This window comes from Neofelis nebulosa, chromosome X (genome assembly GCF_028018385.1).
Source record: "Neofelis nebulosa isolate mNeoNeb1 chromosome X, mNeoNeb1.pri, whole genome shotgun sequence".
NCBI lineage: Eukaryota > Metazoa > Chordata > Mammalia > Carnivora > Felidae > Neofelis > Neofelis nebulosa.
The window spans coordinates 123422182-123710539 of NC_080800.1; the positions used below are offsets into that span (position 1 = coordinate 123422182).

At 46.3% G+C, this 288358-nt stretch overlaps 2 protein-coding genes and 1 non-coding gene across 10 annotated transcripts in view; 2 read left to right on the plus strand and 1 right to left on the minus strand.

Annotated features, from left to right (window-relative positions):
- Nucleotides 1-25365: 25365 nt before the first annotated feature.
- On the plus strand, nt 25366-148932 carry MAMLD1 (mastermind like domain containing 1). Of its 5 annotated transcripts, XM_058714718.1 has the most exons (7): nt 25366-25487; nt 25958-26047; nt 26626-26695; nt 89687-89845; nt 109038-110741; nt 145570-145654; nt 146647-148932. In XM_058714718.1, the coding sequence occupies exons 4-7, from the start codon at nt 89750-89752 to the stop codon at nt 147774-147776; spliced, it is 3015 nt and encodes a 1004-aa protein (XP_058570701.1). In that variant the 5' UTR covers nt 25366-25487; nt 25958-26047; nt 26626-26695; nt 89687-89749; the 3' UTR covers nt 147777-148932. The 5 variants fall into 5 exon arrangements, with proteins under 5 accessions (XP_058570701.1, XP_058570702.1, XP_058570704.1 ...); XM_058714721.1 differs by lacking the exons at nt 25366-25487; nt 25958-26047; nt 26626-26695 and adding exons at nt 27055-27339; nt 139263-139506 and having other exon boundaries at nt 146647-146784; XM_058714719.1 differs by lacking the exons at nt 25366-25487; nt 25958-26047 and having other exon boundaries at nt 26601-26695.
- A 48150-nt stretch (nt 148933-197082) lies between these two features.
- Nucleotides 197083-288358, plus strand: part of MTM1 (myotubularin 1) — a 109810-nt gene continuing 18534 nt past the window's right edge. Inside the window, exons 1-10 of one of the 4 annotated variants that reach the window (XM_058713681.1) lie at nt 197083-197159; nt 220636-220708; nt 223089-223161; nt 224959-225053; nt 238821-238931; nt 243255-243356; nt 275940-276023; nt 278216-278365; nt 282745-282933; nt 286740-286925. In XM_058713681.1, the coding sequence (XP_058569664.1) occupies nt 220646-220708; nt 223089-223161; nt 224959-225053; nt 238821-238931; nt 243255-243356; nt 275940-276023; nt 278216-278365; nt 282745-282933; nt 286740-286925 (1053 nt within the window). In that variant the 5' untranslated portion in view covers nt 197083-197159; nt 220636-220645. Of the gene's footprint in view, nt 197160-214942; nt 214964-220635; nt 220709-223088; nt 223162-224958; nt 225054-238820; nt 238932-243254; nt 243357-275939; nt 276024-278215; nt 278366-282744; nt 282934-286739; nt 286926-288358 lie in introns of those variants that run through there. The other 3 variants (XM_058713682.1, XM_058713683.1, XM_058713684.1) reach the window with 3 other exon arrangements.
- On the minus strand, nt 205936-206041 carry LOC131503274 (U6 spliceosomal RNA). Its single transcript, XR_009257377.1, has one exon. It is a non-coding gene; the product is annotated as a U6 spliceosomal RNA (small nuclear RNA).

Sequence of the window (288358 nt, forward strand, 5' to 3'; positions counted from 1 at the left end):
GGAATGCACAGAGGAGACAGACGCAGGCTGCAGTCTGGGGGCCCCCCTTCCCACCGAGCCCTGACCTGGTCCTCCTCAGAGAGCCAACTGGGCGGGTGCTAAGGGGCAGAGGACTAGCCTTGGAGAGTGAGACCTCCATGGGTCCAGCCTCCTCCATGGGTGCAGGCACGAGGCTGGCCAGGCAAGGGGCCATGGGCCCCACTCGGGGTGGGCGGCTGGGCCCCAGAGGACCTCACCCCTGGGACAGCACAGGGGCCTGAAGCTCCAGACTCGGGGTTCCAGGGCTCCAGAGGGGTTTGGATGAACCAGAAACAATGTGGAGGACCTGGTGGCCAAGGTGACAGAGGAGGTTGAGGGTGTGTGAGAGGCCGTCGTCCCTGGGGTTCCCGGGCCCTCCCTCTCCCTTCAGCACCAAAGTTGGGGCTAAGGATACAGTTTCATAGTTACTGCTTCTTCTTTCCTCCACTCCAAAAGAGAAAGGTGGAATCTGAGAGCCTAAAGAATTCCTGACATTCCTCCCCTTCCACATTTAGCCCTGGAATGGACTGGACACCTCCTGATGGAGCTGCTTAGATTTTCTGTGTAAAGACAATGGGCCCAGACCATCAGGTTTATTGCAGGAAGGTAGGCCTGTGCACTGGGAGGTCTGGGAAGTGCCTGTCAGCCCCACCCTGAGGAGGGAAGAAAGCTGATGGGTGTAGTCACAGGGACGTGGGCAGGGCTTCTTGTTCCTGGTGGACAGTGGACAGCAGTGCGAACTGCTGCGAGAATGATATCTGTGCAGCTGCAAAGGGTACTGGTGTTTTAGTGTGAGAGGACTGCCACAGAATTCCAGCATCTTCTGTGAAATTTCAGGAACGTGGCTCAGCTAGTGTAAGCCAAGCTTCCACTCTGCAGAAAGGCACAGCCAGGGACACTTCAATGTGGGTCAGAGAGGCACAAGAATGCAACTGGGGGGCCAGGTGGCCTCGGGCCTGTCTCTTTCACTCTATGCCTCTGGGTTTTCTCTTGTCAAGTAGGATTGCTCACTGGACTTCCCACACAGGGTGGCATCAGGATGACCTCAGACCAGCGGGCAAATGCTGAGCACAGAGTTGGACGGCGGTATGATGACAGCGCTTAGAAAGCCTTGACTGCTGTTCCAAAATCCAAGGCAAATGTGCAGCAAGGGTGAAGCAAGAGAAGAGGTCATTGGCGCCCCACCCTGGAGGACCCTGCAGGCAGTCCCCCGGAACAGAGCTAAGCCTGGGCTGGAAGACCACACGCCACTCAACCAGGCCTCTCTCCTGCCCCTTTCTGACAGTCTGATGTCCTCTGGATTCCCTTATGCTGGGGACAGTCAATACAGGTCTTCTTCCCTTCAACCCCCCCCAAAGCAGTATGGCATGGTCCTGGAGTCCTATGATGTGGGGTCTGATCCCAACCTGTCACTTACTAGCCACGTGATGTTGGACAAGTCACACTCCTACCCATTCTAAGCCTCAGCCTCCATACCTGCCAAGTGCAGGCTTATTGCACAGAAGAGGGGCCAAAGTTGGTTGGTTCCTTCTACATGCTAAGCACAGCCACACCCACAGCATCCCTCACCAAAGCAGGTCTACTCTCTCCCCAGCCCCACCCTGATAGACCCCCTTCAGGTCCCTGTAACTTGGTCCTACTCCCAGGTGTCAGGAACCCCAGGGCCAATCCTGGTCCTGCTGGTGAGGACAGGATACCAAGGAAGGTTGTTAAGGTGTCCTGATTGCCTATGTCCTGGCCTTCTCTCCATCCTCCCAAGGGCCTTGGTTTTATCACCTGGCTTGGAAAGAGGAAGCCAGTGCAGGACATTGTCATTGGCTATAAGGTCATTGGATGACAGCAAATGACAATCCAATTGGCAGCTGCTGGGGGTGGGTGGTGAAGAGAGGTAGAGAAAGCCCTGGATTGTGAGGTAGGACACTTGCAATCAAATGCCCTCACCCTGCCTAGTGCTGAGCACCCACTCATGGCCATGTTCTCCTTGCCCCCTTTCAGAGCTTCAGGGGACTCTCTGTAGCCTTTGAAACAATTCTTTGTTCCTTGTCTATCTTCACTGCAAGATGGCAAGCATCAGGAAAGCAATGGTGAGGGAGCTCTCAGTCACCACTCTGCCTCCAGGGCTAGCACACGGCCAGCACCTGGTATGTATGTAGTGGACATAAGAGTCAACAGATGGATTGATGCACAGAATGGACAGGAACATGTTTGGGAATCTGTAAAGAAGCCAAGGGAGTTCTCTTACGGAAGCCCAGTGGGCCAAAAGCGGGAACAAGGACTCAGGCTTCTGGGCTCTTCTTTCTGAGACAGCCCAGTAGAGGGTGTCTCTGCAGAGTGCCTTGGCTGGGCTAGTTCTTTCTTCTAAACTCTGTGTTGGTCAGGGCTGCCTGACCAACGATCAGCGTTGACGCCCAAGGATCAGCCACATGGGGGCCCAGAAGGAAAGAGAGGCCAGAGCCTGCAGCACACACATCTGTGGTCGCCTTCTGTAAGGATCTCAGGATCCAAGGCCAGCACACATTTGTACTGCTTCCCGGAATCCGGGCATTTTTCTTTCAGAGTAATGAGGGAGCGTGTTAAATGTGAGGGGAGGCAGGGGAAGAATGCTGCTGGTTACCCCCTCCCCCAATGATCCAAGGGTGTAGGCCTGCTATCCTTGTTCAGCTGTTGGAGCTGACCTGTGCTGGGGTCAGATGACAAATAGCGAGGGAGGGAGGGAGAGAGAAAAGTAGAAGGGAGGAAGGAAGGAGGGAGGGAGAGAAGAAGGAAGGGAGGGAGTAAACTTTGAGGCTGCATCTCCTAAAGTTCCTGATTCCTCCCAAATTGTATTGGTCTCAACTGCTGTCCCTTGCTCCTAGAATGGCATCCTCCACTAGAGGTCTGTTGGGTTTTGTTAATTTGTTTTACGCAAGTGTGCAAACAAGTGCTGCGTAGCCATTAGCTGTCTATAGCCAGCTCCTGAAACCCAGCTCCAAACAACGAGTCCTCAATAGAGCCATCTGGGAAGTGACTTCAAACTCTGCTGTCCAAGACCAGTTTTAAGACAGAGAGCACACTAAGGATCATTCTGGTCTTCCCCTCTCATCATACAGATGGGATTTCTGAGGCCAGAGAGGAGGCAGGTCTCTCCCAAAGTCACCATGTCAGGCCCAATGCAAGGGACAGTCCCCTCATCAGCCCCCAGCTCCAGCCTCATCTGAGATACGAGGCCTGCAGTATAGCCCTGTGGCCAGCATGGGAGGTGCTTCTGTATATCTCACGGAGGCATGTCCATTTGGGAGACTGGCAGCCCATGGTGCTGGCTTGGGGTACCAGGTGGGCATGCACCGGGGCATGAGCCTACAGTGTCAGACTTTGGGACAGCCCCTGAGCAATGCTGGAAGCACAGAGATATTGAGCTCCACAGTCTGACCAGGCGGCAAGTCCGCACTCCCCACCCCCGCAGGCCTGAGCACACATGCCCAGGAAACACAACCCAGAGACACTTCCAAACAAACACGCAGTCAAATAAAGCCCTGCAGGCCTGGCCCAGACAGGTGCCAAGTTCCTGCTGCTTTTGTGGGAACGTCTCCTGTCAGTGGAAAATCTTGGGGAGGGGAGTGCATCACAGCCCCCTGGGCCCAAGACTGTGGCTGGTCTTGAGCTCTGGTCCCTAAAGCCTGACCTAGAGCCAGGGGACCACTGGCCTGAGAAACTGACTTTTGGTGGGCAGGCTGCTCTGAGATGTGGTCCTGCTGTAGTGGGAAGAGCGCCGTCTGAAATTGGGCTACCTGTGTTCGGATCCTGCCTTTGTTGCTAGCTAGCTGCCTGCCCTGATCAAAGGGCCTTAAGAACCAAAGTGTGGTTTACCAAGGAGGAAGAAATTCTGCCTCAAGCCTGCAACATCAGCTCCTGCCTGAGTTTCCAGCCTGCTGGCCTGTCCTGCAAATTTTGGACTTGCCAGCCCCCACAATCGCATGAACCAACTCCTTAATATATTCCTTATATATTTATATCCTACTGGCCCACTTTCCCTGACGAACGTTGCCTGATACAGTGAGTAACTGTAAAGTGCTTGGGATGGCATCTGGGACATAAGTAAGGGCTACACCAGGGATTGTAGGAGAGACACGTGGCAGCTGGGGCCGAGGGCAGGGGTGAGGAGCAACAGTGTGGGCAGTGCCTGAGCACTCACTTTTGCCCTGACCATCCTTCCACTCATCCCCAAGGAAGCTCACGTGCCCAGCAGACTTCTCCAGCTAAGTAGGGGCTGAACAGAACCCCCTGACACTCATGAAATGGTTTCCCACTCAAACAGGGTCAACAGAACTGTTATTCTACCAGAGCCTCTACAAAGGAGCTGCATAGTACTTTAAATCCAGCTGGGAAATACTCTCTCTCCTGAAAATTCAAAGCCTCCATTGCCTAATGAAGACTCTCATTAGTCCAACCACAAAGAGCACCATTTAATGTTGTTTAACCCAGGATCCCCCAAACTCTTTTGATTTCAGAATTCTTTTTTCTTGGAGCACCTTCTGTTCACATCTGGCAAAACTCATGGTCCAGCTCCAACAGGTTAGGATTTTCTAGGATTTCCACAAGACCCATAATCCTGGTTGGTTCTCTATTAATTGTCATCCATTCATTGGGATGTTGGGGATGTTGTGACTCACAGACTACATTCTGGCTAAATGCAAATATCTGTGGCCACAACACCAGGCATTTGACTGTCTGGATTGGACGCTTGGCAGATGAGTTGTGCAGTGGGGTGTAAGCCCACTACAGGGTGTGTCCCGCAAGAAAGGTCCACAGCCGTGATTCTGGGCTATGAGGGGGTTGTAGATCTTTTTGAAGGGCTGAGAACTTTTTTCCAGAAAAACACACTGAATCTCATACACGTGCACACACAATATTCTGGGTCCAAATCCAAGGGTCTCCTTGATAACCTGAAGCTCTCCCTGGTCTTCCTCCAGGTGCCTAGACTTGGCTTGAGAACCCCTGGAATGGTCTTGGGGCTCCTAGATGGAGCTCACCTCTGACAGACTTTGACCCCAAAGGAAATCTGGACTTCTTATTTGTCTATGTGCAAGATGGGGGGGCAGGCAGGCAGGACACTCAGCCCCTGCCCTTCAGACCTGGCATTCTAACATAGGTCCTGAGATAGGTGCTTGTCATCTCCCAGTCCTGGCTAAATTCAGAAAGCAACAGGAATTATAGGAGTGCATGGGACAAGAGGGCCGGTCTGGGGTTTCTGCTGAGGGGTTCGAGAATGGTTGGTATTAATCACAAAGATAGCTTCTTAGAGGTGGGGCTTTGAGCTGCGATTTGAAGAATGTGGGTTGTGGCTTGGGGGGGATCTAAGACCAGTTGTTGCTTGCATGAAGGACAACTCAGGCAAAGCCTTGGGGATAAGAAGGGGGTGCATGGGAGACAGTGGGGGTGGCAGTAAGGAGAACGAAGCATGGGTCAAGTGGAGGGTAAGCGTGAACTCACAGCAATTTCGGCCACAAATGTCAAACCCACCCTACATTCAGCGAACATCCCAAGGCCCTCCTCTGTGTGAAGTCCCATCTGCCTGGCTGGCAGGTAGGGCAGGAGGCGCTCCCTCTGTCAACTCAATCCCTCTGGAATTCCCCATAGCAGCTGTCCAGAGCCTCTCCATCAGCCTTATCCAGCCCTAGCCCCACCCTGACTCTGCCAGCAACAGGTTCAGCTTGGGCTTTGCAGAGAAGACCAAAGTCATCCGACCGGAAGCTCTTCCATTGTCCTCTCCACCTCAAAATCACCACACATCTCCTTTCCCTCTCTTCCTTCTTTCTACTCAGTCTCAAAGGAAAAGGGTTGCCCTTTCCCCTGTGTATGGCTGACCCAATTCCCTGGGTCCTGGACCCCCTCTTGTCCCATCTCTTCCAGGGCCTCACTTCTAGAAAGAGTTCTTTGCTCTGGTTGGCCCAACATCCTCTGCATCCCTGTAATCACCCCTGCTTCTAAGGCTGAAACAGCAAGCAATCTCTGATGCATCCTCTCCTCCCCTCACCTCTACAAAAAAAACCTTCTCCCCCAAAGTGTTGGCTCACACCCCCTTTTCCTGATGAATCCTCTACTCACGCTATATCAGCTAAACCATCACAATTTAGGAATGCCCTCCTAAGCACCTCCCCCCAGATTACTTAGGGCTTCTATGATCTCCCACATCCTGCTGCACTGGGTACAGCCCCTGTGTGAGACATGTTACACCACATATATAAATGTCCTGTATCTGTCTCTGCAACGAGCCTGGAAACTCAGTGAGGACAGGCATGTCCTGTCTCTCTTAGCCTGCACTCTCCAGAAAGTCAAACCTGAGACAAAGGCTTATGTGTGAATATTTTTCAGTGGAGAGTGACCCCAGGAAGCAGAAGTGAGGGGCATGGGGAACAGTGCAAGGAGGGAAAGAAAGTCAACAGAATAACGTGTTTATCAAGTTGGCCACTGTGAAAGGCAACTGGCTGATTGAACTTATGGGCCCATCTAAGAAGCCATATGAAATGCATCTCGAGATCATCCATGACAGAAGAAAAAGGAAAGTCGTTACTTCATGGGATGTTAATACCCGCGAATGCCAGAGTGCACGTGTGAGGGTGCTGAGTGCATTTCCAGAATCCCATCCCTAGGCATCAGAGAACCCCAAGGTAGGAGAGGAGAAGCATCAATCATAGGCACTGCAAGGAATTGGCAGGTTGCATCAGCATGAAGGTGGCCAGAATCTCCACAGAACTGGTCACAACAGCAGTGGCTGAATAAAAGATGGGTGAGGCCAGGAGAATCTGAAATGTCTTATACAGTCCATTCCCTGTACCACTCAGATTTGTGCCCTCCATTATGCCCAACTCTCCTACTACAACATGTGGCCTCCATTTTTTAGAAAATAAAATGCTGTCCATTTTATCCATCCCAAAGGTCCCTTCAAGGTGATGCCTGGCTGCAATGTTTGCAAATACTTAAGGCAAGGGGCGCCTGGGTGGCGCAGTCGGTTAAGCGTCCGACTTCAGCCAGGTCACGATCTCGCGGTCCGTGAGTTCGAGCCCCGCGTCAGGCTCTGGGCTGATGGCTCGGAGCCTGGAGCCTGTTTCTGATTCTGTGTCTCCCTCTCTCTCTGCCCCTCCCCCGTTCATGCTCTGTCTCTCTCTGTCCCAAAAATAAATAAAAAACGTTGAAAAAAAAATTAAAAAAAAAAAATACTTAAGGCAAGAGGGTTATTGAAAAAGTGACAGTCCCTGGGGCCCCAGCTGATCCCTAGGCCATAATTGAAGTCATTTTCTCCCTCCTCCACCCTCTCTTCTAGAAATGTTCTTCCATGGGCTAGTACTTTGGTTGGTCTGTGTTGCTTGTCTGGTGAGGTGACTCAGGCCTCTATCTCCAAAGACTCTAAGCTTTTAACCACCTTGCTCTTATTGGGCCAGGATTCCTACAAGTGGCCATTCAACTCTATTACTGGACATACAAGCATCAAGAAAATGGCCCCATTGAATTCCCCAGGCTCTAAACATATTCCTCCTTGCCACCATTGTATGGCAGCAACCCTAACCCCTCCTTTCTTTTCCTGCTGGTTTGCTGGCATGAGAAACCCAAACTGACCAGATGGTCATTGCAGCTTCAAGTTCAATGGAATCCTTTCTGTGACCCCTGGCGGAAACATTCTGTCCCATCAAACCAGAACTTCTAATCTGGCAGAGACTAAAGCTTCAGGGACAGGAAGCACAAATTAAACAAATGGGTCTCTGGGAATGATGGTGGTAAGGTCCACTCCTATATCCACACCTTGGCTTCCAGATCTGTGGGTTCTAACTACTGGGAACCATATATCAGCCATTGGATCCATGTATACACTGCATTCTGAAGGATAGCATGTCAACTCCATAGTGTGTTGTCCCCAAGCTGGCATCTTAGATAAGCCTTTAACAGGATATTCTATTACACCTGCTACTACTGAGTGATTTGGTACATGGTGACCCAATTGTTGTACCTCCTTTGCCATGAACATGGCTTTCTAAGCATGTTCTTTCCAGGACCCTACCAATTAGTGTATTAATTTTCCTAGGGCTGCCATAACAAAGTACCACAAATTGGGAGACCTAAAGGACATAAATGTATTGCCTCTCAGTTCTGGAGGCTAGAAGTCCAAAATCAAGGAGTAAGCAGGGTTGGTTCTTTCTGAGGGCAAGGAGGGAGGCTTCTCCTTGGTTTGTAGATGGCCACCTCCCTGAGCTGTGTCTCCTCACATGCTCTTCCCTGTGTGTGTGTCTGTGTTATAATCTTTTCTTCTTGTAAGGACATCAGTCATTTTAGATTAGGGGCCCACCCTACTTCAGTATAACATCATTTTAACTAATTCCATCTGCAATGACCTTATTTCCAAATAAAGGTCACAACCTGAGATACCGGGGTTAGGTCTGCAACATATAAATTTGGAAGGCAGACAAAATTCAACCCATGACAACTAGCTAAGCCACCTGCCACTACCCACTGGTCCATCCTTTTATAGGCCAATTCTCCCTCCACACCAAGTTAATGACCAACTCTACCACTTGCAACTCCACCAACTAAGAATGTTTCCCATTGCCACTGTTCTTTATGCCATTTCTGAGTGGGTGGGAAAGTAGCAACAGTCCATTTCTTTTTCAACTTTCACCAATATATCATGCCAACCAATCTGAGAACCAGGCCTAAATTATTTTATCCTCTATCAGTTGGTCATAGGGAAACTCCCTAAAGCACAAGTATGGGCTGAGGGAAAGGCATGATCAATGTAACTGATATAGATGACACAAGAGCCTGGACCATCTATTTGTGTAATTTAGTTGAGTTTATGGACCTTCTTGGATCCAAAGTCAAATTACTATTTTCATCATACAAAAGATGTAGTTGCTTGACCTTATAAGGTAATGGGTCTAATAATACCTAGCTCATGGAAGATAACTGCAGTCTTATAGTTACTCAGGGTTCCATGGGCAAGCACTAATTCTCTGCCAAATCCCAGTGGCACTCCAAGAGCTGTTTTATAAAAGGAGAACAAAAAAGGGGGGCGGTGCCTGGGTGGCTCAGTCAGATAACCAACTTTGGCTCAAGTCATGATCTTATGGTTAGTGGGTTTGAGCCCCCCATTGGGCTCTGTGCTGACAGTTCAGAGCCTTATGCCTGCTTTAGATTCTGTGTCTTCCTCTCTTTCTGCCCCTTCACTGCTCATGCTCTGTCTCTCTCTGTCTCTCAAAAATGAATGTACATTAAAAAAATTTTTTATAAAAAATTTTTTAAAAAAGGAGAACAATTCTCTAATTCTCTGCCATAGAAAGCATGACCTTACTCTAAAACCTTACGAGTCCACACTGTGACTCTGCTATTTGAGCTTGCCAAAGCCTCCACACAGCATTCTCTTCTACCACAGACACATCTAGCACCATTGGACCTGATGAGTCATTGGGCTCAAGAGGCAAAGTAGCATGTACTTCAGCCTGGGCACATTGCAGAGCCCTCGCTTGTTCTCAAATCCACTTAAAACTGGCAATGTCTGAATAACCCAATAAATATCTTGGTGAAAAATTCCCAGATACATTCTAAGCTGCATCGAAAATCCAAAAAGATCCACCAAGTTCTGTGTCTCTTTCTTAATGGTAGTCAATTCGAGGAAAAATAATTTATTCTTCTTCTTTTATTTTCTTTTTTTAATTTTCCTTTCTTTTTTGTCTTTCTTTCTTTTCCCTTTTTTTTGAGAGAGAGAAGGCATGCTTTTACATGTGCATGAGCGGGGAAGGGCAGAAAGAGGGATGCAGCAAAGGTGGTCATAAGAGGGAAGTATGTAGCAATCCAGGCCTAGGATTCTTAAAGAAGGAAGAAAGGTCTCAGATACACAACCTAACCTTACACTTAAAAGAGCTGGAAAAGGAAGAGCAAATAAAGCCCAAAACCAGCAAAAGGGAAATAATAACAATTAGACCAGAAATCAATAAAAAAAAAAAAAAAAAAAAAAGAACAGATCAATGAAACCAGGAGCTGGTTCTTTGAAAGAATTAACAAAATTGATAAACCCCTAGCCAGACTGATCAAAAAGACAAAGGAAAGGACCTAAATAAATAAATTCAAGAATGAAAGAGGAGAGATCACAACCAACACAGCAGAAGTAAAAACAATAATAAGAGAATGTTATGAGCAATTATATGCCAATAAAATGGGCAATCTGGAAGAAATGGACAAATTCCTAGAAACATATAAACTACCAAAACTGAAACAAGGAGAAATAGAAAAATTGAACAAACCCATAACCAGTAAATAAATTGAATCAGTAATTAAAAATCTCCCAACAAACAGGAGTGTAGGGCTAGATGACTTTCCCAGAGAATTCTACCAAACATTTAAAGAAGAGTTAAAAACTATTCTTTTGAGGGGCGCCTGGGTGGCGCAGTCGGTTAAGCGTCCGACTTCAGCCAGGTCACGATCTCGCGGTCCGTGAGTTCGAGCCCCGCGTCAGGCTCTGGGCTGATGGCTCAGAGCCTGGAGCCTGTTTCCGATTCTGTGTCTCCCTCTCTCTCTGCCCCTCCCCCGTTCATGCTCTGTCTCTCTCTGTCCCAAAAATAAATTAAAAATGTTAAAAAAAAAAAAAAAAAAGGGCGCCTGGGTGGCGCAGTCGGTTAAGCGTCCGACTTCAGCCAGGTCACGATCTCGCGGTCCGTGAGTTCGAGCCCCGCGTCGGGCTCTGGGCTGATGGCTCAGAGCCTGGAGCCTGTTTCCGATTCTGTGTCTCCCTCTCTCTCTGCCCCTCCCCCGTTCATGCTCTGTCTCTCTCTGTCCCAAAAATAAAAAAAAAAAAAAAAACAAACTATTCTTTTGAAGCTGTTCCAAAAAATAGAAATGGAAGGAAAATTTCCAAATTCATTCTATGAGGCCAGCATTACCTTGATTCCAAAACCAAAGACCCCACTAAAAAGGAGAACTACAGGCCAATTTCCCTGATGAACATGGATGCACAAATTCTCGGGATACTAGCCAACTGGATCCAACAATACATTAAAAGAATTATTCACCATGATCAAGTGGGATTCATTCCTGGGATAAAGGGCTGGTTCAATATCCACAAATCAATCAATGTGATACATCACATTAATAAAAGAAAGGATAAGAACCACATGATCCTTTCGATAGATGCAGAGAAAGCATTTGACAAAATACAGCATTCTTTCTTGATAAAAACCCTCAAAAAAAGTAGGAGTAGAAGCATCATACCTCAAGATCATAAAGGCCATATATGAAAGACCCATCACTAATATCATCCTCAATGGGGAAAAAGTGAGATATTTTCCCCTAAGATCAGGAACACGACAGGGATGTCCACTCTCACCACTGTTGTTCAACATAATAGTGGAAGTCCTAGCCTCAGCAATCAGACAACACAAAGAAATAAAAGGCATCCAAATCAGCAAGGAGGAAGCCAAACTTTCACTCTTTGCGGACGACATGATACTCCATGTGGAAAATCCAAAAGACTCCATCAAAAAACTGCTAGAACTGATACATGAATTTAGCAAAGTCACAGGATATAAAATCAACATACAGAAATCTGTTGCATTTCTATACACCAATAATGAAGTGGCAGAAAGAGAAATCAAGGAAGTGATCCCATTCACAATTGCACCAAAAACCATAAAATACCTGGGAATAAGCCTAACCAAAGAGGTGAAAAAGCTATACACTGAAAACTCTAGAAACCTTATGAAATAAATTGAAGACAACACAAAAAAATGAAAAAAATATTCCATGCTCATGGAGTGGAAGAACAAATACTGCTAAAATGTTGATACTACCCAAAGCAATATACATGTTCAATGCCATCCCTATAAAAATAACACCAGCATTCTTCACAGAGCTAGAACAAACAATCCTAAGTTGTGCATGGCACCAGAAAAGACCCCAAATAGCCAAAGCAATCCTGAAAAAGACAAACAAAGCTGGACCCGGACTTCAAACTGTGTTACAAAGCTGTAATCATCAAGGCAGTAAGTTACTGGCACAAAAACAGACACATAGATCAATGGAGGGAAAGAGAATCTAAGCAGGCTCCACGCTGAGCATGGCGCCCAACTCGGGGCTGGATCTCACCACTGTGAGATCATGACCTGAGTCAAAATCAAGAGTCAGACACTTAACCAACTGAGCCACCCAGGCACCCTGGTTTATTCTTTTTATTAAAGTAGATGCTGTGGCACATTTAGATCATTAGAGCCCTAACAATTTTGCTGTCACGGCAGCCTATGCACCTTCTTGGGGCCTATCTCCCACCCTCTTTAATTGCATGTATCCTACAAAGACATCTGGTGTACTTACCACTTGATGCTCACCAGATCCAATTTGCATGATGTCAGCAGTTTCATCAGTATGATGGACCTTGTGGTGTTCTAGGAAATTTCAAAAAAACCAAAGCCCCCACAGACCACATCAGGAGAGAGCTGAGAGCAGAGAATTCACCTGGCCCTGGGATGACACACTGAATATGTACTGCTGGCCTGCTCGTATAAAGGCAAACTTCTTTTAATCCCACTTACTGGTGGGGATTAAGATAATGCATTCTCCAGACCAAGAGCCACACACCGAGTACCAAAGGATGTTCTGGTCTGCTTCAGTAGAGATAGCACAAGCAGTGCTGCAACCACCTGGTTAAGTTTGCAGTAAGTGGCCACCATCACCTGCCACAGCCCATCTGGTTTTTGTTGGAACCTTACGGGTGAGTTGAATAAAGATATGATGGGAACCATTACCCTCGTACCCTTTAGGTCTTTGAAAGTAGAACTGATTTTTGCAATTCCTCCTGGTGTTGCTTCTGATTTACCATCTTGGCTGAGGGAACAGACAGTTTCAGTGCTTTTTACTTGCTTCCTCCTGTCAAAATAATTTTTACTCCACAAATCAGGGTACCAATATGAGGGTTCTTCTAACTGCTAAAAATATCTATCCAAATTATATACTTTGTGATTCAGGGAAATGACCACAGGATGGGTCCACAGATCCATTGAACCATTGGGTCAGAACTCCATTTATCAGCTGACTTCATAAGTTCCCACTCTAATGAGAAAACCACTGTGGCATTTTGGGTTTCCTGATACTAGTGTAAGTTCAGACCCTGTCTCCAACAGCACTTAAAAAATAGAAGTAGTTCCCTTTCCCTAGCATAATTACCTCTACAAATGTCTTTATGTCTGTTTGGGGAGGATTGGGAGAATATTTGTCATATGTAACTGCAGTGACACTGTAGGGTTCTTCCAGCAAGAAACCAGTCTCCCCTTCAATCTGGGATCTGGGTTTGGGAAGTGATATAGATCTGGAAACTGGGTAAGGAATTGAAGTTTTCACTGTGGTGGCTAACATGTACCCTCTGCTCATAAGGTTTAGATATTTTTTATTATACTAATCAAGGGACACCCCAGCTACCTCTCCATCTATCAGTCCTAGGAACACAATGGTTTGTTAGTTATCACACAGATCCCTGCAGGCATGGCACCCTGGTTGCTACTCTGACTTTGCTCCCCACTATAATAATGGCAAAGTGTCACCACCTGTCATTTTTGAGTCTCATCATGTCTACTGGTATCAGGGAACCCAGTGTCACGGTGGCATCTCATACTGTAAAACTCAGCTTAGAGAGGACAGCTACCCACCTAGCTTCTCAAATGTGCTAGTGCCCTCTCCCCTGTTGCCTTGGTAAAGGAAATGTTCTTTGTCCCATGCAAGGAACATAGTCAAATGGTAGGTTTTCTGGTGTCATATAACAGATCTGCTCTAACAGCTTTCTGAACATTATGCTTCCATTCTCAATACTATACCATCCTCAAGACTATATATACCAAGTTATAACATCTACATCTCATTTATTATAGGCTATTGTCATGTCCAAGTTTCGAGGAGCCATCCCAACAGAATATTAGGATCCATTCCGAGTGTTTTTGAACATTGAATGCCTAGACACAAGTGAAAGCCACTATTTTAATCAGTTCTCCCCCGTCTACTCCCTGGGTCCAGCACCTTCAATATCCAACTTCCATAAGTGTCCTCACAACTGTCACAAGCACATATTAGCCAGTCTCTGCAGTTCTTTTGGCACGCAAGCTATTTTCTTTCAAAACAAGAACTGCACTTCCAAGCTTGGGGTATACTGAGATCTGACTCTGGCTGTCATCCTGGAGGCAATAAGAGACAGTGGAGGTGAGTCTTGAAAAGGAAAAGCATCATTTGCAAAGCACATGCATCAGGTGTGGTCATTGTAGGGTCTCCAGACAGGGGTAGGCTACTGTCTCCTGGCAAAAGAAAAGAGGCTGCCAGCCTAGAGGGTTCTGGAGAATATGGGGTTCAATATTCTCAGGCTTATCCACCCAAATGTCTCTATCCCAGCTCTCAAGGCCCCACTATTTTCCCATCAAGACCTTGATATAGAAGCTATCGAGTCTATATTTAATCTTTTTCACTGCACTCTGTCCTTTCAATTTGATGTTGGGTCTGCTTTTCACCATGGTCTGCCCTAGTGCTAAAGGAGATGTGAATGCCTTTAAATGCTTCCATGGAGGCCCTCTAGCTTTTGCAGGGTTTGTGAATTACAAGCTTGTAATTTTCTTTATTGCAAGTTTCTAAAAAATAACAAAAGCCAGAGGACCCCCAAATCCTTATGATTCCTGCCATCCTCATGCAGTTTGAGTGCTACAACTACCACACAACTAGATGCTTGACAGCTGAGAATCTGAATAACTGTAAAGCCACTACATGTCAGGGGCTGTCACCACTTTTCCCACCAGAAATGGGGTCTTTATTGCCATCTGAGTAGTAAGAGATCTGGTTCCAGAATCCCATCCTTGGGATTTCTAAGACCCTCCCTAGTACCAATTACCTAGTTTTCCAGAAATCAGAGCATAAGAGAAAAAGGCTTATCTGCAAGTATCTTCATTGGGAAATGTGATCCCAGAGAGCAGGAGTGAGAACTGGAGGGAGCAGGGATGGAATAGGGAAGGAGGAGGGAAGAGCCCAAACAAGGCTATGATATGTAATTACGCACTATAGTGTGTAACCGGTTGCTTGATGCCATGTAGCCCTCTGAGAATCCACACGAAACATGTCTCAGAACTAGGGATGGGGTGGGGGGAGGGTAGAAGTTACCCTTCATCTCCTTTCCCCACTGGCCAAAGTTTCCCTGCACGGAAACTTAACCCTCCTGCATGTGTGCCCAGCAGATAGGTTCCCCCTGTATTCCACGCCCAGGATAGAGACGTACGGTGTACGGTTGCTTCAGAAGTAGCAGGAATCAGAGACAGGTGAAGCTAGGCAGATCGGATATGGTAGCTAAGATGTGTGGGTAACCCTCCCCCCCCCTTGTTTTTTAAGCAGATCTTTCTTCCATGACCAGTGTAGTGCTGGGGCAAATTGCTCAGGAAACGCTTGGGAGAGAGCGTTGAGTGCCTGCTCCTTCTCAGGTTGGAGAGTGAAGCTTAGGATTCTTTCCAGGCCCAAGAACCTGGTGGTGGGAAGAACGAAGATCACAGGCAACAGAGACTACTGGTCCAGAGGCATCTGGTTCCTTTCTGCCAGGGGACGGAATGCCACCATTTTCCAAAACGAGCGACAATGGACCATTCCAAAGAAGTAGGAATGGGGGGAGGGCAGAGCTGGGCTCTGGGAGTGGGGGAGAGGATCCAGTCAGGACCGTGAAAAAAAATCATAACAGCATCCGCGTAAAGTCCTGTCTGCTCCCATCTGTAGCTGGGGCTTTACAGGAAGTGGGCTAGAGGGTTCTTCAGGAGACAGTGAGTGGAAGCTGAGCAGCAGGAAGCGGCTCCGGCTGCCTCTCTGGGAGCTTTCGGCGGGGGATGAGCTCTTTGCATTTCTGGGTGCTCTTGGCAATGGATAAGCTGCTTGCATCTGAGCCCATGGCCTCAAGCAAATGGATGGACATCCACGGGCCGGATGCCTTCGATTTGCACCATCCCACAGTCCCAGGAAACCACAACTGAAAATCAATAATCACTAATAAATCGCTAAGTAATGTTACACTGGTGAAATGGCCATTTCATTAGCAGGAACAAACCCTGAGTGGAGAGCTGGCTAGTTCTGGCCTCTGTCAGGGGCAGGAAATGCTCACTGCTTGCTGGTCGTCCAACTGTAGAGAAACATGGTCCTTTGTGGCTACAGCTTTTTAGGGCTACAGAAGTTTTTCGAGGCTTCTGCTCTGGTTCCCCCAGCCTCACTGAGCTCATGGAGAGGCATGGTGGGGTGGTGCACTGCCACATTCGCGCTTCAGGAACAAGGAGCCAGTGTGTGGCTGTGGCTTCACAGCCAGGGCCAGGACTCTGGAATGGACAATGATGCATCCTGGGAAGGGGGGTTTCTGTGGGATAGGGCAGGATGGGGAGGAAGCTGACTTCCACCTGGTCACCGGTAGGAAGCTTCTAGAGACCTGTTTGCAAGGGTCAGTGTGGCACCACGTCTAGCTTGCTTAGACTGAAGCCCTAAAGTGGGGCACCATGGCCCTCCTAGCCAGTCAGGCATCTGCCACCAGGTCCAGGGGATTTGATTACTAAGGCTGGTTGTTTTGCTGCAACATGACACCAGCCTGAGCGATCTGGCTCTGGGCATCACGTTGCCGGCACATAGCTATGAGATGGAAATTTGGCTGCTGCAAAAGGCACCGATTTTGCCTTATTCTCTGAATCTCCTTTCTCTGAACAGCAGGGACATTTCAGTCCCATGTAAAGCACACACTCTTCCTCCTGGCAAATTCCCAGTACCGTAATTCCCTATATAGTGCCACCTTGGAAGTGTCTCGGGCAGCATCTCAGGGGCAAGAAGACTGTTCTGCATCGTAGGTCCTGAGACACTGAGGGAGTAATGAGGTACTCAGGGAGAATGTGCTTGGGTAGCAAAGCATCTGCTTAGCCTCACTTGCCTCTGTGCTCAGGAGAAAGGGCCGGGAGACAAACTTCCTTGCCCTTTTGGTTTCATGACTCAAACTGCACCAGATGCCATCCATGCTCATTCCTCAAGGCAGCACGGCTTCCCCATTGGTGGACGTGCCATGCGGCCGGAAGCAGGACTGTGACGGCATAGCCACAACTCCAACATGACCAGTGGCCACCCTGCAGCCAGGACTGGTCTCTCAGTCACCAGGGCAGGTGAGATGGTGGGGAAGCCCTCCCTGGAAAATGCTGCACATAGGAGGTCCAAGCCCATGTCTGAGCCACAAAATAAAGCCTAGAAATGGGTCTCATGCTGGGCCAGTTGCAAGATTGAGCGAAGTCCCCAGGGTCTTGCCTTCCAGGCCAGGCGTCTTATCATTTGAAGGAGCTGCCCCTAGAAGTCACCCAGTATCACTGGCTCTTTAGAGGATCGCTCCCTCCATATTGATTTGTCTGTGTTGCCTCTTGGTGCACTGAAGTCATTTCCTATGAGGGGCTCTTGGGATTTACTTGGCCCAGCTCTGTCACTGGGCAAATGCCTATGCTTTGCCCTTAGCAAGGATTTTGCAGCGGCAGGAGGTATACACTGGCTGTATATGAATAACAGCTAACATCTGATAGGTATTAACTCACTGAATCCTACTCTTACCCTGTGAGGTAGGTACCCCAATTAGCCCCATTTTACAGATGAAGAAACAGAAGCACAGAGAGCATAAGCAAGCTGTCCAAAATCACACTGCTGGTAAGTGGCAAAGCCTGGATTTAAATCAGGCTGGCTCCTAGTTGCTTGCTTTTATACTATGCTATGTAATCTCTCCCAGGGTCGGTGTGAGGATCCAATGAGTTTGTACGGGTCAGGTATCAGCATCTGCTGCTAAGGGCCCTTCCAGCCCTCAAGTGGGGTACATGTGTTCTCTCTAATGAGTGTGAGATGGTTTGTCTTTGCCGACCCCGAGTGGACAGCCCAAGTCCAGCACTCTGCACACAGTAGGTGTTCAGAAAAGGCTCCTTGGTGCAGTTAATCACTCAGATACACAGGCATTTGTATTTGTACATTGCATACCAGTTCTGTGCCTGCCCCTGTGCTGGGAACACATGATGAACCAGAGCTGGTGCCTGAAGTCAGGCAGTACCTAGTCTACTGGGGAGACAGGTGGATCCCCAGTTTACAGGCCAGGGCCATGAAGATGGCACTAGAGTCAGCTCAGCCACCAGAGGCGCTTTCTGTAAAGGGACGATTCCTTCTCCTGGGCTTTGGGGAGGAGGTGGGTCAACGAAGCCTGCACACAAGAGCACTAAGGCTTCAGCTGAGGTCTGGTGGCTACAGAGGAGTGCCCCAAGTGAGCTGAGGAAGAAAGGCTCTCTGCCACCTGCAGGGAACAGCACGTGCACAGCACGGAGGTGTGAAAGAACAATGTGTTTTGGAACAACCAGTTGTTCGCTGTGTCCATCACATGCGTTGTCTTCAAGGAGGCTGGGGGGCAAACCCAGAGGACAAAGCACTGAGCCAGAGGATTATTCTTAAGTGTTCAAATCAAATGGAATTTGACTTTTGCTCGTTTCAGACTTTCTTGGGACCTGTGATCCCTTTCTTCCTTCTAATTTCTCCCTTTCGGAATGGGAATGTCTATCCTATGCCTGTCCCACTATATAACTCAGGGTTCGCCAAAGAATCAGAGCAACATATATCTATATCAATCTGTTGATCGATCAATAGATTGGAGATTTATGTAGGGGTTGACTCACACTAACAGAGGCCAAGAAGTCCCATGATCTGCTGTCTGCAAGGTGACCCAAGACAGGCAGTGGTGTAATTCAGTCGGAGTCCAAAGGTCTGAGACCCAGGGGGCTGCTTGTGTACCTCTGGGAGTCTGAAGGTCCAAGAACAAGGAGCTCCAATGCCCAGGGGCAGGAAAATATGGATATCCCAGCTCAAGAGGAGAGAGGAACTCCCCCTTCCTTCACTTTTCAGTTCCATTTGGACCCCCAATAGATTGGATGGTCTTTGCCCACAGTGGAGAGGGTGGTTCTCCTTGCTCAAACTACTTGTGCTCACAGATACCCGCCAGAAATGAGGTTTTACCAGCTATCTGGGCATTTCTCTGCCTAGTGAAGTTGACACATAAAAACAGTCATTACCCCCATTGTTACATTTTGGAAACAGACAACTTTTTACGTGGCTTCACAGGCTTACAACGGTGATGGCTCTGGATGAATTCTATCCCAAGTCTCATCCATATCTGATTTCAACGACATTAGGATGAGATTTTGGACTGAGAGCTGGTGCCAGAATGAGTCGAGACTTGGGGTGACATGGGGATGGGGTGTTGAATGTCATTTGCATATGAGAAAGACACATGAATTCTAGGGGCCAGAGGGCTGACTGTGATAGGTTGGATTATGTCCCCCTCCTCAAATTTGTATGTTGAAGTTCTAACCACCAGCACCTCAGAATGAGACCATATTTGGAAGTAGGGTCATTGCAGATGTCATCAATTAACTTAAGGTGTGACGACACTAGTGTTAGGTGGGACACTTAATCCAATTCCACTGGTGTCCTTATAAAATTTGGGGGCTGGGAGTATTTACACACAAAGATGTGTTGTGAAAAAGGACAATGTGAAGAGACACCAGAAGATGGCCATCTGCAAGGTAAGGAGAGATGTGTGGGAGAGACCCTTCCTTTACAGCTCAGAAGGAACATCTTACCAGCCCCTTGATCTCAGACTCTGGCCTCCAGAACTGGGAGACAGTACATTTCTGTTGTTGAAGCCCTCCAGTCTGTGCTCCTTTGTTATGGTAGCCTGAGCAGGCTAAGGAATTTTAGTATTTTGGAGCAAGGACTTTTCCTTGAGGGTAATAGGGAGCCATGGAAATATTTTAAGCCGGGGAGGAATGAAGTAAGCTCTGTATTCTAGAAATTGACCCCAGCAACCATGAGGAAGATGCATTGGATGGGGCAAGACAGGAGGCAAGAAGTCAAGTTAGGACATGTTGCTGTACTCTATAGATGAAAGTGGATAGCTGCCAAGATACTAGTAATAATAATCCTGATAATAATTAGCAGCAGGTGCAGTAAACATTTCTACAACTAATACTGGCTGATCACTTGTACTGTGGTAGGTGCTTTACATGGATTCTTATATTCAATACTCACAATAACCCGATGAAGTGGGCACTATTGTCACCCCCATTTTGCAGGCTAGGAAACTTGCCCCAGTGGTGGCGCCAGGATTTGAAATAGGTAGTGTTCAGCTGCAGCACCTGCATGCGATGGCATGTTGGTAAATGTTTAACAACCAGCCCTGATTTGCAGCATTTGCCCATTTCTGTGATGTAGGTACTCCTGCCATGGCCAAGTCCAAGCTACCAGTGAGTCATCAACAGGTTCACAAAGTTTCTGAAAATGTAGCAATCCTTTCTCGTGAGCTGTGCAAGCCAGCCAACTAGCCAAACGCCAGGCACAGCACTAGTAAGCTCGGGGAGCACAGGTTACTTCCATCCTCCCTGGTGAGCTTTATCATAACAGGATTCTATGGAGGCTGTTGAGACCCAGACTGCCGTGGACACTCAAATCTTGGTTCCACCGGTGAGTAACTGTGTGATCTCAGACAAGGTGCTGAACCTCTCTGAGCCTGTTTGCTCAGCTCTGAAATTATTTTTCACAGGGCTTCATTGAGCTCATGATGTGAAGTATAGGGCCTGGGGCATAGTAGGTGTGCCCCAAGATTTAGCTGCTTTTATTGCTCATATGATTGCGTTTTCCAAACCCAGAACAGCAGGGGCACATTGTCTGGTTTTTCTGCAAACGTCTGCCTAGATAGTATGCCTGCCCGAAGCTGGGCCCTGGCCGGTTCCCTGGCGTTAGGGCATATTAACCTTCTGAATGACTGTGGTGGTGGTGCGGCAGCAGCCTAACTGGTTGCTAGGACAGCCACAGGCTGGGGTTTTGTTGTATGTGTGGGTTTTTTTTTTTATTTTAATCACAAAACTGCAAATGGTCTGAAGGGTCCTAGAAGAGTGGATGGAGCCTCTTCCCATGTGGGGCCTGCGCCGTGCCTGTGTGGTTGGAAAAAAATGTCATTGCATAAAGAGTAATAATTAGCAAGCCATCTGCATACTTTTTTCTATATAAAAGCTTTGACAATGTCTTTCAGCTGTATGTATGGTGCAAGAGGAAAACTGGCAGCCATCTGGATTTACGTTAATTCCCTAAATTATTTATGCATTTCTGTGTAAATGACCATTGCCCATCCTTATCTATGCTTTGATGGTATTGCCTATGGCATTCTGGAAGTGGCATTCGTGGTAAGCAAGGAGCTGGTGGGGAGGGGGGTGGAATTGACTTGTAGCCACAGTTTTCTGGTTTCACGGTAAAATCAATGCAAGCCATTCTACAGCCCCTTAATTAACTGCTCGCTTGCTAATGAGGGCCTTTTTTCTTAAAGGTTCCTTATTTTTTTAAATCAGTGAAGTCACTAGGAAATTACAATCAATATTTTAACAATTTCCCATTTGTTTCCATTGTGATTTTTAAAAATGCTCACTACCACCAATGTCTCCCCTAAAATTAAAATTGTTTAAGAACACGGGGAAGAGAAAGAATTCAACCCATTTCCCAGTGGCTCTCCTTAACCCCACCAGGACAAACTGCCACCTATCCTCTGTAAGTGCCCCAATCTGGCTTCCTACGTGGCATAGACTCACCTTTTCTCCAGGCATATCAACATGCTCCCAGTTTGCCCAATATCATGTGATGTCTGGACCTGTGTGTGGGACCTGAGCTTTCATTCTACATGTGTCATGTTACATTCAACACCTGCCTCCTGTCCTTGGGGGTTTGGGGACAATAATCATAATGGTAGCTTCTTCCCTGAGCACTAATGACCTAGGCACCCTGCCAGGGGTGGTCCCATGCTTAGAGGCCACAAGCCTGACTATAGCGCAGTGAAGCAGGTACTACTGTGACCCCCATTTTACTAAGGAGACAGCTGGAACTTGGGAGGTGATATAGCCAGGAGGCAGCAGAACCTGCATCAACATCTGGCCTCCAGCCTCCTGGATTGGCTTGCACTTCCTCTGCAGGGGGCAATCCCTCCCTACCTTAGGCTATCCCACAGGCATTTGTCTCTCCTGGTGCCTGTCAGTCGTGGCCTCCAGTCTGCTGTGGTCATCGGGGTGATGAGTGTCACCAGAAGAGTCAGCAAGCCCCGAGTGAATGCTTCAGGAGCCTAGAACTCAGAGCCTTGGCTGTGGGGCATGGCCTCTGCATGGGTGGAGTGTGGCAGGTGGACACAGCCAACAACCTCTATACATGCACAGCAGTGGTCGGGGGCTGGTGGGGGGACATGCCAAATTCTAGTGCTGAGCCTTGCCACACCCATTACCCATCTTCTTCCTCCTGGATCTGGATTCAGTTATCCAGGGGGCACCCCAAATCTCCTTCAACTGTGAGTTCATCAGATGGGCTTGGGGGGAACCCCAAAAGTCTCTAGTAAAACAGTGAAATGGGAGAGGCTGAGGGCAAGGGCCTGAGGAATCAGAGAGACACAGACAGGCCCATCAATGGTCAAGAGAGGGAGGGCACCCATGTTGTACTGTGATGGGTCTCAGGCCAGGCTTCACGGAAGAGGAGACTTTTGAGATGAGCCCTGAACGTCAGGTGGGATTTTGACAGAGGAGCTGGAATTCTAGGCAGGGGAGATGCACAGGCAAAGGTGCAGAGGTGGGAAGAACTGGGAATTGTTTGGTGTCCAATTAATAGTCCAGCCAGGCAGGAGGCCCAGGGGTGTGTGTGAAAGCACCAGGTGATGAATCTCGAAATGGAGGCTGGGACCCACCAAATGGACAGCACTGAATGCCAGGCTGAGGAGCTGGGATTCAGTGCCACCAGCAGTAGGGAGCCACAAGATGCTTTGGAGCAGAGGAGGGATAAAGAACAGAGCAATGGGATATGTGGTTCGTATCTGCAGTCAGCACGCCTGTTTTCCATATTCTACAGGCTGCCCAGTTAAGCTCCCAGCATTTGTCACAAGAACTTGGGAAAACTCACTGCATGTCCGCAGGAATAGGACAATGAGTGACAGATGGCCACTGATTGTTTTCATATCCCTTGAGCTCCAGGTTTCAGTCAGACCAAAAGCAGGGCCCACATCAGCCTTGGCCTGATGTGCGTGGACCTGCACAGCCCAAGCTCAACCCTTTGCTTGGCAGCCCTCTCAGCATCAAGGCCAGGAGAGTGTCCCAGGAGAAGAGGAGCCCCTTGAGAGCCTGGTGGGATTCTTTTCCTCACCTGGACCCACCTGCCGGGACTACACACACTAAACGTAAGTGGCCCGGTTGCAGGTGGAAGCAGCCTAAGCTTTGAGGCCCAATTGTTTACCGTTCTGCAATTCTCAAGCTGTGTGACCCTGGACATGTCCCTTCACCTCTCTGAGCCCCTCGTTTCCTCATCTAGAACATGGAGGTGATGATGGCTTACACCTCGTTGTGTACATGGGCCCATGCAGATAAAGCACATAGTAAACCTAGGTAAATGTAGGAGCTGTCAGCTCCAGACGTCATCTGCCTTTTGGGTGACAAAAGGGTCTCGTAGCCAGTCTATTCAGTGAGGAGAAAGCCCTCATCCAGCCTCTCCTCCCATTTCTCCATCAACCTTGGGATGCCCAAGGTGACAACCATAAGGGAACCTTTGTTTCCAACAGTAACTGAAAGAATGACAACATATCTGGGCCACAGTGCCCCTCGGTCACATGACCTGAGGCTGGTTTCAGGACATTAACACAAAGCTCTTTGCCTGACCTCCATCCTCTTTAACCTTTGTTCAGGCCATAAAACTCCTTAAAATGTACGACAGCTATGGACCCCTTTCCCAGTGTGTGTACAGTTCCATGGCCCCCAGAGTTTCCTGAAAGTTTCTCCCCAGATATTTCCAGAAAAATAGAATCCTACTAACATTCATTGAGCAGATACTCCCTGCCAGACACTGTGCTAGGAGCTGGGAAGACAGCATAGAGCAAAGCAGGCCCTGGCAAAGCAGCCCTCGTGGGTTCTAACCTATAGAGGTCAGCTGGTGGTAAGCGCTCGAGAGAAAACAAAGCAGGGAAGGCGAGAGGAAGTGCCACAGATGGGTGTGAGGCTTTGAAACGTTACATTGGGAGGCCAGGTGACATTTGTGTAGATATTAAAGGAAATGAGGGAGCCAGCCCCATAGATTTCTGGGAGAATGCATTCCAGCAGAGGGAACAGAGGGTGCAAAGGCCCTAAGGAGAGATGTGCCTGGTGTGTTGGGAAAGAGTCGGGAAGCCTGCACTTCACTAACAGAGTCAGGGAGGGCAAGAAGGAAGATGGTACCATCCAGATTGGGGCTGGGGGCATGTTGTACAGGCCCTTCTAGGCCACCAGGAGCACTTTGCTTTTACTGAGTGAAATGGGGAGCCACTGCAGGTGTGCAGAGATGAGGGACTGGACTGGGGTTTGGGGAGAAGGTAACGGGGAGGAGGTAGGAAACAGAGCCACCTGTTAGCTGACCACTGGAGTAACCCAGGTGGGAGATGCAGGTGGCTGGGCTCAGACGGCACCAGTGGAGACAGAGAAAAGGCTGGGATGGTGGATGCACTTTGACGATGGACGCTTGAATGATGGAGCCTCCATGAACTGAGGTGGCAGACCTCAGGAGGAGTGTTTTGAGGATGACCAGGAGCTCAGCTGGGGGGCATGTGGAGTTTGAGATGCCTAGTGGCCATCCAGGTGGACAGGACCCTTGGGGTCAAATTTTAAAAGCACTCTGCAATTCTCTGTGAAGGACTCAGTTATCCCCTGATCCTCTGCGTTTAATCAGATTCTCTTCAAGACACTCATGAGCTCTCTATCGCTCTAGGGGACACGGTAGCTCTAGGATGACTCCCCCTCCTTGCAGGAAGGGACAGGCCACCGGCCAGGACTCCACGGCAGCCTTGTGTGGGTTGAAGGTAGGGATTGCCATCAGTTTGATCACCAGAAAGCAATAACTTCTCCAGAGCAGCCCTGGCTGGACCCAGCCAAGGTGGATTCCTATCCAACAGCCTGGCTGAGGGGCACCCTCAAGGTGCCTGGGCGAGGGGGGGGGGGGGGTTGGGGGGGGGAGGCGTCTGACACCTGTGCCTCGCGGTAGGCAGGACGCCGCTCCTCAGTCTGGGAACTTTGTGAAACGCTCGGAGGCAAGCGTCCAGTTCCCCAGCTCCGTTGCGCCTACGTAGCCCACGAAGGGAGTTTGGTTGGTTCTCATAGGGGGCCCCAGCGCTTTCCGCGGGCCGAGGGCGTGGGCGCGGAGAGAAGGAGGGGCCGAGTGGGCGGTGGGCCCACCCCTTTATTCCTGGCCCGCGGCTCCGGCCGAGTGCGACCAGATGTGGTGGTGACAGGTCGCTACTCAGAGGTGCGGGCAGGAACTGTGATTGGGCTCTGGGGCTTCGCGGGCGCTGCTGCCTCGGGACGAGACGCGGCGTCCGTGGGCTGAGCTCAGCCCCCGCCGCCGCTACCACCCAGGAAGTCCAGGTAAGGAAACGCATCCCGGCCGGGGGCCCCGGAGAAGGGGCACAAGCCAGTCCCCCGGGCATGGGGGGAGGGGAGCCGCTGGCTTTGGCGCCAGGGAAGAGGGCGGACAGCGTGCTCTGGCCCTCCGGGCGGTTCACAAGGAACCCATGTTCGTACAGAAGCCGCAGGTGTCTGCCCTGGGATAACCCCGCGCGGAGAGGCGGCAGGTCCAGCCCAGCTCGGGAAGGGGCTTCGCCGGCCCCGGGGCCAGTGGGGAGGGAGACGGGCTGGCGCCCCTGAGCTCCCGGCTGAGCACACCGGCGGGCGGCCCAGGGTCTGCGCGCAGGCGGGGGGTGGGGTGGTGGCGGGCAGTGGAGGAGGGGAGGGGGAAGAGGGCGGGGGACAGGAGAGGGGGAGGGAGGACGCTAGGCTAGGGGGTGTGTAGTTTAGTAGCCGCCACCTGAGAGCACGGGTCCCCACTGCCGTCACAGCAGGTCGGCTTGGCTGTCGTGGCGGGAGCCAGCTAGCAGACGCGTTGCCAGTGGGACGGGCGCTACCTACCCAAGCAGCCACCGCTGAAGGTGAGCGCCCTCCCAGGGCGAGGGGGAAGGGGGGCCCGGCTCCCAGCTCTTGGGTCAGTCTCTGCTCTGCTCAGAATGGGGAAGGGGTGTGTGGGGAGGGGATTGAACAGGCTACTTTATGGTGAGACTCCCGTCCCTGTGACTCTCTGGCGTCCTCCGGGGATCGGCTCGCGCGTCCTCTCTCTGTCTCTGTCTCTGTCTCTGTCTCTGTCTCTGTCTCTCTCTGTCTCTCTTTCTCCCCCCTGGTGTCTCTCTAGCACTCTGTCTCCGTCGTTTTCTCTCAGTCGGCCCGTGCGTCTCGGTTTCCGTCTCTCCCTCGGTCCCTCTCGGTCTCTGTCAGTCTCGCGCGCTTGTCTCGCCCTGCCGCGGGTGAGTGCCGGCTCTCTCGCTCTCCCTGCTCGCTCTCCGTCTGTCAGGGGCGCGCGCGGCTCACCGGCTCGCTCGGCCCAGACGCGGGAAGGCTACCTGCCGCGTGCGGGTTTCCAAGTGCTCCGGGCTCCGCCTGTGGCCATCCCGCGAGCTCCATCCGCCCGTGCCCAGGGGCCCGTGGTGACCCCGCTGTCGCTCTTCCCCATCAGCGCACCGTCTAGACGGGCCACCTGCCGCCGAGGGCACAGACCTCCTCCCGCTGAGAGCGGAGCCACCGAGGTACGTGCGGCCGTGGCCCTTCCTTCCTTCCCTCACTCCCCAGCTGCCCTGGCTCGAGTGGGCTGGAGAAACCAGGCGACCACGGCGAAGCCAGCCTGCGGCCGCTTTCCCTTTCAAAGAGTGGCAGAAGGGTAGGGTAGGCCCCTTGGGCGGCCGCCGCGCTTCCACTGCCCCCGGCCCCATCCTGCCTGGAAACTCGGCCTTTCGGGGCTCAGGGCTGGCGGGGTCGCGGGCGGGGCAGCGTGGCTTCCCCTTTAAGACCGAGCCGCTCGTCGCCGTGAGTGTGAGGGTGTGTGAGTGTGCGGCGTGCGTGTCTCCTCCTCCCCGAGTGACACAGCAGTGAGAAATGCCTATCAGTAACTTAAACCCCCGAAACTCCACCTTCCGGGCGCGCGGCGCGGAGCCGGGCGGTGGGAATGGAGCGAGCAGATTGAGGCCGCCACTGCAGCGCCGCCGGCATGAACTTGGCCGCAAGCTGAAGCAGCCGGCGGCGGGCGGGCGCGGGGGCACCGGCCGCTAGCCAGAGGGTGATCTGCAACCGGGCTGGGCTACTCAGCCGGTGCCCGAGGCCAGGCTGCCTGCGCCGGCGGCCGCCCGCCCCTTGGGCACTGCCCCCGCCGCCGCCGAGGGAGCTCCGCAGCACGGTAAGGCTGAGGGCGGGAGCGGGAGGTCCGGCTGCTCTGGGGGGTCCAGGGGGCACTTGTGGCCCCCACTTGTGGTTCCCGTCGCGGAGGAGCTGAGGGGACCCCAAAGTTTGCTCCGAGCACACGGCCCACCTGGCGCTATGCGCTGCCAGCCCCTCTCTCAGACCGGCGGGGCCGGCCTGAGCGCAGCTCCCATCGTCCGGGACTTCGGCCTCTGCCTGCTCCCCAGCGCCCAACGGGCGTCTGGAACCGGGCGGGGGCCGTTAAGTACCGGCGAGGGAAAGCAGAGGTGCGCGAGCCACATGATCTTCTCTGGCCCTGCCGGGCTACCGGGAGGCTCCCACTCCGTTCCGGCGCTCCCCGGGCCTCTGGCGGCCCGGATGCCACCGGCGACGTTGCCATCGCATGCCAGCTCCCTGAGCGTTGGCCAGTCGACAGTGGGCGCTGGGCACAGGATTCCACCCACCCCCCCAGCCCGGTTTGCCGCCACCGAGTCGGGAGTGTGGAGTGTGCGTGCGCCGAGCCCGCTGCCTTGCGCTCCCTCCCCTGCCAAATCCTCCTCTGGAGAGCAGCCCCGAGCAGAGCTGGCGGCTCGAGGCAGCCCCGACTGGGCTCCTGCCCGGAGCTCCAGGCGCCCCAGCGCTCGGAGCTCCCAGGCCTCGGAGCGGCGGCGGAGTCGGGCGCCCGGCGCCGGCAAGGGCGGGCGGGAAGCCCCCCGGAGCGCCGCCAAATACTTTTCTGGGCCAGTTGGCTCGGCTAGGCTCCGTCCCGATGCAGTGTGTCCGAAGCCACTTGGAAAGCTGGCCGTACCGTCTGATTTTGATCCGTGATTAAATGCGGACTGAGCAGACACTAATAGGATTAGCCTGCCAGAAAACTGCCCTGAAGTCGTCGGAACCTGAGCAAACTGACGCACCTCGGGCGGGGGGCTTAGCCCCACCGCGCTCCTGCAGTTGAGCGGCTAAGCGGGGCACCCGGAGTGTGGGTGTTGAGTGTGTGCGCGGGAGGGAGCACAGGATGGCTGGGGGACTCGGGGAGAAGGGACTCCGCTTGCCGGGGTGGCTTGTCGTCGTTGTTTGGCAGCGCAAGGAATCCCCCCCCCCCCCCCCCCCCCGCCTCCGGGGTGCCATCCCCACAGCGAACGTGTCGTTTGCGGGTAGCCGAACGAGGCCGGCTCCGGGACATTGTCTGTGAGGGCGAGTGAGCCGAGCGTACCAGAGGCGGCCGCGCTGGAACAAAGACGCAAAGTCTCCCCGAGCCCAACCAATTTCGAAAGAGTTGTCTGGGAAGAGGGCCCGGGTCTCCCAGGGGAGACCCCCGCGGGAACCGTGCGGTCCCCAGCGCCCATGCCCCACGGCCCGAGTGATCTGTTCCCGGGCTGCGGTGAGCCGGCGGGCAGTATTGCAGCGGCTCAGCCCAACCCTTGGCAGGCGCGGGCCGCCGCCCGAGTGTGCCCGCGGGCCGGGCGGGGTGGGCCGCGCACCCGTGGGGGCTTCCCGGCCGCCTGGCCGCATGGGGCTCCCGGAGGCCGCACAGTTTCTCCCCCCACCCCATCTCTTCTTGTCTTTATAGATCCCCCTCCCTCCTACCCCCGCCGCCGCAGCCGCCAACAATCCGCTTTATAAAAAGCCCCTTTGTTTCCCAGGAGGCTGGAGAGAGGGAAGGGGAAAAGGGACGCAGAGGCAGGGGGCGGGGGCGGCTGCCTCCCAGTGGCCTCGAGTCGCTCGGGACAGGAGGGCAAGTGTAGGCGGTGGGGGAGGGGGTTGTATTTCGAAGACCCTCCCCAGGAACCCCAGAACGCGTGGGGAGCCCTTGGCTCCTGCTGCCCACCGCGGGCCCCGCCTGCTGGCTGCGGACACCCGGGGCTACGGCGGCACGGACCGCCGGGCGGGAGGCACGGCGAGCAGAAGGACGCGGAGGCCAGAGGCCGAGCACGCTCCTCGGGAAGGACAGACGCGGCTCGCCGCTGCGCTCACGGGGCGCGGGCATAGGGGGCGCCCTTTCCTCGGTTTCGCTTTGCAGCCCGCGCCCCTTACCTCCCGGCTCAGGGCGGCTGTCGCGCCCGCCCGCGGCGGAGACGATGGTAGTGACTGAGGCTTTCGCCACCCTGCGGCTACACTCCTCACTCCTTCCTGCGCCCTCCTGCCGGCCACCCACCCCCCCAACACAAACACACCGGGGCTCAAATGCTCTGCGGACCCCCTTTGTTTGGAGGCAGGGAGGGAGTCGGAACCGCAGCCTCGGGGGTTCCTGATGCCTGAGTGGACAGTGGAGATGGGGTTGCACCTCCCGACCATGCGTCGGTTTGTCGCCTTTACATGGACCCAGCGCCGGACAGTTGGGGGTGTCCAGGATGCATGGGCTGCCGGCATTAGTTGGATTGAGAATTTAGCGGGCCCCTATCCCCTACACCTGCCCTTCCCCCCAAACCTGTGGGAACCCGGACTTGCACTGAGGAATGTTAAACATGTTAGAAGTAGCCTTTCGCCATCCTGTTGGCCTGCCCCGCCTCCGCCCTCCTCTCCAAATCTGTCCGCTTCTCTCCTAAAGTTTGTTCCGTTCCGAAAAGGAATACTGACAATAAGAAAAAAATTGACAAATAAGGAGAAGTAGGCGGGGTCCGAACAGCTAAGTCAGATTCCTCCCGATCTCTTGCCCGCCTCCGTCCCCCTTCCCATTTAATCTTGTGGCGGCATATTATTTGTACCTTTTTGCATATCTTTCCCCTAATCCACTCCATTCCCATCTCTGGAGGTTATTCGAAAGTGTTGGTCAAACATTTGTTCTCTGGTTTTTGGAATTGAAGGTGAAGCGTTAACCTCCCCCACCCCCTCCTCTCTCTCACACACAGACACAGACACACGCGCGCGCACACACACACACACATCCCAACTGCATCTAAAACCACAAGAAAGTACTCAAAGGGTAAACCACAGGCTCTACCTTCTCCTCCCCCCTTTGTGCTTCCCTTCTGTAGCAAGATCATTGGAAAATAAAGCTGCTGATGTGCGAGATGGAACATATGGTGCCTCCATAAGAGAGTAGCTGAAATGGCCTTGAACCTGCCGGACAGACCAGCTGTTTGCTGCCAGCCAGAGCAACTAATCAGCTTCTTTGCCTTAAAGTAACATCCCTCTTTTCTCTTGATGACCAGTTTGCATATTAAATAGGATATTCTCCAGAGGAGATAGGAGATGGGCTTCTATATTGCTTTGTGCTTTGGTGGTTCTCCACACGCCTCGCCCGCTACTCTGCGTGCTGCCTTGGCTTCTCTCCGCATGCGTGCCTACAGGGTGTGTTTCCTTTAACACTGATAAAAGGATGTTGCCCCAAGTGGAACTTGGGAAGAAGGAGGCAGGAGAGGGGCTGAGATGGTCCCAGATGCCTGGGAGGAAATCTCTCTGTTTTGTTCGTATTAGCTTTAGAAAAACTAGCAGTTCTCCCCCAACCCCGCACACACATACACACATTAAAAATATCACAAAGATCTTCCGGCTGCGACCATTTTCAGTTTTCCTTCAGTACAAAGTGTTTGAGGAGATACAAGGAAATTCCATGTTAGGAAATCATTAGCAAAGGGTGACTTCGTCTGTTTTCCTGCCACTGACGCTGACAGTGACACAGATGTGTGGGTTGAAACAGGAACGTCATTGAATTTTTAAACTCAACCAGGAAATAGCCTGTTGCTGGGTTGGGGGGGGCATCTATTCACTGCATCTTAAGTTAGGAGATTTACTGTTGTTGATTTGTTGATCCTTTTCAATAAGGAAAGGTTTTTTGTTTTTTCCTTTTTTTCTGAAGTGTGACCAGCATGTTTAGTATCATTCCCCCCCCCCCATTTTAAGCAGATCACCTAAAGGTTTAAAATGCACCTGCTAATAGATCATCCCTAGGAAACTCAGTGGCTATCCAGGCTTATAAAATGGGCAGAAACTGATCTTAAATCAGCAGTTCATCTGACAATAGTTGGACTACTCTCCTTTAAAGGGGCTTCTTCTATGCAGTAAACCTTTTCTTTCTTTTTTCTTTTAAGACCCTGATTTTCTTTTTTTTTTAAGAGTCTGATTTTCTTTCCTTTTTTTAAGAGTCTGATTTTCTTTCTCTTTCTTTCTTTCTTTCTTTCTTTCTTTCTTTCTTTCTTTCTTTCTTTCTTTCTTTCTTTCTTTCTGCAGTGGTGCACTAGAGAGATAATCAGCCTAGGAGCTAGGAAACTTGTGTTCTAGAACACTCTCCCCACTAATTAGCTGAGTGATCTTGGGCAAGTCTGTCCCCCTCCTTCCTCCTCCTCCCCCCAACCTTCATGACCTAGAAGTCAGTGCCTTCCAGCTCAAACACACTGTGATTTGTAAATGAAATAGTCATTTTCTGGAAAAGTGAAACACCTTTGAGGAAAATGGCTACATATAGAGGGAAATGGGGCTGAGATTTTTGAGGGGCAGCAAGAAGAGGGAGAATTAAAAAAAAAATGGCAGAAGTCCAATCAAAACAATATAAAAGTGGGAAGTGCTCCCTCTCTCTGTGTCTTATGCCAGTGTGAACTTGTAACCCAGAAACATAGATCCTGGAGGCTGGGAGGCAACCCAGAAGGCTTCTTGTCCAGCAACCCTAATCTGGTGATCTCAGGGCCTATTGACGGCTGGCCTCCTAATCATTGGGTTGGTTTACAGATAACGGGATCCAAACTCTTTGAAATTAGACTGGCATGTTTCCAAAGGACTCATCTAATGGAGAACAGATTTGCTGCTTTGCAGTTATTTAGCAAAGATTTCAAGGACGAAAAGGCCTTCCCTCTACACACATGTGCCCCGCTGGAGTTTGGGCTCTGAACTCGCTGTTGAACCTTTTCTTTTCTTCCTAGTCCAGCTGGGTATTTTTTAAAAATCACATTTCCAACTTTGAGGACACAGCAGCCATGTAAGAACCTGCCACTGTCCTGCTTGATTTTAATATTGATTTTTTTTTAAACATGGAGGGGGGTGCGAACATTATGGGGAAGGACCTTTTATCCTCTGAGCTCTTTGGCAATTATCTTGCTGCCATAAATGTTGATACACATATAATGGATGTAACTAGAAAATCTCCTTATCCAAGCAGAAAAGGCTGAGTGTTTGTTGGAGCAGACAGATGTGGCCAGGGAGGGAGATAGATGGCGGGGAGCAGCAGCCGGTTACCATGCACCCGCACAATAAACCGATTCCCATCACACCCCTCCCAGCTCCGCCACCCAGGGTAACCTAGGCAGCATCAGTCAGCTGTACGGTAAGAAAGAAGCCTCTTGAAGTTCAGTTGGAAGCAGTCTGATTTTGCAGGCATTGAGTCCTGAAACATTTCCAGGTGGAGAGCAGAGAAGCTTCCTAAATCCACATGACCCTGATGGGGTTGTATGGCAAGGTGTATTCCTTGTTGTCATTGTCACTGTTGTCATCATTGGGTTGCAACTGTAGCAAAGGAAGGACAGGCCCATGGAGTCACTGGTCAGGGGTCCCTCAGAGGTGAGCAACAGTAGCTTGCGTGATATAATATTTACCTTCGAGGATTGTGGCCGCACAACCCCAGTGGTGTCCTGCTCCCAAATGACCAGCCCTGGGCTTCAGAAGCCCCAGGAGCATTTTGTGCAAGAGGAGGGGATAGAAGCAAAAGAGTTGGGTTTCCTCCCTACCCTGCAGTTGCTTTCTTTTTTCGCCCTGTTCACAGAGCCTCCCCGATTTCCTTTGGGCCTCGAGTCCACCCCTAAAATCTGACCTCTTTAGATTTTCCAAAGCAATCAGATTTGTCACAGCCCAGAAAGGTCACCCAGGGTGAGGCAAATCGAGGGGTTTTGCTGACTATGGGCTCCCCGGAGTAAAAGCTCCTAGAGACAGGGCCTAAAGAGCACCAGAAAGAAAGAGCCCTTTGCAAAGTCTGTGAGAACTGTCCTCGCCTAGACAGAGCCCCAGCTTCAGACTCCCCTTTCCTCCATGGCCCACAGAGGGTAGGTAGGCTCTTCCTGACAGACCAGACCACGGAGAAGGAGGCCATCCATAGCAACCCAGTCCTGCCCTGACTGACTTCTGACCCTGGGGAGAGCCAGTGTCCCTTTCTGTGCAGTCTGGGTGCCAGCCTGGAAGTCCCTCCATTTTCTCAGGGTGGGGGCCCAGCTGCCTTCCCCTCCCAGTATGCCCTGCTGCTCACTCTGCCCAGTAAATAACCATTAAGTGGGGCTTGGGCAGTGCTGTTTTCTGAGTGCCAAGAGCTGTTCCATGAGGCCCAGAGGAGGATGGGGCTGAACATGGCATTCCATCATGCTGGGAGGGGGCCTGGCCAGCTGGCCATTATGTCTCCCTGTTCCCTTCACCTGTGCCAGGACCTGGACACTGGGCCATAGGGATGTATTTCTGCTGATTCTAGAAAAGGCCCCTGGATGCCACCGGGCATGAGCTAGTCAATGGCATCAGCTTTCATATTTTGCCCAGTGTTTGATCCTGAACCCTACCCCCTGCTAGCTTCTTTTGGAAGCTCAGGGACACAGAGAGGAGGGGGACAGGATCCAGCCCTGCCTTCCTTTGCATGGCCCCATTAGTTTGTTGACTACAGTTCCTGCACATGGTTGGCATAGATGCCCCAAGTCGCCTACAAATTCCCGTGCTAAAAGGTGGAGAATTTTCTAGCTGAGAACACCTTGTGACTTTACATAAGAGGAAGGCAAAGCCCAGAGAGGGGCCCAACTTTCCCGAGGGTACACTGACTCTCAGTTAACCATATTTGAGTCAGGAAACCCCACTCTGCACCCATGCTATGGGCACACAGGCCTCTCCTTTTGAGGAGGAGCCAATGCCGTGAGATCGTGGTGTGCTTGGGTTCTTAGCATTGTTAGGAAGGCAGAGGGGTGCCTTGTGATTAGAACTCCAAATCTAAACCAGCAAAGATGGCATGTTGTAAGTTAAGGAGCAGTCTGGGGCCCGGGCCTGGGGACCTCAGAAAGGAGTGTGTCTCCACTCATCCTGTTTTCAAGTCCCGGATGGACAGTCACGCAGAGCCAGCCCCTCCGAGGGCTTGGCCGGGTGGGCTCTGTTGGCAGTTTAGGGGATTGTTTGGGTTCAGTTCTTAAAGAGATCTCAGGGTTACCATCTGCTTCCGGAAGTTTCAGCGCCAACCTCGGAATTTTGAGTGGGACAGTAGTTGTGGTGTGTTTGCCAGAGTCACATGAAAGACTGGCATGCATTATGCTAGGTCCAGGGAGGAGGGCACAGTGTCTCTAAGCTGCTTGTCTGTCAAGGATTAATTTAACCCCTAATTACTACATTTTCTTCGCAGTTTGCCGTGCAAACGTGCTGTAACAAAAGCTCAAAGAAGTATGCCATTTCATTTCACTGCCACTCTTAAGTTAATTTGGGGGATACGGAGTCAAATTCGACACACTTGGTGTTAGAATAATCGGGCTGCCATTTGAACTAAAGTTGAACAATCCATGCCATTTGAACAATCCGTGGAGCATGTGCGATTCCCTGTGCAGTAGCACGGCCTGAGCCCTGCCTCCCGCCTCTCCAAGGTTGGGTGGTGAGCGCTGGTCCCACGGTGCAGGTGAGGTCAAAGTGGAGCCCCCCAAAGATCTGCTCCCGAGGCGGCAACAACGAAATAGAAACCGCAGGGCTCCCCTGACAGGAGGTCTCCAAGCAGGCTTCTCTCTCTCCTCCTCCCTGCATCCCTCCAGAGTGACAGCCCCTTGTCTGCCCTATGGGCCTTTTCTGCCCCTCTCGCCAAAGGGCAGTGGGTGAGTGTGGGAGCCAGAGACCACTCCCCTCTCTGGGGTGGCTGGGAAGCCTGGCTTCTCAGACCCCAGGCTGGAGGCCCCCAAAGCATCATTTTTGCTCCTATTTCCGAGTGCACCGCGCTAGGCTCTGGCGCAGAATGCGCACAGGGCAGCATGTTGTGCTGGAAAGCCAGACTTGTACTCTCACAGGCACCTCTGTCTCAGGGGCGGAAAAGCACGGTCACTCCTCATTAACTCTCAGGAAGGAGAAGCACTTTGCCTTCTAGAGCTCATGTCACCCCAGAAGTTGAGAACTAGAAGCTGACATGGTCTCTCTCATCCTCACCACATCCTTTCTGGAAGGTGGGACCCAGATAGAAAGGGCTAGGTCTGAAGCCCTTGTTCCCCACATGGCTGGGGACAGGCTCTCTGGCCTTTTCAGTCACGCCTTTGGGTTGGCCCTTTGCAAAATCCTGAGCAAACCAAATTCGGGTCCAGTCTCCCTTCCTGGGTCCTAGACCTGCCCCTCACAACCCCTCCCCCTTACCTGGAAAGACACCATCCTTAGCCCTCTATGCTCTGATGTCATTCCCTTCCTCCAAAGAGTCTGGAACCTCCAACTTGAATTATGGGATGCAAGGGTTGCCATGCTGTCTCTTTAGCTTGGAGGTAGGAGGGTTGGGGGGTTTAGGGAGGCCCTTTTGGACACCCCCCAGCGTGGCACCATGCCCTGCATAAAGCTGGTTCTGTTCATAAGATTGGAGAATGTCCAGGACCACCTGGCTGCCAAGGTTTTCCTGAGCTTGCCCCCAGGGAGGCCGACTCCAGCTAGCCTCCTGAGCCCCAAATCGTAACAAAAATAATACCTGTTTCTCTGGAGCAGGGATAGCTCTTTGCCTTTTGTGGGTCACAGACTTCTTTGGGAATCTGATGGAAGTCGTGGGTCTTCTCCTTAGACCACCACACAAGAATATGCAATATTGCATCTAATTTCAAGGGCTCATAGGCCTTTCTGGAAGCCCATTCATGGTTCCCTCAAGGTTTCTTTAAGCCAGGTTAAGAACACCTCACTGTGGTGCCTTGGGCTGTGCCAGATTTCATGGTCATCCCTGGTCACCTCATCGGCATAGAAATACTGCAATGTGGCAGGAAGAACAATGAGCTTTGCCTTGGGCATAGGTCATTGACCAACTGTGGGGTTTTAGGCAAGTCCTTGAACCTACCTGAGCTGCAGTGTCCTCAGTTGACAAATGGCAATATGAGAATGCCAGTCCAACCCAGCGAAATGGCATCATGGGAGATTCAAAAGACCTGGTGTTGGTGAGATGGTCTTGCAGACATCAGGCTCAGGATACACTCTTGGGTTGTCACTGGTTACTCTTCATTTTGCCTTCCCATGTGGCCTGAGAAGTGTAACAAAATAAAAACAAGTCTCTTTTGACACAGAAAGTCCTTTTGTTTCTTCCTTTGATAATTGTGTAAGTTACACCCAGGCAAACAGCATGAAAAAGTCTCTGGCTTAGGAGGGACCCCCAAGGCCATGCAGTGTTTCTGGGATCTAGACAGTTCTGGAGGCCTTCCCTGGTTAGGGATCCTGCTCACCCAGCCCTCAGCAGCTCCAGAGTGGGGCCAGGGCATGTGTATCTCGCCCGTGCCCTGGGGGAGGTTCCCTGTCTGCCTGCCACGGAAGTCAGCAAATGAATCTGAGAAGGCCAATGATTTGGTTTGCTTTTCTACATTTCCACTGTCACACCTGGCATTACGAGGTCAAAGCGGGTCTTTGACTTCCCCCAAACCACTGAAAAGGTCTAGCCAGCTCATTGCGAAAATGGGGTGGTGGACCTGCCCGGGTATCTGGCCAGGGCCCTGTCCTGAGGGAGGGGAGCGTCGTGTTCCCTGTGTTCTCCGTGGTGAGGAGAGCAGCCTCAGAAGGGGTATGCAGGCACTGTGATCGGAGAGGGGGCTGGCCTGCTGGGCACAGTTCAGAGGACCTCCTCCACCATCCACGTCCAGCACTGCAAATGTGGAAAGATTTGTGGCAAGGCCAGGAGAGCTCATAAACCATAGGTAGGGAAACTGAGACACTGAGAGGGGCTGCGCAAGAGCACAGGTGAGCATGAAGGTGAGTTCTTGGCCCCTGCTGGGCCTGTGCTCTTCCAGGCCCCCTGGCTCCTTACAGCAGGGGCTTTTTACCTCTCTTAGAGACAAGCCTGTCTGGCCCTAAAGAATTCTCAGTTCCTGAGAGTCAGCTGAGACAGTAAAGAATAGGTTTGTGAAGCCATCTGAACCCTCAGAGGATGATCCTGGCCTTGCCTAGCCAGTTGCTGTGCCTTGCCACACATTTGCAGATTTGGCTATGCCCATCCCCCACCCCCAAGGTAGAACCGTTTGGAAGGCAGTATGTTGCTAGGAGCTTGGACTTTCTCTCTCCTTTATAAAGAGATGCGTGCTGTTTTGCTTTGAACTGGTTTCCACACAGATTGAGGTGTCCCCCCATCCTTTGTTTCTTGTGTTAAAGAAAGCCAGATTTGCCAGGGGGCTCGTTAAGTAGGGATCACATTGAAGATGGCTGTTCGGTACTGGGTCCTTATGCATGCGGAGTGGCACCAACTCTGTCCTTTGCTGGGGTGTCTTAGCCTCAGCTTCAGTGTTCATCTGGAGGGGGAGGAGTTGTGCAAGTCATTTGAAAGCAGATGACCTCTAGCAATTGTAGGCACGTGGAGTAATCAACTGAAAATTGGAAATCATGGCAGTTGGCACTTGCCTTTTGGAAGGTTCACTGTTTAGGACCAGCTTTGAGTCTGGAAAGGGTCCCTAGTGCTATAGTGGGAAGAACATCCACCTGGGGGTCAGCCAGTATGTGCTCCAGGTCCAGTTCTGAGCCTCAGTTTCTCCATCTGTATAATGAAGGAACTGACTGAATCTGAAAGGGAATCTGAAGAGCTTCTCTAGCCCCGATATTCCATGATTCTCTGGTTGCAAATTAAACTCTAAGTTACTTAAAATATTTGAAAAGGATAAGTCAAATATTTTGAAAGTTTTTATTTTTATTTACTTTCAGAAAGAGAGAGAGCACACACACGAGAGGGGGAGGGGCAGAGGGGGAGAAGAAGACAGAATCTTAAGCGGGACTCCAACTCAGGAACTGTACCGTAAGATCATGACCTGAGCTGAAATCAAGGGTCAGATGCTTAGCCAACTGAGCCACCCAGATGCCCCAATATCAAAATTTATTCTTTTTTGACCAGAGACTTGACAGTGTGGGAGCTTTCTGTTAGCTTGGTAGGTGGGGGCTGTGACTGTTATATAGGCAAGAGTAGTTCTGAAAGTTTGGGTAAAGACAAAAGGAATTGATATGTATTTATGTAGGACCAATGAATGGGAAAAGTGGAAGTTCCCTTAGAGAACCCTGGTTTTACACAGGAGGATTCTGGGGCTGAGCTAGTCCAGACTCAGGTGTTCCCACTCTCAGCCCACTGTGGCACTATTTGCTCCACCCCATTGTACAGAGACTCTTACAGAAGCATCATCCAGCTTGTGGGCAGCAGAAGGAAGATAGGGCTGATTTTGATTTCTAGCTATCAAATAGTAGCTTATCAAAAAGTCCTTGCCCCCAATAACTAAGAGTTGTTCTCAACTAAAGTAAATATTTAATATTGTTGGTACCAAATGCCTAATTTAAGATAAAACAGATTTTTTAAAAAATAATGGGGCGGGGGTAGGGATGTGGTCCTTGGGCACTTGTTATTTGGAATTATTTTAATTTAAACATATGGGCTGTTTAAGTTGGACTTCATATTTGCTAATTTTCATTATGAAAAAACCCTCAAGCCACCCCACCCTTATTTTTGTAACGAGTAACAGTTTTTTCTTGTCTAGAAGAAGCTTTAAATTTCTCAACTGTTTGCACCCACAGTACTTGGCATATTTGCTTATTGTTTGTTTGTTTTAAAAATTACTTTGGGTTCCAGGTGTATACTGACCCCTGGCCTGTCCAAATTGGAGAGGAGAAGCAGCCCAATGTGTCCCACCACCTGCAAGTGTCCACAGAGCAAAGGGTCTGTGTTGGCCACCTATAGCTCGTGGGGCACTTACTAAATCTACCTGGCCCATCCCCATACAGCCACCAACGCTGGGACTATTTTTCTTGGTTGTGGCCCACCCAACCGCCTCTTATCTGTGCCCAGCCACCCCTTCCTCTGGCCTGAAACATGACCAGCATCTGGAAGGGAGGCAGCCTAGGTGCTAGGCTCAGCTCTGCTGCCTCACTGTGTGACCTTTGGCAATTCTCTTCCCCTCTCTGGGTCCCATGGCTCCCATCACTCCATTGGGCTGGCCAAGAAGAGTAAACGGCTCTCTGAGATTTTCCTCTTCTTGGGTTGGATTATATTTAGAGGCTGTGATTTTACTAATGGAGTATATGACCTTTAAATCCTTTCTAGAGGTAAAATTCAGTGATTGCCTGAATCACTGAAAGAGGTAGGTAGACATTGAGTGCAAGAAAACGGAAATGGACAAACACTCTCTAGTATATGTGCTCCTCTGCCCACATAGTTCCTGACGGCTGTCTGCCTTTTGGAAAAATGTATCTATCTCCTTCCCCTCACTCAGATTTTTTAGGGGCTTTGGCCTTGAAACCAAGGCAGGAAGGGAGGTGGAAAGGAGGGCAGTGCCCAAGACCCTTCTCTGTAATGTGGACCCTTACAGGTAGTAGGGTACATTGGGTTGCTTCTCCTCTCCGATTTGGACAGGTCAGGAGCCAGTATGAAACTGGAGCCCAAAGTCATTCAAAACTGGAACTTGGGTGCTGATCAATTCAAGAACAGGCCAAAAGTCATTCTGAAAAGTTGATTCAGTGAAGATACTTTGTGTATTGACCATGTGCCGGGCACTTGGATGGATGGATGGATGGATGGATGGATGGACAGAAGGAAGGAAGGATAGGCAGATACATGAAACATAAGATGTAAAAGGCTACTAAATACCCAATGTGAAAGAACATATGCAAATTAATGATTTGTCAGGGCAAAGATGAAGGAGTGAACAAAGCAGACAAAAAAAAAAAAAAAACACTCATGGAAGGTGGTCCAGTGGGGGAGACCAAAGGGAGACAAGATTAATAAGTAAAAAATATAATATGTCTGAGGTGATAACTGACTTGCAGCAAAATAAATCAAGGAAGGGAATTGGGGAGTGGCAGGGAAGGGTGCACTTTTAAATAGGGTGGGAAACAAGGACCTTGCCAAAAAGGTGAGATTTGAACAGAAACTTGCAAAACCACGTATCAACTAGGCCACTGTTGTCCAATAGAAATGTAATGCTAATGGCCACATTTAAAAAGTTAAAAAGCAGGTGAAACTAATTTGAATCATATATTTTATTTAACCCAATCTATGCAAAATATTATTTCAACATATGATCAACTTAACAATTACTGAGATATTGTACATTTTTTATCACACGAACTCTTTACATTCCAGTGTGTAGTTTATACTCACAGCACATCTCAGTGCAGACTAGCCACATTATAAGTGCTCAGCAGCTGCATCTTAACTCTCCGTCTCCTGTCCATCCATCCATCCATCCTTCCATCCATCTATCTTTCCATCCAGTTATCCTCCAAAATGACTCCGTTTTTCTACCTCGTGAGGATTCCCTTTTCTGCGTTAGGGAATTCAGTGAAACAGCTGGTTTCTGTCACCCTGAGCTGGGCTTTGTGAACATTGGCAACAGGTCTTTTGTACAAGGAAGGCTCCAGTTTTGACCTGAAATTTATCAAAACGACAGTAACTGTTCCCTGAATTCCTGCGTATGCCTAGAGACTCCTGTCCTGTTGCTTCTGGGAAACCCTGCCATCAACTGTGAGCATTTTCTAATGGTTGACCCTTAGGCCTCTACTCTTTGCTCTCTACACCTTCATCCTCGGGGATTAATTGATGGCTTCTAAGCTTTTTTTAATTTAATATTTTACCTTGACATGAATTCAGATTCAAGAAAAGTTACAAGAATAGTACAAATAATTTCTGGATACCTTTCACTCGATCCCTAAATGTTGACATTTTACCACATTTTGTTTTATCCACTCCCCCCCCACACACACAGAGTTTCTTTTTCTGAATTGTGTGAGAATAAATTGCAGACATGATGCCCCCATTCCTAAGTAGTTGAATGTATATTTCCTAGAAACAGGCATTCTCTTGTACAAGCACAGGATGATGATCAAAATCAGGAAGCTAACATTGTTTCCAATCGAATCTAAAGACCTTATTCAGGTTTTGCTGATTGTTCCAATAATATCTTTTACAGCAAAAGAAGGTTCAGGGTGATATGGTATGTTTGGTCATTATGTCCCTTTAGTCTTCTTTATTCTAGAACAATTCTTCAATCTGTCTTTTTGGTTTTAGTGTTGATATTTGTGAAAATTATAGGCCAGTTATTTGGCAGAATGTCCCTCCTTTTGGGTTTGTCTGATGTTTCCTTGTGATTAGATTCAGGTTCTGCACTTTTGGCAGGAATTGCCACAGAGGTGATGCTGTGTCGTTCTCAGTGCATCATATCATGAGGTCTGTGATATCTAGATGTCTCATTACTGGTGATGTTAACCTCGATCGCTTGGTTAATGCACTGTCTGCCAGGTTTCTCCACTGCCAAGGTACTATTTTTCCTGCTGAAATGATGAAATGGGGATATATTGGAAGAAGTGTTAATATCCTGTTACTCTGAAAACTTTCACTCACCAGTTTAGCGTCCATTGAAGATCCTCTTGCCTGAGGCAAATTTATTATGCTGGTTGCCAAAGAATGAATTTCTAATTTCATTGTGCCTTCTATATGTATTGTTCAGCTTTATACTATAATAGAGAGTTTTCCTCCCCCCGCCCTCCCTCCGATTTCTTTACTTATATATTTATATCAGATAAGCTCGTGGGTTTTTTTATTCATTGACTTATAATCCTTTATTATTATTTTGATGCTCAAACTGCCCCATTATTTGGCCAGTGGGAGCCCCTTTGTACTAGCTCTTAAGTCTTTTTGACACATCTCTAATTATTATCTGAGCATGGCCTTAGTTTCTGACATAACAAGATGCTCCAGGCTCATCTTGTACATTTTCTGCCTCAGCCCTAAAAATCAGCCATTTTTCCAAGGAGCCCTAGTTTCTTTTAATGGAGAATGGTATTTAGAAACCAAGATCTGGGTACTAGATATATGCTTATTTCTACAAGAGCATCATTCCTAATAGACTCTCTCAGCCTACAAAGGTAGGAAAATAATTAACCTACATCTATATTTCATTTTATCTTACTATTTTATCAGTTTTTATTATTGTGGTAATTTCTCTTTCTACCCACCTACATGTCTGTCTACCATATATCTACTCTCTTCCTCTCTCTCTCTCTATCATCCAGCAGTTCACACTGATACATTTAAATTCTAATCCGACAGCAAAGTCAGTTCTCTTTCCCTGTCCATATTTGTAACTCCCTTTTAGGACAGCGAGAAATCTCTCTGCTATTATCCATAATGTATTTACTCATTTACTGAACCCTAAAATACACAGAAGGTAGTCCCAGAATTGCTAACCCATAACTCTGTGAGAAGAAGCCCATTAACTAGAGTACGATATTTGTTTAGAGTTCTTTTTGTCTTTAGCTTGAGGTTATATCATCCAAAGACTGTGTTAAAAAATTACCTGAGCTAGTTTTCCATCCCCTTATCCCCAGTGTGGTCATTTGAGTATGGTTCAGTTGACTTGTTTCTGTTTAGATTCCTTTTGGGGTTTTTGTTTCCCCGTATTTGTTAATCTTAATTCTTTGTGGGTTTTTTTTTGAAAGTGTGAAAAATAACAGAATTCCAAAAGTTAGAACTGTACAGAAAGTGACACTTCACATTACGTCTACCCTTCCTACCTCATTCCATTTATTTTTGCACAAATGAGCAGATATGCACGTCTTTACCCACAGCCCTTTTTTCCTACATGAAGAATAGTATCCTACAGATCCTTTTGGGGGAGCTTTGCTTTCTCACGTGACAGTACATCCTAGCAATCACTTCTTATCATTTCACAGAGCTCTCTCTCATTCTATTATTACAGCTCATAATATAGTATTATGTGAATATACCATAGATTATTCAACCACCTTCCTATGTATGAGCTTTGGGTTGTTTCCAGTATTTTGCAATTAAAACAACGCTGCACTGAGCAACCTGGTGCATATGTATTTTCATTTTGCTGAAGATATATGTTCAGGGCAGATTCCTAGAAATGATGTTGGCGTATCAAACAGTAAACACCTATATAGTTTTGTTAGGGATTGCCAGATTCCCCTCCTGAACGGTTTGCATTCCTATCAGTAACGAGTGAGAGTTGGGTCTGTTTTCCTAAAACCTTGCCAATAAAGTGTTTGCTATACTTTTTAATTTTTGTAAATCTGATAGGTTAGAAATGGCATCTCAGTAATTTTAATTAGCATTTTTCTAATTATGAGTGACTTGGAGCATCTTTTCATATGCTCTAGAGCCTTTTGTGTGTGTGTGTGTGTGTGTGTGTGTGCGCGCGTGCGTGTGTGTGTGTGTGTGTGTGTGTGTGTGAATTATGTGTTTATGTCTTTCTTCCTTTCTCTACTGAGTTTTTGGTCTTTTATCCTCATTTTGAAGAGTTTTTATATTAAGGCTATTTGTTTTCTAACCTGTGATATGTGTTGTAATTTCTCCCAATTTGTTGTTTTCTGATACTGTTTATTTCTTTGCCATGCAAGAGCGTTTTTAAAAAAAGATTTTAGTTTTAAGCTATCTTTACACCCAACCTTGGGTTCAAACTCACAACTCTGAGATCAAGAGTTGCATGCTTCACCAACTGAGCCAGCCAGGCACCCTGCAAAAGTGGTTTTATGTCGTCAAATATCAGCCTTTTCTTTTATTGCATCTGGATTTGTGTCACATGTAGAAAGTTTTTCCTCATACGCAGGTTAAAGAGGAATTTACCTGATTTTCTTCCACTGTTTGTAAGGGTTCAAGTTTTATATTTAGATTCCTAATCCATTTGGACTTTATTCTTATGGATGGCTATATGGGTTGGATCTCTGCTTATTTTCAAATGGCTACTCAGTTATCACAGCCCCATTTTTAAAAACATCTATCTTTGCCCCAGTCATTTGAAATGTCACCTTTATCACATATTCAATTTCCACATATACTTGAGTCTATTTCTAGATGTATGCTCTATTCTGCTGGTCAATTTGTCTGTTCATCTAATGCGACACTCTTTTAATATAAAAGACTTACATCATGATTTTCAAAACCTTTTTATTTTGAGATAATTGTAGATTCGCATGCAGTTTTAGGAAATAATGAAACAGAGATCCCATAAACCCTTCACCAAGTTTCTCCCAGAGGTAACATCTTGCATAACTGTAGTTCAATATCACAACCAGGACATGGGCATTGATACAATCCATCCACCTTATTCAGACTTGACCAATTTTACATGCACTTATTTATGTATGTGTGTGCATTTAATTGAAAGCCATTTTGTCAAATAGGCAGGTTAATGTGATCACTACTATGGTCAAAAGTAAGAGCAGTTCCATCACCTCCATGTTGCCCTGTTATAACCAAACCTACCTCCTCTTCACCCGGCCCCACCCCAAGTCCCAAATTTGTGGCAACCACTTAATTTGTTCTCTACTTCTATAATTTTTCCACTTCAAGAATGTAATATAAGTGGGGCTCCTGAGTGGCTAAGTTGGTTAAGCAACTGACTCTTGATCTCGGCTCAGATCACAATCTTGCGGTTTGTGAGTTTGAGGCCCACATCCAGTTCTGTGTTGATGGCATGGAGCCTGCTTGGGATTCTTTCTCTCCTTCTCTCTGTCCCTCACCTACTTGTGCTTTCTATCTCTATATCAAAATAAATAAATAAACTTTAAAAAAAGAATGTAATATAAGTGTAATTAAGCAACATATAACCTCTGGGATGGGCTTTTTTCAGTCAGCATAATTTTGGTAGTGGTGAAGTGCAATATATGAGAGGTCCTTTCTGATTGGTGTGTAGTGCTATCTCATTGCCGGAGTTTGTTTGTTTGTTGTGTGTTTTCTTCAGGAGGAGAGCAGCATCCTAATGCCTAATGATATTGAACATCTTTTCTTGAACTTATTTGCCATCCGTATATTCTCCTCGCTGAAATGTCTGTTCATGACTTGGGCCCATTTTCTAATTGGATCGTTTGTGGGATTTTTGTTTGGTTTGGTTTTTACCATTGAGTTTTGAGAGTTCTTTATATATTTTACATACTTGTCCATTATCCAATATGTAATTTGAAAATATTTTCTCCCGATCTGTAGCTTGCCTTCTCATCCTCTTAACATATTCTTTCACAGAAAGATTATTTTACGGATCATGCTTTTGTTGTTGCTTCTAAGAACTCTTCATCAAGCCCTGGGTCCCAAAGATTTTCTCATGTATGTTTTGAGTTTTCTGGTTACGTACCTTACATGTATGACTGATCTATTTGAGTTAATTTTTACATAAGGTGTGAGGTTTAGGTTGAGGTTTATTTCTTTATTTATTTTGCCCATGGATGCCCACTTGCTCAAGCACCATTTGTTGAAAAGGCTTTCTCTCCTCCATTGGATTACTTTCATACCTTTGTCAAAAATGGGTGGGGCAAAAGGCAAGGGAATTAAAAGCAAAAGTGAATTACTGGGACCTTATGAAGATAAAAAGCTTCTGCACAGCAAAGGAAACAACCAACAAAACTAAAAGGCAACCAACGGAATGGGAAAAGATATTTGCAAATGACACATCGGACAAAGGGCTAGTATCCAAAATCTATAAAGAGCTCATCAAACTCCACGCCTGAAAAACAAATAACCCAGTGAAGAAATGGGCAGAAAACATGAATAGACACTTCTCTAAAGAAGACATCCGGATGGCCAACAGGCACATGAAAAGATGTTCAACGTCGCTCCTTATCAGGGAAATACAAATCAAAACCACACTCAGATACCACCTCACGCCAGTCAGAGTGGCCAAAATGAAGAAATCAGGAGACTATAGATGCTGGAGAGGATGTGGAGAAACAGGAACCCTCTTGCACTGTTGGTGGGAATGCAAATTGGTGCAGCCGCTCTGGAAAACAGTGTGGAGGTTCCTCAGAAAATTAAAAATAGACCTACCCTATGACCCAGCAATAGCACTGCTAGGAATTTACCCAAGGGATACAGGAGTACTGATGCATAGGGGCACTTGTACCCCAATGTTTATAGCAGCACTCTCAACTATAGCCAAATTATGGAAAGAGCCTAAATGTCCATCAACTGATGAATGGATAAAGAAATTGTGGTTTATATACACAATGGAATACTACGTGGCAATGAGAAAGAATGAAATATGGCCCTTTGTAGCAACGTGGATGGAACTGGAGAGTGTGATGCTAAGTGAAATAAGCCATACAGAGAAAGACAGATACCATATGGTTTCACTCTTATGTGGATCCTGAGAAACGTAACAGAAACCCATGGGGGAGGGGAAGGGAAAAAAAAAAAAAAAGAGGTTAGAGTGGGAGAGAGCCAAAACATAAGAGACTGTTAAAAACTGAGAACAAACTGAGGGTTGATGGTGGGTGGGAGGGAGGGCAGGGTGGGTGATGGGTATTGAGGAGGGCACCTTTTGGGATGAGCACTGGGTGTTGTATGGAAACCAATTTGACAGTAAATTTCATATATTAAAAAATAAAAAAAAATTTAAAAAATGGGTGGGGCATATTTGTATAGGTCTATCGATCTATGTGCCTATCCCTCAGCCACTGTCACACAGTCTTGATTAATGCTGCTATATAATAAACTTTAATCCCAGGTAGAGTGATTCCTCCCATTGTATTCTGTTTTTTCAAAATTGTTTTATTCTAGGACCTGAAGCTTCCATATAAATTTTAAAATAAGCTTACCTGTGTCTGCAAAAAGCCTCGCTGGGATTGTGATAGGAATCACATTAAGACCATAGATCAGTTTGAACGAAATATTTACTATGTTGAGTCTTCTAATCAATAGACAGAGGATGTCTCTTCATTTATTGAAATTTTATTTATTTCATTAGTGTTTTGTAATTTTCTAGATGCAGACCCTATGCATATTTTCCTAGATTTTAATATCTAAGTATTGCATTTCCTTTAGAGCAGTTGTAGATGGTACTGTGTTTTTAAAACATGTTTCTTTTCTGGTATAATTCACATACCATAAAATTCACTTAAAGTGTTAAATTCAGGGATGCCTGGGTGGCTCAGTCAGTTAAATGTCCGACTCTTGGTTTTGGCTCAGGTCATGATCTCAATGGTTTGTGAGTTTGAGCTCTGCATGGGGCTCTGTGCTGACATTGTGGAGCCTGCTTGGACTTCTCTCTCTCTCTCTCTCTCTCTCTCTCTCTCTCTCTCTCTCTCTCTCTCCCTCTCTCTGCCTCTTCCCCACTAATTCTCTCTCTTTCACTCAAAATAAATAAAAATAAACTTAAAAAAGTGGAGTGTTCAATTCAGTGGTGTTTTTAGTATATTCACAGAGTTGTGCAACCATCACCCATATCTAATTTCAGAACATTTTAGTTACCCTAGAATGAAACTACATACCCATCATCAGCCATTCCAAATTCCCCTTTACCCTCAGCCTCTAGCAACTATGAATCTGCTTTCAGTCTCTGTGGATTTGCCTATTCTGGACATTCCTATAAATGAATGCATACAATAGGTAGCCTTTTGTGACTGACTTCTTTCCCTTAGCATAATATTTTCAACTTTGATCCTTGTTCAAGCATGTGTTAGTATTTCATTCCTTTTTATTGGCAAATAATATTCCATTGTAAGGTATACTACATGCTGTTGATCCATTCACCAGTTGTTACCACTTTCGTACTATTATGAATAATGCCACTATGAACATTAACGTGCAAGTTTTTGTGTAGATGTAGCTTTTATTTTTCTTGGGTCTATACCTACAAGTGGCGTTTCAGGGTCATATGATAACTCTGTTTTTAATATTTTGAGGAACTGACAAAATGTTTTGCAAAGTAGTTTCAGCATTTTACTATCTCACCAACAATATATAAGGGTTCCAATTTTTCCACATCCTCACCAACATCTGCAATTTTGTCTTTTTGATTATAGACACTGATGTTGAGCATCTTTTTGTGTGTTGACTGGCCATTTGTATATCTTCTTTGGTGAAATATTTCTTTGGATCCTTTGCCCATTTTTAAGTTGGATTATTTGTTTTCCTGTTGTTGAGTTGTAAGGGTTCTTTATGTATTCTGGATACCGAACCCTGATCAGATATATGAATTGCAAATATTTTCTTCTATTCTCTGGGTCATTTTCCCATTTTCCTGATGGTATTATTTGTAGCACACAAGTTTGAATTTTGATGAAATCTAATTTATCTAGTTTTTTTTTAATCACATGCGTTGATGCCATATCCAGGAAACTCTCATCTAATTCAGACACAAAGATTTACTGCTATTTTTTTTTAATGTTTATTTATTTTTGAGAGAGAGAGAGAACGTGAACTGGAGAGGGGCAGAGACAGAGGGAGATACAGAATCTGAAGCAAGCTTTAAGCTGTCAGCACAGAAACCGACGTGGGGCTCGAACCTACAAACCACAAGATAATGACTTGAGCCTAATTAGGGCACCCAACTAACTGAGCCATCTAGGCACCACAATTTACTGTTAAGTTTGATAAGAGTTTGTGTGATTTTAGTTCTTACATTTAGGTCTGTCTTCCATTTTGAGTTAATTTTTGTGTATGGTGTAAAAGGAGTTCATCATTCTTTTGGCTGTGAATATCCAGTGGCCACAGCACTACTTGTTGAAAACACTATTGTTTTGCCTTGGTGTTCTTGTAAAAAAGCAATGGAACATGAATATAAGATTTATTTCTTGACCCTCACTTCTGTGTAATTAATCTATACATCTATCCTTATGCCATTCTGGTATTGTGTTTTTAATTTTAGTTTCTAAATGTTTGTTGTTAATATATGAAAATGTGGTTGGTTTTGTGTGTTCATCTTGTATCCTGTGACCTTGCTGAACTCACTTATTTGTGCTAGGAGCTATTTTGTAAAGTGTTTGGGATTTTCCATGTAGACAATCATGTCATCTGCAGCTAGGGACAGATGTTGTTCTTCCTTTCTGATCTGTATGACTTTTATTTTATTTTCTTGCCTTATTACACCAACTAGAAGAACTACAAGTATTTTGTTGAATAACAGTGGTGACAGCAGACATCCTTGCCTTGTTTCTGATCTTAGAGGAAAAACATTCAGTGTTTCACCATTAAGCATAATGTTAGCTGTAGGGTTTTTGTGGATGCTCTTTGTCACATTGAGGAAGTTCTTATTTCCTATGTTGTGAAAGGTATTTGTTTTTAAAATGTTTATTTATTTATTTTGAGAGGGAGAGATACAGAATGAGCGGGGGAGGGGCAGAGAGGGAGGGAGACAGAAAATCCCAAGCAGGCTCCTCAGCTATCAGTGCAGAGCCCGACATAGGGCTCAAATTCATGAACTATGAGATCATGACCTGAGCTGAAACCGAGAGTCAAACGCTTAACCAACTTAGCCACCCAGGTGCCCCAAAAGTGGTTTTTTTTAAATTAATGAATGGGTGTTGAATCTGTCAAATGCTTTCTCTGCATCAATTGATATGACTATGTGGTTTCTCTTTTTTAACCTGTTAATACTGTGGATAACATGAGTTAATTTCTAAAAGGTGAACCAACCTTGCAATCCCAAGATAAACCCCACTTGATCATTATATATTATTCCTTTTATATATTCCTGGATTTTATTTGCTAATATCTGGTTGATTTTTTTCAATTTATGTTCATGAAAGATACTGGTTTGTAGTTTTCTTTTTTTGTACTGTGTTTGTCTGGCTTTGATAGCAGAGTCGTCAAATGAATTGGGAAGTTTTCCTGCATTTTCTGTTTTCTGAAAGAGGTTGTGTAAAAGTGGTACTAATTCTTCTTTAAACATCTGATAAAATTCCCCTGTGGAACCACCTAGGTCTGGAGATTTCTCTTTGAGAGGTTTTAACTGCAAATTCATCTCTTTAACAGTTATAGTTCTCCATATTGTAGAAGTTGTGGTAGTTTGTTAGAGTTGTGGTAGTTTGCTAACAATTTCTTAAGGATTTTTGCATCTTTGTTCATGATGGGTTCTGGTCTCTAGTTTTCTTTCTTCAACTGTTTTTGTCTGGTTTTCATATCAGGGCAATACTAATTTTATAAAATGAGTTGGAAAGTGTTCCCTCCTCTTTATTTTCTGTAAGAGAATGTGTGAGTTGGTATTCATTCATATTCAATGTTTGGTAGAATTCTCCAATGAAACCACCTGGGTCTGGTGTTTTTTTGGGGGAAAGTTTTAAAATTATGAATTCAGTTTCCTTAGTAGTGATAGGGCTATTCAAATAATCTATTTTGGTAGCTTGTGCTTTGCAAGGAATTGGTCCGTTTTCATTTGTCAAATTTGTGCATGTAAAGTTTTCATAATATTCCCTTATTTGCCTTTTGGTGTCTGCCAGGTCTGTAAGCTATAGCTCCCTGCTTTATTTCTGATATTGGTAATTTGTGTCTTCTCTATTTCTTTTCAGTCTTCCTAGAGGTCAATTTTACTGATCTTTTCAAAGAATCAGCTTTTTGTCTCATTGATTTTTCTCTATTGTTTTTTGTTTTCAATTTCATTGATTCTTTGTCTTTATCATTTTTTACCTTCTGCTGCCTTGGGTTTATTTTAAATTTCTTTTCCTAGGTTCTTGAGGTATAAGCTTAGATTATTGATTTATCTTACATACTAATTTGAGACCTTTCCACTTTTCTAGTGTATGCATTTAGTGTTACATGTTTCCCTCTTGGCACTGCTTTAGCTGTGCCCCACACATTTTTAGAAGTTGTGTCCTCATTTTCATACAGTTAAATGCATTTTTTATTTCCTTTGAGGCTTTCTCTTTGACCCATGGATTGTTTAAAAGTGTGTTGCTTAATTTTTAAGTATTTGGAGATTTTCCTGATTTCTTTCTGTTATTGATTTCTACTCTGATCAAAAACATTGTGATTAAAGAATATACTCTGTGTGGTTTCAATGCTTTTAAATTTGTTTAAGTGTGTTTTTGGGCCCAGGATATGGTCTATCTTGGTATATGTTCTCTGGGCCCTTGAAATAAATGTGTAATCTGTTGTTGTTGGGTGGAGTGTTCCATAAATGTCATCTAGATCCTGTTAGTCCACAACGTACTGTTGAGTTCTTCATTTTTGTTGGTTGTGAGTATTACTTACATGGGGCGTTGAAGTCCCCAAGTATCATGTGGATTTGTCTACCTTTAGTTCTCTCAGTTTTTGCTTCATGTGTTTTGAGACTCTGTTGTTTGGTGTGTACACATTTAGGATCATTAGGTCTTACCAGTGGATTGATTCTTTTATCATTAAGTATTGTCTATCTCCCATAATTTGCTTTGCTCTCAAGTTTTTTTCTGATGTTAATGCAGCCATTACTGCTTTTTTTTTTTAAATTACTGTTTGCGTGGCATATCTTTCCATCCTTTTACTTCCAACCTACCTATGCTATTATATTTGGAATATCTTATAGATAGAATATAGTTGCACTTTTTTTTTTATAATCTACTCTGCCAGTCTCTTTCAATTGAGGTGTTTATACCATATAAATGTAAAGTAATTGTTGCTGTGTTCTAACTTAAGTATACTATTTTATTGTTTTCTGTTTGCTTCCTCTGGTTTTTGTTCCTCTGTTTCTCATTCCTTGCATTCATGTGGGTGACTGAGACATATTTTTGAATTACATCTTGATTTATACTTAGCGTTTTTGAGTATCACATTGTATAATTTTTCTTAGTCATTACTCTAGTAACCACTTAATGTTATTCTCATAACAATATGCATAAGTAATTTATCACAGTCTACAGTCTACACTTTATCACTTTGAGTGAAGTGTGGAAATCCTACTTCCATTTAGATCCCTTTTCCATCCCCACTTTTTAAATATAATTGTCTTAACCATTTCTTCTGTATACACTGAGAATTACATGAGATGGTGTTACAGTTTTTGCCTCACCCATCAAATATAAGATTCAAGAAACTCATGAGGAGAAGCATTTATTATACTTATCACTGTTATTACCTATTCTGAATTTCTTCTTTCCTTTATAAAGTTTCTTTTTCTGTATTATTTATTTTCTGGAGAACCTCCTTTAGCCATTCTTTTTTTTTAAGCCATTCTTTAATGGTGGGATTGTTAGCAACAACATATGTTAGTTTTCCTTCATCCAAGAATGTCTCGATTTCCCCTTCATTCCTGAAGAATATTTTTTGCCAGAGTTCTAATTTGGAGTTGACAGTTCTTTTCTTTCAGCACTTGTAAAATGTTATGCCACTTCCTTCTGCACCCCATGGTTCCTGAAAAGAAATCCCTTTTCTTTTAAATTGATATTTCCCTATGATTTTTTTTTGTCTTTTAGTTTTTAAAAGTTTCATTATGAAGTGTCTTGGTGTGAATTTCTTTGGATTTTTCCTGTTTAGGATTATCTCAGATTCTTGAGTAGGTTTATGATTTTGCCAAATTTTGAAGATTTTTAGCTATATTTTCTTTGACTAATTTTTCAATCTCACTCTCTCCTCTTCTTCTGGGTCCTTGAAGGTCTCCTTCTCCTTTTTTAGTTTATTTTCTCTATGTTGTTCACATTGGCTGAATTGTATTGATATGTCCTCAAGTTCACTAACTCTGTCTTCTCTCATCTGCATCCTACTGATTAGACCATTCAGTGAGTAATTTTATTTTTGTTACTATACTTTTCAGTTTTATAATTTCCATTTGGTTCTTTTTTTATAACTTCTATTTCTTTGTTGAGATTTTCTATTTCATTAATTTGTTTCAGGAGTATTTGTAATTTCTTGTTGAGCTGACACTACTCCTGTGGGAAAATGGGAGCATGCTTGGACCCCCAACACCTCTGGGCCAAAGAATCAGAGCATGGCCATCTGCTTACATAGGGCTGGGAGTGAGGTGATGTGGAATATCAACTTCCTATTTTGCCTGGCTGAAGCCACAGGACAAGGATGGCTTTTCTGATGGTGTTGGCTGGTGTAGGGTAGGGAATTTTAAGAAAGTTCTCTGTCATTTAGGCCACCTTTCCTCAGTTTTTTGACTAGTGGGAAAAGACAATAATAATAATAATAATAATAATTATTATTATTATTATTTATCACCTGTACCTGTTGGCAGTTATAGGTTGTAGGTTTCTGCAGTATCCTGCCCAGGATCTATGGGAGTCCATAAGGAAACCCATCCAACTCCCTGACATGCTGTTCTTCAAGTCTGTAAGTCCCTAGGCTGACCACCTTCTCTTTCTTCTAGACTTTTCCTATGCTTGTTATATTATGTCCAAACTTTCTAATTATGGTAAAATACACATAATGTGAAATTTATCATCATAATCATTTGTAAGTGTACATTCAGTATTGTTAAATATATTCACATCATTGGGCAATATGCAGGGTTTTTAGTTGTAAGAAGGAGGACCTGGGACAAATGGGACTACTCCATCTTGGTTGAAAGCAAACATGTCCTAAAATAGGTTTTCCTGGCTATTTTTGTGTATTTATTTTTCCATATGAAATTTAGTGTCAACTTATGCAGCAGTGTTAAGAAGCTTGTTGGTACTTTTTATTAGGATTGCATCTCATTTATACACTAAGTTAGAGAGAACTGATGTTTTTGTGAGTCGAGTCATCCTATTCAAGAGCAAAAAGTATCTTTCCATTTGTTTCTTCCTAAGAATGTTATTTTCTTTGTTGTTTCTATAAATGGGGTTTTCTTTCCTATTGTGTGAATACCATCCCTGGTTGTTTGGGTACATGAAGTAAACCAGTGACCTTCAAATCTAGATCTACAGCCTGTCACGTGAACTCCAGTCCCAGGGAGCCTGTTCACTGGCTGGCCCTCTCACACCTTCAAGTCAGTGTGTGCAAGGATCACTTGCTCCTCTTTCCTTCTCACTCCAATACGTTATTTCCAACTCATTCTTATTCACCCCCTAGCCAGCTAATTCATCATTCAGTCCTGATTCTCTAGCAGTTTAGAAGCCATTCGTTTCCATGTTAGATGGAATCATAAAGTCATCTAGCATAACCACACTTCTGCTCCCTAAATTCTCTATTCATTTTCTTCATTATGTTGTTTCCTGCTTGAACATACATTTCCAGGGGCAGGAAGGTTATTTCCTTAATGGGCAGTCCATTTTATTCCTGGTCATTTCTGTCTGTCTGTCTCTCTCTCACTCTCTTTCCTTTTATTCTATATATATATATATATATATATATATATATATATATATATATATCAGGGCATTTTCTGAGCTGACCTAACCTTCCTCTCCCACATCACCTCCAACTATTCTGGCTAGGGGTAGAGGTGGAGGCAGGAGAAAAGAAGGAAGAAAAGGAGGAAGAGAAGGAGGAGAAGGAATAGGAGAAGTAAGAAACGAGATCACACTAGGTTCCCAAAGGCTCATTTCAATATTAGTTGTAGATATTCCTTCTTTCCTACTCTATCAGTGCAGGTAAAGAGAACTGGCAGCATTGGCACATTTTGTAGGAAGGCTGTCAGTGGTCAGTGATAATTACACCAGGGCATTTTTGATGTGAATTCAATAACGGATGTTCAGCAGCCATTCCCTACTACCTTGAAATAGTTGGGGTATAGTGACACACATATATTGCCATCGAAAACTTTGGGCTAGTGGAAGAGACAGACCAACAAAGAAATATAACACCAGTGACCATAAATAGAAAGTAAACTATAGAATGCTACTTCCTCCATTAATTTCCAAAGGACATTTCTGTTTTCTGAAGGTATCGGTTGCTTCCAGCCTTGCAGTATAATTATTTCTAGGCAGTTCCTGTAGGAACTGTCCTAGGTCCTTGGACCTAGCATTATTTTGATGTTAGGAAGCATGCCAGAAACCACTCTGTCTTGTTTTCCTATCAGTCTTCTTAGTCAGAATTCATTCCACAGACATTTCCCAAGCACCTGTTCTGTGCCAGCTACTGTACTAACTACTGAGTATGAAATGCTGATGTGTTGTGCTTTCTGCCTTGTAGGAACTTACAATCTGGTCAGGCTTTATCACCCTCAAAACCCTTCTGTTTTGGTGTTGAGCATCTTCTGATATGTGTCATAGGTCAATTTCTCCCACTGAAATCCAAGCTTAATGTGCAGCCCAGAAAAAATGCTCAGAGGGGCAGATGAATGGATGCCAGAAGGGTCCAAACCAAGTGATATTCAGGTTCAGGGAAAGGAGGGGGATGTATGGCTCAGAGGTCACAGGCAGTGAGGAAGAGGTCAGGAGGAGCAGAAGCCACCACTGAAGCAGCCAGGCCTTTGTTTAGGCCCTGAGGTGGTCAGGTTGGGAGCAGCAGGTGCTCCAGGGGGCTGAAGGCAGGACAGAAAGGAGCAGGAAAATATGGGGGACTCCAAAGGCCATGCTTTGGAACTTTCCCAAGAGGGACTGTGGCACCACCCATAGTTTTGAGCAGAGAAGATGGTCAGATCAGTGTTTTGGAAAGATGGCTCTGAATGCAGTGTAGAGGAAAAATTGGAAAGAAGAGACCAGAGGCAGAGGAGGTCCCCTGAGAGGAGGTTGTGGCAAGAGTCCAGAGGAAAAATGATGAGGATAAGCCAGGGCAGTGGAAGGAGACAGGCCTGACAGACGGCTGAGAGGCAGAATCAACAGATGGCTATTACTCCGAAGACAGGCTTGACTGATGTCTCACCCACACAGGGATGTAAGCTAGAATTTGTGATAAAAATAAGTTATTAACGAGTATGGAAGGTGTTCAACTTGGAGACTCGAACGGTGTTGTGGGTGGAGTTGTGTCCCCTAAAAAGATATGGTGAAGCCCTGACCCCCACTATCTATGAATGTGACTGTACTGGGAAATGGGGTCCTTGCAGAGGTACTCAAGTTCAGATGTGGTCATGGCAGTGGGCCCAATTCAATCTGACTGGTGTCCTTACAAGAAGAGGGAAAGGTGGATACAGAGACACAAGAGAAGGCCCCATGAAGAGTGACAGAGATGGAATGATGGAACCACAGACCAAAGAATACCAAGGCCCGTTAACAACACAACAGGAGCTAGGAGAGAGCCAGGAAACAGATTCTCTCTCAGAGCTTCCAGAAGGAACTAACCCTGCCCACACCTAGATTTCAGACTTCTGGCTTCTAGAAGCAGGAGAGAATACATTTCTACTGTTTTATTTGTCACAGCCACCACAGAAAACTAACACAAGTGGTATGAAAGATAACTGAATGGGCTTTTGGGGACTATTGAGGAGGTTATGAGGGGGACATTCATGTCATAAAAGTCTGGCAGTGGCTGTCGTGGCTTGGGGAGAGATTGTCTTATACTTCAGACCCATGTTGCCTCACTTCTCTCTAAAAGGAGGAACATTAGAAAAAAAATTCTGGGTGTTGCTCAGAAGTTGTCACATGCTATTATCAGAGAAACAAGATGGCAGCCTACAAATCCATGCAGTGGAATATTGTTTGGCCATGAAAAGGAATGAAGTCTTGATCTGTGTTACCACATGGACGACCTCCCAAAGTCTGTAGGAAAAGAAGCCAGACACAAATGACCAATTGTTGTAGGATCCCATTTACATGAAATGTCCAAAAATGGCTAAATCCATAATGACAGAAAGCAGATTAATAGCTTCCAGGGGCTGGGTTGGGGGGTGGGACATGGGACGTGACTGCTAATGGCTACAAAGTTTCCTTTTGGGGTGATGAAAATGCTTTGGGATCACATAAAGCCTGTTGCAGAGCATTGTGAAGAGACTAAACGCCATTTTAAAATGGTTAGCTTAATGTTGCATGATTTTTACCTCAGTAAACCAAGTCACTGCAGGCCTGACATGAGGTTTTATTATTCATTTTCTGAAAGTTGAGAGGTCAGTAACCCTATCTGTGGCCCTGCCACCACCTTCAGCTGAGCAGCAGGCAACACAGAGCTCCCATTTGTCCCCATGAAATAAAGAGCAAGGTAGGAGAGCCACCGCAGGTCACCGTGTGCTGGGGCACTCTCTGCTCTGTCTGGCCTCTGGGTGGATTAGCAGCATCCTGTGGTGGGAAAGGGTGAAACCCAAGTGTAAGGGGACAAGGTCCACTGCACTCACTCCATTGCTGCTAAAGGATCTCCACAAATGGCTATGAGTTTAAAGAGGGATTTCCTTCACTGGTGGCTTCTCCCTAGGCTGGGGTCTCCTGGAACCCTCCAGAAAATTCAAGTGAAAATATACTGGAGATTGTCATCCAGAGAGCTAAGGAAGCACGGGCAGCAGAACAATGAGAAGGCGTGTTGATGCATCATATGAGATGCCAAAAGTCCCCCATACTGCCATAGTCCAAAGCTCAGGGGTGGCACACAAAGCTGGCAGCTGAGCTGCCAATCGGATTGGTTCATTGCGTTGTCGAGGTAACTGGCATGCAACAAGCTGCTCGTATTTAATCAGTTTTGACACGTGTGTACAGCATCACCATAGGCCAGATAATGATGTACTCACCACCATAGGTCCCTCCCTCTTGACCCTCTTCGTCATCTGTGGGCAGCCGCTAGTCTGCTTGCAATCGATGTGGAGCAGTGTGCATTTTCTAGAGTTTTGCATAAATGGAATCACAGAATTGGGACTCTTTTTTGTTCTGGCGTCTTTTTTTTTCCTTCAGTGTTTTTTTTTTTAACATTTATTCATTTTTGAGAGACAGAGTGTGAGCAGGGGTGGGGGGGCAGAGAAGGAGAGACACACAGAATCCGAAGCAGGCTCCAGGCTTCGAGCAGTCCGCACAGAGCCTGATGCAGGGCTCAAACTCACGAACTGCGAGATCATGACCTGAGCCAAAGTCAGATGCTTAACCGACTGAGCCACCCAGGTGCCCCATGTTCTGGCTTTCATTCAGCATAATGACTGACACCCATGCCCTTTTATTGCTGACTAATACTCTGTTGTATAGATTATGCCGCATCGGTTCGTCCATCTACCTGTTGGTAGGCGTTTGGGTTGCTTCCAATTTTTGGTGACTATAAATACAAGTGCTGTCAACAGAAGTTACAAGTATTTGTGTGGACATAATCTTTCATTCTCCTAGGTAAATGGCCAGCAGTGGAATGCTTGGGTCATGAGATACATATTTAACTTTTAAAGAAACTCCCAAATGGTTTTCAAGTTTATTTATTTATTTTGACGGACACACACACACACACACACACAGAGCACACGAGCGCAAGCCAGTGGGGGAGGGGCAGACCAAGAGGCAGAGACAGAGAGAATTCCAAGCAGGCTCTGTGGTGTCAGCGCAGAGCCCGATGCAGGGCTTGAACCCATGAACCGCAAGATCATGACCTGAACCAAAATCAAGATTTGGACGCTTAGCTGACTGAACCACCCAGGTGCCCCTACGCTGCTGCGATTTTTAAAATCCATGCCTTTCTGTGGGGTTGGCAGAGGTTTGTGGGGTTTTGACCGGTTCTGTAGCAAATCAGACGTTAGGCTGTGTCCAGAAATCACCTTTGGTCTAGTTCTCGGAGCTATATTATGAAACCAGATCAGAAGGAGGGCATGTGGTGAAGGGCAAACTGGATGTGGGGGACAGAGGCACATTGGGGATAGGGGAACGTCAGCAGGAGTCAAACTGGCTCCTTTGAAGGAAGCCTGATAATGGCCAGTGGCCGAGGGATGGGAGCAGCAACAACTAAGCATGTGTTCAGAGCCTTTCTCCTGGCTGCCTGCCAGAGAATTGGGACCTCTCTGTGGAACGAATGGGCAGTTTTCCTGGGTACCCACTTCCAGGCCCTGGATCCCACCTATGTGGCCACAGTATTTCCTGGGTCTCAGAACCCATTGCAATGGGCAGCGCCCATTTGGCTTATAACTTGGGCTAAGTCAGAAAGAGAGGGCAGTTGTGAGGTTACCTGTATCCCACCTGTTGCTTACTTCCTCTTTTGTATAGCCTTTCTTTCTTCTATTATCTTTTATCTTTTAAAAGACTGACTGGAGAAAGGCAAGGCGGGGAGGGAGCTGGGGGTGAAGTCCTTGCTCCCTGTCATATGGCCAGGGAAGATGAAATTCAAGCATGCAGGTCAGGAAGGAAGGGCACACTGCCCTCGGACCGCCATCACCTCACAGAGCCTGGGTAGAAATGAGCAAAACCAAGTGCCGTACAAACAGAACTACTCCAAACCCCAAACTACAGCTTTGCTTCCTTAGTCTGTTAGAATATAAGTGCCTCTGGATCCTGTGGGTGCCTTTGGGATTCCCTTGATGCCCAAGCCAAGAGGAGGTGGGTGTCATACTCCCTGGGACCCACCCTATTAGTATTTTTCCAGCAAGATAGTAACACACTTGTTCTAGAATTTCTCTGGGGCAGACATTGACTGGGTCTGGGGCCCCACCAAGGGAAATGCAGGCGGAGGAGCCGAACCGCCCCCAAGTGATTCAGCCCCGGGGAAGGCAGACCAGGGCCCCCTTTCCTCAGAGCAGGGCTTCTAGGATAGCCTAGAAGAGTGGCTGGGGTCTGACTCAACCTCTCCCCTGCCCATCCCTCAGTCACCCCCTCCACTTCATTCTCATCTCTGAAAGCTGCTTCTCAGCCATTTCCCAGGAAGGACTGACTCATGATCCCAAGCTGTCTCACCAGGGAAAAATGTTGGAGTGCCCGTGGACGATTATAAGCCATGGGCATGGCCTCTGTCCGAGTGGGCCCAGCCATCCTAAACAAACAAGCATGCCTGTTTCTGGAAACCAGACACAGAGCTCTCGGGAGAACCTCTCTAACTAGCAATTAAAAAGCTCATTATACCTGGAGATGGGGGCGGGGGAGGCTGTAGATTCTAAGAATCTTATAGCAATTGTGAGGGGTGGCTTCTGAGCATTCTGGGACCAAGCTGGTCCTCAAACCTTCTGGAAGGTTTTCTGGTGAAACTTATGGACCTTTTTCAAAAAAAAAAAAAACTGTTCTTAAATGCACACATAAAGCAATGGGATCGCAAAGGATACCAGTTAGACTGAAATCGTTATCAAGATAGCTATCATATATACATATATCACAAATTTGTTCTGTTAATAAGTGCTTCTTAACACATGAGATAAGATCTGGCAGCAGGTCTCATAATTACTGTAATTTCAAGGTAGTGCTATTTGGAGATTCCTGCTATGACCATAATATGAAATAAAAATATCTGCGATTTCTCTGGTGACAAAGTCACAGGTTCTGTAAATATTACTGTGGTGTGTTGCCAACATTCATAAGCGAAAGGAATGCAGTTAGAGGTTAGTGAAAATAGAAATGTAATTTTTTCCTGCATTGAACATTACAGTCTCTCTGAATTCTACGCATTAACCCTAGGTTAAGAGCCCTCTGCTAGGGCAACACTGAAACCTAGTTCATTGATTGAGTGTTTTTTTTTTTTTTTCCCTGATTCTTCAGCTAAGTCAAACTGTTGACCTTACAACTTTTTCTGATACAGCGTTGTGCTTTCTTCTTACTGCCAAAGCACAACCAGGGAACTTACGTTTACTGCCAAAGCACAACCAGGGAACTTACGTTCTGGTCATCACCCCCCACACACACACCACTTGTGAGCTGTGTGACGATGGGTGACTTCCTGAACCTCTCTGAATTTAGTTTTCTCCTCTGTGAAATGGGAATGACAAGAGTACCCACCTCCTTATGTTGACATGAGGATTAAATGAGGTAATGCTTGTAAAGCATCCTGGCCCGGTGTCAGTCCTTAATAAAGACTAGGTTTAATAACTATCATTAGGGAAAGAGTTCCTAAACCAGAACGCTGCATGTGTATGACCGTTAGAGTAATCTGCGTTCTCTGGTGATTTATCTTTTTGCCATCTCTACAATTCTGGAGTAGAAGACCTAGAATACGCGCAGACGGGGAGTTGCGGGGGGACGGTGGTGTGCTAGAGCTGGTGCACACCTGCTCCCGAAAGCCTATTGTTACATTTGCAGGAATTTTTCTGGTGGCCAGAAACTGGCCCCCGAGAGAGCTTTTTTTCCCCTGGAGAGCTGCATGTTAATTATTTACCAGCACAGCACTCAGAGAGGAGGGTGAGGGGCGCCTCTCACCCTGCTGATGGTGGGACAACCTCTGCTGTGTCTGGGGAGGGCGTGAACGTCAGATGGATTTCGGAGGAGAAAACTAACTGTTCCTTGTGGTGTAAGTTAATTCCATTTTCAGTCTATTGATTCGTCTATCTACACGGTTTGGGATTGAGGAAAGAACAGGTTTTTCTTGATTAATGTTCTCAGTTCTTCATAATTACCTCCATTTCAGCAATTCTGCAAAAGGATCTGTTTTTAGATAAGGAAAAAAAATCTCTGTTCTCTTTATCTTCAGGGGACGATATGTTTTACTTAAAATCCAATATTTTTATGTACTTGTAACTTACTTCCATGTCAGCTTTTATCTGTAAGATTCCGGTGCCTCCTTCCCGGAGAGTGTTGCAAAGCCACACAGCAGAAAAGGGAGTTTACTGATTATGCAGCCCTGTTAGCATTACTTGAGTCCAAATGTTGGCTTAGATGGTGTTTTCAGAACCCGTAAGTGGATGTTTATGTCTGCAAATGGAAGCGCTGAGTAGCTAGACTTGCAGGGCCAATGCGGGGGAGGCAGGCCTAGGGTGGTGGTTTGCTCAAACATTGGCATTTGGTTGCATGAGCTGTTTTCCAGTGCTTCTCTGCTAGCTTGCCACAGTCTATAAGCCAGTTGTATTTGCTGCTCTCCACCTGGTGTGTCTACTAACACATGATGGAGAAGGCAAACATGGTGGAGGTGGGCTGCAAGAGAACCTAGAACCGTGGAGAAGTGGGTTCTGGAAGGGATGGAAGGCCACAGCCTCTTGTGTGGGGATGTGGTGTGGTGCTCTGCCAGGGAAAGTGTGTAGCTACACTCCCTATGGCCTTATGGAGCTCTGCAGAGACTGTGCGGCCTGCTGAGCATTGGTCTGACGCTCTCTCCACCTCGATGCGGGTTTCTCTGCGATCGTAGGGATTCTCATGAAATGTGGCTAGGGTCAGTGGGTTGGGTTCCTCAGCGCATTCCACTCTTTCCTTTGCCTGTAGTCAGCATTATTGTGATGCGCACAATAGTCGTCCGTGTCTCTGTCTCTCCTCCCCTTAAAACCTCACTCACTTGGATAATGCTTCTGGCTGGCTGCTTGGCAGTAGGTAGATGAGCCAGCCTCATCATCCAGACTGGATATTAATATCATCATTACCCAAAGATGACAAGGAATTAGGGATGGGGACCATTGCTGCCAACATGGGCACTGGCTTCTGAAAGCAAAAGTCGTAAGCTGATAACCTAAAACAATGCCAACCACTTGGCTAGTCTGGGCTCCTCCTTTTCTCTGGTATGCCATAGTTCATGCCCTTCAGAGAAAGGGGCCAGCTGAGGAGCCTCTGCACAGACGATGTGGCTCTCTGAAGCAAACCAGACAGACAGCACTCGCTATTCACGTGTGTTTACACCCGTGGCAATTTCAAATCGTTCCTGTCAAAATGTACCTGCTTCACAAAATGTGTTTTTTAAATATAAGTTTCACATTTAGGCATGGGGGAGGGGAAGTGAACATATTATAAAGTAAGCCAGAGAAATTGGCTCCTATAATTGACATAGAAATGGTGTGTGGATATTGCTGTCAGGAATGAGCCTAAAGGGAAATAAAAACAAAAATGAACTGTTGAGACCTCATCAAGATAAAAAGCTTCTGCACAGCAAAGGAAACAATCAACAAAGCTGAAAGGCAACTGACAGAATGGGAGAAGATATTTGCAAATGACATATCAGATAAAGGGTAAGAATCCAAAATCTATAAAGAACTTATCAAACTCAACACCCAAAAAACAAATAATCCAGTTAAGAAATGGGCAGAAGACATGAATAGACACTTCTCCAAAGAAGACATCCAGATGGCCAACAGACACATGAAAAAATGCTCAACATCACTCATCATCAGGGAAATACAAATCAAAACCACAATGAGATACCACCTCACACCTGTCAGAATAGCTAAAATGAACAACTCAGGAAACAACAGATAAGGATGGGGAGAAAGGGAACCACTTTTGCACTGTTGGTGGGAATGCAAGCTAGTGCAGCCACTCTGGGAAATAGTAGGGAGGTTCCTCAAAAAGCTAAAAACAGAACTACCCTATGAGCCAGCAATTGCACTACTAAGTATTTATCTAAAGGATACAAAAATGCTTATTCAAAGGGGCACATACATCCCAATGTTTATAGCAGCATTATCAACAATAACCAAATTATGGAAAGAGTCCAAATGCCCATTGACTGATGAATAGATATATAATGAAATACTACGTGGCGATCAAAAAGTATGAAATCTTACCATTTGCAACAACGTGGATGGAACTAGAGTTCCAAAATAAGGCATAGAAAGACAAATATCATAGATTTCACTCATATGTGGAATTTAAGAAACACAACAGCTGAACATAGGGAAAGGAAGGAGAAAAAAGATAGAGAGGGAAGCAAACCATAAGAGACTCTTAAATACAGAGAACAAACTAAGGGTTGCTTGAGTGGCGGCGTTGGGGGGGATGGGCTAAATGGGTGATTGGCATTAAGAAGGGCATTTGCTGGGATGAGCACTGGGTGTCACATTAAGAGATGAATCACTGGGTTCTACTTCTGAAACCAATAGTACACTGGATGTTAATTAACTTGAAAGAAACGTAGAGGGAAGGGAAGGGGAGGAGAGGAAGGGATTGAGCCTGACCTTGAACTTGATAGTAGTGAGCCCAAGCCTTAGAATTGGGTGTATCCCTTCCCCTCTTGTTGTGCTACTGTGCTAGTGCCTTGTTCACACGCACACACACGTGTGTGTGTGTGTGTGTGTGTGCGCGCACGCGCACGTGTGTTCTGGGACCTGATGGAAAGGAACTTCCTGGAGGGTACAGACCATGGTCCCACCTCACATTGTCATCCAGAGAGGACACTGAAGCCCAGAAAGTGGCAGGGACTGCCCAAGGCCCCACAGCAAGGGAGCAGCAAAGGTTCTCAAAACCCAACCTCCAGACTCCTAGGCCAGCTCTTAGCTCTGTAGAGTGTCTGAAGCCTGTTTAGGTCTCTTGTTGTCTGTTGCCCACCTGTGTTTGCATCCAAGTTAGGAATTTTTAAATGTTGGGACTGTTTCCAGGGGGGATTCCTGCACCTGCTCTTTTACCATGTGCCAGGCTGTCTTCCAGGAAGCGGGTATTCAGCATGTGGCTCATATCCAGTGGGGGGAGACTGGACAGAAAAACAGTTGACGTTGCTTTGTGCACCTGACATGTTTCATTCCACCCAGCAGTTACTGCCAAAGTGGCCAGATTCCCCTCTGCTGGGCCTGGATGGGGGTCTAGAGGAAGACAGTACCACTAGCCAACATTTGGTTGGGTTTACTACATGTCAGCAACTATTCTAAGTGCGTTATAGGTATCATGCCTTTGATCCTTATCACAACCTAATGGGCAGAGGCAATTATTATCTCTTTTACAGATAAGGAAACATGCACAGAGAGGTTGAGTGACTTCCCCAAGGTCACATAACTAATTGGAGGCAAAGCTAGGATTCAAACCCAAACCATTGAGTGCCAGAGTCCATGTTTTAACTGTTCAGCTACTACCCTGCCCCTCAGAATGTGAAGTCCCACCAAGTTCCAGGAAGGTCCAGCTCCGATCACTCCAAATTCCCTCCCCACAAAACGTTTAGCAGCACTAACCATCCCCCACCCCAGTCTGGGTCCAAGCTGGGACAGTAGGTTTTGCAGAGAACCATAGATTGTTGTCTTGCCGGGCCAGATGAGCACCAGCTCTGCCTGTGATTTGGAGCAGTCTTGCCAGCTGCAAGGCCATTTCTGCCTTTTTCGTGCAAAGTGCTTCTTGGATTTGGCCTCCAAACCAGCTGGAGAAGCTGTAGCTGAGGCCACTGTGATGAGCGGAGGAGACATGTACAAGTTGGATCAGCGGCTGCCTAGAGGCTGTCAATGTGCCTGGGATGCTGTCACCATACCCCACACTGCCCTGTCTCAGGATTGCCCTACAAACCTGCCTAACAGGACCCTTTGCTGCCAGGGTGGCTTTCTCTGGCCAATTTCCTTCTTTCCTGGGTCCCAGCAAGCCAGCTGTCAGAGCCATGAGAGCAGAAATGGCACTTACTGGCCAGAGAAGCAGGAAGGCCACCAGTGAACTGAATCCACTTTATTTAACTGGCCTGTGCACTTTGCAAATCACATTGTTTGGTGTCACATTTAAGGAATCAAAGTTTAGTGATTAAAACCATGTGATCGACAACCATGTTAAAAGCGAAGGACTTTCAAGTGCCCCACAAAATGCTCTAGAGCTAAAATGGTGTTAGTGTGGCCATACAGATTTTCATTCAAGGGGACATACTCACTCGTTAGGAAGAGAAGAGTCCACGTGTCAGCAAATCAACAACACTGGGGTTCTATTTTGTACTTTTAGCCACAGACAGTAATGTTGGGGCCCTGAGACCCATGACCCAATGTCAGAACACATGAAAATAATCGTGAGTGTGAGTGCCTCAAGCCCATATGGAGTTGTGACAACTTCCCCCACTAATTTGAGTTCACAGCCACTTTTCAGCTCCCTTACCTCTCTCTCTCTCATAAATAGCCACGTGAGTTTGTTTTTCAATTAAACTGAACACTATCAATTTTATTCCAACCACAACACTCCTTTAGCTACCTGAAGCATCACAAACTCAACTTTGGAATTTTCTATGTGTTCGCTGCTGGTCCCTGTATTTCCCGTTACTGTGGGTAATCAGATCACCTCTCCTATCTATTCAGGCATCTTGAGAAATAATCTGAGATGTCTTTTTGGTCAATGACCACGCAGTTCCCCCCACCTCCCCAGGATTCTCTTGCACAGTGTTTCTCAGATCTCTTCTTCTGCACAAGTATTGTGTGTTTCCTGTTTTGGAAATGCAGCAAGTGACACTCAGCCATCACTGGAAGGCTGGGGGCCCAGGGCAATTCCTAACAAGCTTACACTGGACGTTTATGAGTTTGTTATGGAAGCGCATCTCTCCCCTTCGCACGTTTCCCAGGAACGCTGCTTTCTAACAGAAGATTGAGTCAGGAACGTGGAGAAAGGCATGATACAGGGAAGACCAGAAGAAACCCTTTTCCACGAGCAAGAAACAATAGTTTAGAGCTCATCACACCGAGAGGAAGAGTCGAGAGCTCCTGGAGAGGCAGTAGCATTTGATGGCAGTGGCCGAGATGCAGTGGAGTCCGAGGTGGAGAGCTGGAGGGGTGTGACCCGAAAGAGAGAAGGTTGCGAAGAAACCCCACGGCTTGGAGTCCCTGAATAGTGAAGAGACTCGTCGTGCAGAGATCCATGGGCTGCTGGTGCTGCTCAGCTAGACTTGGAGACCATGACAGATGAGGGGATTGTGAGAGGGGGAGTCAAAGGGCCAGGCATTGAAGGGAAAGGACTTGCTAACAAAACCGTGAACCTTCATCACGGAGCATTAAGGAATCACACACAACTGCAAAAAGGAACCATAAGCCACCAGATGGGCACGTACTTCCATACTGCCAGAAAAGAAGTTCCCCATGCTGGATATCTTATGTAGCTGTAGTCAGAGTGGTATGTCTTCCTGGAAAAATTGTGGAACATGCTATTAGAGAAAGTGAGCGAATGCATGCTTAGAAAAGGAAACCAGTAGGGGCGCCTGAGTGGCTCAGTTGGTTGAGCATCCGACTTTGGCTCAGGTCATGATATCACAGGTCTGTGGGTTCAAGCCCCACATTGGGCTCTGTGCTGACAGCTTGGAGCCTGGAGCCTGCTTCAGGTTCTGTGTCTCCCTCTCTCTCTGCCCCTCCCCACTCATTCTCTCGCGTGCGTGCTCGCTCTCTCTCTCAAAAATAAATAAACATTAAAAAAAAAAAGAAAGGAAAAAGAAACCAGTAAAAAGCGAGTCTAAAACAAAAGCAGAAGGAGTAGGGACCCCGTAGAGCCACGATGGACTCATTAAGAGCAGTTAATTGTGTTAGAATAGCCTGCTTTTTGGGGCGCCTGGTTGGCTCAGTTGGTTAAGCGTCTGACTCTTGATTTCAGCTCAGGTCATGATCTCACGGTTCGTGGGATGGAGCCCCACATAGGGCTTCTCGCTGGGTGTGCAGCCTGCTTGAGATTCTCTCTCTCCCTCTCTCTCTGTCCCTCTCCTCGGCTTGCTCTCTCTCTCTGTCAAAAAAAAAGTTTTAGAATAGCCTCCTTTTTTTGTTGGAGTTGCTCACTGGGCAGGTAGGTCAGAGAAAAGCAAGCAAGTGTTTTTTTAAACCTCAGCAAAGCAATTGGTAGTGTCAGTTGTGAAATCCTTGTTTACAGCCCAGTTATATGGTTGTGTAACCAATTAAAGGATTGGATCTCAAGGCCATGGGTAATGGATTAATGTCCTCCCTTAGGGAAGGAAGTCTAGAGGCAAGACCCAGGGCTCTCTCATGGCCAGTTTCACTTGTTCCTCAATGATCTGGGTGAGAATAGAAAAACCCAAATCTGGTGTTTGTCCCTGACATAGTGCCAGAGGATGATAAATTCTCTGTATCATGAACTTGGGATCCAAATAGATCTTGACAAGCTTGAGATCGTCATGGCAAATTTAACAGGGACAAATGGCAAGTCTTCCATTTTGGTTGTGAACCCATCTGCCCAAGTGTAGGATGCGGAAACCGTTGCTTGAGAAAAAACTAGGGACTTTTTATTGACTGTGACCTCAGTGTAATTCGGCCTGCCAGAATAATTCGGCCTGCTGGGCCTGCCAACGGTGTCACCATGATCTTAGGCTGAGTGCCCACAGTGGGCTGTTGGGTGTGATGTTGAAGGTACTGCTGTGTCCTTCCCTGGGGCTTGGTCCTTGGTTCATATCGAGTGGTATAGACAAGCAGAAGTAGCCAGCAGGATGGTGAGAGACGGGGTGATAAAGAGGCTCAAAATTACGTGCATGCAGCCAGCAACCCCCCATGCTGAGACTTGAACCCAGGGACCCTGATTCCAACTTCAGAGCTTTTTCATAAGCACCCATGCAAGACGCTATAGACACTGAACACCAAGCCTTGGAATCATTTCATTCTGATTCTTCTGAGCATGCTGACGAATGCTTTGAGAGTTGGAAAACATTTTAATAGAAAGCAGAGACCCTATCAGCCTTTGTAGATGTGCAGGCTCCTCCCTCTAACTTCAATACCCGAGAGAAACTCAGCAGAGATACTCTGTCATAAAAAGCAATTTCTTAAATGAATATGAAATCAATTTCAGAAACCATCAGAACCTTCTTAACCGTTTTAGAAGGGAAATATTACAATTACAAAACAATACCTTTTGGATGCACCAAGGTTATACAGCTAGCAGAACTTTATTGTACCTTAACTTCACTGCAATAAACAATGAAAAGTTTGTCTTATACCTTCAGTATTTCTCCCATCCTTTTTTTTTTTTTGTATAAGTAAAAAGAGGAAGGATGAACCAGTATGACACAGGCAGCTTGATTAGATGAATAAATGGATGGCTGATTGGATGAATGAACTGTGGTCTTGGCACAGAAGTGTGTGTTTGGAATGTTTCTGAATTCCTAACCAACCTTGTGCACAGTTGACAGGTGGTGATGGATGACACTCTAGTGAAGAGCCTGTGGTTCTGTGGCTCTGTAACATGCCCTAGTGATATGCCTTTCAAGCTCTGGCTGTTTGAACCCTTAAACCCCAGAAATATACATTTACATTTAATCCAAGAACAGAATTAAATATTTCTCCTTGAAGGAATTAGAGCATGATGGACTAGTGAAGTTGTGGAGGTGGTACTGATTTGGATTGCAAAGAGATCAGTCCAGAAGAAATAAATGCAGTGGATAGAGTCAGGCTCAGGAGAAGCTAGAATTGCATCTTTCCTAGCGGGCTCAGGATGCCTCCTCAGGTGATCAGAGCCAGCTGGGGCCCTTGAGCAGGACAGAATCAGCCCAAAGTAGAACTTTAGTCACTTTCCTGAAACTTCCTCCTGGTGAGCTAGCACACTGTACATGTGGCCTCACAGTCTTAAGCCGCAGCCAATGGCATGAGTTTGTTTGTTTTCTGTCTCAGGCAAGACAGTTTTGATCAAGAAAAGATGTCTTATTCACTCTGTATTAGCATTTGAATTTATGGGATGTGTCAAGTGATTTGCATGTAAGATCTGCTTGGGACGCAGCAGTCTGTCCTTTGCTCATGACAGATCACAGCAGTGCAGTTTCATGTTGGATAAGTAGGCAAACTCGGCATAGGACTGGGAACAGGAATCGGCTCGTGTAATTTGAACTGTGTAAATTCACTCTTGCTATCAAGCCAAGTAGCCTCCAAAAGTATTCATGACAGTTTTCCCTTTCAGCCAGTTGCCTGCTGATCACACTTGTGTGCATTTTGTTGACTGTGTCCTCAAAGGGGAGTGTCTGGGAACCATTTCCGAAATGCACAGCAATTTTCCCACTTTTTGTGGAAACCAGGGCCATTGTTGCCAACTCGTGATAAATATCTTGAAAATTAGAATGTTTCCTCCAAAGCTGGTGGTAGCAGCCTTGACTGTTTTCTTTCATTTGTGAAATAATATCTAAAATATTTGCAAAGAAGCATTTCCAAGAATGGAGAGAATTTATTTCATCATCACAAGTCCTGAAAGCACATTTTCCTCCCATCAAATGAGATTTCACATGAAGTCTGTAAATGCAACACTAGGGTTTTTTTCCCATTATTCTAAATCCATATATAGAGTGGAATGTGTTAAGGAAGACAACTTAAACATGAACTCTTCACAAATCTTTTCTTTCCTAATAACAGTAATCTTTATTTTGAAAGAAACGGCTGTTCTGTTTCTTGTTTTAACTCACTGCTCCTATAGGCCGTTAAGTACGCTTCCCTCGTACTGCTCACCTTCTTAGGTAGTTTTCTGAGTGGACCCTTGACAGTGTAGTTGGAGACAGAAGGCTGGACTGTGGGTGGAGGCCTTACAGGGACATCTTCTTGCCAGGCCCAGTGACAGCTGGCCACATTCCTCTCTTAACTGTGGCCTCATTTCCTCCCACTTTCTTTTTTGAGCATTTTGGACTCTGAGGTTGATGAAGAGTTCTTGAACATTGTCCTAATTAGTTACCCAGGGCTCTGATCCCCAGATTGCCTGTGTGTACCACCCAGGGGACAAGGAGTGGGGGATTCCATGGGTCTTTGGTTTAATGCAGAAAGAGAGGATCCCAAAGTCCACCCAGCCCCACTGGGAATCAGGAGCCGGTCTAGAGTGTTTCCAGTAGCTCTGGCAAGGAAGTCAGAACAGGTAGATGGCTGTAGAAGAAAGTTGATGTTGAGGTGGTGCTGGCAGGTAAGCCTCATAGGGTCCTCCAGGCCAAAGTCATTAAGACGTTGAGAGTAGGTGAAACCCAGAGAGGTAAAGAGGCTCGCCCATCAGCCTTGGCAGGGACACGCTGAAACCTCAGTGTGGCTGGCAGGGTCATACTTTGAAGGGAAGCAGGGTCATGGACAGCCTGGGAGGCAGCCTCAGGGTTTTATTAGGCTTCCTCTGCCTGGTACCTTTCAGAATGTGAACCCGAGAGAACATTAGCTCATGTGCCTGTCCTCAGTCCAGCTGTTGCCATGGTGCCCTGACTTGGGATTCATTGTCAGCTCTCCCTGCCCATCGTTCCTGTGATCCTGAACAAGTCTGCGCCTTGGTTTCCATACTGGTATACCTATAATCTCTAGTTTTCCCTCCCAATATTAACATTCTAGGATCCTAATCAAACTTTACTGTAAAGGAGGAGGGCACAAAAAGGGACTACTTCCTTTCAGCACAGTGGCTTTCTCCATTTCCTGCATTGTAGAAAGGGCCTACCCACCCCATGCCCCCGCCCCTCTGTCCCATGGGTTTTCCAGTTCAGGTTCTCCTCTGACCCTCACATGATACATGTGAGGGGGAGAAGAGCCAAGGAGATCAGTTCCATTTTGCAGATGAGGAGCCTGAGGCTCACAGAGGTCAAGTGGTTTGTGTAACATGGAAGTGGAACCCAGGTCCCCTGGCTCCCAGGTCCTGCCTGCGATTTCACCTTGGCCACCAGCTAACAGCACGCTACACACCTCTATGTGCCTGGTTGGGCTGTGGTTACGGTTGGCTGCTGGCACCTGGGCCCAAGTGACAGGTGTTTACAAGCTGTTTCTACATTCTGAGGCTATTGCCTGGTGAAGTTACTGCAGAGTCAAACCGTGTCCAATGCTTTCCTCCTCCGTAGCCCAGCACTGCCAATTTTACTTGTATGGGAAGTCCAGGGGACAACACTGCTTTTGGTCACTTCGAGGGGAATGGACCTTGCTTGAGTGTGTGCCTTCCCACAGCTAAGTGGCAGGAAGGGCTGGAAAGGAGGAGGGCAGCTGCCATGTGCTTCCCTCTGCCGGCCGCCACTGGGCCCAGCCAGAAGGTAGAGAGGCCAGGCTCCCACCAGTACTGAGGCAGTGTTCCCAGCTGAGAGAGGGACCGCTTTCTCCAGGGTACCTAGTGCTCCCGGCGGGGAGATGGAAGGAAATCTGTGTGTCTGTCTGTGTCTGTGTATCTGTGTATGTGTGTGCACATGTGTGTCTGTGTGCATGTCTGCGTGTGTCTGTGTGCACGTGTGTGTCTGTGCATGTGTGTATGTCTGCCTGTGTGTGCATGTCTATGTGTATCTCTGTTTCTGCATGTATGTGTGACTGTGCATTTGTGTCTGTGTCTGTGTGCATTTCTGAATGCACATGCAACTGTATGTGTGTATGTGTGTGTATGTATGTGTGACATTTGTGTGTGTGTCAATGTGTTTCTGTGTGCATATATGACTGTGTGCATCTGTGTCTCTGTGTATGTTCATGTAACAACATGTGAGTGGGATGGTCTGGTTCTGCAGAGGACACCACAGCAGTTTCCTGAAACCTTCCAACACAACCCCAAATTTAACAATCAGCTGTGCAGAAGCTTAGAGAAAGTCAGCTTATAGGCATTCAACACATGGAAAAGTCAGCAAGTAGTGGGCCCGGCCTTCACTTGCACTGCCATGTTAAATCTCAGGGCTCTTTCAGTTCTCAAAGTATATGATGTCTATAACAGGAAAAGATGATGCTGCACAAGTCTAATAAAAAATGACGTCTTGACAAAACTTGGCCTCACATCACCTCGCAGGCCAGTCCTGCCGCAGTCATTCGTGACAAGATTAGCATTGTCATCACTGCCCTAAGACTGTCTCAGTCTGCCCTAATTTCTTGGTGTCCCCATGTTCCAGAAAACTCTGTTCTCTGTTTGCCATAATGGGTGGCCATCATGCACTGCTCAGGTTTAAAGTCAAATCCCTTTCAGGGAGGGGCCAACTGGACAAACAGTACTGTCAGCTGACTTAGTGGTCTGTACCAGTCTTGGCCCCGTGAAGCAGGACTCTGCCATCTGAGCCCACTGTGTGGGACTGCAGGACATTTGTACTTGCCAGGAAGCCCCAACTCCAAGTGTATCTGTCACTGAGTGGCACATGATACCCAGATGGGGGTCATTTGGGGAGGGAGGACATTTTTAACATCAGTGGCATGAAACCCCAAAGGCAAAAGGAGGCAGAGTGGGGAGTTCCTGGGGAGCAGCAGTGGCAGTGTGAAAAGTGTAATCAACCAGAGCTTGAGATATCATTTCCACATCAACTTGGTAAATTTTCTCCTGAGTATGTGAGTCACTAGGGAAAGGTCACCAGCAACAGGTGAAAAGGCCCATTGACATCCCATTTCACAAGGAGCCAGTTTTACTAAGAGTAGAGGATAGGTGAATGGATACAGAAGAGTTGGTTTATATACACAATGGAATATTACTCAGTCATAAAAAATGAAGTCTTGCCATTTGCTACGACAAGGATGGAGCTAGAGAGTATGATGCTAAGCCAAATAAGTCAGTCAGAGAAAGACAGAGACCATATGATTTCACTCATATGTGGAATTTAAGAAACAAAATAAATGAGCAAAGGAAGAGAGAGAGAACCCAAGAAACAGACTCTCAACTATAGATAGCACACTGATGGTTACCGGGGGGGGGGGGGGGGGGTGGGGGGGGAATGGGTGAAACAGGTGATGGGGATTAAGGAGAGCACTTGTGTTGATGAGCACAAGGTGATGCATGGAAGTGTTGAATTACTATATCGTACACCTGAAACTAATATAGCACTCTGTTATCTAACTGGAATTAAAATAAAAACTTAAAAAAAGAGTAGAGGATATAGAGTTTCTTTTTTTGAAAAAATTACAAGATGTTCTTTCATCCTTTCTCTAAAAGGAGCGTCTTTCTAAAATCCCAAGTTAGATTAAGGAGTGATAATTTGGGCTTTTTGAAAAAGTTCAATTAGTATGTAATTCACATATCGTATAATTCACTGTTTGAAAATTTAGAATGAATGAATGAGTTTTAGCATATTCACAGACATGTGCAAACCATCATCACAATTAATTCTATAACATTTTTATCTCCCTCAAAAGAATCCCAGCCTCCATCACGCCACATTCTCCCCTCTCCCCACAGCCCTAGGCAACTACAAATCTAGTTTCTTTCTCTACAGACTTGCCTATTCTGGACATTTCATATAAATGGAATCATACAATCTATAGCCTCTTGTACCTGACATCTTTCACTTAGCATCTTGATTTCAAGGTACCTCCATGTTGTAGTACATATCACACTTCATTCCTTTAAAAAAATGTTTGTTTATTTTTGAGAGAGAGACAGCATGTGAGTGGGGGAGGGGCAGAGGGAGAAGAAGACACACAATCGGAAGCAGGCTCCAGGCTCTGAGCTGCCAGCACAGAGACTGACGCCGGGCTCGAACTTACAAACTGTGACATCATGACCCGAGCCGAAATTGGATGCTTAACCACCTGAGCCATCCAGGTGCCCCACACTTCATTCCTTTTTATGGTTGAATAACATCCCATTGTATAGATAGACCACATTTTCCTTCCTTTACACCCAAGAGCAGAATTGCTGAATCATGTAACTACTCTATGTTTAACTTGCTCAGGAACCACCACACTGTTTTCCAGAGTGCGCCATTTTATGTTCCCACCAGCAATATTTGAGGTTTCCAATTTTTCCACATCACTTTGGACTTTTTAAAGCCAACTTTTAAAAAGTAAGAGTGGTATTGGTGTTTTGGCATATTGATATATTTATTAGCACAAGGCTATATATAATTCTATGCCTTATAGTTCTGCACACTATCAAAGCAGTCCTTTCAAATGCACAGAAATATTGAGGAACATGTCATGTATTCCTACGGACACATGGGCTCCAACACACCAGGTCATCAGCACCCTAGACTGAGGGACTGCTTTAGAAGGTTCTAGTCCAGCCTTCCACCCAAACTCGAATCCACTCTACAGATCCATCCAGCAGATAGTTCCTGGCCCCCTACTGTGTGTTCTGATTCTGGAGCTGCAGCCACATAGAAGCCATGCTTCCTTCCCTCAGAGAGTTTACAAACCAGAGGGGAAGCCAACTGTTAGACAAGTACATCCTGCCCTGGCTGATGGGGACACAAAGGGAGCTCTTCATATGTACCTTGTAGGAAGGTTGGAGAGAGCCAGTGAAATGCTCTGTGTGAATTGCCAAACAGATGCCTGATTCATGGTGGGCACCCAGTGGTAGCTGTTATATTTCTGCATAGAAGTTTGCACTTTACACAAGAGGAAACTGAGTCTTTAAGGCTAAGCAGCTTTCCCAGAGCCCCATAACTCATGACTGAGAATCTGGTCTTCCTGCTTCAGGGCCTGTCATTGGGCTTCAAAGCCCTGCCTATACTGACATAGAAGCCTGGCCTCTTTAACACTTGAGCTGCCTGTCTCCAGCCTGGGTTCTGCCTGCTTCTCCTAGGTCTGAATCCTGCTGGACCATGGCATCCTACTTGACTTGTGCCCAGCTTAACACTAAGATTGCTAGTGGCAGATAGTAATTATTCACAGTTAGCCAGTACCTTTTAGTGATATGCTGTGATTAGTACCCACAGTGGCCATGATTGATGGCAGTGAGCTGCTGGGTCTGTTCCTCATGCAATGTTCTCTGCCTATCAGCAGCCCCATACTTCTTCCCACCATCCAGCCTGGAAGTCTGGAAGGTATGAGTGGCCTTAGCTTCCTGGTCTGCATGCAGCCAGCCATCAAGCCAAGGGAATCTTCATTGGAGGAACCTCTTTCCCTTTGTTTCCTTGCTTCTCCTTTCCCACGTGGCCCCTGCACCACAGTTTTGTCTAGAGAATTTTTGTAAACTGTTTGCCATGAGCACAGCCCTGCATCAGGTGCTCTGGTTCCAAGCTGCCTGGGATAGGTAGGATGATCCCTGGCTTTAGGTTAATGGGGTGGGCAGATGAATAATAGTCCAGAACCGAGTGTTCTCTAAGTGCCCAGAGCCAAAGACTGCCCTGGGCTCTGAACTCTCCAGCTCTTAGACATCCTAATGAGAGATTATATTTCGCCACAAAAGAAGAAGTACCCTGAGCCCAACCAGTGAGTGTACTCTGCTGTGGACACAGGCCACTCCTTGCTGGTTTCCACCTTCCCATAAAAACAGTTTTGTCCCTGGTGTATGATTTTTATGGGGCTGCCATAACAGAATTCCACAGACTGGGAGGCTTAGACAACAGACATCTATTTTCTCACACTTCGAAGATAGAAGTCTGAAATCAAAGTGTCATTAGGGCCACACTCCCTCTGAAGGGGCCACAGAAGGATCTGGTACTTCTTGGCTTGTGGCAGCATCACCCCAGTCCTCACATGACCTTCTCCCTGTGAGTGTGCCTCTGGATTCAAATGTCCCCTTTTCGTAAGGACACCAGTCATACCAAATTAGGGGCCCACCCTACTCCAGTATGACCTCATCTTAACTACTTACATCTGCGATGACCCTATTTGCAAATAAAGTCACATTCTGAAGTACTGGGGTTAGGATGACAATATATGATTGGGAAGGGGACACAGTTCCATGTGACCTATAGCAGTAGTGCGCATGTTCAAAAACAGATTTGACTTATTTAGCCATCCATATCGTAGATGTGTTCATCTGCAAGCCCATTTGAAACCTGGAGGTCTTTGGGATTTTTTCTTTGCTTTGGGAGCTAAATTTCACCCTTGAAAGATGAGGGCTCTCCTATTGAATGGCTTCTGTCCTGACGAAAAATCTGCCCAACAACCTGGAGCCTCGGGGTGGGGCATCATGGGCTCAGAGGTTGCCTGGGGAATGGCTGAGCAGTGCCCGTCTCCTCACCCTCACCCCACCCAGGGTACATAGAGGAAGAAGTGGTTGGGATGAGGGACACTCTCAGGTCCGTTGGTGAAGCTGAGAAGTAGGCCTCACGGTGCAGCATGCCGTTTGGCTCTTCTGGTCCAAAACCCAAGGCTATTCCTGGCCAAGCTGGTAGGGGCTGGGGGTCAAAGGCATGAGGACTGCTTTGTGCTTTTTTTTTAATGTTTATTTATTTTTTAGAGAGAGAGAGAGAGAGAGAGAAAATGCATAAGTGGGGGGGGGGGGGAAGAGAGAGGGAGACACAGAATCTGAAACAAGCTCCAAGCTCTGAGCTGTCAGCACAGAGCCCGACGCGGGGCTTGAACCCATGAATTGTGAGATCATGACCTGAGCCGAAGTCTGACGCTTAACCGACTGAGCCACCCAGGCACCCCAGGACTGCTTTGTGCTTTTAAAGAAGATTCCAGGGGACCCCTGAGTGGCCTAGTCAGCTAAGCATCTGACTCTGGGTTTCGGCTCAGGTCATGATCTCATGGTTTGTGAGTTTGAGCCCCACATCAGGCTCTGTACGGACAGCTCAGAGCCTGGAGCCTATTTCAGATTCTCTGTCTCCCTCTCTCTCTGCCCCTTCCCTGCATTCTCTCTCTCTCTCTCTCTCTCTCTCTTTCTCAAAATAAATAAACATTTAAAAAAAGAAGATTTCAGGGTTGCTCCAGCAATATCCTCATGCTCCCCTTCCTTTCTTGCCATGTGCCTTTAATCTGGCTCCTCGTTTCCTTCCACTGTCACACATGAAGTTAGGCAGCAGAAAGGTAGAATTGGCCCCCGCTGGCACTTAGAGGTGGACATCAGGGATCTGGCAGAGTCTGCAGACCTGCAAGAGGTCAGGCACTAGAGGCATGGCTAATGCGGGGTGGGGTGAGCCGGTGATAGTCCCAGAGGTACTAGTGTGCCTTCAGAGCTCAAGCTGATGTCTTCCAGATGTGGGTGGCCAGGAGCTCCCAGGTATGCACTTAGAGCCTGAGGGGGAAAGAGAGACTGCCCACCGGCCTCTGTTCTGAAGCTGAGGTCTGAGATCAGTCCTTGCCCCACCCTGATCCCCACGTGCTCAGTCTGCAAAGTCACAAAGCAACACATATCCCTGGAGCATTTCATTTCTTTATGAAATGGCAAGTTGAGTGTACACGTATTTTTGAGACTCAAATCCAAACTGCATGGCAGATGGCTTTAGGGTTCGTCTACAGCCCTGGGTTGTGCTTGGCTGAGAAAAATTGCTGGGGGTTGGTTTCTTTTAATGCAAGGGGCGTAGACTTCCCAGACAGGTGCTCATGGGCATTGCCAGGGGAGGAGAAGCCCAGGCAGGCCACAGGGGTGGGAAGGTGGCAGACCCCTGCTGTGGACAGAAAGGTCTGCCCAAGGGCTCTTTCCCAGGCCCAGGTTCATCTAGAGGGAAAGAGAAAACGAGACCGTGTCCTGAGGCTGGGGGTGGGAGACTCCTATGACTTGGACCAAACAAAGTCAATTTCCAGGTGGGACATCCTGCCAGCGCCCTCCTCCATTGGCTGTGATCCCCATCCCTGGGTCCAGCCAGTACCCAAGTGCACTGATGTGATGCTGAGCCAGTAGGCTGCTACTGCGGACCAGAGAATCAGGCCTTTGTTCAGGAAGCTCTGGCCATTACCCCCACTTGTCCCCTTTACATTGGCTGCTGGGAGCCACAAAGGGGCAGGACAAGAAATCAGTGGAGTGAAGTCTTTAAAAGCAAAAGCGGCATTTTTTTTTTTTTTTTGCCTTTTTTCTTTCGAGCTGAATGGGTAGCTTGTTTGATGTCGATAGGTTTTGTGTTGCCAGCCCTGAAATAAGATCCGGGCCTCCGTCCCCCACACGGGCTCCAGATGCCGGGCCAGAGAGTTAGTGATGGCCTCTGTGGTAAATGGGGTCTCTTTTTTCCAGTTTTCTTTGGGTGCATTGTATGTTATATGCCATTTTGTCCCCAGATCCTAGTATTTGAGTGAGGTCACAGCCAAGGCCTCAGGCTTGGCCCCTGAAGTACTCAAGAAAGATTTGGGTGGGAATTGTTTTTTAAAGAATAAAAAGGTCTATACAAACTTCTGGATCTGGACACTGAAATCTGTTTGGAATAGCAGTTCGATTCTTATTTTGAAGTATTTACAGATGCATGGGAAATTGCAAATCACAGTTGTATAATATTAAAACTAAAAAATCAATATTACTGCAGGTTTTTTTCTTTTTTATTAGAGTTTTATTTTAGAGAGAGAGAGCATGCATGAGTGGGGGAGGAGCAGAGAGAGGATCCCAAGCAGACTCCATGCTGTCGGCACAGAGCCCAGTGTGGGGCTCGATCTCATAAACTGTGAGGTCATGACCTATGAGCTCAAGAGTCAGATGCTTAACCAACTGAGCCACCTAGGTGCCCTGCTACAGTTTTATTTTTTTTTTCTAATGAGTCTTGCTACAGCTCTCTCGCATGGACAGAAATTGTTACTTGCAGGGGTACCTGGGTGGCTCAGTCGGTTAAGTGTTCAACTTCAGCTCAGGTCATGATCTCACAGTTCATGGGTTCGAGCCCCATGTCAGGCTCTGTGCTGACAGCTTAGAGCCTGGAGCCTGCTTTGGATTCTGTGTCTCCCTCTCTCTCTGCCCCTCCCCTGCTTGCACTCTGTCTGTCAAAAATAAACATTCAAAAAAATTTTAAAAAAGGAAAAAGAAATTGTCACTTGCATGTTTAGTTTTAGAAGAAACTACCAAACCGTCTTGCAGAGTATCTGTACCATTTTACATTCCCACCAGCAGTGCATGGGTGAACCCATTTCTCCACATCCTCACCTGGTTTTGCTGTCATAACTGGTTTTGATTTTAGCAATTCTCTAATGGTTAATGACATTCAGCATCTTTGGATGTCCTTATCTGCCACCCATAGAAACTCGACAGTGGAATGTCTTTTCATGTCTTTTGCCCATTTTCTACTTGGATAGTAGTTTGTCTTCCTACCATTGAGTTTTGAGGTTCCTTACATATTCTAGATACTAGTCCTTTATCACATACGAGGTTGCACATATTTTCTCCTATTCACAGGGTCACAGAGCCAAAGATTTTATTTTTGATAAGGTCTGATTTGTCGATATTTTTTATGGGGCATGCTTTTGGGATCACATCTGAGAAAGAACATTTTGTCTAGCTCTTCATCCTGAAGATGTTCTACTTTTTTCTTTTCGTGAAACTTGTATATTTTGACATCTTACACTTAATTCCATGGTCAATTTTGAGTTAATTTTTGTGTGAGGGGTGAGGTTGAGTTTGATGTTCACTTTTTGCCTACAGATGTTCCTTTGCTCCAGAACCATGTGTTAAGAATGCTATCATTCCTGCACCGGATTGCTTTTGTGCTTTTGCCAAAAATCAGTTGGGCATATTAGTGTGGGTCTTTTTCTGGGTTCTGGGTTCTATTTCAGTTATCTGTGTGTCTGTCCCTCTGCCAATACCGGACAGTCTTGATTAATGCAGCCATATAATAAGTCTAGCAACCAGAAAATCGTTTCACCTCTTCTACTTCCATTGCCTTTCCACTTAATATTGGAAAATTGTTCCCATTTATTTTAGAATCATCTTGTCTGTATCTACAAAGGAATCGGGATTTTGATAGGACTTGGTTAAAGCTGCATATGAATTTGAGAAAAACTGACATCTTTACTATGCTGAGTCCTCCAGTCTATGAACACAGAATATCCCTCCATTCATTTAGCTCTTCTTTCTTTCCTTTCATCAGTGTTGTGCAGTTTTTAGCATGTAAGTCCTATACATGTTTTGTTTGGGTCTCACCTAGGAAGTTTTGGGGCAGTAGTCCATGGTACTGTATTTTTAATCCAGTGTCCATTTATTCATTGATGGTACTTATAAATGTAATTGATTTTTATTTGTTGATCTTGTATCCTGAGACCTTGCCGAACTCACTTCTTGGTTCTAGGAGTTTCTTTGTAAATTTCTTAAGGTTTTTCATGTAGGCAATTATGTCAACTGCAAATAGAGATAGTTTTACTTCTTCTTTTCTAATATGCATGCCTTTCATTTCATTTTCTTACCTTAATGTACTAGCTAGAACTTCCCAGTGCTTCGTTTTTTTTAATTGAGATATATTTGACAGACAACACTGTGTAAGTTTAAAGTGTACAACATATTGATTTGGTACAAGCAATGAAGAGAGCAGACATCCTTGCCTTGTTAACAATCTTATAGGGAAGGCATTTTTTTTAATGTTTTAAGTTTATTTATTTATTTTTGAGAGAAAGAAAGCACAAGTCAAGGAGGGGCAGAGAGAGGGAGGGAGACAGAGAATCCCAAGCAGGCTCTGCAGAGCCTGACGGGGGGCTCAAACCCACAAGCCACGAGATCATGACCTGAGCCAAATTGGGACTCTTAACCAACTGAGACACCCAGGCGCCCCTTATAGGGAAGGCATTTATTTTTTAATCATTAAGTGTGATGTTATCCGTAGGTTCAATGTAGACATTCTTTATCAAGTAGAGGAAGTTCCCACCTATTCCTGGTTTTCTGAGGGTCTTTTTTTTTTTTTAACATGAATGGATGTTGAATTTTGTGAAGTGATTTTTCTGCATCAAATGATATGATTAGATGATTTTAATTGAAGTTTTTGTTTTGAGATAATTGTAGATGAACATGCAGTTGTAAGAAATAATGCAAATAGATTCCATGTCCCTTTAGCCAGCTTCCCCTAATGATAACATCTTGCAAAACTATAGTGTGATATCACAACCAGGATGCTGACGCTTGTACAGTCAAGGTACAGAACATTTCCATCACCACATGTACCCCCTCATGTTGCCCATGTGTGGATGCATCCACTTCCTTCCCTCACTCATTCCTTCCTTAATCCTTGGCAACCGCCAATCAGTCCATTTTTATAGTTTTGACATTTCGAGATTGTTACATAAATGGAGTCACACAGTATGTAAATTGAGGGGATTGGCTCTTTTCACTCAGCAGAATTCTCTGCAGATTCATCCAGGTCATTATATAGATCAACAGTTATGTCTTTGTATTGCTGAATAGTACTCCACGGTATATATGCACCAGTTTGTTTAATCATTCATCCATTGAAGGACTTCTGGGTTGTTTCCCGTGTTTTGGCTACTATGAATAAAGCTACTACAAACACTCCTTTGCGAATTTTTGTATGAACGCAAGTCCTTGTTCCTCTGGGGTAAATACCCAGGAGTTCAACTGCTAGGTACTATAACGGTTGCGTGTTTGGTTTTAAAGAAACCACTAAACAGTTTTGCAGTGACTGTTTTTACGGAGTGACTTTTTCATTCCCACCAGCAATGCGTGTGCAATCTGATTCCTCTCACTGTTGCCAGTATTTAGTGTGGTCACTAGTTTCTTTTTTCTTCTTTTTTTTTTTTTTTTGGTCACTATTTTTTTAAAGGTGAAATTCACATAACAACTTAGTGTTATTTAATACATTCACAATGTACTAAAGCATCACCTCTATCTAGTTCCTAAACATTTACTGAAATAAAACCCCATACTCATAAAGCAGTCATTCTCCATTCTCCCCTCCCCCAGCTCTGGAAAACACCAATCTGATTTCTGCCTGCATGCATTTACCTATTCCAGACATTTAAGATAACTTCATACATTACGTGACTTTCTGCGACTGGCTTTTTTCACTTAGTGTAATGTTATAAATGTTCATTCACGTGGCAGCATGTGGCAGACAGTACTTCATGCCTTTGCATGACAGAGTAACAGTCCATGGTATGGTTATACCCAAACTTGCTTATCCATTTATACATTGATGGACATTTGGGTTATTTCCACCTTTTGATGATCATGAATGATGTGCTTATGAACATTTGTGTAAAAGTATTTGAATACCTATTTTTGATTCTTTGGGAGATATACCTAGGAGTGGGATTGTGGGGTCAGATGGTAATTCTGTGTTACTTTTTAAGGAACTGCCAAACTGTTCTCCACGGCACTTGTAACATTTAAATTCCCATCAGGAATGTACGAGGGTTCCAATTTCTCCACATTCTTGCCAACCCTTGTCATTTTCCTTTTTTTAAGTATGCCATCCTAATGGGCAGGATGTGGTATGTCATGGTTTTGATTTGCATTTCCCTAACACCTGTGGTATTGAGCATCTTTACACGTGCTTGTTGGCCATAAGTTTATCTTGTTTGGAGAAATGTCTATTCAAGTCTTTTGCCCATTTTTTAGATTGTATTGTTTTTTCATTGTTGGGTTGTAAGAGGTATTTATACATTCTAAATACTAGAACCTTATCAGATATATGATTTGCAGTTGTTTTCTTTCATTCTGTGGGCTATCTTTACTTTCTTGATAATGACCTTTGATGCATAAAAGTTTTTCATTTTGATGAAGTCCAACTTACCTATTTTTTCCTTTTGTTGCTCATGCTCTTGGTGTGATTTTTAAGAACCATTGCCAAACCCAATGTCATAAAGATTTTCCCTTATGTTTTCTTCTATACGTTTTATGGTTTGAGCTCCTATGTTTAGGTTGATCCATTGAGTTGATTTTTTTAATGTAGTGTGAGGGAGGGGTCCAACATCATCCTTTTGCATGTGACACATTTGCACATTTTGCTAAAGAGACTATTCTTTCCTCCACTGAGTGGTCTTGACACCCATTTTGAAAATCAATTGGCCACAGTTTTATGGCTTTATTTCTGGATTCTCGAGTCTATTCCATTGGCTTATATGTCTGTCTTATTCCAATAGCATGCTGTTTTGATTACTGTAGTTTTGCAGTAAGTTTTAAAACTGGAAAGTGTGAATCCTCCAATTTTGTTCTTTTTCAACATTGTTTTGAGGGGATCATATGAATTTTATTATTTTGCTTGTCAGTATGGTGGATAATGTGGGTTGACTTTTGAATATTGAACCTGCTTTGCATCCCTAGAATAAACCCAACTTGATCATAGTGTATAATTCTTCTCATAAACTGCTAGAACTGTGTTAAGGATTTCTGTGTTGGTATGCATGAGAAATATTAGTCCATAGTCTTCTTTGTACAGTCTTCATTCTTACAGTCAGGGTAACACAGTTTTGGGAAGTGTTCCCTCTAGTTTCAGAAGAGATTATGTAGAATCAGTGCTAATTCTTCTTTAAACAATTGGAATAATTCTAGTGAAATTGTCTAAGCCTGGAGTTGTCATTTTCTGGAATTTTTTAAAATTAGGAATTCCTTTAATAATTATCTTGGGTAAATTTTGGTAGTTTGTGTTTTAGAATAATTGGCCCATTTCATCTAATTTCCAAATTCATGTGGGTAGGGATACTTGTAGTATTTCCTTATTCTTTACATGTCTACAAGATCAGTAGCAATATTACCTTTTTCATTCCAATATTGGTAATTTGTGTCTTCCCTCATTTTTCTTTGTCAGTCATTCTAGATGCTTGTCAGTTTTATTGTTTTGTCTAAGAACCACCTTTTCCCCATTGGGTTTCATTGTTTTTCTGTTTTCAATATAATTTCGGTATCAATATCTGTTGTTTATATACCCTTCCTTCTGTTTGTTTTAGGTTTATTTTACTCTTCTTTTTCTTGGTCCCTTAGTTGGAAACTTATATTATTGTGTTTAGACCTCTCCCCATTTCTATTATAAACATTTAGTGCTATAAATTTCCCTCCCAGCACAGCTTTACCTGTGTCCCACAAATTTTGATATATTGTATTTTCATTTTCATTCAGTTCAATATATTTTAAAAATTTCTCTTGAGAACTCCTCTTTGACTCATGTATATATTAAAAAAAATTTTTTTTAATGTTTTTATCTATTTTTGAAGGAGAGAGACAGAGCATGAGTGGGGTAGGAGCAGAGAGAGAGGGAGACACAGAATTCAAAGCAGGCTCCAGGCTCTGAGCTGTCAGCACAGAGCCCAATGTGGGACTCAAACTCACAAACTGTGAGATCATGACCTGAGCCAAAGCCAGATGCTCAACCAACTGAGCCACCCAGGTGCCCCATATATATATATATATATATATTTTTTTTTAAGTGTGTTGTTTAGTTTCCAAGTGTTTGGAGATTTTCCTATTGTCTTTCTGTTGTTTCCTAATTTGATCCCATTGTAGTCAGAGAAAACACTGTGAATTACCTCAATTCTTTTAAATGTTTGTGGATTGTTTTATAGTCCAGAATATGTCTTTGTTGGTATATATTCCTTGGGTGCTTGAAAAGAATGTAAATTCTACTGTTTTTTTGCTGGAGTGTTCTATAAATGTCAATTAGATCTTGTTAGATGATGATGTTGAGTTCTTTGTATCTTGTTGATTTTCTGTCTAGTTCTATCAGTTGTTGAGAGAGGATGTTGAAGTCTCCACTATAAATGTGAATGTTTCTATTTCTATTTTCAATTCTTTTAATTTTTGCTTCATGTATCATGCAGCTCTATAGGCTGGTGCATGCATAGTTAGGATGACCATGTCTTCTTGGTGGATTGACCCTTTTATCATTATGTAACACCATTCTCTGTCTCTGGTAATTTTCTTTGTTCTGAAGTTTACTTTATCTACTAATTCTAGAGCCACCCCATTACTATTTTTATTAACTCTTGCATGATATATCCTTTTTCATCTTTTTACTCTCAACCTGTTCATATCATTATATTTGAGATGAGCATCTCACAGACAGCATATAGTTGGGTCATGGTTTTGTTTGTTTGTTTGTTTTAATCCACTCTGCCAATGTCTGTCTTTTAATTGGTGGATTTAGATCATTCTCATTTTAGCGAACTTACTGTTAGTTAGTGCTTAATTATACCAATTTATTTTGTTCTGTTTTTGTTTCTTTCTAAAAAATTTTTATTTAAATCCAAGTTAGTTAACATGTAATGTAATAATGATTTCGGGAGTAGAAGTTAGTGATTCATCACTTATGTATAACACCCAGTGCTCATCCCAACGTGCCCTCCTTAATGCCCATCTCCCATTTAGCCCATTCCCCCCACCCAACTCCCCTCTGGCAACCCTCAGTTTGTTCTCTGTATTTAAGAGTCTCTTATGGTTTGCCTCCTCTCTCGTTTTAACTTATTTTCCCTCCCTTCCCCTATATTCATCTGTTGTGCTTCTGAAATTCGGCATATGAGTGAAATCATATATTTATCTTTCTCTGACTGACTTATTTCACTTAGCATAATACATTGTAGTTCCATCCACATTGTTGCAAATGGCAAGATTTCATTCTTTTTGATTGCTCAGTAATATTATATATACACAGGGGCGCCTGGGTGGCTCAGTCGGTTAAGCGGCCGACTTCAGCTCGGGTCACGATCTCACGGTCCGTGAGTTTGAGCCCCGCGTCGGGCTCTGGGCTGATGGCTCAGAGCCTGGAGGCTGCTTCCGATTCTGTGTCTCCTTCTCTCTCTGCCCCTCCCCCATTCATGCTCTGTCTCTCTCTGTCTCAAAAATAAATAAAACGTTAAAAAAAATTATACACACACACACACACACAGACCATGTATTATTTATCCATTCATCAGTTGATGGACATTAGGGCTCTTTCCATAATTTGGCTATTGTTGATAGTGCTGGTATAAACATGGGGGTGCATGTGCCCCTTTGAGCCAACATTTTTGTATCCTTTGGATAAATACCTAGTAGTGCAATTGCTGGGTTGTAGGGTAGTTCTAGTTTTATGTTTTTGAGGAACCTGCATACTATTCTCCAGAACGGCTGCACCAGTTTGCATTCCTACCAATAGTGCAAAAGTGTTCCCCTTTCTCTGCATCCTCGCCAACATCTGTTGTTTCCTGAGTTGTTCATTTTAGCCATTCTGACAGGTGTGAGGTGGTATCTCATTGTGGTTTTGATTTGCATTTCCCTGGTGATGAGTGATGTTGAGGATCTTTTCATGTGTCTATTAGCCATCTGGATGTCTTCTTTGGAGAAGTGTCTGTCCACGTCTTTTGCCCATTTCTTCACTGGATTATTTATTTTTTGGGTGTTGATTTTGATAAGTTCTTTATAGATTTTGGATACTAGCTCTTTATCCAATATGTCATTTGAAAATACCTTCTCCCATTCTGTCAGTTGCCTTTTAGTTTTGTTGATTGTTTCCTTTGCTGTGTAGAAGCTTTTTATCTTGATAAGGCCCCAATAGTTCATTTTTCCTTTTGTTTCCCTTGCCTCCAGACACATGTCTAGTAAGAAGTTGCTTCTTCAAAGGTCAAAGAGGTCAAAGAGGTTGTTGCCTGTTTTCTCCTCTAGGATTTTGATGGCTTCCTGTCTTACGTTTAGGTCTTTCATCCATTTTGAGTTTATTTTTGTGTATGGGGTAAGAAAGTGGTCCAGGTTCATTCTTCTACATGCCACTGTCCAGTTTTCCCAACACCATTTGCTAAAAAGACTGTCTTTCCATTGGATATTCTTTCCTGTTTTGTCAAAGATTGGTTGGCCATATATTTGTGAGTCCATTTCTGGATTCTCTATTCTGTTCCATTGATCTATGTGTCTGTTTTTGTGTCAGTACCATATTGTCTTGATGATTACAGCTTTTTAGTATAGCTTGAAGTCCGAAATTGTGATGCCTCCAGCTTTGGTTTTCTTCTTCAGGATTTCTTTGACTATTTGGGGTCTTTTCTGGTTCCATACAAGTTTTAGGATTGTTTGTTTCTAGCTCTGTAAAGAATGTGGTGCTATTTTGTAAGGGGTTGCATTGAACGTGTAGATTGCTTTGGGTAGCATTGACATTTTAACAATATTTGTTCTTCTGATCCACAAGCATGGAATGTTCTTCCATTTCTTTGTGTCTTCTTCAATTTCTTTCATAAGCTTTCTATAGTTTTCAGCATACGGATCTTTTACCTCTATGATTAGGTTTATTCCTAGGTATTTTATGGGTTTTGGTGCAATTGTAAATGAGATCAAGTCTTTGATTTCTCTTTCTGCTGCTTCACTGTTGGTGTATAGAAATGTTTTGGTTTCTTTATTTTCTCTGTCTTGACTTCCTGTAGGTTACTTAAACATTTTTTGAAATTCATTTGATGATTCATGTAGAGTGTTTTTGCATGCATCTTTTTGTGTGCCGTTTTAAGTGGTTATTCTAGGTATTATGTCATATATACATAACTTGTAATAGTCCATTGATGTCAACCTTTTTCCATTTTGAGTGAAGTATGGGAACCTTAGCCCTCTTTTCACCTCTTTACCCTCCCCTGTTTATAATGTAATTGTGTTAAATATTTCTTCCACATAACATTTAGGACCACAGCATGCAATGTTATAATTGGTGCTTCAGCCATAATTTAGAAAACTTGGGAGGAGAAGGAAAGTCTATTATATTTACCCATATTTTTTCTTTCCATTGTACATTCTTCCTTGGTGGTGTCCAGAATCCCTTATTTTATCACTTCCTTTCTGTTTAGAGAACTTCCTTTAGCCATTCTCTTAGGAGGGGTCTGTTACTAACAAATACTTTTAGTGTCCCTTTATCTGAGAATATCTTGATTCTCCTTCCATATCCAAAGCATATTTTCCCTAGGTATAAGATTCTGGGTTGACAGTTCTCTTATTTCAGCACTTACTTAGCTCTTCTGTTTTAGCTGACTTCTCTGACAATGCTTTGGCAGGGAAGGAGGCACCATCTCATTTCTTTCATGTGGGTATTGAAGTCTAGGTTTCTCACTTAGCCTTCATCGACACCAAGGAGTTTAGGGTGGCTCATTACTGCTGGACAGTGTGGTAGTTCTAGCTTCCTACTAGGCTTTCACTGATACCATCCTGGCTGGGATTGGTGGAAGTGCCTCATTACCATTCCCCATATGATCTCCACTGAAATTGGCGGTGATGGGATGTGGACTCATTACCACTCTGCAGGATCAAAGATCCTGACTGTCTGTTAGGCCTCCTTTGATACCACCCCAGGGGGACAGGAAGAAATAAATCATTATTGCCAGATGGGGGTGGAGTCTAGGCCCCACTTGGCCTTTGATGTTGGGACTTGGTGGGACAACACTTTTTTTCGGTGGTATTTAGGTGAATCGCACCAGTTCTTGGATACAAATTTTCTGCCTTGGTAGTCTTCCCTTGTCCTAGTCCTTTAGCTAAAGAAAGTAAACTTTTGTTGGGGGACTTTTTGCCTGTGTCCATTGGCATTTCGGGGTTGCCAGCTTCTTCAGGTCCATGTCTGATATTGGTGAGCCAAAAGGAAACCCAGAGAACTCACCACCACATCGTTCCTCAAGTCCCAAGGTCCCTTCTTCTTTCCACTTTTTGGGGGCTTCTTATGTTTGTTTTATATAAATATCCAGAGATTTTAGTATACTCAGTGGGAAAATGGGAAGAGTACGTTTCCATTTTTCCAGAGGCAGAAGTGTAGACATTGCATTTTAGTGCCTGATGCCATACTGTCAAGGGGATTTCTGAGAAGGAGAAATGAATGAATGCAGAGCAGTTATTTCATGTCTACATCATGAAAAACAAAAAGAAATGAAATAAAATAAAGTGAAAAAAAATTAAAAAGCTTTACTTGGTTTAGCACAGGTCTGCTTATCTGTTGTGGAGAGCATACCTTGGGGTAGACCTGATCACAACCTGCTTTGTTGGTGTTTTCATAAACCAGTACAGCAGGGCTTCATGAGCCCTTTCCAACACCCATTGCCTCGTTCCACTGACAGTCAGGCTATAAACTATTAGTCAGATCACTTGGCTGGGTGCTAGTGGGGCCAGAGTTGGGAGCTGCTCCTTCAGTGGGCCATAAGGCTTACTCTAGTAGAGCAGAAGTGGCCATAAGCTGTCACCTGACCCACCTACCATGGTTTTAGTATAAGAAAATTGTGCTAGAGAACAGAAGAGTCTTTCCCTCGATTTCACTGCATATCTATCACACATGCAAAATAGCCAGATTCCCTGCCTTTAAGCCTAGTGTTATTTTAGTTACATCAGGCTGCTTCTCTACCCATCCTTCAGCTCTCCAGTGAATTCTGCTCTGCCCCATAGCTGGGGACTGCCATCTCATCCCAGCCAACTGCTTTACAGAAGTGCCCCTCATCCCTGGGGGTGGGAGGGACTCAATGAGGGTGGTGGGGTGGGGAGAGAGACATGAAAGGGAATGTGGCTGACTCCACCCAAACTTGTCCTCAGAGTGAAAGTCTGTGATTCACGGGGTCTATGGTCTCATCTTCATATCTGAAAGACAGTGTACTTTTTGTCTCCCTAAGCCCTGTGTCTAGGTCGTTTGGGAAGCGCCTTGGAGAGTCAAGAATAAAATTGCAGGTCAAACAATGGATGACTGGAAAAGTCGGCTTGTAATCAAGAGCATGGTTCCCCATTTCGCCATGGTGGGAAATCGTCAGGAGCCCAGAAAGCTCCAGGAATCGGTCAGACAATGGGCTATTGGGGGGAGGGGGGTGTTGAATGCTTCTAATCTTAAACTTGAACGTAAGATGTGTTATTGAAATTCTCTGTGCAAATTTGTTGGCAGGGAACCAACCCAAAATGTAAGGGACTAGAATCTGACCTAGAAAAGATGTAGGAGATGAGCTGACCTTACCCCTTATGAATTTCTGGAAGAGCAGGAAATATAGTCCAAGGCTCCATCTGGATTCCCGGTCTAATGATCTCTGCACTGCACCCCTTCAGCTAGAAAGAAAGGAGGAGTGAGAGGGAAGAAAAGCCTTTTTTTTCTCTTAATAGAAACCAGGGAATGTGGGACTGATGGGCACTAGATATATTTCATTAGCTTCCTAGTACCACTGAGAACAAGAAGCCAGTGAGTAGGGAACAGAATGAGATTCCCATTCAACTCTCTGGCTCTGGTGTCCTTTTAAAAACCCATTTAACAAATTCCTACTTTCCCCCCTTGGGACCCAGACATCATCCAAATATCTGAAACTCGGGGTTAGGGCTTCCAGTGGTAGGTCTAGGAGCCAGGATGATAGAGGAGACCATGAGAGCCACTGGTTAGTTGAATTTGACATCAAAAGCCTGCAACATCACTAGTCTACCAAGATTAGCTCCATTAGTAGGAGTCGCAGCAAACACAATGGCTGTTATCTCAGTGTATTGGGTCCACAGAGGAGTGGCTTACTTAATCTCTGAAATTAATAGAGCAGAGAGGAAATGGCTCTTATAGAGCCATGGGTCTGCTTCCTTCCTGTTCAGAGAACTGGGAGCTTGGGGCTCTGAGGTAACGTCATTTCACATAACTAGAGGGCCTGGCCTCTCCAATTCCAAGGGCAATCCACTTTCAGTAAGTCAGCTTTCTATTTAGTTTAGAATTCTGAGATGTGCACAGGTGTTGGGAAAGATTGTCAAAATCTTGCTTCTTTGTTTTTCCTCATTGTCTACCACCAACAGTGTATTGAGAATGTAGTATCTGGTTGAGTACATAGACATTAACAGACTTTGATTACTAGAGTTCCAGCTCACAGAGATGGCAGTCAGATGGGATGACAGTCATGGAGCAATCACTTGGCCGGCCACCTGTCCTCCAAGTTTCCAGCCCTTCAGTCAGGCATCTTGTAGCAGGCAATCTCTAACCTCCATCCTAATTACCCCTCAGATTTCTTGCTTCTCTTTTATGGTCAACAAATGAATCAGTGAAGGAAAACCTCATGATAATACATCCAGAGTCCAAATTCATTTGGGCGTGACTTTCAATTTCTCCTTTGTTTCACACCTGTTTTTGTTCCTAGGAGCCATGGGTGGGTTGTATTTGCAAGGGTCCTCTTCTCCTTTTCCTCATGAGCCCCACCAACACCCTTTAAAAAAACTATGACTAGTAAGTAACTGCTTTGGTTTTCATCAGTATAAACTCAATGCTGAAAGGGTTTTCCTTAGAATAGGCCCTTGGAACAGCCATCCATGCCCTCACGTGGGAGAAGTTGCCATTGCTCATGCCATTTCTGGGCTTGGCGTCTCTTTGCAGATGGCCTTTTAGAGCCCTTTGTAAGCCTTGCCAAAAGCTCACATTTATTGCTTTAGACTCACTCCTTGGACTTGATCAAAATCAGTCCTTCTCCTTCTTCTGTGGCACACCTTGTTCACTGTCCTTGGCTCTAACTGAGCAACCTGACCGTTTCCAAAATTCCAAGCTATCCTAGAAGACCAAGGATTTGCCCCAGTTGAGGGAATCCAAAAAACATGCCTCAGGCTCCAAAAGCACCTCTGTCAGATGAGTCCTGTTTGCAACAAAAAGCACATGTGTCTTCTTGGAAGATGCATGCGGCCTCTGAAGGTGATGATATTGAAGGAGCCCACTCCTTTGGCTGGGCCTGATAGGTAGGCATAGAGTCTGGCCCAGCAGGTACTGCTGTTGCTATCAGCCAGCAGCCAGGGCAGTCCTTGGCTTGAGCACAGCTGAATTTTCCTGGTTGTTAAATCTCTGCAGCCTTGGGAAGACACCGGCTCTAACATGGAGCTCTACAGTACACACTGAGGTTCTCAGCACCCTGGGTGTTTGTGGCCTGAGGGACAGAGACAGACAGATGAAATGCAGAATGGTCTGTTGGTTTGCCTCAGCTGTATCTCCACTGTTTCCGTTGCTTACTAACATCCAACGATGACACCCTGCCCCCGCCCCCAGCTGCAGGAAACCGTGTACACCACTCTTCCTCATCCTGCAAGCATCTTTTTCCCATGGAGACCTGATTGAGACACTCAGCTGACTTGGTTCTCTTGTCTTTTCCCCCAAAACAAACTATCAACAACAACAAAAGCAACAACAACAAAAATGTTTCAAGTAAAGATCTGTTAATAAAATTCTATCACCCTCAAAGGAGAATTCTTTTAAATTAGCCCCAGGCTTTCCAGGAATGCGAATAATCGAGAATCCCCTTGCAGGAAAATGTACATCTGATGTGATGATTATTCTTGGCCTAAGACCAGGGCTCGGGACACCTGGAGTCTAGTCTTGCTTTTGCTCCTAAATAGCTCTGGGACCTTGTCCATCCTTTGCCCTCCCGGAGGCCAAAAGTCAAATGAGCCAGGAGTAAGGATAGCCACATTTAACTGAGCACTGACTAGGTGCCAGGCACTTGTGGAGCATTAGCTCTTGTAATCCTTAGGCTAACCCTGAGATGAAGAGGCTATCTCCAGGAAACTGAGGCTCAAGGAGGTTAAGCAACTTGACTGAAGTCATAGGGCACGTTGAAAATCACAAAGCGCTGAGCACATACCAGGCAGCGGTAGCCATCATTAGAGATCTCAGCGGCACAAGTACCTTTTCAGTATTTGTTCATTCATTCAGCAGCATGATTGCTTAATGAGTCTTGTGATCTGGAGAAAAGCAGAGTTTTACCTTTTGAACATTTGGGCATCCACCCAAGGTTAATAAGGCATCCAGTCTCTGCCATCAGTGTATATGGAGTTTTAACAGGAGGCAGAACGTTTGGTCCTTCCCTTTGAAGTTAAGATCTCCATTCCTCCCCCAGATTGGTGGGCTGACTGATTACTAGTGTGAGAATCTCTAAAACATTAGCACTGCAGATGGAAGTGCTTTGGAGCCTGCATGGAAGTAGAACTCAGAGTACATGTCACATGTCATCACTGTCTCAGTCTACACCCACTGCAGGTGCAAAGATGGCCCAACTCTGAGCAGCCACCTAGTCCATTCGGCTCCAGACAAGATGGGGGTGTCAAGGGCACACAGTTGGAGAAGGAAGGAGACACTGTGGTCTCTGCTCATCTTCTGTGTTTTGTCATTTAATCATACTAAATGGCTCGCTATAGGTGACAGTGAGTTGGCATGCCCGGCATTACTTCTGAATTTTCCAACCATTCTCCCTCTTTATGGATGAGGACACTAAGGCCTGAGAAACCCAGTGAGTTACAAAAAGATGCCCATCAAGAAGGTGGCGAGCAACACAGAGTCCTCATGTGGGTAGCCCCAAGTGCAGCCTGCTTTCCAAACCCACAGACTGCCCAAAACCAACCCATCACCCCTTCTGTTTCTCACCTCTAAAGGCAAGTGGGGCTGAGTGAGGGGGAGAGAGGAGCCCCAAGTGTAACAAGGAATGTTACCCAGGAGGAGGAGGGCTAGTCACTTCCTGCTGTGGCATGTGATCAGGTTCAGGATGTATATCCATCGTCCTTGAAAGCACATGCTTTTCCTTCCAAAACAAGCACAGGACCCTGTAAGGAGACCTTGAACTAGTGCTTCAGGAGACCTTGAGCATGCCCCTTTCCTCTTGAGCTCGGGGGGCCTGTCTCTGGCCTCCCACCACATTTCCAGGGTCTCTCCTGTGTGCCCAACCCAGTGCTACACCCCGGGCTCCAGGAGTTCCCAGTCGAGGAGTGGACTGTTCCCAGGTTTTCTGCAGTGGGAACAAATCAGTCATACTCTGTAGTTCTACTTATCCTACCTTGAAACTGGGAGGAGAGAAGAGTGGAGTGGCTCTCTTGCATGACCTACTTTGTATACATTGGCTCATCTGCTCCTGTGACTGGAGGATTAGTATATCCACTTCAGTGATGAAGAGACTGAGGCTCAGAGAGGATGGTGACTTTCCCAACGTTACAGTCAGTAGGTTGGAAACTCAGATCTCAAATCCAGGCGCCCTGACTCCAAAGGTCCTCCTCCTTTGCTGCTTCCCATTCCCAGATTAGGAACCCAGAGAGAGTCTTCTGTAGGCTGGCCATGACTCTGGGGACTCAGGCCAGAGCAGTGGATCAGAGTCCCAGGTTGCCTGGAGATTTCATTCCAGTGGCAGAGACAGCCCATCAACAGAAATAGAGTGGATGCGTCTTTATTTCATCCCGGTGGTTCCCTGGAACCTTCTGACCAGCATTGCTTACAGCCCAGCCTGTACACAGTGAGCCAGACTGATTAAAAACCCTACAGGGAGATAAGGACAGCCAGCCAGGATCTGAACTAATTTGTCCAAACGGCCTTCTTGGAATCCTGGAGGGGAAGACCAGTGTCCCTTGCGTCATGCAGGCTGTGGGCACGTTGCAGGTACAGGTCTGGCCCCAGGAGATGGGAGGTATGTGTATGGCCTCATTTCCAGGCACCAGGTGGTCCAGGGACCAGCTCCTCAGGTAGGTCACTGTACCTGACGCTTAGTGAGATCTTGCCTGAGTGGGCTTCAGTCCGCACCAGTACCGTAGGGTTGATAATCCACCCTCTTCCCATACCAGGGTTTCTGGGATGATGATGATCAAGATGTGGGTATAAACACAGCCTAAACACCACCAGGTGTTACTGCTGTTTGCACTTTTTTTCTAATGATCAGAGATTGGCATTGACTCAGAAGGCAGTGGGGAGCATGTCCTTGGAGCTCAGGTAGAAACTCACGGGACCCCTGAGGACACCTCAGTCTCATCAGCAGCCTCTCTGACTGAGAATAGCTGGATTTGCGCTGTAGCTCTGAGCATTCTGGGTCAAGGCCTGCAGTGCGTATGCGCCTTTCTATTTTGGGGATCCTCCCCACGGAGCACGCAGCTGCTTGCTCCCTTTTCCCCTCCTCCTCCTCCTGCAGGAAGGCCCCTTTCCTGCTTCAGACATTCAGCCAGGGCGGCCACCAGGCAGAGGCCTTGCCTCCAGACCGATGTCTTCCACCAGGTCTCGGTGCTGCTCAGCCGGCAGGATACCGCTGGGCTCCGCATCTGGGTCCTGCCCGGGCAGCCCAGTTCAGCAAGCCGGTGACCTGATAATCGCAGTCTGTTTGAAAGAGAGGATGCTGGGAGGCGAGTTCCATTTGGCAGCTGGCTTCTGCTGGCATCTGGGGGCTCGGTGCTGCCTTGTCTGCACTCCTGCCTGGCCCCCACCCCTGGCTGCCTTGACATTAGGCCCAAGGTGACAGGTTTCTGGAGGTTGAGCTTCCCGGGAACGAGAGTGGACTCTGTTGGGCCCCAGATCTGGGCAGTAGAAGGGCCCAGCTGAGCAGAAGCTCAGGCATCACTCCCCACAGGATATGTGCAAACTGGGGGCAAGCCCTGGAGATGAGGGCCTGGGGCTCCCCCAAACCCTGGGCTGGCCTGTGTCAGCTAAGGCCTCTTGCTTTTGCTGAAAATCCCCAGCTGGGAACTCAATATAACTCCGCTTGCAGACAGATATATGGGTCATGAGCTGCCCCTGGGGTGTGGAGTTCCAGACCTCACAGGGGAGCAAGGGAAGCATGTGCTTCTGAGGTTTGGGGTTCAGGTTTTGATTTCTGCAGTCGACATAGAATAATTTAATACCCTCCCTTCTCCCCTTTGCCTTTCCTTCTCCTCCCCTTCCTTCCTGCTTTTTCTCTCTCCTCGTCTCGCTCCTCCCTTCTCACCAGATCTCCAACCCCCAAAATACCAAAGTTAGAAAGGCAGCCATGAGCCACAGGCCACTGGACTTGACCACTGGGGGCCCAGGCCCAAGGCCCAGGTGTGGCTACCACTGCCACTACCTCCCACTCTCCCGCTACCCTGCCACTCCACAGAAATGTGCCTTTGTCTGTCTCCTCCAGTGCTGTGGGGTTTGGTCACCCTCACAGTTCAGTTGCTCCCCAATGGGCACAGGCAGCCCTGTGACCCCAAGGTCTCCTGTCCCACCCAAGGCTCAGGCCTGGGCACATAATAAATGCTCAGTAAGCAGTGGCTACTGCTCCTCTTCGCCATAAAGTCCCTTAACAATCGTTCAGTCTACCCCCTGTGTTGAACATAAGAGGCCAAGGGCACACAAAGGAGAAGGAACATGTCCAAGGTCACTGGGCCAGTTAGTGAATTTAATCACAGTTTCTGAAAAGCAGTTGTCTCTTGGCCTTGTGCTTAGAAACAAAAAGAACAGGATAATTTGCAGGAAACCTTTTGCTCCAATGGTTCATTCAAACCTGCAGAAGCCAGCTGAGCCCTGTCACAAGGCTAGGTGTTCTGGGGGTACAGAAATGAGGAGGAAACAATCCTTGCTGTCAGAGAGCTATAGGCCTAACATGGCAGCCTGGAGGTGGGCCAGAGCAGTGGGCTGGGGGTAAAAGGGGTAGAAGACGAAGCTGCATTATCATAGAGACCCGTGAAGGCCTGAGGGAAGAGGGGGTGTTTTAAGCTGATAGACAAGATGTGAATGGTTCAAGGGTATACCAAAGCTGGAAGAGCAAGGCAGACGGGCATCCTGGAGGAGGTGGTGTTCTCTCCTTTCACTGTCATTAGTGAAGGTGAAACATGGCATTTGAGACTGCTGCCTACATTGCCCAGTTCAGGCCCGATTCAGAAATGGTCACCTAACTTGGGCGATGGTAGAAACCGTGAAGCTTTTCAGCTCTGGAAATGTCGCATAACGCTCTTGTGAAGGGTAGACCTCCGTGGCCCCCTGCAGTGTAAGGAGGGCAATTTGGAAATAACTTATGTCCCTCGGGGAAAATGCTCAGCTCGGGCTCTAGGTCAAGAGGTGGTGAACTCCAGCCCGTGGGCTAAATCTAGCCGGGAGCTTGTCTTTGTAAAGTTTTATTAGCACACAGCCACGTCCGGCCGTTAACATACTGTCTACTACAGAAGGGCGACAGAGACCACAGGGCCTGCAACGTCTGAGATACTTACTGTTTGGGCCTTTACAGAAAAAGTTTGCCGTCCTCTGACCTAGGTCACTGGGCTGTGGTTCATTTTTTCTGAAGCCACAGTTTCTCCTAATAAGTGGGTACCACTTGGGGGAGGAAGCACAGACCCTCACACCTCCCCGAGTGTTCTGCTTCCTCTTCTATGCCACAGCCGGCTTGGTTCCCTGCTCTGGAGCCTTTCCCTCCTCTGGAGTCCTTGCCTCTGTGACTGTTCCCCATTCTTCCCACAACGTCCATTTCTCCCTGTCCTGTCAGTGTCCAGAGAGGTCTTCCACAAACTAGCTGAACTGATCATTCCCACTGCTAACAACCACCTTTCCACCGCCTTCTGTGGTGCCCTGTGCCAGCACACGGCTGCTTCCCTGGCTCACTGCGCACCAAGCCCGCTGGCCACCTGCCTGCCCCGGGAACATGCCAGGAGCTTCCCCGCAAGGCCTTCTCACTTCTGTCCTCCTGCCTGGAGGCCTGCATTTAGATGTCCACCTAACTGTCTCCTTTCAGGGGAGCCACCTAGCCTTTGTCACGTAGCCATTTCTTCAGTCCTGTGACAAACACTGCTCACTCTGTGCTCACTTACTGTCTGTACTGCTGGAATTCCAGCTTCTTCTCAGGCTGCCCCACCACTTCTCTCTCTGGTGTGTGCTCACCCGAGACCCCCTAGACAGCCTTGCTTTGCACAATTAGTGGACGGAAGCCATGTGCCACTCTCTCTAGCTGCCTTTTTTTCTAGAATGAGCCTCTGGTGCTAACACTGTCTAGTGATAGGACTGCCGGTGGGACACTGTCAAGAAAGCTGGACGTTTTCTTGCCTCTTTTTGTCCTTTAAGTCAAGCCTTTGGGGTTTAGAACAATGAGCTTGGCCAATATAAAATATCTCCAGGAAGCCAGCCCCCAAACACCAACACCCAACATCTGCTTTCTGAATATATGGCTTCAAAGAGCTAAGTGTACGGGGGTAACTGCTGTCCATCCTATTTATTTTAGCCACATGACAGCTAAGGAACTGAGAAATGCCTTGCCCTTTCCTGTAGTTAAATCTGACATAAAATTACTTTATCGGCAGCATTTTAACAAACAAAAATCTCCTGCATTTTCACCAGTAATTCAGTTTGCTTTCTGGATGAGAAAAAGAGAATTAGAAATGACTGCAATGAGACCGTTTTGAGGGTTTTGCTAATTCAGAGAGAGTCTTCTTCCTCTGGCCCAGCTCGTGGAGCTTCTGACAGATGTAGAGCAAGGAGGAGGGGTTCACCCTCCGCAGCACCACCGCCACCCCCGCCTCCACCGCCACCACCACGTCACTGCTGCCTCCGTCATCGCCACCACCTCTACCACTACCACCACCATCACTGCCATCTATACCACGGCACCACCACCCTCGCACACACATGCACACACACACACACGCATGCATACACACACACACACACACACACACACACACACACCGAGGCAGGGGAAGTTTTTATATTCTATGACATATTCCATGAGGCAATCACACACACTTTCCATATACAGTGAAAGAAATGAATATTTGGAATTGTCATTGTTTTCAATATGTAACCCACTCCTGTTGCTGTGTGCTTTTTGGAACATCAGCGTGACTTTGTGGGCAAAATTAAATTAGGATTCATTACCCAAAAAAGCCTATATCCCCAAGTGCACACCTTAAAGAGCATGTGACTTTGGATGAAAGATCTTTTACTTCATAAAAGGATTGACTAAGGATTTCCTTTCAATGGCACATTCTTTCTTTTCCTAATGGCAAAGTCTACTTGCATTTTATTATGATTTAGTTTACAAAAGTTAGCCTTGCATACAGCTGTTCAGAAGTACAGCCAGTGAGTAAATGTAGATCTGCCTTGAATGACAAATGCTGCTGAGTAAACCATGTTAAAGGCTATTTTGGGACCACCAAGAATGTGTTTGCATTTTCAACAGTGGAAACAAAAAGAATATTTATTTGGCATGTGCACCATGCTGGACACGATGCTCACTTTACATTTCTAAACTCATGTGATCTTATAAAAATGTGTGAAGTGGGCCCTCCTATCCCCATTTTGGTTGCACAGCGTTGTGAACGACCGAAATGCCACTGAACTGTACATTTAAAAAAGGTTCATTTCATGCTCTGTGAATTTAACCTCAGTTTAAAAAAAAGAAGACCTAAATTATTTCACAGCGTATGTTTCTGTTAAATCATCACACTGTACATTTAAAATATCTCATTGTATAACCTAAATACATACAATTTTTATTTATCAATCATGCCTCACTCGATAAAGCTGTGGATAAAAGAGGACCTAACCATGGGGAGGGTCTCTGGACTGACCTGATGCTCCTTATCCCATATCCCCTCCCAGCCTCTGTGTCTGTGGCGTCACAGCTCAAACAGCCTGGTGCTAAAATCTACTGACGGGGATTGATACATCTGCAGACAGTTAGTAGATTTTAGAGTCAGAAGTTGGCACTCAGCTGCTAAAATGTGCTTATTCACCGAGCATATGACCTTCAGAATGCACGAGACTGACCAGGTGGCTCTGGATTCTTCTCCCACCTACACAGCTGCTGGGTTTCTCAGGCAAGGGAATCCCTGCCGTGTTTGAAAGCCTGTTGCCTTTTGACTTAGCCCATTGTTGGGGCACAGGCAGAAGTGAGGTCACATTGTGCGTAAGCTTTAAGACTTGCCCTTCAAACCTTCCAAGGCCTGGCACCTAATTTTGTTCTTTTTTTTTTAAGATTTTAAGATTTTTTTTTCATGTCATGTCTACACCCAACGTGGGGTCAAATGCACAACCCCAAGATCAAGAGTCGCACGTTCTACTGACTGAGCCACCAGATGCCCCTAATTTTGTTCTTTCAGGTTATATTCTCTTCCCTGAAGAGAGCCCCCCAAACTGTATAAGCATCAGCCAGTCCCCACAATGTAGAGATCTGTTCCTGCAAACAGAGGAGGTGATAAACAATAAGCAACCATTCTGTTTTCTAAACTACTCAAGTTGGTGTCCCGGCAATGGGGAGGAGCGCCTCCCACAAAACCAGGACTGTCCCCGTGGCCCTGACTCAGCCACAGCAATCCAATGGGGCCTTGCTATGAGGAGATATTGCTGCTGTGCTCACCCGTACACAAGCACAGGTCTCTAGAGTTATCTGAATAGAGAGCCATGAGTACCCAATGGGGTACATGATTTCCATATGGCTCAAACTGCTCCAGCTCCAAATGACCCAGGACTTGTTTCCAGTTCTTGGATTATCAGTGGCTGGTTGTTACCCTGGCTTAGCTGTGCCAGAAGTCACGTCCCTGAAATGCACCAACACCCCCTCTCAGAACTCAGCCCATCAGGGCGCAGACCAGAGGTGTCCCGGCTGACCCCACTCCTAATCTCATAAGCATCAGGAAGGAGACAACCACTGCCTGATGGAACCCACATCCAGAGTTCCAGCCAATATGGAGACACTTGTGAAAGGAAGGCCTGGGGAGCCAGGAGCCAGACAGCAAGGGAGGGGGGATAAGAGCTTCCCATCCAATGTATGGTCATCAGCCAAATTGGGGGCCTCACTGGAGGCTTCGTGGTATGGATACAGTCCCTACCAAGTGGGTCCAGAGCTACCAGTGTGGCTGCGCCCCACCTTCCTGGGTGGCTCTGAGCACTAGGCCACCTGTGCATGTGCTCTGGTTAGAGATGTGAAGAGCTGTGGACAGGGTCAGCCACAGCCCAGGGCAACAGAGAGATGTTAGCAACATGACAACCAGACTCAACAGTCTGCCAGCATAAGAGGTGTCAAGACCCCACTGGCTCAACAGGGTGTCTTTGGGTTACTGCTTGAGGGTGTTTTCCATTGGTGTCAGCCTCTGGATGAAGGGAAGTTTGGCTTCAATTAAAACTGCCTAGCCTCCTGGTGGGGACTTTCTTTCCTCACCTCTGAATCCTTCCACCTCTCGAGCATTCTAGACAAAGAGTGTTTTCTCAAGAGCTGCCTCCATGGATTCAACAGAGATTTCTTTTGGCTATGAGGTAGACCAAGAGATGACCTAGACCTCAGGAAATGACAGCTCTGTGACCATGATTTCACACTGTCCATACCTAAGAGTCCACAGGTGAGCCAGGCTGGACTGAAGCTACAGGGCTGAGGGGATGCCAGGCCCCAGTTACAGAAGCACTCCCTGGCAGCTAAGCCTGACTCCTGCCAGGAGGCTTTGCCATCAAAATATAAGAGCTCACGACCTCTGGAAAACTGGAAGCACTGTGGTGCCTTTGGCATAGTGTTCTCTGTGAGCTCAGTCACCCTCCCTTCAGTTTTGTTCATTTCCTATGTGCTGGATTCCAACTGGAGATATCCAAAGTTGCAGTTGGACAATGCCTCCAGTGACTGATTGAAGCAATTAAGGGCAGGCAGGTGGGGGACAGAGGCCCAGATGACTGACATAACACATTGCCGAGTTGTCCTTCTGGATAGATCTCTAGGAACAAGCTTTAAAACAGCATCACTGATTTTCACATGCCCTTCGAGCTGGTTGGGGATCTGGCAGCCTTCCTGGTGACTGGTGACTTGGTAGGATTCTAATAGAATGTGTAAGTAAGCACAGCTCATTTGACCAAAATTGTAGGCCACCTTTCTCAATTCAACTGGAGCAGACCTGCTATTCTCAGGACTACAGTGCTAGTCTACACACACACACACACACACACACACACACGTTCAAGTAATCCCTTATTAAAAAGACATAGAGATATTCGGGGACGACCACAATTTGACCCCCACTGGGTTGGGGGATGTTGTGCTTTCTTTAAGAGTATCTGCAATTGGCAATAATGTGCACTTCCTGTGCATGGAAAGGGCGTTTGTGGGCCATTGGGCCGTCCTTGGCCTACTCCCGCCCCAGGGAGAGAGGCCCCCTTGGGTGAAAGAGAAGAGAATCCATCATTTCCCTACAGGAGCAGTAGAGGAAGAAAGTCACAGCATTAGCTTACCACAGCTGGGAGGCATTCACTTTACAGCTAGGAAAAGTGAAGCCCAGAGTGGGGCAGAGACCTAGGAGAGGTCATACCACAGGGTCTTCAGAAGCACAGCCCAGAGGGAAGTGAGGAGGTTCGGTTTAAATGACCTCTGAAGGTTCTTCTGCCCTCTTCACATATAGAGACCCAGGTCTGCCCAGCGGCCCTGGCAGCCTCCCAACATCAGGTGTGTGGCCTCCAACCTTGGCTCCGCCTCCACTGTTCCCCTTCTTTGCATGATTCTGGGCTCATCAGCATAATTCCAGTGAAACGCAGATAAAGCGTGTTAACCTGGGTCCTGCACAGATGGGATTGTCTGGACTCAGGCAGGGCCTTTGCCTTCGACCTTCGGTTTCTGTTCCAGCCCCACGCAGTACCTGCTTCATCTGTAGGCCAGCCTCACCAAATTCGTCCAACCGTTTGAGACTTTCTCTTCTCCCCATCTTTCTCTTCTCCCCAGAGTGATCATCCTTATCCCACCATTGAGGTTACATGGGAATGTGTTCAGAGGAAACGAGGTCAGGGTTTCTTCCTGTGAAGAAAGACCAACCTGAGAGTCAGAGAAGCTGGCCCATGGGCGCATCTGTCCCTGGCTCCAGGCATCACCAGTCCTAACATGAGTGGGAGGTCCCAGCCTGTCTCTAAGAGCCTGGAAGCTCTGGCAAGCTAGGAGTGCAAGGGTAGCGCTCCAGAAACCCGTGTCCAGTGACAGAATATTTCAATTCTCGGGGTGAGGGGGGCAATATGAATTATGAGCTCATTGGATCTGTATGTGTCTATAAGTTTGGGGCCGTTCTTAAGACTTGCCAACTCTTCTTCCAACTAGTGTGTCTACACTAAAGAAAGGGAGAATGCAGTTCTAGAAAATTACCCACTCAGGTCTGCTCATTTCTACATTTGCTGGGGCTGCTGCTTAGATGGGTCTGGTGGATACTTGCCAAAGCCACAAGTCCCCAGTTTGGGGTAGCAGAGTGCCACTGGCAGTGTGACAGTGCCAAGACTATGGGGCGGTGGCACACAGAGGGAGGCAGCACTGCTGGCTGTCAGGTCTAGGCTGCTCACGTCCCTCTGCTCCCTCCAATCCTCTATCCAGTCCTAGTGGGCATGTCCTTCTTTCTCAGAGGGCAAGCCGAGGCCGAGGCTGGAGGGCAGTGGGGCGGAATGGGGACCCAGGGCCTGGAGAATGAGATCAGTAACAATTACTGCTCCCGGTGTGCATGCTTCAGTGATGCCATGAGGCACACAGTGCAGGCTGAGTGCCCATTTTACAGAAGAAGATATTGAGGCTCAGAGAGGGGTGGTGACTGGCCCACAGTCACACAGCAAATGAAAGAGCTAGGACTTCAATGCAGGTCTTTCGGTGCCTCCTTCAAGGCTCTGTCCTGCACCCCTGCCTGCCGCCAGCTGCATTGGGTGCTGAGGCTGCACTTTCTGCTGGATCAGGGCAAGCCAGGGGCACCAATAAATCCCCTATGTGTAGCATCAGACTCTTGCTCCAAACCGCTTACTAGCAGAGGTTCCTGCTTGGGACCAACTGACTCATCTTGAAGCCAATCGGCTTTCAGGTTCTCTGCCATTCTCAGCTACCCTGGGATTGTCCAAAGCATCATGTCTTACAATTCTGGAAATGCTGAAAATCCTGTTTGATCTACAAGAAAGTCCATTTCAGTGTATGAGGAGGTTTTTCTGAAGAACAAACATGCAAATGGAATATAGGCCCCAATATCGGCCTTTATACTGTACACATAGACACTCATCTGATCCCCTGTATATATCTGGGCATATTCTTTCCCTCCCTCCCTCCCTTCCATCTTCTCTCTGCTCCTGCAAACCCAATCCTGATGCATCATTGTCTTACCTATTCTGAGGCTACATCCACCATGCATGATACCTTTATTCCTTCCTTCCAAGCAAGCGTACTAGGGATCATACTTGTCTCCGAGGGCTTGAAATCCAATCTAGTGAGGCAACATCAGGCCCTCAAAAACTCAGGGAATGTGGAACAGTACTGAAGAAAGATGTTGATGGAGTACAGATGTACTTGGGAGAGAGACTGAGAGAACCGGCAAGCGGACTGGCCTAAGCTGACCTGGAGGAGGCACCAGTGGGGGAGAAAGGGGTAGACTAATAAGCCACAGGCCATTTCCACCTTTTTGACAATTTTGCTCAGGCCCCATGTGCCCAGCGACCTCCGGAGGGAAATGAGGCTCCCTGAACTGATCTCTCCTAGACGCTTTTGGCCTCCTATGAACTTACCCAACAGGAACCGTGTCCATGTTAAACCTCTAGCTACAGTTTCCAAAATTAAGTGTTCATACCAGCCTGCCAGGTTTCTTTGGGAAGCATAATATGTTTATGTATTTTACAAGCATATATATTTATAATGTATACACACACACATATATTATATTCTTTATTCTTATGCCCATTTTATGAGCCTGGACTGTACTCTTATAATCTAGACCTTTCCCTTGCTCTTTTTATCCAGACAGAACCAGAAATAATATTGAGTTCAGAGCTGAACTTGGTCCCTATCAGAAGGGTTGCCTTTCTTTTCTCATTATTTAGGGGGTGGGGAAGCCATCACATGCTTTTAAATGCAGTTTAGTGAATTTTCATAAGGTTTTGGGGACCCATCGGTGGCTGTGTCTGCCTGCCTATGAAATGGGACTCTGCAGGCATTTGGGGATGGAGATGGTCATTCCTTTCTAAAAGACACCAGGGAACCTCCCTCACTTCCCCTCCCTGCCCCACCTCCTGCCACCAAAGGGCCTGTGAGGGCTCAGGCTGGGAGTGGGGACACCTGGGTTCTAGTGTTGCCATCGTCTACTAATTCGCTGTGTCCACCACAAGCAAATCACATCTCATTCTGTTTTCTGTAAAAAGAGAAGGTTGAGATGTGGTCTCTAGAAATCCTGCTACCATCCAATGATTTATTTATTTTCTTTCTGATTTACTTATTGTAAAAAAAAAAAAAAAAAAACTCACAGCAAGTGGGCAGGATCATGCACAATACATGGCCTGAGGAAAGAGGGGCCGATGGTAGCTGGAACCAATAGTTTGCTGTCATAGAGTCCAGAGACTGGAAAACAGGACATGTGCAAAGCTGGAAGGTTTGTTTAAGAAGGTTCTGGAAGCTTAGGGAGGGACTTGCCACCAATAACATGACGTTGAGAGGGAAGTCATTCCAGAGTAGCAGCTTTTCTTGCACTTGCAACAAGGGTGCATCCAAGGGTGGCCTTGGGATTCAGTCAGCAGCAACCAGCCCAGTCAGGCAGACCTCAGCCCAGCACCCACTGGCCCAGGTGACCCGCAGAGGAGCCGGTGTGGCGCTGGGGAAGGAGGAAAGCCCAGCTGGCTGCTGGAAATTGAGATGAGTAACAAATCCCAGGGGTGCACAAGAGAAGGCATGCATGCAAGCCTGTATCTAGGCGCAGAAGTCACTGGATAGCAGACTTCCAAGCCTTGGCGGTGCCTGGGGGAGGCAGATGCTGATGTCGAGAGGCTGAGTGCCTCTGTGTGAACACAGCCACCTTCCCTTGGCCTTGTGCACGCTTGGCTGGGGTTCTGGCCATTCAGCCAGGGTGCTTCAGGCTGGTTGTTGAAAGCTCTCAGCATAAAACCTGAAACGCAGAGCTGAGGCCTCTAACAAAGCGAAGTTTCCCTTAACGTCCATTGAAAAAGGGAAGCGCCAAAGAGGCTCCCGCCTGCCCTGCCGAACCAGTAGCCTCAGCCAGCATGTCCCCCCCCCCCCCAACCCCCGCAACTGCATTCCCAGGGACAGCGAGGCCAACATGGCCCCTGGTTAGGCATCCTCCCAAAGTGTTCAGTGAAGCATCCAGCTGCCAACTTGGCGCAGCGAGGGGGGCACCCACTCCAGCAAATTGGATTCACCGGCAGTGAGCTAACACCCTGGAGGGGCATCCTGGGGTCCGCTTTGTTGTTGAGGAGACAGCTGGGTTCCAGAATTGGGACTGAGTGGGGACCATTGGCTTGGGGGCCTGGAAAGTTGCATGCACGTGCCCTCTCATTTCAGAGAGTTAGAGACCACGTTTCCTTGCCAGTGGTTCCTAATATTAGCTGTCGCGTCCCGTGGCCATGCCTGGTCTTCCCCACGTCCTGCTACCTTGGTTCCAACGAGGTAACGGCAGACTAACAATTAAAGAAATGGTCTGGGAACCCACAGAGTCTGCCAGGGATTCCAGGCTGCTGCAACTCACAGCCCCTGCCCTCCCTTCCTTCCCCTGTCTGGTGCCACATATGCTTCCCTGTCATTACACCTGTAGTGCAGTCCAGGATACCACCCACAGCACGCTGGGCCCAGCCATTGCCAGCTTGGACTCCCCGCAAGGGGTCTGCTATAAAACCTGTACTCGGTCATCCATTTCTATTTTTGATATATGGGAATTCTTTCAAGACCTTGGGGGAATGTAGACAAAATGGAATTTTCGTTTGGGACTCAGTGACTTGTTTGTGGGCTGCCCATGACTGATGGAATGAACGGCCGGGAAAGCACGCGGCAGAGCTGCCTGTGTCCCGGGGCATTTGGGTTCATTTGTCCATGGATTCATTCAGCTGCTATTTCCCAAGCACCTGCTCCGGGCCAATACAGAGTCCACTGCCCCTGGATGGAAGAGCGGACGCAGATGACCAGATAGGCCTCTTCTTACACCTTCTCTACCCTGCCCAGTGCACTTTTGCCTCCCCTGTGGCCCTCAGCCCCCAATGGACTTGATGGCAGAGCGGCCCCTCAAAGTGCCCCTGTCCAGGTTGCAGAGAAAAGGCAAAGAAGGAGGCAAGTCCCGTTACTCCAGGTGGTGGAACCCCTCCTGCAGAAGTGACACAGTGTCCTGCCACCAGGGTGGTTTAAGGCAGTGGGTTGTGAGGCTGCCCAGTGGTCATGGAGGGGCCCTGCATTGGCCTGTGCCCTGTTGCCCTCCAGCTGAGCAGCTCTGGGCAAGTCCTTCCCCTTCCCTGGGGGTCAGGGCCCCTGTCTCTTCCTAGGACAAGGTTGGACTTCCAGGGCCCTTCCATGGCTGCCCTTGGTAACGCCAGCTACCAGTCAGTGAGGATTTACTAGGTGTCACAGAATCTGCTTCATTGTACTCAATAGGCAGAGTAGCATCATGATGAGAACTAAAATAAGGCTCATTTTGCAAATGAAGAAACTGGGGTCCAAAGAGGTTAAGTGACAAGGCCAAGACCTGCTTGTGTCTGCCTCAGAACCAGGACCTTTCACCACACTGCCTCCACTCGCGCTCTGGGCCAGTAGTTCCCATCTTGGCTGTGCATTTAGAATCGGCCCAGGAGCCTTGAGAAAACTCAGATACCCGGGCCCTGCTCTGGATGAGACTGAAGCAGTTCGTCTGTGGTGGGAAGCCCTGGGAATGTGGATGTTTCTCAATGAAGCTGATGAACACCAAAACGTGACATGTGCATCCCTCTTTTGATGTTCACTCTGTCATGACAGTCGTGGCCGGTGTGGCACTACCACACACATTGACCCTCCGCCCCACCAGTGAGCCAGACGTGAAGGGACATCAAAGGATCAGCAACGAATGTCCCAGGAAGACTTCTAAAGCTAAACAGGGTTTCTTTACATGAAAAAGTATGTCAAGAGAAATACAGTTGAGCCTGGAAACACAGGCTTGAACTGCACAGGTCTGCTTAAATGTTTTTCGATAAATACAGTCCAGTGCCATAAATGCATTTTCTCTTCCTTATGATTTTCTTAATCACATTTTCTTTTCTCTAGCCTACTGTGTTGTAAGAATACAGTACATGATACATATAACATACAAAATATGTGCTTAGTCGACTGTATGTTATTGTAAGGCTTCCAGTCAACGGTAGGCTATTTGTAGTTAAGTTCTGAGTGGCATCAAAAATTATAGTAGGATTTTTGACCACAGGGCATTTTTCAAGGTTCACCTGTATATGTGTTCCACTGTTGGCGTGTAGGTAATTTCCAAGCCCTTCTCTTTTCACACATGCCTCCACTCCACCCCACTTGCTTTCCCCTCTACTTGCAGGTCACGGTCATTAACATGACAGCCACAGATGACTGTATGAAGCCTTGAACGAGTAGGAAATAGTACCTCGCTAACTGCTTTGTTCCCAAAGGCTATGTTTTTATAAATGGTGAGCAGCTCCCCCAAGGTGCAGGTTGCAGATCAGGGCCTTTTCCTGTACTTTGAGGGGGACGGTTGTAAGTCATTCTCAATAAAAACAAACAAGTGATAGAAAACCATAGAGAATAGAAAGGCACTTGCCAATCTCCCCAAAAGATCCCTACTCCCGATGGTTGCATGTAGGTTCTTCCACGTTATTTTTGTATGTACCTAGTAGTGTGTGTGTGTTGTGTGTGTCCGCGTGTGCAAAGATAAGTGAAACCATGCCTCAGTGACTGTTCTGCCACTTGTGTTTTCCCCTAGACAGTACATCTCAGACAGTTGCCCCAAAGCACACACCTAGATCTACTTCATTCCTCTAAAGATTCTGTTGTGTTCCGTCTCGTCACCACAGCCCGGTGCATTTAAACGAGACGGGGACGCAACCTAAAAGTTGCCTGTCTATGTTGTGCTTTTCCTTTTTAAAAATGGGGATATCTGTACACAGGTAGGAATTGAGAGCATCTGAAGTACTTCCAGTTTGCCCTCCAGTGCCTGTCTGGGGCGGCTCAGTTCAGTTAGTGACTTCCGCATAGTTTTGGTGAGCTCTCCCTTACGTGGGCACAGAAGATCCTTTGTGGGACTTTCTGCGGTGTTTAGTATACAGACAGCATAATGCCTAATTTGAAGTGTAACAAGACAGTTTAAATGAAACACAGCAACAAAGAAGCAAGCATTATGGTCCCCCAAAATAGGCTGTATTGTATAGTTTTGACAAGTCTTGAAACTGAGAGATGTTTTATGTTGCAAGTTTCCTGTTCATTAGCTTTCATGTGCCAAGGCTTTATAAAAATTCCTCCCTCCCTCTCCCTCTCCCTCTGTCTGTCTGTCTGTCTGTCTCTCTCTCTCTCTCCCTCTCACTCTCTCTCTCCACCACAGGGACCCACTAAAAGGAGACAGGAAGGAGATAGCTTCCAGTTTCCAGGCATGGCTGACGGAGGTTACCCTAATAAAATCAAGAGGCCTTGCCTTGAAGACGTTACCCTTTCTATGGGCCCAGGTGCCCATCACAGCACACCCTGTGCAGAGCTACAGGTGCCTCCATTGACAATGAACCCTAGCCCTGCCGCCATGGGAGTACCTGGCCATCCATTACCACTCGAAACTAATCCCATGAATGGCAGCATAATGGGCTCACCGTTTGCAGTGCCATCGGCTGCAGAAATGGGACTGAAAGGGCCTTCCGGTCCCTACTATGACAAAGCCAACAGCATGCCGGCTGTGGACCAGGAACTTCAAGATCTCCTGGAGGAGCTAACAAAAATTCAAGAACCTTCTCCGAATGAGCTAGATCTTGAGAAGATACTGGGGAGCAAACCAGAAGAACCACTGGTGTTAGAGCACCCGCAGGCAACCCTCGGTGCCAGTGCCAAGCCTTCAGTTCAGATGCCACACTTGGAGAGCCTTGGTTCCGGCAAGGAGTTTGCTTCCAGCTGCAGCCAGCTCCCGGGCACACCACTGCCAGTCCCGCCCTCCCCGGCCGGGCTCAGCTATGTGATTCCTGCCAGTGGGAAGCAAGTGGCCTCGCCGGGCTCTTCGGCAGCACAGACCAAGAGCCAGGTCCAGGGGATGCTCCCTGTCGCTCTGCCCCCACTCCCGGTGCCTCAGTGGCATCACGCCCACCAGCTGAAGGTGCTGGCAGCCAGCAAGCAGGGGTCTGCTACGAGGCAGCCGGGGCCCAACCCCAGTTGGTCTGGCCTGCCTCCTCCAGGCCTCTCCCCGTCTTACCGCCCTGTGCCGTCGCCACACCCGCCGCCACCGCCGTTCAGCCCTCAGAGCCTCATGGTGTCCTGTATGGCATCCGGCAACCTGCCCGGGAGCACTTTCCAAGGCTCCCCCAACGCCTTACTGGCCAGCATGGCATCCGGCAGCAGTGCCGCCCTGGGGCCCCCCGTGCTCTACACTCCCGAGAAGCTCCCCAGCCCGGCTCTGAATCAGCAGCCGCAGTACAGCCCACAGAGCTCCCTCCTTGCCAACCTGGTGTCCTCTAGTATCAAAAGTCCTCAGGGACACCTGATGTCTGCTTTGCCCGCCAGCAACCCGGGGCCATCCCCGCCCTACCGCCCCGAGAAGCTCTCCAGCCCAGGCTTGCCGCAGCAGTCCTTCACTCCGCAGTGCTCCCTGATCCGGAGCCTCACCCCCTCCGGCAATCCGCTAAGTCAGCAGCAGCAGCCGCCTTCGCAGCAGCCGGCAAACACCATCTTCAAGCCCATGGCCACCAACCCACCCAAAACCCTGAGCGTGATCATGCAGCAGGGGCTGGCCAGCCCCAGCCCGGGAGCCCCGGAGCCGTTCACTTTTGGCAACACCAAGCCCCTGTCACATTTCGTTTCTGAGCCGGGCCCCCAGAAGATGCCCTCCATGCCCACCACCTCGAGGCAGCCGTCCCTGCTCCACTACCTGCAGCAGCCGACGCCGACCCCGGCCTCTTCTGCCACCGCCTCCTCCACCGCCACTGCCACCTTGCAGCTGCAGCAGCAGCCTGACCACTCCTCTCTCCTCCTGCAGCAAATGATGCAGCAGCCGCCCCCGCGCTTTCAGCGGCCAGTGGCCCCGGACTCCATGCCTTCTCTGCCCAGACAGGTAAGACGGTCTCGCGTCCAGTTGCGTTCCTTTGTTTTGGACATAGGAACCGTGTCTCGTGCTATTGATACTTGGCTCTGGAGGCAAATCTGGCCGTAGTCCTCTCTGAGACTGGACTTGACTCTGGAGAAGTCTATTGAAGGCAGCTAGTTCTGTGTGGTTGAGGTGCAGTGTTCATGAGGCCGAGGTTATGGTTTTAGCTCCTGTGCAAGTCACTTAACTTCCCTGGAAGGAAAAGTACACCCAGAAGGTGCTGTTAGGGGAAGGAACCAGGGGAGATGAGTCAGAATCGCCTAGAACTGCCTTCCCCTGCACCGGGCCAGGTAGCGTGTTCCCTCACACAGGACTAGTGAAGCCTTCGTAGGACTCAAGGAAATTGCACCAAGGCATGTAAATCCTACCCTGCTGGCATATGGCTGCACGCTGAGCCTTCCAGAAGTGCCACAGCAAACTTCTGCTGAGCAGCCCCAGTGTGCCCTTCACCACTGTGCTGGCTTGGACACTGAGGCAGGCCCTAACTGAAAAGGACAGATGCGAAAGGACAGATGCGAATAAAGTAGTTACTCTTACCATCTCCATTCTACAAAGAAACTGAGGCTCGGAGAGTTGAAATGACTTGCCCGGAGTCACATAGCCAGGAGACAGAGCAGGAACTGGGAACCAGGAAGTGTTAGTCCAGAGCCTGTGCTCTTCTCAGAATCACTGTGACTTCTCCCCCTCCCTCATCTACAATATGATCAATCACTGAGCTCAGCTGATGCCCGCCCAGGGGTGTTCATCACAGTTTCCCCTCGTCATTGCTCTGACCCCTGCCCTCATTGGTTATCTATTGCCGTGTAACAAATGACTCCTAGACCTCTGCTTGAGACAACACAAGTGTATTACCTCACGGTTTCTATGGGCCAGGAGTCTTGGCATCACCTAGCTGGGTCTTCTGGCCTTGAGTCACTTGTAAGGTTATCATCATCTCCAGCTCAACCGGGAAGGTTCTTGCTTCCAAGCTCACTCCTGAGGTGGTTGGCTGGAAGCAGTTCCTTGCAGGTGTTTGGACTGAGGCCTCATTCCTCATGAGCTGTTGGTTAGAGGCCTCTCTTTGTTCCTTGCCACGTGGGCCTCTTCATAGAGCATCTCACAGCATGGCAGCCAGCTTCGTCTGACTAAGCAAGACAGAATGTGCCAGCAAGACAGGCAGAGGGATTGCCAGCAAGTCAGAGGTTACGGTCTTTAGAACATAGTCTTGAAAGTGATGTCCCATCACTTCTGCTGTATTCTGTTCATTGGACACAAGCATGAAGGTGTGAATACCAGGAGGCAGGGGTCACTGGGGACCATGTCAGATATCTGCCTACCCAGAGCACTTTCTGCCTACCCAGAGCACTTTCTATCTTGGTTCCTCCTTTCCATTGCTCTCAGCCTTGCCCAAGTTCAAGTCCTCTTGATTCTTTTCCTGGACTCAGAGTTGACTCTTAAGTTGGTTTTCCCCAATAAACCAGCCATCACTCAAAACATTACCTTCAAGAGACCTGACATAACAGAGACCTGATCATGTTTCACATTTGGCCAGAAGTTTCCGGGGGCCCATAACCTGGCTCCATCCATCTCCTTGGACTCTGTGCACATCGGGCCCTGTCTGGCACTTTGCTTCTATCATTCGAAGTGCTGGCAGTCGGCTTTATTCCTACCATCCCCTGTGCCTGGCAGCGCTTTCTCACCTTCTTTCTCCTGCCCCACCCCCACAGCTCCTAAGGCTCAGGAACCATCCCCTCCAGGACCAGCCTTGGTACTTCCGTCTCCCACTTTGCCTCTCTCTTCTCTAAAACAGCCAAGGAAGAGAGCTTGGCCGGCGACCTGGCCCAAGGGAAGCACCTGTCAGGGTTGACCTCTTTTCTGAGGGCCCTGGATGAGTGTGACTGGGGCAGCCCCCGGAGGAGAGAAACCAAGTCTTTTTCCTCCATGCCTCATGAAGCATAAGCAAGCAGAGAGCTCCACACCAGGGAACTGGTCCTCTGATGGACTTGTGCGGCAAACAGAGCATCCGTGGGTGCGGCCAGGGAGAGCCGCAGGCCCTCGTGTGCAGTTCGGGAGCACTTGGGTTTGAGTCTGCGGCGGGCTTACCGCCATCTGCCTTCATGGAGCTGGAAGTCTCCCCCTAGCAGGCAAGGTCCTCAGCCTGGAGACCGATCACCATCTAACACTGTGAGCCTTTTGGGGTTTTTCTTCAGTGGGGTACATTTGTAGCCCATGTGGCCTCAGAACCCGATCAGCTGGCTCAGAGGGAGAATCCTTAATGACCTGTGTCATGAAAATCACACCCAACTGATTACCAAGGTGAGCTGGAGAAAGTGCTCCGGGGAAAGACCAGCAGCCAAGCTCCCTGAGGCTAGGAAGGGCTCAGGTGACCGCCACCAGCAGAGGGGGGAGCCTGGGTTCCCTGGATGGGAGGCTGTTGCTGCCAAGATCTGCCTTCGCTGCTAGTGCTGGCCAGTGCCCACGGGCCAGGCATACAACTCAGCTCTTCACCTGCCTTTTTCTCATTTTAGTCATCAGAGATAGAGGGCGTTATCATTCCCTTTAAAGCCAAAAAGACTGAGGCACAAAGAAGTGACTAGAATTGCCCAGTCACACAGGAAGTTAGGGCCAGAGAAGGGAGTCTGGCTACAGAGCCCATACTTGTAAACCCATGCATGGGGCACTGCTTCCAGAGCCTTCTGATCCTGCTGTAACCTCCAAACTGTTGCCTCTTCTACAAAATGGGCAATAGGTTATGACATGTTGATTGAGGATTCAATGCATTAATACATCTAAAGTGTTTTGAACAAGGCCTAGCAGCACAAAGTACCTGCCAAGGAAGGTTTGCTATCACTATGACTAACTCCTGGCCTTGAGCCTCCAGATCCATTTGGTGGGGGCTGAGATGTGTCAGGACAAAATGTGAGCAGTGCTCTCTCCAGACCCCCTGCCTACCACGAGATTGACAGCCTACAGCCTCACGGGTTCTCCCTGTCCCAGGCTCTGCCCCACTGACACAACTCCAGGCCTGGTGGAAAAGGGAAAAGGCGGGGGTCACCTGGGTGGCTCAGTCGGTTAAGCGTCGGTCTCTTGGTTTCGGCTCAGGTCATGATCTCAAGGTTCGTGAGTTCGAGCCCTGCATCAGGCTTTGCGCCGACGGTGTGGGATTCTGTCTCCTTGTCTCTCTGCCCCTCCCCAACTTGTCCTCATGCTTTCTCTCTCTTTCTCTCTCTCTCTCTCTCTCTCTCTCACACACACACACACACACACAAATGAATCAACTTAAAAAAAAACAGGGGCGCCTGGGGGGCTCAGTCGGTTGAGTGTCCGACTTCGGCTCAGGTCATGATCTTGCAGTTCGTGAGTTCAAAGCCCACGTCAGGCTCTGTGCTGACAGCTCAGAGCCTGGAGCCTGCTTCGGATTCTGTGTCTTCCTCTGTCTCTCTGCTCTTCCCCCACTTGTGCTCTGTCTCTCAAAAAATAAATAAACATTAAACAAATTTTTAATTAAAAAAAAAAAACCAGAATACACTTCCTACGAAAAAACAAGGAAAAGGAAAAGGTGATCTTTGCCTGGCAGGCAGGGATCTCCTTCTCACTACCCCTCTCCTGGCTCCCGGTTCTGTCCATGGCACTCTTCTAGCCAAAACACACAGTAGACATCCAGGCTGAGCACATCAACAGCTCACCATGCCTTCTCATGGCCTTTTGCATTTGCTCTGAGGCCTGAGAACTCAGCCCTGCTCACCCTTCCAGGGGAGAGAAAAGGGCACAAGCTTCTTCCTTCCAACAGGGCCAGCTGGTCGAATTTCACTGATGGCCAGACTGAGCCTCAGAAAATACTCTTCACCTACTACGTGGTGACATAGACTACCTTGTTGCACTTCCAGATGTGATTGTGGTTACCACAGAGGCACTGGGCCTTCATTTGAATCCAGATTTTGGTTTCTGAAAAGAGTACTTTCTAAATGAAAAGTGAGAAACCAACTCTTGAGTAAGCAGAAAAACCACGTCCAGTCATCTACAGGAGCTCATATTTCTCAGCTCTGAGAATTTCACTTGACCAGTTAGGTAAACGACCCAATTTCAGTGGACCATTTGCTTGCACTGAAGGTAAAAGGCAAATGCCATCTGGCTCCAGGGTGGCAGTTTAGCATGGCAGCTGAAGCGAGGGCACTGGGGTTCAAGTCTAGGCACTGATACTGACTGAGCTCTAGGTGGGGAGCAATGTCATTTAGTCGCTCTGAGCTTTAGGACATTGGAAGACAAAGGAAGCGCTAAGCTGAAATTGCCCAGAGCCCTGCCTGGCACACAGTACGTGCTGGGCTGGGATCCACCACCTCTGAGGACAGGTGCGTTTCCAAATTGAGGACATTTGGGACTATAGAAAGATCATGTGGTGCATATACTAAATATCACACAAGCCTCCGATAGAACCTGGGGCAGCATTTCATTACTTTTGCAGAGAAATACAAATATTTAAGTCCACATCAATTTTGTCCCCAAATAAATTTTGATGCCCAACTTACCAAAATAAAATAGGCTTTCAGAGCTTTTGGGGTTTGAAATTACAGCTAAGGGATGTGGGCTTGGAATTACTAAGGGAGTGACTTTTTGGAGTTGGGGCATCCAGCCCTTCTGTGTCGGATTTTAATGACCCCAGATCTCCTCACTGTATTTCCCACCCTACTCCCAAGGCTGGGTGACGTCTCTCTGTTTTTAATCAAGATGAATTTTGTTTCCGTAATTTAGGGCTCCTTCTCCCTGAAGACTTATTGGAGATACATGCAAAAATCAGTGTTAGAACTTCAATTTTACCACCAACCATGGGTGAATGGAACTTCCATTTGCTCAGAGACGAACACAGGTCCATTGAGGAGATGGGGGCGGCGGGAGGCGGCCCAGCTCCGAGGGCCCTCGGTGCACATGGCTTGGAGAGCTGGGAGCGCAGCATCCTGGGGAGGAGGGATGTGGATGGCGGCCAGTTGGAATAAGAACAAAAAGGCCTGAAATCTGATCCTTGAGGCAGGCTGAGGCACAGGGGAAGGGGGCAGCTGTGGAGAAACAGACCAAAGAGGCACATGATATTGTTTGGACAGATTTTGAGAAGGGTACGAGGGGAGTCCAGCCCGACTGGAGGGAGGCTGGATGAGGCCCCTCCTGGGTTTGCTACACTTTCTACCTTTAGTGATAAGCCTCCCATCCGCTTAGCTGAGGCAGCGATGAGCGCCCAGCAATTGCGGAGACAGTGGGCAAATTGAGAGAACTCGCCATCTTCCCTCCTCGAGGGGCTGGGCCTGCAATGAGGATCTGGGCAGCTTGGTCCGAAGTGGGGCCTTGGGGAAGCCCTCTCACTGCCCTCAGCCATAGGTCCCTCTTGGCCTTGGCAAACGGAGCCCTCTAAAGTACAGCACTCCCACTGCCCAGGGCCTGATGGAGACAGCACAGGGGAGGGGACCCCAGGGCCTTGGCAGGGTGTAGGCCCCAGGACTGGGCTTGAGACCAGGTTCAAGAGAGCCCAGGCTTTGGAACACTTGGGTCCAAATCTCAGCTCTGCTACTTTTTAGTTTGGCAAGCTATTTTCCCTCTCCGGGCCTCAGTCTCCCCATCTATAAAATGGAGATACTAGTATACCTATCTAAGGGGGTCGCTGGGAGGATTAAATGAAGTGAGGTAAAAGTGCTTGGCATAGGGCCTGGCTCACAACAACGCTCCATACATGTTAGCTGCCACTACGTCCGGAAAGTTCCTGAAACTTAGAACACCAGTAAGTAACCCAGTGGAATGGGTTAGACTGCCTCAGTGTCCAGGTTCCTCTCCAGCTCTTGGGGGGGGGGCGTTGGGGGGGATTAGTCAGGGAGGACATTTGCGAGGTGGCTGAAGAGAAGCCAAGTGGTGGACAACACTGGTCGGTGACCCCAGAAAGGAGCAGAGCGGCTGAGTCAGGCCATAGCTTTCTGAGCACTTCTGGCCAGGGAGAAGGGGGGAACGTTGGCTGCTCCTCCCTCCCAGCGCAGACCGAAGAAGTGCTATGAGCTGGAGGGGACGGGGCAGGGGATGGGCTAAATGGGGGATGGCCATTGAGGAGGGCACTTGTTGGGATGAGCACTGGGTGTCACATGTCAGAGATGAATCACTGGGTTCTACTCCTGAAACCAATATTACACTGTATGTTAACTAACTTGAATTTAAATAAATAAGTTTCTAAAAAATGAAGTGCTAGGGGCCTTGGGGGGGGGTGCAGTGAATGCTGAGTAACAAATGGGCCAACCCCAGGACTGTGGCTGACAGGCAGAGAGAGCAAACAGCAGGGAGAGCAGAGAGCGAGAGCGGGAGAGTGGGAGAGCAGAGAGCCAGGGAGAGCGAGGGCCAGGACCACTGCTTCCGTTTAGTCATTGGCATTGGGGGATGGGGAGGCTTGCTAAGGGCCCCAGATGGATGATGGCGGTGCTCAGAGCACCCATGCTGAACCTTCAGAGATGCCTCCTCCGCTCTCCTCCCCCCTCCCCTCCACCACTCACTCCGCTCCCAAAGCCTCCCACAAGAACCTTTGCAGAAACTCAAGATTCCTTTTGGTTTGAATTTCCAGGGCTGTACTCACCTGCTCAGTAGAGCAGAACCTTTAATTACTGCTGTCTCAGTTAGCACTGCAAATTAAAATCTTTGTATTTGCACCATGACCTCTCATGGAAAACAAAATGATAAAAGCAGGCTACACCAAGAGAATTGTCTATTCTTGTCAAAGTCACATCGGCTCCATTTTTCACTAGAGAAAGATTCAGAGATGTACCATGTAATGATTCAACAATTCTATACATTAACTCCGTGCTCATCACAATAAGTGTCCTCTTAAGACTAATATAACACTGTATGTTAATGATACTTGAATTAAAAAACTTTAAAATTAAAAACCATTTTAATTTAAAAACAAGAGAAAGTCAGGAGAGATGGTGACATGAGCCAGCCTTCTTCTAGTCTCAAATTGTCTGTTAGCGTTTAAAACCAGGTGGCCGTTCTCTGGCCTGGCATACTTGATCCCCCTGGAATCAGACACAGCACATATTGTCGGGGTGGGGGGTGGCCTGTGACCTTGGGCTCTTGAGTCCTTTCGCTGCTCCCCTTCATTATTCTCTTGAGGGTAAGGGTTGGGGGAGAGCAGCACTGCTCCCCTATTATGAGAGAAGTTTCTTTGCGTTTGTCTTTTACTAATTCTGGCATGAAGCATCACAGCTTCATTTCAAAGGTTAGTCCTGCTGAAATGCGAGAGTGGAGGCCTCTGGGGAAGCTCTAAGCACCCTGGGGAGGACGGGGCAGGTGAGTCAGGTTCCCAGTGCACTAGAGCCAGGGGCCAGCTCAGCACATATCTTCTCTGCCAGATGGGGCAGCATTTTCCTGAATAAGCGTCTTCATTTTGTATGTGAGCGTGATTGTATGTAACGGCTTACTTTTTCCTTTCTTCCTAAATTGGGCCGCAACATGCTATTTCATTTGGGGAAACCTTTTTTTAGCTGCTTTGGGAGGAAATATAATTAGACACAGTGTAACATACATTTTTGAAAATGTAGGGGCTAGTTCCTCCGTGTTGACCAAGTTTTGTTTTAACCACTCTGAATTGCCAGGAAACGAAACTCCAAAGGGTGTTGAATTTGGGAAATGCAGTCTCAGAACTTGGTACTAATATTACCAAGAGTCAGGTTTTTCTTTCTGTTTCTTTTCCGGTTTCTGAAAATCATTAATGACCCTCTACCTCAAAGCGACGGCTCTTTTTTAAAAAGTGGAAATTCAAAATGTGTTGCTTGTCAAGTGCTAACCTTTTAAACGTCAACCTTTTTTTTCTGTTGAAAGTTGAAGAACGAGGTGGCATGTTGCAGTGAGGCAGGGGTACGTTGCTTTGCACCTGGAGTCACAACCCATCACTCAGTGAGGTCCACAGCCAAATCGTGGGGATGCGCAAACCCCCCCCAGTACAGACGCCTCAATCATAGAGATCGATAGGTATAATTTTGTAGTTGCTTAGTGATTGACTTGTGAAGGCCGAGAAGATCACCAGTTTCAGAAACCTCTTGTGTCACGTTTGTTTGGGTTTTTTGTTTGTTCGTTCTTCTTGCCTTCACATACTTGACGAGAAACCGTGAACTTCGCTGAAGCCAGGGTGTTGAAAATGAGGCGTTTAAAACGAAGTGTAGCAAAACCTATCTATTTGTCACTGTAAAGCAAAGGAAGGTTTGCAAAGAGCAGAAGAAGACATAAATTTGTGTGGTGAGCACCTTTCAATGGACCCCACGTGAAAAATTATAAGACGTAAACACTGTCTAAGGAGGCTGGAAAGTCACGGGGGGCCTGTGCCATTCAGCTGTGGCCCTGATACCTAGAGCCCGCCATGTTGCTGCATTCCTCCACCTCCCTCCCACATCCCCCCCCACCCCCAGCCACCATTGAAGGCCCGCAGAGCACAGATTTAGGAAACCTCTCCTGAGTCCATTTGTACTCGTAGCCTCTTCTGTCCCTTGGGGGTTGACAAATTCGAAGATCTGTGTGCTCTGGCCTGGCTACTGGTGAGCTTGAAGGGGGCAGCAGATGGTAGAACACTTTATGGTTAAAGCAAAACCCTTCCCATCCCCCCCCCCCAAAGAAAAAGATTCTGCTTTTTCCTATGGGATTGAAAAAGTTTGGGTTTCTCTTTGGTCTCATTAATTTTGCCCACGGTGACAAATGATGCTTTCTCCATGTTACTCCATCTGGTTGTTGTTCTTCCCATCGAAACAAGCGAGGCTGTCGCGAGTTGGAACTAGGTATGCAGGAAAAAGGGAAGTGGGCACTTTAGGAAAGTATCATATAGTGTTGGCCTAAATGTGGCCCTGAAGCCCTGACACATGTGTAGCCCTGTTTCAGCAGAAAGTATTCCAAGTCTTGCTTTGCTTTGGCGGACTTCAGGTTTGAAGCTGCCGGCGCAGGTTCCACCCGGCTTTTCCCCCTGTAGCATGCTGCTGCGTTCGGCCATCCTCCATGTTTGAGAAGAGAAGGTGAGCATAATGGTGGGGACCTAGACTCTTTTTTGCAGGCCCATGGCCGGGTGGCACGAGAAGAGAGTTTGCCAAGGCAGCCGACTCCGTAGGCCAGTAGACGAAGGTAGACTCCTCACTTGCAATTTTGACCAATGATCATTTCTTTCCGTGTGACAATGCTTTGAAAGGTGTGGGAGGTCCCCAACCACCCCTGAGTGCAGATAAGTGGGAATAGTTCCATGACCCTTTCCCTCTATCAGGCAACACTTTCAGAAACAAGCTGTGGAAAATGTAAACAGACAAAATGTTGACACCTATTAGAGTGGCTATTATTTAAAACAAAACAAAAGAGAAAATAGCAAGCATTGGCAAGGACGTGGAGAAATTGGAAATCATATGCACTATCAGTAGAAATGCAAAGTGGTGCAGCCACTGTGGAAAACGTGATGGCAGTTCCTAAAGCTTTAAACATAGAATCACCATTTGACCCAACAATTCCACTTCTAGGTATAGACCCCAAAGAATTGAAAGCGGGGTCTTGAACAGATATGTGTTCACCAATGTGCATAGCAGCACTATTTATAGTAGCCACAAGGTGGAAATAACACAAATGCCCATCAACTGGTGAATGGAAAAACAAATCCATATGCCCATATTATGGATTATTATTTAGTCTTAAAAAGGAAGAGAATTCGGACATGTGCTACTACATGAATGAGCCTTGCAACCATTATTCTGAGTGAAAGAAGCCAGACGCATAAGGACAAATGCTGTGCAGTGCCACTTCTATGAGGCACCAAGAGTATGCAGATTTTTAGAGACAGAAAGCAGACTGGTGGGTGCCTGGGGGAGAGAAAAGGAGAAGTTAGTGTTTAATGGGGATGGAGTTCCAGTTTGGGATGATGAACAAGTTCTGGAGATGGATGGTGGGGATGGCTGCACAGTACTGTGAGCGTACCTAATGCCACGGAGCTGTGCGCTTAAAATAGTTAAAATGGCAAATTTTACCACGATAAAAAAGAAAACCTTAAGTTTTAACATTTATTCATTTTTGAGAGACAGAGTGCAAGCAGGGGTGGTGCAGAGACGGAGGAAAACACAGAATCCAAAGCAGGCTCCAGGCTCTGAGCTGTCAGCACAGGGCCCGATGTGGGGCTCGAACTCACTAACCGCGAGATCATGACCTGAGCTGAAGTCGGATGCTTAACCTACTGAGCCACCCAGGTGCCCCAAAAACCTTAAGTTTTAAAACACTTGCTATTCCTCTCGATCAAAAGCAATATTTTATTTGCAAATAGAATTAGCAGACAACGCACAGGTGGCAGCAAGGTGCACTGCCCACTTTCTGTCATAGGGAGCAGCGGTATGGATATGGGTCTGCGCATCGTCTCGGGGAGCCAGCTGCGTTTGCTGGATGTCCTAGCAAGATGCATGCACGTCAAACACATGGGATAGACTTCTCGGGCACAGCCACCATGAAGAAATAACTCTCCTGGTAAATTGAACACAATTTCTGTCCTTCTCTGGACATTTTGGAGACAGGACAACACGCAGGTCGGAGAACAGAGAAGCGACTGTAGACAGGAAGGGACATTGTCTCTGCTTCTGAATGGGATAAGAAACCCCACTTGCTTCATTGGTTCTCTGGTGCAGCTGCGGGTCTGGAAACACTGCGATGACTCACAGTTTGCTGATTAATACAAGAGCCAACGGAATGATGCTAGGCACTCGCTGTCTGTGACTGGCTTTCTGTGCAAAGTATCCCTCTGGAGCAAGTGCTAGGCCCTGGGGTAGAGTTCTGGAAAAAGTGAAGGATCTCAACCACACAAGAACCAGCACATAAGGCCTGACGCTGGCACACAATGTAGGGAGTGAGAGCCTCTGACCAATGCCAACTGACGTTTGAAAAGTCGACACACCTGGTTACTCACACCCCCGTTCCCAAGACCACTGATTTCGACATTTCAGGGCTTGGTGGTGTCCACTGTTTAATCAGAGTCACTTGTGTCTTGCCTGTGCTGCCACTTGATGACAAAAAGGAAGAAGTCTTCTCTGGCTCGGTCGCAGTGAGCTGGAGGACCCTTTGGGGGAATGAATAGGAGCTGGCGGGAAGGGATAAAGTAGTGTTGCAGAATTAAGCTCCTGAGACAATTTTTGAGTGTTTCTGAGTCATTATCGGTCAGACGTCCCAGACTTCAAGGCCTAGGAGGCCGATGAACTTGGTCTCTCGTGTTGTGCCACCACCCCCTGCTCATGACACTTTTTTCTGCTCCAGCTGGGGCCCGTGTCCTCCTGCAGCACTGGGCAAACAGTGCCTGGCACTCCCCAAATGTGGGGTCTGAGAGCGCAGGGTTTCTTCCACCTCCGACAGACCCACAGTCTAGTACCTCAGGTGGCAGTTGGCACCGGCTGTTCTGTGGCAGTGGTGGTGCTGGTGGAAGGCCGAAACGGGACCTCTGGGGGCCGCTGCAGGTAGCACAGTGACAGCAGCACGTAAGAACTGCACCCCACCCCCCAAAAAAAACTGCTGGCTTAGAAATTCAGGCCACTCTTTCCATTGCTTCTTTTCCACTTAAGATTCATTCATGCCACTCTGGGGTGGCACCAATATTCCTGACAAACCAATACATTTCAGTCAGGTTTTTGTTTTTGTTTTTTACCAGTTCATGAGCACAGATTTTTACACCCTTTGCGGAAACGACGTCATGAGGGTTTTGTTCTTATTTGTGTGTTTTTGTCATTTTGACAGCTGTCTTGTTTGTTTCTTTGATTTGTTAACTTTTCATTTGGAAGTGTCTTCTTTGGCAGAATAATTACATTACAAGGAGATGCGTTCTCACTGCCCTCTAGAAAGGTCTCCTGACTTCAGGGTCCTTGGGAGAATTGAAGACAACTGTGATGTTCTTATGGAGTCTCCCCCCTCCACGCACACACACCCCTCCCAGTCCCTCGCCCCTGTCTTCATGGCTTACCTCTGAAAGGAGCACAAAGCGTTGGAGTAAGGCCCTCTGGGGAGGGAAGGCACTATTCCACCAACCCAAATGCTCCAGAGGCATCAGCCCTGCGCAGAGGCCACAGAGAGGTTCACGCGTTGTTCCTGTCCCCCTGAATGTCACTTGCAGTGGTGGGTGACCACATACCCTGTCCGCCCTGCCTGATCTCATTGTCCAACCAAACTCTAATCTATATACTCCCCTGTTGCAGAAGAGGTTCGTGAAGGCGAAGTGTTTCTCTGTAAACTTGCACTTGACTTGTCTATTTCCCACTCTCCTGGTAAATAAAGTTTGCAATACAATATTGGACTAGGGATTGAGAAAGAGAATGAACCCTCATAATTGTTTCTAGAGCCATCAGCGTCCGACTTGGCAACACCTCTTAACGGCTTTTAATTTTTTTGTTTACAGTTATTACCTCTGAAATCTCTACTTTCTGGTACGTTCTTGGACTTTTGAAGGGATTTAAAAATTCAGGAGCTCAATGCCAATAATTGCTTTTAGGAGCTAGCGCTGCCTATTTTCTATAGATGAATTCCAGTTTGGGTCCTCAATTATTTTCTTCACAGAAAGCCACAAAGTACATATTCAGGTTTGCATCGGAATTGAATATGAACTAGAAATCCTTAATGTTGTTAAGCTACGCGATTGCTTCTAAAATGTGTATGCACTCAACTAATGCAAAATAGAGTATTTAAGAGCTTGACTACTGCACTTGAGATCTGAATGAAGAGCCCAAGCTTGCTGTAGTTGATCTGCACTAGATATGTTTGCTGGAGGAGGTGGTGCAGGTGGTTCACGTGTGGTAGATTTCTTTTTAAACCAGTCCGGGGATAAAGGAGCATGACTGGAGGCTGAACAGGGTCCAACAGGCTCTGCACTTCATCATTAGAAATGCAATGTTCTCCAACGTGAGGCTGGAGGTACAATGTAGACTTCATGACCTCAGAGGCCTAGGAGCCCAGGCTATAATCCTTACCAGTTAGGGTGTATTGAGTCACAAATAACAGGAAAACCAGCTTACACTGGCTCAGCTAATAAAAGGAACGGACTAAGTCCTATAAGCGGAAGTCCAGCAGTTGGGGACTGCAGCGGTGGTTTGAATCAACAGCTCAACCGTCATCCTAAAGCTGGCTCCCCCTTGTGGGCACCCATGGCTGCCAGCAGCTCCAGGGGCTACAAACTTCCTTTTCCCTCAGGCAGAGAAGCAGGAGAGAAAGTTTCTTCTAGAAGCTCTGTCAGGTAAACAAGGAGGCTTCTTTCCCAGAAACCCCTGGGAATTCGGGCCCTCATGGCCTGAACTGATTGCACGCCTACTGCGTTGTTTCCTGTGAGCTGAGCTAAGTGCCCCACCTCTAGAACCCTGAGTGGAGCCAGGTTTCCCCAAAGTGTATAGGCAGCATGGGACAGGCGAGGCTGCCTGAGCGGAAACTGGGGAAGGTGCCAAGGGAAGGAAAACTAGATGTTGGCCAAGCGGCCAACTATATTGTGACAATCGGCGTCTTCAGCCATCGACATCCATCTGCTCTTTCCTTCCCAAGCGTATGCCTCCCAGATGCTTACCCCTACAGAAAGCCCATTTACTCCCTCCCCAAGAGGATTCGGTTCCAATCTAGAAACTGCAGGTGATGCACCACCCTCACGTTCCGGAACACCTTAGGGCTTTAAGAAGGTTAACGAAGTTCTGGCATTTAATAAGTTAGGAACAGAAATGTGAAGGTGGCTCTTTGGGGTGACCGTGCAACTCCTGGAAGTAGCCCTTTATCCAGGGAGAACCCGTATCCTTAGGCCTCATTTTGTAAGCATTCCCCCAAATATCCATAACCTAGTTATTAGTCAGGTCTTGGAAGAGGAGTGGCACTGGGTGCAGCTATGATAGATAAAGTTGGTTTGAGAACTTTCCCAATTTCCTGCCCAGGGCCTCTCACCTGGCTAACATGCCATCATTCTTCAGGCCACAGCTTAAAGCTCAGTTTTGCCATGAAGCCTGCTCTAACCAACCCTTCCCCAGACTGGATTGGGTTCTCCTGTTCTCTAGCACTCTGCAGTGCTCCCGTGCAGCACTTAATCAATCTGTACTACCGACCCTCATCTAAGTGCTTCTCCATAATACAAATGTGCCAGCTGTAAAAGGGCAAGAAGCACATTTGTCTTGTCCACCAATGCTGTCACAGCAGAGGGCCTAGATCGTGGCGGGTGCTCAGTAAATATGTGTTGTGTGAATGTTATAAAAGGCAGAGTGAGCAGATTTGAGCTGCAGTATTTTATTACAGTGGAGAACTATGGAACAATCTACACTCTGCATTCTACAGTGTACGATGACAGATGCTCCAAAGGAACACAACAGTCAAGTCCTCAGAAGAAACAAACACACAGAGAACCCTAGTGTCCCTGGCAACTGCAGCCAACTCTTTTGTAGCCCCCTCCCCCTCTCTCTGGCAGCCTGGTGCCTCAGGGACCCTGGGTATCTCTCTACCTACCAGGCACCCTGGGTCTCCTCACCATAGGTAGCAGCCTCTTGAGCACCCAGCTCCCTCTTATCCCACACCCATACAGTTTGGAGATAGGCGGTTGGGGGAAGGCAGTAGAGGCCCCTCAGCTCACAGGATGCCCCAGGCAGCAGGACGCAGAGAGCTGATCTGGGTGAACCCTGCACTTACCCACTGGGGCAGTGGGAGTTCCACAAGGCCATAAAATGACTGGCTCTGAGTAATAGCTGGAGTCCCTGACTCCTGACGCAGACTCTGAGTTCATAAATTCTGCATCTTGGGGCACCTGGGTGGGTCAGTTGGTTGAGCATCTGACTCTTGGTTTCAACTCATGATCTCATGGTTCGTGACATCGAGCCCTGCATCAGGCTCTGTGCTGACAGTGCGGAGCCTACTTGGGATTCTCTCCCTCTCTCTCTGCCCCTCCTCCCCTCAAAATAAATAAATCAACTTCAATAAATAAGTAGGTAAATAAATAAATTCTACATCTTGAAGCAGGCAGGTGGCTTCAAATCTGGGAATGGGATATGAACTTCATACATTCTTGACAGTTTATTACCATTGCTGTAATCAACCCTCTGCTATTAAATAGAATTTTATAATTAAATCAAACCAAACCCTTAAAATAATTTATTTGGAGAAGGCCAATTATTCAAGTCCACAAACTAACTAGAAGTATATCCTGCAGATGTTGACGTTGAAGACTGTGCCTAAGTTCAGTGTAACTGCTGGACCCCTTCTCATTGGATGTCCACACATCAAAAAGGATGTCTGTTCTCTCAGCCTTAATGGTAGGTTATGTATATGTTTGCCTTTCTAGTTCCCAGAGCTAGCCCTTATTCCTGCAAAACAGCTCCATAATCCACCCATTTACTGGGTTGCAAAGCTTTGATGAGGTCGAGAGAGCAGTATGGTAGATATCACAACTTTCTCTGCAGGCCAGTCATACTGCGTTTGCTGAGAGCTGCTGGACTTGTCCAGGGTTTCCCCACAACTCGCATTGCCCAGTTCATGACTAGGGTAAGGCAGGAAGATGACAGAAAAAGATATCTGGCCCAGGAAATTACAGAAATTCCAATAAAACTCAGAAATGAAATCTCTGAGCTGTGAGCCAAGTGCTTAAGGGAAGAGGCAGGAGAGTGCTTCTCGTGTTGCTCACTGCTCACCGTGGTGCTTCACGGGCAGTGTGGGGAGTGGCGGGGCAGGGGGTGAGAAAAAAGGGTTTCCTCTATATTTTTGGAAAGCAAGAAGAGCTAACTAGCCAAGTGCTCCTTTGTGTCTGTTCAGGTCTGCTGAAAGGCAGACACCTGTATGGAGTTAGACATATAAGAAATGTATGAGGGTAAGGGAAGCCTATGAATGCTAAAGGCAAAGGAAGCAAGAGAAGGTGGGGAGAGCCTCAGCCCACAGTGCAGGTGGTCCATGATGATCGGGAGACAGAGGGGGATTGGGTAAGAACAATCTTAGACTGCAGGGGCACCTGAGTGGCTCAGTAATTCAAGCATCTGACTTCATCTCAGGTCATGATCTCGAAGTTTGTGAGTTTGAGCCCCACATGGGGCTCTCTGCTGTCATCATGGAGCCTGATTCAGATCCTCTGTCTCTCTCTCTCTCTCTCTCTCTCTCTGCCCTTCCTCTACTCTCTCTCTCTCTCTCAAAAATGAATAAACATAAAAAAAGAATAATGTTAGACTGCAGTGCAGCTCCAGGAAAGGTTCAGCAAGGCCAGTGGAGAGTCCTCGAGCCAAAGTTGCTGTTGGAAGAGTCCCGTACCTCACAGGAGTGGGCCTGCATTAGTAGTATACCTGCTATGTTCAGTCAATGGCTGGGAGAGGGACTGGGGCCAGATACGGTGACAGATCCAAAGGGATGGCTTCTGGAGGCTATCAGTCAATTATGCCTCCCATGGCTGGAGATGCCAGCAGCCTTTAGCACAGCCACCACATCCCTCCTTCGGTAGCTATGACTAGGAAGGCCCTTCCCAGAGTCCCTGGCAGACAGATAGCTACAAGGATAGATTCATGGGGTAGAATGAGACTGACTACTTTGGAGAACAAGGCCAAGGCTGGTTTAATTAGTCTGTAGGTGGACTGTGCTTCTTCATTGTTTGTTTATTTAGTGTTTGGATTCTTGGTTTTCCCTCCTGTCCCCTTGTTTGTTCAATTCACCCTTTGACCCCAGGTCTAGGAAAATACAACCATGTGCATTTGGAAGAAGTTTAAAATGAATTAGCCGGCTGGCTTTAGTTTCCATCCTAAGCATCAAAAGATTCCCAGGCTTTGGAAGTGGGGCAGACTGAAGGGACTAAAATTATTTGGGAAATAAACAAATGAATATTCAGCCTCTTGATTACACAAGGAAGAGTATAAGTTTTGTCTGTCTAGTGCCTAAGAATCACTATTTTTTTAGTTGTGTGAGTATGCTAAAATCAGAGAACATGAATATTGAAAAAATCCTTAGAGTTTGTCTAGTTCAACAACATCATTTTACAGATGAGGACACAGTGAGGCCCTAAAGGGAAAAAGTAGACCAGTATCCTTTAGGGAAAAAAACATGCAAAAATTCTCAACAAAACCCTAGGAAAACAAATCCAGTAATTTATGAAAAGGATTAGACACCATGACCAAGTGGGCTGCATCCCAGGAATGCAAGGCTGGTTCAGCCTATGAAAATCATTCATTGTAATGAACCATGTTAGTAAAACAAGGAACAACAACAACAAAAAGATCATCTCAATAGACAAAAAAGGCAAGAGACTTTCTCAAGCTCATAAAGCTAATGGCAAAGCCCAGGCTAAACTGCAGTCACCTACCTTCCAGGCCAGAGCTCTTCATAGTTAGTAGTGGGAATGGGGACAGAAGGTGGAACTAGCCCTTCCACATCCATGCACTGCACTGAGCCCATATTGAGGAATCTCCCCTCTTCCTTCCATCCTCTTCTCACAATAGCCCCTGGCAAAGCGCACTTTCCACATGAAAAAGCAGGCATAGAGAGGCCACCTGAGGCCACCCAGCTGCCAAGCACAAGGAGGAGCTAAGCCTAGACCCCAGGTCTCCTGTCTCTCCCTCTGGTACTTTCCCTCACCCTTCACTGCTCCCCTTACTGATTGGTGCTACTGGATTAACCTGGTTCCATTAGTTCTCACATTATCTGCTGCCAAGCCAAATAGATGGGCTTTTTGCTGAGTGGATACAAGTGTCCTCCAGATTCTCTGGGGGAAGAGCCCCTCTCCTGTGCCAGAGTGTGACAACTCTCAGAGCTGAAGCTGTTGAGTTACCTTGGTGTAATCTGGGCTAAGTGGCCATTTGTATATGCTAATGACTAGAACATCTGTGCAAGGACTGGAGGTCTGTAAAGAAGCCCTGGGGAAGCCAGAGGCCAGAAGGCTGGGAAGTGGAGGCCGGTGGGGCCAAGAGAAGGATGAGGCTGTTCTTTGTTCCCGGAGAAGCTGAGGGCCAGGCTGGCTTGGCTTTTGGCAGGGCCTAGCCCAATGAGAGCTCTTGCCACTGAGTCCTGGCTCTCCCTGCTGGGACGAGAAAAAGAAGGCAAACATTTCAGAGAGTCAGGGAGAGAGACACAGCAGAGCCAGGATGCAGTGAAGTGGTTGTTTGTTTGTTTGTTTGTTTGTTTTGTGGGTTTTTTGGCCTCACACCTGCGCATCTCAGATGGAGCTCTACTGAGGGCCCAGTTGGCCAAGTTGCCTCTGGATGTGTTCACCATGGCCTCCAAAACTTCTTCTCCTCAAAAATGCATTGGGAGAGCCCACCCTAGAGTCAGGTACTGAGCCTGCAGGCCATTTTCAGGGCTCGAACATGTGGGCTATGGTGGGGGTGTGCCGGCTGTCAGCAGTGTACAAAGCAGGGCTTTCCCAGTACTGTTCTGCCTGTTTAACTCAGCAATGTGGGGTACCCTTTTTTCTTTCTCTCACTGAGAATCACAGAGAGGTTGAAAGAGGTCGACTCTGTATGGGACACCTCTTCTCTTCTTCATGCCATCTGCTTCGCATATAGATATGTTCCCACCAGGCCCCGCATCAACACTGCATACTCTTCCTGTCCTTTTCTTCTTTCCTGACATTTAGACCAGGGAAAGTGGCTTCCTTTGGGATAAAGGGGTTGCAAGAAGGCACCATGGATTGGAAATCACAAGTGCTGAGTTCTAGTCTCCTCTGACTTGGGGCAAAGCTCTTCCCTACCATGAGCCCCAGAGTCCCCACCCACCAGGTAGGGAGTTGGTAGCAAGCAGTATTTCTCAGAAGGTCGTGTTGCAAGGTCCCACTCCCAGAGACTGAGTCCCTGCAAAAACAGAGACAGGTACTCCCTGTAGGTCTCTCAGACTCTCTGTCCTTAACTTGCTCAGCAATCTTTTTTTCCCTGATTTTTTATGGTGGTTAAAGTACACGTGACATAGAAATGGTCATTTTTTAGTGTACAGCTCAGTGGCATTAAGTACATTCACATTGTGCAGCCATCATCACCATCCATCTCCAGCACTCCTTTTATTTTGCAAGACTGAAACTCTGTCCCCATTAAACAATACTCTTCATGACACACTCTCCACAGCCCTTGGCAACCACTGTACTTACCTGACAGGAGGGATACCATGATCACCAAGGCTGTTTTCCCAGAGCAAGGCTTGTCCATTGCTTGGCAATCGTGAGCAAACCATGGACCTCTCCATCTACAGGGAATGTTGACTCAAGTAGGTGATCTCTCATTTCCCCTCCAGTTACAAAAGTGCTAGGGTAGTAGGGTGAGGTGTTAGCCCCAGGGAGGCAGAATGGGTCAGAAGACGACAGAAGATGGGGATTTCAGTAAAAAGAAAGTAGAGAATGATGCCCCTTAAAGGTTGGGAAGGAAGGAGAGCACACAGGTAGGCATGAGAAAGCATTGGTAGCAGGAAAGCATTGGTTCATTTGCAGTTCACCTATACATCCTTGTGGACAAAATCTGGGGAAGGAATCCTGAGCTCTGGGAGTATTGGCATTCTTGCCAGGGTTCAGGGAGCCGAAACCAGGCCAACCCTAAATTTCATGAAGAGTGTGCTGTGCTAGGTCTTTCCAGCCTTGACCTCACCCTAAACCTGTCTGACTGGAGCATCTCCAGAGAGATGGGATTGACAACAGAAAAGAAAATAAGGTCAAAATTCCAAAGCAACTTTTCTTAACTTGTAAACAATGATTTTTTTTATGAACTTGAGTTGTTCCTTTGACATAACACCATATTTTCTGTTTACAGGATTCCTGGATTTTTCTAATCCTGGTTTTCTTGAATCCATATGATACATACAGAAGAGTATATAAAGCATATAAAATAAGACCAATACCCATGTACCCACCAACCAGGTTGAGAAATGAAACATTATCAAAATACCTTAGGGGCGTCCAGGTGGCTCAGTCCATTAAGCATGTGACTTCGGCTCAGGTCATAATCTCGCAGTCCGTGAGTTAAAACCCTGCATCAGGCTCTGTGCTGACAGCTCAGAGCCTGGAGCCTGCTTCCAATTCTGTGTCTCCCTCTCCCTCTGCTCTTCCCCCACTGGCTCTCTGCCTCTCTCTCTCTCTCTCTCTCTCTCTCAAAAATGAATAAACATTAAAAAATTGTTAAATATCTTAGAAGCCTTTTCTGTACCCCTCCCATTTCCCAGAGATAACAACTCTCCTGACTTCTAAGAGTCAAATATAGGAATGCACCTGAAGCCCCTTGATGAGCTTTGAGGTCTTCCTAGGTAGATTAGACAGTCACCAATCTCTCTCTCTCTCTCTCTCTCTCTCTCTCTCTCTCTCTTCCTCTCCAATCTCTTTAGGTACTTATTGTCTGCATAGATTTCCACTGATGGCTCCTCCCATCTATTTTGTGTTGATCCTCATTGGTTTCAATTTTAGATGGGGACCTCGTCATTTTCCAATACATTTTACGATCTCTTGATTACAAGAGTAATATGTGTTCCTCATAGTAAACTTGGAAAGTGCAAGAAAGTATAGAGAAAACACAAACTCCGTGTGATAATAAAATACAAAAATATATAATATACAAATAAGTCAGGAATAACCACTGTTAACATGTTGGAATACAACATTTCATTTTTTCCTATGCAGAAATATATTTGTCACATTACTGACACCAAGCTTTGTATATAGCTTTTACTTTTATTGTGAAATATAACATAGGTGCAGAAAAGTGTGCAAGGCCCATATGTACAATTTAAAGAAGAAGTACAAAGTGAAAACCTGTGTCACCACCAGTTAGGTTGAGAAATAGAATGTTGCCACCCCCTGAGTAGACCCCCAATGTGCCTCTGTGATCCTAGCCTCTCCTCCCCGCAGAGGTGACCACTCTCTTGATTCTGATGTAATCATTCTCTTGCTTTTCTATAGTTTCCTTAATGAACTGCTAAACAAGTAGTCCCTTCATTTTGGAGAACTGAGCAGTGGGCACGAGGTAGATACGTAAGCAGCAAAGAACCATAGTGCTGCTGTTAGCTGAAGGCTTCCGAAAGAAGAGAAGCTGGGTAGTCCTGGCCACTGTCTGCCCCCAGCTCCCCTTTTAGGGAAGTTGGTGGCCAAAGACAATGGTGGACTGGGGCACGTATAAAGCCCACCACCATCAGGACTCCTGGCAGAGTTATGGGCATGTTACTGGACACACAGAAAATATGGCAGAAGGGATTGGGCTGCTCTGTGTCTCCTTTTGAGCTCACCACAGCCTGCCTCCAGTTCCTCCAGCATTTAGGCATAGGTGAACACAGGACACCTCTGTGGGGTGAAGTTGAGTGTCCTCAGCTGATCCAGGCAGCAGGATCTGGAAGGCAGAGCAGGAATTTAGAAGCAAATGGTCAAGCCAGACCTTTGCCAGGGTCAAGGAGAGGCAGATACCCACAGACATAGAGTGAGGGAGGGGATCCAGGATCTACTGCATTACGTTGGCCACCTCTGTCCCCTTCACCTCCTTCCAGAGAAAACCTGGAGCTCCTGTCCCTGAGCCCAATGAAGATTAGGCCATCCAGACCAAGCTGCTTTTCTGCCTTTCCCTCTGACATCTTGTGATTCAGTTTCTTTGGGCTGTGTAGTCCGTTAACCTTGGTCTAGCCATTCACTGGCTTGGGAAACTATGGTGCTGCTGTCTTCTCTCCTGTTCTCCTAACCCTCATGGGATTGTGCCTTTAAAAAACAAAACAAAACCCTTACCGCACTTTTAGTGGGGCTTTGGGAGGGAGTGAAGTTAGATGCTTGCATTAAATCTGCTGTCTAAATCCGGAAGTCTCCAAAGGAAATCCTGCCACTCCCTTCCTCGGTTGCCCGAATGTGATGGTTAGTCGGATGGCTCCTTTGGCGCCCTGGGGCCTGTCAGCAGTGCTCACTACGCCTAGCAGGGAGACACTGGTGAGGAGAGAATGTGGGAATGCATAAGCATAAGGGTTAGTATTTGTAATTAAGAGCCTGGATTTTGGAGTAAGCCAGACCTGGGTTTGGCTTCCAGCTCTGCCACTTAGTTACTGTGTGACTTGGAGCAAGTTACTTTGTTACTCTGAACCTTGTTTTCGTCCCTATTAAAATGAGGGTGGTAATGGTACCCATCTTTCAGGGTTGCCATGGGGATTAAATGGGATAAAAACCGTATAGCATTTTATTCAGTGCCTGGCATGTTGTACAATTTCAGTACATCGTAGGGGTTTACCATCATCATCACCGTCATGAGACAATAGGAACCTTCCAGAAGCTGTCAGAGCAGCTAGTGCCACAGGCCTCTCCTGGCTGCTGAGGCTCTAGCTTCCAGAGAGCCTTGATGGCCTCCCTTTTGCCCCGCCCTTGATGTCCCCCATAGCAGGGGTCTAGACCTCACCTTGCTCCTGGGATGATTCCCAGTGGCCCACCTAGCCTTGACCAGCCAGTTTTCCTATCTCATTTTCCAGCATTAATGACAGCAGGTGCAGCACTGGCCACACTACAGAAGTGCCCCACAGAAAACAGCTCACCTAAATATCAAGACTACCGCAGACCTGCTATGAGCCTCACACGATGGGGGATACTGAGGTGTATGCCAGTCTTTAGCCCGGGTGCTTCTCAGGCCACTTGCCTACTCATTGGAATTCATGCTGCAGAAAAGATACTTATTCCTTCATTCTTTAATTGATGTATACATTATTGATTTTGCCTTTTTTGTGTTCTTGGCTTTTTTTTTTTTCTTCTCTCAGCAAAGTAGCAATTTACCAGTTGAACTTAATCCTGTGATTAAATTTCAAGTCTGAGAACTTGATTGACTAAGTGAACTTGATTTTGGACCTCATCAATTTTAGTCAGCCTTAGACATTTAAACTTTGAAAAATTAAGGTTAAATATATACATTTATAAAGGGGAAAAAATCCAGAAAAGCTCAAACTCTTCCAGCTCTTGCATACAGAATACCCTGCTCCAAGGACACTTTAACAAAATGCAAATTTATGGGAAAGCTTCACCCAGTGGGTGGGATTGGTGCTACCCTAGAGTTCTTAGCAGAATCTCTTTAGTGAGCCCTAGCTCCCTCTCATCCCCTGTACCACATGTATCATAACAGAAATGCTCCAACTTGGAGTTCTCCTAATTTGGGGATACAGTTGTTGCAAAAAGAACATGTGGGCCACACAGTAGCCAATCCAGCAGCCATTTCACAGCTGTGGAACCCTCAGGGCCTTCCAGAATGTTCTTGCTGCTGGTCTGCTTGTTATAATAGCAAAGGTTTCAGCTGGGCCATTTGATTGAGCAAAAATCAGGGTGGGCTTTGAAGTCAGACAATATCTGGGTTCTAGTCCAGGCTCTGGCACTTACTAACAAGTGACCTTGGGCAAGTTGCTTACCCTCTTTGTGCCTCAGTTTCCTCATATTTACAGGGGGTTCATCATAGTACCTTCCTCATAGGTTTGTCCCAAAAATTAATTAAAAGATACCCCCAGAAGGGGTTACCAAGAGATGGGAGAGGTGATGGCCCTATTGAACTGTGTTGGCCAAACCATGCTTAAAGTAGCATGTCTGATTCCAGGCTAATCCCTGAACAATTCTTGGGACACCACATGGAGCGTCGCAACAGTGCTCAGTATATGGCAGAAGTGTTACTGTTAATGAAGACTACCACTCACTAGTCTTCAGACAGTGCGTGCAACAGGCAGGCCCTGCATATGTGTTAATTCAAAGAATCTTCACAATCCCTACCATTTGAGGCACAGAAGAGTTAGTAACTTCCTTACAATGACATAGCTAAGAAGCAGCAAGTCCATGACCCCAGCACAAACCTCTGTCTCCAGAGCCTACATGCACTCTTGGCCGCCTTGCCAAAAGCTGTGCTTTCCAGTATTGTAGGCAGCAACCACATGTGGCTTTTTAAATAAATTTAATCCATTAAAAGTAAATAAAATTAAGAATTCAGTTTTCCATTTGCAGTAGCCACATTTCAAGTGCTCACTTGCCACGTGAGGCCAGTGCCCACTATATTGGGCAGCACAGGTATAGAGCCTTCTTTCCTTTCTGGGAGGATGATTCAACATCATCTCAGAAAGTTCTGTGGGACAATGCTGCTGATAGAGCTTCTGGGATTTTATTCCTTATGAAATCCCAGACTTGAGTTGTATAGCTGTCTTGTGTTATTATTAACAGACACGTGATTGTGATATATTGAACTCTCATCTGCACTTGGCCAAGTAGGGAAATGGCAAGCAGAAAACCAAGAAGTCTAACTCACATTACATTTTTCCTGTTTTCCTAATGCATTACTTCACATTTACAAAATTGTCTCCTGTCACTTCTGTTTGACACATAGGGACATTCACCAATATGCCCAAAGATTCAGCTTCTTCCACAGCTCCACCTTGACCTCTTTGCGCTATCTGGATAACAACTGGAGCTGGCTTCTGAAGTCGGCCCAGCTCTTGAAGGACCTTGGGCTCTGAGGGTCTCTGGCATTTGTGCCAAGCCTCCAGGTCCTTCTCTTGGGCTTTCTCTGCTCACTTCTGTTACATGGTTAGTAAAGGCCAGAGAAAAGAAAGAAAGGAGTTCAAGATTCATTGCCTGAACTCTTGGATGATGGGGGCTAGAAATCCGCAAGCTCCCGGAAGCTGGTGGAATTATAGTACACAGCTATAACCTTGTGAGTACACATATACTTCCTTCTGAATCCCCATGGTGGAGAAGACTGGACCAATATATAATCTAGCCAATAATTTATAGAGTTAGAACACCCATCCGCTTCTTGCAAAGTAGCTGAATGTCTACAGGGGTTAGTCATAACCTTCACTCCATGTCCCAGAGCCCATGTGAGCTACAATGATGTCACAGAATAGCCAACGAGGTGCAGTTACTCCACTGTAAACGAAAGAGGATACCTTACTGTTCCTCTTCATGTGCAGAGAAGGAGCCTCTGTACTTCCAGACCCAGGAGTTGCTTGGGTTTTAGCCACGCTGTAAATCAGATCCGGGTCTGTACCCTTCCTTGCCACTGTGTGCCCTGGGTAAACATGTCTCTACTTCTTTGTCTTGTAAACTAGCCACAGTCTCAACTGCATGTATGCAGAGTTCAGTGCCCAGCACACAGTGTGTGCCCAGTAAATATGTTAGCTGATGTTATTTTTATGGTGCGGTTATGATTCCTCTCTGTTCTTTGGATGGGTTTTATTAACATGACAGTGTTGAAAAAGGATGAGTAGATGTGCTTCAGTGAGGGTCAAGGCTCTGTTTGTCAGTAAGGTTCATCCCAAAAAGAGGCCAGCACGGTTCTCACCAGATTACCATCTCCCAAGCACCTGGGACATCACGCCAAGTTCATAACAAAGCAAGGTCATTTGGACTTTGAGTATTTGCTGAGCCCCTGGCAAAGGCACAGGCACTGCCTGGGCACCAGAGGGATTCAGAGATAATTAAGACCTGGTCCAGCAAGGATGTTCAGTCAGCCACAGGTGTTCAGCCACAGGAGCTAGGCTGAAGGAGAGGCAGAATTCTCAGGGTGGAGGGGCTGGATCTCGAAGGACATGTAGGATTCCCAGAGTGAAAACTTGGGGAAAAGGAATTCCAGGCTGGGTGAATCAAAGGGCACAAGCTCAGAGGGCTGAACACACATGGCAGCCTGTCTGGAGAGATCTGATGAGCTCAAAGGAGATTTTGCCATGACTGGAGGATAGGGTACATGACACCATGGGACAGGAAACCTGACTGCCAAGACGACAGGAGGCCAAGGTTGTGGACAGCCCTAAGAGCAGAATTTAACAGGATGCGCTTGCATCTCCAGGCAGCTGCGAGCCATTGGAGGATTTTTCAGGGGGAGGGACCTTTGGCCAACCTCAGTCCAGCAGGCTCTCTTGCAACCATGGAAACCTCAGGATCCAGGGAACTGAATGGTTGTGAGTTCTGTGAAATTGGGCACTACTCTCAGACACTATCCACCTGTGGTCTAATTCTCTGAGATCTGGAGTCACGTGGAACCAGCCAGTCTAAGAGCTAGTGACTGTGCCCACCAATTGTTCATTGACTAGCTTTTCTCAGATTTTCAGTGATTCCAAAGAAAGCGATGGCTTTACCTTATGTTTGGAAACTTCAAGGAATTGAAATGTCCCTAACCACCATTTCTTTGAAACTTAGGCCTCACGCTTACAGGGTATGTGATAAGCAGGGTTTCTTTCCAAACCAAATAAAACAGAGGAGACACATGAGCATCAGCTATAAAGCTAGTCAGTCACAGTCAAGATTGAATCTCATGTATTTTATGTGTTTTGTTTTCCAACTGGGGATTGCATTGGTCCGCCAAGTGCCTGCTCCCATTCTGCTCCACTCGAATGAATGGCTCCAGGCCCACTCCCAATTGCTGCCGAAATAGAACTGCCCACACTTTTGGGGCATCTTCCGCCGCTGGTAATTTCCATGTGCCATCTGCAGTTTTTTCTGCCTGATAAACTACTGAGGCACTGCAAGCGTATGTTAACACTGATGGGGGGTCCTGTTTCTTGACCCATCACTAATATCCTACAAGTCACATGAAGCTACCAGGGATTCCTGAGCAAAAGCTTAAAATGCTTCAGTTCCCTACAAATAAGCCCTATTCATTGCTTTTCAGTTGTGTCGTCATGGAGTGGGTGAGTAATCAGAAGTCTAGTAATATTTGCATTTGGGCGTTGTAAAAACTCCAATGTGGCTATAAAATAGTGTGTAAAATTATCAAGGAGCTAGACGTGCGGGCACTAAGAATTGTCAGCTGTAGAAAGCGACCTCTCTGCTTACGTACTGATGACCTTGCTCCAAGGACAAACTGAAGCTTGAAAAACCGGAGCCACAGATGGCCAGGGAGCTGAGCTCCCTACGAGTGAACCGCCCCATGAGGAGGGACACTGGGCCCTGCGCGGTGGGTACACCATCAGATGGTGAAGAGCTTTTCTTTCCCAAGTGCATGGACTTTACTTGCTAAGGATATTTTGTGTTGTTTTTTTGTTTGTTTGTTTTGGGTTTTTTTTTTTTTTTTTTGGTTTTGTATCTGTCTGGGGGACGGGTGTACTCTCTGAAACTCTCCAGGTAGTTAGAATGTCTTCCCAGTCCCCTCCTGAAGTCTATAATTTGTTCTTAAGAATTTGTCTGGACCACCCTTGTAAAACTTTGAACTTTTCTAAATGCTGCATTTGAATAGTTTCTACATTTCAAAACGCATTTTGCGTTTCGTAAGCTAATGACTGAACACACACACACCACGGCAAACTACGTGTGGGCTTGGGAACCAGGCGAACCTGAGTTTGCATCCTGCTCTGCTCCTAACTAGCTGTGTGACTTTGGGCAACTTAGTTAACCTTTCTGGGCCTCAGCATCTTCATCTGTGAAATAAGGACAATAGTAGTTCCTGCCTCAGAGACAGCTCTTTAAAGGACCGAGTGAGACTGAATATTGAAAGCACTTGGGTCAGTGCCTGGTGCATAGCAAATGCTCAATAAAATCAGGTGGCGATGTTTAGTGTTATTTCAAATGATACATCCAAATATCTACTGGCCTACTGTCCATGGCACAGACCCGTGCACAGTAGGTGCTTAGTAAGTGTTTATTGCAGTGAATTGAATTGATTCCAGCTGGTTAGCTTAGTTTGGGGGATGAAGCTTTCCCTTTCTACCGGGGTAACAGGAGACACAGATCGTGCTTCCCAGCCCAGGTGTTACAGCACGAGAGTGAAGAGGCTGTGTCAAGCACTCGGTGTGTTCATCAGGATGTCAGGGCTATATCAGCAGCTCATTTGAGTCTTGAAATGTTCTCTGACACGGTTATCAAGTGTGAAGTTTTTAAATTGCTGTTAGCTGAAAGAATCGGGTCATATGTTCAGTTCTGGTGAAATCCCTGTCATCTAAAACATGACAGAAAGGAAAGGTCCCCCCCCCCACACACACACACACACAAGTCCCAAAACCTCAGGGCCCTGGTAAGGTGAAGTGCAATGAGGGCTAGAGTTCAGGACTTGGCTGTTGTGGGATTTACACTTAACTGTTTGGTTTTGCACTCACCATTTGGTTTTGCAGATTCCTCAGCATTTCTACACACACAAACCTACAAACCAGTTTAGAACTGTGTGCTCTGTTGGGTGGGTGGGGGGCGGTAAAGGGATGGGAGGGATCGGGATTGGTCAAGGTCATTGCCGATGAACCAGCTTATGTGACCTAGCTTTCCTCCCGTTTCCAACAAAACAATGACTGATCAAGGCAGGGGATCCTTAACTGAGATCCTTGGATGGGTATTAAGTGTCCAGAAAACCCCTGAAATTATATGTAAAATGTTGGTGGGCCGAGAAAGGGGAAACACCACTGGGAGTGCTTTTTCTGTGGAGAGAGACCATAGCTTTTAATGGATTCTCAAAGGAGTTTGTGACCCATGACAATTAAGAGCGCAAAGCAGTTTGGTTTTGTGGCCCCAGACCAGGTGGTGTGTATAAGCACCACACTCATAGGACCCAGCTAGGCAGGCGGTCATGGCAGTGACAAGATCAGTCAGGACCATTTTGTGGCCAAACAGCTGATGGATTGTTCAATCGGTTGTTGTAGACTCATGTAGACAAAGCCTGCAAGCTTGGGGAAGCCAGGCCCCCCCAGGTCAGCCTCGGGCGACAGCCCCCATCCTGCCAGGCCCTGGGGAGTGAGTCCTTCCTGCCCGGCAGCTCCTTTGCTCATGAGCTGGCCCGAGTCACCTCCTCGTACAGCACCTCAGAGGCAGCGCCCTGGGGCGGCTGGGATCCGAAGGCCTGGAGGCAGGTGCCTGCTCCACTACTGCCTAGCTGCGACGCTGTAGGTAAGTCACTTCCCCCGAGCCTCGCTTTCTCATCTGTCAACTGGGGCGCAGTCCCCTGCTCAGCCTGCCCGCCTGCCTCACAGGGTTGTTGGGAGGAACACAGGAGGTGACAGCCCATAAAGCTCTTGTACACCTATGAGGGATTTCTAGTGCTTTCTCTACTGTGTCCCAGCCCATCTTTGGCAAAGAGACCACCCAAGCAAGCAGAGTGCTCCAGGCGCCTGAGCCTCACCTCCAGGGAAATGAGTGGGGGTTGCCCTGGTTGCAATTACTCCCTCCCTGTGGTACGCCTTCCAGCACCCTGGGTCTTTCCTTGCCTGTCTGTCCCTGCGGCCAGACTGTGAGTCCAAGGGGGACAGGGACTCTGCTTCTGCACCTCTGGATACCCTCCATTACCTGCCTGCTCTGTGCCTAGCGGGTACCCAGGAACTGCCTCTCCTGCCAGTGATCTGCTGTGGACTCTGCACCCCACGGTGTTCTCTGACCCCACTCCAGACTCGTGCGCCCTAAAAGTGGGAAGTTGGATCACCTCACTGGAGGACTGGCAGCCGGAGGAGAGCAGGCAGAAGGAAGCCAAGCCAAGCCTGTCCACAATGGCTGTGAGTTTGGACCATCCCCTGCAGCCTAGAAGGAACCGCTCAAAGAGTCACATTAGCCGTGGTGGGAGCAAGATGGTGGATGCCAGCCAGAGCGGGCCTTTGCAGGGCGTATCGTTTGGGTCGTGGAAATGTTGTTCTGGTACATAAAATATCAGTGTGCACAGGACATCTGCCCTATCTGTAGGAAAAAAAAAAACTGGCGAAATGAGCATTTGCTAAGTGATAGTGATCAGAAGATGGTCATCAAGCTGAAAGGGCGCCGGGATTCTGGCCTTTAATGGAAGTTCTGCTTTGGTAGGTACAGCCTTGTTCTCCTTATCCTGCCAGCCCCAGCCGGGAAGAACAAGCAGTGCCTTTTGCTCAAGGTCTATTGATTCCTGCCTCTTTCCCTCTTTTCTGTGTGTGCTCTCAGAGTCACTGTGTTCCTCAGCCCTTCGCTCTTCAGCTGAAACCTGAGAAATCACGTCCAGCACAAAACCACCAGGAAAACAGAATTAGCAAAAATGGATGAGGATATGGTCCACTCAGGATGTCACTGTTCCACCCTAGTCTTCCCTGCCTTTCCCTTCCCTCAGAAGTCAAACATTGAAGAGGATCCCAGCTAGCTTGCCTCAAATTCCTAGCCCCTACCTTATTATGTCTCTTCCCGAGGCAACACCTTCCACCAAGCAGTGGAGGACCAGGCAGACGCTTGGCCCCCAAATCTTTCCTAAGAAGCTCTGGAAGTTGGACCCTCCTGGGGGGCTTTGAGGGACAGAGCCTTGCCAGCTCAGCCCATGACTCAGGAAGGCCAGACTCAGTGTGAGACGGAGGACACAGGCACCATAGGGGAAGAAGAAAGGTGAGCTGCAAAGACGTTTGTTTCCTCTGCCCCAGGATTGTTCCCAGCATTGAGGCCAAGCCCTTCCGGGACCAGGCAGCCCTGAAACCACCAAGACGGAGGAGGAGTCAGAATAGAGTTCATGCAGTTGGAGATCAAGTGCAAAGACAGAAAACCGGAGAGTGAAAAACCTGAGCTACAGCTCTCTGCTGTTGGCTTTTGGTGGCATTGATTTTGTGAAGCCCCCAATGACAGCCTCAGATGGGTTCCGACCCAAAAGCAGCAGCGTCTCCATTGGGGGAGGTCTCTGGCGTAGGAATGCCAAGGGCCGGGAGGGGCACAGAAAGACCCTAGAAGACCACTGCTGCCCCAGGCTTCACCTGTCTTAGAGAATAGTGTGGCAGGCTCTGATTTACCCTCAGGGTCCCATGCCCTGACCCAAGGTTTCTGCCGTGCCCACCCACTCTTGATCCCTTCACTCTGTCGTTATCTTCTTTAGAAGACGTGTCACCATCTGAAGTGATCTTCCTTGACTGATTGACTTGTATCTTGTCAGTTTCCCCCTCCACTATAAGCTCCGGAAGAATGAGAAGCCCAGCGCTAGCCCACAAGAAGTGTTTGTCCGCTGATTGACAAAGGGACTAACCGAGCTGCTAAGTAAACCTTGTGTTCCCATACGGTCCTTGGGCATGTTCATGCTGGGGGCTCCAGAGCCACTGAGGCCCACATGTCACTGCGTGCACTCTGGGCCAGGAAGGGCATTGAGCAAAGGCAACTCAAAAGAACAGGTGTTCGGCAATCCCCCGCTCCCCAGATCTTGGCCTTAGCGGTCCACGGAGAGGCCTTCTGGAGAAACTGAGTCACGGGTTCTGAGAGTTAGGAGGGACCAGCAAACTATGAACCTCATTTGTCATTCACTGTAGGAAAAAGCCCCTGTGGTTTCGAAGGACACTGAGGAGGATTATAGCCGAAAAGAGTCAACATCCCCTCAAAACAGGGCTCCCGATGGAAGTATCTGACTGCCTTCATCCATCGGCCATGACGAGCCAGAGCCCATGGGTATCAGGGGACCCCACCCCCATGGGAGTGAGAGTCCCAAGAATTCTGATCTTGATTTTATAGTTTCCAGGCAGAAAGCTGTCTTCCTGTCATTTCAAAAGAAAAGTCAAAAGGTGGGTGAGTTGTTTCCAAATCTAGCTTCCAGAAACTACAACAGAAGGTGATTTTCCTAGTGGAGTAATAAACAAACAAACCTACACAGTAGAACTCATTAACCTTTGAACCTTTAAGGTAGCTGAGTGCCTTCAGCGGCCAGGCAGGCTGGCTCCCTGTGGGGACACTCAGGGGGCGGGTCTGCTTGGAAAGGAGGCCTAGTTACCTAAAAGCAGAAAAAGATCTCCCCTTTTCCCTCTCCCCCACTCCTTCTCACCCTCAATGTGCTCTACAAAACAGGCTTTGGGCCCATTCCCTGCCATCCCCCTGGAGCTATTCCTTTGGAATCCCCTTCTGAGTCAGAATGCTCTCCTCCTGCAGGGTCCTGGGGACAGTAACCTCAGTCTGAATCTGGCTGAAATCCAGAAACCCTTTATAGGCTTTTGTCCGTGAGTCCTGCTGGTCCTTTGCTCTTCCTTCTCTCCCGCATCCCCCATCCAGTTTAGAGTCCCTCTGATTAAGTGATTGAATCTGGCAACCACTTTCCCTGCAGTGGTGAGGAAGCGTCCAGGTGGTTGCACTGGGCCTTATAGGACACACTCACCTGCAGTGGCTGAAGGGTGAGGTTGACACAGCGTCTGGCCTGGCCTGCTGGTGGGGGACACTGTGTGAGGCTGGGCTGTGCCAGGGGACAGTGGTGGGGTTCAGGCCAGCCTTTTGCTCTCTCTCTCTCTCTCTCTCCGTGAGGAAAGCACAGCTAGGCTCACACAGCACTCACCTGACACTGCTCTGTCAGTGTCACCTGGCACAATAGGATACCACCACAACTGCGGCACTAGAAAAATGAGTCATTTGATGACCTTCTCCAGAACCATGCTTATGAAAAGCCACAGGTTGCCTGGGCCATCATTCACAAGTGTCTGTCACTAAGCAGCAACTTTCAGCCATCACTTCCTCCTGGTCACTGAAAACATTTGTCATTTCCTGTTTTCTCCATTTTCCAACGATTCCAATTGTCAGTGTCAAAAGGCAACAACTGTTTTCTTGGGGCTTATCTTTGGAGCACATTGATTCAGAACAAAGGATGGGGGCCTCCGTCTGCAAAACAAAGGAAGCAGCCTCCCAGGGAGGCCTCCTCTGCCAGGGCCAACAGGACCAGGCCAGGAGCAGAGGGCTGCCTTGGCCTCTGGAGGCCCCAGGCCACTGAAGAGACTCCTGCTTGATGTCTGTGTCCCAGGATGCCAGAGGCCCAGCCCCACAGGCTGGGTGTCACCGTGCTATGTGAACTTGAGAGTTTTTGTAGCCATGCCGCTGACCAGATTTGCCCTTAAACTCGGGAAGGTCCGGATTTTCTGCTTCCTTGGATGAACACTGGGCACTGTCCCGTGGTCCTTGTAACGCCGGACTGCTCAAGAAGCATTCTCTTTCATCTGGCCAACACCAACCAGTTTCTCCACCCCTTGCCCCATGGGTGTCTTTCCTCTCTACCTCCTTCCCTTTGGACTCTTCTGCCCTTCCCTGGCTTTTTCTTCAGTTGCGCTCTATATTCTTCCACCTGCCCCCTGGCCCCCACCCCCACCCCTTGTACAACTGCGTTCTTTGAGGCAACTAATGGGGCAAACAGTGGAAATGGATTTAGGGTGGGTGTTGACCCAGCCAGCCACAGGAACCGGACCCCAGAAGCAGCCGGTCCCCAGAAGCAATGGGCTGGAGAGGCCAGAGCACCAGGTCTGCTGTTGAGACACACGGCACTTCCTAGCCATATCACGTTGGGCATGGCATTTAACCTCTCTGAGCCTCACATGTCACATTAGTAACCGGGGGGCTGTGGATCTTCTGCCCAGATCTTGGCCGCTGGTATAAGGATGGAAGGGAAGAGCAGAAGTGAAAGTGCCGGCCCAGGGTGAAAGGCCTGCCTTCAGAAAGCCTGCCTGCCCCCAGTGTGGCAGGCAGAGCCTGGCTTCGATGCCCTGCTTCCTGCCTCGGGCAGCCACGTGACCCCCATGCTACTCGGGGGCCAGATCCCTAACTGCAATGATATGAAAGAAGGGTGCGGGCGGCTCAGCACAGTGAGCACGCGTGGGCTGGCCCTGGGTGCCCCATACTCTAGCAGGAAGAGGGCAGCTCCATGGGCAGCCCCAGGAGTGGCCCCCCACCGCCCACATCCAGCTGCCCCGGTGGAGGAGGACAAGAGCCCAGACAGGAAGCAGGCTAACTGCAGGATGGTGAAATCGCTTCTGGCATGGTCTGCCCAGTGCCTTGTGTCTGTCCTCTGCCGCCAGGCTGGGAGCCCAGCACTCTCCCAAGCGCCAGCCCCACTGGGTGCAGAAAAGCAGGCCCTGCTGGGCAGCCCATGTTGTAGGTCAAGTCCTCTGGCATCTGGGGAGGGGGTTGCAGCTCAAAACATGGGCTAAGGGGTGGGAGCTGCCTTGGTTGCCAACACACTGTGGAGCAGGCTTCCCGAGAAGGGGAGAGAGAGGGCAGTGGGTGAGATCTGGGTCCCAGTCACCACCTGGAACCAAATGGCTGAGGGTCTCTGGGTAAGTCGTGCCCCTGGCCCCTCATCTGGTTCTCTGCTGTCTCCTTGGGCCACTGAGACTCAGTGCTGAGACTGCGGCCCTGAAGCTCGGCTCCTGCCCCAGCCCACCATCCGTCCCCTGAGAGGGAGACAGGAAGCTTGTCCCAATTACCCATCCTACAGGCAGGCGGGAGAATGACATGCAGGCGGGAGAATGCGGAAGTTGGCAGTAACTGGCTACTCTGGGTGGCAGACAATGCATTTATCTGACCATGTGATCATCCTGCCGTTCATGCCAGGACCACCCAGAAGGAGCCTGAGCCCTTTCCCCGTGACAGCCCTGCAGAAGCGGGGTACCCACCACCACATAGCCCAGAGTCTGCTCTGCCCCAGCCACGGCGTCCCTGGTTTGCTTAGCCATTCCTTGTCTGCGTGGTTCCAGGTCCGAGCCCTACCCCTATCGCTTAGTGTCCTCAGAATATAGCCAGTTCGTCTGGGTCTCCTTGAGGCTGGCCTGCCAAGACTGTTGTCAGCACTGTAGACATGGTCTGGCCAAGGCAGAGGAGTGTAGGACTGTCACCTCCCTCCTTCTACATACTCTGCTTCTATTAATGCAGCGTAATGTTACATTTGCTCTTTTGGTGACCACATCTCACTGCTGGCCCATCCTGAGCAGAAGGACATCCAAAATGCCTGAATCTTTTCTCTGTGTGCTGTTGCTGTTAAGCTCTGTCTCTCCCGCCCCCATCCTATGCTGTCACAGTTGATTTTTTAACCCAGGTGCAGAATCCTACTTTTGTTTATACCTGTGGAGTTTTGCGTGGGAGGGTGGGGCATGCATGCAAGTGTGTGTTGATGTGTTCACTCATGCTTTCTGCTACACCAAAGCCAAGTCCTGGGCCCCCATGCAGCAATCCCAAGGCCGAGTTTCTTGGTAGCCGCTATCTAACACATCTTTTTCATCTTCTGTTTAGCAAGAGAAGCAGAGATCAGGTCTTATGGCAATGACCCCTGAACAGCGGAGTGCATATATTGCCCAACAGATGAGTCAGTTTCAAGGTAAGCAGTTAAGGTCATTGTTCCAAAGGGGCAGGCGGAGTGGGGGGCGGGGGAGGGGGAACAATTCACTCCAGAGTAAGCCGTTACTGTCAGTGTTTCTGAAACTCCTGAGGGAGAAAGGGGAGGTCTGCAACTCAGTTAACTAGCATGCAGCTGTCCCTGCCCCCCAACCACCACCACCCCAGCCACTGCTGGAGTGACCTTCCACTCTAATCATTCCTGAGCCATCCCTCAGGTGTGGGCAGTGGGACAGGGGTTGAGGACACTCTTCCTCAAAGAGTCTGTGGCGGGGGTTCCCAGAGCCTGCACACATAGCAGGGGTCCCTTCCCTACCTCGGCAGCTCTGAATGGGCTCAACATTTATTGGCCACGGATACAGTCCTTAACAAAAAAGACAGGCATGGTCTCCACTTCGTGGAACTTTCACACTAGCTGGGGAGATGGGTGTGAAACAATACTTAGCAGCCAGCGGAGCGACACTGGGCTGGGCCAAGAATGCCCTCACCTGGTTTTAGCCCAGCGCTGCCTCCATTCTCCAGCAAAAACCCCTGTTCCTTTGGGCCTGACACCAGCCGAATGTCCGCCCTGCCCAAGCTGGAGTAGCATGTCAGGCCATACTTCAGCTGCAGTAATAGGACAGACAAGTTCCAGGAAGGCCAGAGGCAAGGGGTGGACCACTGTCAAGGCGTGTGCAGGGCCACGCCTGTGTACGGAGTGCTGAGTATAAAACCAGACCCGGACCCTGGCCTTGTGGAGCTTACCATCTACCTGAAAAGACAGACCGAGAAGCTGGCATTTTCAGTCCAGTGGGATCGTATGTCGGTGTGTGCGTGGGGAGAGCTGAGGGTGGAGGAAGAAGGGGAGTTAAGAAGAGTTGAGGAGCTGAGTGCAGAAAGCAAGAAATCAGTGCCGGGCCAGTAGCTCCCCAGCGGCAGCTGCAGCCCAAGTTGAAGGTGACTGTGGAACTGACCGCCACTTCTCCCTTTCTGTAGCCGTCCAAGAACAAGTCACGTCCAAGTGTAACCAGACTGACGCAAGCCCCCCATCCAACCAGCCTATGATGCCACCCAGAGCTGGGCTCCTTCAGAACAATCTGAGTCCAGGAATGATCCCACCCACCAGGCACCAGAGCCATGAAGGCATGGGCGCGATCTCACCGACTCCGGGCAAGCAGCAAGGAATTTTCAACTCCGGCCCCCTGTTTCCCGTACCCGTGCACCTGGGCCAGAACCCCCTAAGTAGCCTCGGTTCTGTCTGTCGTTGTCTGCAGATTCCCAAGGCCACTCCCTCAAGAGTGCCCCTGCCTGGGTTCTGTCCCAGGCCCCTGAGTAGCCAGCCCCCGAGCCCCCACCAGCTCAGACAGCCCTGTGTGCCAAGAATGCCCGCAGTGTTCAACAATGCTGCATGGGCGGCGGCGGCAGCTGTGACCACAGCGGTCTCAAGGGAACCAGCCTTGAGCCGTGTAGATAATAGCATCCAGCAGCATTTTGATAGCAACTCCATCTTCACCAAGGCGCCCGCAAGAGTTCCCATGGTAGCCCCGACATTTCCACCGCATCAGGCAATTGCGCCCCCCAATCAGGTGACCCCAGGAGGCAGGCCGGGCCATAAAGTGAGTGCGGCTCTGGTTGACCCCAGCTTCAACCCGCTAGGCAACCAGAGCCTCGGCCAGAGCCCGGTGCAGGGTCCCGTGCCTGCGCTCAATGCCACCAAATCCCTCCAGCAGGGAATGGCCAGCTTTGGTCCCATGAGTCCCATACAGGGCATCGAGCCGCCAAGCTACATGGCTGCCGCCGCCGCCGCCGCCACCGCCGCCGCCTCTGCCGTCGCTGCCAGCCAGTCCCCAGGTCCATTCCCCAGAATGGGCAACCCCCCTGAGCTGCCACCCTATGACTTTCTGCCCCAGCCCCAGCCCCAGCCCCAGCCCCAGTCCCAGCCCCAACTAAATGTTCTGATCTCACCGCCTGACTGTAGTGAGGCGGATTTCATCGAAGCTCTGTTGAAGGGCCCCAGCGCAAGCCCAGAGGAAGGCTGGGTGTGCGACCTGAGGCTCATCGACGACATTTTGGAAGAGCACGCCGCCGCCCACGATGCTGCCGCCCAGAGCGCGGGGGGGCTTTAAGTGCCCGTGGAAAACCCCGCGCTGCCACCACTTTAGGCAGTGGCGTGGACCCATAGCAAATTCACAGCCACCCCCACAGCCACACAGTTGTTTCCTCATCACACTTTGAGTGGCATCAGCCTGTGCTCATCCCTGTCTCTACCTGTGACAAAATGGAAAGCTGGTGATTTTTCAAGCTACCTGTACATATTTGAAAATTTTGTAAATGGTTTTCGTAAACGTTAATGACAGAAGTATTTATACTTCATTTTGTGACTTTGTAAATAAAGTGACGGCTTTTGTTTCAGTAGAGTTGTGTTTATTATGCATTGTTTGTGTTTTCTATACATTGTTGCAAATATGCAGGCTGTGTTCTTTGCCCCAGCGCTACCTTGTTAAGCTGGTTGTTAAGCCCCAGCACTACCTTAGAAGCCAGGTGGTTGTTGCTTATGGTTTTGATGTAATGGCAGGTGTGGATGTGACCAAGAGGCATTGTACAAACTGACAAATGCCAAGTAGAAACCCCTTGGCCATTTATTGCCATTTTCACTAAAAATTATATCGTCTTGTGTGATTCTTAAACTCTTAAACTCTTTTCGCAAACCTGTTGGGTCTCCCCTGGCTCTTTCCTGATGCGCATATTACAGCAGAAGCTTTACAAGTGCCCCGCAGAGGAAATTTGCCAGGAGGCTAAGAGTTCTGTAGATTTGGGAGGGGTGAAAAGAGAGCCTGTGAGCTGAACACTGGCTGCGCTGTCCACCTTGAGGATCTAGAGTGTTCTCCGTTTATCATTCAGACAGAGAAACCCCCAGGTTCACGCTTCTCCAGTGGCACCTTGCAGGGTGGAGATCAGATGTACCTGGTTTAAAGCCTTTCAGTATTTGTTTTCATGTATGGTCTGTGGTTGGGGCGGGGGGGGGGGGGGAGTCTGTAAACATTAATAGTTGATTTGGGGTTTGTCTTTGATGGTTTTTATCTGCAATTATTGTCATGTATATTTAAATGTCTGTTATAGAAAACCCACACGTGTTCTGTAAACTTTTTCTCAGTGTCCAGACTCTGTGTAATCACATTTTAATTGCCACCTCCTATTTCACCTTTACATTTGAAATCTGGCGTCTGTTTCAAGCCAGTGTGTTTTTTCTTTGTTCTGTAATAAACATCCAGGAGAAAAGTGCCTCTATGTTTTCAATTTTCAAGGGAGCATTCAGTACTTACAAAGCCATGGCAGCTAAGCCTGTTGGTGTCTTTGGTTCTTTCAGAGTCTACACGTGCCTTGTGCACCGGGCAGGCCCTGCCCCGGGCGAGGGGTAAAAAGTTTGCCTCTGCCATCAGTCTGCATCACAGCACAGAAGCACGTTATTTTTCACTGCAGCCCTTCATTTTCCAGAGAAGGAAGCCGAGGCCACTGAACCAAGTGCACTGGGGGCAGGGGGCAAGGGGCAGGGGGAGACTCCCACTGCCAATGTAGACCCTCTGCACCACTATCCTCTCACCCCTGAGAGGGTGACAGACCCAATTAAAGATCTGTATTCTTCCCACTTAAGGGACACCCATGTAGGGCGGCGAGTTGGGGGGGGGTCCGCTGAGGCAGTCTAATGCACGGGAGAGAAGTCCTGTCACTTCACGAAGACAACCCGGGAGAGGAGGGCCTTCCCGCCTCCCCTCCACCTCCTCCTCCCCCAAAGCCTAGGCTAAATCCAACCCTGTTCCTCCGGAGTGTGGGGCGGGAGCAGCTCAGCGCGCCCGGGGGCGGGGGCGGGGGCGACGGGGCGCAGAACTTGGCTTCAGGGTCGGGACCGCTGTGGACGGGAAGTTACTGCCACAGCTTTGCCCCGCGGTCCCACCCCCCGCCGAGCTCCACCCCTTCCGGAGCCCCGCCCCCTGGAGGCCCAGAGCGGCCCTCGCGGTCAGCACCTGCCGGCCCAGCCCACCACCACCCCCCCCCCCTCCCGCTCCGGTCCCCTCCTACCCCCTCCCTGCTGGCATTTGTGGCACGCGGCTTGGCGGCTGGTTGTTTCCGATTTAAACTGCACAGAAACAGCAGGGACTGCTGTCACTCCATGCTGGAGCCACCCCCTCACAGCAAAAAAGTGGCTTCCACAGAGCTTAATAGGAATTTGGCTTACGGTCGGGCCTCATTCGGAAGAGAACCTTACTCGGAGGGCTGGGACCTGTGCCTCTCCCAGGAGGTGGCAGGGGGTGCACACGAAAGCACGCCTCCGCAGAGGCAGCGAGGAAGCTAGCCAGGACGCCCCTGCCGTGAGCTCTGAGAGCAGAGCCGAAGCACTGCTTGTGATCATTTGTAGATCGTTGCAGAAACTGAATACATCACATCTACCCTCCAAACTGGCTGGGAGACTTTTATATCCTATCCTGGAGGTACAGAATGTTCCAGGATGATGGCACACTCTGGGGGCCGAGGGAGGCTGGAACACTGAGGCAGGCCTGTCCTGTCCAATAGAGCCTGAAGTGCTCTAAGAGGACGCCCCCACCCACCATTCTTGATTGCTGTGACAGTAAAGACGGGCAGGGGTGGACGCTGACCTCCCCAGCCTGCCGGTCAGACGGGTGCTAAAAACAGCCTTGACTCAAAAGCCCTGCTCTTGGCCCACTGGCTCACAGAGGCCCCTTCTGCTTCTTGCGGAGCGTTCCTTGTAGGTCTGGGTAATGTATGTGTCTCTCACAAGCTCCTGTCCTCACTCCCTGTCACACTCTTTGTCCCTGCTCCCTCTGCCTCTCACAGGCAGTACGTCCCCAAGAACCATCCTCATGGGGGCTCCCAGTGTTACCCCAAATGCCCCAGGGTGCCAGGCCCCAGGCAATCCCCAGCTTCACGTCAGGCCCATGCCAGGGCATTTGGGCCCAGCTCTCCTGTTCCCTCTCTCCAATGGCCCCAGGGTATCCGGATTTGGACCAGGTGCCCTTCCTGATTCTGTGTTGGACCCACCTGCCCAGTGAATGCTGCTCACAGCCAGTCAGTTGGGGAGCTGAATCCCCATAGATCCCCCAGTCCAGCACTCCCAGTCAGGCCTCCTCAGCCTTCCAGAGGGCTCTGGGGACCACAGCTGTCCCACTCTGCTGGCCCTCCAAACCCCCAAAAAAAGCTGAGCTTGGCCCACTGGACTGGTTCCATTTTCCAGTCCTAGAGGGCCCACTTCCAACCCCAGCCAGACGTGACCTCAAAGCTGAGCCAGCATGGACCACAGCACTGACAGCTCCCTGAGCGATGCCTGCCACCAGACCCCAGCATGGTCTCCCTGCCCCCCAGCAGCCCTTTCCCTCTGATCTCGGGGAGTGCCAGCTCCCACCATTCTGCCACTGCTTAGCTCCCCTCTCTTTGGTGCATTCAGCCTCTCCTCTGCTGGATTCTTCCCAAGGGCTTCCAACCTACCCGTGTTCAAAAGACCCTAAGTACCACAGTGCAACCAGCTGCCACCCTAGCTCCCTGCCACCCTCCCACTCACTCTTCAACCCAGAGCAACCTAGCTCCAGTCCCCCATCTCTCCCCTAAGTACACTGCTCAGAGTATGGCTTCTTCCTGGCCTTAATTCCAATGCAAGCTTTTCAGTCCTCAGTGGATTTGCCCCTTCAGTAGCACTACATTCTCCTTCCCTCTAGAAAAACATTGCCCCTTGGCTCCTAGGAGCCACAGGCCCCTGGATTCTTCATCACTTCTGGCCTGCAGGCCGACCCTGTCCTGCTCTGAGGTGTGTTCTCACCCACCCCTCTATAAGGAGACACTGCTCCTTCCTCCTCTGCCTCCCTTCTCCTGGGCAGACAAATAGGTTTCTGAGCCTGTGTGACCTGATTCCTCATCCCAGCATCTCAGCATCTCAGCATCTTGACGGCCTGGTCAAGAAGAGTATGGTGCATCTGGGCCAGGGTCTAAGTTTCAATCCCCAAGGGAATGCTTCTGGACTGGGTGGCACATTGAGCTGAAACCCTCTAGGCCCCTTGAAGAAAGAGTGAAAGAGCTTAGAGGCCTCCAGATGACTCCTGAGAAGACAGTTCTCCCTCATCTGCTTCAGAAAGCAGCCTTGGTCTGAGTCCCTCATACGCCCGTGGCCTGAGCAAGTCCTTCCTTGAGGGGGGCTGCAAGACCCAAGGCATCCACTGCCCATGGTTCCTGAGGAGCTTACAGGCAGCTACCTGAAGGCCTTCCCACAGTGCTGCAGAAAGAACCACAGTCACAGCCTCCACACTCTCTCCTATCACACCCCTCCCAACTCTGGGGCCAACCCCAGGGGAAATGCTACAAGTCCCCAGGTAGCTTTGTGACAACCTAGGGCCTCCCTCCTTCGCTAGAGCAGGTTCAAGCCACTGGAGGCCCCAGGGCCAAGATCCCTAGATAAGGTATCATCTCTCACTTGCCGTTCAGCCCAGGGGATCTGCCAGTGGACATGGGGTTCTGAAGAAGCATGTACTGTTGGCTTCTCTACTGTGTAGCCATTCAGCGATTCAGCAAGGATGCTGGTGCCATGCACAGGGACGGGGACAGACATGGTCCCCTGCCTCATGGAGTCAACTGGGTATGTTGGGGGGGGGGGATATCCATCAGGGTTATAGCAGAGAACAGAACCCGTGGGGGCTATACGTGTGGTGTGTGTCTGTATGTGTGTGTGTGAGTGAGAGAGAGAGTGAGTCAGGGTTTTCCAAAGAAAGAAACAGAACTAATAAGATGGAGACATCTATATCTATAGATATATATACATATATAGAGATATCTGTAGATATATAGGCATAAATATATATGTGTGTGTATATATATATATATATATAGAGAGAGAGAGAGAGAGATTGAGATTTATTATGAGGAATCAGGTCACATGATTCTGGAGGCTGAGAAGTCCCACAGTCTGCCATCCACGGACTGGAGACTCCACACACCCAGGGCTGTAGTTCAGTCTGAGCCTGAAGGCCTAAAATCAGGGGAGCCATTTGTGTAAATCCCAGTCTGAACTCAGGAGAAGATGAAATGAAGTGTCCCAGCTCAAGGAGCGGGGCAGGGGAAAAGAGGGGCTAATTCCACCTTCCTCTGTCTTTTGCTCTGTTCAGCTCGTCACTAGATTGGAAGAGGCCCACCCACGCTGGGGAGGGCCATCTGCTTGCTGAGTCCCCTGTTTGAAATTTTGATCTCATCCAGAAACACCCTCACAGACATACCCAGAAACAAGGTTTAATCTGGGAAGCTCATGGCCCTGTCAAGGTGACACATAAAATTAAACATTATCTACATATTTGACCCTTGAACAACATGACTTTGAACTATGTGGGGGCACTCATATGCAGATTTTTGTCAATAAATACACTAACAGTACTGTAAATCTTTTTTCTCTTGCCTATGATTTTCTTAATAACGTTTTCTTTTCTCTAGCTTACTTTATGGTAAGAATATAGTATATAATACATATAAAATATGTGTTCACCGACTATTGACGTTATCAGTAAGGCTCTAGTCAACAGTAGGCTAATAGTAATTAAGTTTTGAGAAAATCAAAAGCTATACGTGGAATGTTCAACTGCATAGGGGATTGGCCCCCCAGCCTCTGTGTTGTTCATGGTTCAACTGTATATAATTAACTGTTTCTCTCTAGCTCTCTCTCTCTCTCTCTTCCAATGTGGCCCTTGACACAGGGCAAGACAGATGAGCCAGCAGAAAGGAAATAGAAGCATACACGGGAACTGAGACAATGAGGAAGGTGGCATTTCAAATCAGTGAGGGAGACACAGTACATGGTGTTGGAGAAATTGACTAGCCATTTGCACAATAAATCTGGATCCTTGACCTCATTCCTGACATCAAGATAAATTCAGATGATTCAAAGATTACAATAGCAAAAATAACCCATAAAAGCACTATAAGAAAACAAGGATGGCTATTCCTATAATATAGGGTAGATCAAACTTCCCCAATCATGACACGAAATCCAGGACCCATAAAGGAAAAGACATAGAAACTTGCATACAGAAAAGCACACCATGAAAGTCCAAAGATAAGTGACAAATTAGAAACAAATTTTGGAACACATGGTAGACAAAGGCTGATATACCTAATACTTGCAAATAAAGGTAGTAGATTGTCTACAAAGACAAATACCAGAATTTCATAGCAATTTTATTCACAGTAATCGAAACCTGCCAACAACCTGGGCATCTACCAATCAGAGAGTGGATAAACAAAGTGGTCTGTTCATGCAACGTGGTACTCCTCGTGTGCACCAAGTGAGAGTCCTCAGCAATGAAAAGGAATGAACTGATAACAAGGTACAATGTGGATAAATTTCAGGTGCATTATGCTGAGAGAAAGAAGCCAGATGCGAAAGCATATGCACTGTATGATTCCATCTATATAAAGTGCTACAATGGGCAAAAGTGATCCATGGGGAACAAAAAAATCAGAACTAGGAGATCCTCAGGACAGGTATGGGGCTTGACTGGAAAGGGGCACAAGGAACTTTCTGGGGTGATGGTAAATTCTCTATCTTGATAGGGGCATGGGTTACATAGGTGCATGCATTGCCAAAACTCAGAGAATGATTCCTTTGAGATCTAGAAATCTCACTGTAAGTGAGTTTTACCTAAAATAGAAAAATCTTAAACAGGGGCGCCTGGGTGGCTCAGTCAGTTAAGTTGTCGACTTTGGCTCAGGTCGTGATCTCTCGGTCCGTGAGTTCGAGCCCTGCGTTGGGCTCTGTGCTGACAGCTCAGAGTCTGGAGCATACTTCAGATTCTGTCTCCATGTCTCTCTGCCCCTCCACACCCCCCTCTCAAAAATAAACATTAAAATTTTTTTAAATCATAAACAAATATTGAACTCTAGTTATCTGCTGGAGTGCATAGGGGTGGCATGTACTCATGTCTGGACCTTACTTGGAAATACATTTAAAAAAAAGATGATTGGTGGATGGGTAGAGGGATGGGTAGAGAGAGAGATATGGTAAAGCAAATAGAGTAACATGTCAATTATAGAACGTAGGAGGTGGTCTATGAAGATTCAATGTACATTTCTTCAAACTTTTCTGACTACTTGAAAATTTTCATAACAAAACATTGGGGAAAATAAATTTTTTAAAGTACAGAGGTGCTTTTAAGTACAAATATAGTGATTTGAAGTGGAAGAAAAAGGCCACAGAGACCAAGTTTATATTTGGAAGGAGGAAGAGGAATAGTGCCTGATTTTCTTACAGCGTCTGTTCTGGAATCCTGTATAGCTTAACACAAAACCACAGGGAGCTCATAGCCAGTCGCTACATGAAAAACTAGACAGATCGGTCTTGTCTCCCCCTATTCTGACAACATTTTGCGACAACTGCTCGCTCAAACCATTGCTCGCCTGTTTTATTCAACTCAATTGTCTCTATGTTCTCAGTATCTTTGAAATGGATCTTTGCAAAATTCTCAATTTTCATGTTTCATAGTTAAATTATTTACGTTAATAAACATTTATTATTTTGTGGGTTCAAAAACTAAAAATAGAGCAAAGGACACCCAAATTGCCAGTGGACACAGAGAGGGTGCTAGCCCTCCCTCATAATGACAGAAATTACAGGAACACCAATGATGTTTTGTCATGCCTTTCTACCAGACTGGCCCCAGATGTAACAACTGATGACAGCCAGTATAGACGGAGCATGGACACACAGGCCCTCTCTCTCCCTGATGGGAGAGTTTGAACTTGGGCTGTGAGTCAGAACCACCTGGAACTTTCAAATAAATACATCCATGAGAATATCACTCAGAGGGGCTAGAGGAAAGCCCAGAAATCTGTATTTAAAGCTACAGGGTTGAGGATAACTGGCTATGCCTTCAACATGGTGGGAATCCATTACAGGGAAAACTCACACGAGCGCTCAAAGATGTGTGTATGGAATTACTGATTGCGGCATTGTTTGACCTAGCCAAAATTAGAAATAACCTAAGTGTCCAAAATAGGGACTAGGTAAAGCCATTCAGCTATGTAGCTGTGAAAAAAGCATGCGGGCTTCGTATTATTGGAAGTCTGGTTCCACTGCCCAAACTAGCCTGGAACTCCTTTCCAGGCCAACTTATACCAACATGAGAGCCTCGAGCATCACTTTCCTGTTCAGACGCAATGATCCAAGAGGAGCTTCAAGCTGTGACTAGAGCTCCATGGAGTCACCGCAGAAGTTCAACCTAGCCTTAGATCCTGAGTTTTCCCAGATGCCTTCAAAAGAAAATTCTCGAGAAGATACAGCAGCTTCTCATCATTCCTCCTTAGAAATGCTGATAGAGGGCTCCAGTAACTTGACCCTCAGTCCTGGTACCAACTACCCATCCCCCCACCAGACTGACTGCCCCAAGCACAGGACAATAAGGAAGAGATCTAACAAAAGAGGCCATGAGAGCAGACACAGTACTTTGGATGTTGAAAAACTAATGAAACAGAGAGCTCTTGCTTAGCACTTAACCCTCACTCAGCATTTATTTTATCAGAGTCGATTGAAATTTGAATTTGAATTTCATAAATCATTCTTCAAATCTTACAGTAAAGAAAGCACCCTCTTATCTGTCCTCATGAATGCCAGTTAAGGGCCTCAGTAACTTGACCACCAGTCCTACTACCACCTACTGGAAGAGCTGTTCCAGCAGCCAGACAAAGAAGAAAAGATCTAATCAAACAGTCAGCAGAAATGGGAACTTGGTGTTTCTTCATGACACAGAAACTCCAAAGCATCTGAGATTCACTTTTAATGGCTTGCTTGTCTTGCACGCAGGATGGAGATCCAGTTGGATACAGGTGTGAACGTCTGTGTTGCCTTGCAAAGAGGCTTTCTGGAAGCTGAAAACAAGGTGGCAACAAGACACAGAATTATACCTGCATAAAAGAATTATGATTATTAGCATAATTGGCCATTCCTTTGGCACATCCCATGTGCATGTGTGTCTTCAGATTCTAAAGTCAATGACAAGGTGCAACCCAGTAGTAAGGGTATGAAGCAAAAGGTTGTTGGGGCAGAGAGATGTGCTTGAAATTGGGGATAGGAGGACTGTAAAGAGAACACACACACACACACACACACACACACTTACACAGAACGATCTTTTCATGAGAGTTCTTGCCACCTAGAGTAACCTGGTCAACCCATCAGAAAGAAGGCGCCCAGAGATGTTACCCGAGGTTGTCCCTGGGCAGACAAGAGGGAGAATCCTGCTTTCTGCTGCTGTGGTTTCTGATATGGGGGAGCTATGACCCCAGCAGGTTTAATTTGTCCCCAAGTCACCTAGCCCACAGTTGAAAGGAGTTCACCCTGAGACAGGACTGGGGCTGCTGATTCAGGTGCAAGGCTTTCCAAATCTCAGGTTGCAGAAGGCTCTTACTCTGACCCCATCTGCCTGGCTTTGGCTCCAGCCCCCAGGCCATCTCCATGGGCACAGACCAGCTCCATTTCTTTTATTCTACAGTGAATTTTCCTCCTTTTCTTTCCAATCCCGTACTGCTGGGTGGCTGTAGGTGGAAGCTGCTCTATTAGAAGATCTGGAGCCTCATCATGGCCACTGAAACATTCACCGGTTCTCTGTAAACTGAATTCTTCTGGTCATTAAAGATGCAAGGGGTATGGGACACAGAGCCTTCGTGGAAATGCAGCACCCTCGTCCTGTTCTCTACATCGCTTTGCCTTTGGATTTGAGAAATCAATTTCCTTGCGCTCAATAGCATGGCCCACGGTCAGCAAGAAATAAAGAAATGTGTGGGCCTTTCAAGGCACCGCCTAGACCCGGCCTCTTTCTGAGCGGCCGTGGCCACAAAGCTCCTCTGGGAACAAAAGGAACAGGCTTGGCACACTGACCATCCTGGCCTGCAAAGCAGCAGTGGGAGGACTTGGCAAGAGTGGATGCCGGCCAAAGTCAAAGACCTGGCTGCCCCAGAGCCTCATGGGAGTTGGACATGGTCTGTGAGCCAAGGGGCAGCAAAGGGCAGCCCTCAGCACTGGAACTCTGGCGCCAGAGCCCCTGGGCTCAAATCACGGCTCTACCACTTGTTAGTTATGGGGCCTTGGGCAGCTCAGCAAACCACTTAGCCTCTCTGTGCCTCAGTTTCTCCATTTGCCGCATGAAGATAGTAGTAGTATCTATACCCCATACGGCTGTTGCGCAGAGTAAAAGAACCAATAGGTTTCTCGAAGATTAAACATAGAGTTACCACATGACGCTCTTGGGCAATAGCCAAGAGAAATGAAAACAAATGTCCACATAAAAACTTGGACACGATGTTCATAGTAGCATTATTCACAGCGGCCAAAAAATGGAAACAACCCAGATGTCTATTGACAGATGAATGGGTAAACAAGATGTGGTCTCTCTGTGCAATGGAATATTACTCAGCCATAAAAAGGAATTAGATCCTGATCTATGCCACAATTTGGATGGACCTTGAATACATTGTTACATGAAAGAAGTTAAATACCAAAGGTCATATTTTTACTTTTTTTAAATATTTTTAATGTTTATTTATTTTTGAGAGAGAGATCGCTTCTCGGCCTTTTGGCTAAGATCAAGTGTATTTTTGAGAGAGAGAGAGAGAGAGAGAGAGAGAGCAAGCCTGAGCAGGGGAAGAGCAGAGAGAGAGGGAGACACAGACTCCGAAGCAGATTCCAGGCTCCAAGCTGTCAGCACAGATCCTGACATGGGGCTCAAACCCATGAAACATGAGATCATGACCTGAGCCACAGTCAGGTACTTAACTAACTGAGTCACCCAGGCGCCCCCCCCAAAGGTCATATTTTATAGGATTTCATTCACTTGGAAGTCCAGAAGAGGCAAATCCATAGAGACAGAAGGGAGATTAGTGGCTTCCAGGGGCTGGTTGGCACGGAGGATGATAGCTAAGGGGTACAGGGTTTCTCATCGTGGTGACGAAAATGCCCTAAAACTCACTATGGTGATGGTTACACGTATCTGTGAGTAAACTAAAAAACCATTGAATTGCACACTCTAAGTGGGTAAAATGTATGTTATACGAATTAGATGTCAACAAAACTGTCTTTTGAAACACCAAAAATGTTAAACTATTTACCAAAGTAAAATAAAAGAAACTGTCTGTTCCCATTGAATTACATGGAAAGATACAGCATCAGTACCTGTGAAGACTGGAGAACAGTGCTCAGTACCCCAGCTGCCCACCTCTCCAGTATCCTCATCGCCTCCCAGGAGGGGGTTCAAATGCAACCCAAGCTCCTGGCCCCCCACCCCTGGGCATGGCCTGGCACTGGCTGGGCTGCAAGGATCAAAAGAGGAGAAGACAGTAATAGGTCCAGGTTTGGGAGGACCTTCTTTACACTTTCTGGAAGCAAAACCAACTGTGCACAGATTGACCTTCCTCCCTCTCGCTTCTTCGTCAAGTCTTCCAAGAGCACGGGAGCATGAACCAGGGCTGGGTGGAGCCTGGAATCAGGCCATTACGAGCTGGTGACATTAGCTGGGCCATTTGTGGTGTGAGATCGTCTCTTGGATGAGAAGTAAATTAGAAACTGAGTTGTTCTCCCCACCTCTATCAGCTGATAATATTAAACCTGCCTCCTAAGGCAACAAGCCCATCCTTCCGGGTTCACCAAGGACCAGGCTTGGCTACAAACACTCCCTGGCTGTGTCCTCGGCACCTCTTGTGCCTCCCATCCCCTCAGCTTTGGCCTTCCTGGTGTCTTTCTGACAGTCTATGGACAAGCCCCACCACCCACCCTTGTTCACGCTCTTTTCAAATGAGAGCTTGCTGGTTTCATTAGTTGCTTCTTTTTATTCTCCGGTGAGATAACTCGTGGCTGTAAAGACAAAATGTCCTTCCTTGGGCAAAACGTTGTGCTAAAAATTTATTAATGTGTTTTTCTCATTCACATTTCCTGTGGGCGATATTCTACCCACAATATTCTGATCACAGGAAGAACATAACAAGAAATATAACAAGAAAGATAAAGTCTGCTTTTGATATCTAAAATAGGATTTTTCTGTCCATGACTAGACAATAGTCTTGAAAGCCAGGCATTATCTACAGAGAAAAGATGTTTTTTCTAAATTCCTTTGGTTCCTGTGATGGTCAGTTTCCTGTGTCACCTTGGCTAGGCTGTAGTCCCCAGTTATTTAATCAAACACTAATTTGGATGTTGCCGTGAAGGGAATTTCATAGCTGTAGTTAATATCTGTAATCAGTTGACTTTAAGTAAAGGAGATTATCCTCCATAAACTGAGGTGGGCTTCATCCAATCAGTTGAAAGGCTTTAAAAGCAAAGACTAAGGTTTCCCTGAAGAAGAAGAAATTCTGCCTCGATGCTGCAGCAACAGCTGAGTTTCCAGCCTGCAAATTTTGGACTTGCCTAGCCAGCCTCCCCAGTAGCATAAACCCATTTTTTTTAGTTTAATGTTTATTTATTCTTGAGAATTAGAGAGAGACAGGGCATGAGCAGGGGAGGGGCAGAGAGATGGGGAGACACAGAATCCCAAGCAGGCTCCAGACTCCAGGCTCCTCCGAGCTGTCAGCACAGAGTCCGACGCGGGGCTCAGGCTCACGAACCAAGAGATCATTACCTGAGCCAAAGTCAGACGCTCAATCAGCTGAGCCACCCAGGCGCTCCTAAACCCATTCTTTATAATACACACACACACACACACACACACACACACACACTTTCTATGTCCTACTGTTTCTGTTTCTCTGGTGTAACCCTGACTAATAGAGTTCCCATTATCATCATATCAAGATGAGCCCATATTATTCTATGCTAGGGGCAGCACAAGGTCAGGCTGTGATGAAAAAAGGTAGAAAGTGCTCCCCACGCCCACTTCAGGCCAAAGGGTTGGTGGGGAAAGGAAAGCAAAGAGAGATGTAGGCACATGAGTCTCTTTTCTCTCGTTGGGACTAGCATCCCAGGAAGGATTTATGCACACTAGGAGCACATTGGTTCAGGGAGCATGAAAGCTAATTCCACTCATGCCGTCCAAGAGCATGGGAGGAGCCCATGGTAGTAAAGGTGAAAAGACGCATGGGGCGCCTGGGTGGCTGGTCGGTTGAGTGTCCGACTTCGGCTCAGGTCATGATCTCACAGTCTGTGGGTTCGAGCCCCGCGTCGGGCTCTGTGTTGACAGCTCAGAGCCTGGAGCCTGTTTCGGATTCTGTGTCTCCCTCTCTCTGTGACCCTCCCCCATTCATGCTCTGTCTCTCTCTATCTCAAAAATAAATAAACGTTAAAAAAAAATTAAAAAAAAAAAGGTGAAAAGACCCAGAGGTAGTGAGGGTGGAGGGGGTGATACCTGGGCCTGCCTGAGATGCTGTCTTGGAAAGCGACACAGGGAAGGGATGCATTTACCTCCAGGCCTGACAAGACCAGTATCATCAATTAGCAAGGGTAAAGCTGTGATATTACCTGCTGAAGTGACCTTTTTCTTTGTACATGTGAAGAGTTTCATGGGGGTAAATTTGCAATCCCACTTAAGCACTTGACATATCCCAGACACTGAGCTCAGAGCCTTAAGGGCATGGGGTATTCTTCTCTTACTAACGTTCAAGAGGTGGTACTATGACGTCCTTTTACATAGGAAGAAGCTGGTGCTCAGAGATGTGGAGTAACTTGCCTAAGGCCATGTAGCTGATAAAGGTGAAGTCAGGACAAACCCTTGGGTGCACTCCTGTCCCCCCACTCTTATCCACTAGGTACCACAGCTGTAGGATAGCGAAGGATACCATCTGGATGCACTGTTCCACCCAGGTACATGCATGTAGAGTCACTACCTGCCCAGTCCTACCCGGGATGTTCATCTTTGGGTGTTGTGGTAAAGGCAGAAGAGTTACAGACAGAATGGTGAACGCCACCCTATCATTCAGCAATAAAAAAACTGCAGAATGAAAATGTGGCACATAAGCTGGGGCTAGGGAAGTCATTCTCCCTTTCCACAATCCACTGCCCAAGCCCTGGTGGGTGAGTGACCCTCCAAGGAAGTGCAACCTCTGTACCAAGATGTGCTTGGTACCTGCATGGGGAATGGGCAGTGGTGCCAACAGATTCACTTTCTGGTAAGGGCTCCCTTCGCTGCTTGCAGATGGCACCATCTTGCTGTGTCTTCATATGATGGAGAGAGTTCTGGTGTCTCTTCCTCTCCTTATAAGAGCACCAGCCCTATCAGATTAGGGTCCCACCATTAAGACCTCATTTAACCTCATTAACCTCATTAATCTCCTCAGAGGCTCTATCTCCATATATAGTCACATTGGGGTTAGGGCTTCAACATATGAATTTAGGGGAACACAGACATTCAGTTCATAACAGCCCTTCTGTGATATCTACCTACCATTGGGATAGTCCCAGGTTGTCAGCATTCCTGTTGGAGGCTGCCCAGGTAGAACACAAAGCATGGTATGGGGTCAAGGGGTGGTGGGGTGGCCAAGTCCCAGCCGGCCAATTTGATCCTTTCTGTTAAATGCCTTTGCTCAAGGACATTGTTGTTGGACAGAAATGAAGCCTATGTGCATGGTTCTTTGACTCCTGTTCTAACCCTACCAGCAAAATGGCCTGTTACAAACTCAAAAGGCAAGCAGCAATGGAATATCAAAAAGACTCCAAGAAGTCTCCAAAAATGCTCATCAATGAAGCAAATCTTCAATTCACCCATGAAGTCAACTGGATCCCTCTGTGATTCTTTTGGTTTCCATGAATGCCTTAAAGATATGGTTGCCATATTCTCTAATCCACCAAAGAGACTCATGTTGTGCTAGGAAGAAACAATGATGAGGACAGGGGCCTGGGACACTTGTTGTTGTGTTTTTGATTTGATTTGATTTGATTTGATGGCCAACATTTTTTTTAATGGAAGATTTCAGGGATGCCTGGGTGGTTCAGTCAGTTGAGTGTCCGACTCTTAATTTCAGCTCAGGTCATGATCCCAGGGTTGTGAGATCAAGCCCCATGTTGGGCTCCACACTGAGTATGGCTCCTGCTTAGGCTTCCCTCTCTCCTGCCTCTCTCTCTCTCTCTCTCTCTCTCTCGCTCACTCTCAAATGAATGAATGAATGAATGAACAAACAAACAAACAAAATGGAAGATTTCACTGAAAAATTCTGATATTTTTTTCTTTGGCCCAGAATACCTTTGCGTCTAAAGTTCTTTTTAACACCAATCATAGTGCTTGCAATGTTTCCTCCATGACCATCTGGCACCAGGCCGAACGTTTTTTTTGTTGTTGTTGTTGTTTTTTTATTTATTTTTGGGACAGAGAGAGACAGAGCATGAACGGGGGAGGGGCAGAGAGAGAGGGAGGCACAGAAGTGGAAACAGGCTCCAGGCTCTGAGCCATCAGCCCAGAGCCTGACGCGGGGCTCGAACTCACGGACCGCGAGATCGTGACCTGGCTGAAGTCGGACGCTTAACCGACTGCGCCACCCAGGCGCCCCACGCCGAACGTTTTTTAATGGGTGCCTAGTGGGATGGAACTAGAAGCCCTTGCCTCTCTGCCAGTCTCTTCAAGACCTTCAGAGCAGTTTTGAGTTCTCTGACCATCGGAGAGTCCCAGGCCTGGCTCCTCTTAGTTCTGGGAACATGAGGGAAGAATCCCATAGGGCCTGACAAAGCCTGCCTCTCTTCAAAACTCTTGGTGTACAGAGTTGAGCTGGGCTGGGCTAGGCTCCAGGCCCCAAGAGAGGGGCTCGTAGGTGCCAGGGACAAGCTGCCCAAGGGATGGGGAGAGGAGAGGCAGAGCCTGGGAACCTGGCAGGGGCAGCCCATGGAGCATTCCATGGTCTCTCAAACCCAGACTGGAATAACCAGAAATGAGCCTGTGGCAAACTGTATGGACCCCCAAATCACATTTTCCCAAACAATATCTTAAAAGTAAAAGCATTTTGGCTATTTCTTGATATTTTGCATTTTCTCTGGTGAACAGCGTCCATGCCACACAGGAGGAAGCCTGGAGGTTCTGGGTTTAAAGCATAGCTCCATCACTTTTTGGCCATGCAGTCCTGGGCTATGTAAGTGACTTGGTCAAGGTTCCCCAGCTAGGAAGGGCCCCTCCAAGAAGCAGACATTCAAAGTCAGAGTTCTCACCTATGATACCACCTGTCAAGCAGTGATGCCTAGACGTGGTGTTACCTAAGTCTGCTTAAATATAATAGTAGCAATACATACCATGTGGGCACTCAACACTGCCCGGTACCCTACCACATTCTCCTCTCTTCCCTAAACTACTATCACACATATTTTCCTCCCTCCCATCCAAAAACAGAAACAATACCATACCTACCAAGGACTCACATCTGTACCCACTCATCCTGTCTTCCCTGATGTCACCATAGAAGACATGTTCTTGTGCCCTTCCACATACATCCTGGACCCCAGTTACCTCGCCTTCACAAAGGTCTTGCTCATACAGTCATCCCCTTTCACCACCCTTGCATTGATTTATCCCTTCTCTAGATCATTCTTGAGATATCCCCCCACCCCAACTCCTATCTCCCTCCAGCTATCTGCCTCACTAGTTCACTTCCCTTCACAGCAAAACTTCTTGAAAGAGTTCTCTACACAGACTAATGCCATTTTTCATTCTCACTACCTCTGCAATTCCCTCCAGTGGGGTTTGCAGCCTCATCATGCCACTACAAATGTTTCCATGAAAGTCACCAATGACCTACAGCCAGTCCTCATCTTCCTTGATCTGTTGACAGCAGTTGACTCTTTGCTGGCTCCTCACCAACTCAATCTATGAACAGTGGAATGCACCAGGGCTTAGTCCTCAGACTTCTCTTTCCTATCTATCTGTATTCCCCTGCTAGATAGTATCAGCCAGTCTCATGACTATCAAAACATATCACCTCTACATTCTCAAAATTCAGCAACCAAAAAAAAGCACTTAGACATTTCTCCAAAGATATTCAAATAGCCAATACACACATGAAAAAGTGCTGAACAGAACTGATCATTAGGGAAATACAAATCAAAACTACAGTGAAATACCACTTCATACCCATTAGGGTGGCTACTACTAAAAAGAAAAAAACAAAAAATAACAAGTGTTGGCCAGGATGTCGAGAAATCTGAACCTTGTGCACTGTTGATGAGAATGTAAAATGGTACAGCCTCTGTGTAAAACAGTTTGGAGGCTCCTCAAAAAATTAAAAATAGAGCAGCATCTGGGTGGCTCATTCGGCTAAGCATCTGACTCTTGATTTGGGTTCAGGTAATGATCTCACAGTTTGTGGGTTTGAGCCCCATGTTGGGCTCTGCACTGACAGTGTTCAGCCTGCTTGGGATTTTCTGTTTGTCTGTCTGTCTCTCTCAAAATAAATAAATAAGCTTACAAAATTAAAAATAGAATTACCATATGATCCAGCAATTCTACTTCTGTATATACACCCAAAAGAAATGAAAGCAAGGTTTGAAGGAGGTATTTGCATACATATGTTCAAAGCTGTATTAGTCACATTAGCTAACACGTAAAAGCAACACAAGTGTCCATCTATGGATGAATAGACAAGCAAAATGTGGTGTATCCATACAATATAACATTATCCAGCCTTAAAAAGGAAGGAAATTCCGACAAATGCTGCAACACAGGTGAACCTTGAGGACTTTACATTAAGGGAAACGGGTCAGTTGTAAAAACACAAATATTGCACAATTCCACCTACATGAGGTACCTAGAGTAGTTAAAATCATAGATACATAAGGTAGAATGATGTTGCCAGGGGCTGGAGGGAGGGGAGAATGGGGAGTTACTGTTTAATGGGGACAGTTTCAGCTTTACAAGATGAAAAAGAGTTCTGGAGATGGATGTTAGTTGTGGTTGCACAACACTATAAATGTATTTAATACCACTGGACTGTACACTTAAAACTGGTTAAGGTGGTCAAGGTGCCTGGGTGGTTCAGTTGGTTGAGTATCCGACTTTGGTTCAGAGCCTGATCTCACAGTTCATATGTTCAAGACCCGCAACAGGCTCTCTGTTCTCAATGCAGAGCCCACTTTGGATCCTCTGTCCCCCACTCTTTCTGCCCCTCCCTGCTCTCTCCCTCTCTCTCTCTCTCCCTCAAAAATAAATAAACATTAAAAAAATCCTTAAAAAAATAAAAAAATATACTGTTTAAAAGAAAGTGGTTAAGATGGTCAATTTTTTATTATATGTATTTTACCACAATAAAAAATTAAAAAAAAACATATCATGTCTACACCAACAACCCCCTAAATCTAGGCATTCTCATCAAGATCCCATCCTAAATTTCATACCCAAATATCTGGCTGCCATGTCAACCTTGCCTGCATATCTAACAGGTCCTTCAAAGCTACCTGACCAAACACACTGCCAATTGGCTGCTCCTGAGCCTTCTGCCCCAGTCTTCCTCACCTTAATTAATGGCACTGCTATTCTCCCTATTACTCAAGTAGCAAATCCAGGCAGTCTCCTAAGATGGCCAGGTAGTGTGGGGTGACCACTGGAGATCTGTAGCTAGCAATCTCCTCCCTTTCCTTCAGTCCATTCATCAGCAAGTCCTACCAGTTGGACCTTCAAAACATATCCCAGGACTGTCCACACCTCTCCAGCTCCATGACTACCACCCTGGTCCAAACCACCATCACCTCTACCCGGATTCTTGCAGCAGCATCTATAGGAGTTTCCTAGGGCTGCTGTAAGAAATTTCCATGAGTTTGGTGACTTAAAACAACAAACGTTTCTTCTCTCATGGTTTAGAGCCTGGAAATTCAGAATCAAGGTGTCTGCAGGGCCACACTCCCTCTGCAGGCTCTACAGGAGAATCCTTCTTTGCTTCTTCCTGCTTCTGGTGGCTCCAGGTGTTCTTTGGCTGGTGGCCACATCACTCCAATCTCTGCTCCCCCATCACCATCTTCATATGCCTTCTCAGCTTCCCTTTACTTGTAAAGACACTTGTCTTTGGATTTAGGCCCACCGGGTAGTCCAGGATGGTCTTCATTTTAAGGTCCTTGGCTTAGTTACATCCGCAAAGATCCTTTCTCAAAATAAGATCACATTCACAGGGTCCAGGTGGACACATTGCGGCACGGAGGGGTGGGGAGCACCACTTAACCCACCGCAGCATCCAGACTGGTCTCCCTGCTTCTCCTGCCCACTCCCAGCCTCTTCTCCACAGAAATCAGCATGACCCTTCCTCAGCTCGCAAAGCCCCACAGGCCCAGCCCCGCTAAGTTCTCTCACTTCGTCTACCACTCTGCCCCATGTTCATCACACCGCAGCCATGCCGGCTCCCTTTCTGTTCCTCAACACACCAAGCTCCTCTCCACACAGCATCTTGCAGCTGCTGGTCTCTCTGCCTGCGGTGCTCCTCTATAGCCTCCCATGGCTAGATTGAGGCCATCCCTGACTACCCAAGCCACTTATTCTCTATGGCATCATAGCATGTTCTCCACTTGGGGTTCCTACTTTTTCCCATCTTATTGCTGTCTCCCTTCTAGCACGTAAATCCCATGAGGGTGGGGGCTTGTGTCTGTCTTGTTCACTCATGTTTCCCTGGCACGTAGAGCAGTGCCTGGCACATATTAGGCGCATGATAAATATTTGAAGGTGTGAATAAATGCCCAGCGGTAAAGAGTGCAAGACCCTCATTCTGAGTTAGCATAGGATTGATTTTTCTGGGGTTTTCTCACCTTTGAAGAAAGCAGGACACTCGAGGGGTGATTCAAAAGATTTGGGACTGCTTCAAGTACAGACAAGTCAGAGCAATGGCCTCTCCTTCTGATCTCTGAGGGGCTCGCTTCATCCCCCCACTGTGGTGACTTGTGAAGTCACATTGGCTACACCTTGCCCTATGAACTTGGGCAGGTTCCTTTCTATCCCCAGACATCAGTGTCCCTACCCACAGATGAAGAGGCTGAATCAAATCCTCAAATTATTTATTTCCTTTAAAAAAATGTTTTTTTTATCACGAACGCTTGATTGACAACAGGCTGGCTAAGAAGGCTGACAAACTTAAAACCCAAAGCTACTGTGCAGGAGGAGCAGTCTCCCTTGGTAAATCCTTGAGAAGGACATGATCAGAACTGATTTCCTTTCTCATAGTGGCAGGACCTGGGGAATGGTGAGCCCACCATGCACAAAAGCCCCTGAGGACCGGGATAATGTGGCTATAAGACGGGACCATTTTCTCAGCACCTGGGCACCTGGCTGGATTCTGCATTCCTGGGGAGGCGGTTTCTTGATACAGAATTGATTATTCTAATCAAGGCCCTTCAGTGTTCACACTGTGAAATAGAAACAGGCTTGAGCAGTGTGAAAGTGTGGCTGAAAGGCATTAAATCGGAGCATGCTTTCCTGAGATGAGTCCAAAAGTAAATGTGCGGCCAGCATGCAGAGAGGGGAATCATAGAACCCTCAGGCTCTGACCAACAGCCCACAGCAAATGAGGAGGCGCATATCCAGGAAAGGGCTCCACATGGTCCCCCAAGCAATTGCTCTTCAAGATGCAGTCTGGAGGCCTCCACAAACCCAGAAGCCTGGGCCAGAATAACATTTTCCCAGTCTAGAGGATGGTGCAAATGGGCAGGACAATGAATTGCAGTTAAGGTGCCCATGGAAGCCTAACCTGGGAGCCACTGCAGACACTCTAGGGCTCTGCATAGTAGACCAAGGGAATCCTTCCTACGTGGTAACACCCAAGCCTCCCCTCTGGAAGAAAAGCTGGAATACCAAGATTGGGAGTCTGGAACAAATCGAGGAGCTTAAAATCAACCCTGGACTTGGTTGGGACGGTGTGGGGTGGGTGGGGTGAGGACAGTGTGGGGTGAGGTGGGGTGAGGAGGAGGGTGGGGGAGGAGGGAGGCATCAGGAGACCAAGGCATGTGAATCATTAGGAGGTGGCCCTGAGCAAAAGATATCCTGGGAGGTCAGTACCAAGGATGATCACTCAGAATCTCATTTTCTGCAGTTGTTAGGGAGGCTCTGTGGCAAAATTTGAGAAGCACCAGCGTGTTGAGATAAAAGGTGGCCTTTGGCATCAGATGAACTTGAATTTCCATTTCTCTTCTGTTATGGGTTGAATTCTGTCCCTCCCCCCAAGTTTGTATATTGAAGTCCTAACCCCTAATTCCTCAAAATGTGACCTTACTTGGAAATGGAATAATCGTAAATGGAATTAAGTAAACTAGGCTGAGGTCATCTTGGAGTGGGGCGGGCCCCTGATCCAGTATGACTGGGTCCTTATAAGAAGGGGACATTTGGACACAGATGTGCACACAGGGAGAAAACGGCCACATGAAGATAAAGGCAGAGACCGGGGGATGTTTCTCAAGCCATGGGACACCAAAGATTGCCAGCAAAACACCAGATGTGAGGGGAGAAGCATTGAACAGATCCTCCTGCACAGCCCTCAGAGGGAACTGACTTTACTGACCCCTTGATCTCAGACTTCTAGCCTCCAGAACTACAAGACAGTCCTTTCTTGTTGTCTATAGTTTGTGGTATTTTGTTACCTTCTTCCATAGCCCAACCTCACCAATAAGAAGATCACTGGGACCTTGGGCAGGTGATGCTAATACTTGGGGACTAGGAAAGCAGGCCCTGCTCAGACCCCTGTGGGGCACAGGAACTTATAACCTCCCCATACAGAGACCCAGGAGTGGACTTGGCCAAGTGAGCAGAATGAACTGTCAGGCTGAGTCAGTCTACTTCTTGGGGTCAAGGAGAGGCCAGACCAGGGAAGGCTGACCCAGAAGCTGAGGTGGCCATGGAGAGGAGGAGGAGGGCACTTCTCCTCCAAGAGTGGGAGCAACAAATCAGCACTCAGCGTGCAAGCTAGAGCCTTCCCGGGCCCTCAAGCCCCTGTCTCCTCTCTTCCCCTCAAAGCCCCAGAGACTCCTGTCTTCTCCCGTAGCTGGCAGGAAGGTGGCAGAAATCGTGGGGTCAAGTTGTTCAGACCCGTGCCTGACAGAGCGGACCCAGCATAGGCTCAGGAACAGCCATGCCCCCACCCACCAATGAGAGCAGGAGGCACTTCCAATCCATCCCTATCTCGGCAGTCGGCGGGTTCCCGGCCCCAGGCAGGGATCGGGGCAGGATCTCTTTTCCCACTTTAGTCTCTAGCCCTTGTGCCAATCTCTAAGGCAGGCTTCATCATCCCCAAATATTAGAATCACTGGCTCAAGGTCCCAGCAATCTTATCAGCAGGGAGGCCAGTGGGGGGAAGTGGGATGGGAATTCAAGTCAATCTAATGCCAGAGGCTACTGCTGTTTCCCCCCAACATGCTGGGTTTCTCGAGTTTTTCCACCAGGTCTCCCTAACAACTGAAGGGAATGAGATGCAGCCCCCACAGGTGGTCTAAGGGCACAGACCAACGTTGCCCTTTTGATACCTTATGTTATGGGCATCAAAAGTCCACAGGAAGGTTGCAATCAAGGGCATACTGCATCCATATTTATTCAAATATGATACAATAATACTCACAAGTCTTACCAGTTAAAGTAACTATTTGCCCCCAGTTTGAGAGTAAAATTGACCCTCCACGAAGAGATCATGGGCTGTAGGGATCCCAGCTGGAAAGGCCTGGTGTTCACCAGGTTGATATTCAATATTAACAAGTGCCCACGCTTACCCCTCCCCCCCACCCCGGGGAGCAGGCGGTGCTTCCTTGCACACTGCCCTCAGGACACAGGTCAAGAGGGTCACGGCTCCCCCCAGCCCTCCTGACCTTGTTCACTCCCCCTCCCAGAGCTGGAACCTACTCCTCCAGCCAACCCACGCTGGCCTGGCGGGTCCTGTGCATGCACTCTGCCTTGTGACGACTCAAGGCCTTGCATACCACAGCCAGCAGCAGCCTGGCCTGCCTACATGCCCCCAGTGCCTGGCAACAAGCTTCACCTGTTGAACTTGAGATGTCAGGGTTGAGCCTAGGGGATCAGAGGCATTTGGTGGGATGTCTATATGGCTCATTTCTCCTGTCCTTGAAGATATTCTCAACAGAAGATTGTTAACTCATTCATCCTCTGGAGCATTCACTGTATGTCAGCTACTTGGCCAGGAGCTGGGGTGTAAGTGACAATAGGAAGTGGTCACAAGGTCATGGGGAGAAAATACGTGATAGTACAAGACGGTAAGTATCTTGGCAAAGATAAACTCAGGGGGCAGTGAAAGCATAACTGAGAAGGCCCAGCCTGGCCTGGCAGGGGTACAGGGGGAGGTGTCACTCCTGGAGGGAGTAAAGCCTATGATGAAAGAAGAAAGACCTTCCCAGGAGTCTGGGGAAGGAAGGCCATTCCAGGTGAAGCCAACAGCTTGCACTCCTGCCAGGGTGCTGACCTTATGACAATCAGAGAACTCACTGCCCTTTTCAGCTAAGGATCTCCAAGTACCTCCATGAGTGTCCCGATGCTTCCAAGGCTGACAGGCCTGGCATCCTGGGATTAGCGTCTGTGAGCACATCAACCCAGCTCATGCACCCATCCAGCTGCCCAGCTTGTCACAACAAGGCCCCATTGGCCCCATCAGATCTGTGGGAAGAAAGAGAGGGTGTGGCTCTCCCACCAGAGAGGCATGTCCCCTAACTCCCTGCACCCACACCCATGGCTGTTATGGACTGGACGTTCATGTCTACCCAAAATTGGTATGTTGAAGCCCCACCCTCCAACGCAGATGGCATGAGAAAGCAGAGGCCTTTGGGAGGTGATTAGGATTAGATGAGGCTGTGAGCATGGAGCCTCCTGAGTGGGATTAGTGCCCTCATAAGAGTCACGGGTGAGCTTGCCTCCCCTCTCTGCCGTCCTCTGTGTAAGGTTATGGTCTCCATCTTCGAAGAGGGTCCCCCCCAGAACTCAACCACGCTGGGACCCTGATCTCGGACTTCCGGCCTCCAGAGGTATAAGAACTAAGTTTCTGTTGTTTATAAGCCCTCCAGCATATGGCACTTTGTTACAGCAGCCAGAATGCACAGAAACAGTGGCAAATCAGAGTGCCCAGAAAGTCACCCAAGGCTGCGGGACATATATATGTGGGATTTTTGTAAATCAAATGCTCTCTTCCCCTCAGACATTGTGACTGTGATTGCAAGGGATTTCCAGTTCACAGTGGAGGGAGGGCTTCTTCAGCTGCCTGAATTGAGCCGCAGAGCGTTTATCCAGAGTGGCCCCAAGAGAACCTCCTGGGCCTAGGACCATCCAGCACGTGTCCACTGCATGACCACATTGCTGAGGGCACCAGCCTGGCACAGCGGGGGACGCAGGGGCCTGTCACCATTTGCCCTCTCCCCGAGGCATCAGGAGACACAGACAGCATGGGGGCATAGGGCTGGGTCCCAGTCGTCGGCCGCACAGGAACCTGGGGAGGTGGGAATGTATCTCCCATGACATCTGGGCAGAGGCGCCTCCCTAGTCCGGTTCTCCTAGACACTGAATGATGACAACTGCTCCAAGAGGGCAGCCTTCCGTGCCCAGCTTGGTGCCTGGCACGTAATAGGCACCCGACAGATATTTATCACATTAATAAATGTATTGGTGGATGCGTGGATGGGGAGGCAATCTGGGTGATAAAGAGCAGGTTGGGAGATGATAGGAAGAGCTACAGAAAAAGTGGGCTTGCATTCTGCTGTGGTCCTCAGATGCAGGGACAAGTACCTGAGCAGAGCAAGGAGCAATTCCTGAGTGCCAGGCAGGTGCTAACTTCACATGCACGGGCTCGTTGACCTCTCAGCAAATCGCGCCACGCTCAAAAGAATCCTTTGAGGTGAGGACCCTCCCTGCTCTCCCCCTCCTCGCTACAGACAAGGCACTTGAGGCTTAGAGAGGCAATTTGCTTGGGGGCACCAAGCTACTGAGTGGCAGAGGTGAGATTTGAACCCAGGCTGAGTCTTGGAGTCCACTGAGCACAAGGTGGGGAGCTGAGGCAGCGGAGCTCCCGTCCCCAAGGCCCAGTCAGAGCGATTGCCTTATGATCCACCTTTTGACAGGGACCTAACCGAAGACTCCCTTGGGAAAGGTAGCTACTGCTTTTGCACTGCACCTTGACGCTGGCCTCGGCTAAGGTTCTTTTTCTCCCAGAGACCCATCAGGCAGCACCCCGATCCCAGTACCCTCTGGGAATCAGGGAGATGATTCCCACACCTGGAGCAGCCCCTGGTGCGGGGCCTGGCACTGAGAAACTCCGGGAACAGGCACAGCTAGTTGAATATTATTAATAACCAGACAGAGGGCACCAGTGTGTGTCAAATCCAGAGGGTGAGACAAGGACAGGCGGCAGAAAGAGGGGTGAAGTCAGTGGCCAGGAAAGGCCAGGGTGGGGGAGGGAGGATGGGCCAGACCTGGTGTTGGCCCAGCTACTTAAAGGAGCTACACCAGGCCAGGCTCTGGACAGCCAGGGCTCCTGCGGCTGTAGCTCGGGGTTTCCAGATGGGAGGAGAGAGCTCATGTGTGGGCATATCCCACCTTGACTCTGGCTTTACATACTGGAACCCACCTGGGGAAGTGGACTTCCCTTCCCTCCATTCCACGCTTCCTGTGTCCCTCACTCACTGCACCCATCACTCAGCCTTTCTGTCTTTCATTCAACAAATAACGCAAAGCAGCTCTCCTAGGACAGCCCCCGGGGCCACAGAGACCCCGAGAAGGACCTCTGCACCCCTGTCCTCTCAGAGCTGACAGTAAAAACACGTCAGTGACCACACAGTGGCAGCAGTGCCATGACAAAGGAGGCACAGTGGCTGGGGTAGCCCTGCCTGACTCTGCGTGGGACGGTGTGTGGCCTGGTGACACAGGCAGTCCTGTGGTTCAGGGTGACAAGTGACCACCTAGGTTTAAGCCAAAAAGCACATGACCTTTCCTCCCGGGACAGTCACTGATTCAGGGACGAGCCTGTGAACTAAGTGGGCCCATTGAGACCTTTACTGGCTCTCTCAGCCAGTGGGTGCAAACAAGGAATCTTAGAAGCCAGAACTGCCATTGGCAGCCATATTAGGGACACAGGGGGAACCGGCCTTTGGATGAGTGCTTGGTTGACAGCAAAGAGAGGCAGAAAGAAATCCTAGTGCTTGACGATATAATGGGGTCTGTCCCACCTTTGGACTTTCTGCTATGAGTTAATAACTTTTTTATTGCTTGAAAGCTCAAGAGTGGGCCTAAGGACATTGCAAGCTGAGGTGACAGAGGAAGGCCAGAAGCTGTGATCGAGAAGGCTCCATAAGGCTGAGCTGTTAGCATGACAGGGCCTGGTGGCAAGTTTAAGATGCTGAGGAACAAAAGCCAGGAGGTGTCTTCCTAGCCCACCGAAGGCAGCTCAGGGCAGACCTGGAGCACACCTACTCTGGCTTCAGTGACCTGGCCTGTTGTCCTGGGGTCCAGGCTACGTTTCTGTGTGACTGCCAGCCTCTCCCAGAAGCCTCATGCCTGCCTGGCCCCTCCTGACTCTAGCACCCAGCTCACGGAAGCCCCCTCCCTGTGCCCCACTCCAGATGTGTAAGGTCTGGTTGGAACACCATCAAGCTTGAGTCTGGGGAGGTGGTGGAAGGGAGGAGTGGGGAAGAGTGTCACGCAAGTGGTGGGGCAAGAGGCTAGAGCCAGGATGAACCTGGGATCTACAGACGTTCTGAAATGCAGGCTAGGGGGCTTGCACTTGATCCAGAAGGCAATGGGGAGGTCTAGGAGAGTGTTAAGCAGGCACTGGCCCCTTCAGATGCGTACTTTACTAAGATCTCTCTGGCATCAGGAAGTATGACTGAGGACTATGTTAATCAATGTATAAGTTAGTCCCCATGTGCTTCCAAACTGGATTCGAAGCTGTGTTCCAGATTCAGAGCAGACCTGGGCTGGGAGCGCTGAGCAGGTGGGCAGGGGCAGCGAGCCGTGGGAGATCCCAGCAAGCCGTGGGAGACCTGAGGACTTGGCTGGACTCTGGTTTCTAACAAAGGTGACCTTTTGAAGTCTGCAGTAGCCTGAATACCCTGGGACCTTCCCTGGGAAAGGTGGGGGGGGGGGGGTGCTCTGAAAGCCTGATTGCTCTTTCTAAGGTTTTCCACAGGCTGTTCCTGCACTTCAGGAAGCATTAGAGGGAAGCAGGACCTGGCACAGCAGCACCACCCATCTGAATACTTGCCCGTGAGTCAGCGCCATGCTTCTGGACAATTCTACATGCTGTGTGCCTGGAGCAGAGATTGTTCTCTGAGTGACAATGTTCACCTCCCAGCAGAAGCTGCCTTTTGCTATTGTCCATTGCCAAATTGAGCAATTGTACACTTGGTGTGCTAGCCCCAGAAATTCCTGGGGGGTTACCTGGATGTGAAAAGCCACAGGACTCCCCCATCTCATATATTCTGGACACTGGCCCACAAAGGGTGGAAACAATAGTTATTTATTTGGTTACCTCTCTCAGGAGTGAAAATACCAAGGGAAATTACGAGTGCAGAACAGCAGGCTCTTGGGTGAACCAAGGAGCATCAGTGCCAACGCCCAGGGATTCCTGGCAAGAAGCCGCCTACCATTTTCTTGCTTTTGCCTGAAACTCAACCCTGGTGAGGACCCGCAGGCAGGCAGAGAAGGCTGGTTTTTGTTTTTAAAAGAGAGGCAAAATTTGCATAACATAAAACTCACCACTTGAAGAGCTGGAGTCAGAGGCATTGAGCACATTCACAGAGCCATACTAACACTCCTACCTATCTCCAAAACTTTTCCTTCCCTCCCAAAGGGGACCCTATGCCCATCAAGCCATTACTTCCCATCTCACCACCCCACCCTGCCCCCAGCCCCTGGCAGCCTTTCTGTCTACTTTCTGTCTCTGTGGACTTGCCTATTCTTAATATTTCATACACATGGAGTCGTACAAAGCATGGACTTTTGTGTCTCACTTCTTCCACTTAGCATAATGCTTTCAAGTTCATCGGTCATGTAATATCCACCAGCACTTCATTCTTTTATTTAGGTGCAACTGACATATAATATTAGTTTCTGTGTACAGTATAATGATTTTATACTTCGTTTCATTTTATAGTCCAATAACACCCCATTGGATGACAATACCACATTTCATGCATTCATCCATTGATGGACATTTGGGTTGTTTCCACCTTTTGGCTATTGTGAATGATGGTGCTATGAACATTCATGTACAAGTTTTTGTTCAAACATCTGTTTTTAATTCTTTCGGGCATATACCTAGGAGTGGAACTGCTGGGTCACGTGGTAACTCTGTGTTCTTAACTTTTGGAGAAACCACCAGAGTGTTTTGCAAGGACTGCCTCTGGAAAAGCCCACCGAACACCTGTGCCTGTTGTTGTGTCCAGGGAGCAGAGCCTCTGCATCTGTGGGCTGTGTGGGGCCGAGCGCCCTGGAATCGGCAGCCTGTAGGCATCCTAGAGCATGGGAGGGTCAGGTCAGGCACTACCAGCTCCTTCTAAACCATGTCCTTCCCCCATCAGATGGTGTGAGGAGCGTCCCACCCCTATGGTTGAAACCGAAGGACAGTTACCAGGAGCTGCATCTGAAGACGTTCAGTCCCTAGGCCATTCACCCAGAGCCTGGTCTTCAAATCCCAAATCCATTTCCCATGAAATAGGGAAGCAGGTCTGAAAAGACTTACTCTTCCTCTGTTCTCATGATGTCTGTGGGAGAGTCAGGTCCAGATGTGGAACCCAGGCCTGTATTTCATAACTTACAAGTATGTCACAGGTATTTCTGGCATGTAGTTAATCCCAATGCCGCATTTCTACTCAGGCCTGGAGACCAAGGGCTCCACGCAGGAGCCCTTGGCCTGCACAGAAAGTGCTGTGAGCCCTTGACCTTCAGTGCTTCTATACCGCCACCATGCCCGTGCTGCAGAGAATAGGCAGCCTGCAAGTTGCTAGCCAAGCTTTGCAATAGAAATGCCAATCCGCAGAGGTCGCTTTTCTTGCAACAGGTATGTGGATGAAAGTGGTGACTGAATCATCTGGATGGCTCAGTGGGTACAGCATGCAACTCTTTTTTTTTTTTTTTTTTTTTTTTTTAAATTTTTTTTTTTCAACGGTTTTTATTTATTTTTGGGACAGAGAGAGACAGAGCATGAACGGGGAAGGGGCAGAGAGAGAGGGAGACACACAGAATTGGAAACAGGCTCCAAGCTCCGAGCCATCAGCCCAGAGCCTGACGCGGGGCTCGAACTCACAGACCGCGAGATCGTGACCTGGCTGAAGTCGGACGCTTAACCGACTGCGCCACCCAGGCGCCCCAGCATGCAACTCTTGATCTTGGGTTCATGAGTTGGAGCCCCATGTTGGGAGTTTGAGATAATATAATATAATATAATATAATATAATATAATATATTTTTTTTGAAAAAGAGAATCACTAGGACAGATCTCAGGTATCACCTCCTCTATCCCCCCTTATTTAATGAATATTGAAACTGAGGCCTGGAGCAGGGATTGAGCAAGCTGGTGGGCACAAGGGTCACAGAGCAGGACAATAGGGATGAGTTTAAGCACTGGATTCAGAGAGAAAGGAGTCTGAACCACAGCCTCACCGCTCATCTGCTGTATGATCCCACACAAATGCTCTTCTCTGTCTGGGTCTCAGTTTACCCATAGGTAAAATGGGAATAACATGGCCTCTCAGAGTTATGAGGATTAGAGATCATACAATGCAAAGCACCCCAGGCTTCAGAGGTGCTTGGGAAATTGAACAACCCTTCCTTTTTTATATCTGTTCCTTAGTGTGCGGCTCAGGCCACTCGATTAAGTGGCCTTTGTACTTGGAGCATCAGAAAAGCCCTGCAGAACAGGGACCTCTGGAGAGGCAAATGGCCACTGCACATCCCATCCCGAGTGTATGCCAAACGGGCCACAGGGTAGTGGGCACCAACCACTGGAAGGAGCGTTGCAGAGACAAATGAAAGGGCCACTTGTCTAACAGTCAATATCCCTTTCAGAATCTAGGCATGTTCCGGGTCAACATCAATAGAGCAAGGCAGAGAGCTGAAATTCACCGTTCTGTTTTCCTTTGAGTGACATGGAATGCTCTTTTTCTATGCAAAGAAAAACAGAACAACCCTTGCCATTGTTCTGACATCAATTCAAAGTGCCTTCGGTGGGAGCCATCCCCTCCCACTCCGCCCCCCAAGGCTGAGTCCCTTCCAATCCCCAGTGGCTGGAAAAGCTCCAGCTAGGTTTGCCAGGGAGAACGCAGGGAGTCCAGTTGCATAGGATTTTCAGATGAACAACAAATAATTTCGTAGTGTAAGTATGTCCTAAAGTTTGCATGGAACATACTTATACTACTACAAAACTATTCATTGTTTATCTGACATTTCAATTTAACTGGGCATCCTGTATTTTTATTTGCTAAAACTGGAAACCCTAGCGCCAGCCAAACCAGGCAGGAGTTTAGACCGGCGCCTGGCCACAAATCTAGGTCACTAGGCAAATTGCAGCGGGGGATCAAGCCTGCCTGAGCTCCCGCCCCAGCTTCCCAGACCTCCGGAGGCAGCCATCTTGTGGATGGCACTGAAAGGAGGACACAGCCAAACATGCTCATTTCCTGTCTGTGCTGGGCCATGGGGGCAGTTGAAGGGAGTTCAGCTCCCAAGAAGGAGTTCTCTGCACCCAGTTCAAAACACGGTTGGTCTCAGTGGTGGGTGCTTTTCGAGCCACTCTGGCAGACTGGTCAGCCTCCCTGTCCCAGCCCCAGCAGCAGCCTGCAAGCTCAGCCCTGCCCAGTTTGGGAACCAGTCCTGGTCGGGCAAGGCAGCACGACAACAGATTTTCCTGGAGTGCCTGCTCACGCCATCCTGTCTGGGAGGCTTCAGAGTTAGGTTGGGGGGCCAAGAGAATACAGCCCCGACCTTCCAGGAGACTGAAGACTGCCATTTGCCGAGGACCACTTCTGCGCTAGACCCTTCGGAAGAGACACTGCGTTCAGCCCTCAGAGTAATCCTAGTGCTGTTCCGGTCATCCCATTTTACAGACACAGATAAAGAGGCCCGAAGACAAGCTGGGAAGTAGGGGTGCCAGCATCTCCACCCAGCTTTCTCAGACTCCAGGATACAGGACTGTGCGCAGAGTGTGGAACCACAATACAATGTTCGGGCGACATCCTGGGAAGGGAGGGGTCCATGGCCCCTTGTGGTAGGAGGCAGGAGGCTTCTTAAGTGAGGAGGCCCCTGATGCTGGCCTTGCAGCACTGGAGGACCTTGAGGGTGTGGTGGTCCACAGAAGAGGCACCCAAGGCACCCTCCCAGAGTGGAGAGCGCTGTGGTCCTGCAGGAGGACAGTGACACGGGGAGGAGTAGACACTGAGGTTTGTTTCCCCACATGGCTCAGACTTAAAATGTCCTCCCCAAGTGGGCACTGCGGTTACCTGGCTCTAGCTCACCCCTTCTGGGCAGGAGAGAACAACAGCTTCCTCTTCCACAGCCCTGTTTTAAAAGACACACTACACAGGAGAATGGCCACAGCCCCACAGACGGAGACACCCACGGAGGAGAGGCATCCCCCAAGGGGCCGGTCCTCAGCCTCAGCAGTCATTGCCAGGCTCCCTTCCTTCATTCATCCCTTCATCTGTTTCCTCAGTAACAAACACTTCCCGAGCACCTAGTAGGAGTGAGGTGTTAGGTGTGGGGTCACAGATCCAGGCCTCGCTGCGCTGACAAGGGCATCATGGTGGGGCTCCCTCACTGTCCTCTAGGGTGTGCGTGCCTCTCTCGCCACTCTTTCAGAGCCCGGCTAGGTGAGGCGGGTGAGACGGTCCTTCGCAGCTGCCCCCTGGCGAGGTGGGCTTCAGCAGTCCCCCTGCAGGGAGGCAGGCGGGGCCTTGGCTGGTGGCAGCTTGAGGGTAGCAGGTGTCCACCGCAGAGGCCCCCAGGCAGGCCTATGTCTGAGGGGCCGCCTTTCGCTCCGGCCGGCCGCCACCGGGGGGAGTGTTCCGTTCCCTCCGGCTTTGGTTCAAGGGGGAGCCCACGCCGGGGTTCCTGGCAGTCGCTACCAGGCCGGACCCACCCACGCGGCAGCCCTCCCGGGCTGGGCCTCCTGCCAGGCGGCCAGTCCTGGGCGCCCCTTCCCCCGTCCGTGAGGGCTGGCAGCCGCCCCCCCAAGGCCCGGGCTCCTCGGCAGCAGCAGCGAGCCTCGGCGCCACCCTGGGCTCTTGACCTCAGTCCCCCGCCGCCCCGTTGTTGGCCTGGCGGGTCACGTGCCCGGCCCAGCGGGCGACAACAGACCAGAGCCAACCCCCCTCCACCCCCACCCCCCCGCCAGGGTCGGGCCACAGGCTCGGCCGCGAAGCCATTCCTTGTGCCCTTGCCCACTCGCAGGGCGCAGACGAGGACCAGGACGGGAAGCTTCCCCAGGGCCCGGCCTTTCCCGCGGCACATGGCCCGGCTCTATCCCTGGGGCTCGGCCACGCCATGCTTCCCTCCCGAGTGGGCCCAGTCCTTTCCCCCAGCGCGGCGTGCAGCCTGCTCCCACAGTCCTGCCCTGCTCCCCGCCCTGCAGACTCCTCTGCCTCTCAGCCCTGGGAGGCGGTCACCGCCACCCCAGCTCACTCCTTCCATGGGATCCGGGGCCAGACATCTGGGAAATGTTCGTGGAGGCTGCCCTCCGTCACCAGGAGCACAACTGCTGATTCATGCAACACGTGTTTACTGAGCACCTGCTGGGGGTTGGGCACCATGCCAGGCCCTGAAGACAGAGTAGGGAGTGATCAGGTAAGCTCTTGCCCTTAGGGACCAGCCATTCTAGTACATAAAGCAAGACACACCAGGCCTTTCCTGTCACAAGTCACCCCGCTGTGATCAGAGGCATTTATGCAGGCGGGTGTTTCACCATTTAGCCATTACTGAGCTCACCCTGCCCTGAGTCCTGAATTCTGCTGGGCACCGCAAGGAACGGGAGAGAGCAGAGGGACAGGAGCAAGATTAACCAGCCCTCAAGAAGCTCCAACCCCAGTGGAGAATAAGATGTGCAAACCCATAATTATACTGGAAGCCAGTAAGTGCTGTGCCTGAGGTGACTGTGAACACAGAAGACAGTGTGAATGGGCCTGCTTCCTGCAGAGAACGAGAGCAGAGCCATTTACTGAGAAGGGGGGAAGCTCATGCTTGCTCACGAATACCCTGGTCATTCCCAGAGCGTGGCTTGCAGCCCGGTGCTGCTACCGCGGGCGGTATGGATCAGTGGGATGCGGGACGGGGTGGGGGACAGTACATTCACTAGGACTTCCAGTCACAGCTGAATTATGCATAAGCAGGGGCACCTGGGTGACTCAGGCAGTTGAGCATCTGACTCTTGATTTAGGTTCAGGTCATGATCCCAGAATCCTGGGATGAAGCCCCACGTTGGGGCTTAAGATTCTCCTCTCTCTCTCTCTCTCTCTCTCTCTCCCTCTCCCTCTGCTCCTCTTCCCTGTTTGGGCTCTATTTCTAAAATAAATAAATAAATAATAAATAAGCAAAATTATCAATTTTGGTATAAGTATATTCTAAGTATTGCATGGGATATACTTACACCAAAAATAATCGTCGTGTACATGAAGTTCAAATGTAACTACATGACCTGTGTTTTTATTTTGCAAATCTGGGAACTTTGGGGAAAGAGGTGTGGCAATGGCCCAAAAGGACCTTGTCTGAGAATGGAGGCATTGATTAGAGTCCCCGGTCTGGTCTGGTGCTTCCCTCAGATGAAAATGTCTCCCCAGGGTCCTGGAGCCCTGGAGCAAGTATTGATTGGTGTCCAGCCGGTTGTTTGCTCAACCCTGCGCAATAAAGGAGGGACAGCCACCAACTGGGGAAGGAAGGAATAGAAGAAGTAGGATGAGTCCCACCCAAGGAATAAGGGCAAGAGGCCTAGATGCTTCCAGGATGATTTCTGAAAGGGGCTCCAGACCCCCACATCAGGCACAATGTCCTGAGGACTGCAAGTGTGGAATTTGTTATTTTCCCTGCATGGGAAGACACTGGCTGGCTGGCTGCTTCCCCCTGGGGGTGAACAATGAAAAAGGGATGGGCAGGCTCTGGGTGCAGTAGGGAAGGGGAGTGTGAGCTGGTTCCATGCCAGCCAAAACTCAGGGCTCCGGGCAGTGCAGGTGTGGCCCCAGGAACTGCAGTGGCATCTGAGGAGGCTGTCCCTCTCAACACTCTAAACCCCTGCCCTTGGGCCCTACTCTTGGTTCCCGTGTCCCTTCTAGTCCTCTCTCTCCAAGGCTACTTTCCAAAAACCTGGCAGGCTTTTCCTGTAAGCTCTCTCCTTGCCACTTGTGGTGCAAACTGAGACTCCACGTCTAAAAGACAGTTGCCAGTGCCTTTGCCATATTGGGGCTCCTCGACTGAGGGTGTACCAACTGACATCTGATAAAGCATAACTACGACCACCATATACCCAGCCCAACAGCCATCTAAACCCGGAGAATCGCCGAAAATGGAGAAAGGGAGCACAGGGTCAGTGGGCACTGGTGTTCTCTGGCCATGGATCACACAAGGCCCAACACACAAAGTGTACACAGCCCCCATAATTGGGCCTAAAATTAAAATGCTAACCACGGTACACAGGAAGAAATTTACAAACTAGCAGCGATTTTGTTTGCTTTTTCGCAAGCTTGGGGCATTTGGGGGAGATTCTTGTAAAGGTCCAGATCTCTCCTGAAGCAGGCACACCCCCAAGGATGGTTGAGGCAATCAGTGCCTTCTCTTTAGGTCCCATAAATCCACTATAGAAATTGGAGGCCTTGGGAAGCAGCCCATCGGTCTTAGACGTGAACGTTAAAAACAAATGAAGCAGCTAGTGAACACAGGCAGGGGGGAGATATGGCAGCTGCTGAAGCTTGCCCTCTACACAGCGCATCTGAAAGCGTGAGTTGCAGTGGGGCAAAGGCAGACACATTGGCTCTGGGGTTGATCATCCTTGGGTTCAAGAGCCACCTGACGTCAGGAGGGTCCCCCACACCTTTCTGAACTTCCATTTCCTCATCTCTAGAACAGCCATAGTAATCCTCCTAACTGCTCAGGGCAGTGGTGAAATTTTAATAAGATAACAAATAAGATAATAAACATAAATAAGATATGTTCAGGGCTCAGGAAATGGACACTCTTGTCAGAAGCACGCAAATGAATGGCCCTCAGACAGGAAGCAGTGGGAGTCGGGCTAGAGGTGTTTTGTTCACAGGGTTACAGCTCTTCACTCCACACACGTCACCCAGGCAGATTTCTCAAAAGGGGTTTCCCAACAGTGGCTCCCACACTTAGAGCTGCCCTACCTGGCATGGGCTTGATCACGCCCCACTTCCCGCTGGCCTGTTGGCCACTGTGAGGTTGAGGGTGCAGAATTGATGGCGTGGGGGGGGTGGGTGCGGAGAGTGGAGAGGTCTGTGTTCCTCTACCAAGGTCGTGTTGGCCAGCCCAAGGTAGTTGGGCTGGGGTACTCGGAAGGGCTGGAGCTGCTGCTGAAAACCTTGTGTGTGAGACATTTTTGCCTCGAGAAAGGAAGGGAGGGGAGCAGAAACCACCTAGACTTGCTCCCCTACTCTTGTGGACACTTCTCCCTGTGTCGTTCAAGAGCAGAGGGACCCCCAGCACTCATGGCCAACCTTTGCTGAGAAGCTGAGAAGGAAGAGGAAGCAAGAAAGCAGCTGGTGCTAGTTCATCATGATGCATGTGGAGACTGTTGTGGCTTGTCCCTCCTCTGCTGAGAGAAGGTTAAATAAAGCGTCTGGGAAGCCTTGAGAGAAAGCCTTTCTAGAACTGATGGAGCAATGGCTCAAAAGAACTTCGTGTTCTTTTGAACTTCATGAAACTTCATGTCTCAGTTCTAGAGGCTAGAAGTCCAAACTCAAGGTGATGGCAGAGTCGTGCTGGCTCTGAAGTTTCCAGAGGTGGAAACTCCCCTGGCTCTTCCAGCTTCTGGTGGCCTCAGGCATTCCTTGGCTTGTGGCCCCATCGCTCCAATCTCACCTGTCTTCACATGGCCTCATCTTCTGTGTGTCTTTGTGTCTTTTTCCCTTCTTATGAGAACATCGGTCATTGGATGTAGGGCCCACCCTAAATCCAGGATGATTTCATCTCAAGATCCTTAAGTAACTACACCTGCAAAAACTATTTCCAAATAAGGTCACATTCTGAGGTTCTGGGTGGACATGAACTTGGGGGAGACGTTATTCAACCCACTACATGCTCCTAACTGAATTCTGCAGCAGTGTAGACATTTCAGAAATGATCTTTACTAGATATTATTTACGAGGATATCATTGATTGAGAAAAATGTGCTTCAGGGGTGCCCGGGCAGCTCAGTCCGTTGAGCATCTGACTTTGGCTCAGGTCATGATCTCACAGTTCATGGGTTCGAGCCACACATCGGGCTCTCTGCTGTCAGCACAGAGCCTGCTTCGGGTCCTCTGTCCCCCTGCCCCTCTCCCCTTTCCCCCACCTCAAAAATAAATAAACATTAAAGAAAAGAAATATGTGCTTCAAAGTAGCTTCTGTTGTCATCAAATTCCCCTCTGAAGGGATAACCACAGAAACACACCCTGCTCACTGCTGAAATGCCAGTCCCCAGAAGAGTACCAGGTATATAGTACGTGCTCAATAAATATTCATTGGCTGAATGAATGTAATGAAATTCATTTAATGGCCAAATGGACTAGCCCTTCGGCTAAGAGAAACTGGTTGTGGGGCACGAAGTCCCAAGTTTTCCCAACTTCTTACAAAAAGAGTGTGAGGCATTTTTGACACAAATCTCACAAGTATGAAAACAGTCTGAGCTAAGCCCCTCTGGTTTGCCCTGCCCACCCTCTGGATAGTCCCCAGGGTACTTCCTGGGGGCACCAAGAGCCACGTGGAAATCCCTGTTGTAGGTCAGGAGTCAAAGGCAAATGAAATGTTTGAATGCCAGTGATACATCACACAGAGCACCAAGGACTACCCCTGAAATTTGCTTGGGAAAATTCAACAGCGTTTTATTCCACCCCACAAGCATTTACCAAGAGTCAGCCTATACTGTGTATTCTAGTAGAGAGTGCAATTGTTGTCTTGCAAGCTGGGTGGTGAAAATGATTGGAGAGTGAGGAAATACTCTTTCTATTAAAGGGGCCCCATTGTTTTCAGGGTGCATATTTTGTTTTCTTTGATTTCCAAAACAGAAGTGCAATACTAAACAAGGTATTTTTGTAACTGTGGGGGGGGGGGAAGCCAAAAAAGCATTGTCCGTGTCTAATTGGACTAAATTGAAGGGCTTGGCTGCCAGAATTACTGTTTTGAAAGAGATCATGCTGTGTGCCAGCTTCCCAACTGGTAGTAATGCCCCATGACCTTCAGGATAGTCTAGACCTTTTAACGTGGCATTCTTCTGCAGCTGTCACCATCTTCTGCCTCACTGTTAAGCGTTGAATTGTGTCCTCCCAAAAGATGCTGAGGTCCTAACCCCCAGTACCTGTGAATGTGACCTTCTTTGGAAATAGGGTCTTCTCAGATGATCACATTAAGATGAGGTCATTAGGGTGGGCCCTAACCCAGTAGGACTGGTGTCCTCATGAAAGAGGGGACATTTGAACACAGAGACAGAGGCACATGGGGAGGACACCAAGAAGACCAGAGTGATGCTGCTACAAGGAGCTACCAGAAGCTGGCAGAGACGCCCAGAACAGATCGTTCCCTAGGACCTTGAGTGGGAGCACGGCCCTGCCCACAGCCTAATCTCAGACTCCTGGCCTCCAGAACTGGAAGATGATACATTTTGCTTGCTTAAGCATTTCAGCGTGTTGTACATTGTAAGGGCAGCCCTAGCAAAGAAATGCGCTCACCTTCCATCCTGATCCGTCCGGCCACCTCCAATCCTACACTCCCACTACTCTGTGCCTTGGCCAAGAAGAATCACACGTCCGGGTTTACTGGGACAGTCCCAGCGTGTGATTGTTGTGCCAGCATAATAATGAACAGTGCCCCCTTTCAAAGGCATCCTAGTTTGGACTGTGTATTCTGTGGTCACCATAGCATTCTTCTGTGCCATCTCCAGCTTCGAGCGATCCCCCTCTCGTTTGCTACCTCGTTGCTCAAAACCCGTCCCAAAAATCACTGCTTCTGTGAAACACACACCACCTCAGCCAAGATTTCATCAGTTGGTCCTCTGGGTCCCCAGAGAAGTTTATACGTTTCCAGACCACGATACTTATTACTATATCATGTCAGCCCAAACATGCCCTTCTCGGGGAAGCCTCCCTGACATCCTGACTGACTCAGTGCCCTGGTCACTGCTGTCAGTGTCCTGGGCTCTCCTCCCTTCATGGTTTGTAGTCTGGGTTGTAATGAGCTACTCGGGGGAGTTCATATCCACTGCAGTAATCTATTACTTGCTCCTAACCTGTGGCAGTGGGGACCGTGTGTGTGTCCTGGCACACAACTTGAATGAAAGAGCATCTAGGTGTTTCTTTGAGTGCTTATCCTCCCTTCTAAAGCTGTCGGGTTTTGCCAGTCTTGACTGTACCCTAATCCTCTCTGTGTCACTGTTAGCACCTAGTACTGTGTTTAGAACATCAGAGGTGTTCAATGCCTATTTATTAAGAGCATGCTTAATTTAAGAGCCTAACTCAGTTGCCATACAATACTATGAGTCAAAAAAGAATACTGCATTTGCTTCCCTCCTTGAAGGATATTGGGGGCTTTCTGGACAACAAACACAATTGAGGCAATGACCTCTCTCAGAGTGACTGTTCCACTGGGAAAGAGAAATGATATAGTTACAGTAATCTCCTGTCCAACAATCGCTGCAAGGTGAGGGAAGATGTGGGAAATGGCTCATTTCAACCTCTGATCCAGGTGATTTCAGGTGAGAGCTGTTGTAGAAATGCACGACTAATAACTCTACATGTGTATTGAGTCACTGAGAATTTGTACAAAGTTCTGATTTATATGAGCTACACCAGGTCTCACAGCACCTTCGTGAACTAGCCAGGGCAGAGAAAGAAGCGCTGGAAGCTGCCTTTATTTAAAAGGGTCAAATAGTGTGTCTCCAAAGTCACACTGGTGACTGTCCAGGAGGGAGCCTGATCGTTGAAAACTGAGGTTCTGTTCCCAGCTCTGCCGGCTACCAGCACAGTTACCTTGAACTACCTGCAGCCTCTCTGAGCCTTGGTTTCCTCATCTGTAAGAGTGGGATGATCACTTTATTCACTTGTCTTCAAAGGTTGCTGTGTGGACCAGATAACAAGATGGGATGAGAGTGGTTGGGGAACTTGAAGTCACCGGATATACTAGGGGCCTTCCAAGATGGTCTTCCCAATAAACCCAGAGAGAAAAGGAAAAGAAAGAAGTACCTTACTGACATTAAGATAGACATATGAATTGGTGGAATAGAATTGAGAGCCGCAAAATAAAGGCTTACACATATGATCGTTGATTTTTTTTTAATTTTTATTTTATTTTAAGAGAGAGCAAGTGACAGAGGGACAGAGAGAGAGGGAGAGAGAGGGACAGAGAGAGAGGATCCAAAGTGGGCTCTGCACTAAGAACGCAGAGCCCAATGTGGGGCTTGAATTCACAAACCGTGAGATCATGACCTGAGCTGAAGTCAGGCACTTAATCAACTGAGCCACCTAGGTGCCCCTGGTCATTGATTTTCAACAAGGGTGCCAAGACTATTTTGTGTAAAAGAACAGCACTTTCAACAAATAGCACTGGATATCCACAAGTGAAAGTATAAAGTTGGACCCATACATCATACCATACACAAAAATTACTCAAACTGGGGTGACTGGGTGGCTCACTCTATTAAGCGTCCAAGTCTTGATTTCAGCTCAGGTCATGATCTCACGGTTCATGAGTTCGAGCCCAGCATTGGGCTCTGTGCTGACAGGGCAGAGCCTGCTTGGGATTCTCTCTCTCCCTCTCTCTCTGCCCCTTTTCTGCTCACTTGCTCACTCTCTCAAAAAATAAATAAGCTAAAATTTTTTTTTTACTTATCTCAAAGTGGACCACAGATCTCCATGTAAGAGCTAAAAGTATAAAACTCTTAGAAGAAAATAGTGGTAAATCTTCATGGCCTTGGATTTGACAACTATTTCTTCAATATGGCACCAAAGGTACAAGTAAGAAAAGAAAAAAATAACTAAATTTGACTTCATTAAAATTTAAAACATTTGTGTTTCAAGAGAAACCATGCAGAAAATAAAAATACAAGCCACAGAATGGGAGAAAATGTTTGCAAATCATATATCTACAGTGGACTTGAATCTGAAATATATTAAGAATTCTTACAACTCAACAATAGAATATTTTTTTTAATGGGCAAAAGATCTGAATGGACATTTCACCAAAGATAATATGCAAATGGCCAGTGACCTAATGAAAACATGGTCACCATCACTAGTCATCAGGAAATGCAAATCAAAACCATCAAAATGAGGCACTACTTCACACACACTAGGATGACTAGAATGAAAAAGTAACAACTGTTGGTGAGGACGTGGAGTCATTGGCAGCCTGATACACCTTGCTGGTGGGAATGTAAAATGGTGCAGCCACTTTGGGAAATGGTCTGGCAGTTCTAACAAATGCCAAACATAGCATTACCGTATGATCCAGTAATTCTACTGGTGTATAGCCAAGAAAAATGAAAATGTGTGTACATGAGGATTCAGAGAAGCGTTATTCATTCATAAGAGCTTGGAAACAACCTGAAAGTCCATCGATGGATGCATGGATAAACAAAATGTGGTAGGTATATATACACACAATGAAGTACTGATTCATGTTACAACATGGATGAACCTTGAAGACATTATGCTAGGGGCGCCTGAGTGGCTCAGTCAGTTGAGTGTCTGACTTTGGCTTAGGTCATGATCTCATAGTTTGTGGGTTCAAGCCCCACATCGAGCTCTCTGCTGTCAGCACAGAGCCTGCTGGGGATCCTCTGTCTGCCACCCCCTCTCTCTCTGCCTCTCCTCTGCTGGCACTCTTTCTCTTAAAAAAAAAAAAAAGAAATATTAAAAAAAAAAAAAAAGAAAACATTATGCTAGGTGGAAGAAGCCGGACACAAAATGCCACATATTGTAGGATTTCACTTAGATGAAATTCCCAGAATAGGCAAATCTATAGAGAGAAAGTTGGTAGTTGCCCCAGGATAGTCAGGATGTAGAAATAGGGAATGACTGCTCATGGGTGTGGGATTTCTTTGGGGAGTGATGAAATGTCCCGGATTTACTTTTTAAAAGTTATTTATTTATTTTGAGAGAGAGAATCCCAAGCAGGCTTTGCACTGTCAGCACAGAGCCCCAGTACAGACCTCTAACTCAGGAACCATGAAACCACCACCTGAGCTGAAGTCGGATGCTTAACTGACAGAGCCACCCAGGTGCCCCGGTCCCAGATTTAGATCGTGATGGTGGTTAAACATCTCTGTGAATATGCTAAAAACCACTGAGTTGTACACTTTACGTGGGTGAATTTTATTTTATCTCAATAAAGCTGTTAAAAGAGAGAGAGAGCTCATGTAACGTTCTGTGTTGGGGGCAGGGGAGGGGGAACGAGAGGGGGAGCTTAGCCTAAGCAGGTTGCCACATGCAGCACTGAGACCAGGCTTTCCTGGAGCCCTATTAGCTGTCTGAGAATTGCCAGCCCTCTCATTCCCAGGCACTTGGGCTTTGCTCCCATGAGCCCCATTGCTGAGGAAGGATAGGTGAGTTGTCTGCCGCTCTCACTAGAAGCACTGCCACTAGAAGAAATGCTAGAAGAAACATCACACAGTTTACTCTCTTGGGGCCTGACAGAGGCAAGGATTAAGAGCTGGAGAAGGGGCTGAGGCTCCATCCCGCTCACAAATAGCTACTCCCGGAAAACTCATAAGATTAACAGGTTTCTTTGGGTGGGTGAACACGCCTTCCACTGGTTGAAGTGATCCCCGGGTGCTCTACGTGGAAAGGGAGGACCTTCCTCAGACTCTCCCTGGGGCACATTTGGAAAGAACTCCCCCCAGCTCCGCACCTCTGATGGGTGCGATCCTTAGGATGCAGGTTCTAGGGAAATTCCAGGGCATCTGCTTCCCTGCACACGCCAGCTTTTTCCTTGATGCTTTCTTCAGAGTGGATAAGAAGGGTTTAGGGATGCAATCTGGGAAAGGACCCTCCCCAACAACTCCTGTGAGTATTTGGCGGTGACACAAAGAAGAGGTGGTGGTGTTTATCTTGGAAAAGACTCTTGTTCTTGCTTCCCTCATTTTTCTAGCTGCCTGGGACTTGGGCTCTTGCTTGCTTCTGGCTCCCTGCGGGAAGTTTTGTTTTGTTTTGTTTTAACATTTATTTATTTTTGAGAGACAGAGCATGAGCAGGGGAGGGGCAGAGAGAGAGGGAGACACAGAATTTGAAGCAGGTTCCAGGCTCTGAGCCATCAGTACAGAGCCCGATGCCAGGCTTGAACTCACCAACTGCGAGGTCATCACCTGAGCCAGAGCCTGACACTTAACTGACTGAGCCACCCAGGGGCCCCAGAAGTGGGACACAAGACCTTCTGTCCTAGGTGGAGGCCGACCTTGCGGGGTACGATCACGTCTAAGATGAACTACGGAGTCTAGGTTTTTTGGCCCCCTTAGTTCAGACTACTGTGGAGCCTTAATTAATCTTTTCTAAACAATTGTAATAAAATACGCATAACCAAATTTACCATCTTAACCAGTTTTCTAGTGTTAAGTACCCTCACATTGTTGTGCGACCAATCTCCAGAACTCTTTTCATCTTGAGAAACTGAAAAATCTGTCCCCGTTAAACAAGTTCCCATCCCTTTCCCTCTAGCCCCTGGCACCCACCATTCTTATGTCTGCATGTATTTGACTAGTCTAGGTGCCTCATATAAGTAGAATCATTCAATGCTTGTCCTTTTGTGTCTGGTCTCTTTTACCGAGCATCGTGTCCTCAAGATTCATCCATGTGGTAGCATGTGTCAAAACTTCCTTCTTTTCTAAGGCTGAATAGCATTCCATTGTATGGATAGACCACACTTTGTTTGGCCATTCATCCATTGATAGACACTTGGGTTGTTTCCACCTTTTGGATATTGTGAACAATGCTGCTATGAACATAGGTGTACAGGTAACTTTTTTGCAACCCTGCTTTCGATTCTTTCGGGTGTACACCCAGAAGTGGACTTGCTGGGTCATATAGTAATTCTATCTTTAATTTTTTGAGGAGTCACCGTACTGTTTTTGACAGTGGCTGCACACTTTACATTCCTACCAACAGTGCACAAGTGTTGCAATTCCTCCACCTCCTCACCAACACTTGTTATTTTCTGGTTTTTGGGGGGGGTTGTTTTTCCTAAAGGGTGTGAGGGGATATCACATTGTAGTTTGGATTTGCACTTCCCTAATGCTTGGTGGTGTTGAGCACCTTTTCATGTGACTATTGGCCATTTGTATGTCTTCTTTGGGGAAATGTCAATTTAAGTTCTTTGCTGTTTTTTTTTTTAATTGGTCTATTTGAGTTTATGTTATTGAGTTGTAGGAGTTCTTTATACATTCTGGATATTAATCCTTCATCAGATATGTGATTTGCAAATATTTTCTCCCTAGGTTGCCCTTTCACTGTGTTGGCTGTGTCCTTTGATGCACAGAAGTTTTTAATTTTGATGTAGTCTAATTATCTATTTTTACATTTGTTACTTGAGCTTTTGATGTCATACATTTTGAGTTAATTTTTTGTGTATGGTGTCACGTAAGCATCTAACTTCATTCTTTTGTCTGTAGATCTACAGTTTTCCCAATGCCATTTATTGAAAACATTGTCCTTTCTCCATTGAATGGTGTTGGTACCCTTATCAGAAATCATTTGATCATGTATGTGAGGGTGTATTCCTGGGTTCTCTATTTTATACCATTGGTATATATGTTCTTTTTGTTTTTTAATTTGAGAGAGAGAGAGAGAGAGAGAGAGAGAGAGAGAGAGAGAATCTCAAGCAGGCTCCACATTCAGTGTGGACCCTGGGATCATGACCTGAGTTGAAACCAAGAGTCAGATGCTCAACCAACTGAGCCACCCAGGCGTCCCATATATTCTTTTTATTCCAGTACCTCACTATTTTGTTTACTGTATAGCTATGTAATTTGTTTTGAAATCAGGCAGTGTGACACCTCCAATGCTTTTCTTTTTCTTCAAGATTGTTTCAGCTATTTGGGATCCCTTGAGATGCCATATACATTTTAGGATGGATTTTTCTATTTCTGCAAAAGAAACAGAATTGGGATTTTTACAGAGATTGTATTAAGTCTTTAGATCCCTTTTGGGTGGTATTGATGTGTTAACAATATTAAATCTTTGAATCAATGAACATGGATGTCTTTCAATTTATTTGTGTCTTTGTTTTCAGCAATGTTTTGTAGTTTTCAGTGTACAAATCTTTCACCTCCTTGGTTAAGTTTATTCCTAAGTATTTTATTCTTTTTGATTGATTAATCTGAATAACAAAATGTTCATGCTCAGCAAATATTTGCTGACATTCAGGTCTTTTTCTCTTTCATTTCTTCTTTTCTCATATATTCTCTTCTAGGTTTAATGTTGGGTCTCCGAATATTTCAGTGTTTGAGAAGTAGCATACTATTCACCTCAGCATGAATCAGATAGCCCCCTCAAAGACAAAGATAAAGTTCTTTTTAAACATCTATTTTGAGTAAAACACACTTGAATGTATCATGAAACAGTTCCTCATAGGACTTCCTTCCTCAAAAAAATTTCTTAGTGTAAGAAATAGAGATTAAAAAAACCCTCATTATTAGGGGCAAAGGGTGGGCATCTTGTGAGCTGATCTTTCTTTTGTGTGGCTTTGGTTTGATTTGTGATATGACTGGGGTCTGGAGCAATTTTCTCACCATGCTGCTTGTAGACTAGACCTCAAAGCCATCCCCAAACACCCTACTTTTGTGTAGTGATGAGGGAGACAAACAAAACTGGCCCTTGGAAACATTGTAATGTCATAACAATAATCTCTGCATGTCTGGCCCCTATGTCCAAGAGGCCCTGAGACCAAAAAAAAAAAAATTGTGTTTCTCTTTGTGTGTGAGTGTTTTCATGTCCCATTACTTGGCTCAAACTTCCACCCGGCACCTGGGAAAATAGACTCTGCTGACCAGCAGGGCCTCTCCAAGGAAGCCCCAAACTCAACACTGAGTTCTATGAGAAAGTAGAAGGGAAAGATCAGCAAGAAGCAACAGAGCTCTCATCTGCACGTGAACAGAGTCCAGCTTGACTCCTTGGTGTTCTGGAGCCCCTCTGTGTGTGTGCTTATAGGTCATTGGCAGTTCCCAGAGAGAAGATGGGGGGAAAACTTCTGGTTTCTAGAGTCTACGGATGTCAGGTTCCCTCTGTCCAGACTCAGCTCCCAGGTAAGCACTCCCTGTCCTGCCCCCATGGGGCTTGGCCACCATCTTCTCCTGGTGGGGCTTTTTCCTAGCCTGAGCCAACCTCTTGCCTTGTAGCACACCCTTGGTGTGTGGTGGGCAAGCTGCACCACCGTCTCCCATTCAAAACCCTGGGGCTCTTGAAAACAACCAACCAGCCAAACAAAAACAAACAACTGTGGGCAGTCTCAGGAAACTTAACTGAGGCTACTCACCCTCCTGCCCCTGCCCCTCTAAACCCCAGCATTACAGAAGTATAACTTTTCCACAGTGAAATTCATTCATTTCAAGTTTAGAGTCTAATGAGTTTGAGCAATTGTATACAGTCACGTGATCACCATCACAAAGTATAGAACATTCTCATCACCCCCAGAACTTCCCTCTTGCCTCTTTGCAGTCAACCCCCTTCCCACACCTCTGGTTCCAGTCAACCACAAACCTGCTCTCTATCACTATAGTTTTGCCTTTTCCTAATGTAGTGTAAATATAGTGTATTGTGTATTGTTTATTTCACTCAACATAATATTTTTGAGATTCATTCAAGTTGTAGCATGTATCAGTGGTTCTTCCTTTTAATTGCTGAGTAGTATTCCATTGCATGCACACATTACTGTTTAGCCATTCATCAGTTGATGGAAATTTGAGTTGTTTATCTTTTTGACTATTATTGTGAAAGGCTGCTATGAAGATTTGAATACAGGTTTTTTTGTGAACATAAGTTGCCATATCTCTTGAATAAATAGCTAGGAATGGTATTGCTGGGTCTTATGTACATTTACCTTTATAAGTCACTGCCAAACTGTTTTCCAAAGTGGCTACATCATTCTGCTCAGGTTACTTTTTTAATAATAGCTTTTTTTTTTTCCAGAGAGAAAGCCTGAGCTGGGGAAGGGCAGAGGGAGAGGGAGAGAGAATCTTAAGCAGGTTCTATGTCCAGTGCGGAGCCTGACTCAGGGCTTGATCTCACAACCTTGAGATCATGACCTGAGCTGAAATCAAGAGTTGGACACTCAACCGACTGAGCCACACAGGTGCCCTTGCTCAGGCTACTTTTTTTTAAGTTTATTCATTTTTGGAAGAGAAAGAGAGAGAGAGAGAGAACATGAGTCGGGGAGGGGCAAAGGGAGAGGAGACAGAATCCCAAGCAGGCTCCATGCTGTCAGCACAGAGCCTGATGTGGGGCTGGAACTCAGAAACTGTGAGATCATGATCTGAGCTGAAGTCAACAGTCAGTCACTTAACCGACTCAGCCACCCAGGCGCCCCATGGCTACTTTTTAATAAAGAGCAGAGGTGAGGGGGCCGTGGGTAGAATCACTTACAATAAGCTTATAATGTAGATACTAATGTCCCCATTTCCCAGATGAGGAAATTGAGGTTGAAAGAGATGTACTGCCCCAAAGTCACACACCTAACAAACAAAGGAAGAAGCTGGAATGCCCAGGGGCTTGCTCCTGCCTTCTCCCACCTCTCTTCCTATCAGCCACAACCTGGCAGCTTAGGAACACTGCTGCCTTGACATTCTAGACAGCACATTCTCCTCTGTTCTTACTGTGCTAGGACACAGTAACCGTGAGAATTGGCATTTGATTCCTTTTTTCAGAGGAAGCCGCTAATGATCAGAAGTAACTTTCCCAAGACCAACAGCCTTCTCCTTCTATAAGAATGCCCCTTCCCTTCCTCCACCCTCCTCCACCCCGGGCTTGAACCTGGTAGAACCAGGTGGTTGCAGTCCCCAGCCTACAGCAGGGGTGGGGACTGGGAGGTCAGAGCACCAGCACTGGGCCCGTGTGTGAGGACACTAAGGGAACAGGAATTTTCCCTTCTCAGACCTGCTTCCCACTGAGGACTGTAGAAGTGGGATCAACATAGACTCATCCTGGGGCCTGCATGCTCCATTTGCCCTAACTTCAGAGAACAGGATAAAGCCCCAGAGGACAGGAGGCACCTCCAGCCTGTGCCCTAGCCAACGCCAGAGGGCCTAGGTGGGGAGATGGGTGCACTGTGTAGTACCCAGGAAGGTTATCAGCCTTAATGTCACATGCATTGCTGCTCCCTCCCTAGTGTCTCAGAGCCAGCTGTCTACTGACAGGCTCCTCTGCATTTGGTGTGTGTGTGTGTGTGTGTGTGTGTGTGTGTGTGTGTGTGTGTGTAAAATGCAGGGAAGCCTGAAGAACCCCCAACACACACACAGATACACACATACTTTGAACTACGAGATGCAGCTCCAGCCTGAGAGCAGGACTGGGTCAAGAATACAGTGACCTCACCCAAGATGAGGTGGTTGCTCCCCAGTAGTGCTCCATGTTTACAGTTTTCCAAGTGCCCTCCCCCCTTCACTTGATCCTCGCACCTACACTGAGGCAAGGGTCACTCTACATCCCACAGGCCAGAGACTGATCTTTACTGGCCCTTTCTACCTGGGCTGTATCCTTCAGAGCTGGAGCTGGGTTAACCTCTTTAGGAGGAGGAGTGTTCTTGCTCTGTAACCCCCATCCCCTGGTTGAACAAAGGGTTTCAGCCAACTGTATGCAAGGTCTCGCACCGAGCTGCTGCCCTCTCTCCATGGCGTTTTCCCCGATCCCTCTGCTTCAAGACTCAGATTATTCAGTAACCCACCAGGCAGCCTCTCTGGCGTGCAATGCATGCAATCAAGAAGCATTTACTGAGCACTTTTTGAAACCCAGTACAAAAGTGAATGTGATTCAAAGAAGTTCACAGTCTGGGGAGGGGAGTTGGCAGGCTGACATGTAAGCAAATGATGACATCAGCGTGATGAAAAGGACTCTGGGAGAGCTAATTCTTCCTGGCCCGGGAACAAGTGCTATTCTACTGCCCTTCCAGGAGTTTGGCCAATGCAGGAGAAAGAAACAGCAAGTGTAAAGGGCTGGAAGGAGGAAAGAACATGGTGCATCCAGAGAATAGAAAGAAGTTCTCTGTGACTAGACCAGAATTTGGGGCGAGGAGAGAGAAGAGGCACATTGGGAGAGTAGGTGGGTTGAGTCTGAAGGGACTTGTTACTCATGTAAGAAGTCTGGACTCTTCAGTAGGGTTAATGTGTGTGTGTGTGTGTGTGTGTGTGTGTAGTGCGTTTAATGTACATAGTGACTTATGACTGTATATAGATACATATGAAAATACACATACTAGTATCAGGTAAAACAATTGTGTTTAAATGCTGGAGTACTAACAAATATAAGAGGAAAAAGATGTTGAAGGGATCCTGTTTACCATCATTTACATGAAGTGTTGATGTATATATATTATATATTAGTAATTATTACGTAGCATGAGGAATTTTACTCCTGTTCTTCAATGTGTCCTATTAAGTTTGGTTTATTTGATGACACACAGAATTCTTTTCCTGAAGTTGTCTTGCTTCTGTTTTTTTTTTCTTTTCCTTTCTTTTTACTGTGTTAATGGTCGCCTGTCCCTAACCTTAAAAAAGCAGAAGGAACTTTGTCCTTAAATGTTTCCTTTCACTAAGTCTCAAGAGAGTTCTTGAAAGATACTGGCATGGCATGAAGTACACACCTCAGCTGTTCATTTGGTTTGTGAATTGCAGATTCTGGGCCAGAGTCAGTGAAATTTCTTTTTTTTTTTCCCCCTTGTAGTATCTCAACTTCACGCAGCCAACTCTATGTACCCAATATCAGTTCAATTTAGTGACATCCTCTAAAGTTTTATCTAGAGTTTTCCTTCTGGATTTCCCCTTTATTGGAGAAAAACAATGGGACACAGAGGAGTCCTGGGACTACGCTTCCCAGCGGCCTCCGCCTGGCTGCTACTCCAACTTCCCCTGCTGGGGCGGCCCCTAGTATCTGGGCCTTGCCCACTGGCATCGTATTTAGAACTACAACTCCCAGATGCCTCCAAGCGCCGGGCCTTTCAAAGAGGGCTTCCCAGCAGCCTCCCGGGTAAAGAGCCCCGCCTCTCAGAGTGGCTCTCAAGGCTCTCCAGGCGCCTTCCACCCACCTCAGCCATGTCACGTGACGCACACCCGCCAACCGACGCACGGAGGAGGGCGGCGGGCGGTGGCCAGGGGCGGAGAGGCCGCAGGGGGCGGGCCCTGGAGGGGGCGGAGCGGGGCCCGGGAGCGAAGCAGCCTGGCAACGGCGGTGGCGCCCGGAGCCCGAGGTGGGTGAGCGCTCGCTTCTGGCCTGGCTCCGAGCCGGGTGCTGCGGGGACCTAGGGGGGAGGTGGGCGGGAGGAGGAAGTTGGGACTTCCCGGGCCGACGGGTCCCGCGTATTCTCGCAGCACCCGCGGGCGTAGGTGGCGGGGGGGGGGGGGTGTCGCCCGAGCGCCTCGCTGTCCCCGCCAGCCAGGGCTGAGTGAGGCCGGTGAGCCGCAGGCAGGTGCCTCCGGCTTCCTGCCGTTCTCCCCGCCCAAGGTCCTGGGCTGGCGACGGGCGAAGGTCGGGACGGGAATCGGGGCCGAGGGGAAACGCTGGGGGCGTCGCGGCCGCTCCCCGGACTTTGCTTCCCCGTCCTGTGGCGGCGAGCGCGCTGGGCGGCCGTCCTGCCTCTCCGGCGACGCGCCTCGGCTGGTCCTCGCCTTGGCCGTCCGCCTCGGGTGAGTGCCCGCCGCATCCCCCGCGGGTCCTGCGGAGCGGCCGCAGCCCGGTGCTGTCCGGGAAGCCTCGGTGGGCGCTCTCGAACAGAGTTTCTGTGTCACGCACGGGAGGTTTATTTGCTTTTGCAACAGTTGAGAGAAGATCTGAGAAGGAACGGTTAGTTCCCTGATACGCAGTCGGAAGTATGCACAGGCAAGAGCAAGCAAGCGCCCTTTGCCGGGTTGCCTCCCTTAACTGTCTTTTGCTGCGCTCAGGAAGTGAAAACTAATTTTAGTCTTTGCCTAAGCAAATATGAAATGAATCTGCTGCAAAGATTATATTATGGGCTTTATAGACACATACGAAGTATGGGGCGGAGTGAATTGTGACTGGCTTTTAAATAGACATACTAGACCTTCACAAGAATGGAACCATGGAATGTTAGAATTGACTGGGACCTTGAAGTTCATAGTAGTTAGTTTCTAGGATGGGGAAACTGAGGCCCAGAGAGGGTAACGCTGTTTAATGTGACCCAGGATTTGGGGCAACCTAACGGCAAAGCTAATATCACAAGTCAGGTCTCTAGGGAGTATCTTGGCGTCTAACCTGGGTACTTTTTATCACAGCTTAGTTTTGTTTTTTGTAGAGTGTCCACCTTAGAATCTTGAGACTGAGCCAGTGATTTTGCTATAGTTCAAACCATTTTGAATTCCCTTCAAAACGAGTTTACCAGCCAAATAAGACAATCAGGCTTGTTGCTTTATAGACACACTTTGCTTTCATCCAACATATGTTTTGGGCATGATCTCTTATTACCAGATTTGATCCAGTGACTTTTGGCTGTTTCACTAAACCAGATCTACCCTTGAGAGATTCCACTCCATGGAGTAGATTCCAACCAGTGGTGCTGCCAGTGCATAGCAGCCTCCCCAGGTGCTTGAAAGTACAGAACATTCATTGGGGCTTTTAGATTCTAGCTATTAAATGATTGGTCTCCTTACCTTAAAGTTATAACATATAGTTATCAAGTTCTCAGTGGCTTCATTTACCCATCAAACCCAGAAAGCCCATAGTGTGCCTGCAGTGTCCCAAGCACTGAGAAGACAGCAGACAGTATTACTGATGAAGCTTTACAGAGCTTATGTGTGGGGAAGAGGACAATAAAAAAAAGTAAACGATACATTTTCTAGTGGAGGTGAGCACTATGCAGAAAAATAGAACTCCCAAACTCTATGTCAATAAAACAGGCTGGCATGTTTGAGAGTGACTTGGGAATTACATTGAATTGTTAGTTTTTGAGTGTCAGCTGCTGCTCCATTAAAGTAAATAATCAAATCCAAAAGTAAATCTGTCTAAAAGAGATTCCGTGGAGTCGTCATTTTTCTAGCGATTGCCTCTTGGATCCTAAATTCATCACGGCCTCATTTTTACTTGCATTTTTTCTCTTACGTGCAAACCGTGCTTTCAAACACCTAGGGGGGTGGTCTTTGAATCCCTTGCTATCTCAGTAGTTACCTTACTCTAGCTACAGAAGGCTCTGCTGAGGTCAGTATTCCTTGTTGATTTCATGCCAGTGTCAGCCTGCCTCAGGCTACCTTACACAAGAATTTCTCTTCTTGCCCTTTGGTTTGTACAGAGAACCTACTATCTGAAATGATCCGCAATCTTTGGGTTGTATGGTTTTTAAAGAAAAGAGTTCATTTTGATGTTAGCTCTAGAGTAAAGAAGCATTCAACGTCTTAAAAACTAAAGTGCTAGTGGGGTGCCTGGGTGGCTGAGTCAGTTAATCATCCGACTTCAGCTCAGGTCATGATCTCATGGTTTGTGAGTTTGAGCCCCACATTGGGCTCTTGTGTGGGCAGCTCAGAGCCTGGAGCCTGCTTCAAATTCCGTGTCTCCCTCTGTCTCTGCCCTTCCTGCAGTCACATTCTGTCTCTCTCTCAAAAATAAATAAACATTTAAAAAAATTAAAAAAAACCCTAAAGTGCTAGTAAAATGGCATTCGTGATAGCTTACTCTACAAGTTCATCTGTTTGTACCTTTTCAGTTCTCTCCTAGTCTGTATGTTCAATGGCTTGAAAGCAAATGTTTTCATTCTTACAGGTTCTGAAAAATGGCTGAAGTTACAAAAAAAAAATACTCAAATATTCTTTGTTCCAAAATGAAAGGAGGATTAACAAAATGTAGTTACTTTAAAAACCACTGAAGGAACATGTGGTTCTTGCTCTTATTGAGGGCTCCAAAATAAGGAGAAAAGCAGAGCCTCTTCAAGGCTTAGTAGGCGACATTTTGAACTGGTGGCCAAAGGATTTCAAAGGCCAGAGTTTCTTGTTATTTCTAAAGTTTTTTTCAGTTTTATAGAAGAATAAGAGTTTGTTTTCATTATTCTTTAGTAATTTCCCTTCCCTGCTTCTGACCTCTTTGAAGTTCTGCTTTCTTTATTTTCTAGTTTCTCAGTTCATTATTCTTTTTTGGCAGATGGGGGAGGGGCAGGGGCTGGGGCTGTCATTTGCCTACGAGGTATTGACTCTGGATTTGAATCCTGGCTCTAATAGTACCTGTGTGATTTTGGGTGAGTTACTTATGCCTGTGCCTTAGTGTCCTTATCTGTAAAATGAAAATAATACTGATAGCGCCTTCCTCAAAGGGCTGTTGTCTAGACTGAGTGATAATCTATGTTAAGTGCTTAGAATAGTGTCTTGTTTTCTTTGAAAGATAAAGAAATGATTCTAGACATGTCCTAATAAACTTTTGGACATCAAATAAGCGTGATTTTATTTTTCTAGACATTTCTTAGCATTTTGTGGGTGACTCGAGCTTTTAGTTTCAGGTGATATTGGCAGCGGTATCCACAGTTCTTGCAGTGTGAAGTTCCTGTCAGTGTTTGGACTCAGAAATTACTCGAGGCCACATTTTGTCTGTTTCTACAAACATGATTAGAACAAGAGTGGCCTTCTTCCAGTTGCTCTGCTTGGAAAGCAAGAGGGTACCAGGAGACCCAGTTGGAGTTAGTCGGGTGAGATCCAGTTGCCATCCTGTAGTTGGAGGATGGTTTTTCATGTTAAATGTTTACAATGTATTTTTCCATCTGAGCACCTGGACAGTCTCATCCTTTTCCTTTTAAGGAAAGGAACCTTAAAAGGTTCCTTTAGAACACCTCTTTAGCAGGCACCTCTTTAGAACATTGGCATCACGCAGTAGCACTTTCTGTTTCTACCTGAGGAGTGAGGGGTGATAAAGGAGCCCTTTGTGTGAGGTGGCCGAAAGCTTCCTGAGTCTGGATTCCAGAAGCTGGGTTCAAGTCCCGTTTCTGCCACGTCTTAACTCTGTGACACCAGATACGTCATTTTACCTCACTGCTGCAGCCTCTTCCATTTGTACAATAGAGCTGTGAGCCCTACCAAGCTTCCAGAACTTTGCAGAGAATCACATGTACAACAGTACCCTTCATAGGCTGTGCAGCATTATTATTGCTTTCATGTGTTATATAAGCTGTCACTGTTTGGAGAACTGGTGTAAGAGAGCAGCGTCCCTCCTGTTGTTGGCCCACCTGCCCCATGGCTGTAGGTGTGGCCTCTGCCTTGCTTTCCCTCTTCTGTCAGCATTGAAAAATGTGGGTGTTTCATTGCCTCTCTCAAATGGACCTGAAGCCATTGGCACACCTTGCGAGCTTCCATTTTATTTATTCCCAAGACGGTAGTACTGTATAGCCAACAATCGCAGGGCAACAGCAAGCGATCTCTGCATCAGGGAATATTGCCTGCTTTTTTCTGAAGTATTTCGGAGTGAAAATCTTTCGTTTTTCAAATCGACAGCTTCCATTAGCTCCTCAGTGCAGCCTGAGGCCCTGTGGAGCTCCTCCATCCACAGTAGCCTGGATGCTCTCACTCCAGGGGTTAGGGTGAGAAGACATCCAGGGCATTGATTGTGCTCCGGGTCCCTGCTGCCTTCATGTTCCAACAGAACTGGGGCTTAGTGCTCTGTTCTTGTTATTTGAAGTTGTTTCTCAGGATCCTGGAAGGACTCTATTATAAGTAGCTCTTTGAGATGTCATGTACTTAGGTTCGTCCAGTGTTGCTGAGCTGCAACTCTGTTTTGATACGTAGTACCTGAATATTTCAATATCACTTGTTCCATCTTCCAAGCTTGTGCTGAAAGTTGGGGCTGAGGTTGGAGACGTTTTTTTTCCTGGGCAGGTGAAACCTAACATGGCCCTCTACACACAGTAGACATTTAGAAAACACTCTTTGACTTGAACTGGACAAGTGGAGGGGTAGTTCAGAGTTGTTTGGATGTGTTCATTTCAACAAATCGGGTTGTATGTATAGAGACCATATCCATATCTCCCCCCACCCCCACTGCACGATGGAAGGGAGCTCATGCTGAGCCTTCCCCCCCCCACCATGGTTGATTAGCAAATGAATAAGAAAGTTCTTTGAGTCCAGTGATGGGAGAGGTCTCACACATTACATTCCCAGCCTCTGGATTTTTGGACTACTACTGTCGCAAGCAGTTTGAGTTTAGGTTCATTTTTGCTTTGCTTGTTGGTAAATTTTGGGGGGTGGGGAGGGGTATGGGAAGTTGAAGGGTAATAATTAAAAGTAAAAATAAAAGTAATTTGTTTGTAACTCATTCCTTTCTTATGCCCTTGCCTGAAAACCTTGACAACACCGTGATATCCTTTCTTTAGCTTGTGATAATTGTTACATATCTATATTGTGCCCTTGGGCTTTCTGGGAAAAGGAAGCGCTGTTTCCCGGAGCCTCTTGAAATGGAACGCGCTGCTATGTCCCGGCGCCATGTTTTCCCCTTCATGGGAGCTTCGAGGCACAGGTGGGTCACAGAGGGGATTCGTGGCATCAGATGGTGGTGCTTAAATTGCCCTTGGCTGAGCCTTTAGTTCCTTTATGGCCCCGAGATGACTTAGGTGGGGACTTAGAACAAGGGCTGTGCTGTCAGGGTTTGTTCCAGCAGTCCTGGAATTGGCCTGAGCTGTTTTGCTAAAAGAAGATACGTATCCCACGGCAGTGACCCCCAGCCATGGCTTGTCAGTAGTAGGTGGGTCAAGGTAACAGGGACGAGCCACACCGTAGGAGGACAGTGCCATTGACGCTAGTCATGTGTCAGGCAGGATATGAGAAACCTCAGTCGAGATTCCATTTTGAGCTTTCTGGTCCTGAAGTGTTCCTTGCAGACACTGATGGTTCCAAATCTGAGAGAGAAAGTAAGTCCCTAGACGGAGGGCAATTGGATTTGGCCCTCACCTCTTTGCAGCTCTTGCCGTGAGGCCTAACAACTGAGTTTTTAAGGTTGAGGCTGAGTGCAACCCTGCTGGCCATTTCCTTTCTTCACCGTTTTCAACTCTGACAGGGCATGATCATTTCTCCAGAGGTTGCCGTCCCTTCTATGCCACAGAACAGTTTTTCCTTGTTGATAAAAAATTGTCCTGATGCTCCTGCTGTTCCTCAGCTCCTAGGAGCCCAAGAGCAATGTAGAATTTCAGTACCCCCCCCCCCCCCCCATCTGCACCTAGAGTCTGCATTTTGATGACAGCCTTCGGTGATCTGTTTGTAAATTAAAGTTTGAGAAGGCCAGTTTAACTAGTAGCTCACATCCCGGCTTTCCCCCTGATCCTTTGAGACCTTGTGGTCCATTAGAAAGATAATTTGAGCCACATGTGTAATCCATTTTCCTAGTAGCCGCATTAAAAAAGGAACAGATGAAGTTGATTTTTATAATGTATTTAACCTAGTATATCCAAAATATTATCATTTCCACATGTAATCAGTATAAGTATTAGTGAGATGTTCCCCTCCCCTTTGTACGAAGGTGTCGAGGCCTGGCATGTATTTATATTTCTGCCACCCCTCCATTTGGACTAGGCACATTTCAAGTGTTCAGGAGCTGCACGTACTTAGCGGCCCCCGCATTGGACAGCACAGCTTCGAGAGATACATTTTGGCCTTGATTTGCTGTCGATGCCTGAAGAGCAGTTAGAGCCGTGGTCGCCTCAGTAATAAACTTGCATTCACGATCCGTGTTGTAACCTGTGCCAAGCCCTTTGCCCCTTGTGATTACGTACATCCCGTATGAATCCTCACAACATCCCACAACTTTGTCACAACTTTGTTCAAGACAGTTCTCTTCTCCGTTTCGGCTTGGTAAGTGGTATGAAGAACTCACCCTTGGTATATGAGTGAAATGCAGGCTTTTTCTTGAGGGTATCTTCAAAGAACTCATGGATTCCACTCTTCTTCTCTGGCTCATCCTAAAGGGTGTGGACTCGGCTAAATAGAAGTTTCCTTGCCACGCTGGCTGCTCATTAGAATCACCTGGGAACTTTAACGACCTGCTGCCCAGGCCCCACCCACAGATGTTCAGATGTACTTAATCAAACATAGGCTTTAAAAAAAAAGTTTATTTTGAGAGAGAGAGAATGAATGGGAGAAAGCAGAGAGAGAGGGAGAGAATCGCAAGCAGGCTCCGCTGCCAGCGCACAGCCTGACCTGGGGCTTGATCTTATGAACCTTGAGATCAAGAGTCGTTTGCTTAATCGACTGAGCCACCCAGCCCCCCGCCCCGGGACATGCATTGCTCGGCGTGCAGGTTGGCTTGAGAGCAGCTGTTATGGGAGTGTGTCTCCGGCACACTGAGCATGCTTAGAATCACCTGCACTTCAGGCTGGGACGCAGATCTGACTCACTGGGTCTGGCGGGTCGGGAGAGCCGGCTTCAGTTGATGCCGCACCTCTGTGGCTCTGTCCCCGGCCCTTTGACGTTAGGTAGCCGGCCGCCTGACAAACACCTGAGGGCGTTTCCCAAACTACAAGTTCACTGGCAACAAGCCTGGAGTTTCTGATTCGGTGGGTTTGGGGTGGGGCCCAGGAGCTGTATTTGAGAAGGCATGATGTTTTCCACACTCCACCATAAAGTGTTTAGTTTATGTTTTATGTAGGCGCACTTCTAGCGCACCTCTGTTTTGAGCTATGTGGATGTTGACTGTTATCAAACCCCTTTTCTGCCTTTACAGAGCTATGTGATTTTCCTCTTGAAACCTGTTAAGGTGATGGAGGTATTTTAAAGGATTGCCTAATATAATGTAGCATTAACCAGTTTGCCTGCTGGCGTGAAGCCAGCGTGTTTCTTTCTGCTGGATTGGATTGGTTAATATTTTCTTCAGGATTTTGACATCTGTATTTGAGAGGGAGATTTTGCTTTCCTGTACTTGATCTAGTATCACTTTGCTAGCCTTGTAAAGTGAGTGAGAGTATTACCTTTTTCTGTTCTCTGGAACTTTGTGTGAGATTGGAGTTGTGTTTCTTTTTCTTTTTCTATTTTTTTATTTTTAAGAGAGAGAGAGAGAAATCTTAACATGCTCCACGTGTGGAGCCTGACTCAAGGCTTGATCGCACGATCATGACCTGAGTCGAAATCAAGAGCCGGATGCTCAACTGACTGAGTCACCCAGGTGCCACCGTTTCTCCAGTGTTTGGTAGAATTTACCCCTAGAACCACCTGGGCCTGGTATATTTGGAGTGGGAAGATTTAAAGAAAAAATTTTTTTAATGTTTATTTTTGAGAGAGAGAGCAAGTGTGTGAAGCAACGGTCAGAAAGAGAGAGGGAGACAGAGATTCCCCCCAAGCAGGCTCCGTACTTTCAGCTCAAAGCGAGATGTGGGGCTCAACCCCACAAACTGTGAAATCATGACTTGAGCCAAAGTCAGATGCTCAACTGACTGAGCCCCTGGAGTGGGAAGATATTAAACTACCAGTTAATATATGCCATTTCTGTGGTTATGTCTGTCTTTTCATTCTTAAATCTTTTTTTTTTCCTTTGGTTTATTTATATTTTGAGAGAGAAAAGTGTGAGTCAGGGAGGGACGCGGTGGGGTGAGGGGTTGGAGAGAGAGAGAGAGAAAAAAATCCCACACAAGCTCTGTGCTGTGAGCACAGAGCCTGATGTGAGGCTCAAACCCACAAACTGTGAGATCATGACCTGAGCTGAAGTCAGACGCTTAACTGACTGAGCTACCCAGGTGCCCACATTCTTAAGTTTTAACATTGTTTGTGCCTTCTCTCTTTTTTTCTTAGTCTTACCACAGGTTTGTCAGTTGTGGTTATGTAGTATGATGTTTGTTAGGATGTAGAAATGAATGAACATAATGACATTCCCCAGTTTCTTTCTGATTAATGTTTAATGAGTAAAAACTTTATATCATTTTAAAGTCAAATTTACATCAGAGTTTATTCCAAAAAGCCATACTTACATCCCTGTCTCTTGCTGGACATGCTGTTTCTATCCCCCATCTCAGGTAATTGATATTATAGTTTTTAGTTTCCTTTTCTGTTTCTTTCTTTTTTTCTTTTATGAAATGCTTCACGAATTTGTGTATCATCCTGTGCAGGGGCCATGCTAATCTTCTCTGTATCATTCCAATTTTAGTTTATGTGCTGCCAAAGCGAGCATTCTTCTGTTCCTTTTGCAAATTTGAGCAAGTGCGTGCACACACATATTTGCATTTCCCCTCTCACACCCAAAAAGCATACTGTGTACACTATTCAGCCTCTTGTTTTTGTCACTTAAAATATATCCTGGACATCACTCTTTTCTTCGTTTTGTCCTCTGTTTGGACTTATTCTGTGGTTTGGATATTTCAAAACATAGAATTTTTATTTAGTTCTAGTATATTCTAATTTCCATTGTGATTATTTCATTCACCTGTGGGTTTAGAAGTGTCTTTTTAAATTTACAAATACATTTAAAAAATGTTTATTTATTTCTGAGAGAGAGAGAGAGAGACTGAGCAGGGGAGGGGCAGAGAGTGAGTGGGACAGAATATCTGATGCGAGCTCTAAGCTGAGAGCAGAGAGCCCAATGTAGGGCTTGAACTCACGAAATGCGAGATCATGACCTGAGCCAAAGTTGGATGCTTAATTGACTGAGCCACCTAGGCACCCCTACAAGTACATTTTTTTAGGTATTTTTAAAACTGATTTCTAACTTAACTGTATTATGGTCAGAGATTGTGACCTGAATACTAGTAGTTCTTTGAGATGTGTTGAGGGTAGGTTTATACAGTATTTTGTGGTTGGCTTTTTTGTCTTAGCATAATGCTTTTCAAATTAATTCATGTTGTCTCAGGCATCCATAGTTGGTGACTTTCTGTTGTTGAGCAGTGTTCCACAGTGATTTGTTTATTCACTAGTTGATGAACATTTGAGTTGACTTAAGTTTTTGGCCATTATGAATAAAGCTGCTATGAACATTTGCTTATGAGTCTTTGTGTGGACTCGATGTTTTCATTTGTGTAAATAGTTAGGTGTGGCATTGCTGGGCAGTATGCTTAGTGTATGTTTAACTTTACAAGAAACCGACCCACCTATTTACCAAAGTGCTTGTGCCAATTTGCATTCCCGCTGGCAAAGCGAAGCCTGACAGTTCTGCTTGGGCCATATCCTCATCATCCTGTTATTGTCCATCTGGTTAAATTGTAGCCATTCTAGTGGCTGTGTAATGGTAGCTCACTGTGGTTTTAATTTGCATATTCCTGATGTCTAACGATGGTGAGTGTTTCTTCATGGGCTTATTGGCCATTTGTACATCTTCTTTGGTGGAGTGTCTGCTCAAATCTTTTGCCTGTTTCTTATTGGATTGTCTGTCTTGTTAAATTATAAGACTTCTTTATATATTTTGGATACAAGACCTTTATGAGATATATGATTTGCAAGTACTTTCTCCCAATCTGTAGCTTACCCTTTCATTTTCTTAATTGTGCCTTTGAAAGAGCAGTGGTTTTAATTTTGATGAAGTCAGGTTTATCTTTTTTTTTTCCCTTACAGTTTATGTTTTTGTGTTCTAAGAAATCTTTGCCTAACCTAAGTTCACAAAGGCTTTCTCCTGTGTCTCCCACTAGGACTTGTAGTTTTAGCTCTTATGTTTAGATCTTTTGTGTCCGTCCCCTCTCCACCTGAGGGTTCATATCCTGTGTAACCCCTTTCCCTTGAGTTTACAGCCTTGTGAGACCTTGAGGAGAGAATCCAGCTAAGTTGTACCCAGACTCCTGACCCATGACCCACGGAAACTGCAAGATAATTGTGTGTTGTTTACAGCTACTGAGTTTGTTATGTAGCAATATAAAACTAATACTTCTTCATTTCAAGTTGTTTTGTATATTGTGTGACGGGTCCAGACTCACTTATTTTTCCATATGGATATCAAATTATTCCAGCATCATTGGTGGAAAAGACTATCCTTTCCCATTGAACTACCTTGGTACCTTTGTTGGAAATCAATTGACCATTGCTGGGACCTCCAAAAGATGGGTCTAATTCTGAAGTCAATCTTTGGCAATCTCTTTGCACACTTCTCTATTACTGCAAACTGCCTGTTGGGCAGGCAAACTTAGTCTTGCTAGTATCACACTGTCTTGATTACTGAGGCATTTTTAGTAAGTCTGTAAATTGGACAGTGGAGGTACTCCAACTTATTTTTTCCCTCTTCAAGGTGGTTTTGGCTATTCTCGGTCCTTTGCCTTTCCATATAAATTTCAGAATCGTCTTGTCAGTTTCTACAACAAAGCCCATTGAGATTTGACAGGGATGGCATCAAATCTCTAGATCAACATTGCAATCATAAGAATATTGAGCCTTCTGGTCCTTGAGCATGATATGTATCTCCATGTATTTAGGTTTCTTTAATTTATCTCAGCAGTGTTTTATAGTTTCCCTTGCATGAATCTTGTACACATTTTATTAAATGTGACCCTAAAGAGTTCATTTTTTATATTATGCACATAATATTTTTACACTTTAATGTCCATTTGTTCATTGCTAGCAATACAAATACAATTAATTTTTATTTTGACCTGTATATCCTGCAACCTTACTAAATTTACTTACCAGTTCTAATAGTTTTTCTATGGCGTTCTTAGGATTTTTTGCATATATGATCATGTCTGCAAATACAGTTTTACTTCTTCCAACGTGTTCTGCCTTTTATTTCTTGCCTTATTAAACTTGCTAGGATCTCAAAGAGCTATGGAATATGCAGGCAGCAAGAGCAACTGTCCTTGCCTTGTTCCCATACTTAGTGGGAAAGCATTCCATCTTTCATCATTAAGTATGATATCAGCTATAGAGCTATAGTCCCCCCCCTCCCCCGCCCCGTAGGTGCCCTTCACTATTCCTAGTTTGCTGAGGGTTTTTTTTGTTTTTTGTTTTTTTTTTTTTTTTAACGATGATTAGATGTTGAACTGTGTGGGTAGAAGCCATGTCTCAGATACAATCTTTAGGAAGCTAGTATACCTCATGAATAGCCTTGTTGACGCTACGTATCACTGCATTCCTATCCATCACCAGCCACCACTCTCCAGCTTTTCCTCCTAGTGTTGATAACAGAATTTCTATCTGGAGTGTGGAGAGTTTTTTATTCTTCTATGGAGCATCATATATTGCTCCTTCACAAGCCATGGAAATTCTCTGCCACATTCATCTTCTCTTTCTTTGCCATCCTTTTGACACTGGTTTGGGTTCCTCTTCATCTCTTTGCCCTTTTTAGTTCTGCCTTTTTCCTGAGATTATTTTCTCACATGTATGAAAGCATTCTCCCTGCTGATAGTGCCAAGTTTTAGAAGTGTGTGTGTTCACGTGTTCAGCCCTTTGCCTTCTTGTAGAGCTAGGCTGGTTGGCCAGCGTGTTTAGGACTCTTTGCCGTACTCTGGCAGTCAGTCCTAATTACAGTGGGTCACTGCAAGCCTTTCTCTTTCTGAGTCTCCAAAGCATATGATGATGCCAATCTTTGGACGACCCTTTGGACACTCCTTTCAACTGCTGGCAGACTGCCTGTGGGGCAGGCTAACTAGTCCTGCTGCTGGTCTCTGCTAACCTCCAAGGTCAACCTGCTCTTGTAAATTAGGACTAATAAAGATTCATCAGGCCCGGCATTGGCAGCGGTTGGCAACATTTGCGAACCTCACTGCTTTCTCCTTCTGGCCCATGTAGAGAAGGGACAGGAAACTCCAAAACTGTCCAGCTCATGTTTGGAACTCTTGTTTCTTTTTTTTTTTTTTTTAATTTTTTTTTCAACATTTTTTATTTATTTTTGGGACAGAGAGAGACAGAGCATGAACGGGGGAGGGGCAGAGAGAGAGGGAGACACAGAATCGGAAACAGGCTCCAGGCTCCGAGCCATCAGCCCAGAGCCTGACGCGGGGCTCGAACTCACGGACCGCGAGATCGTGACCTGGCTGAAGTCGGACGCTTAACCAACTGCGCCACCCAGGCGCCCCTGGAACTCTTGTTTCGAATTGCATTCAGGCACCTTAAAAAAAAAAATATCCTCAATGGTGTCAAATCCTTGAGTGAGGACTTAAAATTTGGCTTTAGACCAAAATAATTTTGAGGCTCATCTATTAGAGCAAGTGGGCACCTGTATTGTGGGAAGCATTGGTATTCACTGAAAAACTGAGATATGGTAAAATTTATGGGATGATGTCTTATGTAGCTCTAAAAACTCTAAAGGCAGTTTCAAAAGAATAGGAAGAATACTTTGGTTGGCGGTAGTGTTACTGGACAAAGTGCACACCACCAAAATGGACTGCTTTGAAGAACTCCTCTAGCCAAGTATGTTCTGATAGGCATCTTAACAGAGGCCTCCTTACATCACAGTTGTACCTCATGGGATATTTATTCTATTTCTATCCACCAATAATGAAGTTTTCCCATCTTTCTGATATAGTTTGCAAAGACTCTTCCATGATACAAAGTAATCTTAACAGTGGGCAGACAAGAAGGAATGTACTGGTTCCTTGCCTCCCAGACGTGGATTTGGGGAGAAGAGGCACTATTTGTTTACTCGTCTGTGAAATGAAGGCTAGAGTTCCTGTTTGTGACCATCTGATTTTATCACATAGAGATGGAATTCAAAAAAAACCTTTTTTGTTCAGCTGTGTAAGCATGAGGCATTCCTCATTTTTCATTTGATCATCTACTAGAGCGACAAATATCTGTTAGTGCACAAGAGGGTCCTACTGACTGGGTTTGAATTCCGACTTTGACGGTACTTTGTGGACACAGTGTTTAACCTTTCTGCTCCTTGGGGTTGTGTGTTTTCATATGAATATAGTCCTAGCAGTTGCCTTATAAGGTTGTTGGGGTGGGGGTGGGGATTGAATGAGTTCATCTGGCTTAGGACAATGCTTGGCACATAGTGGAGGGTCAGTAAAATGAAGCCATGCTCATTACCCATGAGTACATGTTCTCTTTTGTTTTTTTAACTATACAGTATCACTTGTATGATTATCTTTATTACTGTTTAACTTCTACCTATTTGTTGTCTTTATTGCCAGTTAACTTATATTTGTTCATCTCCCCAACTCAGTTGCTAGTTCCTTGAAGACCCATCTCAGTTTCTTTTTGGAATTTCACGCCGTGGTCCAGATTAGTTGTCTAGTATAGATTTATTGACTGATTTTGGATCTCTTTGGAAATAGGCTTAAATAAAATTATGAAAAGAGCCTAAATGTCCATCAACTGTTGAATGGATAAAGAAATTGTGGTTTATATATACACAATAGAATACTACGTGGCAATGAGAAAGAATGAAATACGGCCTTTTGTAGCAATGTGGATGGAACTGGAGAGTGTTATGCTAAGTGAAATAAGTCATACAGAGAAAGACAGATACCATATGTTTTCACTCTTACGTGGATCCTGAGAAACTTAACAGAAGACCATGGGGGTGGGGAAGGAAAAAAAAAGATTAGCGAGGGAGGGAGCCAAAACATAAGAGACTCTTAAAAACTGAGAACAAACTGAGTGTTGATGGGGGGGTGGGAGGGAGGGGAGGGTGGGTGATGGGCATTGAGGAGAGCACCTGTTGGGATGAGCACTGGGTGTTGTATGGAAACCAATTTGACAATAAATTTCATATTAAAAGAAATAGGCTTAAATAATTACATATGCTGAGCAAGGAGTTTCTCAGAAATGATTGGCTTGGTGTCATTTCATTATTTCTTCTCAGAAGCTATATTAATATTTTAGTGCTGGTTAATTTAATCAGTGTTCAGTGAATGCTTATGGATGGATTGACAAACTAAATTGTTCTGAATGCAACCATATATTGACATGATCATTTTGTAGGTTGTTAATTTCTTCAGCTAACCTCTTGCCTGTTACCTGTTGGATTTTGCCCCCCAAAAAGATACGCTGGTAGGCCTAGCCCCCAGTGCCTCATAATGGGACCTTACTTTGAAATAGGGTCATCCTAGATGTAACTAGTTGAGATTGTACTGGAGTAGGGTGGGCCCTTAATCCAATACAACCGATATCCTTAGAAGAGAGGAGAACACTGCACTAAGACACAGACACATAGGGGCAGCTCTATGTGACCGAGCTTGGAGTGGTACAGGTACAAGCCGAGGACTGCCAAAGACTGCCAGCCACCGCCAGAAGCTGGGAAGAGGCAAGGAAGGCCCGTCCCCCAGTGCCTTCAGAGAAGCATGGCCCTGCACATACTGTGTTTTCAGGCTCCTAGCCTCCAGAACGGGAAGGGAAGAAATTTCTCTTGTAGGCTATCCAGTTTGTGGTACTTCGCTAGAGTAGCCCCAGGAAACTCAGACAGCTATCCGTTATTTTGCATTTTCCCTCCTTGCTGCTCGAATTAGAGTGTTGAGTACCCGGAGATTTCATCTCAAAGGGCTGATTTGCCTCTATTTTCACCAGTTATCCATCTCTGACCTCTAATCCTCTCTCTGTTTTTCTAGAAACTGCACATCTGCTTTTCAATTCCTTTCTGTTCCTCCCCCTTCCCCACTAATTCCAGTTGGAGGAATCTTTGTCAGGAATGCCACTCTGAGAAGGTCCTTGGAAAGTAAGGAGATGTTCTGGACTGGCGCCTTCTTTGCTACCCTAGTGGTGACTGTTTCCATGAGTTTACTCTTCCTTTCAACAACTACTATCTTAATGTTTGCCTAAGAAGGTACTTTTCACTTATAAATTTCAAATGGACTTTTTGCAGTGGTTTCTCACAGGGTAAGATAGTTTGACAAAATGCAGTTTTATCATAGAGCACATCAGCTGGGTTCATGAGTTTGGGAACTGGCAAGTGGATGGGGAACTTGATCTTGTTCCTATTTTAAAACTCTGTTTACTGGCAGGTATTTGATGGTTACAAAATCCATTGGTGGATTTAATGATTTGTTTAAATGTATGTAATATTACTAGGTAGCCTTTTAGCATCAGAAAAGTTAACCTGATGGTAGCTGACTTTTTGAAGGGTTTATGTAGCATACCAATTTCAATTCAGGGAGCATTGCTAGGGTTACCTTGTTCCATGGCCACAGCTCATGCCACTGAAGCCAATCAGCTGCCTTGAAGATGTGCCATTTGTCACGAGGGGACCGTGTAATAGGGTGAGTGGATCAGCTCAAATCCATCACTAACTGCTGGAAAAAATGATTCAAAAAGCATTCAACACCAGATCTGAATTACATTGCTTATAGCCAGAGGTCCTTGCAGCATTTAAAGAAATAGAAGTAAGTGTATCGTGATCTCTAAAATGAATAGTAAATATCAAAGGGCTACAAAGAATGAGATTCTAAATGAAATAGATAACATTTTATTTTTATTATTAGTTTTTAAGATTTTATTTTTTTATTTTTTTTTCAACGTTTTTTATTTATTTTTGGGACAGAGAGAGACAGAGCATGAACGGGGGAGGGGCAGAGAGAGAGGGAGACACAGAATCGGAAACAGGCTCCCGGCTCCGAGCCATCAGCCCAGAGCCTGACGCGGGGCTCGAACTCACGGACCGTGAGATCGTGACCTGGCTGAAGTCGGACGCTTAACCGACTGCGCCACCCAGGCGCCCCTAAGATTTTATTTTTAAGTAATCTCTATACCCAATGTGGGGCTCAAACTTACAAACCGGAGAGTTATGTGCTCTACCTACTGAGCCAGCCAGGCACCCCTGTTTAACATTTTATAATTTCCAAAGAAGAATCATCAAAACGAAGCCCCTGGAGCCCTGAGATTTGATGTGGCTGAGACAAATTGAGCTGTGGTGCATATGTGTTGTGTGTGTCTATTTGGACAGTAAGCCACTTGCTTTGATGGGTGGGCACTGTTGCAGAATAAACACAATTAGATTTACTAGAAACATCTAACATATTTCTACATCCTTGATCCAGAATAGAAGGTGATGAGGCAAGGTCTCCATGTTAGGGATCCTGTGGAAAGTTAACCTGGGCCAGGAGTCCAGTGTTTTGGTTTTGTCTCTCTCTCTCTCTTTTAATGTAAGTATGCATGCTTTAAGGCTATTCAGAGCCTTGCCAAGATGAGATGGGTCATCTTAGAAGGTGTGTATGCAGAGTGCATAGGCAGTGTTAGACATCATATATTTTATGGAAAATCCAGCCAAGTGTATTAGCACCAGCTTGCGGAATGACTTAGAGTTCATCAAAGCATCTCTGTAGGAGGGGGAACTTGGTATTTGAGTGCCTCTGTTTTGCCATCTGCTGTGGTAGTATCATGCCCATTTCACAGACTGGGAACTGTAGTTTGTCCAACAGTGCAGAGCTGTTACTATTAATCAAGTGACAACATTGGGGTTTGAAACACAAGCTGGTCTGAGTACAGAATCCCTTTTTTCAACTGTAGCACCCGGTTTTGCAGCTGGTCATAGTGTATTTTTATAAGGTATAAGCTACAAATTGGGAGTAACAGCTTCTATTTTAGCTTAAAAGGACATGATTGTCATTGGGGTGAAGAAAGTTCATTTGGAAATCATTTATTTTAATAGTTTAAGGCAGAAGGGTGACAGCTTGTTTTTGTAAATAAAATCTTACTGGAATACAGGCACACCCGTTCATTTCTGTATAGACTTTTACTGTTTGTTTGTTTGTTTGTTTGTTTTTTTAAAGTAAGCTCAACACCCAACGTCGGGCTTGAACTCACACCTCCAGATCAAGAGTCACATGCTCTACTGACTTTGCCAGTGAGGTGAACCTGCCTTTTGCTGTTTTAGTGCTACAACACACAGTTTAGTAGCTGCAACAGAGTCCGTATTGCCCACAAAGCCTAAAATATTTACTATCTGTCCCTTTGTAGAAAAAGTTTGCCAACCCCTGTGCAAAGGAAGATGTATAAAAATGAAACTCCTAGTTTTACGGACCATCATTTGTTTCCCTGTGGGTTGAGCACATATGGAACTTGAATTGATGGTGTACCTGGTCTCAAATTGGCTAGGATACAAACATTTCTCTTTTGTACAGAGTGGTTTCTCAAGGCATCATTTTTATTTTCTTGCCTCCTAGGTGGTCTACAGTGAAAGGAACTTCAATGCAAAAATCAGAAGTTAATTTAGTAAATCCTGTGTTTACAGGCACTCCGGGTACCTAATGGAATGCTTGAGTGGTTCTCATTGGGGGTGACACTCCCCCTAGAGGTCAAATTGGAAATGGGGGGGGTGTTTTTATTTTTAGTGTAATGTGTTGAAAAATACATTATTTAACAATTTTTTTAAAAGAAAAATACATTATTATAAATCACTGTCCTTTTGTTTCTCCTTTACACTGGAGTTGAGGCACTATATTGATTATTTTTTGAAATTGTGTTTAGATTGGTAGTATCTATGATTTTCATTTCAGGCTAGCAAAGGGCCTTTGCAGGAATTTGCTTTAATAACAAAGAGAGGATTGGATCTAGTGGTATTGAGCACCACTGCCCTAAGTATTTGGCCTTTTTTTCCAAAGCAGACTTCCAAGTAAAGAGAGTGCCTTCAGAAAGACTTGTAATTCTGGACCCAGAGGCTGCTTACGCACAGCTTCTTGCTCACTGGCAGGCTTTAGAAGTGGGTTTTCAGACTGGGTAGCTTTCCACAACTTTCAAAGGAGCCTCCAGAGAAAGACTATCTTTACACTTCATTTACACGTCAGCACAGAGTACGAAAGCACATTGAGTAAAATCCAAAGAGAAGGCCCGTATGCACTTTGTCACTGTACATGGAAAGTTTGCATAGACCACTAATTGAGGGCCATTGATCTCCAATCACGTGACCACGGGAGTTGGAACTCCTCTTGGAGTTTAGATTTTGCTCGCAAAGGCCCTGTGAGGTAGAGGTCAAAACTATTTTCTAATTCTGTTAGATTTTTTTAATGTTTGCTTATTTTTGGAGGAGAGAGACAGAGCCAGAGTGTGAGTGGGGGAGGGGCAGAAAGAGAGGGAGAGACAGAATCCAAAGCAGGCTCCAGGCTCTGAGCTGTCAGCACAGAGCCCAATGCAGGGCTCAAACTCATGAGCTGTGAGATCATGACCTGAGCTGAAGTCGGACACTTAACCAACTGAGCCTCCCAGGCGCCCCTGTTTTTAGATTTTTTAAAAAATCTGTTTATTTATTTGTGGAATATTTATTTGTGGAATCTGTTTATTTGTGGAATCCTGTTTTTCATATGCAACAGAGAGGGCAGCAGATCCTTAGTCTGGAAGCAGGGTCTGGTGGAAGAGGTTTCTGTACCTGAATTGGAAGTGTGTCTCACAGGAAAAGTGTCTAGCGTGGGCTGGTAGGGCTCTAGTTCTTTGTGGTGCAAGCTGCTTCAGAGCAGCATAAGTTAATGTTGCCCTTCCACTGCCCAGAGTCATCCGCCTTGAATATCCTGATGAGCCAACTGTTGGTTCCACCCTTTTAAGTTTGTATCGATTTCTGGCTTAAATGGAATATTGGGTGAATGACGGTTTGGTTCTTTGGCTAAGTCTTTATTGCCCAGGTCATTTATTTAACAAGTAAGTAAAACAGACCAGAATCCCCATCTGGGGGGTGGCTTGTATTCTGGTGGGGGAAGGCAGACACTAACAACAGATTATATGAAAGGTGGTAAGTGGTAGAGAGAATAGACTGATAGAGGAAGCGAAGAGGGGGAGACAGACGGAGAGGGGGAAGAGAGGTGAGAGAGACAGGGTAGGGGGACAGAGAGAGTGACACCATGAGTTTAGTTGTCTTGAATTTGTGAAGAGGGACTCAGTTAAGGCCGTGTTGTGACTTTTACATTTGATATATTAAATAATGCCTCCTTTATGTAGCTTTATGTGAAGGGGTTAGGGGGCCCCAGATTGCTTGCCTACATGAGTTGAGTCTTAACTACTTCTTAGTCTCAAACTCCTTTTCTGCTGAGATTGGTACCGGTGACACCCAACCTGGTTTCTTTCAAAATGGGGACCACTTAGAAGCACTTTTCTCTGAGTGGAAAGGACACTGCAGTGTTAGTCCAGAGGCCTAGGCCCTGCCACTGACACACGCCCTCGAGGCTCTTCTGGACATCTTCTCTGTCCTCAGAGAGGATTGGGCTGAATGTATGACAAAATTTGTTTTCAGGATCAAAAGTGAGAGATGCCCACCTCTGGTTAGATTCCTGTAGTGTGTGTGTGTGTGTGTGTGTGTGTGTGTGTGTGTGTAGATATAGATATAAATAGATACAGGGATTAAGCTTCATTTTTTACTTTAAAGCCAGGGTAGCCCAAATTCAATGTTTTGTTTTGTTTTGTTTTTTTTAATAAAAAGGAGTGAAACTCAATCTTTAGGTGTCTGGAACAAAATATAACCAAAAGGGTATTTTCATGTACTTTTTAAAGAAAAGCTTTATAACTAGGTCACCGCCAGCCATGCACTATCGTTGTGTTAGTTAACTTTCTAGCTAGTATTTACAGGGTCAGGACTAATTTGTAGCATACTTTTTTGTGATGTCAGCATTCAAGAAGTATCCTTTCATAATTGAAAAAATGGTAATAATTTGTTAATGTATATACTAGAACATTCTTCTGAGCCTGTTGTATGTATTCATGCATTCATTTTGCCCATCTATGCTGCAAAAAAAAAAAAAAAAAAAAATAGAGATCATAGCAGCCAAAGTCCTGAGAAGTTAAGTAACCCGCCCCACATCAGTGAGTTGCAGAATCAGGATTTGAATGGAGTTGGCTCCAATAACTGTGCTCTCCAACATCGTGCTGTTCCAGCTTCTCTGCATTTCAGGGATCAATTGGAACCATTCAACAGAGAGGTTCACTGATGAGATTTTAAAGCGAACCTCATGGAACTGACCCATGTTACTTGGACCATTGGATTTCTCAGATTTGTGCTTGATCCAGCTTTTAATAGTAGTAGTTTCTGTGTAACTCTAAAAATGACTTGAGACATATTACAGATGACTCTTGAACAACTTGGGGGTTATGGGTATCAACCCCCCATGCATTTAAAAAGCCACATATGGGTTTTGACTATGCAAAAGCTTAACTACTGCTACCCTACTGTTAATTCGGAAGCCTTATTGATAACATAAAGTTGATTAACATATTTTGTATGTTGTATATTATATATACTGTATTCTTACAATAAAGTAAGCTAGAGAAAATATTAAGGGAGTCATAAGAGAAAATACATTTACAGTACTCATTCGACTGAAAAATCCGTGTGTGAGTGGACCCACACTGTTCAAACCTGTGTTGTTTAAGGACGAACTGTATTTGATTCCTTACAAAAAATGTCCTAAATGGGCATATCTATAGAGCTAGAAAGCAGGTTTGTGGTAGCTTAGGGGCAGGGGGGAATGGGGAGTGATACATGACTAATGGATACAGAGTTTCTCTGTGATGAGAATGTTCTAGAGTTGGTGGTGGTGATGGCTGCGCAATTCCAGATATACTAAAAACCAAGCAGCCACTTGGTTGTACGCTTGAAAGGGGTGAGTCATGTAGTGAGTTGTTGTAGTTCAGTAAGATAGTTAGAAACGAGGAGGAAATTTTCCTCTGTTGTATTTAATCCGTTTTATTTTTATTTATTTTTTAAATGTTTATTTTTGAAAGAGAGAGTACACACACACGCGCATGAGTTAGGGAGGGGCAGAGAACGGAGGGGAGGGAAGGACAGAGGATCTGAATCGGTGAGCCAGATGTAGGGCTTGAATTCATGAACCTCTAGATCATGACCCGAGCCAAAGTCAGATGGATGCTCAACCGATTGAACCACCCAGGCACCCCTGTATTTACTTCATCAAAAAAATTTTTTTTAATCTTTATTTATTTTTGAGAGAGAGAGTGAGACAGAGTGTGAGTGGGGGAGGGCCAGAGAGAGGGAGACACAGAATCGGAAGCAGGCTCCAGGCTCTGAGCTGTCAGCACAGAGCCTGACGTGGGGCTCAAACTCACGGACCGCGAGATCATGACCTGAGCTGAAGTCGGACGCCCAACCGACTGAGCCACCCAGGCACCCCTACTTCATTTTAAATTGAAGATTGTTTTTTTTTTTTAATGAGGACTGAATAAAATAGGAATACTCCTCTTTTCTTTTATGATTTACAAACATGAACAGGAAAGTGAAGACTGAATTGACTGTGTAACCCAGCATTTTAAATTTCTTATATTGACAGTAATAATTTAACTTTATTTGAAAACATTGACCTATATTAGTAAAGTATTTTAAATATTACAGTATCTGATTAAAAAAGTAGTTTTATATCTAACTGGAGAAAATCCCCCAAGTACATAATCTTGTTTAGTGCGTAGAATAATTTCAGGGCAGAAAAATGTCTGACTTGCTCTCGCTAGTCTATCTCATCCATTCTGCTTCTCTGAGATAATGAGTTATTTTGCTTGGATTTGAACTTGAGGTTAGGTCTTTCAAAGCTATTTTTTTCTAAACTGTTTTATCTGAATTTCACTCATTTCAGAATTACACATTGATCTTTCTAAAAAGCTATTTCTAATTTTAGATTGTGCTACCTCTTAATACTTTCAGGTTTAAGTTTATAAAGAAGCATTTTATTTTGCCGTAATTACTTTCAAGCCTCAGGGTAGTTCTGTAGTTCCACTGTTGTAGGATTTGGTAAACCAGTAAACAAGCTCACCTCATTATGATGTTTCACAATATTGTGTATTTTGTACATAATCACTCATTGACCAAATAGGAGTGCCAAGTGTGTGCCAGGATGCAGCCGTGACCCAGGTGGACCCCATCCTTGCCTTTGGTGGCCTGAACTCCAGTGGGGGAAGCCTGGCAGTCGTAATTTTGGATTATTGTCCTCACGTAGCCATTCCTGCATCTTTATCCTGGTGGTTACCCTTACCTGCATCTTTGTCACCTCTCTTGGTCCTTGCTTCTTGACCATAACCAGCACTGTGCAGCTACCAAATCACTAGGTTTTGTGCCAAGGTGTGTTAATACTTGCCGTGCCAGATTTTGTTAGTGAGTGGTTGCTTTTTTAATGAGCCTCACAGAAAGATCCCATAAATATCTGCAGCCCCCTAGTTGATGTGGTTCACCTCCCAGTGACTTCATGTGTATCTCTCTGTGTTATTCACTTTGAGAAGGAAAATAACTAAAGCATTGCTTAGTTTCCTACTGTGGCTGTAGTCTTCACAAATCTAAATCCTCGCATTAAAACAATATTGTGTGTTCTGAATACGATGCTTTCATTTAAGTCTGAATTGTGATGAATATGCATTATTTAAATGAAGTATAAACTTTCCCTGGAAAACACTGATCAAATCAAATGTCGCTAATTTGATTTCCATCAAATCCATGCCACTTTAAATTGCCTCAATTTGGAGAAGACAGAATTCTTAAAGGCGAAAGAAGTGTGAGGTTTCAATTGTCTACCTTTTTTACCACTCTGCTTGGCTGCTTCTAAATTATCTGTAAAAATTAAGAAGTGTAGAGATTTGAGGCCTGTTGCACGATTACTAAACATGGTGTTTTTTTGAGATGACAATTTGAATGCTATGGATAACAATTCTGGGAGTATGTGTAATGTCTCCCACTGTGCTCCCCCAAGTACACTTAGCTGCCCTTTTCTTCCCCAGCTCCCTGTACCTTTGTTGGAGCTCTTCCACGTGACCTGTGCTGTGCTTAGTCCCTCGTGTGTCTCGTTCCCATTGGGGAGACTACTATGGAAATGGGGCCTGGAGAGCAGAGTCCTTTGGTTTTCAGTTGCAATACTCCAATCTCAGGTGCCTTATTGTTGGACATTGCATACAAATTCAGTTGATATTGAATGTTGTCTTTTTTGTTGTTGTTAGAGTTTCCAGAATGGCTTCTGCACCAACTTCTAAATATAATTCACACTCCTTGGAGAATGAGTCTATTAAGAGGGTAAGTTGTGTTTTCAGCTTTATTTGTGCCTCTTTTTCTGCATTTCTCTTCTTATATTTGCATACTAGGTGGTCATTTCAGGCTTATTGAATTATTAGTTTCATTATTCATTCACATAGTGTGAATTCTTGAATATATGTGGTTTTATATGCTATCCTACCTTGTTCCAGAAAAGACAGAATGCCGTTTACATGTTAAGTTTTGCATTTGTAAATCCTTTCGTGGAACTTGAGCAGGCTGTTACACCTTCCTAAATATTGGCCTTATTTTCTGATTATGATAAAATGGTTGTATGACCGAAACAAATACAGCATTAAGAAAAAAATGTTCAAAGTATCAAGGAGAAAATTATGTCATTAGAGAGAGATTTTGAAACCTATATTGAAAGGAAGGGTTGAATTTAAAATAAGGTTTACTCATGGCTCTTTGAAGCTTTTGATACATTTACCAATTCTCCAGCTGAAAGGTTGATTTACACCCCAGCCGGCAGTGTACTGGGTGCTGAAGCGATCAGAAGGAAGCCAACTAGTGTCTTTGAATTTGTAGCTCCCTGAATACTAATGAGGGTGACCTTTTTTAAAAAAAAAAAAATAGTGTTTATTGTCCATTTGCTTTTCTTTTTTGAAGTGGCTGCTCGTGTCCTTTGCCTGTTTGCTTTTTGGGGTGTTTGAGGGATACTTTTCTATTGATTCATAAGTGTTCTTTACATATTGTGATAATCAGTTCTTTATAATATACAAGTCTTTTTCCTAGCTTATTATTGGCCTTGTGATTGTATTTGTGGCATTTTGATTTTGAAATACAGAGGTTTACATTTTTTTGTGTGTAATCACATCCCTCAGTCTTTTGTATTTCATATTTTCTGCTTTGGGTGTCATGTTTACAAGGACCTTTTTCATCCTCAAGATTATATAAGTTTTTAATGTGTTTTGGTATTGTTATGGTACAAGAAGCCGTTCTAAGCACAAGAGTTACTTCATGAAGCTAATTGTAAGTCCATGTGGAATGTGACTCTAATAGATAGTGTATCCCGTGTTAATCCCATGTTATCCTGTGTTAATCAAACATGTGTTTCCCTAATTTTGTGGTTGACTTCTACTTTCTTCGCCTAGCCCAGAACTCTGGTCTTTAAAGGGTATAATGAATATCAATGCTTGTTACGCCTGTGTTTAGTTAGTGAGAGGCAGCATTAAAGGGTGTTGACGATCTCTTTCTGGTCTTATCATTAGTGTAAGTTGTGCAGGTTTGCTCCCTATTGGGGAAGGCATTCCTGGCTGGGAGCAATCTGTCTTGCCCTCCTAGTTAAAATGCTTAGCTTACAAGCACTAACATGTGGAAAATTGGCTAGGAATTTTCACGTTGTGCCTGAATAAAAATGATAAAACCATCAAAAATCCAGCAGAGCACCTAACTTTGACAGCTTGTATCTGACCTAAATACACAACTGACACTCCCCTTATTTCATAATACTTCACATCTGCACAGCCCTCGATAATTCACCAAATGGTGCCTTGTGCATTTTGTGTCATCTCATCTCAAAAACCCTTTGAGAGAAGTATTACTAACTTTACACATGGAAAGTCATGCTGAAAAAGTCTTGTGCCTGAATAGATGTTAAGGATGTGGACATAGGCAGCGCATCCTTGGCATTGATTGGCGTGGACAGCTCAGTAAGGTTGGGGTCGACTGTGGGTGGCTAAACTGCTCAAATTCAATTCATAGTTTAAGTCTCAACAACAGATATTGGCAAGGATGTGGAGAAAGGGGAACCCAGTTACACACACACAACTTGCCATCAATATTCGTTAGCTGTGTTAACTTTTAGTCTGTAAATAACATTAGCACACTTTTCAGTATTAATTTTTAAACACCGGGTCCAAATGCTTTACAGTTAACAGCATTCAGGAAAGTGATAAAAAGTCAATATCAAGCATATTCTTTTTTTTTAATTTTTTAATGTTTATTTATTTTTGAGAGAGAGAGAGAGAGAGAGAGAGAGAGACAGAGAGACAAAGCACAAATGGGGAGGGATGGAGAGAGAGGGAGACACAGAATCCGAAACAGGCTCCAGGCTCTGAGCTGTCCGTGCAGAGCCCAATGCGGGGCTCGAACCCATGGACGATGAGATCATGACCTGAGCCAAAGTCAGACACTCGACTGACTGAGCCACCCAGGTGCCCCAATATCAAGCATACTCTGTAGACACACTTTGGCAGCTTTTTTAAAAATTTTAAATATTTAATCATCTAAATAATGGTAAATATCACTGTAATTTTTTTTCTTTTTAAAAAGTATGTTTTTGGTTGGTTGTGTTCCAGGTTGCTTAAAAACCTGTGCAAATGTAATGTCATTCCTTCTGATGCCCCTGTTTCATTTCCAGACTTCTAGGGATGGAGTTAATCGAGACCTCAGTGAGACTGTTCCTCGACTTCCAGGAGAAACTCGCATCACTGGTAAGGGTCCTGTGAATTTAGGATTCACATAGTGTGATGAGCATCCCAGCAGGGTCAGGTGGCTTCAGTCCCTCTTTCTCTTTTAGAAGTCACATTAAGATAAATAGGCTAGCTTTGTTTGAAAGTGTTAACATAAAGACAACCCTCTGCATTAGTTTCTTGATCAAAGAGTTCTTTCAAGAGTTTCGTGTGGTCCAGGATAATGATATTTTCCCCTCTGTACCCAAGACTGAGAATTATTTTAGAAAAGTGGATTATCTCTTGAACGTCCTTGTTGGAGCCCTAAGCTCTCATGGTTTGAGGTTGTAAGAACAAAGTAATACTAAATTTTTCCAGCCTATGATGTGTGCTTTTTAAAATGATCAACCTAAAGACTTAACATCTAAGTAGTCTTCCTTTGAAATATAGGAGACCATATTGGTTTAAAATATCTTTCATTTGTCCGAAAACATTTGTAGTAATGTAGTAGTACATTTGTAGTAATTTGATACAATATTTTGATTGTTTACTTATTTTTTTCATGATAAATTCATATTAAGGGGAAGGGATTTACTTTGGAAGGACCAGATCATTCTGGCTTAAGAATACAGAAGCATGTGACAGCTTCTAAGCCAAATGCTGATGTTGTGGGCATTCACATTTTGTATTGGGGTCAATACCCTCCCTCACCTCAGATCACCACATATTTGGTGGTGATACAGTTACCATTGTTTCAGGGAACTCTTTGGTTTGTTAACTAAGATCTGGGTTGTTTAGGTTAAATGGCTAAAACATGGTGTTGATTAGATTAATGTCATAAGATATGGTCCCTTTGTGAATTAGTTAGCCGTGCACCATGAGAAACTATTCCACGTCCACAGACTTGCACACATGATCCTAGTCTTGAAAAGAAAACCAGTGGCATGTGTCCATCCCAATTTCTGGATAAGAGCAGAGAGGATAGCTTACTTTGGGCGGTCTTCCTCTATGAGCTTTTGGTGCTCTGTATCAGTCAGATGCTTAACCGAGGTAGTAATTTATTGAATTAGCATGAAGTAGCCTTACTGGGTATTTTTCATTTAGTACCCATGGAAAAAGGGATTTCAAAGTAGTTAAAAAAAAAATTAAAACCCATTACCACATTCAAGGACACCCTTGAAAGATAACAGAAGGATATTTTTATTATAATAAATTTACTCTCCTGATTTAGTCTCCCCTTATGTTTGAGTCTACTAAAGATGTACTATTCTTTTGGCCATCTGTTTTTTTACCACTTAAATAATTGAAGTGAATCAAGCTTAACACTCTTCTCTGGACTATTAGAAAGAATAGACTATAGAAATATTTCAACCACTGACATTCATTTATTAAAAACGTCATGATGTCGGTATGATTAGAGGCTGGCAAACGGCAAATCCTGTCTGGTGGTTAGGCCATGAGACTGTCCTCCTCCATGAGTTGCCATCTTCTGGTTGAAGTAGCTCCGTAGTTACCTTTATAGCCACCTGGGGGGAGCAGTGGCTGTACCCTCCTTCACTTCTGCTCTCCAGCTTTTACCACCTTGCCCAAGCTGGTGACAGCATTTTGGTCAAGCTCAGGGGAGCAAAGCTGGTGCCTGGACATGACGTGTGGCCCCTCTTGACCTAGCACGGTAATGTGGAAACATTGCTGGTGCTTGCTTTCGACTTTTCTGGTGATCTTTTTTTTTTTTTTATTGTAGTTATTCTTAGCCAAATAGTTTATATTAAATTAGTGCCATTTGTTGTGTATTTTGGTATATATTTCCATTATTTTAGGGTACTTTTTTTATCTTAATAGACAAAGAAGTTATTTACATATGTCCTTTCAATGGCCCCATTAAGGGAAGAGTTTACATCACAAATTATCGTCTTTATTTAAGAAGTTTGGAAACGGTAAGTAGAATCTAAGACCATAAAGATGACCCTAACTGTTAAAGATAATGCTAAACTGTCTCTCTTCTACCTTGCAAGACTGACTGTGGACCAGATTAACATGGGAATGCATTTGCTTCTCAGCTCTTAATTTTTGGCTTACGCAAAGCTCATTTAACACTAACACCTGTATATGTAGGAATAGAGTGAATTTAAAAAGAAGTTTTTATCCTGGGAAATACTGGGGAGGGGTTGGTAACTAGACCCATTTGCTAGCCTGGAGAAGTTGGTTAATATAGAACCGTGGTTCTTCACCAGAAGCACAGATGAGAACCACTTGTGCTGCTTAACAGACACCACAGATGTCCTTGATGTCCTGCATCAGAATGTCCATATCTGTAGTTCATGTGTGGCTGTTATTTTTAAAACTTTACAGAGGAGGATGCTGATGTGAGTCTCTACTCTAGAACTTTCCTAGTGTTCAATTACAAAGTACCAGGTAGCAGTTTAGAACTAGGATGCCTATGGTATGGCTTAGTGCTGTTCTACCTTTTCATTCTAAGATGAAACGTTTGCCATAGCATTTCAAGGAATGTTCCGCTGATGGAACAATGAAATAGAGATGAGGTGCTCTAGAAGGGAAGGTAAGAGTATAGCTGTTGTGGCTGACACAGAAGGACTTACAGTAGATAGGTTGTTGTCTAGGCCAGCCTGAAGGGGCAGCTGTATTTTGGGGGTGGACCAAGGGGGGAATAAATAGATAGATAGATGGATAGATAGATAGATTGGTTGGTCCAGGGTACATGGAAGAATAGCCTAACAGTGGTTTATACACAGGAGATGGTGAGACTGTTTGGAGGAATCTAGCTTGTGTTTCATTGTTTTTACCCTATAATTTCTTCAGGACTGTGTTATTGATGCATTATCTTGATTGAATCAAGGCATATGACTGATGCTGACTAAGAAACATGGGCTGAATGGTGGTGGTACACTTAGGTGAGGTTATACACTGGTGTTAAAAGCTCATAGCCATCCAGGAAGGGTGGTCTCTAATGTCTTGCTGTGCAGGGCCCTTCCTCTGCAGCGTTTCTAATGCAGTACAGTTGAACACCCAGAAAGCACGTGTGTCCAACATGTGAAAAACAGCAAACCAGCCAATGTGCTGGACTACACAGGTGCGATTTGAAATGGTCTTAATCAACCAGGATTTGGGAGTGAAGCTAATAATATAAAGTTTAACATAGGTAACATTTACTTCATACAAACCGGTTGTACCAATAAAGGATGGAGGAGGTCTGTCTTAATAGTGGCTCAAGCTTATTTGATCCAGTAATTGGGCATGATTGATTAAAAAGTTAATATACCTGTAGGCTAAACTAACAAAACTATAATATAGCAAAATGAGACTGTAGTCCCATCTGAAGTGTCATGTTCAGATCCAGGTGCCATGTTTTGAGAGGGACATTGGCAAACCAGCAAGGGTTCAGACAAAGGGAACAAGGCTTGTGAAGAGGCTGTAGTATGAGCGATGATTAAAATAAGCGTCGATGTTTCCTCTGAAGACCGAAGGGAGGCATGACAGAGCTACCTTGGAGTGTTTGGAGTGCCTTCTGTGGAGCAGGGATCAGACTCATTCTGTACAGCTCCCAAGGGGCAAACTGGGACAGATTGAGAGATTTTTATGCTGATATATGCAAGAGTTGTCAAAAATGAGAATTAAAGCAAGTGTTACGGTGCCTTTCCCCTCTAAGAGTCTTGGCTCATTGGGCTGCCACGCGTGCCCAGTTCCATTTCATGCTGTCACTGATGATGAACTGGGGAAATTTTTTTTTAATTTTGTCTTTAATTTTGAGAGAGAGCATGGGAGGGCCAAAACGGGGGTGGGGAGAGAGAGAATCCCAAGCAGGTTTGGTACTGTCATGCAGAGCCCGATGCGGGGCTTGAACTCACAAACCGTGAGATCATGACCCAAGCAGAAACCAAGAGTCGGATGCTCAACCAACTAAGCCATCCAGGCGCTCCAAGTGGGGAGATTTTTAAAACTGGAGTGCCGTGACAGGATTGTATGATCTCAACTGCATAAAGCAAGCAAAAACTATCCATAGACAAGAGGCCAGAAGGAAATATAGCAAACGTCTTAGTACTTGGGGTATCTGGGGAGTGGAATTATACATGCTTTGTTTTGTCCCTTCCACTTGGAGTGAGCATGTATCACTTTTATAATTGGGAGAGCGCTTAGCAAGCTTTATTTTGTTCTTATACAGCATCTTAACAGGTGGGGATTAGCACCAAATGGGTGTACGAAATGCCCATTTGACACCAGCTCCTAACTTTTTCCTCCTTCCACTGTTTCACATAAACCTTTTGACCAATTGGCTATAACATTTAGTCCAAGTATAAAAGCGGGAAGCTAATGGCAGAAAACACCATATAAAGAAAGCCATGTAAGTGGTTCTGCAGAAGCCTCAAATCATAGTCTAGTGTTTCTCAAAGTCTAAATAAGAGCATCAGTTGTGGATTCTGCTGCAGACTGTGTGTTTGGCAAAGAGCTGTCCTCTCATGGGCATTTGGAAGCGGACACCTGTGTGTTTCAGGTATGTAAATACTGCAGTGGGAGTCGGCTGTCCCATTTGGTTGAGGTGTCAAGGGCAAGTTTCCTGTCTGCCCCACCCACCCCTGCACAGTCCCCTTCCCAAGGATGGTAGAAGCATAGTGGCTGTATCCTTAGATTGTCATCGTGGCCCTCCTTCATGATCTCCCCCTCCCCCACTGTCCCCTGCATGCTGCCTGCACAGTGATCCTCCGTGGAACGAGGCCAGCCAGCTTACTTCTCCATTCTATAACTCTCGTTGGCTCCCTATTGCCCATAGAATAAAATCTGCTGTCCTTTATATGGCATTAAAATCCTTGCAACTTCTCTCGCTTCGATCCACACCACTCCTGCCCATACTGTTCTTAAACCACCTTCCCTTCTCCCAACACGCAAGGCCCTTCCATGCATCTGTGTGGATGCATTGCACGTGCTGTTCTCACTGTCCCCAGATGCTCTTTCAGAAGCTGCTGTTTGTCCTTCAGAACCCACCTCAAAAATCACACCATCTTCGGAGCCTCCTCCAGCTCATGGTGAGGGACCCCCTCCCTCTTTGTGTCTCGGTAGCCTTTCCCCATGCCTCTCTGTTAGCATTTATTGCTGTGAGCCCTTTACTGGCCAACACTTCCTCTTTCCTTTTCGTGTTTGTTTCTCCTGAGCACTTGCCGCCACCTCCTATTTTATATATGTCACTGCTTCGTCTTGTTCCTTGGCTGTGTGAGGACAGGGATGCTTGTCTATCGCCCCGTGTCCCCTCTGTGCTTAGGGCCTGGCACATTGAAGGTGCCCAGTCGGGCTGTGCTGAATGAAGGAACTCTGGTGTTCTTTACTTGCTGCTATGTCTGTGGCCTTTACTAATGGTGCGTCTGCTTGGTCCTGTGTGCCTAGCTAGCACAGTGTCCACTAGATCATAGGCACTCAGTAAAAATGTATTCCATGAGTGAACTCGGGAGGGAACAGGCTTCATTGCTGTGGTGTCTTTTTTTTTAAGTTTGTTTATTTTAAGAGAGAGAGCATGAGCAGGGGAGGGGCAGAGACATGGGTTGGGGGGAGAATCCCAAGCAGGCTCCACACTCTCAGCATGGACCCCAACAAGGGGTTGGAACTCACGAACTGTGAGAGGTTTTGACCTCTCAAAACCAAGAGTCAGGAGCGCCTGGGTGGCTCAGTCGGTTGAGCGTCCGACTTCGGCTCAGGTCATGATCTCACAGTTTGTGAGTTTGGGCCGCGCATCGGGCTCTGTGCTGACAGCTCAGAGCCTGGAGCCTGCTTCGGATTCTGTGTCTCCTTCTCTCTCTGCCCCTCCCCCACATGTGCTCTGTCTCTCTCTGCCTCTCAAAAATAAAGAAAACTAATAAAAAAAATTTTAAAAACCAAGAGTCAGACGCTCAACCAACTGGGCCACTCAGGCGCCCTTGTCACTGTGGTTTGACCTCAATGTAGGCCCCACTAAATCATGGCATCTTGAATACCAACATTGCTTCTGGAGTTTGGAAATTTCATAGTTCCCTTTTGACCTTGAGGGTGTTCAGGAATTTGGCTTGGGGTCGATCTTGTGACCACAGCAGGGACACTTTAGGCACATAATAGTCTATAATCAGTACACCACCATGGGGAAGACTGCTTCAGCTTCCCTTCCAGGAACACTGGGTTCAAGTGCTATAGTGGGTGAGAAAAGCAAAGTAACCCTTTGTTCATGTGCTCTATACCTTTATTCCAGAACCTTCAGCAAGCAGCATGGTGAACTAACACTGAACTTGGTGAACAACTCAAAAACGAGTAATTGGGGTGTAATATGACAAAGCCCGCAGTGGTTGCATAATGCCACGAGGTTACGAGGGAGAGGGTGATTAACTGTGTGATGACTCATAGCATGCTTTGTAGAGGAGGTGATATTTGAACTGAGTCTTGACGAATGCTAACAATTTCCTGGACAGGAGGGAAGAGAGGGAGGAGCACATCAGGTAGAGAGTTTCCCTATCACTTGTATGACAATATGGAGAAGACCACATACTGTAAAACAGATGAGTTGTCTGTTGGAGATGGAGGGGAGCAGGGTGGCAGGAGATGATACTGGAAAAAGGGTGCACCCCAACAGTCTCGCAAGTCACGTGTCAGCGCCCACCTTCTGTGGACAACCACCTGGTGGATGTGGGTTTCTGGAAGGGATGTCAGGTTGCAGTGTGTCTGATGGATTAGGGAAGGAGACTGGAGGGAGGGAGAGCAATGGAAAAGTCAGCTGTCCAGGTGAGCATCCCGGGCCTCACAAGGTCACCGTTGCGCCGGGAGGAGGCAACAGCGTGGAAGGTTCAGGAGAATAGGGTGGCCCTTTGGAGGCGGGAGTTGGAGGAAGGACCTCAGGTGGCGAATGATGCCTGTGATCCTTTGCCTTTGAAATGAACCTCACAGGAGAAGGAACATGCGTGAGAGAAGCCCCTGGGGCTCTCAGAACACGTGGACTTGATCACCGTACAACCACTGGATAGAGATGTCTCTGAAGCAGTTGGAAGCGTGACTCTGAAACTTGCGAAGTTGTTAGCAACATCAGTGTTGGTGAACACCGCATACATCCATGCGATTACCTGAGAAGAAGATGTGACAAGGACATGCGGCCTGTGGCGAGAACCCTGGGGAGCACGAGCATTCTTGGTAGGGGGGAGGCAGGAAACGGGGGGAGTGCCAGCATAGAAGAGAAGTGGCAGTCTCAGCAGTAGAAAATGTGAGCGAAGGCTTTGGTGGAAGTTGGTATAGAAGAGAAAAGACTTGGGGCGCCTGGGTGGCGCAGTCGGTTAAGCGTCCGACTTCATCCAGGTCACGATCTCGCGGTCCGTGAGTTCGAGCCCCGCGTCAGGCTCTGGGCCGACGGCTCGGAGCCTGGAGCCTGTTTCCGATGCTGTGTCTCCCTCTCTCTCTGCCCCTCCCCCGTTCATGCTCTGTCTCTCTCTGTCCCAAAAAAAATAAATAAAAAACGTTGAAAAAAAGAAGAGAAAAGACTCAGGAAGGGAGCAGACCACGGACGGAATGCTGCAAGGCTCAGTGGGAGAAAGAGTGAGCAGAGGCCACAGAGGGTGGTCATTAGGTCACTGGGAGCCCTGGTGGGAACCGATTCTGTGGAGATGCCAGTCTGATCGGCATCTCGCTCCTTCCACCTCCCAGGCCTCGGCACAGCGGGCTTGTCTCCAGTCTCCCTCCCCAGGGCTTCCCCTGCTCCCTGGCTGCAGAGAACTCCGCTCCCTGCTGGCGATGCTCCTTCCCACATGCTGTCCCCATCTGGCCACAACTGACAGGCAGAGCGATTCCCTGGTCATCCCTGGGCTTCCTTTGGTTTCGAGTGCCACCTGTCTTCTGGCCCCTTTCTCATTCCTTGCTGCCCGCTCGAGACCCCTTGCCTTTTCACCCGCCATCCCAGATGCCTGGACTGAGGTGGGGGCCTTCAGCTCTGCCTCCCTCCCCAGTTCCTTCCTTCCTGGTGCTCTAGCTTCTCTGGGTGGCACTGCTTGTCTTCCAGTCATCCTGGGATCCCTACCCCTCCCCTCCCTTCTCCATAGTCCTCTTCACGCGTGCTGTGCCCCACCTTAGTCCAAGGTCTTGTCCCAGTCTGCTGGTGGGGCTACACATCAGCTTCCCTACCCGCAGCCTCTCCCCACTCCCTTCTCTCTGGCCCCCAAAGACATCCTTATAGTCATGCCCTCCCCTTCCTCAGAGGCTCGGCTCCTTTCCTCCCTCATTTCCAGTGCCTTAGCCAGGGAATTAGGGGCACCTTCCCACCTCTGTCTGGTGTGCCCACTTTGCGCTCTGGCTCAGGTGCCCTACTCACTGTCCCCCGACTAAGCCCTGTGCTTTCTGTTCTGGACATGCGTTCAGGCCAGTTTTTTTCACCTATAGCACGCATTCATCTCTACTAGAAAATTATTTTGGAATATTGAAGATAGAAAGTTTATAAAGAATACCCTAAACATCTATGGATCCACCACCCAGCTGAAGAAACCCCATCTCCCCTTTGCTGTGGAGGTAATCCCACTTGAAAGTTGGTATTTCTTGCTCCTGGTCACCCACACACCCCTTTCTAAACTAGAATGGACTACAGCGGATGCATGGCAGCTAGACGAATACAGGATTTTGGGCCTTCCAACTGAGCAATGCTGATGAGATGAGAAACATGTTGTGCACACACCTTCCATTTTCTGATGGTTAAGTCAGAAATAGTGTGTTCTTCCTGGATTAAATTCAAGGACAAATCTCTCTGAAAGGAACACAGTGATTCCATTCTCCAGGCAGAGTATTACCCAAACATTCTTCAGTCCCATTTAAGACCCTCTATAAGGATATGGGACACACGTTCATCTTTACTTGGTAAATGTATTTCTTTGAGGGACTAGAAAAATGAGGTCCATTTCCTTAGCTTTTTGATGGTTTACCAGTCAGTGTACAGACAGGACTTGGAGAAAGATGAATGGATGGTGGTGTGTCTGTCAGAATCTGTCTCTAAAATACGCAGTTCTGAAATGAGCTTTGGGCAGGTGCTGGGTATTGTGCCAGCTGGAAGCTGGGTGTTTAACAAGAGTGGGAGCACTTCGGTTCTGTGGTCTCCGTCACTGGCTGCAACTGGAGGTGTAAGCCTCGGACACCACCCTTGCCTTGTGGTATGGACAGTCAGAGCCACATGTGTATTCTTTCCCAGAGGGAAGGCCCGTCTCATTCATTACAAGGATGACTGACAAGGATTCCTATAATACTTTTCTTTTCAAGAAAGTCCATTGGAGGCTTTTCAAGATTGTTCTTTCTTGGGTTCCTCAGGCTAATAGATTTAGCACCTGTTTTTGTTTTAAGGGAGCTGAAATAATGCAAAAAAGACTGTAATAATAAAACATTCTCTTGTGTCTATAAGTAGGAAAGTCAGCGGGAGCGTGGGACCTGCGCTGTAGGTATTCTGCTAAACTTCAGTCTTGAATCCTCTTACACTGCTGCTGCAAAATGAATGCTGTCGTCGGTTAAAACAATGCCTGCTGCCACCTTCGGTTCCCTTGCCCCTTGTTGCCATATCATTCCCACTTTTCTAGTCCCCAAACTTGAGAGTCTGTGGGCTACTGAACCCTGCTGTGCAAGTCCCATAGTAGATTTAATTCATTAGTCCCTTTACAAGTACAGGCTTTCAAACCTCAGGGTCTCCTCCCGCCTGGGCAGTTCTTTGGATTTCAGGTTGACTTCTTCCGTCCCCCACTGTGTCACTGACAAACCTTCCATGTTCTTTAGCGGACTGCCTCTCTTGTTCTGCTGAACAGGTAAAAGCCCTCCTCTTTGAGCTGCTTTCCTGCCCCCCCCCGCCACTACCCACTGATATCTGTCTGTTTTCACCCATCCTTTCCTCCTCTCATCTGAGAGGAAGGGACTAGTTGCCTTTTTGAAAACAAAATTCCTCTACTTGAGCCTTTTTTCCTTTCCTCTTTTACTTCCTCTGGAGTGTAGTGCCCCCTCAGTCATTCTCTGTCTTCCAGTTGTGGTGTCTGTTGGCTCCTTTGTCCCCACCCGGCCCCACAGACCTGCTCACGTCTCTATGTCTTGGATCCCTGCTACCCACCCTGCCCCAATACTACCATCCTCTTTCTTCCCCTTCTTTAGGAGACTTCTTTAAAAATTAGTCCACACTCACTGCTTCTGCCTCCAGACTGTTAACTCCTTCGTGTTTTGTGGTCTGACTTCTGTTCCCTATTGAAAGTCCTCTTTCAGTGCTCAATTCCAAGTGGGCTTGGTTGAGTTCTCAGCTCCTTTTAAAAGTGTATTTATTTCGGGAGAGTGAGAGAGAGGGAGAGAGAGAGAGAGAGGCAGGCAGACAGTAAGAGAGAGCATAGGGGAGAGGCAGAGAGAGAGAGGGAGAGAGAGAATCCCAAGCAGGCTCTGCACTGTTAGCACAGAGCCCGATGTGGGGCTCAGTCTCACAAACTGTGAGATCATGACCCGAGCCAAAATCAAGAGTCAGACATTTAACAGACTGAGCCACCCAGGCACCCTAAGCTCTCAACTCTTTAACTTCTGTGCAGTGACGGATATTGTTGACTACTCTTTCTTTCCTCTGTAATTTTCTCCATATTTCTTGGGTCTTCCCCCACGTCTGCCATTTTGCCTTTATTACCACCCATTTTTTCCTTCTTACTTCCTAGATATATATTGTCCCCAGAGTTTGCTTCTTTCTCAGCTGTCAGTTGCTCTCCGGTTCTATAGCTCTAGTCCTAATCTTTCATTCCTTATTTGTTGACCATTCGAGAGGCCGCCGTGTGTCAAGCACTGTGCCAGATGCTAGGATCCAGTGGTGTGCACAGCAGACACAGTCTCTCCCTCATGAAGCTTTAGTTTTGATGGGACTGCCAGGCATTAATCAGATACTCATACCAGGTATATGACAACAAGTTGTTGTGTTGCTTGTGAGTAGCACAGGTGTGCAGTTGTTTGAGGAGCCTGGGAAATTGTCCTGAGAAAATGATGCTTCACCCCTGATCTGAAGAATGAATGTGAAAAGAAAAGAAAGGAAAGAAAACAATGAATAGGGATTCCCTAGATGTTTGGCAGAGACTGGGTGGGAGACAATGGGCAGAGAGAACAGCCCGTGAGAGGCCCTGAGAGCAAAGGGAACATGGACCGGTGAGCGAGCAGGTGGCTGGGTTGGTGGTGGGAAGAATGGCAAAGAGTGAGCGGGAGGGAGAGGGGTTGGGGGCCAGATGGCTGAGACCTGGTAGATCCCGTTAAGGATGGAGGTGTTTGGAGTTGAGCAGTGAGAAGTTTTGGAAGCGCTTTAAGCAAAGGAATGATACAGCCTCAGACTGACTTTTGTAAGCGATCAGCTGTGTGGAGGGCAGACTCTAAGGGGAGCAACGGTCCATGCAAAGAGGCTGCTGTGCCTATTCCAGTGGCCCAGAGAAGTTGCTGCTAGAAGTAGAGAGGGGTTGATGGACTCAAGATTGATTTAAGAGATAAACGTGGGAGACCGGATGAGGGATAACAGAGAAGGGGATGTCAAGGATGACTCCTAGGTTTCCAGCTTTTGTAACTGCGTGGATGGAGCACCAGCCACTGAGATGGGAAGACGTAATTGGGAGAGAGAAACATCACATGATTAGTTCTGGACGTTCTGAGTTCAAGGGGCCTTTGGAGTCTCTCCCAGTTCTGTATTTCCAGCTGCCTCCTGGTTATCTATACTTGATTAATTTACCATAACCTCCAGCCCAGTGTATCTCAAAGTGACCATGTTAATCTTTCTCTAGAACCCCTTTTGTGTTCTTTACGTCTCTTTGTGGGACCACATCTCTCGTCTGGGCCTAAATCTGAGTCATTGTTGATGCGTCCCCAGTGGCTCATTGTCTTCTCTTCTCAAAACACATCTCATGGATCCCATTCACCCCAATCCAAGCCCTGGGGTGCTCCCCAGGGAATTCCCCTGCCATCCTTTTGTAAACTTGACCCGCTTGCTTTTTTTTTTTTTCCCCTGCAAAATCCCCATACTTTCCCACATGTGTAGCTGATGTCACTGTTACCTGTGTTTGGAAGGCAGATCTCCCAGCTGCTATCATTCCATCCTGTAAGGATCATTTTTCACATCGCCATTGCCCCAGAACCTTCAGGAGACCCAACCAATAGGAAATTGTTTTGCCCTCCTCTGACCTCTCAGCCCATTTGTCTGGATGTGGGTGGTTTGCTTTGGTTTTTGTGGCTCTTGTACTTGCGGCCTGGCGGCATGGCTATTTGGGTACCTGTGTGTTCTCTCCCAGTCTGTGCCCTGGGCTCCGTGAGGGTGGTGCTTGCATATTGTCTCCGTGGCTCCCGGCATCCAGTGTGGCTTCTGTTACCCTGTACACACTCGAGAAAGACAGTAAATGCTTGCGTCTCTGCAGAGTTCGTGTTCTGTTTACTTCCCCACTATTTTAGATCCTTAAATGTATAGAATTTTGAGTTAGAATGGGCCTTTGAGAATTCTTAAATATTTAATGATATTTAGATAGTAACAACTCAGGTTTCTACAGAGTTAAGCTAATTTTTCTATTCCTGGATCTTCCAGTTTGGCCTGCTAGGTTATCTGATCTTGAACCTGTCTCTCGGGGAGAACATGGCAAGTAGCCTCATTAAACTATGGGTGTCTTTGGTCAGGAACTGGCTGGTTCTCCTCAGTGTCCTTTTTTCTGTTGGGTCAGGATAGTCAGAGCTATAGAGTTTCCTCCATACAAGGACAAAGGACAGTGAGGTCTCCTCTCACTTTAAATTTTTTTACTTTTTTGGTTGCATTCTTGCTTCCTTGTTGATGTTAGAGTATGAGACTTTTATTTAGTATCTCATCTGTGTATTTTTAGATCTAACTGTAAGTTTGGTATTTAAGCATATAGTTGGACACTCCTAAATCTCAGTCTAAACAGACTGCCTGATCGTGTGCTTCTATTTTATGTTATTCTTAATTTTTTAAGTATTTTTTTATTTATTTTTGAGAGAGAGACAGACAGACAGAGGGAGACCGTGTAAGCCGGGGAGGGGCAGAGAGAGAGAGGGAAGACAGAGAATCCGAAGCAGGCTGCAGGCTCTGAGCTGTCAGCACAGAGCCCGATGCGGGCCTCGAACTCACAAACCACGAGATCATGACCTGAGCCGAAGTCAGACGCTTAACCAACAGAGGCACTTCGGCACCCCTGATAGTTTTCAATAACTAGATTGTATGGAGAGGTAAATACGTTATAATATGCAGCTACAAATGTACAGTTACTGAGTACTGTCTCCTTTTCTCTAGACACTTGGGTTTGAGTCATGTAGCGAGGTGTCTTTCCCCACGGCAACAACTATAACCTGTGTCCTTATGGGTACAAAGAGACCTCTAGCTGTTTGCAAGGGCGTACTGATCCACATTTGTAGAGCACAGTTATATCTTCCAAATGCTAAAATAGTCTTCACGTAATAATAACTTCCTTTGTTTTGTAGCTACCAAATGACAGGCACCATGCCAGGTGCTTAAGTCCGTGATCTTTAATCATCCCTACTTGACAGGAAAATGTGGCCAAGAGGTACCATCACTTGCCAAAGCCATTCAGCTAATAAATGCCAAAGCTCTACTTTGAACCAATTTTGTGCAACATAAGAGCTTGTGCTCTTTTCTCTACACTGTGATAACTGTGCTCTTACGTTTCCTTTACCTTTTTATTTTGAAATAATTATGAACACTCAAGAACTTGGAAAACTACTACAATACCTATAGCCCCTCCAATAACTATGCTGCTTGATCACAACCAGGAAATTTATGGCACAATACAGTCGACTGAGACCCTGACTACTTGAATTTCACCCGTGTTTCATGCACTCATGTTTTCATGTTTCTGCATACAATCCTATGACATTTGATCCCATGTATCACGTAACCACGCACTAGCAATCAAGAAAAGCAGCCATTTTGCCAGTGTGAAAGAACTTCCTCATGCTGCCCCTGTATAGCCACACCCTCCTTCCCCTCGACCCCTGACAACCACTCCTCTGTTCTCCATCTCTACAATTTTGTCACTTCAAGAATGTCCTAAGTCGACTCCTATAGTGTGTGACCTTTGGACATTGGCCTCATCCACTCAAGCATGATGCTCCGAAGAGCCTTCCAGGTTGGTGTGTGTGTCCATACTTCATCCTTTTTTGTAGCTGGGTTGTATTCCATGGCATGGATGTACCACATTCTTAGACTTTTTGAATTTTTAGGATACCTATAAGCTGTATTCATATTTTATAAAGAAATGCTTAGTTTTTCTGTTATATAAAGGAGAAGGATTGGAAGTAAAACTTCAGCTTTCCTTGTATCCCCCAAAAGGATATCTTCTAAAGAACGAAAATTCAGTGAGCACCTTTAAAACATTTTCTTTATTATCAAAGTAATCACCGCAATAAAGGAAGTATTGGATTTAAAAAACCTGTGTAGGTCTCCCTTTGTCCATGTGGCTTTTACGTTACTGTAGCCCGTGTAGTTTGTATGCTGCTGCTTCCCACGTAAGCTTATTTTTCCACGTCCTGTAATTATTTTAGTAGCCGCATGCTTAGTCCATCACATTGACGAGTGGTAATTTTCTCCACCCCGATGTCCACCTCCGGCTCCATTGAGCATCTTCACGTATACAGTGTTCTTCCTGTCGTGCGATAGCTGGAGCCAAGCTCTTAAGAATGCTTAAGAGTCAGAGGGCAGGAGCATTTGGCTCTTTTGATGCGTGTTCCCAGAGCTTGGCTCAAATGTCAGCCCTTCCCCGTATTTCCTAAGCAAGCCACAGAAGCTTTTGAAAGCTTTGATTGCCATGTCAGGAACCGGGAGTAGTACACCAGCATCTGGAATGGTTGTGAAGACAAAATCAGAAAGATGGCGTGCACGATGCCCCTGTACACCTGGCACAGGCGGGTTTCTCCATGCATGGCGGCTGCCGTCGTCTCGTGATGCTTGTGGTGTGACTTCACTAACGTGGTTCTGTCTTGCCAGCAGTTGTATGGACCCCTCGCACCCAGCGGTGGGGAAGGAATGATGGAGAGGCACGGCTATGCACTCAGGCCCTTCTACTTCATGAAGTGCGCCCCTGCCTAAACTAGGCGCTCCTTCCAGATGTCTGGTTTCTAGCGTGGGGAATATAGACCTATGAATTTCGGCAGACAGAGTGAAGCAAGTGACGTAGCAGCAATCTGAATCAAGTGTTCTAGAACTTCGGAGGAGGGAGTGGTCAACTCTAATTAGGAAGCAATGCTTTGTTAGAGGTGATGTTTGCTGAGCCAGGGCTTGAGCCACGGGGAGAAGACATCTGGTAGTTGGGAAGGATAGGAGATCCGGGGCAAAGAGAACACCGTGCCGTGTTTGAGGACTGCTGAAGGTATTCACTTCGCCGGAGTGCAGAACGGTGTGGGAAAAAGGCCTGCAGAGACCAGGTGGATGTGACACCATGGGGCCCTTGAAATTGTGTGCCTGGGAGTTTAGTCTTTATTCTATAGGCGATGCAGAATGGCACATGTTTGGGGATGCATTTCGATTGCATAACTGGCTATTGTAATGCTCGCTCTTTCACGTGTGATCTGTATCCTATTTTTGTTTATAAAAAGTGGTAAAAGGGCCAAGGTAAAATGCCCTAAAGCATATGTTCTTTTTTTAACAGACGTTTTTGATGTTTTAATGATACTGACAGAGATATTGACTTTTGCGTTTTTGTCCATTACAGGATTCTGCTCTAATACTTGACGTTCCTCTGGGTGTGATCTCCAGAATTGAAAAAATGGGAGGCGCGACAAGTAGAGGAGAAAATTCCTATGGTCTAGATATTACTTGTAAAGTAAGAGATTCAGTACTTTCTTGTGTGAAAAAAAGACACATTACTGTTGAATGATAAGTAAAGGTCAATGGGGACTTACAAAAAAATAATCAAAGACCCTTATTCCTCTAAGGCCCTAGAAAGAATGGTTCTTCCTCGGGATCAAGCTTCCAAAACCTCCTGGGGAAATAGTTCCTATGAAAGAGTCCTGCTGTTGTCAGCATGTGTGAGGACTAACACCTGTCCTTCTGTCAGCTTGACTGAATAGGAAGAAAACTTCATAGATAGAATTTTCACTCTCTAGTCTTTGCCCGAGTCTGCTCCTGGTGTCCCTTTACGTGATGTGTTGCCAGCTGGACATCTTCACACCCTGAAAGGAAAGAGAAATGCAAGAGATTCTACCCTCTGTGAACAGGCTGCGCCTCTAACAACCTCTCTAACAGTGGTCTACCATGTTGCTTTGGTGTGTTGGGTGGCAGGGATTTAATGGTAACAAAATTCACTCAGCAGTAATAGTAACGCTTCAGTGAGCCTCTGTGTTAGTCCACACACGTGCTAGGTGCTTTCCGTTCAGTCCTCAGGGCAATGCTCGGAGATGGACAGTGGTGTCTCCACTTTATAGTTGTGAAGCCTGAGCATAAGAAGAGTTAAGTAACTGAGCTAAGATCACCCAACAAATGGCAAGCTTGGGATCCAAATACAATGAGATGGTCATTTTGCAAACAACAGGATAAACCTGCTGGAAAGAAAACTTCCTTTCCAGGGATTAAGGATCAGAAGACTACAATCTGAATCGAGTAATAAAATAGAATAATAACAGAATAGAAGAGAATAATGGCCAATCCCAGAAAGAGCTAGAAGGGGTTTGGAGGTCATCTGTCCCAGTGGTTCTCACAGCTATATCTGGAAGGTGTGGCCTTTGCTCAGGCACTTTGATTTCTTAAAACTAATCTCCTATGATTTTGTTTTGATGATGAATGTGGTACATTTGTTTTATTACCTCCAGTTTATAAAAGATGAAGACTAGTACACTCCATCACAAAGCAAAGGATTGTGTCACCATTAGACCTGAACTGAAATTCTCCGTCACTCCCCACCTTGGCTTTGTTTTTGTTTTTGTTTTTTGGGGGGTTTTTTTGGTGTTTTTCTTTAAATTTAATTTAATGTTTTTAAATTTACATCCAAGTTACCCTATAGTGCAACAATGATTTCGGGAGTAGATTCCTTAATGCCCCTGACCCATTTAGCCCATCCCCCCTCCCACAACCCCTCCAGTAACCCTCTGTTCTCCATATTTAAGAGTCTCTTCTGTGTTGTCCCCCTCCCTGTTTTTATATTATTTTTGCTTCCCTTCCCTTATGTTCATCTGTTTTGTCTCTTATTAAAGTCCTCATATGAGTGATGTCATATGATATTTGTCTTTCTCTGACTAATTTTGCTTAGCACAATACCCTCCAGTTCCATCCAAGTAGTTGCAAGTGGTTTTTGGTTTTTGTTTTAATCCAAGCTACCTTAAATTCCTTTTTTAGGATCCCAGCTACTGTCTTCACTTTGGGGCCTAGAAATACAAGAATTTACTTTTAAGGAAGGTTTTTGTATTTTGCATAAAAGGATCCATGGGAGTATAGAGTTTCCTATTACAGTACTCAAGAGAAAATGGGGTTGCTCTATCGACAGTTTTGAAAGTGACTTTCATTCTGATAGAATTTTTTTTAAAGTCCTATTTGTTGCCTTATCAGTAGGAAGAATTTTGTATTTAAACATTAGTCCCCCCAAAATTAATAAGACAGAGCACATTTCCCCCTTTGACTGCTTATTATAAAAACAAAGAGCTTAGGAACAACTCCACCAGGCATCACTTGCAAATGTTACACACGTTTCTCAGTATTAGCGTTCAGCCCAAAAATGACAGCCTAGAACACTTGTGGCTCAGCCTCTTAATTCCGTTCTCTCCCTGGGAATGGCGATGTCTCAAGAGTCCAATCCCATGTTCATAGAACAGACCTGAAGGTGATAGAAAGGGACCCTGCTGGGTCCAAGGCGGATGCTTCTGTCTCGGAGGTCAGCTCCAGCTGGCATCAAGAAGCATCGTGCAGCTGTTACTCTACTGACACGGGTAGTTCTGAGCCCCCCAAATTTGGTCCTATTGGCTCTGCACGTGGGGAATTTGGCTTGCCAGCAGCGTCTTTCACCCTGGGGATGCAAGTCCCAGTGGGTGTCATCTAGCAGCAGAGGAGAACGTAGCTCTGAATATGCGAATTTTTAACCAGGCGCCAAAGGAGCCCCTGCTGACACCTTGGAGCCTTAAGGAAAAAAAAAAAAAGTTTGGCAAGCCAAACCTTACCATCACAGAACCTCCTCTCTTCTTCCATGGCGCACCCCCGTTTACTCCCTTTAAAGACAGCGTGGTATTTCGAGGTCAGCGGTGATGGGTGTTGTTTCTATAGAAATGCGTTATAGAAATGATGTGTCCGTAAATCAGCCCCTTGGTGTTGGTGCAATGGGGGGATGTTCACTTGGACTCACTACAGCGAGGCTTGGTGGATCATCACAGGACCCACTTGTCAAACAGGCCGAGGGTCTGACCGTCCAGTTCTTCTGCCACAAGGCTCTTTGTCAGGTGCCTCTTCCCTGACAAGTCAGGCTCTCAGGAGACCAGGTGGAACTTACCACTTAGGATCGGCTCATATTTCCCTTGCAGATTTGGTGAGCTGCTGCCTGTGAGTCAGTTGCCTTTTCCGTTTCAATTTTCTTGTTGGCAAGATGAGGTAGTAATTCTTTCTGTCCTTTAATTACATCTGAATCAGATGGCAACAAGAAGTTGCTTGAATCACTTGTGCTTTGGCACAGTGCAAGTAGTTGTTTGAATCACTGATAGATCAAAATAAATGGTTATCCAGAAATGGTCTAACTTGTGGCCAAGGGGTGAAGAGCAGTGAGGTTCCGACGTTATCATCTGACCCCGGGCTGTTAGGAGGGAAGTTCTGTGTGGGTCTTTCAGCCTTGCGGATCCTTGGCGATCCAGGGCTGTGCTCATGGCTCGGTTGCAGACCCTTTCAAACCATGTCATCCCAGTGAGATGATTATTCCCTTTTATTTGACTACTTCTTCGCATCACGAGCCAGCAACTAATAACCCAGTTTTCTTGGAATATGTTGTGAATCGGCTTTTGGATTTTATTCAGTTATGTGCTTTTAAAAACAAAAGCACAGAATCCTGTAGCTGGCAAGGCCCGGCAGATGCCATCTGTGTACAGAGTGAGCAATCTTGGGTCACTCATCAGAGGTCTTAGGGTCCAGTTCTTTATACCGCCTCTGCTGCCAGTGGCATTCTGGGATGTCTTTTATATGGCAAGGAGCTTGCTAGTCCTTCATGCCAAAGACTTATGAAGCTTTAAATGTGCTCCTGAGATAATAAATGAAAAAGCACTTTGAAACAAATATAAAGATGGTGATGTCCAAGACGAAGTACCCCAGGGTCCAGCACAGGGCTCGTTTTTTTTGTAGCTGAAAGCACAGTGCAGAATGTGCCGGTTTTAGTGCTCAGCCATCACTTGGTCACAGCACCATGATCAACTTAAGAGACAGCCTAAAACCCCTCACTTCAAAGAGAAGACAGAATGTTCTATAAAAACAACTTGATATATAAGGGAGCACTTTTGGTTTGCGTTTGGTTTAAAAGAAGGTTTTCTTATCAAAGAGCTACATATTAGAAGCTGTTTTTACAATCCAGGTTTGAGCATTGATTTTTAGTTCCTGGAAGCATAGGAGTCCTTCACTGTGGTTTATCTGGAACTCTGTGCAAGTCAACTCGATAGGAAGAATATGTCCCATTGCTTTGCATGAGCACTTACCGTGCCAAGCATTTCCTGAACTGTTAGACTTGAAAGTAGCAGGAAGCAGAGGGAGAAAGCTTCCGTGTTTTCCTGACACGTTTGACAATTTTGAGATTACATGTGATAGCAGGTACACATTTGAAAAGTTCTATGAATAAAACACTCTTTTGTGATGAAAATACCGCAGCAGCCAGTTGGAGTGGATAGACACTGTAGAGGGTGTGCAAGGCAGGGTGTGATTTTTCTCGTTACAAAATGATTGTAGCTCTGTCTTCTTTTTAGCACTAGTTGCTTTGTTTTTACATTCGTGACTACGATGGGGAGTGTTTTGAGGTGTTCTTAAACTGGATATTTCAAAATACCACATAAACCAAAGTGATTTTCTTAGTAATCTCGATTAATTGTCCTTTCAGGTAAGTGAATCTTCCACTCCTTTAGTTGAATAGATTTTTTGCTAAGGAATGTCACTTTATTTGAAGACTGAACTGTCGAATCTGTCTGCCCCCTAGGACATGAGGAACCTGAGGTTTGCGCTGAAACAGGAAGGCCACAGCAGAAGGGATATGTTTGACATTCTCACGAGATACGCCTTTCCCCTGGCACACAGTCTGGTAAATTCCAGGGTTCTCCCCAGCACTGGGGGGCTGTTGGGAGTCTACTCTTTCATCTTACGCTCTGTGCTGTACTTCCCGGCATGATACATATGCCAGGACGTTTATTAAAGATGATTGAATTGTTCCGGGGGTGGGGGGGAGCAGGCCTCTCCTCCGCTAGTCCATGTGGGATGGCTCACCCCAGGTGACTGGAGCATCACCCTGGGCAGCCTGTGCTCTCCCCCCACCCAGGGCGCCCCCCGCCTTGGCTCACCCTCTTTAAAAGGCATGAGGTAGCGAGGCGGACCGTCGGCACCTTCCTTTCTCCATCGTGCCTGGCTTGCACCTCTTCTCCCCTCTCCTGCCCTGCTCTAGTCTAAGCAAACTTGGAGGCAAACACCTGCTACGGGGACAGCAAGGAAGTAATTCTTTAAATATAAATATAAGTATAAATATAAATATAAATATATAAATATATAAATATAAATATAAATAAGTGCCTTTGCTTTGAGTCTAGGATGAGTATGCCACTGCGTAGACAAGGAGATCATTTGATTTTTGTTTTCTTTTTAATAATTGTTTATTTTTGAGAGACAGAGAGAGAGAAACAGCATGAGCAGGGAAGGGGCAGAGAGAGAGAGAGAGAGAGGGAGACACAGAATCTGAAGCAGGCTCCATCCAAGCTCCGAGCTATCAGCACAGAGCCCAGCGTGGGGCCCGAACCCACGAATCGTGAGATCATGACCTGAGCTGGAGTTGGACGCTCAACCGACTGAGCCACCCAGGTGCCCCTGAAGGAGATCATTTGTAATGTAGCCTTTCTCCCTGAGGCCGTCTTTTAGGGCTTTTTGGCAATAGAGGCCTGAGGTTTGTTTTTTTTTTTTTTTTCTAGTGAGACAAGGTTCCTCTCTTCCCAGATTTCATCGACGGTTGTTTTGGCCGAAGGAAATTCGTGGTTGATGGAAGGGACAATTATACAAAGACTGGAGGTCTAGAAAGATATGAAGAACTCATGAGTCATGTGTTGATTACAGATTCACATGTAATGCTTTAAACAAATGTGATGATACAGAGTTGAACACGTTTTCAACCTTTTCTCAGTTTTTGATTAAATGTGGGTTTGAAAACCTATTTAAGAACTAAACAATTTCCTTAACTATTAGGGCTAATAGAGTTTTATGGGAACACATCTTTGGAATATGAACGTGTGAATGTAAGTCTAATCCACGAAAATTCAGTTAGGGAGTGTGTTCTGTCTTAGGCTTTGCATATCTGGCCCGAAATAATCAGAAATTTGCTCCCATAAGTCCATCTCTCTGGCATCTTTTGTCTCTTTTAGGGTATACTCCCCTAAAAAGTCAGCTGTTACACCAACTTTCTCCTAAACTACTGTCCCATCTCTCACCTCCATCCAAAGTTCTGGAAAGAATAGTCTGTTCTCCTCTCCAGTTTATTCATTCCTCCAGCCCATTTCAGTATCTACCTTTAAAAAAAATTTTTTTTAATGTTTATTTTTGACACAGAGAGAGAGTCAGAGAGAGAGAGAGAGAGAGAGAGAGAGAGCGCGTGCATGAGTGGGGGAGGGGCAGAGAAAGAGAGGGAGACACAGAATCCGAAGCAGGCTCCAGGCTCTGAGCTGTCAGCACAGAGCCCGATGCGGGGCTTGAACTCACAGACTGTGAGATCATGACCTGAGTCGAAGTCGGACGCTCAGCTGACTGAGCCACCCAGGTGCCCCCAGTATCTACCTTTATTGCAGGTACCTTTTTGGAACTCAGGCTCTTACTGGCCAAATCTAGTGGCTCACTTCAGTCTTTATTCTGTTTGATCTTCCCTCAGAATTCACCAGTTTTGAGCACCCGTTCTCCAAGTCCTGGTTTCTGTGTTATTCTGCCAACTTGACTGCCCTTCCCAGTCTCCACTGCCTCTGTCTTTTCCTTGGTGGACCATCTCCGTGCTGGTCTGCTCTCAGACACCTTCTCCTGTTACACACTTTGCCTTGATGGTTTTGTTTCGTCATGTAGTGTAGGCCGTCACTGCTATATTGGTGATTTCAAAATCTAGCCCTGATGCTGGCCTCCAGTGAATCTAACAGGCCTAATTCTCAAACATCTTGCTGTGGAAGTCCATGAGAATCACAAGCTTGTTGTCTCTCCCGACTTTTTGCAGCTCACCAGACCTGTTCTTCAGCCTACATGTCCCTCAATCGGGAGGATCCTCACTTGCTCAGGTTCGAGAGTTTGTAGTCAACTGTCTTATTCCCTTGCTGCCTTGCCACCCATAGCTACATCCATTCCAAATCTTAGAGGTTCTACTTACTAGTAACTCTCACATATTTCTTCCCATTTCTGCTTGTGCTTCCTCTTTTAAGCCATGCTTCCTAACTGGCTTCTGTTCTTTCACTTTCTCTCCTTCCAATTTACTCTTCACGGTGCTGCCAGTTGTTTTTAGTGGAAGTGCGTCCCACTCTCCACACACACGCACACACAAAATGCTCAGTGACTTCCCGTGGCTTATACCCTGTGCTCCACCGTGTGCTCCTCTGGTATACATGGAGCTTTCTCAGCGTGGAGTCTTTGGTTTTTCTATCCCCTTTACCAGCAGGCTTCCTGTCTCTTTAAAGCCCATCCTCCACCACCTCGCTCAGCCCTAAGTCCTTTTACATACTGTGTGCATCCCTCACCGCCCCCTGTAGGGTTGGTCTGGCCTCTCACTTGTTAGACTTTGCAGGTCCCTCCATTAAAGCACTTACCTCAGTCTGCCTTACGTAATAATTATGTAGTAATTGCCTACCTCCTGCTCTACTATGGGCTTATCAAGGCGGGGACCAGCCTTTATTTTTCTCACCTCAGCATAATGACTTCTGCATGGGAGTTGTATAATGATGGCTTTTTTATTGAATTCAGGGCTAGTAGAAAGTGAAGGAAAAATCCATTTTATGGAAATGAACGGGATGCATTTCTGGACGTTGTGGAGGGAGCTCAGGCGCCTAGGATGGCAAGTTGCTGCCACTGGAGCAATCCCCAGAGGGGTTGATTCCTCAGGTCTGTGGTACTTCACCGTAGCTCTTGTACCTGTGCTAGAAATCACTACGTCTTCCTTGGGAAGTCAGTAAAGTGACAAACTTGAGAAAAAATGTGAGCCTGATTGCTTATACAAAGTTTTAGGAAATTACATTCTCTAAGTTTTAACCACTAAAAGTCAGCTTAAAAAAAAAAAAGTTAAACTAGTCATCAAATCAATACAAGATACAGCTAAAAACCGATCAGCTATTAGCGTGGCTTTTTTTTTTTTTTGTTTTTTTGTTTTTTTCTTTTTTTTTTTCTTTTTTAATATATGAAATTTACTGTCAAATTGGTTTCCATACAACACCCAGTGCTCATCCCAAAAGGTGCCCTCCTCAATACCCATCACCCACCCTGCCCTCCCTCCCACCCCCCCATCAACCCTCAGTTTGATTTCAGTTTTTAACAGTCTCTTATGCTTTGGCTCTCTCCCACTCTAACCTCTTTTTTTTTTTTTTTTTCCTTCCCCTCCCCCATGGGTTTCTGTTACGTTTCTCAGGATCCACATAAGAGTGAAACCATATGGTATCTGTATTTCTCTGTATGGCTTATTTCACTTAGCATCACACTCTCCAGTTCCATCCACGTTGCTACAAAAGGCCGTATTTCATTTTTTCTCATTGCCACGTAGTATTCCATTGTGTATATAAACCACAATTTCTTTATCCATTCATCAGTTGATGGACATTTAGGCTCTTTCCATAATTTGGCTATTGTTGAGAGTGCTGCTATAAACATTGGGGCACAAGTGCCCCTATGCATCAGTACTCCTGTATCCCTTGGGTAAATTCCTAGCAGTGCTATTGCTGGGTCATAGGGTAGGTCTATTTTTAATTTTCTGAGGAACCTCCACACTGCTTTCCAGAGCGGCTGCACCAATTTGCATTCCCACCAACAGTGCAAGAGGGTTCCTGTTTCTCCACATCCTCTCCAGCATCTATAGTCTCCTGATTTCTTCATTTTGGCCACTCTGACTGGCGTGAGGTGGTATCTGAGTGTGGTTTTGATTTGTATTTCCCTGATAAGGAGCGACGTTGAACATCTTTTCATGTGCCTGTTGGCCATCCGGATGTCTTCTTTAGAGAAGTGTCTATTCATGTTTTCTGCCCATTTCTTCACTGGGTCATTTGTTTTTCGGGTGTGGAGTTTGATGAGCTCTTTATAGATTTTGGATACTAGCCCTTTGTCCGATGTGTCATTTGCAAATATCTTTTCCCATTCCGCTGGTTGCCTTTTAGTTTTGTTGGTTGTTTCCTTTGCTGTGCAGAAGCTTTTTATCTTCATAAGGTCCCAGTAATTCACTTTTGCTTTTAATTCCCTTGCCTTTGGGGATGTGCCGAGTAAGAGATTGCTATGGCTGAGGTCAGAGAGGTCTTTTCCTGCTTTCTCCTCTAAAGTTTTGATGGTTTCCTGTCTCACATTCAGGTCCTTTATCCATTTTGAGTTTATTTTTGTGAATGGTGTGAGAAAGTGGTCTAGTTTCAACCTTCTGCATGTTGCTGTCCAGTTCTCCCAGCACCATTTGTGAAAGAGACTGTCTTTTTTCCATTGGATGTTCTTTCCTGCTTTGTCAAAGATGAGTTGGCCATACGTTTGTGGGTCTAGTTCTGGGATTTCTATTCTATTCCATTGGTCTATGTGTCTGTTTTTATGCCAATACCATGCTGTCTTGATGACAGCTTTGTAGTAGAGGCTAAAGTCTGGGATTGTGATGCCTCCTGCTTTGGTCTTCTTCTTCAAAATTACTTTGGCTATTCGGGGCCTTTTGTGGTTCCAAATGAATTTTAGGATGGCTTGTTCTAGTTTCGAGAAGAATGCTGGTGCAATTTTGATTGGGATTGCATTGAATGTGTAGATAGCTTTGGGTAGTATTGACATTTTGACAATATTTATTCTTCCAATCCATGAGCAGGGAATGTCTTTCCATTTCTTTATATCTTCTTCAATTACCTGCATAAGCTTTCTATAGTTTTCAGCATACAGATCTTTTACATCTTTGGTTAGATTTATTCCTAGGTATTTTATGCTTGTTGGTGCAATTGTGAATGGGATCAGTTTCTTTATTTGTCTTTCTGTTGCTTCATTGTTAGTGTATAAGAATGCAGCTGATTTCTGTACATTGATTTTGTATCCGGCAACTTTGCTGAATTCATGTATCAGTTCTAGCAGACTTTTGGTGGAGTCTATCGGATTTTCCATGTATAATATCATGTCATCTGCAAAAAGCGAAAGCTTGACTTCATCTTTGCCAATTTGGATGCCTTTGATTTCCTTTTGTTGTCTGATTGCTGATGCTAGAACTTCCAGCACTATATTAAACAACAGCGGTGAGAGTGGGCATCCCTGTCGTGTTCCTGATCTCAGGGAAAAAGCTCTCAGTTTTTCCCTGTTGAGGATGATGTTAGCTGTGGGCTTTTCATAAATGGCTTTTATGATCTTGAAGTATGTTCCTTCTATTCTGACTTTCTCCAGGGTTTTTATTAAGAAAGGGTGCTGGATTTTGTCAAAGGCCTTTTCTGCATCGATTGACAGGATCATATGGTTCTTCTCTTTTTTTTTGTTAATGTGATGTATCATGTTGATCGATTTGCGAATGTTGAACCAGCCCTGCATCCCAGGGATGAATCCCACTTGATCATGGTGAATAATTCTTTTTATATGCTGTTGAATTCGATTTGCTAGTATCTTATTGAGAATTTTTGCATCCATATTCATCAGGGATATTGGCCTGTAGTTCTCTTTTTTTACTGGGTCTCTGTCTGGTTTAGGAATCAAAGTAATACTGGCTTCATAGAATGAGTCTGGAAGTTTTCCTTCCCTTTCTATTTCTTGGAATAGCTTGAGAAGGATAGGTATTATCTCTGCTTTCAACGTCTGGTAGAACTCCCCTGGGAAGCCATCTGGTCCTGGACTCTTATTTGTTGGGAGATTTTTGATAACCGATTCAATTTCTTCGCTGGTTATGGGTCTGTTCAAGCTTTCTCTTTCCTCCTGATTGAGTTTTGGAAGAGTGTGGGTGTTTAGGAATTTGTCCATTTCTTCCAGGTTGTCCAATTTGTTGGCATATAATTTTTCATAGTATTCCCTGATAATTGTTTGTATCTCTGAGGGATTGGTTGTAATAATCCCATTTTCATTCATGATTTTATCTATTTGGGTCATCTCCCTTTTCTTTTTGAGAAGCCTGGCTAGAGGTTTGTCAATTTTGTTTCTTTTTTCAAAAAACCAACGCTTGGTTTCGTTGATCTGCTCTACCGTTTTTTTAGATTCTATACTGTTTATTTCTGCTCTGATCTTTATTATTTCTCTTCTTCTGCTGGGGTTAGGCTGCCTTTGCTGTTCTGCTTCTAGTTCCTTTAGTTGTGCTGTTAGATTTTGTATTTGGGATTTTTCTTGTTTCTTGAGATAGGACTGGATTGCAATGTATTTTCCTCTCAGGACTGCCTTCGCTGCATCCCAAAGCGTTTGGATTGTTGTATTTTCATTTTTATTTGTTTCCATATATTTGTTAATTTCTTCTCTAATTGCCTGGTTGACCCACTCATTCGTTAGTAGGGTGTCCTTTAACCTCCATGCTTTTGGAGGTTTTCCAGACTTTTTCCTGTGGTTGATTTCAAGCTTCATAGCATTGTGGTCTGAAAGTATGCATGGTATAATTTCAATTCTTGTAAACTTATGAAGGGCTGTTTTGTGACCCAGTATATGATCTATCTTGGAGAATGTTCCATGTGCACTTGAGAAGAAAGTATATTCTGTTGCTTTGGGATGCAGAGTTCTAAATATATCTGTCAAGTCCATCTGATCCAATGTATCATTCAGGGCCCTTGTTTCTTTATTGACCGTGTGTCTAGATGATCTATCCATTTCTGTAAGTGGGGTGTTAAAGTCCCCTGCAATGACCACATTCTTATCAATAAGGTTGCTTATGTTTATGAGTAATTGTTTTATATATCTGGGGGCTCCGGTATTCGGCGCATAGACATTTATAATTGTTAGCTCTTCCTGATGGATAGACCCTGTAATTATTATATAATGCCCTTCTTCATCTCTTGTTACAGCCTTTAATTTAAAGTCTAGTTTGTCTGATATAAGTATGGCTACTCCAGCTTTCTTTTGGCTTCCAGTAGCATGATAAATAGTTCTCCATCCCCTCACTCTCAATCTAAAGGTGTCCTTAGATCTAAAATGAGTCTCTTGTAGACAGCAAATAGATGGGTCTTGTTTTTTTATCCATTCTGATACCCTATGTCTTTTGGTTGGCACATTTAATCCATTTACATTCAGTGTTATTATAGAAAGATACGGGTTTAGAGTCATTGTGATGTCTGTATGTTTTATGCTTGTAGCGATGTCTCTGGTACTTTGTCTCACAGGATCCCCCTCAGGATCTCTTGTAGGGCTGGTTTCGTGGTGACAAATTCCTTCAGTTTTTGTTTGTTTGGGAAGACCTTTATCTCTCCTTCTATTCTAAATGACAGACTTGCTGGATAAAGGATTCTCGGCTGCATATTTTTTCTGTTTAGCACACTGAAGATATCGTGCCAAGCCTTTCTGGCCTGCCAAGTTTCAAAGGAGAGATCAGTCACGAGTCTTATAGGTCTCCCTTTATATGTGAGGGCACGTTTATCCCTTGCTGCTTTCAGAATTTTCTCTTTATCCTTGTATTTTGCCAGTTTCACTATGATATGTCGTGCAGAAGATCGATTCAAGTTACGTCTGAAGGGAGTTCTCTGTGCCTCTTGGATTTCAATGCCTTTTTCCTTCCCCAGTTCAGGGAAGTTCTCAGCTATAATTTCTTCAAGTACCCCTTCAGCACCTTTCCCTCTCTCTTCCTCCTCTGGGATACCAATTATGCGTATATTATTTCTTTTTAGTGTATCACTTAATTCTCTAATTTTCCCCTCATACTCCTGGATTTTTTTATCTCTCTTTCTTTCAGCTTCCTCTTTCTCCATAACTTTATCTTCTAGTCCACCTATTCTCTCCTCTGCCTCTTCAATCCGAGCCGTCGTGGTTTCCATTTTGTTTTGCATTTCGTTTAAAGCGCTTTTCAGCTCCTCGTGACTGTTCCTTAGTCCCTTGATCTCTGTGGCAAGAGATTCTCTGCTGTCCTGTATACTGTTTTCAAGCCCAGCGATTAATTTTATGACTATTATTCTAAATTCACTTTCTGTTATATTATTTAAATCCTTTTTGATCAGTTCATTAGCTGTTGTTATTTCCTGGAGATTCTTCTGAGGGGAATTCTTCCGTTTGGTCATTTTGGATAGTCCCTGGAGTGGTGAGGACCCGCAGGGCACTTCCCCCGTGCTGTAGTGTATAACTGGAGTTGGTGGGCGGGGCCGCAGTCCGACCTGATGTCTGCCCCCAGCCCACCGCTGGGGCCACAGTCAGACTGGTGTGTGCCTTCTCTTCCCCTCTCCTAGGGACGGGATTCACTGTGGGGTGGCATGGCCCGTCTGGGCTACTTGCACACTGCCAGGCTTGTGGTGCTGGGGATCTGGCGTATTAGCTGGGGTGGTTAGGCAAGGTGCACGGGGGCGGGAGGGGCAGGCTTAGCTCGCTTCTCCTTAGGTGATCCACTTCAGGAGGGGCCCTGTGGCAGCGGGAGGGAGTCAGATCCGCTGCCGGAGGTTTGGCTCCGCAGAAGCACAGAGTTGGGTGTTTGCGCAGAGCGAGCAAGTTCCCTGGCAGGAACTGGTTCCCTTTGGGATTCTGGCTGGGGGATGGGCGAGGGAGATGGCGCTGGTGAGCGCCTTTGTTCCCCGCCAAGCTGAGCTCTGCCGTCCGGGGGCTCAGCAACTCTCCCTCCCTTTGTCCTCCAGCCTTCCTGCTTTCTGAGCAGAGCTGTTAACTTCTGACCTCCCAGACGCTAAGTCGCGCTTGCTGTTGGAACACAGTCCGTCCGGCCCCTCCGCTTTTGCCAGCCAGACTCGGGGGCTCCGCTTGGCCGGCGAGCCGCCCCTCCGCCCCGGCTCCCTCCCGCCAGTCCGTGGAGCGCGCACCGCCTCGCCGCCCTTCCTCCCCTCTTCCGTGGGCCTCTCGTCTGCGCTCGGCTCCGGAGACTCCGTTCTGCTAATCCTCTGGTGTTTTCTGGGTTCTTTAGGCAGGTGTAGGTGGAATCTAAGTGATCAGCAGGACGCGCGGTGAGCCCAGCGTCCTCCTACGCCGCCATCTTCCGGAACTCGCCCCTCTTTTTTGGTTTTACTATTCATAGATGACTTTGAGACTTGCAGTCCAGGACGATGGCACTTGGAAAATTCGAGGAGCCTCCCAACTCCCGCCCCGGCTAAGCTGAGATTCAGACCTCTGGATAGATGGGGCCACTGCTGCAGGAACTCATTATCCACTGCAAGACCTAGCGTGGCTTTTGGAATATCCGTTCCTGCTCTGCAAGTTGACATGTACAGCCGCCTCATGACTTCATTTCAGGGCACTGTGTTGGGTGGCGTCAGGGAGCAGAGGGCGCAAATGAGGAGTGGTTGCTACCTCGTACTATTCACAGATGTGACACAAGAGATAGGACACACATGTGTGGCCCCGATACGGAACTGTTCCATATCCCGACTTTTTTGAATCTGGAAAAGTGGCCCGAGCGAGGAGACAGAAGCCAGTTGGTAGGGATCTAAAGAAAGAGTTGGTGGTGTTTAAAAAACAAAGGGGTATCAGCCGGGTTGAGGGAAGAAGTGTTTCACTTAGAACCCGAGAAAGGTGAATGAATATATTTGGGTGCAGGGGAGAGGAGCCTTGCCTCTTTTCAAGGCAAGAGAGAGAAGGGATCTTTCTGGAGCAGGATCCCTGGGGAAGGCTGAGGGGGACAGGGTGAAGCCCAGTTGGTGGGGCAGTTTGGGAAAGGAGAAAGGACAAATTACTCCTCTGAGACAGGAGGGAAAGAAAAGTTTGCACACTGCCATAGTGGGGAATGTGAGTGTGCCAGAAAGGGATTTCCTGGAAGCCCTAATCTAAGCCTGATTGCATTAAACAATACAAAGGGCCCTGCTTGAAAAATATCACTTTGTTAACATTGTTGAAACTGGTAAATCAGCTGCAGATTATCTCATTGAATTTTTTTTTTATTGTAAGCATTTGAGGCCACAAGTAATCTTGCTGTTGTATCCATGAAATGGTGTATGGAGGCCGGGAGACCTAGGTTCCAAATCCAGCCATGGGGGTGAACAGTGTACTAGGGGGCTTTTTGCTTTCCGACCACCCCTTTGGCTCTGTCTTGCCTCCTTCCTCAGTAGTATTTTCACCATGCAGTGTGTTCACGTTAGGACTTAAACTTTGTTTTTTTGTTTCAAATTTTTATTTAAATTCTAGTTAGTTAACATATAGTGTAATATTGGTTTCAGGTGTAGAATTTAGTCATTCATCACTTACATACAACACCCAGTGCTGCTGATAACAAGTGCCCTCCTTAATGCCCATCCCCTGCCCCCCTCCCTCCATCAACCCTCTTAACTCTATCGTTAAGAGTCTCTTGTGGTTTGTTTCCCTCTCTCTTTTTTGCTCCTTCCCCTATGTTCGTCTGTTTTGTTTCTTAAATTCTACCCGTGAGTGAAATCATATGGTGTTTGTCTTTCTCTGACTTATTTCACTTAGCAGAATACACTCTAGCTCCATCCACATCTTTGCAAATGGCAAGATTTCATTCTTTTTGGTGGCTGAGTAGTATTCCATTGTGTGTGTGTGTCTGTGTGTGTGTCTGTGTCTGTACACATACATACATACACCACATCTTCTTTATCCATTCATCAGTCGGTGGACATTTGGGCTCTTTCCATACTTTGGCTATTGTTGGTAGCGCTGTCATAGACATCGGGTGCATGTGTCCCTTCGAATCTGTATTTTTATATCCTTTCTATCCTTCCTAGCAGTGCAATTGCTGCGTTGTAGGGTAGTTCTGTTTTTAAGGGAACCTCCATACTGTTTTCCAGGGTGGCTACACCAGTTTGCATTCCCACCAACAGTGTAACTGGGTTCCCCTTTCTCCATATCCTTGCCAACACCTGTTGTTGCGACCTAAACTATGAATTGAACTTGAGCAGTTTAGCCACCCACAGTCGACCCCAACCCATTCGATTGTTTCTATATTATGTCAATCCATTAAGACTTGAACATTGTTCCTGTAGCATTTTCCACTTCAGCCAAAGTGTTTATTTTCTTGCTTTATTTTTGTTTTGCCTGACAAACGCTAGAAATTGTATTTTTACAAACTGCATTGTAAATGCTACTTCTAGGTAAATGATATATTTTTATAAGAAACATGACCACACTTCTGACTTAACTTTTTGAAGGCAGAACAAAAATTGTACATATGAACAGAGCCTGATAGCACTACAGAATAGAGTACGTAATCATTGGGGTGATTTGCTCCATGCCGAAATTCTTCTTTCATTGATTTCCTTTATTGTTTGCTCATTTGTTACTCCGTTGGGATAACCAGACAGAATATAAATTTTAGATGAGTGTTTAACTGTTAATCCCAACGTATCATTGAGCCATGAACTCAATTTATTAGTTTCCAACTAACATTTTTATTTTATTTTATTTTTTTTTAATTAATTTATTTATTTATTTATTTTTTAATATATGAAATTTACTGTCAAATTGGTTTCCATACAACACCCAGTGCTCATCCCAAAAGGTGCCCTCCTCAATACCCATCACCCACCCTGCCCTCCCTCCCACCCCCCATCAACCCTCAGTTTGTTCTCAGTTTTTAACAGTCTCTTATGCTTTGGCTCTCTCCCACTCTAACCTCTTTTTTTTTTTTTTTCCCTTCCCCTCCCCCATGGGTTTCTGTTACGTTTCTCAGGATCCACATAAGAGTGAAACCATATGGTATCTGTCTTTCTCTGTATGGCTTATTTCACTTAGCATCACACTCTCCAGTTCCATCCACGTTGCTACAAAAGGCCATATTTCATTCTTTCTCATTGCCACGTAGTATTCCATTGTGTATATAAACCACAATTTCTTTATCCATTCATCAGTTGATGGACATTTAGGCTCTTTCCATAATTTGGCGATTGTTGAGAGTGCTGCTATAAACATTGGGGTACAAGTGCCCCTATGCATCAGTACTCCTGTATCCCTTGGGTAAATTCCTAGCAGTGCTATTGCTGGGTCATAGGGTAGGTCTATTTTTAATTTTCTGAGGAACCTCCACACTGCTTTCCAGAGCGGCTGCACCAATTTGCATTCCCACCAACAGTGCAAGAGGGTTCCCGTCTCTCCACATCCTCTCCAGCATCTATAGTCTCCTGATTTCTTCATTTTGGCCACTCTGACTGGCGTGAGGTGGTATCTGAGTGTGGTTTTGATTTGTATTTCCCTGATGAGGAGCGACGTTGAACATCTTTTCATGTGCCTGTTGGCCATCCGGATGTCTTCTTTAGAGAAGTGTCTATTCATGTTTTCTGCCCATTTCTTCACTGGGTTATTTGTTTTTCGGGTGTGGAGTTTGATGAGCTCTTTATAGATTTTGGATACTAGCCCTTTGTCCGATGTGTCATTTGCAAATATCTTTTCCCATTCCGTTGGTTGCCTTTTAGTTTTGTTGGTTGTTTCCTTTGCTGTGCAGAAGCTTTTTATCTTCATAAGGTCCCAGTAATTCACTTTTGCTTTTAATTCCCTTGCCTTTGGGGATGTGCCGAGTAAGAGATTGCTACGGCTGAGGTCAGAGAGGTCTTTTCCTGCTTTCTCCTCTAAGGTTTTGATGGTTTCCTGTCTCACATTCAGGTCCTTTATCCATTTTGAGTTTATTTTTGTGAATGGTGTGAGAAAGTGGTCTAGTTTCAACCTTCTGCATGTTGCTGTCCAGTTCTCCCAGCACCATTTGTTAAAGAGACTGTCTTTTTTCCATTGGATGTTCTTTCCTGCTTTGTCAAAAATGAGTTGGCCATACGTTTGTGGGTCTAGTTCTGGGGTTTCTATTCGATTCCATTGGTCTATGTGTCTGTTTTTATGCCAATACCATGCTGTCTTGATGATTACAGCTTTGTAGTAGAGGCTAAAGTCTGGGATTGTGATGCCTCCTGCTTTGGTCTTCTTCTTCAAAATTACTTTGGCTATTCGGGGCCTTTTGTGGTTCCATATGAATTTTAGGATTGCTTGTTCTAGTTTCGAGAAGAATGCTGGTGCAATTTTGATTGGGATTGCATTGAATGTGTAGATAGCTTTGGGTAGTATTGACATTTTGACAATATTTATTCTTCCAATCCATGAGCAGGGAATGTCTTTCCATTTCTTTATATCTTCTTCAATTACCTGCATAAGCTTTCTATAGTTTTCAGCATACAGATCTTTTACATCTTTGGTTAGATTTATTCCTAGGTATTTTATGCTTGTTGGTGCAATTGTGAATGGGATCAGTTTCTTTATTTGTCTTTCTGTTGCTTCATTGTTAGTGTATAAGAATGCAACTGATTTCTGTACATTGATTTTGTATCCGGCAACTTTGCTGAATTCATGTATCAGTTCTAGCAGACTTTTGGTGGAGTCTATCGGATTTTCCATGTATAATATCATGTCATCTGCAAAAAGCGAAAGCTTGACTTCATCTTTGCCAATTTGGATGCCTTTGATTTCCTTTTGTTGTCTGATTGCTGATGCTAGAACTTCCAGCACTATATTAAACAGCAACGGTGAGAGTGGGCATCCCTGTCGTGTTCCTGATCTCAGGGAAAAAGCTCTCAGTTTTTCCCCATTGAGGATGATGTTAGCTGTGGGCTTTTCATAAATGGCTTTTATGATCTTGAAGTATGTTCCTTCTATCCCGACTTTCTCAAGGGTTTTTATTAAGAAAGGGTGCTGGATTTTGTCAAAGGCCTTTTCTGCATCGATTGACAGGATCATATGGTTCTTCTCTTTTTTTTTGTTAATGTGATGTATCACGTTGATCGATTTGCGAATGTTGAACCAGCCCTGCATCCCAGGAATGAATCCCACTTGATCATGGTGAATAATTCTTTTTATATGCTGTTGAATTCGATTTGCTAGTATCTTATTGAGAATTTTTGCATCCATATTCATCAGGGATATTGGCCTGTAGTTCTCTTTTTTTACTGGGTCTCTGTCTGGTTTAGGAATCAAAGTAATACTGGCTTCATAGAATGAGTCTGGAAGTTTTCCTTCCCTTTCTATTTCTTGGAATAGCTTGAGAAGGATAGGTATTATCTCTGCTTTCAACGTCTGGTAGAACTCCCCTGGGAAGCCATCTGGTCCTGGACTCTTATTTGTTGGGAGATTTTTGATAACCGATTCAATTTCTTCGCTGGTTATGGGTCTGTTCAAGCTTTCTCTTTCCTCCTGATTGAGTTTTGGAAGAGTGTGGGTGTTTAGGAATTTGTCCATTTCTTCCAGGTTGTCCAATTTGTTGGCATATAATTTTTCATAGTATTCCCTGATAATTGTTTGTATCTCTGAGGGATTGGTTGTAATAATTCCATTTTCATTCATGATTTTATCTATTTGGGTCATCTCCCTTTTCTTTTTGAGAAGCCTGGCTAGAGGTTTGTCAATTTTGTTTCTTTTTTCAAAAAACCAACTCTTGGTTTCGTTGATCTGCTCTACAGTTTTTTTAGATTCTATATTGTTTATTTCTGCTCTGATCTTTATGATTTCTCTTCTTCTGCTGGGTTTAGGCTGCCTTTGCTGTTCTGCTTCTATTTCCTTTAGGTGTGCTGTTAGATTTTGTATTTGGGATTTTTCTTGTTTCTTGAGATAGGCCTGGATTGCAATGTATTTTCCTCTCAGGACTGCCTTTGCTGCGTCCCAAAGCGTTTGGATTGTTGTATTTTCATTTTCGTTTCTTTCCATATATTTTTTAATTTCTTCTCTAATTGCCTGGTTGACCCACTCATTCGTTAGTAGGGTGTTCTTTAACCTCCATGCTTTTGGAGGTTTTCCAGACTTTTTCCTGTGGTTGATTTCAAGCTTCATAGCATTGTGGTCTGAAAGTATGCATGGTATAATTTCAATTCTTGTAAACTTATGAAGGGCTGTTTTGTGACCCAGTATATGATCTATCTTGGAGAATGTTCCATGTGCACTCGAGAAGAAAGTATATTCTGTTGCTTTGGGATGCAGAGTTCTAAATATATCTGTCAAGTCCATCTGATCCAATGTATCATTCAGGGCCCTTGTTTCTTTATTGACTGTGTGTCTAGATGATCTATCCATTTCTGTAAGTGGGGTGTTAAAGTCCCCTGCAATGACCACATTCTTATCAATAAGGTTGCTTATGTTTATGAGTAACTGTTTTATATATCTGGGGGCTCCGGTATTTGGCGCATAGACATTTATAATTGTTAGCTCTTCCTGATGGATAGACCCTGTAATTATTATATAATGCCCTTCTTCATCTCTTGTTACAGCCTTTAATTTAAAGTCTAGTTTGTCTGATATAAGTATGGCTACTCCAGCTTTCTTTTGGCTTCCAGTAGCATGATAAATAGTTCTCCATCCCCTCACTCTGAATCTAAAGGTGTCCTCAGATCTAAAATGAGTCTCTTGTAGACAGCAAATAGATGGGTCTTGTTTTTTTATCCATTCTGATACCCTATGTCTTTTGGTTGGCGCATTTAATCCATTTACATTCAGTGTTATTATAGAAAGATACGGGTTTAGAGTCATTGTGATGTCTGTATGTTTTATGCTTGTAGTGATGTCTCTGGTACTTTGTCTCACAGGATCCCCCTTAGGATCTCTTGTAGGGCTGGTTTCGTGGTGACAAATTCCTTCAGTTTTTGTTTGTTTGGGAAGACCTTTATCTCTCCTTCTATTCTAAATGACAGACTTCCTGGATAAAGGATTCTCGGCTGCATATTTTTTCTGATTAGCACACTGAAGATATCGTGCCAAGCCTTTCTGGCCTGCCAAGTTTCAAAGGAGAGATCAGTCACGAGTCTTATAGGTCTCCCTTTATATGTGAGGGCACGTTTATCCCTTGCTGCTTTCAGAATTTTCTCTTTATCCTTGTATTTTGCCAGTTTCACTATGATATGTCGTGCAGAAGATCGATTCAAGTTACGTCTGAAGGGAGTTCTCTGTGCCTCTTGGATTTCAATGCCTTTTTCCTTCCCCAGTTCAGGGAAGTTCTCAGCTATAATTTCTTCAAGTACCCCTTCAGCACCTTTCCCTCTCTCTTCCTCCTCTGGGATACCAATTATGCGTATATTATTTCTTTTTAGTGTATCACTTAGTTCTCTAATTTTCCCCTCATACTCCTGGATTTTTTTATCTCTCTTTCTTTCAGCTTCCTCTTTCTCCATAACTTTATCTTCTAGTTCACCTATTCTCTCCTCTGCCTCTTCAATCCGAGCTGTCGTGGTTTCCATTTTGTTTTGCATTTCGTTTAAAGCGTTTTTCAGCTCCTCGTGACTGTTCCTTAGTCCCTTGATCTCTGTAGCAAGAGATTCTCTGCTGTCCTGTATACTGTTTTCAAGCCCAGCGATTAATTTTATGACTATTATTCTAAATTCACTTTCTGTTATATTATTTAAATCCTTTTTGATCAGTTCATTAGCTGTTGTTATTTCCTGGAGATTCTTCTGAGGGGAATTCTTCCGTTTGGTCATTTTGGATAGTCCCTGGAGTGGTGAGGACCCGCAGGGCACTTCCCCCGTGCTGTGGTGTATAACTGGAGTTGGTGGGCGGGGCCGCAGTCCGACCTGATGTCTGCCCCCAGCCCACCGCTGGGGCCACAGTCAGACTGGTGTGTGCCTTCTCTTCCCCTCTCCTAGGGGCGGGATTCACTGTGGGGTGGTGTGGCCCGTCTGGTCTACTTGCACACTGCCAGGCTTGTGGTGCTGGGGAGCTGGCGTATTAGCTGGGGTGGGTAGGCAAGGTGCACGGGGGCGGGAGGGGCAGGCTTAGCTCGCTTCTCCTTAGGTGATCCACTTCAGGAGGGGCCCTGTGGCAGCGGGAGGGAGTCAGATCCGCTGCCGGAGGTTTGGCTCCGCAGAAGCACAGAGTTGGGTGTTTGCGCGGAGCGAGCAAGTTCCCTGGCAGGAACTGGTTCTCTTTGGGATTTTGGCTGGGGGATGGGCGGGGGAGATGGCGCTGGCGAGCGCCTTTGTTCCCCGCCAAGCTGAGCTCTGCCGTCCGGGGGCTCAGCAGCTCTCCCTCCCTTTGTCCTCCAGCCTTCCCGCTTTCTGAGCAGAGCTGTTAACTTATGACCTCCCAGACGCTAAGTCGCGCTTGCTGTCGGAACACAGTCCGTCCGGCCCCTCCGCTTTTGCCAGCCCGACTCGGGGGCTCTGCTTGGCCGGCGAGCCGCCCCTCCGCCCCGGCTCCCTCCCGCCAGTCCGTGGAGCGCGCACCGCCTCGCCGCCCTTCCTACCCTCTTCCGTGGGCCTCTCGTCTGCGCTTGGCTCCGGAGACTCCGTTCTGCTAATCCTCTGGCGGTTTTCTGGGTTCTTTAGGCAGGTGTAGGTGGAATCTAAGTCCAACTAACATTTTTAAATTGAGTAGAAGAGAAAATGTTAACAGCACAGTACCTAATACAAGCACGTATGGTTTGGTCAAATGTTTGTTTCAGAGGCGTGTGTGTGTGTGTGTACAGGGTCAGGGGGAGTGTAACGTGTGTGGTTTTCTGTTTACCATCATCTAGAAAGCTTGAAAAACAGTCTTTGAGGTAATGGCAGAATATGTAGAATAAAATGCTCTTTAACTTAATTTAGGCATTAATAAAGTCACTTCCATCTGTTTTTACCACTGTAGACTGTACTGTCTTGAATTTTGTTGCAGTGAACGGCTTGAGTTTTGACAAAAATCCTGGGGTGTAGACTCATAGGGAAGTGGAGAGCTGGAAGGAGTAGAGCCTGGGACCTGGTCGCCAGGTTCATGGCAGCCGCTGATGAGGGAGAGGCAGACAGAGGACTTGTTTACAGAGCCCTTCTGGTGTGGGGTCACGAGTACATGCCATGCCGTCCAGTGGCCCATGTCTGAATCTGGCTCAGTCGCATACCTGCTTGGCAACTTTGGAAGCCACGTAATATTTATGTGCTTCAGTGTTCTCATCTGTAATGAGCATAATAACAGTCTCTACCCCATAGAGTTTTTATGAGGATTAAATGTAAACTGTTTACAACAGTGCCTGGCATGCAATAAGCGCCCTTTTGGTGTCAGCTGTGCAGTCGTGTGCCATTTTCCCAGCAGGTGCAAAGAAGGATGATTACCCCAACACACTTTTTTTCCCCAGAACATTAATAAAGTAATTGTGATAATATGTGAGACACTTTAAGTCCCTTAAAACAAAGATGCTATATAGATAAGGTTACTGTTCTTAACAAACCACCGGTTGTACTTTGATAAAGGATTAATTGAAGGTGTTAAATTTCGGTGTGTCAAATCCAAAATGCATCTTGAAATGTGAATGAGGGGCGGCGATGATACTCCTCAGAAATGGTTTTCCGGTGTTGCTTTCTTTCCATCTTTTGACCCCACGTAGGCCTCCTGCTTTCCAGGTGGCACAGCTCACCCGGGTGTGTGTCCCTGTGCTTTGTACTTTTCTGTGCCGTTCTAGATGAAGCTCTCGAACACTGCACGGTTTCCTGCCTCTTGTTGCTCTGTGAGCTCATCAGCACCCAGGTAGTTTCAAAGGTTGGCAGTGTCTCATTTGTTTTCGTACACTTGACCTTCCTGTGGGCAGTAGGAATAGGCACAGGAGAGGAGACTCTGGCTGTGCTTTTGAGAGAAACAGCTGGGTCTCAAAGCCTTTTCCATGGATACTAGCAGCCTTCCGGGGACCGATGGCGTGGCGCCTGCTACGGTGAGCAGCATAGGAGGACAGGGTGTTAAAAATGGCTGCACCTTTAGGACAGGGCCTGTCTGCATTTGCAGGTGTCTGGGACTCCTGCCTTTGCTTCTGAGTCTTTGGCACTCTCTTCCTTTTGGCCAGCTTTGGTGAGCCGCATCGAATCTGGTATCTGGCTGAAGCACTGTGCCGGTTCTATCTTGTGTCCTCTCTCGCTCAAGTCCAGTTGTACTTGCTTATAAAAATGACGATGTACACATTGTGGGGGTGCACATCTGTTCTGATGACTTGAATGAGAGGTGTAAGTGGTCCTGTGGATAGGCTATTAAAAACAAGGGTGCTTTTCCCTGGGCCTTTGTTTTTCAGTCCAGAATTGGGGAAATTTTTATAAATTGCTTTGAGATTTTAAAAATTTCAGACTGAAATTTAGTGGACTCTTACTTCCCAGGCTGACCACAGGATAAAAGCACACAGCTCATTTTCAGAAGGCAGTTGAAATGAGAAGCAGTACTGTGTGTAGACACACACACACGCACGCACGCACACACACCCCTACACGCCTACCTCTACCTGTCTTTCAGCCTAGATGTGGCTTTAGGACTGAAGAATGTCTTAGTTCTCAATTTTCTTTGTGCCCAGGACTCTTTTTTCTTTCTTGGATAAGCAGTAAATGTGTGCCAATTGAGGGTCTCCTTGTGCCTCCTTCCGCCTCCAAGACTTGGCCTTGGTCTCTGTCAGTCTCTCTCTTCTCCCTGCTCTCCATCTCCTGGAACCATGCTCCCAGCTGGGCTGTCCCCGCAGTGCCACCCCCGTTCAGAAGTCTAGTGTTCACTGCCTGCCTGCACGTCCTTGGCAGCCACTCACTTCACAGCTCACCTGACTTCTCGCCCTCCTACTCCAGGGAACCTGTGCTTTTGAACGTGACTCAAGACCCTGTAAGTTCTCAAGCCACCGCTCCTTTCAGAGGTTTGTTTGTTTGTTTTTTAACTACTGAGTAGCTGTAAGAAAATGTTTATAAAACATATGTGAAGTATAAAGAAGTATGCGATCTGGAACATCCATCTGTCTCCCAGGATATCATGTCTTTGACTTCATTCACCACGGCTCTCTGCAGCCCGGCCTGGTCTGCTGGCTTCTGATTTGCTGGCTCGAGGTGCCTAGTTTCCCAGGCTGTTTTGTGATTTTTGCCGGTGAGCTCCTATTCCTTGGACCTTTATGGGAATCCTCTGAGGCCAGGATTGAAGACAGTTTGGCATTTCCTTCCGCCAGGCATCTTAGGGCACCACAAATGGGGGATGGTTACAGATTAGATTCTCTGCCTGATGTCTTCTGGGCCATCCGACTTTTATGAGTTTAGGCTACAAATTGGTTAAATTTGCTGCCGTGTGGCTACAAATTCCTGGTGGGGGACAGCAGTAGAGATTTTTTTTCTCCCTTAATTAACACCAATAATCTAGACAGGTAAGTTCCTTGGAGTCTCGGGGGGCCAGTTCCTATTTGTGCTTAACCCTGAGGTTGTAGCACTTGGGAGGCCAGCCTGTACAGGAGCTCATTTCCAGTTTGATGCCCATCCTAGCATCTGGGTGGGCCTGGGGCTTTATGTCCTTATGTCCTATCTCTTGAACCCCAAGAGGCCATGGAAACCAATTCCGTGAGTACCCTGAGGTAAAAGCCCGTGCTTTCCTCTTGGTCTCTGCGTTCCTGTTTGTGGCTAGTTTTTAGCCTCTGCGTATTTATTCCTCCCCAGCCAGCTCATTGGAGCATTTTTAGAAAGGTTTCTGTTTTATCCAGCATCGTTAGATGTTCTCAGCAGAAGGCTCACTTAGGGCATCTGTACCATCACACTTCCAGATACCTCTCTGTGTGGCTTCTGAGATCTGAAGGGCCTGGTCCTCTGCCTCTTTAGCTTCTTTTCAGCTTCCTTGGCTTCCTTGCGCTAAGTGTGGGTTTTCTAGAAAAATCCATCCTTCCCCTCTTCCTCGCTCTACACCATCCCCTCATCAGTCTCCCTTCCCCTCATGTCTTCCGGCATTGCCTGTCTGGGCACGACTTGCACATCCAAAGCTTCATGTTTCCCTTTCGCGGCTCCATAACTTCAACTGACACCTAAACATTTGTCTAAAATTAATCTCTCCTCTTTCCCTTAAACCTACTCATCTGTGCTCCCAGTTTCTTGTGCTGTCTTCCCCTCCTCCAGAATCCAGGCCACTGGAAGATTTCCCTTTTCCTGAACATTTACTGAAGCCAGCCTGACTTGGTTCAGGTTTTCATCTCCTCTTTTCTCAACTGCCAAGATGGTACTTAAACTAGTTGCCGTGCTTCCTTTTTGTCTCCGATCTGGTCCAGCCCTGCACGTGCTGTCACTTCCCTCTCCCCTGGACACGACTCACATTCCCCTGCCCCTAAAACTTTGCCAGTCTCTCCCTCTCAGTCAGTGTCGGTGCAAACTTCTATTTCCCTCATTTTGTGTGTGGCCTCACCTGTCAACTGTCCCCACTTTTTTCTACCCCCTCCTATGCTCTGGTGTTTGCTGATGGCCTCATATTTTCGGAGTTTGGGTCCCATTTGGGCCTTTTTGTCACATCATTGTTATTACCATGTCCAAAGTCATCTTACCCTTCCAGGCCCCTCTCTCCAAAAGTAACCTAGGCATTCTCTGGAGCCCCAGGTGCTTTATCTGTACCTCTCATGGCACTTAACTGCTCTCCTCTTTACACGATTGATAGTTGTGCCTCCTTGTCACTCTCCTTTGGAGGATTTCTAACCCCTTACAGACAGTACCTGGGTCTTACTCATCTTTTTGTATACTTAATACCTTGTTCATAGTAGGCCCTTGGTAAATGGTAAATGTTTGTTGAATTAATATACTAAGGTCAGTAGAGTGAATAAATTAAGAACCAGCAGCAACCAAGTCATCAATAAGAATATTCTGTTGAGAAAGGGCATTTATTCAACAAGTACTACTTTAAAATTTTGAAAATAGGCCATATATGACCGTAGTTGAAAATTCAGGAAGTATAAAAGGTATTGTTGTGGACCAAATGTGTGTGTCCTTCCCAAATCATACTTTGAAGCCCTAACCCCCCAGTGTGATGGATGATATTTGGAGGTTGGGCTTTTGAGAGGTGTAGGTTTAGATGAGGTCCTGGAGGTGGAGCCCCATGATGGGATTAGTGACCTTGGAGGAAAAGCAATGGACCAGAGCTGGTTGGCTGCCCTCTGTAGACCAGGAAGTGGGTCTCACCAGAACCCGACCATGCTGGCTCCTTGACCTTATGCTTCACAGCCTCCAGAACTGTGAGAAATAAATGTTCACTGTTTTAGGCCCCCAGTCTGTGGTAACTTGTTATGCTAGCCAGAGCTAACTAAGACAGGCATGTAGTAAAAATCTCTCCCTCCCAGCACTGTTCGCCCATCTCTTTCCCCTCCTCACAGACACCCAGGGTTGTCACTCTGTTAATGTCCACCCAGTGATGGTTTAGGCCTGTTCATGCTACTTGTTAGTTGTATTCTTTCCCCCTTTGACCCTAGCAATAGTATGCTATATGTGCCCTTCCATACCTTGATTTTAAATTTACCAGTACATATCACCTAATAATGGACTTCTTCATCCTATTTATGGCCATATAGTACTCTGTTGACCGTACCATACTTTATTCAGTCCTCTATTGACGGGCGTTGAGATCATTGCCAATCATTTGCTGTTACACAAACTGTGGTCGGTAACCTTGCACATACATCATTTTGTATGTGTTCATGTATGTTTTAGGATACATTCTTAGAGTAGAATTACTGCTATTACCAAATTCCCTTCGAGGAAGATGTACTGGCATTCCCTCCCGTGTGCACTGTGTCTGACTGCCTGTTTCCAGACATCCCCTCCAACTCTTAGTTTCCTAAAGCTCCTGCAACACACGGCCGCAAACTTGTGGCCTATGAAAACACAAGTCTTACAGTCCTAGAGGTCAGAGGTCGAAAATGAGTCTCCCTGGGTTAAAATTGTGGTGTGTGGGGCTTGTGTTCCTCCTGGAGGCTCTCGGGGAGAGTCCATTCCTTGCATTTTCCGGCTTCTAGAGGTGCCTGCGTCCCTTGGCTCATGGCCCCTTGCTCCCTTTACAGAGCTAATAGCAGTGGTCAAGTCCTTTGAATTATTCTGACTTTATTCCATCATCACTCTCCTTCTCTGATTCCAACTCTTCTCACTCCTTCCACATCGCAGGACCCTTATGATGACATTGGCACTCCGGGGAAATCCAGGGTACCCTTCCTATCTTAAAAGGCGATTAGAAATCTGAATTCCATCAGCAACCTAATTCCTCTTTGCCATGTATGGTAACATGACACGGGTCACAGGTATTAGGACATGGACATCTTTGTGGGGTCGTTCTGCCAACTGTACCAATCCAGTATGCTCTCGGACTTTTTCAATCTCTGCTAATCTAATAGGTGAAAATGTGTATTCATAGTTTTATTTTGTATTTATCCTATCCTATTTGACTAAAATTGAGTATCTTTTGGTTTGAGCTATTTGCCTTTCTATTTGTTCTCTGTGACTTCTGCCTATATTTCTTTTGGAATTTTGGTCTTTTTCTTGTTGAAGGAGTTCTTTATGTACTAGCTATGCTCGTAATACAAGTTGCAGTTATTTTCCCCATATGTATGTCTTTTGACTTAGGGTGGCTTTTGCTATGGGGATTTTTTTTTAATCTTTATTTGTGAGTGTTCATCATTTTTTTTTCTTTTTGGCGATGGGGATCCCTAAGACAGCCCTAAGTTTGATGATTCATCAGGAGAGTTCACAAGACTTTATTAACATATAGTCGTACTCCCAAGTGTGATTTATTACAGCAAAAGGGTACAGAGGAAAAGCAGCAAAAGGGAAAGGTGTATGGGGTAGAAGTCATGGTAGAAACTCTGCACGAGCCTCCAGAGTTTTCTCCCCATGGAGTCACACAGGAAGCACTTAATTCCTATAGCACCAAGTTGAGACCACGCGTGGGAAATGTTATCAACTGCGGAAGCTCGGCACCTGGAGTTTTGATCAGAGGTCGGTCATGTAGCCCCTCTGCCTAACATGTACCAAAACCCCAGCCTCTCAGAAGGAAAGCAGGCGCTCAGCATAAATCACGTGTATACAGTTTGGGCACCGCCAACCACTCTTAGTGGTTAGGGAGCGATGGGAACCCTCCCGAGAGCCAGGTTCCCGGAGTCCGGCTGAGGGCCAGTCTTGCGAGTGGACCTAGGTAACGAGAGCAGCCAGGGTCGCTAGGATGATTCTTGTCTGCATGGTTTTCTTTTATAACTTCTGGGTTTTGTATCCCTGTTAGGGAGGTTTTCTCTACTCAGAGTTCTAGAAGAATTCTCCCTAGAATATTATTTTAATACTTTCGTTTCTTTTTAAAACTTAAATATTCCATCAATTTGGAATTTTTTCAGGGTGACCGTGTCCGCGTAAAATCTGGATCCCAATCTTTCTTCCACTGTTGTCACCACACCATTGGTTATCTGATCTGCTCCTTTGAAACACCACCTTTACCACACACTTCGTTCCGCTTGGTGTTTGATTTCTGAATGTTTCCTCTCTTGCATCAATCACTCTTCATGTACCAGTAACATTCTTTTTAACTATTGAGGCTTCATAAGATGAAAGGTCTGGTAGAGCAGGCTTCTCCTTGTTTCTCCTCTTTTTTTCATCCCTTTCCTCCCTGTTTGTGCTGTCCAGGCATTTCCGGAACGCCTGTGTTGTGGCTAGGTGCGGGGAGCTGGGGCTCATGCCAACCCCCTGGCCCCTGGGAGAGCAAACAGACACATACGATATAGATGCATGTGCACAGGACATCAGGGGAGCGGCAAGTAAGGGGCTTGTTGTCGAGGAAGGCTTCCTAGAGGAGGTGAATCCTGGAAGACAAGTAGGAGTGTTAGCCAGGCAGAAACAGCCAAGGGCAGGAACAGTGTGTGCAAATGTGAAGAGACTGGATACAGACTGGACCCACACGTGGGTTGGTGTCTATGTGGGAGTAGTGGTGACAGATAGATGGTGTTGGAGGGGAAGGCTGGGCCCCAAAGCTCGCAGAGCCTAACCTGCCCCACTAAGAGGTTCCACTTTCTATCTGAAGGGGAGGGGAGCCATTCAAGGGGTTGAAGCAGTAAAGTGACATTAAATTTCGATTTCAGAAGATTGCTTGGGCTGCAGCATACAGACTGCATGGAGAGGGGCAGGAGTTTAATTCTGGGGATGTTCGTTAGTCACCTGGGTACATGATTGTGAGCCCTTCAAATGGGGCAAAGGAGAGGGGCAGGAGAGTGACGATTTGAGGACGATCTAGAAGAACAGTAGAATTTGTTGATTGTGTGAATATAATTATGATGGGGGATGACATGATAGGGAAGAATCCAGCCTGGATAAACAGGTTGACATTGTTTGAGATGGGCAGTATTGGAGTGGGGAGGGAAGAGGCGGTGAGCCCCATTTCAGATATGTGGAATTGCAGGTGTCTGTAGGACAGCCAGACAGACATATCTAGGAGGCAGGTGGCCGCGTACCTGGAGCTGTGGCCCGGGGCAAGGTTTATTTGGCAGGCCCAGATGTGATCATTGGCATTTTCATAGATGTGGCCAAAATTGCCAGGAGAGACAGTTACAGTGAGAAGAGGTGCGACAGATGAACCCTGAGAAATGTCACCATAAGTGATTATGATTGTAGACAAGTAGGAAAGAATGCTCTTTTTCCAAATGGTTTCAAATGACATTTCAAATGTACTTACTGAGTCGTCTTCTCCTGAATAAATGACTGTGTATATTTATATATGAAGGTGATGGCAACCCAGAAATATTAAGCCACTTTCCCCAGGGAAGGTGGTGGAAAGAGGACGAGGAGAATTATTTATGCAGGAAGTATAAATGGCAGTTGATGTGCTAGCTGCTTTTGACCTATGAGACTTGTGTCAGATTTTTCGACTCAATTACCTTTGATGCACTTACCTGAAGATGTTACTTAGAATTACAAACGTTGCCAAGTGTCAGTACCTCCTGTGGTTCTTCCTTAAAAATTTTAGCTCCCCCCCCACTTTAATGAAAGCATTTTTTCTTATATGAAGAGGTCTGTTTTTTAAGTGTAATCTAAAAGATGAAAATGACCTGCATTTACATTGCTCACCCTTATGTGGTAGATAGAAGCTTTTAGAAAGGCGGGTATCTTCAATTTCAGAAATCAAGTTAGAACAAAAAAAAAAAAAATGCTCCCTTAAATTCCTGTTCCAACACTGCAAAATTCTATCTGGAAAGGAGTTAACAGTCCCCTGACTTTTAATTTTTTTTTTAACATTTATTTATTTTTGGGAGAGACAGAGCATGAGCAGGGGATGGGCAGAGAGAGAGAGAGAGAGAGAGAGAGAGAGAGAGACAGAATCTGAAGCAGGCTCCAAGCTCTGACCTATCAGCACAGAGCCCAATGTGGAGCTCAAACCCACAAACCATGAGATCATGACCTGAGCTGAGGTCAGACGCTTAACCGACTGAGCCACCCAGGAGCCCCTGAACTTTTAATACTAGATATTCAGAGTTATATTTTGTTTACTTCCTGAAAAGGGTCTGCTCGTTCTATAACTTGTGTCCATCAATGACCGTGCCATTGCATGGTGGTAGCATCATTTGAAAGCACTGTTAAATCTCCATAGTTTATCGATTCATTCCCCTGCGTACTATGAAAATAGTTTTCTTCTGTAACTGCCTCCCTTTTGAATGATATTTAGTTTTTACAAATCTGATTCTGTGACATCCAGTTCCGAGACATACTGTGAAGAGTCCTTGAGGGAAGAGGCTCTCCGTGAGGGGCTCCATGAGATCTAGAACCCTAATTCACAGACAGACAGCTCTCCCACCTCAAAGAAGGAAACTTCTAAATCACTCAACATTGATAGAGTCTACTAGATAAATAAATAAGTCCAGTCTAGGTGTTTTAAGTGAGTTGATGCGTCTTCATGTAGTTGCCATTTAAAACCAATGGCTAATTAAGTGAAAGCCAAAACCTGTTGTTTCAGATTTTTTCTCCCACGAGACACAACAGTGATAAATGTAGGAAAATTTAAATGACAAGTTACATTCTCTTTGTCAGAGCTGTTTTTATCCGTAGTGTGAAATCGGAGATTTTCATCTCAACTTTGTCCTTTTAACATTTTTCAAATGTTACATTGTGCTATTTTTAAACCTGGAAAAAAATGCACATGATTGCTTTTTTTTTTTTTTAAGTCTCCATGCATGGGATCTCTTGACTAGTAGGAATCTGAATTGGTGAAATGCCAAAATACCAATAAAGAGCCAAATAAAGGAAGACCTGCTCATTTGAAACCAGGATAGGCACTTGACGGTGGCTGTTTTCTGGTGTCAGTTTCCTGATTCTGATACTGTACTCTAGCTGTCTATGCAGCATGTTCACATCAGGGAAGCTGAGTGAAGGCTGCACGGGACTTGACTGTACATCTTTGTCACTTCTTGTAAATCTGTAATTATTTCAAAATAACTTTTTTAAAAAAGGAGAGCAGCCGGCCAGATAGGTCATCTGCACAGAGGCCCGAGGCTGTGTTCCTAAGTGTCATCTGTGTATATTGCACGGGCCCCACCCACCCCTCCCCCACCCTCTGGCAGCAGCCAAGTTGCCTGTTCGGTTCTGTGGGGCCAAGGCGGGGCCCAGGCACCCCCGCCCCTACCCTGAGGCAGAGCCAGGCTGAGGGACCAGGCCCCAGAAGAAAGCCACGGGGGTTAGGGTGGGGGCGCTTCCCGAAGCACGGATCGGATTTGGCGAACCCCTTGGCTCCCAGGCTTTGCTGAGCCCGCACTGACTCCTGGTTGCCTCGTCCGCGGGCCGTGAAAGGAGTGAAAGGAGATCGGTGCCGGGACCAGTTCAAGCGGCCGACTCGACTATTTCCTGCCTCACACACCCCTCCCCCTGGGCGATCCTCCTGAAGGAGGGTTCTCTCCATGGTGCTTGGGTCTCCCCAAGAGAGGGTCCCGATCGGGCCAAGGTTATCATTAGGAATGACTGGGAAATGGCAACCCCACTAATAAAGCATTAAAAGACTCGAAGTCTTGAAAAATGTGTTGTCTGTAAGAGAATATAAATGTCAGCTAAAAACCTCAAGGTGTGTAGCCCATTAACTTTAGGTTTTAACAGTTTTCAGACAGAAGCCTTAATTAGGCTTGTCACAAGTCCCCACTTGTAGGGAATTCTGTGCTTTGTAATAATGCAGATGAAGGGTTTTGTTTCTGTCCTTTAATGCTTAGTAGGTTTTTTTGTATAATCCGCTTTTATGTTCCTCTGTTGAGAGCTTGTATTTTAACATTCTCGCTTTGTTCTCTTATCTGGATCTTGAAGGAGAAAAAAAAGGGTAAAAAAATTACAATATCTGGGACCTAAGTCTGGGTACATTCAACTTTAGAAAATATCCTCATGGGTTCTTTTAGAATGCTTGCCTCAGTATGAGAGCCAAGTATGGACAACTTACTGTTTGCATCGGGTTCTTCTTTAAAAAGTAACAAGTTGTCCTTTATAAAAAAGATTTATTTCCTTGTAATTGTAAGCTAATTTATTTAGATGGTTAAAATATTAGTTTAAGCACCTGGTCTTTTTTACCTTAAGCTCCAGTTTGGTATTAGATGTGTTGCTGTGTATTTCATGACCAGAAGTATCTGGCTGTTAGGTGATTCATAAACCTTCCTGAAATGTCTGAGGTCCAAGTCTGGCTCTCAGCTCTTAACCTGGGGACAGTTTCCATCATAGAGTTCTCATACCCATGTTTCAGGGATAAGGGATGCCAGTTCATGGCATCATCCTGTATATCTGGGCATCATCGTAATGTGAAGTGTCATTCCAGAATGATTTCATGAGAAAGGCCACCTGAGATGTTGCTACTGTGAGCACATTGTATCTTTCTCTTGTTAATGACAGTTTTTTATATTACTTGTGTTCAGAGTTCCCTTAAATCAAGCATGTTAAAGAAATCATGGAGAGGTGCCTGGGTGGCTCAGTAGGTTAAACGTCCAACTTCAGCTCAGGTCATGATCTCACGGTTTGTGAGTTCAAGCCCCACGTCGGGCTCTGTGCTGACAACTCAGAGCCTGGAGCATGCTTCAGATTCTGTGTGTGTCTCTCTCTCTGCCCTTCCCCTGCTCATGCTCTGTCTCTCTCTCCCTGTCTGTCAAAAATGAATAAACATTAAAGAAATAAAAAAGAAAGAAATCGTGGAGATCATTTTGGTTTGGGGTGTATAACTTTCATGTTCTGATAACAAACTTGTAAACTTATATTATGCTTATCAGTAATTTTAATATAAGATACAAGAGAGTATTTGAAGCAAGAGAGGAATTGCTTTATTATTGGTGACTGAGAAATAGTAAGGTACGTTGAAAATGCTGCTGGCAAGTCAGAGGACACTGATAGCATTAACATACATCATGAGTTTTCTGGAGAGAAAGTTTTATCTGGCCTTTGGGTTAGCAGCGTTATTCTTTGTTTTTAAAAGGCTGCCATATTCACTTGAGCTTCATGGGAAAGATATAAATAACTAGAAGCAAACTGAACAAAAACCATGTTGAGATCAGGAACTTATTTCAAGAAAGCAGATTATAGGTCTTCTTCTAAAGTGAATGACACCTTGTGCCTTAAGCCACCTGCCATGTACAAGTATGTCAACAGCACAGCAGCCGGGAGTGTTGAGCAGTACCTGTGCCGGCTACTGACCAGTATAATATCCAGGGCTCAGATGTCACCCAGAGACTGCTTTGCTATGTTCTACTGATTCTGTTTCGGGATGAAGAAGTACACCATACATTTTAGTGTTGTTTTCATCAAAAGTCCCTCTGTCGTTTAAACTTCAGTTAATAGAAATCATTTGTTTTCCCCAGTGGTACTGAATAATTAACTATTTAAGCAATCAGCGAATTGCTTAGCTAGATCAGTATTGTGTGGTTGGCATGCTACCCATGCAGAATACATAGCACTTGGACCTACCACCGCCAGAACTGAGACCTGCTGAGGGTGTCCTATGCTTTAGAAAGTTGAAGAGGAGAGTCTGGAGAGCATGTTCTTGATCAGTTTTCACCTTAAACCTCTTGCCTTTTAAATTTATTTTAATGTTTGTTCATTTTTGAGAAAGAGCGTGAGCAGGGGAGGGGCACAGACAGAGGGAGACACAGAATCTGAAGAAGGTTCCATCCAGGCTCCTACTGTCAGCACAGAGCCCGATGCAGGGCTCAGACCCACAAACCGTGACATCATGACCTGAACCAAGTCGGACGTTTAACCAACTGAGCCACCCAGGTACCCCCAAAACTCCCGCCTTTTAGATACACTAAACTGTTGCTGCCAAGTAAGGCTTTTCCAGAAACTCTCTGTAACGTAGGAGAGAGAATGCTGCCATTCAAAGTTGTAGTATGATAACAGAGGAAAATGGGTGGGAAGGAAGACCCCCAGAGGAAAAAGTGCCCAAACATGGTGCCTCCAGAGAAAGTCATTGTACAGAGGCTGGATAGGCTTCACAGTTTCATCGGCAACAAAAAATACATGTTCTGCCTACTATGGACCAGACACTGTTCCAGTTACTAGGAAAAGAGGATGTGGCCAAAGCAGTCGTCTGTCTTTATGGAGTCCATGTTCTAGGGAGGGGACAGTGGGAGTCCAACGGTAAACAAACAAGTAAATCTACAATCTGTCTAATGGTCATAAGTAATATGGGGAAATAAAATGGAAAGGACAATAGGGGGTGCTGTTCTGGGGGTAGCATGTAGTTTTTCTATAGGGCATCAGAGTAAGTCTCGCTGTTTAAGGTTACATTTGAGCAGAGATGTGAAAGAGTAAGGGGGAAAGCCATGGGCGGGGGGAAGGATTCCAGACGGCTGGAGCTGTGGGTGGAAAGGCCCTGATGTTGGAATGCACTTGGCGCTTTGGGGGAACAGCACTGGAGGTGAATTTGGCCGGAGAGGAGTGAGCAGTGGAAGAGCAGAGACATGGTAAGGGATGTGGCCAGATGGTGGACAGCCACGTAGACCATTGGATAGACTTCCACTTTGGCTCCAAGTGAGATGGAAAGCCACAGGAGGATTTGGGCCAGAGGAATAACTTGAACTGACTTAGGTTGTGACACTGTTACTCTGACTATAGAGGTAAAAAAATAGAAAGTAGGGGACCAGTTAGGAAGTTATTATAATGATTCAAATGGGGGACGGTGAAGACTTTGACCAGGTGGTAGCATTGAGCTGATGAGGATGACACCAAGGTTTTGGGCTCATCTAGAAGGATGGGGCTGCCATCTATTTCAATGAGGAGGCTGTGGGAGGAGCAGGATACAGGGGTGGTCAGGGGTTTGGCTTTGGATGTGTTAACTTTAGAATCTTCCAGATGCCTCTTAGGCTGGAGTTGTGGGGTGGTCCCTTGGACTGCCTGGCCTGCAGATCCAAGTTGGCGCTGAAGAGCAATAGCTACTAGGTAGGAGTCACTAGGGTCTGGATGGTAATCGCCTCCAGAGTGAGCACAGAAGGAAAAGCAAGGAGAGGTCTGGGTCCTTCATCTCACAGAGATCATGGCATTGATTCCGAATTCATAGAGAACAAACAGTTAAGAATTTTCCTAATGTCCTGTCCCTCATGTTTTGAGACAGCTGTACTATTTAATAATTATTCCTGAATTTCCTTTTTTTTTAGGTGGGTTTTACTTGATCAATTGCTGATGTTTAAAATTGATAGGTGTAGTTTTGGTCTAGAAATCTGACTTATCTGGAAGATAATTTCAAACAAGGGCACATTAAAAGAGATGTTTGCAGGGCACCTGGGTGGCTCAGTCAGTTAAGCCTCCGACTTCTGCTCAGGTCATGATCCCATGGTTTGTGGGTTCGAGCCCCACATTGGGCTCTGTGCTGACACCTCAGACCCTGGAGCCTGCTTTGGATTCTGTGTCTCCCTCTCTCTCTGCCCCTCCCCCACTAGTACACACACTCCTTGTCTCTGTCTCTTTCTCTCTCAAAAATAAGAAAACATTAAAAAAAGAAAGAAATGTTTGTAGGGGCACCTGTGTGGCTCAATCAGTTGAGTGTCTGACTTTGGCTCAGGTCATGATCTCACAGTTCGTGGGTTTGAGCCCCACATTGGGCTCTGTGCTGACAGTGCAGAGCATGCTCAGGATTCTCTCTGTCTCTGTCTGTCTGTCTGTCTGTCTGTCTCTCTCTCTCTCTCTCTCTGCCCCTTCCCTGCTCAAGTTTGTACACATGTGTGCACATGCTCTCTCTCTCTCTCTCTCACGATAAAGATAAAAAAAAAAAAAAAGATGTTTGCAGCCATGGAAACTTGAGGTCTCAGAAGTAATTATTACTCAAGATAGAAGGCAGTAGGGGGGCACCTGGGTGGCTCAGTTGGTTAAGGGGACAACTTCGGCTCAGGTCATAATCTTGCAGTTGGTGGGTTCAAGCCCCACACCGGGCTCTGTGCTGACAGCTCAGAGCCTGGACCCCGCTTCAGATTCTGTGTCTCCCTCTCTCTCTGCCCCTCCCCTGCTCATGCTCTGTCTCTCTGTCTCAAGATTAAATAAACGTTAAAAAAATTTTAAAAAAAGAAGGCAGCAGAAGTCTAGTGTGCACTTTTCACCATCATTTCTTTTTGAAAGTCTCACTTTGGGTTGTGATTTCATGGTAGGCAAATCTGGTGAAAACTTGGAGGGTGTAGTATTAGTAGACTATCAGTTCTGTCATGCTGCACTTTAAATTCTCTTTTTCCTTTTGCCTTTTCTAGCCAATATTTGCATTTCTAAATGAAGAAAAGTTTAACGTGGATGGATGGACAGTTTATAACCCAGTAGAAGAATACAGAAGGCAGGTAAGTCAACAGGTGCTACGGCAGGTGGTAAATCTTAAACACGCATGGTGACACTATGTTGTCAGTCATACTCTTTGAGAATCAGTGAAATCCTTGCTTAGTATATTTTTTGTGGCAGTTATAGCTCATTTTTTCGATTACTGTATGATTTATGAGCTCATTCCCTAGCTATATTCAAGTTGCATTGAAAGCTGGGTAGCCAAGTTCTGTTTCCTTCTGGTACATGAACAATGTCAGTTGTATGTTGTTCATGAAATGAATCAAATACGTGGAGTCTAGAAAAGTCAAACTTCTATACCTTACTATTGAGGCGTTCTTGTCACTATGTATTTACACATTTGGGAGCATAACTATCACTGACAGCTAAATTTAAATTATATTTATTCCACTTTGCAGATTGAAATGAATTAGGACTATTTTCCTATAATGCTGACTTTTCCAACAAAGCTTTGATGAACATATACTAGAATAGCTTTTACTGCTCTCTTCTGTGAACTTCACCTGCATGCATGTTCATTTGCTGTAATAAAGGCAAGAGGCTTGGTACAATGTTGCTGTTCAGGATCAAAGGTCTCTTGTGGCATTTTTTGTGAAGAAGAGCCAGTGTGTATTATGTAACAGGAGCCACAATTTGACCTGTGGTTTAATCAAGTTTGTAGGCCAGGTAGGAGTTTTGTGATGGAGGTTTTCATAGTCCTCATCCTACAAAGCTCTTAAAATAATTGGGAGCATTTGCTGAGTGAGCTGTGAGACTCTGATCGAGCCCAGTTGCTTTATATGAAAAGGCAGTGAATGTAAAGTAAAATTCTAGGACCCTAGACTCGAGGAGAACTTTCTAGCCACCACCTCCACTACCAAGCATCTGGGTTGATTATTCTTTCTAGTCTTGATCGGCGGCGTACATATTCATAAGCAGATTCAACGCTCAGGAATGTGGGTGTGGGAGTTTAGATCGCACATAGGAAGTAGGGCGTCCTGTGCTTCCAGAAGTCCGCTTTAGACTGGTGGGTTTTCAAAGGCTGTATATGTGTTTCATTTTAATGATCTCTGTTCTGGGTCAGATCTTGAGGCAGAAGAAAGACCATTGAAACATTTTGCATGTTTTGGAGGCCTCTGTAGCATTATGTATTTAAATATTTGTACCTTAGTTTTGGAGTGTTATGGACAATATTAAGACTATTTTGTAGGCCAACGTTTCTAGCTTGAAACAAAACAGTTCCTGTTTTTCAGATTGCATGCATATATGAACTGTTGAAGGTATCTTGTTCTAGACTGCCATTATATTTCATCTTTTCTTCTTATAACTTTCTCATGGGACTTATAACTCTCTAATTGGACTCAGCATCAGACTCACCTGTTTGGTCCGTGGTCTATAGGACCAGACCTAAGGAAAAGGTACAATGTCTGTCCCCACAGCAAACACCCACATAGCTCACCTTTGTGTGTGTATTTGTGTATTTGTGAGTATGGGGAGAGAATATTCCACCACCTCTGGATCTTGTCCATACGCGGTTTTGTGGGTAGCTGGCAGAATGGCAAGTGTATTCCATGTCTCCCTGTCACGTTAGCCATCTGCTTAGAATGCAGGTGGCTGTATTTCTCACACAGCCTACGGAGTGACCGCCAATCCCAAACAACTTGGTTGAAAACACTTTTAGGAGGTGGCGAAATGAGCCTCCCCAGAGGGGTTTTCCTTTACTTCCCCCTCTGTGACTTTCTGCATAAACTTAGCCTCTTTCTACTTTGGAGCAGACTGAAGCATTCACTCTGCTTTGAGTAGGGAGAGGCAGTTGCCCAATGTCTCTTCTACCCTCAAGTGGACACAGGTTAAAATTATGTGATGCACTTTTCTCTGGGGTGGGGAGGGTACGTAGGTGGGAGATGCACTTGGGCTTACTGTTACACACATAGTAAGGAATAGTTTGACGTGAAATTAACGAGGAGCTCAAATTCAAGAGAATTTGTATTTACCAATGACATTTTAGAATTATGGAAGCCACCAGTGTTTTGTCTTGTGTTCTTATGTTGTCCAGATGACTGATTTGGCTCCCTTTATTATAAATCAGTAGACCGTCCCTATCCTGTGTTCAAAGAGGCACGTGCAGATTCTGCTAGCAAAAGGAAAGGAGACCCAAGGCCAGTCCGGAGACGGAGCCGTGCAATACTGACTTGGACATCCTTCTCTCCTGCAGGGCTTGCCTAACCACCACTGGAGAATCACTTTTATCAATAAGTGCTATGAACTATGTGACACCTACCCTGCTCTCTTGGTGGTTCCATATCGTGCCTCAGATGATGATCTCAGGAGAGTCGCAACTTTTAGATCCAGAAACCGAATTCCAGTGAGTACTACAGTTAATGTTTTCCTCAAAGACTGCCTTTTGTCCCATAAGAACAGGAATCCAGTCAGAGACACACTCTTGGAATCTCAGTCCACCGTGTCGTTTTTGAGTGCCCGCTGAGCACACAAAGGACTGCTCTGAACGGGAAAAGAAGTGAGACCGCACCTGCCTTCCGGGAGTTCACAATCAAGGACAGAGAATGAGCGCAAGTAATTCTCATACAGGAGAGGGTGAAAGTGACACTACCATACGTAAACCAGGTGCTTGCTGGAAGGATAGAAGGAAGTATAGGGACTTTCCGGTTTTCACCTTTGCAGCCCCATACCTTATGTGTGACGGGCCCTTGACAAGTGTCAGCCAAATCATACTGGAAACAACGCACTATCTGTCTAATGTCACAGAGCACAGAGCACATGGGTACAGGCTTTTGTATGCGGCCACCTTTATTAGGGTTAGCTCATCCTCATCATGTTTGCCAGCTGCCCGAGCGCCAAATGCACATGATTCCAGACGGTATGCTTACAGTATCCTTGGACCTAGTTCACCAAGTTCTCTTTGGCTCTTGAATATTTATGTGAGTCACGCCATCTACTTTGTGTACATAAATTTTCTTGACTAAAAATTTAGAGAATTTTTCCTCTCTTAATTATCAGAGCATGTCATAATGAGTACATCGCTTTGTTTTTGTTTTTCTAAATAACAGATTTTGGAAAAACAAGGATAGAAGAAATTAAGATTTAATGTCACCTTGCCTTTAACTCCAAGTCTAGACATTTTTTGTCCTTAAAAGGACATTTGTGTGAAACTTTGGTCTAGTGTCAACATAACAGGAATCATAACTTTAAAATTCGCTCCCTTCTCTAATTCTCAGTGTCTGTTCAGATCGTAATGATGTATATTGTATTTGAACATGTTTTTCAGCTGGTTTTGCTAGAATACAGTGCCAACGAGGCTAGAATTACAAGTTTACTCCTCTCGTGCTCTTCTGCGACATACTTTTCTGTGTTGTAGCCGTAGACTCCACCCCTGCCTTGGCCAGCTGTCTTTGCTAATATTTGTCTTGCCCACAGGAGGAGGAGGTTAGGGTAGTGTGGATCGACTTCGTTCATGCCTTCATTCAGTTGAACGTCTACCATGAGAAACGTGTGTGTGTGTGTGTGTGTGTGTGTGTGTGTGTGTGTGTGTGTATTTCACAGGATTTGGGGCAGGAGAGGAGGGGTGTGTGTGTGTGTGTGTGTGTGTGTGTGTGTGTGTGTGTATTTCATGGGATTTGGGTCAGGAGAGGAGAGGAAACAAGTGTGCTCAGGCTGCCACCTTGACCCCCTAGTTTCCACTCTTCTGAGTGAATGAGAGCCCACTGTAGAACACATAAGATGCTTAACTTTTTACTTATTTACCCATTTTATTGATCCTTCTTACTTCATAGTGGCCACAAATTTGTATTTATTTTCCCTAATAAAACTAAAGCTAAGTTCTCCTTCACATCTATATCTTTATAGATTACCATGCTTAATCATATTTAATAGTAGATAATGTACTTTTTCTGATATACCTCATAACCATCTGACTCTTGACTATAACCCAGAAAATGCATTCGCTTTTAATGTGAAATCCTTACTATTTGATATTCAGTTCTTTTTTTAAGAAAGCCCATGTAAAAATACAAGAAGAATTGATGAGAAAGCAGTTTTGTTATTTGTATATAAATAGCATATGAACTATTATAAGATACCATTTAATAACAAAATGATCCACATGCATTGATGTTCCCATCAATGCATACATATGTTCTCTTATGCATTCCTTTTTCTCTCATAGGTTTGTCTTAATGTTACACAAGTCCTTAACATATAAGTAACACATAGTTACTTCACATATTTTACAAAATGCCGATAAAGAAAAAGGATTCTGCCACCTAGTGAGAACCACAGTTAACATTTTGGTCTATGTCCTTCCAGACTTCCTTCTATGCATACATATTTTTATTTGGAAAAAAAAAGAAATTATGCTGTCATTTGTGTCTCTGCTTTCTCTGTGTAACATTATCTTGGAAAGAGTGTTTCCTGCTGTTAAACATCTGTGTGCCAGTGTGTACATGCACCATATGTATTTAATCAGTTTTTTATTATGAGACATCTTGGTTATTTTTTGATTTTTTTGCTATTATAAACAACGCTGTGATCAACATCTTTTTTGGTGGCTAAATATTTGTGTACATCCTTAATTATCTATGGCTTCTAGATATTAACTTTAGTAGGAATAACCTAATATAGTACCATGTACTTTGAAAGCAGTCATGGTAGTTGATGTTGTGAAGCTACTATTATTTATACCTGTGAGCCAAACAGCAAGCATCCTTTTATTTTTTTTTTATTTTTTTATTTTTTTAATTTTTTTTTCAACGTTTTTTATTTATTTTTGGGACAGAGAGAGACAGAGCATGAACAGGGGAGGGGCAGAGAGAGAGAGGGAGACACAGAATCGGAAACAGGCTCCAGGCTCCGAGCCATCAGCCCAGAGCCTGACGCGGGGCTCGAACTCACGGACCGCGAGATCGTGACCTGGCTGAAGTCGGACGCTTAACCGACTGCGCCACCCAGGCGCCCCACAAGCATCCTTTTAAAAAGGTAGTCAAGGGGTGCCTGGGCGGCTCAGTCAGTTAAGCATCTGACTCTTATTTTCGGCTTGAGCCATGATCTCATGGTTTATGAGTTTGAGCCCCGTGTTGGGGTCTATGCTGACAGCGCAGAGACTGCTTGAGATTTTTTCTCTCCCTCTCTCTCTGCCCCTTCTCTGCTTTCTCTCTCAAAAATAGGGGCTCCTTGTGGCTCAGTGGGTTAAGCGTCTGACTTTGGCTCAGGTCATGATCTCGCAGTTCGTGGGTTCGAGCTCTGCATCGGGCTCTGTGCTGACAGGTTGGAGCCTGGAGCCTGCTTCGGATTCTGAGTCTCCCTCTCTCTCTGCCCTGCCCCCACTTACACTCTCTCTCAAAAATTAATAAACATTAAGTAAATAAATAAATATTAAAAAAATAAAAAGGTAGTCAAGATCCCTCAAGAAAAAGAAAAGAGGAAGTGAAACAACTTAGAAGCATTTCTTAATATGATCTGGTGACTCCAGCCTTAAACTTCCCAAGCAGAGAGAAGAGGGGTGGAGGAAGGGAAGGCATGGGTGGTGGCACAGGATGGTGTCTTGCCCAGGACCTGATTTCAGTTTAAAACTTGGGAGGGTCTCTATCAAGTAATAGGTCTCTTACGTGTAGCAATTTTCTTTTTTGAAAGTGATCTTGTATCAGATCAACATGTTGTACAGCTTAAACTTCCACAGTGCCGCATGTCACTTACATCGCAGTAAACCTGAAAAATGACAACTCCGTGCACATGTCAAAGTGATCTCGTGTCTCTTACTGGTCTTAAAGCGAGGGCCACAGGAGGCAGGCTGGGCAGGTCCCATCTCCACCTTGTTGGTTACAAAGTGGAGGTCAGGGAGGGCCAGTTCTTGTCCCAGGGCTTCCCACTTCTCAGCCTTTGGACTCTTAGGAGTCACAGTGGTGTTTTGTACAGGTCTCTTCATGGCGTGAAGAGTCCATGAATGAGTATTCATTAATGCCGTCACATCCTCTTCTCACTAACCCAATGTCGGCATCATGTACATCGATTTTCATGGACATCAGTGCTTATCATTTGCCGTCACGGAGGGGGTGACTTCAGGGATGACAGCGCATTTGGCCTTCTATTAAGTGAGCTCAGACACTTCTGCTTCTTTAGTTCTTCTGTCTGCTTTTCATAGTTTTTCATATCTGACTCCGTGGGCTGCCCAGCTCGCCCCTGGAAGGTACTTCACCTGTGTTTTTCATTCATCCTCCCAGCAGGGCCATGGAGTCATGCTCCTCCTCATTCGATGGTGGAGGAGACAGAAGTGACACAGACTGTGAGCTTAGTGCCCAGGCTACAGCCACAGCAGACATGTGCTTCACATCTACATGAGCTGTAGATGTGAGTTGGTATTATGGAGACACGTTGTACCAGACGTGATTTCCTTTACGTATCACTGAGAAATCCAGTACAAGCTACAGACCAGAAGTAATATCAGAAGCTTTTTATTTCCTTTAAGCGAGAGAACTTTTTTTTTTTTTTCGGTAAGCATTTAACTTCTACAAGAAAACACTGGTAAAGCAATTGGTTATTCTAGCTGCCTCTGGATAATTGTCACTGTTAAATGTGTGTTGCTGAGCACATTGCATAAAATCACAGGTGAACCGGTATTCTGTTTTGGCAAAATCAGATTCACTTCCTCATGATTGTTAGTGCTTTCTGTTTTGGGTATTTCTGTTTTGAGATTTTTTTCCTGATAGCTTAAAATTTCTGAACTAACCTTAGGTGCTGTCATGGATTCATCCAGAAAACAAGACCGTCATCGTGCGTTGCAGTCAGCCTCTTGTCGGTATGAGTGGTAAACGGAATAAGGATGATGAGAAGTATCTCGATGTTATCAGGGAGACTAATAGACAAATTTCTAAACTCACAATCTATGATGCAAGACCCAATGTAAATGCAGTGGCGAACAAGGTGAGTGCATTTAGTGACATGACAAATGCTTCTCTTAGATACAGTGTGCCATGTTTTACATGATTGGGTTTGCCGCGGTGTGGCACTTTGTGGGCTTACGTTAATAGTTAAACTTAGTTGAAATAGGAAGACTACTTTGCTGACATAGGAAGTAGTTTTAATCACAAAACGTATTTTATTTTTTATTTTTATTTTTTTTTTAAATTTTTTTTTCAACGTTTTTTATTTATTTTTGGGACAGAGAGAGACTGAGCATGAACGGGGGAGGGGCAGACAGAGAGGGAGACACAGAATCGGAAACAGGCTCCAGGCTCCGAGCCATCAGCCCAGAGCCCGACGCGGGGCTCGAACTCACGGACCGCGAGATCGTGACCTGGCTGAAGTCGGACGCTTAACCGACTGCGCCACCCAGGCGCCCCACAAAACGTATTTTAAAACGTGAATCCGTTAAATGAGAATAACCTTTAGGTAAATTAGATGAGTATCAAACTATAATGAACTTCAATCCTGTCGCAAGTTCAGCCCTCTTTGGAGTGCCTTAGGCATCTACGAGGAGTTGTGGGAAGCTGCAATGGTTAAACCCTAAATCTGTAGCTTCATCCAAACGGTCTCTTCACTGCACTTGTTAATGTGCCTGCTCATTTATATAAGATAATTCAATAAAAGGAGATTTCTGTATATGGATTTTACAATCAGGCACACACAATGTTACTGTTTTCAGCAGCAATCTGTCTCCATTGTCTTCTTGGCCTTCTTAAGCAGAGTGTGCCAAGTGCCCCTAAAATTGGTTGGGGACGTCGCTGTGAACATCAGTGACTATGTAGTGTTGCTTTCAGAAGCTCCCCAGAAGTTGCCGCAAGATATAAGGCTGTTTGCCCAGACTCTAATCAGCCCCAGATTGATATGCTTTTAACATTCGATTTCTTCTTTTCTTTTTGTGTTTTCCGTCTCCTGTTATTGCCAGCTGTCACTCCCAAGTGCTCACAGTGGGCCTGCCCCACGTTGTTCACCACCATTCCGCCTTTCAGATTTATTGTTTCTCATCAGCTGTAGGCTTAAATTTCATCATCTTGAATACTTTGCTTATCCCGAGGTCACTTTTCTGGCATCTTCAATTATTCATAGCACAAGACAAGAACCCAAAAGCAAAACACATCCTCCAGTGGCTCAGAGAGAGATGCAGACTGTGGTTGTTTGCACACGGATCGTGTGTCTTCCACATTTGCATGGGGGGTGGGGGTCCCCTCTGCTCCCGGTGTGCCCTTGGACAAGCTCTCTATTACTGCAGTAACAGTTTTTGTCTCACTAATGGAAATGATTTGGAAATTCTATGTAAAGCAATCAGGAGTGGTATTCATGAGTAAATTAGGAATTATAAGTAAAACATGTAGGAAATTAAGTCTAACTATGAATATCTTCTTGCATTCTTCATAACTTTAGATATTTCTGTTCCTTCCCTCATATATAGTTGAGAGTTCAAAACATGCATAAAATGCAATATCTGCATGTACACATTTAGCCTGAAATAGATATGATGTTACATTAAAATGAAGTATTTAGAAAGAATATTTTAAAATATGTAAATGTATAAAACAAATACCTTCATCATATTAACTCAAGCTTACTGCTATAGCAGTAGAATTCTTGAATGCCTTTTAACACTCAGGAAATATGCCTGTGTTGCTAGTCCTGTTAGGGATGAAGGGAAGAAAAAAATTAAGGAAAAAACCTAGGCTTTAAAGATCTCTGCAGCATTCTTTAAAAATCAAGCTCTGGTTCCCTCCTCCCTTGGCTGTGTCTCTCCCCTCGTCATCTATATCCATAGCAACAGGCCCTTGGACCTTCGCATTGTCATATTAGATAATCTGGGTTGTTCCTTTCTGTTGAAGAGAAGGAAACTGAAAAGACTTCCAAAGTAACCAGAGATGGAGAATTGGAACTTTTGGGAACTCAATCTATGCTTGACTAATTGATTTTTACCCTTGTGACTTCTGTTCTCTTTGGACCTAATTGTTCCTCCCTTGTGGAGATTTAGAAATTTACAACCTCCGATGTAATAAGCGACATTACACCATTTTAAAGTAAACAAACCAACCCCAGGTGTAGATAAGACTCAGCACCAGGCTGCTTCAATTTGGTGGCGGTCTGCTGTGATTACAGTGGAACCGCATTAATGCCTGTCTTTGCTCTGGCAATGAGCAGCAAGTATAGTTTTCCTTTTATTTTATTTTTTTTATTTTTGCATGGTATCTTCAGTTATGTATGAAAGAAACTCCAGCATTGAGAATCTCTTTGCAAATCACCGTAGCTTTTTAAAAACCACATGTGTAGAGAAGCAGGTCATCTCTAGGAGGGTGACGTGTGTCATTGCTTTATAGGCTTGCAGCTCCAGCAAAATTTAGGCTTGCTATCTCCTCCCAGGCTGGGAGCCTGCAGTTTAGGAAGTAACTGCCAGGTAGATAGGAGCGCCTCTGTCTTGGCCTCTGATCTGAGCTGCAAAGTGCTATGCCCTGAGGCATGGATAACCAACAACAGGGAAATAAGGCTCATCTGTCTATTCGTTAGCTAATAACTTTTTAAAAACGGTAATGTGAATGTGTATTGTCTACTTACTACTGATGATGCTGTTAGTAACAAGCTCTAAAATATGTTATATATTCTTCCTATTGTTATAAATAAAAAGAGGCAAAATGTAGCAATAGCACATTTGTCCAGTGCCTTCCCCTTCCATTTCAGCTTATAGAACATTGCTTTCTTGGCAAGTCTATGAATTATTTAACTTTTTCTTAAAGGGCCAGAGGCCACATGTTCCATGGCATGTTAAAACATTAAACAAAATGCAACCAGGTTCTTCAACAAAACCATTACATTTCTTTTTCTCTACTTGGAAAATGGGTATCTTCACCACATTGTGAAGGTGGACGGATACCTGCCCTGGCAAGATAATACTTTCAGGTGCTGTGGTATAGGTGGTGGCCATCTTGTCTCCCCTTGAAACCTTTTGCTCTTTGAGGGCCTACTATGTGCAGCTCTCTGTCCTTGGTGTTTGCACAGCAGACAGTCATGGTGCACTAGAAAAGGTTTGGGCTTTGAACTCAGCGTGAATTCTGTTGATTACCATGGGGCTTTGGGGATCGTTAAATAGTATCTCTTCTCTTTCGCAAAATGGGGATAGTAATACCTCCCTTGCTTGCAGCATTGCTGTAAGAATTAGATAAGATTATGGAAAGCAAGAATCAGTATCTGGAACCTCACTGGGGCTCATTAAATGGTGGCTGGTGTTAGCTGTGATAGAGTGTGCCTCCTTTTAATCCTGTTTAACCTACTGAAGTGTTATTGCCTATTCTGTGGGAGAGAACGTTGAGGCTCAGGGAGGTTGAGTGCCTTGCCTCAAATCACATAGCAAAGAGGGGCCAAAGCGCCTCCACCCCCTTCTACCCCCCCTCCACCGCTGCTGAAGAAGAGTACTTCTACAGAGCTGATAGAGGACAAGGACCCTTGAGAACCTGCTCATGCCTTTCCAGATCCAGAAGAAGAGCTAGTAATTATGGAACATTTTGAAATGATTTTTTTCTTGTGAATACAGATCCCTAGGAAATTGCCAGCCTGCTATTTTCTTCTAGCTCAGAGTGTGACTAATGTTGTTGAGGCTGTGTTGGGTAGGAAGTCAGGTCACATCAGTCATCGCATCTAAGTCGGAAGGTTTTAAGTTGAGATTTGGAGGACCAGTAACTTGAAATATTTGGCTAAGTTACTGACGAAGTAGAAAATCCAACTGATTATTTGTATATCTTGCTGTTTCTCAGGCAACAGGAGGAGGATATGAAAGTGATGATGCATATCACAACGCCGAACTTTTCTTCTTAGACATTCATAACATTCATGTTATGAGGGAATCTTTAAAAAAAGTCAAAGACATTGTTTATCCTAATGTGGAAGAATCTCACTGGTTGTCCAGTTTGGAGTCTACTCACTGGTTAGAACACATCAAGGCAAGTAAACATATATATATATATATATATATTTTTTTTTAATGTTTATTTATTTTTGAGAGAGAGCAGGGGAGGGGCAGAGACAGAGAGGGAGACACAGAATCTGAAGCAGGCTCCAGGCTCTGAGCTGTCAGCACAGAGCCCAATGTGGGGCTCGAACTCATCAACCATGAGATCATGACCTGAGCCAGAGTTGGATGCTTAGTTGACTCAGCCACCCAGATGCCCCAAGGCAAGTATATTTTTTTTAAAAAAGATTTACATGTATAAAAAAGGAAGTCATTGTTTAGTGGAACAGGAATCTCTTTTAATTCCTTCAGTTTTAAAATTGAGCAGTTATTTGTAGTGTAGGGTTCTACATTTGACGGTTTTGTGTCTCTTTATAATTTGCTTACCTAAATTACAGATTTCACAGCATCACTCCAGAACAGTTTGAGTGTTGGTAGAGATGTCACTTCCCGTGTTGTCGATAGCAAGTAGTTGGGGTTTCATGCAGATTTATTTAGGAACAGCCAATTGATTATCTAACTGTTACTGGGTATGACCCTCAAGGACCTAGAGATAGATTGTTTTTATTGAAAATAATCTCAAATTGACTTATTTTAAAGAATGAACTTTATGCCTTGATTATATTCAATCCTTCATCTTGATAAAGGCATCAAAAGCCTGCAGTCTTTAAGAGTAAAAGTACTTGAAGCTATCTGAGGAAACTAACACTTTCAGAAACCACCATTTAGTTCTGTAAACAAACGAAAAGCCCACTTTAAATAGGTGCATTTTTGATATAGATTATTTTCTAGTCAAATTGTACTTTCAAATTTGATAGGAATCATATTTTTCTTTTGCCTGTCTATAACTTTCATTTTTTTCTTAATTCAGTATTCTCAAAAAGGAGTTAGCAAAACAAATTAATTGTGACAGCTGAAGGTAACGTGGGGCCTGGCTGGCAGCCTGCTTTAGAAAAAGGACATTAAGTAGAAACTAAGGAGACCTGAATAAAGTATGTGCTTTATTAAAAATAAGTTAATATGCTCATTGATAATTTCATAGTATGTCAATATCGCTTCACTGGTTGTGACAAATGTACCACACCATTATAGGAGGTCAGGAATAGGGCAAACTGGGTCGAGTATATGCGAACTTTCTGTAGTACCTTTATAACTTTTTTGTAAATCTGAAACTATTCTAAAATAAACATTTATTTTTTAAAATAGTAGTATTAGAAACAAAATTACTACCATTTTCAGAATATATATCAGTTTGTTAAAACCGGAGTTAAATAAAATTAGTAAAAGGTAAACAAAAAAGTAGTGTACTCTTATATGCAAAGCATCACACTAGACCTCATGAATGGAAGAAGGTATGAGACATACTTCTGCCTTTAAGGAGGTTTGTGCAGTTGAAGACGTGGTATGTACGTGTGACAGGAAAGC

Excerpts from the sequence above, each read along its gene's own strand:
- MAMLD1 (XM_058714718.1), top strand. The coding sequence starts at position 89,750 with ATGGATGACTGGAAAAGTCGGCTTGTAATCAAGAGCATGGTTCCCCAT. Across the intron at positions 89,846-109,037 it reads CCAGAAAGCTCCAGGAATCG|GGACCCACTAAAAGGAGACA; the intron begins GTCAGACAATGG and ends TCTCCACCACAG. Across the intron at positions 145,655-146,646 it reads ACAGATGAGTCAGTTTCAAG|CCGTCCAAGAACAAGTCACG; the intron begins GTAAGCAGTTAA and ends CCCTTTCTGTAG.